The sequence below is a fragment of the Ixodes scapularis genome, unplaced genomic scaffold (genome assembly GCF_016920785.2).
Source record: "Ixodes scapularis isolate PalLabHiFi unplaced genomic scaffold, ASM1692078v2 PGA_scaffold9__187_contigs__length_104089568, whole genome shotgun sequence".
Taxonomy (NCBI): domain Eukaryota; kingdom Metazoa; phylum Arthropoda; class Arachnida; order Ixodida; family Ixodidae; genus Ixodes; species Ixodes scapularis.
In genome coordinates this window covers 10,255,088-10,542,504 of record NW_024609884.1, presented here as the reverse complement: position 1 = coordinate 10,542,504, position 287,417 = coordinate 10,255,088, and the positions used below count along the sequence as shown (strand labels likewise).

Below are 287,417 nucleotides of genomic sequence, written 5' to 3'. Positions count from 1 at the left end.
TAGCCGGAAAACTGATGATTTCACCAAGGGCTTCATGTCTTGAAATGGAATCTGTGAGGTGGTTGGCAGTAGGTGCTTAGAGCTCGTGGCCAATTCGTCTGCTCTTTCATTACCTAGGATCCCCACATGGCTAGGCACCCAGCAGAATTTTATGTCTCGGCCAAGCCGCAGACCACATTGTACCTTAGATCGGACAAGCTGTGCCAGTCTATTTTTACTTCCCTTTATTGAGCAAAGTGTGGTGAGCACACTTTGAGAGTCCACGAATAAAATAGATTTCATTGTCTTGCTGATGAGGATATATTCCAAGGCCATCAACACTGCATAGAGCTCTGCCGTGTAAATACTTGCACATTCCTTGAGACGCTGAACCTTACTGAATCCTTCAGAGTAAACTGCTGATCCTACAAAATGCGAAGATTTAGCACCATCGGTATAAAAGTGGGAGTAGTTATCATACTTCTTCTGCACCTCAAGAAATTCTTGTTGAATCACCACAGGGGAGACGTTATGTTTATTAAATCTAGTAAAATACCAATCACAAAAGACGGGCAACGTACTCCACGGAGCTTCATTTTCACCCTTCTGCAAAAGGTCGGTCTCGTCAAGGGTGAGGTCAAGAGATGTACAAATGCCCTCAAGGCGAAGACTTAAAGGCGGTACAACCCTGGGCTTATGTTCGAAAAGACGAGCAAACCGAGAATGTTGCAAGGCACCATAAGTTGGGTGATTTGGATAGGACAAAATTCTGGAAGCATAAGTCACAGCAAGATAACGTCGTCTGTGCCTAAGTGACATCTGATTAGATTCAGCGTACAAGCTAGGAATGGGCGATGTGCGGAAGGCACCTGTAGCGAGCCTTAAACCGAGATGATGTACAGGATCCAACATTTTAAGTGCAGAAGGCCTCGCTGAGTCGTAAACTATAGCACCATAGTCCAGACGTGACCGGATAAGGGAGTTGTACAGGCGTAGCAGACCTATTCTGTCGGATCCCCATGACTTGTGCGCTAAGACTTTAAGAATATTAGCTGATTTAAGGCACTTCTTCTTCAGGTTCTTCAGGTGGGAAACGAAGTTTAACTTTTTATCAAACGTTATGCCCAAAAATTTATGCTCCGTTTTTACACTAATAGGAACCCTGTTTAGTGTCAGTTCTGGATCTAAAAACAGCCCCCGACGCAGAGAAAATGGCACGCAGATAGTCTTCTCAGCTGAAAACTTAAACCCATTTTCGTCAGCCCACTTACTAATTCTGTTGATGGTAAGCTGCAGTTGCCGCTCACAGCTAGACAAATTACAAGAAGAGGCCGAGATGTGAATATCATCCACGTAGAGGGAGTATGAAACGGAAGGTGGAATTACCTTTGACAACGAGTTTATCTTTACGGCAAACAAGGAGACACTCAGTACACCTCCTTGCGGAACACCATTTTCCTGGACATACTGGTCGGATAGTGTGGTGCCGAGTCGAACTTGAAAGGAGCGACCTGTCAGAAAACTGCTTATACACCGCAACATGCGACCACGCACCCCAGAGGCATATAAATCATGAAGGATACCATACCGCCATGTCGTATCATATGCTTTCTCCAGGTCGAAGAAAACAGAGACACAATGTTGCCTATTTATGAAAGCTTCACGTATTGTTGTTTCCAGGCGGACTATGTGGTCCAAAGTAGAGCGCCCTTCTCGAAAACCACATTGGTTATTAGCAAAGAAGTGGTTATGCTCCAAAATATAAATTAACCGCCTATTAATGAGGCGTTCAAAGGTTTTGCCAAGGCAACTTGTCAACGCGATTGGACGATAACTACGGGGGTCCGAAGGGTCCTTCCCAGCTTTCAGCAAAGGAATTACATGCGCCTGTTTCCACATTTGAGGGAAGTAGCCTGCTTCCCACAGATAGTTAAAAAAATCTAGTAGTGTGTTGAGCGATTCTCGAGACAGTTGACGGAGCATTTCATAGTGGATTCCATCAGGGCCCGGAGCCGACCTCTTCTTGGAGCCCAGAGCCACCTCTAGTTCTTGCATTGTAAAAGGAGTGTTGTATGGCTCAGAGCTACAACCGGACATGGGTATACGGTGACATTCTGCATTTGCTTTAAAACGTTTAAATTCCGTCCGATAATTTCGGGAGCTGGAAACATTCTCGAAGTGCTGTCCAAGCACATTAGCAACATCTTTCAGCGAGTTAGCAGGGGAGCTAAATAGAGGAACAACAAAGCAACGGTAATCCCCTTTGATTTTTTTGTACCTATCCCAAACTTCCTTCTCTGAGACAAAACTATTTAGGGAGGAAACATACCTGGTCCAGGACTTCCACTTAGCTTTTCTCATAGTCCATCGGGCCTTTGCTTTTAGTCTTTTAAATTCTATCTTATTTGAAGGAGTAGGGTACCTCCGAAAGGTGTCCCATGCCCTATGCTGCTTTTTCCTTGCGGTGGCACAGTCTTCATTCCACCAAGGCCTACACCTCTTGGGTAAATTTTCGGAGGTGCGAGGAATGGCGTCTTGGGCGGCACTTATGATTTGCTCCGTAACATACACTGTCGCTTCTTCAGGTGACAAATTTGCTAGAACTGACGGGTCAAGCACTGCATCAAGTTTAAAGAGTGCCCAGTCGGCTTTGTCCAGTTTCCACCTAGGGGTTCGTTTTAAAATAGACGGCAGAGGAACGAGGCTTTCAATTACAACCGGGAAATGATCACTCCCAAAAGGGTTCTTTAAAACCTTCCAAGAAAAGCAGGGAAGTAATGAAGGTGATGAAATGGAGAGGTCGATGGATGTGAAGCAATTATGAGTGGAACTATAAAACGTTGGTTCTTTCTTATTTAAAAGACATACATCTGAGGACAATAAAAATCTTTCTACAACAGTGCCACGAGAGTCAAGGCGCTTACTGCCCCACATGGGACTGTGAGCATTAAAATCACCACAAATTAAAAAAGGCGTTGGGAGTTGCTGAACCAATCCTTGAAGTTCATGAAGATGCAGTTGACGATGAGGTGGCAAATACAAGGACACAACCGTAATGAGACGATCAGCAAGAACACGTACCGCAACAGCTTCTAGTGATGTACGCAAAGGAACTTCCACACATGCTATGCCACTCCGTACAACAATGGCAACACCACCTGAAGAGTGGTCTGAATCCCGATCCTTTCTAAAAACGCGGTGACGATTAAAAACATTTGTATGGGTGTTGTTAAGATATGTCTCCTGCAAGCACACAGCAATGGGCTGTAGCTCATCCAGAAAGAAATGAATGTCATCAATATTTTGCAGAAGACTTCTACAGTTCCACTGTATAAAACTATATGAGTTCATGTTAAAAACGGTTTAAAGTAACAACACAAGAAAAAAGGAAACCTGCCCTAAGTGCCCTGGGGCGGTTTGGGTGGGGTTACTCGCGGATTGAGCTTTTTCTGGGATGACTTCGTAATAAGCCTTGCGTCATCAGGTGGGACCGAACAAGGGGGAGGAGGTTCACCAAGTTCCATCCGCTCCTCCTCAGGCGGAACGGCTGAGGGAGCAGCTGGTACGGGCACCTCCTTACGTGTCGAGGCCTCTCCTAAAGCCTTAAAACGAAAACTACCCTCCTTCTTCTTGGGAGGGGTCCGAGTGACCAAGGCAGGCACATCGTTCGATGGCCCGTCCTTTAGAATGGAAGAGGCACTAGTGCCTTCTCCCTGAGGCTGGTGTTGCCGCCTCTCCTCCTGTCTCCCATCCATTGGCACAGAGGCATCTCTTGCCTCTGCACCATCTGGAGGCCCCTGTGGTTTCTTCGGTTCCAACGACAAACGGAGTCGTGGAGCGAATCTTTGTGAGGCAGGGGGAGGTGGTGGAATCACCAGGTCATTAGGACAGACCTGGATTCCTACCGAAGACTTTGATGGCACACCCCCTGCACGTGCCACCAAAGAGTAAGAACCCTTCTGCAGGAAGGAGAATCGCTTCCTGGCTTCGGGGAATGAGATGTTCTCTTTCACTTTGAGTGTTATAATTTCTTTTTCTTGTTTCCATTTTTTGCACGATCGGGAATAAGCAGGGTGAGGTTCACCACAGTTGATACAGCAAGGTGCATTAGAGCAATTCTCTGCAGGGTGATCATTTTTGCCACACTTGGCACATGTTGTCTTCCCACGGCAGCTCTGGGCGCTATGGCCATATCTCTGGCAATGAAAGCAACGCTGAGGGTTTGGCACATATGGCCGTACTCTACAGTTCAGATATCCGGCTTTCACTGATTCCGGAAGCGCCCTCAGCTCAAAAGTCAGAATGACATGCTTTGTCTTCACCTCTTGGCCGTCCCGTCGAAAAGAAATTCGTTTGGCAGCAATGACTCCTTGGTCACGAAGGCCATCGACAATTTCATCTTCGGGGGATTCTAACAGGTCATCTTCTGATATTACGCCTTTTATAGTGTTCAAAGTGCGGTGGGGTGATACAGTAACCCTGTAGTCAGACACCACGTTGAGTGCCAGCAGGTCTAAGCTTTGTTGAGAGGTTACAACTTCAACGAGGAGATCTCCAGATGGCATTTTTTTTGCTTTAAAATTTTTTCCGATTACAGATTCAAGAGTCTTAGAGACCAGGAACGGGGATAACTTGGATAAAGGTTTTTCCGTTTCGGAATGCATGACGAGAAATCGGGGAAACTTCTCCACGGGTGCAAATGCTTCTCTGACGTGTACTTCGGTCCGGACCCTTTTCAGGGCCCGATCAGGTTTTTGGTTTAGTTTAGAACCCATAAGAAATGGGAAGGCGTTCGGCATCTGTAGCGCACCACCCACCACGGAGCCCAACATGGGGATAGGTAATGCGCCATAGCAATAAGGGTTTTGCTGACGACATTACGCTATCAGTGCTACCAAGACACTATAACCTAGTGTGGGTCCAGACAAGAGGTCTATTGCCACCCAAGGTTAGCCCTTGCCGCCAAAGAGGGAAGAAAAAGGAGCAAGAGAAATGAGAAGGAAAAGAAGGAAACAGGACAGGTAAAAGTGAAAGATCGGAGGGGATAGTAGAAGAAAAGGCGACTAGACTGAATCATCCTGGCCGGGCCTTACCAGGACTCCCGTCTACGAGAAGCAGGGGCCGAAGTGGTGTATTGCCTCACCCGGGGGGCCCCGAAGGGTCCAAACCTACCCCAGGCTCGGCTCAACCACCAGGATGCCCTTTTCCTCGGACACGGGAAAGCCACGCACAGCCAGACGTGGGCGGGCGAACCCGCATGGCTCGGGGTCCGTGGAGACGCCACTCTCCAAACACCTGCTTTCACAGGTGCCCCCTGCGGGGTCGTTATAAATGGACTGCACTGTATGCAGCTAGTTTCCCTTATGCGCGCATATTAGAAAAAGCAGGAAAATTCATAAGCCACGGGTTGACTCTGAACTTCTTGCAAGTATAGATGAAAAGAACATGCTCTACAGCCGATTGATTAAAACTAAAGACCAGAAAATACTGTGAGTTTAAAATGCGTCGAAATCGTCTAGATAAAAAACTAAAAAAAAAAAAAGAGCGAGACGCGATTACTTTTCAAACCAGTCAATTTCTGCAGCAAGGTGTTCTGAACTAATATGAAAAAGGTTAAATGCTATCTTAAAGCATAATGTGTATCCACGTAAAATGCAGTTTGCCCATATAACTGTACTGCATAAAAATGGTGATAAAAATAACATGCACAGCTACCTTCCCGTATCTGTACTTCCACCTTTTCCCAAAGCATTGGAAAGAATTATTTTAAAGCGGTTTAGTGACTTTGGGCAGAAACATAACCTCCTAACTGAATCCCAATTTGGTTTCCGCAAAGGGCTCGGGTCAGAATCTGCTTTCCTTCTTTGCTTGCGCAGAAAGAACTAATCCTGTTCGCACTTGAAGGAAAATTGGTTCCGACTATCTTCATGGATTAACTAAAGCATTCGACATTGCAAATCATACACTGCTGGTTCAAAAACGTCAATGCCATGGTTTCCTTGGGAACCCATGGCATTGACCATCGTTACAAATAGTCTGTATCGACGATAATTTCTCCGATCCACTTCCCGTTTTTCGCGGCGCACCACAAGGCAGTATTTTGGGCCCCTTTCTTCTTAATATGTATATAAATGACATTGTTTCAGTTGGATCAAACATTAGATTGTTTACGCTGACGATACCAGCATATTCGTTTAGCTGAATGTTGGCGATGTCCACGCCCTTGACTGCGCTGCTCGTTGCACCTCAATTCACCCGCTAGAGTCAGCCGATTTCGGCAACTTGGCGCGTCGCAAAGTTTGCCGGACCATTTAAGAAACATTTAGACAGAACTAGGTTGTAATATTTGTTGTGTGACCTTCCTAGGTGATACTGAAGGGGACTCATTTATTTTTTTTTTTTCAAAAACAAAAATGAAGCGAAATTAACTTTTAAAAATAAATATATAAAAGAAGTTGTCTTATTTCCTAGCAAAAACAAGAATGTTCTACTAAATCAGCCAATATTGCAGTTGTAACGACTCCTATTGCACTTGTATCCAGTTTTAAGATACTAGGAGTTGTTTTTCAGGAAACTTAGTCGTGGGATGCACAGATTGAATCCCTAGCCGCAAAACTGTCCAAAATAGTTTGACTTGTCTATCATAATCAACATACCGTAAAATACCGGGGGAGTACCCACCCCACTTTCACTGAAAACTGGATTAATCTAGACATGGACGCTTGTCCGGTCAAATCGGGTGCTTATCATATATTTGCAGAATTCTCAAGTTTGGAGCACGTTAATAGTGGGCGCTTGAACAAAGTGGGCGCTTCAGCGGTATACTGCCATAAAATATTACGATTTTAATTTATAGCAGCTTGTTTTCATCCACGTTTAACTACTGTCATTTAGTCTGGGCACTCACAACGCAAGAAACCTTACATAAAATTCAAGCTCTGCAAAAACGGTTCCCAAGAGTTGTAGATAATGTTCCTTCTTACTTCCACACACATAAATTGTTCATAAAATATAATGTATTACCAACCCAAAAAATGTGTGACTATCGGCTTTGTAAAGCACTAGAGAAGAGGTCATAACTAAATAACTGTTCTTAAAAGAACTAGCTAACTTGCAACGTAATACTATTGCCTCCACAATGTGTCATAGTGAGTCTTGGGAAAGTTAGCACTCGTAGAACAATCTACGGGCAGGCTATGCTGAAAAACAAACTGCCAAGATTACTAAATTGATTAAATGACGAAAATATTGATGAGATACACATCACGTTCAAAACATTGCATAGTTATTTCAGCCCCCAATCTAGTTCTCTAGTGAAAAAGAAACAAAAAAACATAATATTAGTAAATTTTTGGGCGTTGTTGTGCATATGTAGCCTCTTCTCTTTTTAGAGCGCAGCTTTTAGGCGCCCGTTTACGGCTTGAGCGGTGGCGCCGTCGGCGTAATTGCAGAGTGCATTATGGGACGTTTTCCATTAAGACGTCACTCATGACGTCACGTGTGACATCACGAGGGTCACTAGGGTCACGAGTGAAGTCACGAAGGTTGTGACATCATTATGGGAAACGTCCCACAATTCACCGCGCATGACGTCACAAAGTTCGCTTGTGAAGGTCACGACCATCACTAGTGAAAATTGTGAAGGTCACGACCTTCACGAGTGAAAACTGTGAAGGCCTCGTGAAGGTCACAACCTTCACAATGACATCACAAGGGTGGAGGGAGGGAGGGGAGGAGGAAATGAGGTGTAGGGGAGAATAAAAGGGAGGAGGATGGAGGAGGGGCATACCCTCCTCTCCGTACCCTCCCCCTCAAGAGCTGCACTCTCACTTGGCATTACAGGGAACTGTAGAGGTCTAGTCTTTTTTTTTTACTTGACTACGCCTTAATAGGTATTTTTCTCGTGCGGAACTGTCTATGTTCATTGTTACTCCCCCCCCCCCCCCCCCCCCTTTGTTTTTTATGTTTACTTCTGTTAATGCTGAAAATAGTATTGTGTTTAGTGCTGCAGAAATGCCAATGCAGGGTCCTGTGGCTTTGTCAAGCTGTCCTGACAGCTTTTTCCACAAGCGTCCAGTATCTTGTATGTTGCACTTGAAGCAAAAATAAACATCAAACATAAAGACAATGCCTTCCTTGCTTTCCCACTTCTGTGTAAGCAATGGTTAGCATCCGCTGCTCACCAAGTTTCATCTCCCCAAACACTCAACCAGCTGTATAGTGCTTAAAAAGCACCAGAATCACAAGTAGAATGTTACAACAAAAATCATTCTTTCCATTATAACAAAGTCAATTCCAGCAATCACTTTTGAAACATATGCTGACTGATGAAGGACATAGCATAAACATCTATGAGTTGTCATTATAAGTGTCAAATCAGACGTTAACCGGATAGTATTCAAGTGAAATGTTTGAACAGTTCTGAACATTGAATTGAATGTTTTGTTAAAGTTTTGAAGGTATTAAATTATGCATTAGGTTATAATGAAATTATGCATTTTAATGGAGTTAAAAACCAAGCATTTGGCATTTAATTATGCACATCAATGGAATTTTACATGTAGAGTTTTATAATGTTAAATCAGTGTGCGAGCAATAGATATGCCTCCTTAAAAATAAAAGCAGGAAGTATTTCCATGTCCACCGTCAAAATATCTAAAAAAAAAAAAAGAAAAAAAATTTCCATGTCTACGACGTTATTTTAGTAAAACGTGAAAATAGCTGTCAAATGATTTTGAGGTCCCCGTCAGAATCGCAACTTTCTTATTACGACGTCTTCGTCAAAATAGTTGCTTCAACATTATCTTGACATACCCCGTCAATGCAGCCGTCGTGATAGCCATTTCGTTCCATTTGGTTTACGACTGAATGTGTTGAGTTGACGGAGTCGTGTTGCTGTGTCGCATGCCTAAGAAGCTTCAATCCTACTTGGCGTTACGAATGTCTTAGTCAGCGTGTGTGTTCTCTTCAGTTCATCTTTTTGGACACGCCCAGCGGCATGTTACGAGCTCTCACAAGTCATTTCGCCACGTATGAATCTGCAACTGTGGGAAACTGGGCGATCCAAAGAGTTTGACCAGGTTGCCCGCATGTTAAATCATCTCTCATGATTCCTACTGCAAGGTGGCGAAGCGTAATTGGCCACATGAGTGGTGCTGCGCTGCTAATAAAGGCCGGTGCAGAAGTATGCAAGGGGCTCTCTGGGTCGCGACGCTGGCAGTAACAGTCAATAAATAACTGTGTTGTTGAACCAGTGCGTTGTGTCATTCTCTGAGACGGGTAGCGGCAAGGGAAATCCTGCAGAACAAAGGTGAGCTGGATATTCCTCTATCTGGCCTGCACGTAACAAATGTAAGTGTGTACACTGTGTTAAGACTGAGAGTTTGGGCCAATTTTTAAATCTGCACGCCTCCACTACCGCGCGATCTTCGAATGATTTCAAGGTCTCGCTTTACATCTAGCCCCTGCCCCCTTTTGAGCTAGGTCTTGTGGGTTTGTTGTTTAGTTTAAATTTGCTTTTTGTTTGTTTATACAGAGTTTGGGGAGGTTACTAAACAATCAGGACATCAAATAAAGTGTTACAAATGCAAACATTGCCTTTTCTGTTTCTTGATCAGTGCAAACAAACAACAAAGGTTCCGACACTATGAGCAAAAAGTTATCTTGCAGTCTGCGTCGCGGTTCAGCACGGATTTTTCTATACCAATTGTGGGATTGACTGATATTTTTATTACCTGATTTTTTAAAAGATTCAGACATGATTTTTATAAATCATGCATTCGGTGACGTTTAGCACAGTACTACCAAGCAAATGTTACACGCGGCCCGATCATTTAAAACCTCTGGTTGCTATATGCAAACAAGGTGACAAATGTTTTATCACCGCTTTCAATGCCCTGCCAGTTTGAAGCTCCCAATCCAAACTTGGGTCAGTTTGGTGGCCAGTTGGATGGGAGACATCAAAAGAAAGCAGTTAAAATTTTGACAGGGGATGTCAAAATTATCTGAAAACTATTTTCACATCTTTAGGAAGTGGTGTCACTGGCATCAAAATAATTTGAGATATTTTGAAGCCGGACGTCGAAATAGTCACTGCCGGCTAAATATACTCTAGTTTACTATGTCGTTAAGGCTATTATTAAATGTCCATATGTCCAATGCTAAAGACAATTTAGTTTTTATTTAAACTTTATTGATCATGCTTTCAAACAGATGGAAGCCTACTATATAGAGGAGGTAACCCATCAAGAAATTTGATGTAAAAATGAGATCTATAGGGCACCCGAGCTATACCTAGTTACTTAGAAATTCTCCCACTATAAATATCCTTCCTTAAATTATCATTTCGAAACAAATAATTATCAATGACACACACAACTTCATCAGGATATCACAGTCTATCATAAATATAAGCAGTAGTTTTGGTTTGCTTTTTTTTTTTTTTTTTACTGCAAGATAGAGTAGTCATTCTAACATTTCACCAGGTTCCCCTAAAAAGAAAATACACTCCACTGGAAATGTAGAGGTCCCTGGTTCGATACCAGGACCAGGCAGATATTTTCGGTCGCGCACCAGTCACCCAGCTGCGTTTGGAGATTTGTGCTTGCCCTTTGTCCCCCTTCTTCAAAGATTATTATCGACATTGTCTTCCAGCTCGCTTACACCTCTGCATTAATTGCATTATAATGTGTACACATGCACCATTTCACTTCAAAGGAGTGCTTTTCCCCTTAAAACATATGGCTGCACTGCAGCAAAGCAAAATATCCAGGATGGTGATGTCTCCTCTGCAGGTGTCATTTCTCAGCAGTACACAAATGTGCAGTGAGAGGCACACTAAATTAAGTTAACTAGCCCACTCGCAGAGAAATACTGCAAATCTACAGAGTTTGATACCAATACTTTGATACTTGATACTGTGTTTGATACTAAGATTAAATCCATTAGCACGTCATTCAAAGCAACAATAAACATATTCAAAAATTCAACAAGCCTAACGTAACAATCCTGCAATGTAGCAGGGCCTGAGCTATTACTGCCAATATTGAGAAAGCGAATCCCCCGAGTCTTGGTGTGGATTCTTCACGTTTTGAAGAAAAATAGCAGGATGTGGCAGGGTAAACGCCATGTCGCAGTTTTCTGCGAATGGCTCAGAAATCATATCACTCCCACATTCAATTTCGTATATTACCTCTGCTCTTATGGAATGCATTTTATAAGGTTTTTATCCGATAATTAATGGAATAAAAAAGCTCTCATTATGATGCAAGCTGTAAGGAGAATTCAACTCGGTAGATGCTGGTTTCTCCTCGACACGCTACTACGCAAATTTTTGTGTGCCTGACTAATAAAGTCCTCTCTCCCAAAAACAGCAAAAAAACAAAGCCACAACTATAAGCTACAACAGAAGCAAGTAGAGACGATAATAGCTTGCAACTAGTAGAGAGATTTTTAAGCACTGCCTAAAATCTCTAAGAAATGTTTCCCTCTAAAAAGTACTTTCTGAGGAGCCATTTCTTGGGCTCCATGGAGAGACAACCTACCCACAGCTTCAACATACATCAAGTATTGTGTGCAACTACTGGAAATGAAAGATCTACAAAGTTAACAAAGGCCACAATGTTAATTGGAATTAGAACTGAAAGTGAGGAATTGAAAACCTCTCATGTCAAGAATTTCTGCAGTGTGGATACGTCCTTAACTGGGAGAGACCAGCTGTAAACCATGAATATCCAAGTGTGGGACATGTCAGAGTTAGTGCCAATGTTGAATAACTAACCTCTTCCTCTTTGCGCCACTGGTCAACCTGCAGACGGCGTCTTGTTATGATCTCAGCTGCTTCCAGGGTCTGTTAAAAAAAATTTTGGTCACCTGTCATGCTTTTGGCATTTATGTATCAAAATTATTATAATATTAACTCTCCAATAAAAACGTATATCAACCTTGCTCGCCGATTTCTCAAGCACGCTTGTGTACTGTTTCCGTGGCGTGGGAGAGACAGTTGCCATCAGCTCTGTGCCCTCTTCGTCCTTGATTGAACGATAAGAGAATATCAAGCTCTCACTTCAATCCCATTCTTCATCCATGATTGAACAGCACCCAAAAATCAAGCTCTTGCCTCCATACCATTAATTCTTTCGAACTCCGCTCGCCATTTATCATGGAAAAAATTTACTTCACAAACTTTGGCTGCCACACAGAGTTAAGAATTCTGCAAAAACTGTTAAAATGACTCAATACGCAATATATTCCTGAAAATAAATGAGAGTTTTAGATATACACATCAGTGTACATGGCATTTGAAAGCATTAATCAAAACTTTACATGACAAGTACAAGTTATAATAACTGTTGAAATTGGCCAATCAGGCTGGACCACCTAACTTGTCACTTCCTATGTGGGTTGCCCCCCGGTTACCTCCGTCGTCCCTGAGCAATGGCTCTATCAGGCTCAGCGACACTCAAAATTTGAGCAGACTGCCACATAACAATGCCGCCTACAACGTTACTAGAACCCCTCAGTAGGGAAACTGCCATAGAGCCTGCCCTGAAAAAGTGGCTCCAATCCGTACTTGAGAACTGAGCTAATGGCGATCACAACGCCGCCATTTCTCCCACAGCATCCACTCCGGGAACTGCACGGCTGCACGTCGAGTCGGGCAAGGGCTGGTGGTGCCATCTTGCAGTAGCTATGTAAAGCAACTTTCATGTCTCAACTCGTCGCTAAAGGGTGGCGCTGTTATCGTATTTAGCTCGGTCTCGGTGGACGCCAGCGGCCCAGGTTGCAAAAGCGAGTTTCCCAACTGAGGGTTTTAGTAATGTTGGCTGCCTCTATCATCTAAAATACACAAACTATGGATGATGAATATAGTCTTGTATCAGGGTTCGCTACACTGGATGACAATGTTAATGCGAACATGGCACTTCATCACAAATGTTTCCTATGTGCCGAGAAAGTGAAGGAGAGGAAGAGATGAGAGCGCGTGGGGATGTCAGAACGCCGAGTTCTGGTTGGAACAGTTAGTAGGTAGACCAAAAGCAAGCAGCGTGTCTCCACTGACTTTGTCAAACATGTAACACCAGCGTCCGGCGGTTGGTTTTCGCATTCGAACGCATTCGACGAGTGCAGCGGAGACAAAGGCAGCCTTTGTCTCCACTGCACTTGTCAAACGCGTTAAAACGCAAAACGCAGGCGTCTGGCTCTTGCATTCAAATGTGTTCGACTAGTGCAGTGGAGACAAAGGCAGCTAGCTTTAGGTCTACCCACTACAGTCAAACCCGTTTATAACGAACAGCAGGAAACGCTATGATCAGTTCGATATAGCAAAAACCATTTACAACGAACTTCCACAATGTGTTCGTTGTAAGGCAAGAGCTTCTCTTTCCTTCTCATCTCAATTCCACCTTGTAACAACACGCTGGAATTTTTTTTTTGCACGCATGCAGATTTTGTTATTTTAGCTTATCTCCCTTTCTGAATTGCTTCTCTTCGTGGGCAACCACATTAGGATAAATGTTTTTTTGTTTTTTTTTCTGTGCGTGCATGCAGCACTTTTCTTTAGCTTTCTCACCTTCAGAATCGCATCTCTTCGCTCAATTTTGTTTGCGGCTTGAGCTTTTTGAATTTTCTTTCCTACTTTTTTTTTTTTTTTTGGGGGGGGGGGGGGGGGGGGGGGGGGGGAGGCTAGAAGAATATTGCTTGCTCGTTTTTGGAAACCTTCCCGGGGAAAAAAGTTTGATATAGCCAATGTGTTGTTCGTTATAAAAAGCACTTTTTACATCCATTTTTATTTAAATTTTCTGTGAGTTCGATATCAAAAATAATTTGCTGTACTTGGGTTCATTCTAAACGGGTTTCACTGTAATCACTGTAATCCGAGCTCGGCATTCTGACATCCCCACGCGCTCTCACCTCCTCCTCTTCCACTTTTTCGGCGCATAAGGTATTGCCGGGCACCAAATCTTACACATTAGGTCAGTGCCTCCAAAGAGCACTTTTCACCACATCAGTAGTTTTGACGACAGAAAATACCGGCGATCACTTATTTGCACAAAGTGTTGCACTCTATATACTGGCTTCCATATCTGTTTTCCAAACCACTGTATTTTCAATCCATCATCGATTCTCTGCATCATTAGTTGCGTTCTCTTGTATAGACATTTTCACTCTCCATCGCATGGGCGCTGTCACCTTGGAATCACGTGATGCAGCCGTCATTAGGTTGCTTCAACTCTTCACTCCGCTCTCCCCTCCGCATCTTGGCACATACATTGCATTCATATTTTTTGTCGCGCTTCATTGCATTTCTTGCCTTACTCCAATACTTAGATTGACTACCTAATTGCATGACATCATTATGTGCACGACTTCTGCAGTTAAATTTGCAACACGTTTTGACCATTTTCACTGTCGGCGCGACGGATATGCGTGAAGAGACTATCTCACGCACATTGAGCATTTTGAAAATTCTGAGACAGCACGAGGGTTCAAAGGTTAATTACTTACGAAAACTCAGGTTTGCTTACTAATAGTGGCAGAACATTCGCAATAAGAAGTGCAAGGCACTGTGAACAACTTAAAGGGGCACTAAAGTCATTTTTAAGAAAGGTCGTTTTTGATCTTATATTGTTAAAATATGTTATTTCCCACATATACCAAGTCCTATATTACAAAACTGGCTATTCATCTCAGGGCAAGAGAAAAACATGTGGACTCTTCTTTCCCGCAAACTACACTGTGTGGACCAATGAAGCCCTACAATACGCACAGATTCCGAATGATTTTATTATAACTCATTTTGAAGAGAGTCTGATAGGCACACATTCAGATAAGACTTCTCTTTTTCACCGTGGACGAAGCTACCGGTTGCAACTCACCGACAAGCGCCTTTCAAAGACCACTTCACTCGGAAGCTTCCCAAAAAGGGCATGTCGCAATCTTTAAACACGCTTTTTAACGAAAAAATATGCTACGCACGATTGTAATTTCGGGTTTGTTGGGATGCTTAGAGCATCTAGATTGAGTTGTTACCACAAAAGGATGATCTCAAAATCGACTTCAATGCCCCTTTAACATTTCGCGAGGCCCTAATTTTTGTGAAATGTGCTATTTGAAAAATATTGCAAAAATTGATTATGCAAATACACCACTTCAACAAATACAGAGCATATCACTCCTAATCGCAAAATTTTGTGCCTGCAAAATATTCTTTATAACCACACTTCCCAAGATTTGCAAAATATTAAGCCCACAAAAAAAAAGTGAATTACACAATATTTATGATCATACATTTTTATGAACACACATTTAGGATCTGAGGGAAGGTGACAAGAACATTCAGCTTACAGAGCCACTGCATGTGTTACGTAAAGGCATTGTGCTTTGTATTAATAACAGACTGAAAACAGTTGCTTTAGATTATATTGGGGAACTCGGGGAGAGGGTAGGTTAAGAACGCAAATTTTTTTTCCGATGCTTGAAATAATGGTACATCCATATCATTTGGTTTGTTTATTCATAACATCTCACCTACATCTGTTTGACATTCATAAGCGTTTTTGCGACATAAACATGCACTTGATAAATATAGCATGCTTGGTCCCATGTCTACTGCCTTTCAAGTGATTTAATAGTTTTCTTCAGATAACCAGTGCAATTCAATTAATTTATTTCAACACAAAGGCTAGAACTCCCCGCGTAGTGCATGGAGTCCATAATATGTCAACACTAAAAAAAAGGCGTCTGCATGAAAATCACCCGAGAGCGGCATTGTTCATGGCAAATATATCAATATAATTTCAGTGACTGGCAGTGCCGAAAACTACAAAGTGCATTTGTTCAAACATATAAAGAGCTGCCTACACAGGTCCATAGAGTGGCACCTGGCATTCTACTTCAGCCAAACTTGCCGGACGTCACTTCTCTTGTGCCCTTTAAATTCATTTGGAAAATTTTATTGAAGACAATTGTCAGACTTCATTTGACGAGCCTGTCACTTATTGCCCATCTCGAAAATTTCACAGAAAATTTCATACAACGAATAGTTTACTTCTCAAGGCCAATATTGTGAAATGCTGTTAATGAGTACTTTAGTTAAAGAAATTCGCTACTCGCCCTAGGTTGGAATATTGAGATACTCCTTGGGTACTTAACTTCTTTGAAAAAAACAAACTAAAATATCATCACTGCTTTTTTTTTTTTTTTTTTTTTTTTTATCTGCACAAATATAGGAGTCTGTTTCAGTCTGCGAAGTCGGACGTAACTCTAGACCTTGAGGTAAAGTTACAAGGGAGTTAAAGGCAACTCGATGTGACACTAGACATTGCATAAACAAAATACTATGGGGGCTGCCATCTTCAAAAACGAAACAACAAAACCGAAACAAAGTGGTGAGAGGGCGCTTTTAAGAGTTTAAATAATTACTTGACACTTTCTCTTTTTTAATTGTTTGTTTGTCAATTTAGATTATGTTAATAATATATTATTAGTTTTACAACATATTTTTATTGACACAAAGCCCCCGATCACATGGTTTGCGATTACTACAGGTTTATGGATCCTAAAGTGGGCATCTCGACAGCAGGCTACACGCCGTCAGTGAGCGCGGCGATGCAATTCGGTCAGCGCTCCGGTGTTACCCAAACTTCTGCTCCCAACAGTACATTCAAACAGTGGCAACAAACAAAACACCCTGACCTTCCCCCCAATGGCAGCACAGTATCACCTGACTTGACGATACATCCAGTCAAACGGCACAAAACTCGGCATATTCAAAGAAGACACCGCTGATCTCTACTATAAAGGGCTGGATGGCGCTTAGCTGCTCTCCGAGCCTGGCGCAAGTGAAGCCACCGGTCGTTCGATGCTGTCCCGGAAGTCAGGCGTGCGCTGGGCTTCCTAGTGCATTTAGTCAATATTTCTGGATGAAATCCCGAGAATAAGGTATTTGAACATGGGACATACACACACTTGATAAACAACCTTTTCACATCAAATGGCTTCCCATGAGACTTCTCGGGTCCGCATGCACTGTTATTCCGCAACAAGCAGGCTCTCTTGGGATGACAAGAAAAAAACCCAGCACCCTGAACGCTGTTCGAACCAGCTCTCGGAAGAGCTGAAAAGCCTGTCAAGCGCTCGCTTCCGTGACAAGCGGCTTACTTCCGGTGGCTTCAAACCTGTCTGCACAATGCGCCATCCAGCTCCCTATACACCAACTCAACTCTCCTACGTCACGCCGCGGTGGTGGCGCGCCGGACGCACTTCCGGTCTGTGGCGGTGGGCAGAAGTCGCCGTGCCAGACATGCATTCCTGTGTTCCCTTGGAAGAAACGAGACAAAAAACCTGCTTTCTCGTCAAAATGCTGCGACGGGGGTTGTACCAAGAGAGTCTGGAAAGGTTTGAAGATCAGTTTTCATGTGTTTTTGCCCCCTCCGTTCGTCCGAGAACGTGGATAGTAGCCGTGAAAAGGGCAAACCAGACGCTGTCGAACTACGATTGCGTGCGCGGGCAACACTTTGTGGTCGCCAGATGTGTTTGCTTTGTTCCAACATAAACGAGAAAAAACCGCCAAGTTGTCCGAACCACCCACGGGTTCAGTGCGTCTTCAAATTCACACGGCCGCCTGATCGTTCAAACTTTCGTCTGCTTTTTGTCGTCTGCTCGTTCAAACAAAAGCGGCCCGTAGACCAAACTTTGACCCGGTGATTGCAATAAGAAGTAATTGCAGACCTCAAAAGACTTAAGTAGGCTCGGTGTAAAAAGAAGATACAAGATGTTGATCATTGGTACCGGCGGTCATCACCGACTTGTTACGCTTGGTCTGTTCCCGCTTCCGATTTTCAGTATCGACGTCAATCATCGCCGCTACCTTCTACACTTTTGCAACACGAGCGACGTCGCTACCGAAAATAGCTGGAAGAATCTCATCATGGTTTTGGCGTCCATTCTGCGGCGTTCATGCGAATGAATCGCCGCACGTCAAATTATTTACGGAAAGTTTAGCGGCGTAACGAGCCTTGATAATTTCGCTTAAGCGATTAAAGTGGTAAGACATTGCGATGAGGACGTGGAATCGACAATTCCAACGCGAAAAAGAGTAGGCAGACTCACACAGACGCCGACAACGTGACATTCGAGTGGTTTGTTGACGCGGGACGCGGTGCTTCTTGCCCATACCCCATTACGCATGCGTTCGAACTGTCGTCTGCTCTTTTAAACTTGGCTGCTTTTTGTCGTCAGCTCGTCCAAACGACAGCGGCCTGGAAACCAAACGTTGACCCGGTAATTGCGATAAGAACTAAGTGCAGGCCTCAAAACACTTTTGAAGGTTCGTTGGGGTAAGTAGGCTAAGTGTAAACAGATACAAGAAGATGTTTATCATTATTGTTACCAGTGGCCATCACCGACTTGTAATGCCCGATTCTACTTGCGGTTTTCAGTATCGACGTCCACCATCTCAGCTACGGTCCGCGCTTTTGCAGTCCGAGCAACGTCGCATCTGAAAACAGCGAGCAGAATCTGATCGTGGGAGTCAGGCTTTAGCGCCCATTCTGCGGCGTCCACGTGAAATGAATCGGCGCACGTCACATTACTCACGCAAAGTTTTGCCTCGTTAGTTTTGCTGAAGCCGCTCAAATAGTCAGACATTGTTAGGAGGACGTAGCATCAACAATTCCAACGCGAAAAAGGGCACGGGGACTCCCACCGACGCCGACAACAACGCAATTCAATGGTTTGTTTATGGGCGACGGCGGGCTTCTTGCCCACCATCCACCGCGCATGCGCGGTGCCGGTGGCGTCCGCTAGGGGCGCTCCGGTTTGTTTGTAAACATGAGTTGGTGTATAGTAGATCAGTGGAAGACACCGAGATACTTCTCAAAACAAAAGAAGATTCCGCTCAGATCGAGCACGCCCTCTCTCTCTCTCTCTCCCTCTCAGATCGAGCCTTTACGCTGTCGCACGAAGATTCAAAACAAGTGCGCCTACCTCGCGAAGACTGGCCAGATATTCGCGGAGCAGCTCCTCACAGCCTGTCAAATTCTTTTCAGGCTCCCAAGTATCTTCTTCAGGTCCAAACCCTTTCCACCGGATGAGGTATTCCTGCTTTTCGTTCCTCCCGGAACGCTTTCGGCGGTGGTTCAAAATTCGTTCAACCTAAAAGTGTTCGACATTTAGGTCAGTATATAAAACACTGACTGCGTTTACAAGGATGCGATTGTAGCGCATCGAATCGAGATTTGACTTTTTGTGATTGGTAGCAGATGGGTAGAGGAGGAAGAAGTAAGAAGAGAGGCAGCGTGTGATTGGTCCCTGCTCGATTCGATTCACTACGATCGCATTCATGTAAACGAAGCAACTGACAGGAGTACGGCAAAGCACGACGGAAGGCAACTCGAAAGGGGCGCCCTGCGTTCTGTCAGCGGATGCAATTTTAAAAACGTCAACACGCAAAATGGCGCGTTCAAACCCAATACTTGCCTCATAGTGTTCGCCTCCCTCCATTGTGCGTCCTGTTTGGGGTCAACAGAATGCTTGCTTGGCCCAGGATAGAAAAGTTAAAAAATACTAGGCTACTGCGTCAGATATGTTTAGCTAATTGATAGACTGTGGACAAACAGCGACACTGTACCAGCGCTGTACTCGCTGTACTACCTTGGCGGTAAAAAGCGCTGGTTCGGATTGGACGGATTGGCCAACTTAGCCTTGGCCAATAAGCCACTAGCAAATTTACGCAATCTGAATTTTTTTCTTTTTTTTAGTTTTTAGTAATATGTATAGATACAACCTTAGAAAGATATCTATTACATATTAGCATTTAAACAATATTTTAGTTACAAAAATAAAAATAAACTTTGTTTAGAAAGTAGTTTGCAGCTTGATATGGTGATTAATTTAAAGGACTTGATTGCCTTGTTGTGTGTGGATTCTGTTGCCTTTATATTAAACTAAAAAGTCAAATATGCGATCCAATCCAAGACCAAAATGGCTGGCAATCAGCGGCGAGGTCGTGCGTCGAGCGCTCTGAAATGGGATTCAAACAGCGCGAAACAGACAGCTCCAGGGCGGAAACCGTTGGCCGACCCGACTTCGGTGTCCCAAGTGCTCGTCATGGTGGGCCTGCACATCTGCCGGCGGGTTGTTCTTGTCCAGCCCAGCGTAAAAGTGCCCGTCTACCTCGGCATCCTTCTCTTTGGTTCGATCATGTGCGACTTTTTCCCCATACCACGTAGTTACCTGTCCCGCAAGGACAACGTGTTCAACGTGTACTTCGTCAAGCTCGCCTGGGGCTGGACGCTCATCACGGTCGGTCTGTTCTTAGCGCTGTCCAGCTGGGTTTACTGCTGCGGCGATCGCGCGCTCATCCGACGCCACCTGAGCCGACTCGCCGTCGGAACGGCAGTCTGGTTTTTCACCACTAACTTCTTTGTCGTCTTCGAGTCGTACACCGGATACTGCAGTTCGGAGAAGTACGCTACGCGACAACTCTGCGTTCGAAACGGCTACCGCTGGTTGGGCTTCGACATCTCCGGTCACGCATTTCTGCTCATCTATTGCAATCTGCTCATCATGGAAGAGGCGAAGAGCTTGTGCGGCTGGGAGCGCATCGGCGAGATGATCAGGAACGAGAAGTACGACGACGACAGCCCTCTAAAGGACGTTGCCGAGCATCACCTGGTGGTGCTGCGGGACTCGTACCCCAAGCTCACGCCTTACGTGCGGCTCATGTTTGTGGCCATGACGCTGCTCTCGATATTGTGGGACGTTATGCTCGTGTGCACCGTAGTCTATTTTCACACGATGGTGCAGAAGGCGCTCGGGGGTGTCATTGCGATCCTGCTGTGGTTCCTGACCTACAGAGTCTGGTACATGTCGCAGTGGTCCCCTGGCCTGCCCGGAAAAGGCTTGTTTCGATATGGCGACATTGTGAGAAAGTCTTGGAAAGCGTCTGGCAGTAAAAGTTGATTACTGCAGCTTTTTACTCGTTTGTCACGTTTAATGACGCACGCGTTGTTGTTGACCCTGGGGTGTTATCGTTTTGTTTGCCAACAATTCATTATTTTCCAAATTCACGGCTCCAGACTTCTTGGTATGAATATATGCTCGCGATTGGCGACAGACTTTAAAGCTAGAAATTCCTACAGACAGCCCTGGTATGCACGCACCTTCACTGCCAAGACCTCTCAAACCGTGGATTTCTGAAAATTCTGATTTGTATATTGTTTTATCCCAAAGTAGCACCCGTCGGACAAGGTTGTGTTGTACTCACTTAATATGAAGAATTTTGTGTAAATTGTTGTATGTTGCAGCTTATCTCATTGTGCATGCAACAATTGAAAGACATTGAACATGTGGTTTATATTGCCCTTTTAATATATGCTTGCAATTATATTTACACCCATCCTCATTGTGTCAGCTCAAAATGAACAAACTTTGTAATAAAGATGCTACCTCTTACAAAACAGTTTTCACTATGTTTGGCAGTGCAAGGGCAAGCCTCAATATACAGGGTGTCCCCCCCAAAAAAAAACAATTTACAGGGTTTTTTTTATTGCAAAAATAAACTAGGCATTGCCGAATGCTCATTCTCCGCCCAAAGGTAGCCCTATACCCGTTTTCACCTCAAGAAAAAAGCAAGTTTTGCGCATTGTTCATACGCGGCACGAAGTAGTTCTTACGAGATTTATTGTCGGAGGAAAAAGCGATGCTTTTGGCGTTTGGAACGTGTGCGTCTTGATAAGACAACATAGAACTAATCTACAAATCACCTACCTATATCTCAATTCCTTACATAAAGGGGAAAATCAGTAATGCTCCGCGAGAAGCCGGACTTTTTTTTACTATGGTTCTTGAGGTGAAAACAGGTATAGAGGTCACAACCAGATGCCGAAGTTTCAGCCCGATCCAAATTTTATTCAAAAGTTATAAGCGATTTTATGAAAAGTTCAATGGGAAAATGGTGGCCGACGGAGTTTTCAAATACATGGGGCTCTATGGCGCCAGAAACTGAAAACGGGCAAAAATGAGCTCCATTTTCCCATTGAACTTTTCAGAAAATCGCATAAATTTTGAACAAGGCATCGAATCGGGCTGAAACTTTGGCATCTGGTTGCGACCTCTAGGGCTACTTTTGGGCAGAGAATGAGCGTTCGGCGATGCCTAGTTTATTTTTGCGGTAAAAAAACCCTCTAAAGCTTTTTTTGTGACACCCTGTAGATGAAAAAATCAACCATTAGGAGCTTTAGTCGGAATTTAGAAGTTCTTGAAACACTAACTGCTGAATCTGCTTTTAACAGCTTCTTTGGGAAGGATAACATTGTAATACCCTCAAGGAAGTCCTTAAGGTACTTAATCAAAGATACTTTATGTTCAAGCTAAAGTAGACATTATTTCTATTCTGCTCCCAGCACACCTTTGGAAGCAGATCACCATACAATAAGATGAGATGCAGCCCAGCTTTCACCTACACTACACACTTAACCTCTTAATCAAATGAGCCAAGCTAAGCTGTCCAAGGCCACTAGACAGAGCTTTGTCATGAGCTCTGTTCATCCACAGGATCATCCTGCATTTGATGTTCCACTAATGTCCGGAAAAGTCCACCAGGTATGTGCGCCAGCTCGTCAAAAGTGCCCGACTCCACAATAGAACCCCCTTTCAAGACGGCTATGTTGCTTGCCCTTCGAACAGTCGAAAGTCTGTGAGCAATGGTTAGGACAGTCCGCCCCCTCATGAGCCTCTCAAGCGCTTGTTGAACTGCCCTTTCGCTCACGGCATCCAGAGAGCTGGTTGCCTCATCCAACACCAGAACCCTGGGATCCCTCAAGATAGCCCTGGCAATGGCAACTCTTTGCTTTTGGCCTCCTGACAAAAGAATCCCCCTTTCCCCAACCAGGGTGTCGAATCCGTCTGGCAAAGCTTCTATGAAGTCCAGGGCATTTGCTTCTCTTGCTGCCTGGACTACATCGTCACGCGTCGTCTGCGCCGGATCCTTGGAGCCATACAGGATGTTGTCGTAAATGGATGCCGCAAACAGCGTTGGTTCCTGGCTGACAATGCCCACGCTGGTTCGCAGGAAACGGGGATCCAGCTCTCGCACATCCACGCCATCCAGCATGATGAGTCCCGAGGTGGGATCGTACAGTCTGAGCAGCAGGGCGGCTAGAGTGGACTTGCCTTGACCACTGGGCCCCACAACGGCCAGGATGCTGCCCTCTGGAACCAAAAGGCTCAGCTTGCTGAGGACCAGAGCCTCGGGTCGCGTAGGGTATGAGAAAGTGACGTCATGAAACTCTACCCGACCCCTGAGCTGCTCCAGGATTCTGCCACCGGCCACCGGTAAGGCTGGAGTACGGTCCACAATTTCCCAGATTTTCTTAGAGGCACCGAGTGCTTTGGCACTCTCGGTGAAAAAGCTGCCAAGTCCACCGATGGAAACACCCACGTAGGCTGCATACAGCAGAAACGAGGACAGGCTGCCAACAGTGAGCTCGCCGCGGGACATCAGTATGCCGCCGTAGTAAAGCACAGCCAGCACTATCATGTTGCCCGTGGCCCCCGTGCACCCGAAGAAGAGCGCCTTCAGCGTGGTCTCTGTGTTTATGCGATCCAGGAGCAGGTGTAGGCCCTGCGTGTAGCGGGACTTCTCGTACTCTTCCTTGGCGAACGAGCGGACGGTCCGGACGTTCGAGAACTGTTCCTCCGCGATGGCGCTCGTTTGGGCCAGTCGTGACTGCACGTCTACTGCGACCTGCTTCAGCCTCCGCGCGAACACAAAGGAAGCCGCGGCGACGGGAGGCACCACGCTCAGACCGACCAGGGCCAGGTGGGAAGAAGTGTACACCATCATACCGACGCCACCCAAGACCGCGATGGATGACCTCAGTCCGTCCGAGATGTTCTGGGTGAGTGACATGCCGATCAAAGCTGTGTCGCTGGACAGGCGGGTGACCAGGTCGCCTGTTCGACTGCGATCGAAGAACGCCACCTCTTGTTGAATGATAGAGGCGTGCGCTTGCCTGCGGAGAGAGTGGATGATGCGCTGCGCGGAGTTGTTCATCAGGTAGACCCGACCGAAGTTGGCCAGGCCGCCGATCACCACAACGCCCGCTAGGATGGTGCAAATCCGATTCAGGTTCTCACGTAGGTTGGCTTCTCCGGAAGAGGTGTAGATGACGTCGATCATCTTGCCGATGCAAAATGGGAAGGCGATCATGACCGAGCTGGACACGAAGAGCAGCACGACCGCCACGGTCAGTCGACCCCTCTCGGGTTTGGCGTGGCGCAGGAGCCTTCGCAGGTCGCCGCTTTTCTTCCCAGTTGGCCGACGGACCGAGCTCAAGCACCGCCCGAGATGCAGCGCAGGCCGAACGTTGTGCCTAGAGCTGCAAATGCTGCGCAAGTGACTCGTCCAGCGGATCGTGTTCCGTTGCAGCACGACCTGACGGAGCCGTTGTGTGCACAAGTTCACAAATAGGACACTCATCGTTGGGTCGCTGGGTTTCGATGGCACGTTTGACCAGCGCCTCCTTGTTTGTCTTCACGATCAGCGGCAAAGAGCCTAGGGCTGATTCGCTGCACTACTGAGATGCTGATCGCCAGCTCGTCGAACTGAAGTCACATTGATTTCATACAACGTGAGGAGATACATGCCAAAACGTTTCGTCCAAGTTAACCTGTTTCTTTTCTTCTTTTAAATACGAATCAGTGGGGGTAGCGTTGTCCCAAACCAGCACGAACGTGACAAGAATGTGAAGATTACATGTGGCCCGGACTACTTATCACGAAATCAAATCAAACGAAAGCGTGGGCGGATCAGCAGAGTGCAGCAGAACCAGCAGAAGCAGCAAGTTACCGTGGCCAGATTGAAACCGATTTTTGTCTAAGCATCACCAGCTACAATTTTTTTGCTGTGCGTGAACTAAGAATTATATTAAACCTTTCAAACAATGCTAGACACTATTTATTCTATCTACCTGGCCCTTTTACCACTGGTACTTATCAAGGGCGGTCAACAGTTTTAAACAGTGCAGCACCAGTAGCACAGAACTCGTTAGACATATCGAATTTCCTACTCTGTGTGGCAACCCTCTAAAATTTGCTGCTTTTGCTAGTACGTTGCTCAAGGAGGTTATGACGTTGCTACACCATAGTCGCGCTGCTCTCTTCACTCTACTGCTCACTCTTTGAGATTTGCGCGCTTTGCGCGCCACTTTGTTATAGTGGGTGTGGTCGTTTCGCCACAGCCGCCACAGCATATAAGAAACTATTTATATAAAAATGTAATATTTTTGACTTGTAATAGGCTTGTTTTGAGTGAAATATAGTTTTATTTACGGCTTTTGTTTTTATTTGTAACATTTTTCAGTTTTTGCTGGCTTAGTTTGTAATTTTGCCGCAACAAAGGTGCGGCGCTACAACTCGTAAGGGTCACTCAGATTCGCAAAGCAAAACAGCGGCTGTGGCCATGAAAAGGCGACACATTTTTTAAACGAAACTCGAGTGCGTGGCGTACAGAGGTGCGGACTGGCTCGCTGGCTCTGAATCACATGTTTGTTGTCCTGCCTTGGTCCTGCCAAAATGGCAGTCAGCGATGATTCCGTCGAACGCACACCGCTTCTTCAGGAACAATCTGATTCTTCTTTGCCCAGTTACAGCAATGCCCAGGTCAGGGGTACGTATGTTGAAACGAGCCGTATTTCTTTCGCCGCTGAACTGTCCTACCCCATCATAGTGGCGTTTCATTTCCTCAGTACTGCCCAGAATCGCAGCCGACACAACCACCCACTGACGTATTTGTGAAGGATAGCTCTTGCGTAAATCATTGATCTTATCGGGCGGAGGCACACTCGCCCTGAATGATACGTGCACTTAAAGATTTGTTTTAACTCGCAACCACCGGAATCGGTCGGTTCCGAAGTGGCTGCCGAGGGTGTGATTTCCATGTACGAGGAGCGTTCTTTCCTCAAAACTGCTCAGATGCGCATTTTCCCAAAGCCAATTTTGTTTGTGTAACTCCCTTGTTTTCAGCTTTCCTACGTGTAAATCTTGTCGGGGAAAGCTGTCGCCTGACTTGGTCGCCTTGGGACACATATGTGCTGTTCGATCGACATCTGTTAAGTCGAAGACGCCGTGTCGGTAGTCCACCGTTACAATGCGGATGAGAAACAACGCATCAGTAATGTAGATGTGATGCGACAGGAACGCGCGGGCAATTCTTACGAGCGGGACACTGGTTTTTTTTAAACTAAAACGTACGCGTGAAGACGTCAATACGTTTCGCCCGAATGCTCGAAAACTGGTGGGCGTATGATGCGGCCGGAAGGAGGACGAAGAGAATGGGGTACCAATACCACTGCCTTTTTTATATATATAATTTTTTTTTACTAGGGGTATTGGAACTGCGATATGCACAACTGCGATATGCACGTTAACACGGGCTGCCAATGTTAAAACAAAAGAAAACGATTGCTCGCATCACCGATAGTCATATCTGTAGGATTCCCATGGAACCTAATTGACCTCTTGAATATCTCGGAATGATAGACTCAAAAGGTACCATCAAGGTTGGAACCCTACAGATGCCAAATATTCCGCACTGTCATTATACGTAACATGTAAGTTTTGTATTGTGCAGTGCCTGCTGTCCTTCCGTTCTCCAGTGTGTTTTGATCTACCAGTAATCGGAATGTGACAATTTAAAGGGGCATATAGCTACATCTGAAGCTGTTATTGACCTCTAATCTGCTAGTATTTCCTTCTTTTTTTTTTTTTTTTTTCAGAGCCCCTAAATAAAAAAAAACAAAAAAAAACAAGCTTTTTGTACATCACACTAGGTTATGTAGAATTGTACACATTTTTGGAAAAAAAATTTATATATATATATATATATATAATTTATTTTTTTAATTGTGTAACATCAATCGGCTCGCCTGTTTACTTACGCTTTCTTCAAGCAGAATTATATCTTCTTTCTCAAGAAAAACAAAGTTTATTCGAAACCAGATGACAAGTGCTAAGAACTGCTACATTCAAGATACGGTAATTAGATAACAGGAATTACCAGGCATTCAAAGTGTTTTCTTTTTTTTCTTTTTTTTAAATTGATTCGTTTTCATTGTTTCTGTGGTCGTAAAAATAATGTTTCGGGTTTGTTATATGTAGTAATGAAGATATACCACAGACAGCATATTGCTTCCCAAATATTCCGATTTCCATGACATCACACATAACTGAGGATAAGGGTAACGAAAGTCCTGAGTGGCCAGCTCTCGACTATAGTCGGTTACAGGTTAAGAAGTTAGCAGCAAATGCCCCTCAAAGGGAATCATATATCCCTCCGCCACCTCCGCATCCAATAGCGTCCCATTGTTTCCTTGACGTCGCGGCCAACGCGCGAGGAGGGTCTTGCCTTTCTGTACGTACTTGCTTTATCTTTCGACTTTGACTTAGCATTGTGGAAGCCACAAAGAGATTAGAGTTTTCCCCCTCCGATGGAAACAAATACGACTTTTGGGGATTAGCTTCCCCCGTTGATGGATACAAAAGCTGCTTTCAGGGGCTCGGTTCCCCCTCCAATGAATACAAAGGCCGCTTTCTTAAAAAGTGGGATTGGAGACAAGTTGGAATCCATTGAAGCGGAACAAGGAGCGTTTCCAGTGAACTCTCCTTTTGACTGCGGAGAGATTTGAAACGGGCGCATCACACTTGTGCCCTCCCTCCCTCCTTGACTTGTAACCGACTATAGCGTTTTTTTTTTTTTTTTTTTTTTTTTTTTTGCAAGGAGAAACCAAAAAGGGATTTCGGGTGCACATTTTTTTGGGGGGTGGCGGGGGCAGGGGCAGGGAGGGAGGGAGGGCTTCTATGCGTCATATGTTCATAAAAACCTATGCATGCATAAATGCCTTGTCAGTGACTCCTTCACATATTGGATGTGTCCAAGGCACTTTTCCTGTGGCCTATCTTTTGTAAAAGATAACAAGCCTGAGATGGCAGATAAGCCATCTGCAGATGGTTTGAGTAAGGAAGGAGACTAAACTGGCATTAGTTTCTTTAGTGGTCTCTCCTGCCCGAGCAAAGTAAGTAGTCAGTGAGATGTCACTCAGTGGTGACAAGCTAAGTATCACTACTAAGGGAGCTTACCTTAAGAAATTAATTTTGTAACAGTGATGTTTCATGAGCACATATTTCTTTCCAGACGAACTCCCACCGCCATACACGCCACAGTTTGCTGCCCAGGGCAACATCGTTCCATGTCGTGTGTGTGGATATGTGATTGACATCAGCGGCCGACGGGACCAGCATGTTGTAAAATGCTCGCGCTGCAGCGAGGCCACGGTATGAGCTACGAAGAAAATGGCAATTCTGACCATTTTTCTTTGAAATGATCATTGATAATTTCACCACTCCCATAAACTGTGCATGGAGTAGCTACTATTCAGGAAGTAGTGGCTCTTTACTAGGGTTGCATGTTTTCAGTATATACAGGGTGACCCTGAAAAAAAATTTACAGCGTTTCTTTCACTGCAGAAATAAACTATGCATCGCCGAACCCTCATTCTCCGTCCCAAAGTTAGCGCTAGCGGTCCAAACCAGATGCCGAAGTTTCAGCACAAACCAATATTTTATTCAGAAGTTGTATGTGATTTTCTGAAAATTTCAATGGGAAAATGGTGGTCGACGTAGCTGTCGAATACTTGGAGATCTGTGGTGCCAGAAACCAAAAATGGGCCAAACATGGGCCCCTTTTTTCTATTCAAATTTTCAGTAAATTGCAACTTTTTAATAAAATATTGGTTTGTGCTGAAACGTTGGCACCAGGTTCGGACCTCTAGCGCTACCTTTCGGCGGTGAACGAGCGTTCGGCGATGCATAGTTGATTTTAACAGTAAAAAAAAGCAAACATGTAATTTCTTTTGGGGGGGGGGGGGGGGGGGGGGGAGGCACTCTGTACTGATTAGCCCTGAAAGGTATTCAAGTGGTTTTATCAAAATCGGGAGAAAACGAAAAACCCCGAATTGGTGCTCTCCTTGAATAAGAAAAGGCCGAGCTTCCCGAGAAGAAATAATTATCTATAGCTGTGTTTTGTGTTGACCCAGAACACAACCCCCACTGAACTATCCACAAGGTTGCTTTAGGTACCACACCCCTTCTGTCGTTTCCATCTTGTTTTCCATATATTCGGGTTGTGCGTGTGTTCCCTGGAGGTCGGAGGACCCCATACCCTTGTCTTGTTTTCTTCAATGCAAGAACCGATGACGGCAATTTTCTCCCCGACACCAAAAGTGGGAAATAATAAATCGCCAAAAATCTAAAAAAGAAAGGAAGAAGAAACTGAAACCTACTCATGACTTGTGAATCGGCGGAGATGATGGAGGACCCGTTTGTAGTAAGGGGAAGGGAAAGGTATAGTTTAATTATTGTGACTGATTTAATAAATAAATATAACTAAGAGCTAGGGAGAAGTAGACTTCTCTCATTGACAATCACACTAGAAAACTCGCCCGAAAATTGGAACGTTTCTTCTCAATCTGAAAAAGGACAGCTTTTATTGCCGGGCTTGACCGATGAGGCAGGTCTTCGTGAACCCCCATTTGGAGAACCACTGGCCTAGAGAGTGCAAGTTGCGCTCCATTTCAGGTGGAAGTCAATTTATTCTCACATAAATCTAATTTCATACATATGTATGAAAAAATAATAAAGACTGAACAATTTGTGTTTTTTTTTAAAGGTGAAACCATGTGAACGTACCAAGTGTAGTGATGCTTTTCATTTTCACGATGTGGATGTGGCTCGTGTTTGAAAGGCTGCATTAATTGCCAGAAAATATTTAGGGAGTGCTTGTGGGGGTTTAGAAGTAAAGTGAATGAAATGCCAGAAGATGACCCTTTTCAAAAGTTCATCAAGGAACATTGGCAGTCGCCATTGATTGGACACGAAGCGTGCGATTGGATCAAAGTTCTAGTGTTGGGAAGTACTTTAAGTTCATTCTACTTAAAGTACTACTTGAAGTAGGTTTAGGAAACTTGTAACTACTTGAAGTAGGTTTAGGAAACTTGTACTTTACTTGAAGTACATTATCTGAGTATGTACTTGTACTTTACTTCAAATATTTTTTTCTGGTACTTTCCGAGGAAAGTACAATTCTCGATTTTAAACTACATTCCCCAAATTTTGTTTTGTTAAATTTGTATCACAAAATAATTCTTTGTCGACTCCGAAGAAATACTGGGAGGGATATTCTACTCTCATCAGAAACGTGAGCAGACGACGCATCGCTCCGTTTGTTCTGGGGGCGGCTTTCCCATAGCTTTTTGAACTCTCGCTACTTCTCGGTCGGTCAGAGCAAGGGAGGAGGTTTAAAATATTAGGAGTGCAAAATTAATCGTAACATAGCACCTGAGACTGTGGTGCGGAAAAATTAAACTTTCAATGCGAAGAAAAAGACAACAGGGGAGAACGTCCCAATGTTTTGAGACATTCTCTTTTGTCTTTTCGTTCCACTTGAAAGTTTCTTAATTTTTTCGCACCCCAATCTCAGGTGTCACATTATGATTATCACCAGCTCGCTTGCACACTCGCTTGCGGAAGCTACGGGCTGACGTCATGCTCTCTCCTAGTACATTTAACCACCTTGGGTGCAACAATCCAGTGCAAGCGGTGCCAAATTCAGAAGAGGGACTTCTGAATTTGGCTTCATTCCTGAAAATAACTACTCTGTGGCTACTTGACTTTATCAAATATTCACTGCTGTTTAGGCATTACCCCTCGGCAATGCATACCTGGGCCCGTTCGCTCGAAGCTGGTTAACTCTAACTGCAGTTAGAAGTTAACCGCATTTCCCTACGAGGGGGAATTTTAGGTCACGTGACCGGCAGATTAAAGGCGGCGGGGAAACATGGCGGTGGCTCGGTGAGTGAGTGCTGCTCGCTTTGAAACTAATATGTTGTTGTAGCTGCAATAGCAGGCGCGTTAGTCAGCAATGAATGGTGCAGGAGGCTTTTGCTTTGCCTTACCTCACTTAAATCGCAAAGCATGAGCAATGACCTCGCCGCATTTTTTAGACACTCTTGCGATTCTGGCCGTTCCTAAGCCTAAATGAACGCGGTAATTGTCGACATGGCAACGTCTTTGGAAAGTGAATTGCCTTGGCGGGGTATTGATAGCACACAAAAGTAGACAGCGTCCAAATAGACCATTTGCTGAATTTCCCAAGCACCGAGGTGCATGCTACGAGTGTAGTTACACGCGCTGCACGTGCTGGCGTCTGCAGTAGTAACTATTCGAAAGAAAAAAGCCTAAACCAATTTTGCCTTGCACACGCATTCCTCAAAGCCTTAATATGATTATTTACTTCGAGTCTTTTATAAGGGGAAGGCCAGCACGCGCAGACTGTAGAATTACACTTCCAGCGTTCTCCTCGATGCTTGGGTAATTTACTAATAGGTCTATTTTCACTGGAGCCGAATTACAGTTTTTTCAACTTAAGATGGTGTTATATACAGTTCTTACATGCTGGCCAACCGTGCTGCCAGTGTACCGCCCGCCTTTCACTGCTCACTTCTTCCTTATCATTTCTAGGACTGAACTTCGTCGTCCTCTTTTGAAACCTGAAGGAAATTTCAACGAGGCTTATCTTCAATTCAGACAGCCATGCATTTAGGAATTTTCCAGACAAGGGTTAATTTAGTTTTACCTTACCGATTATCTGTACCACGAGCCATAAAAATTGTTTCTTAAGCTCAAATGTATGCCCCGCTGCGTAACGAAAACCCGGTGCGCGCATTTTCGGGTCTCCCTCATTTCGGGAACCTTTCCACGGAAGCCACTTATATTCGCTACAGCCAGTAGGTGACACCAGCTACCACCCCATAATAAAACACAAAGCTATCGCTCATCCAGCCTTCGTAAAGCTTGGCTAGGTACTTGTAGGTACCTAGTAGGGAAGGGCGGTTAACTTTTAACCACGGTTAAAGTTAACCGGCTTCGAGCAAACGGGCCCAGTAAAAAAAATCGCTGTATAGGGGAATAAAAGGACATCATGAAAGATTGTGTTAAAATACTTGTACTTTACTTTGAAAGTACATTGTATTTATAGTACTTTACTTCAAATACATTGCACTCAATGTACTTCTACTTTACTTGAAGTACATCACGTCTCATTTACTTTGTACTTTACTTGAAGTACCTTTTAAGTGTACTTTACCCAACACTGCCGAGTTCACGTCGAACGCTGACGCAACCCTCGTGTCCGATGCATGCTCAGGGTATGTGCTTAAGCAATGGCGGACTCGTTGCCACTGCAGCCACTAGATGGCGCACAGTAGGCTCGTTCCATTTACCTGCACCTACTGCACCGGTGCAGAAAAGTGTAGGGCGGTGTACTTCCGGTCGTATCACAATACACATACCGGAAGTAGACCGTCCTACACTTTTATGCACCGGTGCAGCAGGTGTGGGTAAATCGAACGAGCCTACTTTCGAAAAGTGTCTCTTGAGGCCTAAGCTGGTTTTGAAGTCTTTGTGTTCTGTTGTTCCACAGCCCATTCGTCATGCACCTCCAGGCAAGAAGTATGTACGGTGTCCTTGCAACTGTCTCCTCATTTGCAATGTGACTTCGCAAAGAATAGGCTGCCCAAGGCCAAACTGGTGAGTTGCATGCGAGGCTCTCTTTTATGGCCGGGAAAGGTGTGTTGGGTTCGACAGGGTGTTTCTTTTTAAGCTTAACAGATTTAACAGAAAAAAAAAAAAAAAAAAAAAAAAAGATGTGAGAGCTACTCTAATACGGTTTGTGCAGGCGAGTTATATGGCCAGGGGGACATAGTGTAGGGGGCTAACCGTAACGATCACTCAGCTAATTAACTCATAAAATTTGATGTTTTAAATATTGAAAATAAACATATGATTGTAATTAGAAACTTGCCGAGTGCCATCGAAAACCACTAAATCAGTCAATATTAGAAAGACTTGGAGCACGTGGGCAAACTTGTACGGTACGTGTTACAAGTAATGGATTGTAATCGATTACATTTTAGCGTAATTTTGTAACGCTTCAATTACTTTTTTTAAAGGGTCCCTGCAAGGACTTTCTGACTGGTTTTTAATTTCCACCGAACCTGAGCCCACTGAACGTAGTAACTTAATGAAACTTTTCTTGAATTTCGCTTTATTTTAAAAGTTATAGGCAGATCAAAATTACAAAAACATGCAAAAACTAACCTCCTTCATGACGTCCTTGGTCGCTTGAGTGGCCGTGAACTAGACGAGGGGTAGTGAGCTCATCAAGCGCTCACGGCTGCCACACTCTGTGTCGACGGCGCGAGAGGGCGCCACTAAGGCATGTTTTGGGAACGCTGTATAAAGCCGGCAGCCAGGGCGGCTCGCATTGCATTTTCTGTGCGATTAAACACTAATTCGGCATGACACTTGATTGGCCACAAATGACAGCAAACACGGGGTAAAGATCAATTCAGAATGGGAGCCACTTCGCGCTGCCATACTGCAAAAAGGCCAAACCGCAAGCCAAAGATGCTCGCCGAAGGCCTTGGGAACGCTCTGAACTGGTCGGATCCTCAAGTCCGTACGACCGCAGCACCGCCGCATACATCCGGAACCTTTCTACGCTCGCCGCTCGTTGGCGCCTGATCCCACTACACCTTTCTAGTATGCGCCACCTTTTCCACCGCTTGGTGGCGGGTATGTCGACGGGTTATTTCTTGTTTCCGTACTTTCTAAACTGCTTCTTTTTTTTTTTTCAGTTATAAAATAGTGAACAAAAACTAGTTTTATAAATAACTGAAACGGTTCGCTCCACTTATATTTTGTATTTCGACTAAAAAAAAAGCTTTTAGCGGCTCTGACCAGTGGTAAGCCGAGGACCTAAGATGTCACATATCGCGCGCTTTCAGCACCGCAGGTCGCCCCCGTAGGTGGAGGAGGTTTGCGTGTCATCCGGTTAAAATATGACGCACTGATATGTAGTTAATCCCTCCGTGCCCGCTGGCTTGCCCGAACCCCGAGGGACGTGGAAACCGCAAAAAAAGATAGACGCTTATATAGGATTGCAGGGCCCCTTTAAGGAGTGAAAATCCTTGTAATTGAATTACTTTTTTGCTCTAATCGATTACAAAATTACCCATTACAATTTTTCTCAATTTCTTTCTTTTTTTTTTTTTTTTTGTATGGGGGGAGGGGGTAGATGTGCTGGAGTCGGTCAGCGTTGGAGTTTTTTTCTTTTTCGAAGCCGGGACCTCAAGAAATAGTAGGCCACTTCACTATGCTTCGTTTCCTGGGTACATTTCTTTTTTTTTTTTTTTTTATATACACTGGAGACTACGGGGTATGAAAAATGACCTTATTTAAATGCACTCTTTTTATTAATTTTTTTCCACGAGAGGGTTTGGGTGTGTTGGCGTCACTCACTCAGCTCTAAACAAAAACAATCAAGGCTTTTTTTTTTTTTTTTTTTCTTCTTTCTCGAAGCATTTGAGCACTAGAGCCCAAGGATTTTGCTACCGTAATAAAAAAAAAAAGTTGAATGAAAGTAACGTGGGAAGTAATCGATTACTTTAGAATAATTTTTCAATTACTTTTTTGAGGCTGTACTGTAATTGTAATCGGTTATTTTTTACAGTGAAGTAATTGTAATCGGTTACTTTCTATCAGTAACGTGTACATGTCTGCACATGGGAAGCACAGTGGACAGCTAAAGTTACTACTCGTGCAGCAGAAGCAAGGCTACCAGTGCGATAACGCACCCGCGCGGTTTTGCCATTTCTTATGTGCGTTTTCACGCCCCAGGCTTGTGCCTATTACACGAGTGATAACTTTAGCGGACTCCCGCACTTCCCACGTTTTCAATGATGCTCTGCAAGTTTCTAATTGGAACTACGTAAAGTTCTGAAAGAACGCCCGCCCCCTAAAGATCGCCCATCCTGTTTTTCTGGCTAAATATCTGTAACATAAAAATTCCAAAACATCGCCCACCCCCCGATTTCCGTCGGAAGGGAATCACATCTACCGTGCGATCTGCTGTACCTGTACATCTGATAGCGAGTCGTAGCGGGTTTCCGCGTTTTTGTCCGCGATCTGCGCGCGCGATATCGGCTCCCGTAATACGCGAGTTGTTCCCGCGTGTATATTGCATCGTGAAATATGAATCTGCTGCATCCGCCATCTATGGTATCCGTTCCCGTGATATGAGACTTTGTAACGGATTCCTGCGTTTTTGTCCGCGACCTGCGCGTGCGATATCGATTCCCGTAACACGCTAGTTGGTCCCACGTGTATATTACATCATGAAATACGATTCCGCTGCATTCGCATCTGTTAATTTTTGATAATGTTTTCACCATTTATTTCTTCATTTTGGGTGGGGCAGTCTTTCCGAATTTTAGTGTCTTTCTTACTAATTAAAAAGTTAAAAAATTTTAGTTAAATAGTTTATTGTGCTGATTAACCCCTTATATAATGTCCCCTTTTCCGTAAACTCACCTATACAAACCGCATTAGTGTAGCTTTCACGGCTTTTTAGAGCGCAGCTCTTAGGTGCTCGTTTCCGGATTTTGCGGCATCAGCGTCGCCGTCGGCGTAACCGGCCCGCTAAATTTAGCGGGAAAATTGTTGTCACGTGACCTCAACACTAATTCAATTCCCCACTGTATTTAGCAGGGAAATTCAGTTTCTGCGCTAGATTTAGCGGACAAATTCAGTTTCTCCGCTAGATTTTGCAGGAAAATTGGCGTCGCGCGACCTCAACACCAATTCAATTCCCCGCTTAGTGAAGTTTTTTTACTAAGCATCAATTTTCCCACTAAATCTAGCAAGAAAATTCCTACTAAGCATCAATTTTCCCACTAAATCTAGCGGTAAAATTCCCCAGCAGGGAATTTGTCTGCTGGGGAATTTTCTCAAACGACCGAACAAAAGCGAACGAGCGAACCAAAGCTTTTCTATTGTTAGAGATCAGTAAAGAATGATTGGTGCTTGAATATTCGTTCGTTTGCTCATTCGCAAACGAGCAAACAAAAGCTTATTTATAAGTTCTGTTGTTAGAGATCAGTAAAGAATGATTGGTGCTTGGATAGCAAGACCAAAGCCATAACTAAATGTTGGTATACGAGAAATTATTTTTTTCTAACAACCTGTCACCGTGAATTTGGATTGGTTCATTCTGAGTGGAGAGGCCAAAAACCAACTCCACGCTGGCACACAGACCCAAGATGGCGGCACACTGCCCAAAAAGAGGAAGCTTCGGTACTCTGTAACCTATCTAGTGACTTTAAACTGGATGCTTGAGCTAAAAACATGCATCTGCATTTTTTTTTTTTTTTTTTTTGCAGCCACCGAATTATTAATTTGGCTCCAAGTACCACTAGCATTCCCCAGGCTCCCCTCCCTGGACTTTGCCGTGTTTCATGCGTCCATTGTCAGCAGAACTTCCTGGTGAGTCTGTTCATCTGTTTAGCTTTTCTTTCTTGAAGTCTTTATTTTGTGCAAGAGCATTGTGACCACTAAATCTGATTACTTGCTGGGGCATTACAACATTTGAATAAAATCAAGAATTTAAGATCAAAGGTCTATAAGGCACTCGAGACTAGATCCCAAATTGAGAAACCTCATTTTCGATGGTACAGAACTCCCTGACCATAAATGTATGCATACCTTTACAGCAAATGCAAAACTGCCATGCTTGCAGTGTGTGGCTGAATTAATCAAGGTGGGAACAGAAAAATTCTAGACCTGGCGGAATTCTGGCTTGGAATACTAAACGTAACAAATATATATACATATAAATAATTTATTGAGGTTTTGCATCAATACCATTCAGATAAATCAGTTTTAAACTAAGTACCGTGTAGAAATCGGCCCACATGGTTTAAAAAAAGTTTAACAGTTAAACCATGTTAAAGAACGAGCCATGGAGACCAGAGATTAAGCTTTCAACTGCCAGACTTGTTAAATCAATACCCCATTTTACTTATGGAGGGGTCAATACAAAGTAGGGAAAACGGGTTTTGAGTAATTTCGAAATGTTGGTATATGTAATTAGTGTCTCTGCTTTAGAATCTGTGAACTTATTTTTTAAACTCTCTGCTTCTTAGCTTTGTATGCATTTGTTTTCTAGCATGTATACTTTCACTTACATGCATCGCTATGCTGCTGTAGATGAATGGGTGGCATGGCATTCGGACATCTTTTGCCTTTTGCCGTGTCCTCCAAGATAATATTTGTTTTAAATAAATTGTCTCAAGTGAATGACTAAATGAATGATTGTGTGAAACAACCTGTAGCATTATCCACCTGGCAAGGTAATTCGGGAATCACGTACTAGTATACGCCAGGTTGGATAGAAACAGTGCAAAGCAGAAAAGAGGCTGAGAGTTTGGTGCTGAAGTTCTTGGGTATGTTTATGGGTCATCTAGCTTATTGGTCTACTTTTAAATTAGAATTTTGTTGCTGTATTGTTGAATAAGTACTAATTCCTGGCGTGCTTATGGTGCAGTTCAACACGCTGAACAATGCCTTGTCCCGCTGCCCACATTGCAGAAGAGTGTATGTATTCTCTTTTCTCATTTTTGAACTTAGTTTCTGTGTAATTTTGTACAAGCATTTTCAAAATGTGCAACGACAGTTTTCCCAAACCTGGTATTTCAATAGGTGTGTACTGACTTTGGGTGGACTGTGTTTATGTAAATGTAGGGCTGAGCAATTGATTGATTAACCAACCAATTAATCAATTAATGCTTTAATCACAATTAATTTTTTAGCCGGTTAATCGGTAAAATTTTATTGAACCAAAGTAGTGAAAAGTAAACGTTTACACCAAGCAGACGTGGATGAGAACACCTAGGGTTCTAAACTCGTCAAACACAAAGTTGGGGCCAAAGTTCACGGAGAGCAGCGATTGGACTATCCCGACGATGACATCGCGCTTTTTTGGCCGGCATCCAATCGGCGCGCTTCGCGAACTTTCGGCTACAACTTTGTGTTTGACGAGTTTGGGGCCCCTAAATGATGAGCAAACTTTAGGTCAAAATTTAGCCTTAAGTAAACTGTAGGGGCAAGATTTTGTAACTCCCGAGAAGTGCATAAGGTTACATGTGTCCCGGCCACTCCAATGCCGCTCAAGTGTCCGTTTAGCGCTGCAGAGACTACTGTGAACAATCGGAGGAGGTTGCTCTTGTCAGGTAATGTCAACAAACCTCTCTGCCTCATGCAAATGAAGTGTAATAATCTGTGTATGTGAGTGCCTTTGAACTCTTCTTAACTACACATCAAGGTTGATTCATAATAAAAACTGTATATTTCACCCTTTAGGTTACCTCATATTCAGCAAATGCATAAACAAAAAAATATGTTAATTTCGACTTTAAAAAATATTATGCTTAATCGAATAATTGATTAAAGGGTGGCAATTAATCGGGTTAAAACTTTTAATCGACGCCCAGCCCTATGTAAATGGCATATTTTTACCCAATTGTCAGCTCGGTTTTTCCTCCTCCTCATTGGACTCCAAGCCAACACGCTGCAGATATGTGGAAATCTCTGCTGCAAGATTTTTGGCAGTAATTCGTACCGCGACTTTTACACTGAAAGAGAGGGTGCGGCTCTGTTAACGGGCGACTTAAAACAAAAGCAAGCTTTTCTGTTTGTTTTATTCAAAACCTGAGGGTTTTCTGTATAGGCTACTGGATAGAATACATCAACTTCACAGCATTTCTCCCCATTGCCTCAAAAATAAAACATAAAAGTTGGATCTGAAGAATTACTTTTGTTTAGCTCCTCCGGAAATATTGACATCAATGCACCATTTCCCCTCTCGTTGGGAGCTCTTCTCTTCCCACATAAGCAGTGGAGCAGAGACCGTGTGAAGTGTGACATTGTGTATACATCTCTCCTGTCGTGACAACCACTCATCGCATAAAATGTGATCAGTGGAATTTTCCGCTTTGGAGAGCAACTTTCAGTTTTAATTCTCATTGCTTTCATTCGTAATTCAATGAGATTATTGATATGATGCAAATATGTTTGCTGTGTCAGAACCACTGCTTAAAAGTGTTCTAAAGTATTTTTCAGTATCGTCTTTTTATATCATGAACTCGGATCTACTTGCCCTAAGCATCCTAGAAAACCCAAAATTACAGTCGTGGGACTTTTTTCCCTGCGAAAAACGTGACCAAATGTTGTGGCATGCCCCTTTTCCCGAGATATATCCCAGAAAAGGACGACAGGCCACGCATGGTTATTGTTATGAATTTTGTAGAACTTTTGGGGCCTATAGACTGGATTATTGCCTTGAAAAGACACACTCCAGATCTACTTTAGTCCACATTTAAAACTTTTGGCCCTCTAAGTGCTGGACCAGATTATATCTCAAAAGTAGGTTGAAGCAGAATTGATGCGGTGGATTATGGCAGGATCCCACAATCCAAACGACTGACGTGCTTCTCTCATGTGTCCAATGCAGGTCTTCGGTGGGGCCCCAGTTTGCACGAACCCGAGGAATCCTTTCTCTTGTCCTTGCTCTCGTGTTTTTGGCCATTACGCTTGGAGTTGCGGTGAGTTCCTGATTCGTTTTTTATTATGTTATTGTAAAATCAGCAAGCGAAAATTATGCTAAAATTAACATTCAAGTATACCTGCACCGCTGGCATCACTTTTTCATTGCTGCCTGCAGGGACTTTCAGTTAAAACACGAGTACAAAACTTGTAAATTCAATAACTTTTTGAAAGAATGTTATATTGGCGTACTATTTGGGAAAGTATTCCAGCGACGCTTGTTCGTGTGTTTAGCAAATTTTCAGGGAAATTTGGGACCATGAAAACACTGGGTACCCCTTTAAAAAGACACTGGACACCCCCCAAAAATGGTTTTTTTTTTTAGTTTTTGTTAGGCGATTCATTTTGGTGTCGGAAGACTACCCAATCAATATTTTGCTACAGTGTCGCGCAAGTAAAAAAACTCAACTGCTCGACACCGAAATTGAACTGGAGAGGAAGAAGAAATATAGAGGAGAAAGTTGCTGGAAGTCACAAGGCTGTGCAGGATTTTTTTTTTTTTTTTTTTTTTTTTTCAATCGACGTATTAGGAACGTTTTAGAAACCACAAAAAAATGGGTGTTTTCTTTTTCAGTCTATTTTTAGTATTGAGTGTGTGCCTTCGATGACCCACGACTTTGATTATCTTTGGTAGTTGTGTCTAAACCATAGAAACTGGCACATGCCCACGGAGAAGTGGAGTGCAACTCAAACCGGCCAGTTCTCGATTGGCGGTTTTCGGGCAGAAAGAAAACTAATTTCGAGGCCGTAAATTGTGTTCTGGGTACAGTGTAGACCGCATATAACGTATGTCGCGGGAGTCGCGAAAATCCGCACTATAAGCGGTACGCGCTATAACCAAAACATCAATTTTTCAGGCCAAAATACATGCCATGAGACAACTTACCTTTGTAAAAGAATTTATTTTATGTTAGATGAAAAATAAAGCTTAGTTTGAGGAAAGTCTTTATTTCAACAGACTAGTACAGTTCTGTCTCAAGTGTGTCTCACATTTTGAAAGAAATGAGCGGCTTTTGCCTGGCGCAGCCTTTTAACAACGTCGCGGGTTGCGGACGGATGTTGCGAGCGTTCAGGATCGCTAACCCTAATCACTTTTCTCCGGAGATGAAAACGCGTGAAAATTTGCATCCTTCATACGGTAAGCGCTAGTTATACCTTGAACTTGAGCACACGCACGCCAAATAAGAAATCCGGGCGATGTTCGAGGACACAAATGCTTAGAAATCACCACTGTAGTCGAAGTAAACAAACACGACGACACGGGCGTTTCTGCCGTCTTGAAAGCGCCGCCACGACATCGCCGCACGCGTAGGTGGATCTTCCCTTCTAGTACGTGCTGGGTTATCATAGCGACACACAACGAAAATTCACAGTCAAGGATAGCGCTTTTACGCGGAACGATGAGATGAATGCTGTCTACGACAACGATCTCAACCGACGCCATGTTTGCGGATAGAAGCAGCCGGCCCGCGACCGGCATGCAACGCGCGCGAACACTTCTCCTCGACCTGCGATTGGTCTGTCGTTGCGGTTGTTTGTTTCCAACGCAGCGGAGGGACGCACGCACGTGAACGACACGTGCGTGCGTCCCTCCGTCGCTATGGCAACTAAGGCCTCTCTCTTCGCTTCTCCCCGCTCTCCCCGCTTCTTCAAACAACCTCCTTGCCCCACGAGTGCCGCTTGCGGCTCGCGCCGTCAGCGCCGTTATCTAGTGACGCACAGGGAAGCGTGCTCGCTGCTCCGGTCGGCGGCGCGGTCGGCGGCGCGGTCGGCGGGCTGTGCCAGAAACTGCACTATAACCGGTATTTCCCTTCGCGCGCCTGCATTTTAAGCGGTATGTAATTACATTGAGTTCTATGGGAGGTGAACCGGTAGTTTAAAAAAACCGTGTTATACCCTGTCGCGCACTATAAGCGGTTACGTTGTAAGTGGTCTATACTGTAGTTGGGCTCTCTGTCACGTACAAATAAAAACCTAGGCGAGCATAAATACCCTGTCAGTGTCCCTTTTAGATGGAGAGAGTGGAAGGCTTTGCAGGAGGAGCTTGCCCTGCTTTTCTTAATGTGGAATGGGCTATACAGGGTGAGCAGAAAATACTGTCCCGTGAAAAAACAGCCATAACTTTTCACTCGGATAACAAGAAAACCCGTTTTATGCACCATTCGAAAGAGCAGAAAATTCTGCACAATACAATGAGCTCCCGGTAGGATTTGGCACTAATTTTCGCCCCCTTTGGGGACATAAACCAGTTTAGTCTTGCCCAATCCGGGTATCTCGGCCGAGACCATGACTGACTTCAGAAAATGGACAATTTCTGCGTTGACCATGTGCAGAGCTCCTTTGGAGAGCAGTTCGCATCAATTCTGTGAATTCGGTGCAGTTTGACTGTAAAGATCTTCTCGTCTGTGAAGAGAATCCATTGCAGGGTGTCGCTGCGGCTCAGTCTTAATTTTCTTGCACTTTTTCAGTCTTGGTACTTTGTTCTGGTCCGTGACGAACTGTCCTTTCACAAATTTGTAGAAGACGAGTTGGAGGCCTTTTCTGATAAGCTCCCGCATGGTTCCGTAGCCAACTCTGCGCTCCTGGGCCAGTTTCCTGATGTTTCTTTTGGGATTTCACTGGATTTTCTTCTTGAAAATCCAGTGAAATCCCCAAATCACTGTCTTCCGTTCAGTTGCCAGTCCTTAATCGCTCCAGTCTCTTGGAAACGTTAGACGACGCGACAGACTTGTGTTCGGTCGAAATTCAGGAGCCTGGTGATGTCTGGAATTAGCATTCCCCGCTTGTGATGCGTGATAATGTCTACACAGTCTTCTTCGGATACCATTATTCCTGAAAATTTAGAACAAAAGTGCAGCGAAAACAATTCTAAAACCAAAAAACACGAGAAACAAGAATAAAACATAAGCAGCGAGCGAAAATGTGAGAAAATAAAAAGAAATCAATGTTTCAAGCACGGGACAGTATTTTCTGATTACTCTGTAGGTAGGATTCCGTGTTTTCTGATAAGTCTGAAAAACGCCCACCCGTGATATTTTCGTCAATTTGGATTTAGTCACCGGCTAATGTTTTCGGACTCGGAGGGGACCCTGAATTGTCTAAATATTCAAGTGGTCCGAAAAATCGATTTCAGCCCAAAATATTAAATTTCCACGCATATTCCGCTGTGTATTGGCCACTTTCCACTTGCTTAATGTCAATTTTAAGTTCTCTTGCAACTTTCGCTTTTGTTCACTTTTCACTTGTTTGTTGATCTCTTTGATCACGGTGCTGCGCTTTGTCGCCGCCTTCGTTGGCGCAACCAGTGAAGTTGAAGTTGGTGCCATTTGGCACTATTTGGAGACGTTTAGTCAAGCAAGCTCGCTTCAATACTAAGCCTATAGGCAAAAAAAACCTTTGCGCTCAAAAACCAGAACGGCAGACGGCCGCTCTTCTCGCGGTCGCACTCGAAAAATACGAACCGCGAGAAGAACTGGAGGTGGCAAAGGAATGGTCAGGCGGTGGCCATGTTGGCTATAGCGGAACCGGAAAACCCAACTATAGCCTCAACCCAGCTTGTTTATTGCGTAGGATGTGGTATTGAGGCTACAGGGCAAAATCAAAACAACCAAAATGGTGGTCACTAAGCTTGCGGCGCTATCGTGGCGGCTGTTTTGTGGCTGTAAACTAGGAAATTTTACAAATTATGTCCGAAATATAGAGCAATAAGCTTTATGGCATCCGAAATTTCACTCAATGTTATACATTAACTCTATGGGGTGAGTGACAGTTTGGCGAAAGCATCCGAATAATCAGACGTGTCCGAAAAATCGGCGTCCAAAACATCTGTCGGCGACTGTATCCGATAAACTCAGAATATTGATGTCCCAATGCAAAAAAATAAAGAGACAGTATTCTGCAATTAAGTTTGGTCAGTGCACAGGGTGAGTGTCCTGAGAAAATGCCACCCCAGTTTCCTTTCAAATATCGGATCATTGACAAAAGGGGTCTTAACCGTTTATTTTGGCAAGCTTTGTTCAGGACTTCTGGGTCACGACAAGTGCCAGTGTTGCAGTTTCCAGTTTGGATCATACTATTTTTGCTATTTGGAGGAAGGAGGGGTTGTGTTTTGGTAACAGTGGAAAGTTATGATCCATAGAGATTTCGTAGAAGGCGGGAGAGGAGGGGGAGTAATGGAAGTTTCTAAATAACACCCTTTACCACTTCACGCTACGCATCCGCAGGGTAGAGGGCGATGGAATAGATTGGGATAAAATGAGCTGCACGGCGACTACCTTTGGGAGTTGAGTGATTTTAAGGTATTGACGTTTATCGAAGCAAAACTCGGTTGCAATTTGTGTCGTGGGAAAGATTAGCATATAGCTACTAACAAGGGCACTAAAGCCAAATCCAACTGAAGAAATATTATTTGATAAAAGTGTGTTACTTTAATCCTAGCACACATTTACAACCGGATTTCATTTATTTTTATTTTTGAAAAATGGGGAACGCTGCAAAATTAAACTCTCAATTTCAAAAAATTAAAAATCTAACAAAAAAAATAATTGATAAACTCTATTCGCGACTCCAGCAAAACGGACGCCACCAAGCGGGAAAACCGAGAACCAGCCGGAACAGGTCGCTTTGCGGCTCTCGGCGTCTCTGGTGGCTTTCGCGGACACGTGTTGTCGGCGCAGTGGCGAACAATGTAATTTGACGAAGGTCCGAAAATTTCTTCAGTTTGCTTGAGTGTTCATTAGTGTGGTGAAGCCTCAGTAGATTGTTTCCTTCCATCACGTGTTTGAAAGCCCGTTTGCTCCACAACACACGGTCGCGTGCTTTGGATATCTTGGATGGGGAGGAATCACGGAAAAACGTTTTGATTTCTTGTCTGTCTCGAATCACATTCAAAGTGACGACTACTTGGTAACTGAAAAGTGGTTTCTTTATAAGGATGTAGAACAGTGGACTGAGGACGACAGACGAGTTGTCTCACTGGAGGGAACGCCAATGTTGCAGTCAAGTGAATGTGAAGGTTCGATAGCTGCTTTTCTTGAGTTTGGTTGTGTTCGATTAGTTTCAAGTTTGAGCCACCCACGCCGGCCGGTGTGTTGGCTATTCATCTTGGCTGCTTTTTGCCAAAAAAGCCTCTGGATCACATTGTAGGAGTTGGGCTGATTTCGCAATTACTTGATTCCGGAAAACCTGCTCGCTGCATACGATTAATGAGGGAAATTGTCTGATTTCAAAAGGTGAGGGACGCGTCTCGCAAAGTTAGAAGCTGTCACGGCATTATGATCTATCGCACCTCCAATATTTATATTATACCCCGTCGAAGCCAGCAGCAATACTAGTGTACATCTACATTGCTCAGGTTGACCGGCCACAAAAAATACTTTTCTCCGTTCAGGATTCGAAGTCAAGTTCTATGCAGAGACGTTGTGCGTGCATCTCCGATGAAGACTCTCTTCAGTTTGTCTGCATTCGTCTCCGTGCTACCGGCTAGAACCATTTGGCTGAGCTTAAGTAGTATCTCTCTCTCCCAAATATTCTTTTATTCAGCAGTTCACTTAATAGCTGGTCAACTAAGCTCATATTTCAACCCGAAGAATATACTAATATTGCTTTAGTGGGACATAGTACGTAATATAATACAAACCCGCATATTCGTCAAAATGACTTCTCAATTGCTATTAAAACCTGAATTGAAATTCGAGTATCACCTGCTTAGTGGGGCGCCAGCGGGTTAACATGCTCCTTGGCTCAAGAAGCGCTTGCTTAATTTTCGTAATTTTCCTGCAGCCTGTGCTGTTGACCGAGCAGACGACTTGAGCTGTTTCTTAAACGCGGATATGCACAAAAGCTCAATTTCGCGGACAGATAAGCCGCATGGTCGAGGCACGCGAGTTAGCTAAAAATTACTCTCGGTGGAACAATTCTGTAGTCATCGCTGCTTACCGTCTCTTACCGTCTCTCCGGAGCCCATAGTTTCGGTTTTGAACGAAATCTCCAAAACAAAAGTTTGACATGAAAAGAACAAAAAACACCAGGAAAACAAAACTATGCTCGGCAAGTTTATGTGCACCGGCTACACTTAACCGTCGCAGTTCAAATACCTATAAAGTTGGCCATCAAGCAAAAGAAAATCTGTTAAATCGGATGCGCCACCCGTTCAGGCGGCCCGACCGAGCAGTTGCGACCTGGACCCAGCCACCATGTTTGTTTAGTGGTGGTGCCAGGGCCGTAACCAGGGGGGGGGTTAGGGGGTTCTGACCCCCCCCGAAATTTTTTTCTGGGTACGGCCCTGGTCGGTGCACTCGCAGCCAGCCAATTTTAATCTCCACCTCTGCGCACGCGCAGTGGCGCCGGTCGGCTACTGGGTACCAAACCGGGACCGGTTCTCCGGTTTGCTGTAACTCTCCATTATATGCCACCGATGCACATGATTCATAGGCGAAAATAAGACAACAGACACTTTCAAAATGGCCGCCGTTGTCCCCGAAAACCCCCCCCGAAATTTTTTTCTGGGTACGGCCCTGGGTGGTGCCCCCTATAGGTCGCTGGAGTTGGGAACCGTTTTGGTAAAAAGTAAACTCCCAAAAAACACCTTTTGAATTTGACGAAAAATAAACTCGGAAAATGTGGAACTTTAAGTATAGGTAATGATTCCTTTAAAATTCATAGTGTAGGTTTAAACATTGCGTTTTGCCATGTCCTTGCCAGGTAGCACATGGAGCCCAGCAAAGCAATGTGTGTTTGTATGCACAGTTGGAAAACCGTTGGGACCATAAGAATATTGTCATTAGGATCATAATCTGATGTATCAATGTATTGCCAGCGTTTCAGCAGATCGCAAAAGAAGCTTGCTTTTGAAGTCAATATTTTCAATACAAAAGCATTAACTGTCCCTTGGAGCAAAGCCGGCATGATCTGATGTCTGTAGCAGCAAAACACGGCACCTAAATACCCATTGGTGAGCAAAACAGCACCTAAATTCCCATTTTGGCTGAGCAAAATGACGCATAAATTCCCATTGACTGAGTGAAACGGCACATAAATTCCCATTGGCTGAGCAAAACTGCACATAAATTCTCATTAGCTGCAAAGCGGACGCGCCTCAGAAAAAATACCACACAAACACAGCAACGCAGGTGCCTCGTCACGGAAACCTATGGGGCGCTCAAGGTCAAGGTAAAATCACCTCAGAAATAAAACAAAGAAAAGCACAATGGTGCAGATGCATCGTCACGGAAGCTGTGGAGCCAGAGGGGTGCCGCGCCTGTGCAGTGGGGGAGCATGATGTGTAGGGGAAACGCTGCATGTTGTAATGGTTTTGCATTCCTCCACGTAAGCAGTCTTAAGTGTCATTTAATTTTTTTTCTTTTCTTTTCTTTCGAAGTGCTGCTTTAGCAACATTTTTATGAAATGGTCAAAGTATGAGATTTATGAAAAGTGAAAGGAGCAGTTTTTGACTGGAATCTTCTCTTCATTTGAACTGTGTCAGGTCACTCATTTTTCCAAATATTGAACCCTTACTTCCCTCCTGTTTTACAGTTGGGGACGTACCAGTATGCTTTTGAGAAGAAGGGAATATATGTTGTTTATGCTGGTAAGTAGCACTTTTCTTTACTTGATGTTGCCTAGCAAAATGGTATGGAGTTGAAGCATTCTTATTTCTATGTACCAAACAGGTCAGCGTACTGTGGCGCTAGGCTGAGGTATTTTTATGATGTTAAGTTTTCTGCTTATCATGACAGAGAAGTTATTTTGATGGGACTTTGTTTTTATTTCAGGTGGCTTCATTGCTTTCCTCCTGTTCTTGCTGAGGTCCCTCTATTACCTCACAATGAGGGTATCTCACATTGAAGGACCAGCATGAAGTCGAAGCCACATGGTTATGTGTCCTGATAGTTCCCAGATATCTATGTGCAAAATATATTACTTTGCTTATTGTCAGACCTCTTGGTCTGTGTTGAAACCCAGTATCATGTTTTACTTGTTTTGCCCCTTATCCCCAAGTGTATATATGATTTATGACTTGAGAGTTTGTTTTTTCTATTTTTTTAGGTTCCTCCTTGATCAAGTTTCACCTTAGTGCTGCTGTAAGAGCACAATATTGATATTCATTAACTTTCCTGCTTGCTTGCATGCATGCTGATACGTTTTTTGGACACAGCTGTTGGCTTAATGGTTGAAAGAACTTAAAAACGAATGTGTGCACTTGTGATTCCAACTGCCACGCCAAAGGCTAAAGCGCTATTTTGTGTTCTTAGTTCGTCCCCATATTCTCCATTCTTAAAATTTCAAAAGTGCCTACTGCAGTTCAGTATGTTATTTAATGGCTCTCTGCATTCTTAGAAATAATGTAGTCGACAGTTGGTCTTTCGCTTTGTTAAGAATGATTTAACTTGGTTCACTTAGAAAAGTACCCTGATCCATTTACCCTTTTGGCTTATTTCCACAGCATTAACATGATGGTATCCAAGGTTTACTATGGGGTAGTTATTTGAGTAAACCCTAGCCTGACCCTAGCTTTGAAACCCGCACAATTAATCATGCTTTTTTTATTATTGCTAGAGGAATGCATGGCATTATGGAATTCTGTGTATATGAATTTCAGGTGTTAAAAATTGTGCACTCCTTTTTTTTTTAAATATAATGTTATGGAAGCATACAAGGTCATAACTTGTTTTGATAACCAGCTTTGCAAGTTGTGTATTTTATTGGAGTTTGCTTATGCACTTGTGAAATGAGGACAAATGTGTGTGGCAGGTTCCTTTGTGTAGGCGACATCGACCTTCGATGGAGGTTTATCTGTCTCTTTTGTGGCAATATATGCACCTAAGGGCCTGCACACAATGGCGTTTTTTTCCCTTGTTTTTTTTTTAATTTTTTTTTAGGTTCGTTGCTATTTTTTAGTGTGTTACCAATAAAAGGTACCCCAAGCCATGTGCTACGTTACTTTTGACAAGCTAACAATACACTCTGAACCTGCGGTAGACTTCGTTTTTGCGGGCTTGATTTATTTGTGAATCTTTCATTTCAGTGATGGCGAAGAATCAAGTAGTGCTACAGTTAGCAATTTCACTACTTTTAAAGCTTGCTGTACAAGGCACTTTCTCGCTTTGGGCCATTCAAATTGCGTGGACCCCACATAGTTGTTAAAGCTTGAAAAGCCCTTAAAACAAGGCGATGTAAAAGACCATTTCCCCAATCAAAGGCCTGGGGAGCTGCCCCACCTCGCCGCAACCACCAACTGCCATCGTGCCACTCTGAAAAACGCGAATGAGGAAGAACTGATACCACACACTGGTTCGATCGGATGACCAGGTGCCACCAATGAGTCGTTGCGCTCGTCTGTCTTCTGCAAGAGCCAAAGAGTGACTAGCAATTCTGTAACAGAGCTACAGTGCCTTCTGGACGGCTCAGATAAAGCAAAATATTTGCAAGCCCTTTTTCCAAAATGGCGGTAAGGGTCAAAGATGAGTGCTCGTATACCAGTTGCTGGGACCTGTCTAGTGTGCTGGCTTACCGACACAAATCATTCCCGCTTTTATGAGGAAGCTAGGGTGTTATGCGAGCAAGTCGCTTCTTTATTCTGAAAACAAAACCAGTGTTTATCGTAATATCTACGCCGGGAGGCACGTTTTAATTCAGGAACGAAACCGAAACTAACTTCTATTTTGGATTTAATTTATCGAGGTGTTTATTTCGGTTTCTCTCCTACCTCAAGATGTGCCTCGCAGCGTAGTCATTATGCTAAAGAAATTGTTCGCAGAAACTATTTTGTGACAGGCATGACCGATCTAGGAACTTAAAAATATATTGGACAGTGACTTGTCCCTTTAAAGGGATACTTCAACGAAATTTGAAATATTCCCGTCGTGTTCAAAAATAGGTTGAATATGATCCACATTATCCGTAAATGACAATCACACGTTTGTATTTTGAGCCTGGTGGCTGTATTTTTCGTTATAAACGGCCCACTTTGGCAAGCGCTCGGAGAAGGCCCAGCGGAGACCACGTGACATCCAACGCAATCGTGACGTAGGTCGTCTCAAGACGACCAAAGCTACGGCGAGGCTGACGTCGAGAGGATGGCCTAGTCGTTCCAGCCACCGACGCGGCTGCTTTTGTACAAATTTAGAGTGATGGGTTAATCTTCTATAATCTTGTAGGGGGACAATAGCGACTTCTGCGACACACAAAAGGCATTCTCGGGAAGAGGGGAGTTCCTCCTGCCCCTCTCCTCTCGTCGTGGCCGGATTCGGGACAACCTCCGTCACTAGCTGCCAAGGTTGCTAGACGGGCATTACAAGCGAGGCGTTAGCGACATCCACCAGGTGCTCTTTGCTAATCGTTTAATTCGTTTTAAAATTCCTTTTCGTGACTTTTTTAACGAGATATTGGTATGTTCGATTTGATGGTGCTTTTTTGAACAGATATAGACCAAAAAATGAGCGCCGAAATTTCGTTGTAGTATCCCTTTAAAGACAGGGTCTTCCATGCACCTTAGAGGTAACAGAATATCATATTTGTTGAAATATTCAGCGCTGATATTTGTGTGCTCTTGCTGCCTTTTCTCACTCAGATAATTGTCATGTGAAATAATGAACTGCGGGCCCTTTAATCGGTTTTGAGGCATTTAGATGATTCATTGCTTTAGCATTATTCCCAACACAAGAATAACAGAATCAATGCAAATTTTACCAAATATCGCCACGGTTGACGAGTTTATACGTTCACAAAAGGTTAAAAAAAAAAAACGTTTCAAAAACCATTAAACGGTATCGGAGTCTGGCAACAGAGGTGTGTTTTTATGGCAACGTGTGACGCATAGGACTATATATAGTGGTTCAAGTCACCAGGCTCTATCTAAAATGGACCGCAAAAATAGACTCCTGCATGTAGCCATCTAAACTTTTCGTCGAAGGTGTATTTCACAGGTCGGTTTTTTCTTGTAAAATTGCAAAGCGTACTTCTCTTTCTGTAAAAAATAAAGCCAAGAAACTTGCCAGGGTCTACGGCGGGCGGCGACCCAGACAACCAAGTCCAGTAGCGGGGTGTGTTTGGCGTTCGTATTGATAGATGGCGTCGGGAGCAGCGTCTGAAGGTATCTGAAGGTGCAGCCGACTAGAGAACACCAGCGAAAGAAAGCAGACGACGCGAAGACGAAATCCGTTGGTAGCAAAAGCGCCGCCGTAATGCAGACGCGTTTTTACAGTGGAGCTGTTAAGGGCTAGTTTCCCCAGGATCGTGTCCCCCGCAAAGAAATGTCGACACAAAACTATGGTTGCCGCCGTCGCTCCTAGATGGCGGTAGCTGTCCAGAGTGTTGTGTTTGCCGGTTGTCCGCTTGCCGCCGTCGCTCTGAGTACGGCATTTCTTCGGAAGGAGAAGAGCGGGAACGGAACGAGCGGCGATGTGTGGAGCAGCGCGAATGGTTTCGCAACCGTTGCGAGGTCGCTATCGCCTCGCTTCAGATTCCCTTGCGAAAGAAGAGTTAGAGCACATCGCTCGCCTGGAAAGCCACCGCCGAGACCAGAAGCTACAGCTCCGCTGCTCTTCCTTCTTCACCAAAGTGGAAAGGTTGAATTTTTTTTTTTTTTTTTTACTTTAATTTAGCTTGTATTGTTCGCATTTATTTTTAACCGAAGGTACATTTCAAAAATATTATATTCATCTTAATAACCACGGTGGTCGCTAGGGGTCTATACCACATGTGCGAATGACATTTTAGCGAACAACGACATTTGAGCGAATGGACGTTTTAGCGAATAACCGGGGCGGGGCGCGCGTTAACCCATCCGCCGCGCTGCGCTTTACGCCGCTTCGCGGCGACAGTCTGCGGCAGCTCATTCCAAAATGTGAACTCATTTGGCCCACCCGAAAACGCCGCTTCGCGGCGTCCGACTATTCGCTAAAGTGTCATTCGGTGAAACGTGGGCGTTCGCTAAAACGTCATTCGATCAAGTGAGTGCCTCCCCGTCTGCACTGCTGCCCGTCGTAGACCCTGGCCAGTTTCTTGGCCTTATTGTTTTACAGAAAGAGAGCTACGCTTTGTAAGTTTACAAGAACCGACCTGTGAAATACACCTTTGACGAAAAGTTCAGATTGCTACGTTCAGGCGTCGATTTTCACGGTCCATTTTAGATCGAGCCTGGTGACTTGAACTACCCTATATATACATATTACATCCAGTGTTTATGAACATGTCACTTTTCATACGCTAAAAAGAAAACAAAATGAGACCCTTCTGTAAAGACTATGGTTAAGTGTTATATTCTTTTGTGATTGTGGCGTTTATGGGGCTTTACATTACGGCAATTTGTATTAAGAGTTTTTCAAACTCAAATATAATTTGTTGCTCATTATATCATTTCAAACATGCAAAGATCTATCGCAATCCAAAGATGGCAAATCATCATCACTGGTGCTCAGAGCCGGATTAAGGCATTTCGGGGCCCTGGGCTAAGGACGCTTCAGGGACCCTAATGATTATGATGATGGCAACGATGATGAGGATAATGGGTAAGGGCCACCCGGACTCAGCTTCTCGCGAAGTGGAATCATTTATTTATATATTTATTTATTCATATTACCCCTAAAGGCCCTCGTGAGAGGGTATTACATAGGGGGGGGGGGGGGGGGGGGTACATAAATCGTTCCAATAGGAACTAGTGTACAGTGAACAACATATGAGAATATCATGTGTGCATCCTTCGGCATAAACAATCGTGCACTTGCCTAGAGGGCCACCATTGTTCGTAAAACTAACGCTCCGAAATAGCCTCAAAATAAAAAGATTTACCATTCCCGTCTGGTTTAAACTAGGGAGCACTCCGGCCAGACCACCGCGGAGGCGGCATGCAGCTTTGTTCCCTTCCCCAGCAGCGTCAAAGGCCGCACTCTCAAAGTGTAAGCGCTGCTCAAAAACACGTGTTTTCGCGCACGAGACACGAGCCCGAGTAGGGTGAAGGGGGAGGTGTTTATGACATATCCCTTCCTGATAAAAAAAAAAGAAAAAGAAAAGAGGAGCGAAAACCCCAGATCGTGGGGCCCCTTGCGTGTTTTCTTCGTTTGCTCGAAGCCGCTTTCAAAAGAAAGCTGACAAGCACCTTCAGGGGCCGGTCACCCACCCAAAGGGCCGGCTTTGTACAGGGACAGGGGTGTACTACGCGAAGTGCGCGTTCCCTCTTCTCGAATGCTGCTGCAAAGCAACATCGCTTTCCAAAATATTTTTAAATTTCGTGTTTTTTTTTTTTGTTTTTTTTTTTTTTTCTCTACGAGCTGCATGGGGGCCCCCCGAGAGTCGGGGGCCCGGGGCTGCAGCCCCCTTAGCCCCTACCTTAATCCGGCCCTGCTGGTGCTAAATGCAGCATTCTTAACTAACGAGTTCGGAAATTAAATAGTCTAAAACCAATCAAATCATTCTAGCCAGCCATGAGAAATCCAGGTAAAATATTAACTGTGACAATCAGCAAAACTTCAGAATTCGCTGCCAATCCTTTTGGTCCAAACGCCCCCAAAAAACAAACTTAGTTTTTTTTTCTGTTTTTTTTTTTTTTTTTTTTTTTTTTTTTGACAAAATTATTTAGAACATTTACTTTCTTTAATTTTACGCGCCGCTGTTTTGCAAATCTCAGCCTTTCCAGTTCGAAGGATCGCACACCCGCTTTCACGTCTGCTCACTGCAGTACGTTTCATTGGCGTTGTAAAACCGGTGAAACAGTAGGGAAGTTTAGCGAACGCAAGCACTACGCGTTTGCGTTAGCGTTGCGTGTTCCACAGTGCGAGTGCGCGGAGCCCGAAATTGCGGTCTTGAATTGGCACATGGCAACGACGAACATGTGCAGCGTGGAACACGCAACTCTAACGGAAACGCAATACTGAAACTCTGTAGTAAGGTACAATCCCATACCGCCTCCAGCACAAAAATTGGAACACTGAAAAGTGTTTGTGTTCAGCATTGACTGTTGGCGAGCCATGATCGCCAGCAGTTCCGCCGTGCCCGCTGAGCCGGAGAACCGGGGGACCCTCGCCATGCTCGCCATGGCCTTCGAGATCCCGAAGCGTTTCTGGATCTCGTAGGCCATGCCCTCACTGCTTCCCATTTCCGCATCGAGAGGGCGAGCAACGAGTTGGAGACGCGAATAGAAAAGAAAAAACAATCCCGTCATGAAACGTGCCGGGATCGTTGTAAAAGCAGCTTTCACAACTATCCCGTCATGAAACGTGCCGGGATCGTTGTAAAAGCAGCTTTCACAACTAAATATGGCTCCTCCAGCAATATTTGCTGTGCTGCTTCGATTGTGTCTAGATAGCTCCTCGGGCATTCTGAAACGAGGACGCCGCCATGTTGAACACAGGGCTGCGGTATCGCGGTACAGCGACCACGGTACAGCGTTTCAGGCACGTGACGCCGGTGCGAGTCGCGCATCTGCAGTCGGGCCCACGGTAACGGTTTGCTAAAAGTCCCTAATAATGGAAAGCTTTAGCTGAACGGCACCGCTGGCCACCGTAGGATACCGCGGGCACGGTAGCGCTCGAGACGCTCGCTTGAAAACATGCTTCGAAATCACAGCGCGAGCTCCCTGTAGCAATGTCGCCCAAGGCAGTATAATAATAGTGTTTATTTCCACCTTAGGATGATGGTGGCGATCAGGAAAACAATCTGTGAGGTACACAGCTTGACGGGTTCCTGACCGCCTACAGCAACAGCGACAGAGTGTGGAAATAATACAGCAATCAAAAGAGAAACACAAATGTACAGAAAATGATCGCTATCACAACATGTTAAGCACAATACCTTAGATAATCACAATGTTGACATATAGGGCATGACGGCCAAACAAAAACAAAAACAAGCAATCATCAGTGAAAAAAGGGTGACCTCGCTTCACTCAACGATAACTTGTCTCAATCAATAACTTTAGCTAAGAACAGATTAAATAATTTAGGAACAGCGTATTTCAGCGTTTGTGTGCCATAATTTGTTCTCGGTGTGACCACCTCCCAACATTCAGCTCCGCGGGTAGGGTAACTATGAATGTGTTTCAAGATCTGTGCAAGATTTGTAAAAAAAAAAAAAAAAAAGTTCGTATTTGTAATTTGCTCCACTTTTAGGCTAGTGGCAAGCCTGTAATCATATAATGTGTGGACATTTATGACATGAAATTTTTCTTTTTAATAAGCTGGCTGTATGAAAGTCAAACGGGACATCTCCTATAGCTCTAAGTGCTTTCTTTTGCAACACATGCAGCTTTTCTAGATTAGTAAAAGCCGTTGTACCCCAAACTAAGTTGCAGTAATTTAAGAGGGAGTGGAATAGAGAATTATACAATAATAATTTGACTTTTTCTGGCAAAATATAACGATGACGATTTAACATGCCCACAGCCCGGGATAGCTTTGGAATAAGGTAGTTTATATGATTTTCCCAGAACGTATTCTCAGAGAAGGTAACAACAACTAAGAGCTTAAAGGAGTTTACCATTTCAATTTTGCTAGAATTTAAATTTAGGTCTTTTGTGATGTTTACAAGTTTATTTTTAGGGCGAAAGAGTGCGGCTTTTGTTTTCTTCACATTTATTTGCAACGCGTTGTTCTCACTTCATATTTCGAATCTAGATAGAGTCAGGTTTGCCATATCAATTAAGGTACCAGCATTATTTGAAGTAAAGAGTATACTTGTGTCGTCAGCGTAGTTGACAAATTTTTCATTTGTATTAATATTGGTGATATCATTAACATATATATTAAAAAGGAAAGGACCCAAAATACTACCCTGTGGTACGCCAGAAAGAATAGGTTTTATGGTGGAGGAGTTTTCATTAATACTGACATATTGCGTCCGATGCACCAGATACGACCGTATTAACTCTAAAGCGTGCCCTCAAATTCCATAATTATCTAATTTAGAAAGTAGAATTTGATGATTGAGACAGTCGAAAGCTTTAGTAAAGCCTATGAATACTCCAAGGGCCATCATTTTGTTTTCAAAGCTTTGCAAATTGAATTCTTTTTGAACGGGTAGGGCAGATTCCGTAGATTTGTGCTTCCTAAAACCATACTGCGACGCTGTTATCAAGTCATACATATGAGAAAAGTTGGTTAATATGCTACTCTAAAACTCCCTAATATGCATACTGAGCGGAATATTTGAGGACGACGTAAGAGATCAGATTAACCTCATGCAATATTACCGAGCGATGTGCTTTAATCCGTAGGAGGGAAACGCGGGTTCGCAGAACTTGGTGACCATCTTAGTAGTCACTGCTTGTGTGAGAAGGCCGTTTTACATGGGATGGACTTGTTTGACGTGGTGTGTTCGATCTTGAAGATTCTTCTAAAGGATGTAAGTGACTGCCTGAAGGCTGTGTAGCGCATTTGCGCCGGTTGCGTTTTCAGCAACCGAAAATGAAAGCAAAGACGGACACCGACACAACCGCGGCTCATGGCGTTTCTCGCCAGTGTCCTTGGCACTGTGTATGCAATTAAATTATTAATCATGCTTAGGTTTTTCTTGTTGCGTGTTTCAAGGCAGGAAAGTTATTTTTCAATGCCACCAAGCACCGACGCCGCATGCGGTGGCAGTGCGAAGATGTGCGCTTCAGAGCCCTGCGCGCTTGTTTCGCCTAGCGTCACTGGATCCTCGGAAAGTAGCGCCAAGCTAGCTTTTCCGTACGGTCGCCATTTTGGTCTGTGAAATGAGCGATTTCTCCTTGACCCCTCTGTTCTTGGTCAGCCGATCTAAATCCGCTGATGACGGGTAGCTTGGAGGCGTTTCTTGTATTTTGCTACCCAGTCCACACACCGCCGAAACAAGCGTACATCTTCGCACACCACCACATGCTGTGCCGGAGCTTGAAGGCACTGAAAAATAAGTTTACTGTTTTAAAAAACGCAGTAATAACAATATAATTGTAAGAGATCCGTGGAGATGGGCATGATTGATAAGTTGGCTGCATACATAGTGCCAAAGACGCTTATATTGGCGAGGAACGAGTCCAGTACGATGATGCTCCATGGTGATCTTGGCACGGCTGGTTTAGAACGACTCACTGGAAGCTCCGAAAATTTGAATGGACCGAGATGGCGATTTCCATAGCAACGTAGACAGACTAGCCAATCGCCTTGCGAAGTTTTGGTCGTGTTAATGTAGGGTTCCGCGTTTTCGGTGTTTATTTTTCGAAATTCGGCATACTTTTTTCGTTGTTTATTTTAAAATTCAAGTTTCGGTTTTTTTCGGTATGTTTTTTTTTTTTCCAAAAATTTTACCGTTTTTTTTTTTTTTTTCGGTGAATATGAAAGAAACACCATTGAAAGCCGGATCAGATGTTCCTTGTAGCTGTGATATTTGTGATCACTCAAAGAATAACGACACATATACATACGTGGTCTTCGCTACAACTTCCATCAGGACACACCTCAAATTTGCAGAATTCGCGAGCATAATCTTCAGCGCGCTTCTTTTTCCTTCCCACTCTGACGACGTGACGTACCGTCTGAGGTGATGACCGTACAAATACCAGCAGAATGGCAAAATGGCAGTTGAACTTCCCATATAAATGAGCAGACTTTACAACCGAGTCTTGCAGGATAAAGTCCTGCTTAGGAAACCTTAGTCGTCGGCAGAATACGCCCACACCATCGAAGGACACGAAGCAGGACCTTCCAAATGAGTGCATGCAACTGCACTCTGAGTGTGACTGGCTTAGCGCTATATGGTAACGTTTTAAAATAAGAGCAGTTATTTCATTAAACTTTTCCTCTTAAATTTAATTTTTAGTACGCCATCCCCCCCCCCCCCCCCCCCCCCCCCCCCCCCCCATCTTACCGCCACCGCTGCCGTTTTCTACCTCGAAGAATATGGTCACCCTTCTGGGTAACGCAGGAGGCCTATTAAACGCGGGATGCAATGACGTGGGGCTTTTGCGACAACGGGCCTGGTTGCCGAGGGCAGCTTTTCCACAATGCTACAGCAGCTAGTGGCGTCGGAACAAGGGGAGAAGCAAAATCAAAATAATGCTTCCCATTTCCCAACCGTACCACAAAAGCATTGACGCGGAATACGGACCACGAGGTACAGACCATTTCCAATAATCTCCGCGTCGCCCTCTGTGTACCGGGCTGTAGAATGCGTTCTGGGCATGCACTGTAGCCAACGTTTCTAGATTAGCTCACTTACTGCATGAACTGTTCACAGACGCTGCCTGCACGATCAACACCCCCCCCCCCCCCCCCCTCCTCACCATGACACCCCTCCCTTCGTTCGACTCGCCGGACGGCGCTGCTAAGGTAACTGCAGTGCACTCTATGAAAGAAATACGTGCGCTTCGAAGCACAGCCGTCTAGATGGCGTTCCACCGTACTCTATGCAAGGTAGCAACATCATCTCCCTCCTCCTCTGACGCGCACACCTTTTATCTTTGTGTTTTGCTCTTTTACACCCACGCGTCGATTGTAGCGCCGCCTGGATCGCTCCAAGATATCAGACGGCCTTCCTATACTTGAGTCAGAGCACAGTCAAAGGCTGAAAGACACGCAAAATACATACACACAGGCTCAAAAACGCACTGTCACGGTCTACCATCCTCGAAGAATGTGCTCAAAGAAACACGGTGAAAGCCGTGATGTAGCACAGTAGGCGTTATTTGATTGGCAACATGAGCTCGTAGCTTGCACTGCACTCCGACAGCATAGGCATTCCTTCTCCCTCCTTGTCCCTCATGCACACTCTTATTGTTATATTTTGTTCTTTCGCGCTCGCGCGTCGATGGTAGCGCCGCCTGGATCGCTCCAAGATTGCAGGCGGCATTTTTCAAAGGATGTCGCTACTTTTCCGTATCCAGGGGCTTTACGGGAGGCCTTACGGGAGTCGCACTGAAGTGACCGAAGGGGGAGAAGGGGGGGGGGGGGGGGGGGGGGTATCCCCTTCCGCTGGAGTTACACAACTGAGGTAATTTAGTAACGTTGACAGTAGCTCTCGTCTGCTCAGACGCTGTGCATGCCCCCACAGCCTAGTGACTTGGCCCAAGGTCGCGGTTACTTTATTCGAGAATGACGCATCGCTTTGGCTAATCTTGGGTCAGCTCAGCTGCCTGTTCTGGTTATCCGCGAAAAATTATCCCAGGACAAAAATAAGAATATCACTTCATCTTTGGATAGAACGCCTTCAACAGCTACACTTGTTTTCCTTTTTTCTTTTTTTTCTTTTTATTGAGCAATAGAACAAACTGTTTTTATTTATTTATTTTTTCTTTAACGTTTGTTGGAGCGAGATTGCTCGAAGGCCCGTGCATTCTTTCGGTGGCGCACGAGCTCTTGCGTCGCTATCTGTTTATCGCTGCTGCGATCCAGTGATCATTCGCGCTTCGCTCAGCGACTGCGAGCTCCGAGGATTCGTCGCTCGGAAACCAGGCCGTCGGTTTTCGGCGTTTACGAACGACCGAGCATGTCGACCTGTGTCAAACGGAAGCGCTCTCCCGGTCCCCAAGGTCTAAGGAAGCCCACCACTGTGGCCCAGCTAAGGACATACTTCAAGCATCATTCCCTGCACTTGGCAGCCCCATGCTCGGCCCCGGAGGAATCGGCAGAGACGACGTCGAAGAAGGCGCCTCATTGTTGGGTCGTCGAGAATCTCGAGGTATGGAACAGCCTCCTGCACTCCGTCGGCGTGGAACTCCGGGAGATGGCTCCTGGCAGTTTGACACTGCAGACGTTCGTCACCTGCAATGCAAGTGCGACCGACTACCGAGCCGTCTGCGTCAATCTCGTTGCAAAGCTCATCAACAACCACCGCTGCGTGCAGTGCGTCGACCTTGGCTACGTGGGTGAACTGTTTGGTGGCAACAGTTGGGTGCTGAGGCGGCTCCGTCCTAACGCTGGTATCCGACAGATTGTGGTGAGTGGGGCCATGATCTGCGATGCCGAATTAAATTCTCTGGTCCGCGCTATGTTCAGGGCTGACCCCACAGTCCTCAGGCTGCATCAATTCGTCTTCAGTCGCTTCGAAATTACGGCGCTGTGCAAGGCCATCACGACCCCGTCACGTCTTACGGACGTCGAACTGTGCGAGAACGGAATGAAGAGCAGCGACACCATCGAACTGATGGCAGCTCTTGAGACATCGAGTGTCAAGTGCATCAAGATAGACTTTAACAATATCGGCATCAGGGGAGCCCAGCGCTTCGCCGAGCTGCTCAAGAAAAACAAGACGCTGTTGAGAGTGAGCCTGTTCAAGACCAAGCTGAAGGACAAAGGTGCGGTGGCCATCGCCGGCGCCCTCGCTACGAACGACACGCTGCAGCACCTGATGATGGGCGGCAATTCGATTACCCTAACGGGGGCCAAAGCCCTGGCCTCATCGCTCGAGGCGAACAGCTGCCTACTTACTCTCGATCTTCGAGATAACTACCTGGGAACCAACGGCGCTATCTCCTTTGCCAGAATGCTTCTGCTGAACCAGACCCTGCAGGAGCTGTATCTGTGCGGAAATTCGATCGGTGATGAGGGCGTCGTTGCCATCGCAGACTCTCTCGCGGCAAACGAGACGCTGCACACCCTCTCGATTCACGCGAGCAATTTCGGCGATAGCGGCGTCGCCGCGCTGGCGCGTCTTCTTTCTTCCAATCGAACGCTCATCAAACTGAACTCGACGTGCAAGCCGAGCCTGAACGAGGCCACGCATTTCGACGTGTTCGCGGAAGCCCTCGCGACCAACCAGCGTCTGGAAGTCATCGAGCTATCCTTGTGGGGCTCCACAGCGATTGAGGGACTTTCGATGGCTCTGCGGCTCAACACGACGCTGCGTCACCTCTCCGTGCGAACTTGCGCGTCCGACTTGAGTCCCCTCCTCAACTCCCTGTCGGTCAACAAATCGGTCGAGGTCCTCGAACTGGATGTCGTTCTGAGTGTGAGAGACGGCATGGCGCTCTCGCATCTTCTGGAAAAGACTGCCACCATCCGATCGCTCCACATACCGCCCAGGATGTCGAACGCCTGTCTGATACATCTCGTGCAGGCGCTGTCGACAAATACGAGTCTATGGTGGTTCCAAGTTAGCTCGTACAGCATGCGGAGCAGCTTATGTGAGGCGATGGCGGACATGTTGCTCAGCAACCGCACCCTGAACAGCTTTATTCTGGACAAGGTTGCGGCCGACGAGACGTGCCTTGAGGAGCTGGCCAACAGCCTGGAGTGGAACAAGTCGTTGTTGCAGCTTGCAATCGCATACCCGGCTTCCAGCGCCGGCGGCTACAGGATCAGCTCTCTCTTGCGGAGGAACTGGTCCCTGATGCACTTGGCGATGCAGTTTGCGCTCACACACGTGGCCAACAAGCGAGCGGCGGAAGCCTTTCAGGTGTTCAGACAGAGTGGACTCTTTGCCGAGGAGCTCAAGAGAGTGGCCCAGGGGTCAACTCATCTTTCCGTCGAACATCTCATCAAGAGGGCCGACCACTTCATTCTCCACAATTTCTTAACTCTAGCTGGTGTTGTGAAACAAAGCCTGGTCTGCTCGAGTCCACGGACGAGAAGGAACTCTACCACTCTTGAAAACCTGAACACGTACTGTTTCTACAAGATTTTTTCCTACCTCAAAATGTCCGATATCAAGTACTGATTGCGTTTTTTTTTTTCTTCCATTTTTTTCTTTTTTTCATTTTGAGGTGCGCTGAACTGGTCTAAGAGACACAAGGGCGCTGGTCCTAATTATTTTGAATGTCTCTCCTTGGCCGACACCTTTATTCTTGTTGAAAAAGCGAAATCATTTGGCCAACGGTACTCAGTATTTTGTTAGCTATTGTTCAGGTTGCACCTGAAAATGTTCGCTTTCCTTCTGTTGTTATAAAAACATGACAAAGTTATACGTGCATTGGGAGTCCTCAATTCTTTCTACAAACGGTATGATTTAAACTATTGACGATTTTCAAGAGAGTTGGGCGAGTGCTAACGCAGATAATAAGATTTTTTTAAGTCTTTGTTTGGCTTGTAGATGTAGATACGAACTTTTGTTTAGCTTACTTCATTATATTAGTACGATTTTCAAGTTCTTGTGTAACGAAGTATGAAAATATGGACCTTACGCAGAAATCCCAAAATGCCGCGCGCGAAGACCTTGCCCCCACGTGACACTGAAGAGAGCGAGATAGCAGCGCAGTTCCTTGCCTGCCTTCGCCAGCTCGCCGTCGCCTTTGTCGTCTGTTACAACCGGTTGTACGTTGAGTTACCGGCATTCCTTCCTGGTCTATGCAAAATGTACATTGCACGTTATGTAACCCAGTCTATTCCATCGTCAGAGTTTATGCGTTTATGCGCCGAGAAACCGAGGGAGAGGAGGAGACGAAAGGGCGCGGGGATGGACGGATGGATGGTAATGGTTTACCCTTTGTAACGGGTGGCAGCTTGCGCCACCTAACCTAACATTTCGTCATCCCTTCTTTCTTTTTAAATTTTAAATGAAAACGTCAGAACCATTGATGTCTATCGCGGATCGAGGCTAGTTTTGCTGTGGTCGAGTGGCACCACCGGCGGCCATTGCTTGACCCCAGAAAATGCAATGAACCCTATGGGAAAAACGTGAAAAAGTTAGATTTCTCTCATTTGTATTGTATTTCGACAACCAAACTTCGACAAAGTTTTCCAGGAGTGGTGAGAAATGTTTGGGTGTTGCAATGCCAATACTTCCTACACTGAAATTTTAGGGAGGAAGAATACTTTTCTATCCGATCGGTTGACTTCCTCCACGGGCCCCACGAGCAGCCAGTGGGAGCCACGCCGTCATGCAAGCAGCGAGGAAGGTTTGGCTCGATGGCCATGCTCACTTTGATATTTTTACTTACGAAGGGTTGCAAATTGTTGACGCATCATTTTTGTTTCCAAACCAAAGCAGGCGATGTCTGATGACAAACCTACTATTGCTTGCTAACGTAACTTCTCTTTTTTAAAAGCATTATCATAAGATACCCTGTTCATGTTGCGAGTTATTTTAAGTAAAAACGGGGGTTTAAAGCATGATAACGATCAATTTAAACAGTCGAGCGGACGTATTCCGTTGATGGCAGCAAACGACAGAGATTGGAACGCGGTTTGTGTAATTTAATAACCTCGGCAGCTTCTGACGACTTCAAATTCTGTACTACTATTCCTGCGAAACCTCGTAAAAGTTTATTTCAAGACACTTCAGACAAGCATCAAAAAGTTCAATTTTATTCATTCCTTCCATAGACTTGCATGTGTAACAGTTTAATGGGAAATACACCGATCGCACAATCCAGTTTGACTACGCTGCCGCAGTGCATCGAGGGACTTTCTGCACGTGCGACAACCCCGCAGGAGCTCTGTGCCACATGTCTGTGCGTGTGGAGCACGAGACGGCACGAGTCCTCGCACGCACGGCCGTTAGGCCTCCTGTGAACTAAAGTTATGGCGGCGTCACGCATGGGCCGAACGAATAGTGAGATCGGTTTATTGATGACCGTTGCCTGCATCCCGTTCTTCGGCTCGAGCCCGCTTCTCGTGTTCTACTAACGTCGTCTTGCTTTCGCGCTGCACCTCCTCCTATCGTGACGAAGCTCACGACCCGTGAAATAGTGTGAGAATGAAGTCGCTAACTCCGGCAGAGACGAAGTCGAGCGATTTCGCAGGTTGATATGAAAGTCAGTGTTCGAAGTTTCATTTGCTACACACGGCGGGGTGACGGCGCTTGCAGTGGTGTTTCCATTGGTTCATTCTGGCTCCCTCTCCTCGTAGGTGACGATGCCCGGGGGCTGACGTCTTGATGATGAGGTATAATATCTTCGCTAATTATGCGGTCACTTAGGATTTCGGATGGCTGATGTTCCTGGATTTCTTATGTTGCCACTCGGCCTGCCGTCACTGCGGATGGATTCAAAACTGTACTGAGGGTGCGTTGTTTCTAGACCCGATTTACGCGAGTCAGACGGACATTCATGGCCTGTGCCGATGGGCTGCTCTTCGCTTTCGAAAATGAAACGGACGAGGTCTCCTCGTCCGATTCACACAACTCAGGTGAGCACTCATGATTTGTCACTGGTTCTTACGTGCTGGAGATCTTCTACCACACGTTCGTTCGATAGACCACTGTCGCTGAGTTGCTGGGAGCACACAAACGGTTGGGACTTCCGATAAGTTTTTAATCTATTATGATGAGCAACAAGCCGCTTGCGTTTAGAGGCCTCAAGCTCAATCTGGAACGTTGTATCTGAACGTTTTTTGACCACAGTATAAGGACTCTGCCATGGAGCTTCAAGGACTTACCCCGTTTCACTGCGGGACAACAAAATAGCACCTTCTCGCCAACGTTGGAATTCGGTTCATGAGCGTTCCGGTCGTCATATTGCTTCTGACGATCGACGTTCCGCTTCTGCGTTATGCGCTGCAGCAGCTGCATGCGCAATCTGTAAGCTCCCTTGAGTTAGCCGGACGTTCTGCCTTGGCGTATTAAAGGGACACTGACACACCCCAAAAATTTTTTTTATTTTTTGCCAGGCGCTTTATTATGGTGTCGGAGGGCTACCCAATTAATATTTTGCAACAGAGTAGCGTATTTTTTTAATAAAGCCAAAAGACGCAACTCCTCGAAACCGAAACCGAAACCCGACGGAGGTCGGAGAAGTGGAGAGAAGAGAGTGAGTGGCGGAAGTCACGTGGCTACACCCAACCGTGCGTTATTATTTTTTTTTCTCCTCTTCGGTAGCAGACGACAGGACATGCGGCGTGCGATGCGGCGTGCGGGAACTGCTCGCCGTGCGATTTTTTTGCAGTTATGTTTGTTCCGCTTGTTGTTCTGTACTCCAAGATGAGTTGTTTTGTACATTGAGGAGTTGGAGACGAGTAGTGAGTGCCCGTGGTGAATTTCCATGATCGGCTCCGAAAAGAATACAGCCAAGATGTTGCGTGAACAGCTGGCTCACATTTCCTGCATCCGAAAAAAAGTGGCATTGTGCGACAGAGTTTCCGAAAGATCAACGGGATCGGGACCAACGGCTGGCTGCAATTCCTGTAGAACATAAACGGGCACCTCGGAAAGCGGACGTTACCTGATTTATATGCTCCTTGCATTTTGTGGAAAGTGATTACATTAAGCTCGCAGGTGTCAAAACGGAAATCCCATACCATTTAATTCAGCGAAGTATCGTCCACAACATTAGTTTGTTATTTTTTGTTTGTTTCTTCAGTGATGATTGTAAAAATATATATATATATGTGTAAACATCAAAAATGTTTGAAAAAAATAAAAAAAAATAAAGTTTCACGGGGGATCGAACCCGGTCCTACCTAGGGTGCCTTCATGTGCGCTTCGTAGTCCTACCGCGTGTGAAGCGGACGTCTTTCCGACTGAGCTACTGGGGCATCGCTTTTCTGGTGGATCTCTTTCCTTAGTAATAATTCAGCCGGTAAACTGTAAGTTGGAAAGTTTGCTGTCGATTTTTCTCTAGCAAAAGCACTCCCGGGTCGAAGTCGGGAAGCACCACGCTTTGGGGACATTCGCACCTAGTAAAGAAATCGTACGCGTGCATATTGAACTCGAAGTAGACACGTCGTGCTTGACGTTTGCGGGAGCGATGTCTTCAGCCGCGAAAAGGGAGCGACGGCTCGGCGACGTCTTCGTGCAAATCGGCTTGGTGGCCGGGCGTGTCGTGCGGGATGAATACCAATTCTGTTGATCAGTCCCAAACTTCTCTTTTAACGGTAGATAGAATTCGCCGGTACCGCGAACGACAGTTCTGAAATAGAGGTCCCACGCCCGTCGTCCGCTGCCATCGCCGGCCCCGCGAGTCCCACGATACGCGAAACGACGAACGCACAGAATGCTTCCGGTTGTCTGTGGAACTTTTTTTTTTTTCAATCAACGTATTTACAGCTTTTTAGAAGCCACAAAAAATGGGTTTCATATTTTTTTTCTATTTTTAATATTGATTGTGTGCCTTCAGTGACCCACGACTTCGATTAAATTTGGTGGTCGCATCGATACCTTAGAAAACGGCCCGTGACCGCGAAAAAGAGAGTGAGAGAGGCTCGAACCGGCCAGTTCTTGATCGGCGGTTTTCGGGCGGAAAGAAACCGAATTTCGAGCCGCAAATTCTGTTCTTGGTAGTTGAGCTCTCATATGTCACGTACAACTAAAAACCTCAGCGAGCATAAATACCCTGTCAGTGTCCCTTTAATGACGTGTTCTATTGCACAGGTTAGAAGGTCCGCTGGCAGCTTCACGTCTCTGCCGAATACGAGGTAGTGCGGTGTGAACCCCGTCGACTTATGGACGCTTGAGCGGTATGCCATCGTAAACAAAGGAAGGCGAAGATCCCATGCGGGTGGTGCACGAAAGCACCCGATGTCAAAAGCCCCGTATCAAATACCTTGCGGCAAACACCCCGTCCTTTTTGTTTCGCTTTCGAAAACCCCAGTTTCAGAAGCCCATGGCGGGAATTCCCCGTGTCTGGTGGCCGGGTCCTCAACGTGACGGTGGAGCATTCTGCTTTTAGCTAAGAGACAGTGTGCACGCGAGATTGTGTAACGTAATCATGACGTATCCGGGAGTCAAGTCCCACTTGATAACTGAATAAAGCATCCGTTCTTCAGGCGTGGACTAAACACATTGACGCTTTGCGACGTTAGAAGTGAAAATACGCAGACAATATAATTCACTAGCAAAACATTTGAAGTTACAACTATTATCAATGAGCATTGAACCGAAGCTTTCGTCGACTCTGAAGCATGCGCGGATTCACAGTTCCGACGAAGTGGGTTCTGTCAAAACTGTTAAACCGCAGCTCATGGCGCCATATTTATCACAGCACCAAACACCAGTTTCGTTCTTCGTACGTCGTTCTAAAAGAGAATATTTGGAGTCGTCTAGGTAGATAAAGTTCATAACTCTGCGTCTGAGTATCCCGCCTATGACAGAGGAGTGCATCGCTGCATGGTCATGCGGATTTATGCAATTTGCCACTGGTACGTCATTTTAAGTTTTTCGGCAGTTGAAGTTAACCTTATTTTGTTTTTTCTTTCAATTACAAAACCCTTAGTAGGTACTCAACAGATTAACTTAAGACATGGAACAGTGGTGGTTGAAGCGAGAAGAGGGTGAACGGGGCAGTGAGGACGAGGCTTTTGACACGCGGGGAATACGGGACGGGGTAATATGAACGCGTGGTTTTCGAAACGTGGGGCTAATGAAGCGGGGCTTTTGCGACAGGGATTCTGCACGCGGGGCAATCGTGCTACACCCGCCCCCTGCATGTCTGTTTGGGACGGATCGACATAGACGCTCAGCATAGACAAAAGCGTTCTGTTAATTAAACCTTTCCACCCAACCGTTCGATTGAGGGCGATACGCGGTTACTCTAGTTTTCTTAATTCCGAGCAAGTCACACACTTCTCGAGAAAGTCGGCTTTCAAATGTTTTTTGAAGACTTGTATGGACTCCATAGCGGCAGAAAAAAAAAAAAAAAAAAATCCGAACGACGATCTTTTGGCTCTCTTGGGACTTCAGCAGAAAAGCCTCGACCCATCGCGTGAAGTAATCTGACACAACAAGTATGTAAATAAATCAACCCTCCCCCCCCCCCCCAAAAAAAAAAAAAAAATTTAAAATTGAGCATTTTTTTTCCTCCGCAAACATAAATTAAGCATCGCGGTTACGGGTCTAGGTATATTTACTGACAAATTAGGCATAGAACAAATTGACAAAAAGTATTAATTACCGAGTATTAATGTCGTTATTTTTAGAAAAAAATCGCAAATATGGCACATTGCGCAATAACGTTCTGGATTAAACAAAATATTACGTTGAAGTCATGGGGATCCTCTGTGCTTCATATTGAGCGAGGCTACCAGTTCAAGGGGAAAGCATGACACGTGACATTCGAGACACGAATGTTTCGGTGACTTAATTATACGTAACCAGGCACGTAGCCAGGGGGGGAGGGGGGGGGCATGATGCCCCCCCCCCTCCGAAATCTTTCATTTTGCTGGGACCTCCTCTCCCCCTTTTCCCTCATACAGCATTTTGTCATGGGCGCCCCCCCCCCCCCCCCCCCAAACCTATATCCTGGCTACGTGCCTGTACGTAACGTAACTTGACGTAAGAAAATGGGGCAGAGTGAATGAGCCTTTAGGCCTTCAAAATTTGTCAGTGTGTTCCCCTGTATTTAGTTCATTTTTGCATAAAATATTCTCCTGGTTAGCGGCACAAATTTACAAGAATTGCTCACACAGGAACATTTGACTACATATCCAATATTTTGAAAATTATTTTTTTTTAAAAAAGGTCATCTTCAATATTCTTTAAACTCTCTGAAATTAACGCTTATAATATGTGCTAACAGTATAAAAAAATGATGCAATAATTTAAGTTTAATTTTTAAACAATTATTATTATTATTATTATTATTATTATTTTAACTATGCGTTGTTTGGTAATTTTGTTTCGGAGATGTCACAGAATGTGGACCGACGAAATATTCGACGGAAAATATATTGAACTCCACAAGACACTAGTGCAATGAAAACACATCCACCATGTGCACGCTCGATCGGGTGTGCAGCACGGACTAAAGCCCCATTGAAACTAAAATATTTGTTCATTTCTTTTTCTTTTTTATTCAGACAGAAGGTCTAGGGTCTTGGAACATGGCTTCTTCGTTAGTTCCCCGCACTCGCGTACAAACAAACGGTAAGTTATATGACAGGCGACATGACAGTTACATGACGGGACATATGACAGTGACCTGTCATCTGACCCGTCACGTCACAACCGGGTACAGGGGCACCGCCTGGACCTGTATCACGAATACCCTGCTTCTAACGATAGCTCGCCACTTTTCTCTATTTTGTGCTTTGGCCGCATGCTGCGCTATAAAAGGTAAAACGGCACCTAAGCATTTCGTTCCGAGGTTGTATGATCTGAAAGGTCGATCTACAGGGTGTCTCAAAAAGCGGCCATGCTATTTAAATCGACCGCAACAATCCGTTTCTTAACCTATCGCGCTACGATTTCGTGCAGCGTTGCCCACAGGTGGTGAAATTGGTCTATACAATTTTCAGAGCGAACTTACCTGAGGAAGAACTAAAAAAAAAGAAGAAGAAAAAAAGGCTTAACTCCTATGTAAACGCAGCGAAGCTAGCGGTCTTCAGACAATACTGCAGTCCTTTGGCTTCGCTGCGTTTCCATAGGAGTTCAGCCATTTTTTTTTTATTACTTTTCCCTTCGGTAAGTTCGCTGTTTGCAAATTGTATATGAGAAAAAAATGCACCACCTGTGAGCAACGATGCACAAAATTGCATCGCAATAGGTTAAGAAACCGATTTTTGCGGTCGATTTAAGGAGCCTGCACGCTATAGGGGGGGATCGGTGGCCGAGTGGTCTAGCGCACACCATGGCTCGGAGCACGTGGAGCGAAAGCTCGCGCTGCAGAACCCAGGGATCCTGGGTTCGAGCCCCATCCCTGCCCGTTTCGATCTGGATGAGCATCGTATCGGCGTGCGGTCGTGTATCACTACTGCGTGATGCACGTTAAAGACCCCAGGCTAGCGGTTGTACCGCACTGGCTACATTTCTCATCTACAGCTGGGAGTCTCGTCGCCCCTGTGAGGCAGACCAAGTTCTAGGCTGTATAAACACACACACAACCCCCCTGCACGCTATGTGAGGCGCACATATAATAACTTTATGGTACAAGCTAAAGCACCTTGACAATGGCGTTTTTTACAAGTACCGTCAACCATTGTTCTGGAAACACGCAAGACACGTGCCGCACGAGCGGGTGCTTGCCGCCATTCGCTTCCAAGGGCCGCTCATTTTCAGTGCTGCGCCGCCATTTGCTTCCAAGGGCCGTTCGAGACACGGGCCTCGTGCACTTGCATTTGCCGCTTCTTGCAAGACAAACACCAACATATCGAGGGGCTTTAGTGTAAGCGGCTGCTTCGTCTTGCAGGGTCGGAAAAAGGCTCGCGCAGAAAGCGACGCGCGACAGCGAACGCTGGCACTTGCTTCTTCCCCGCGACATTGTTGTGGGCGCCCCCATCTTGGTACTTGTGCGGAGCAGACACAACTGCCGATCGTCATGATTCAAAAGTGCGACTTCCTCAGCATTAGATTCGGTGTTAGAAAGCTTTGCTTTGCTTTGTCGCGAACTGTTTAAACATTTGTGGAGGACGGAAGAGCGTTTCCTGTGATTTCAGATAAAGCTTCAATAACATGGCAACAATGGTTTTGAGCCATATTATGGCCAAGTGTCGTTACTGTGAAGTGTAGCTTATTTACTGGCACTATAGCTTCATCGTGACGGCTACGGTTGAGATGTCTCCACTAATTTTGTTTTTCACCGAAGAAGAAAAGTGCGAGAAACCGGCGACGTGGTGAGCCTCATGCACGACCGCTCGCGACCTGATCAGCTGTAATTTTGGTGGCCAGGGCCCAGGGGGTCTCCCAGTTTAGTCTTGTTGCGTGCTTCTGGACCTTGAGCTCTGACGGTTGCTGTGCCTGTGTCCCTGTGTTTTCTCCCTACCGCGGGCTATTCCACCGGAGCATATCGCACAGAGCAACTAAAAATGAAATATATATTGGTTGTTCTGATACACCCGGGGAGCACAGAAGGTGTCATGTGCGCGTCATCATTTGTCACGCTTAGTTACGGGGAGCTTTGGGTGGTGTCGGATGCGTTGCACTCACGACACACTCATGTGCTCCCCAGGATTATCAGGACGATCAAATCGATTTAGGAATGTGTACGTGAGGTCTCTATGGGCTTCTTCTGACGTGTAGGGCCCTCGGGTACGCCCGCTGCGCTATCCGTTTTTATAGTTATGATCCGTCTCGTGACGCCGTGAGATCACGTGGGGCATGCAGTGACTGGATATTGGACCTACGCTCAGTTAGTCGGGAGTCAGCTGGGCTCACCAAGTCCGGCTGCCTTCTTTCCCGTTCACCAGCTCGTGACCCTTCCTGAAGTCACGCTGGATTGAATGTCCACTTGAATGGACGGCAATCCTGGACATTCTTGAGAACGTGAAAGAATATTGAATTTCATACACGCAGATAGTTTGTCGTTCGTGCATGTGATTTTATCATTGGGACTCCTTCGTATTACTAAAAAAACAAGTTTATTGTGGCGTTATGCAAAAGCGTCGGGCTGCGGACCGCACGGTCCAGGGTTCGATTCCCGCTATTCCGCTCGTAAGTCTAATTACGATTAATTAATCTTAAATGCGATTAAGTATGTTTACTTAATCGCATGTATGCTTCTATGTGCTTTGTGCATGCTTATACATTGCCTGCCGTGGTCTATGTATGATTTATGTTGCGAAGAGATGTAATGTAACTAACAGATGTTACGTCACGGACGAAGATAACTGCCATTTTGCCAATAAGTAATTTCTTTAAAAAAATGAAGAGCAAATTTTAATAACGCTGGCACTCATTGTAACACTCAGCACTTTGGGGCGGCTGCGATTCAGTCCTTTCGACTCTGCTTCAACCGCGCACCAACCCCCGACCGATAAACGATTCACTTGGAGCCCCCCTTCCGAATAAGGGCACGGACTGCGTTGGCCTGCTCGCTGGACAGCCCCAGTTGCTGCCATTCGGCCTCGAAGGCTTCCATCGTGCCAAAACCCCCCACGTAGCCATTCAGTCGCGTCGCTACATGACTCTTGGTGACATCCTTCATGCCAGAGTCTTGCAGGCTCTTGTAGAGCGCTGTCTGTCTCTGAAGGCGGTACTTCTGGTGATACCTGAAACGAAAAAAAAAAAAAACAAGTGTGTAGCTTACTTATATCGCTGAATACGTTTTATCTACACGTTCGGGTAACTACTTCCTGGGCTACTACCTTCATACAAACCAATGAATTATAGGATCGCGATAAGAGATGCAAGCGTTACTGAGTACCAGTGAAATTGATATATAGCCTCTCGCGCTCAGATCAATCGAGGCGGTTATTTTGCATACTGTAGTCTGTGCCAGGTTAAGAATAAAGTGGAAGTTCCTCCCACCTCTTTCCACTTCGGCAGAGCGAATGCTGGAGAGGAGGTCGCCTCCATCCTAGCGTTCACTCTGCCAAAGGGGAGAGAGGTGGGTGGAGCTTCTAGTAGCTCTTAACCTGTCAGCGGCTATAGACCGGCTGGGATAACTTCCCCGGGAGAGGTAGTACTCGGGGAGTCACCACGCAGTTCAACCGCTGGCTGCAGGAATAGCACTATGGTTACTGACAAGGTGAGAACGGCAGGGAGGAGCTTCGGTGGTCCCGCCTCCTGCGCGAGCTTTTTACTTTCGACAACGCTTCGGCGTCTCGTTCACCTCAAGCGCGCAGAGGCAGTCAAAGCACGCGGCGGTAGTTCGTCTGCTCCTTTCGCAGAGGTTGCGGTCACGTCAGAACGCCGAACTGTGATTGGCTCCGATTGGCAGGATAGTGGGTAGACCTCAAGGCAGCTAGCTTTGAGGTGTACCCACTATCCTTTTAATCAGACCCAATCAGAGCTCAGCGTTCTGACGTCAATGCAACCCTACGCAAGGAGCAGACGAACTTGCGCTCCGCATAGTGCATACTGCGCGACACTGTTCGCGCAAACATGACATGGGCATTTTTTTAATGCGTTAGCATTAGAACGCTTGTTTCGACGAAAATTGGGCGGTGTCTCGTTTGTCAGCGCCGCGGAGAGAGGGAAAAGGAGGGGGAGAGGGTGACGCGTGGGACGCTCCCATTGGTCCGAAGCGCTGACGTCAGCACGCGTCAACCTCTAGCTCCCTCTCTCCCCGGCGCTGACAAACTGACAGGCACCGCCGAGTTTTCGTCGAAAGGAGCCCTTTCGTTTTCGCCTGTCAAGCGCACAGCTGGCTTGGAACCAGAGAGGAGGAGGCGCCGCGCTACGCCGCGGCGCGGTGAAATGCGGGCGTGCTCAGTTGCCGCTCTGCCGACGCCGGTTGTTCTTCGCTCTGGGTTTCCGTAGAGCGGTGCGTGGGTTGTGGTGTGTGTGTGTAGTTAAAACGATGGATACGGTTCCCTCCACGAGTGATATGGATGCGGTTCCTTCCACGAGTGGGTATGGATGTGGCTCTTTCCACGAGTAATATGGATGACCATATCCAAGGGCGTCGACGTACTCCGACAGGCAGAGTACAGAAAAGGGGTCACAAAAATGACAGGAAGATCCATTGGTGGATTCTTAGGGAATCCATTAGCATGACCCTTGGAAAACACCACAAACATCCTACTGCAGGAAACGCAAACACTGACACCGTGACGAGGCCAAAAGGAGGCAGCAAAAAATAGAGGAAGCAGAAGAAAAAGCCAAAAGAGAAAAGTGAAGGGGTCAGCGTTAGCGTTTCCCAAAGGAAGACGTATGCGTCTTTTTTAATTTATTTATTTACTTTGAAAGGATATTGGCGGGTAAAAAAAATTACCTAAAGTGTGTCCCGAATGAACACTTTCCATCACACTAGTAGTTTTGATGACAGCTGACCTTTCGATTCCGTGAGAAAAAAAAAAAGTCGTATTTTTCGCCCACAATGTGCGAAGAAACGAAATCGATAGCTGTAGCACAGTAGCGCAATGCGGGTGGAATGGTGCCGTTACGTACCGGAGGACGGAGGTGTGACGTGATTAATTCTCATAGCCGTCGTGGTTGGTGTCGTGGATGCCACTGACGACTTCCACCATGTCATTCGTGAAGTAAGTGGAGTGGGTAAGCGCAGTGTACGTTTCTAAAACCATCTAACATTACCCGTAGCAACTGGATACTGCATGCAAAAGTGGGACTTCGCATAACGCGAGGAATGTTGGAAAACAAGTCTTTCAAGCAGACGACACGAAGATTCGCCCTTCGTTGCGCAATTCTTGGCGGGACGCCAGGACTCCCCTCTTTGCTTGTCTTCGCTCGCTTCGCGCGGCACGGACGTGGAGTACGATCTTCTCTCTCCTCTCGCGGGAAGAGGGGAGAGAGGAAACGTTTTTCCATTTTTCGCGTGCGCGGCGACGAGAAGTGACGAGGACTAAATCTCTGCAAAGTGTCGCCCATAAAGCTATCGCTTTAAAACAGAAAATTCTGACGATCGCTTCTTTGCTCTACTTGTGTGCGTGACATTCTGCTTCAACACGTTTACGACTTAGATGTTATGCACGCCTCTGAGCCATCAGCATTTCCCATAGGAAGTCAAAATTCATGCGGCGCGCCTCGCTCTGTCCTCAACTTGAACGTCTGGATACGCCGCAAGGACGTGTTTTTCTTCATAGCCCGACAAACTGGCAACAGTTTCACTGCAATACAAAGCTGCCAGTGCTGCGGCCGAAGTAACGTCGTCTCACTCCTGCGTTCAGAAAGTTTCCAAAGCATTTTCATGTAAAACTGAGAAATCAATTTGTGCAGATGACTGAGATTACAAGCGAATTTTAACAAACTAAAAACCACCCGTTTAGGGGTTCCATCGATATAATCAAGAGCCACTAGAGTCTATAGAGTGCATACAAAGGACGGGTAGACAATCTCAACAAGGGTTGAGGAACTGCTACTCACTCCTCAGCATCGTAGAAGATTTCCAGTTTGAGTATTTTCGTGACCACAGGTGCCCGGAAGCCCTTCTGCGTAGTTTTGAGTGAGTCCTCTGCAGCCTTTCTCTGCGCGTCATCGTGGTAGAAGATGGCCGACATGTACTGGGTCATTGAAGAGTCCTTGGTAGGGTTGTGATGGGCCCAAAACAGATCCAACAGCTCTTTAAAGTTGGTCACCTCGGGGTCGTATTCGACGCGAGTTACCTCCGTGTGGTCACCCCTGCAGATACGGCAGTCTTAGTTTAATGGCTTAGTTCGTTGCGATGATACATATAGGCCAATAGATCGTCCAAAAGGAGCAAACAATGTACACACGCATCATTGACGGCAGGTTTCATTTATTTTGTAGATGCTAGCCACGCTCACTGTGCAAAACAAAATACCCTTTCCGTTGAGCAGCTTTCAGTCATGAGCGACAGTGGTGCTACAACGTTACAGGCCAACAGTTGCCTGATTTGACTATGAAACGAAACTCAGTATGTTGGAGGCTAAGCCTGCGTATCTTCTCGGTCACATAAGCAAGATTACCAAAAATCGAAGGTTTTTGGAAGGTTATACCTTGCATGTCTACTGATTTTGCACTGGATTATCTTGGTGTCATGAAGACAATGCAATAGTAATCAAACTACACTCCGTTTCACGATAACTTGGCAAACTGTGGAGGCTGCGGCCTCTGCGACCCAATAAGGGATGTCGGAGCAAGGCACGTGGCAACACTCCATGGTCGAAGCTACGGAGGCCTCGTTACCGCCACACCAACAGCGCCGTCCGCAACATAATGTTGTTCTAGGCTTCTTTCTCTTTTAACGGCAATTGAAGTCGCGCGTGTACGTCTGTATCTACACGCTACACCACACGGAAGAAATAGGAAGACATGTTACTTTTCAGCGAAACTTGGGATCAACCCTTTCCGAGAAATATGTGACTTTTGAACGCTGTTGGAACGATCGCAGCCCTTGATCGACCGCTTCCGCTCAGATTGTCACATTGCCATGGCGTTAGCACCCACCACAGATTCGCGCGGGTAAATCGAGCGTGTGGTTGTCTCACGAACCGTTTCCCGTAGAGCTCGCTATACTCAAGCGGACGGCAATGTTACGGCGGTGGCCGTTCATCCCCGAAGTTGGTTGGTTTCGCAGCAGACGACTCTTGGCCAGCGGACGGCAGCCGGTTCCTTCGAGCCTCGCATTTGGCGTAGTGACACGAACGCCCCCGTGACGTGGTGTCACGTGACTCACTCCAACGCTCTTATTGGGTCGCGGAGGCCGTAGCCTCTACAGTTCACCAGTTCTCTTTTTGGGATGACATTGGCGTAGTTCCTTCAACGAATATGCACTTGAATGTCTCCGACCCGCAACAGAAGAATATATTCAACAAGCGGCACCGCTGGGCATTGGTCCACGTTCAAAAAGTGCTGTTATTTCAACAAACAGCGTGCTTTTTTTTTGTTTTTTTACGAGTATAAATGTTTTTTTTTTTTTGGGCAATGCCCAACAAAAGGTTTCAAATAGTCTCAGGTGTGGCATTACGGCGGAGCAAGGTTTGCTGAATATGAATATGATTTGAATGGTGCGTTGACTTTCATTTGACAAGGAAATGTGCGTCGTGTTCGCTAAACTCAACTCTTTCACCAGAAGATATGTATGTTCTCCCGCGAAAACCCAATGTTTCGAAACACAACAGGAAAACTTTGCATGTGGATGCATCCTCTTCGGATGCTATGCATCATAAGCTAAAGGGGCAGTACAATGATTTTGACGTTGAAATAGTTTGCAGTTTGTATTTTTTATATTGGTGATCTAGGCACAAGTGAGAAGAAACACGCCACCTTCTCCAGAAAAAAAAAAAGTTCCAAGGACACCCAAGCCCTTCTCATGAGTTGTGAATGCAAAAGCATGAATGTCGTTCTTTCGCTCCCTTAGTTCGTCTGCGGAGTACTGGAGTGGACGGCCACATTTCGCTACTGCCGAGGTAGCGGCCGAAATAGCGGTCGGTGGTATTTTTTTTTTCCTACTTTAGCCTTTTCTCACTCAAATAAATTCTGATCGATGGTCCGATTGAATTAATATTTTTATTAGAATAAGTTTCTTTCTTTAAATGTGATCGATATGAAGTTTCCGCTTGTGAGTGACGATTCAACGTGCGCCAAGTACAATTTTCCGGATACGTGCGAAGTCGACTTACAAAGAACGGTAGGTCGGGTCTTTCTTGGCCCCGCCTGCAAAGCCGACCCGAGTCCTGAGCACCCCTTTGGAGCAGCCGAACATCGACTCTGGCGCCCAGAAGCAGCCCATACCGAAGGTGGCCTCCTCGAACGGCAAGTCGGGCTCGTAGAGCGGCATCGTGGAAGGCTTGATCTGCGGGGAAATTATCCGCCACAATAGAAAGCACAGCACTCAAGTACGGGGACCGAGGCTCAGCAACAACACCGTTCACAACCACAAATGCGGTTCGAGAGGAGTGTTAAATGGCAGGCAAAGTCAATTTTTCGATAGCATAATCGACAAACTGTATGAATATAAGGGAGTAACTGGTTCGGTACAGAAACATTACAGAAGCCAATGAAAGCGCGAATCCCATATTGGACAGATGCTTCCCTAATGTGACGTGCCTCTGAATTCTCTCTCTCTCTCACATACACATACGCGCTGGCATGCACACGCACGCGCGAGACGTGCACCTACATCTTGCGTAGTCCACTTCTGTTTCAAGATCGTAGTAAAATGCAGCGAAATGAGTTTGTTCTCTGGGGGTTGTATGACACCCGTAAATCGAGTCTTGTTTTGAGATTATGCCTCGCGAGTCTCTCAGAAAACGAAAATACAGTTTTTGCGCAGGCGAGCCCGTGGAAGTTTACCATGAGGAATTTAACCAGAGACTGGCATAGACCGAGGAAATTTTTGACAGCGGCAGACAAAGCAACAGGGAGAGACAACGCCTCTAACTCAGTTAAACATTAATCACTCTCCTTACACGGATCCATGACGCCACCAGACTGCAGAACATGAACAAAAAAAAAACGAAACGTTTATCCGCAGTCTAGGTTTTTTTTCAACCATGTGCAGAACATCCTGTTTTTCAAGGACACGCAAAAAAAAAAACAAAAAAAACAACAACACACATTTACTTAAAAAAAAACACAAAAAACTAGAAAACAATTAACTTTAGATTGTACAAAAAAAAAAAAAAAGCTTTTGGGTTGCTTTGCTTTTTAAGAAGTCACATTAAAAAAAAAGGTAGTAACACGATTCTCTTAAACGTGACGCACAACAAAGCTGCAAGGTTGACCCCGCATTTCGCCCCCCCCCCCCCCCAACTTCTATTAAAAAAATATTATAAAAGGACAACCAACACCAAATCATTCTTACTAAAACGAAACCATTAAAGTTGCAAAAACTTTTTTTTTTTTTTTTTTTTTTTTTTTTTTTTTAGAATTACCACCAAGCTGCAAAGAAGCCTGACAGTTACAAGGAGAGTAGTTGTTTGGGCGAGTTGGTTTGACATCTTATACAATCTTGTGCGCAACAAGAACGGGGACAAAGAAGAGAACAGGACACAACAAGTGGCCCTTGTTGCGTCCTGTTCTCTTCTTTTCTCCTCGTCCTTGCTGCGCACAAGATTGTATAAGCTGACCGTTTCCTATAGATTTTATCCGGATTGTCTCTCTTCCGACTCTTTTGATATTATTTACCTCTCTGGTACTATTTCTGCTCACGACCAGTGTGGACCACAATTATTGAATTCGTGAACATGTATAGTTATTTCCGAATTAGCTGCGTTATTATTTACGTTTCTTTTGGGCTCAGTCAAGCCAGAGACCACACCATTTTCGCAGGGGACCGACTTCTCACGATGGGCATTTTGCACTCACTTGATAAGGCGTGAGTCTACTCAATCTAAAATTTAATTTTTCAAACTGCATCTATACAGCGAACCTTTTGGCACATGCTTTCAAGTTACGTGGTATTCTATGATAATACGGGATTACAGCAAACTTGTTCTTTGATTTTTGTTCTTTCACTTTCGTTTGCGATTTGTAGAGATAATTTCACTTTTGTCTGCGATTTGTAGAGATAATTGCCTTTTGACGAACCCATCCTAATAACCGGCACTTCTCAGTCTTCTCCAAGACCTGTCTAAGGGGGGTGTGGGAACAAATGCTAATGGTTCTAAGTACAAGATAGGAAAAAATGATCCTGTAAGAAGGATGTCTTGAAACTAAGATATACCATGCAATATATTTCATCCGTTATTCAATCAGTGAATTCCTGGTGGAATGAAGGATCTCGTCTATATTTTGAGGCCGGTTACTTTGAAGAAAGTGGTCGGGTTAATTGAACTTAATTTTATTCAAAATCGTCAGAATATTTTCGAAATGAATACTATCCTACAGTTATCTCATAACTGTTAATTTAGTGACCTTATACGATATTATAGGAGTTATCACCGGTCCATTTCACATGAACGAATGACGTTTTAGCAAACAGCGACATTTCAGCGAATCGCGTGTTAACCCCCCCTCCCCCTCCCACCCCACCCCCTTCCGCGCAGCGCTTAAGCGCGATCCAAACCAACGCTTCTTTTTGCGCCTGTAGGTCGTGCGGCTGCGGATGTGACGCATTTCGTGGCGTTTTTGCTGTTTCCGGGCGCGCTTTCTGAGTCAGAACCGTGCGCTTTGGTTTGGACGGGCGAAACTTCGGCACGAGCGCACAAGCAAAGTGCAACTGCGACAGACTGGCCGGCCAGACGGCGAGAGAAAGAGAGAGAGAGATCGCGTTGTCATGTTGGAAGAGAATAAAAGGGGGGGAGGAGAGGGCAGCCTGACGGCAAGAAACGCGGAGCCGGAACTAGCTTGCCCTCCACCGATTGGCCGGGACACAGGAGCGTCCTACTACGTCACCGCGCGTTTTTGTGCGCGTTGAGAAAGAAGTTGAAATCAACCAACTTTTTTATGCGCGCCCGGAAGGAGCGAAGAAGCGGCGCGACGTCACGAAAATACGTCACATCCGCAGCCGCACGACTTACAGGCGCAAAAAGAAGCGTTGGTTTGGATCGCGCTTTACGCCGCTTTGCAGCGACAGTCTGCGGCGGCTCATTATAAAAGTGTGAACCCACTTTGCCCTACCCCCCCCCCCCCCCCCCCCCCCCCCCCGTAAACGCCGCTTTGCGGCGGACGACTATTCGCTGAAGTGTTTTTCGGTGAAATGTGGGCGTTCACTAAAACGTCAGTCGATCGAGTGAATGCAACCCCACCTAGTCATACTGTTGAAGCCATGAAACTCGAATTACTTCCATCTCGTCATGACGCGTAGTAGTAGCACACAAATCGAGCGGAGCTCGATGCCTTTATAGGTGCATTAGATTTCCAAAAAGCAAAACATTTCTGAGCTTCCCAGAAAAAAAATATAAAAACCGGTCGAGTTCGTGTAACCGGCAGTCTCAAAATTCAGCGAGTGTTATTGGATTTTATCGGATTTATCCGAAAACGTAGTAGCCACATTGGCGATATTATCTGGGACCATTTTTTCATAGTTTCTACTTGGGACCATTAAATCCGGGACCATTTGTTCCGGGACCATTTATTCCGGGACCATTTATTCCGTTTCCCGTCTAATGGATTCCTGATCAGTGACTTAACAACACCCGCTTTCACTGTTTTTGAATGGTAACTCATCACGGCAGAAAAAATAAAAACCGGTGGTGTCCACCGGTTTTGATTTTTTTTTTTTTGCCGTACTCTCACCATAACCCTTCTTCAGCATGAATCAGCAAATCTAAAAAAAAAATAAATAAATAAATAAACACACCATTTTAGGGCCGCTTTTCTACAGTGAACTGTAGTTCAGGTGCTGCCGATCTGATCAACGTTTCTAGACTGTTCGACAAACCTTCATGAAAAGAGTATACCACTATGTCTTTCGGACACAACAGAGCCCAAGGAATCCAGATACACTTCAGCTAAAAACGCCGGTGCAACAAACTACCCTTTCACGCACCCTCTTTTTCTGTTCAGAGTTTACAACCGTCGACAGGAGGTAATGGAGATCATTAATGTCCATCGAAAAAAAAAAAATTCCCTTCCATGATGACTCTCGTGAAGTCCGATCAACTCGCTTGAATTCTGCAGTGACAGAGAGAGATGTGTAGGCCCTAGACCAGGGGTGGCGCGAGCCTCATGCGGCTCTTCGGAGGCCCAAGTACTTGTCGCAGTTCCCTGGCAGCCCCCCCCCCTCCCCCCCCCCCCCCCTTTTTCCATTTAAAAAAAAAAAAGAGCAGAAGGAAATACATATAGAACGAAAGACAGTTTGCGTTTTGTCATATTTGTGCCATCACGTACACTTCGGACATTGTCTCTGTCTTATCGAGTGCGAACTCACAATAAATAAAAATACTGAGCAATCGCTTTATGAGTGGAATTCGCCGTGGCCACCAAATTCAACTGTAAAGAACAAATTAAAAAAAAAAGTATCACACCTTTTTCTTTTCTTTTTTTTCTTACGGCTTTCTATGGCTCTTTGGATATGTCCGGCTGGCCACCTCTGCCCTAGACCTTTTTGAAGAAACTGGGAAACAACTTCCTGCCATGTTCTGCTTTCATTAACAACCAGCCGAAGAGGCATCTCCGGAATTTCGGCGCTTATTTTTTGGTCTGTACGTGTTCAAAGGAGCTGTATCAGATTGAACACACCAATATCTTGTTAAAAAGGACACGAAAAGGAATTTTAAAACGAATTAAACGATTAGCAAAGAGCACCTGGTGAATGTCGCTAAAGCCTCGTTTGTAATGTGCGTCTATGAACTTTGACAGGTCTACGGCATGTATAGTTCTCGCCTAGAACTATACATGCTTTGAACCTGACATCATCCTGACAGCTCTACGGCCAGCATAAGAGAAAAGTGGAGAGATACTCCCCTCTCAACAGGACTCTCTTTTGTGTGCCCCAGCACACGAAAGCAGCTTTGCGGTTAGTGCGGTGGCCCCAACGCTGGCGTGCTTCGACCGCTTCGGTGGCTGGAACGGCTCCTGACGACGTCAGCCTCGCCGCAGCTTTGCTCATCCCGAGACAGACTACGTCACGAATGCGCCGCATTTGACGTGCTCTTCGCTGGCTGCTCTCCGAGCGCTTGCCGAAATGGGCCGTTTATAAAAAAAAATACGGCCATCAAGTTCAAAATAAAAACGTGCGATTGTCATTTACGGATATTGTGGATCATATTCAGCCTACTTCTGAACACGACAGGTATGTTTCAGATCCTGTCAAACTTTTTCCTCCTGCTCCAATCTCGGGTTATATTCACCATATGGCTCTCGACAGTACAACGTATGGCGCAACTTGGACGTTACTGTACAATCGCGACTGTTGATTAACTGAATTCTAGATTTATTCTTGTTTAGTGTTTTGTATTAAACAAGCGTAAGAGTTACTCACAAGTCCTGAGCTACCTCCGCCCATTTTTCCAAGCAAATGTCCCAAAAACGGAGTCAGGCCGATTTTTCAATGACCTGCATTAAAGACGGCCCTGGTTATATGTTGTCTGCCGATTGCATATCTTTCCAACTTGAGTGACAGGAATATAGTTGTATTGATTGCTATTAGGTAATAGTTATATTTTCGTGAGTGACACCAACAGTAATCATATTACATTTACTATTGCTTAGTAATGTAGTAATTGATGCCAACCAAAATTGTTGAATGCAGGGAGAAAAGAGGGGCCCTTGGATTTCCGAAAGCACTAATGAATCATGAATGAAGTCTCTGTTTACATAAATAACCATTCGGTTTTCATTACTTAGATCGATAAAAAGCAAAATTCCAGTTTGTTGGATAAAATATTTGATCACACGCACAAAATGAAAATTTAAAGAATATGTTTCGGTAAAGCTCGACAATGTTTTAATTTATTAAATTTTTGCCATTAGCAATTGTAATTAGTTGCTTTCACGTCATCATTTACCGTTAAAATAGGATGGTCAGTAGACGATTAAAACGTGAGGAGGCAGTGGGTCGTAGTACCACGTAAAAATAGACTTTTCAAAGGGAAAGATATGTGTTCGATCTAATGACACTCACGTTCACTTTGCACGAAACGATCGTCCGAAGCTTCGCTGCGAAACAGAAAACGCGATTCAGATCGTGAACCGACGTCTGGAAGCGAGCCCTTCCAAAGGGGAAAGAGTCTCGATAGAGAGCCGACACCAAAGCCTATGGCAGAGGAGCACGCCAACGGCGACCGACACGACTACGGGCTTTCTGCTACTTACAGCGATATCGCCGACTTACGTTTATGGCGCCAATCAGGGAATAGGCAGGCAGGGACCTCAAGCTATATTACTGGCGTTTAGGTGCTTCCATGTCGCCCTGCAGCTATTCAGAGAGTCGCGGAATTTTCGAACCTTTGCACGGGAGAAAATCATCGCGCGGATGGCACAGTTTCACACGCCCGTTGTTGTTGTTTGTCTCAGCTGAGTCCTCGATGAGAGGTCTTCCGTTGCAGTGCAGTGGAAAACCGCTTGCATTGCTGTTAGTGTGCTACGGATGTCGAGCAGACGTCGAGACTGTTATCTGTGCTTAGGAAGTACCACAGTTGTCCGAACGGCAAACCACACAGGGGGCTAAAGCCTCTTGAAAAAATTTGCGCTTTAAGTTTTCTTTTTTCTTTTTTTTTTTTTTTTTTTACATGTATCGACAACCATTGTTGTGCGAACGCGCGAGACCGCGAACCACGAGCGAGTGCTCCGCCACCATTAACTTCGCGCAACCATTTGCTTCCAAGGGTCGCCTGGGGCACGGCCTCGTGCATTGGCGCATTCGACGTATACTGAAAGACAAACAAGCACATCAAGGGGCTTTAAATGGGACCAAAGCAATTAAGCCGAAAGAGTGAATTGATGCAAAGGTGACACGTAATTGATCCGTAAGGCATGTACACACTTTCGCTCCACTATACAGCCTTGGCGTGGACAGAGTGGATATGGATGTTGGCTGTTAAGTTTGCTAAGTAACTGTCTGGATACACGAGCGAACACTTCTTTGCCCTCAAAATTAGGGTGAGTTTTTGTCTTTGTGTTCAAACAAAACCGCGTGCCTTGCGGCACACTGTGAGTTGTTTGACTCCAAGACAGCGGGAGAGGGTTGCTAACGATGCGTCAACAAATAAAAGCGAAATATTATAAACAGGGCGCTTTTAGCGATCCAAAGCGGAGGATGAGACTCACGGAGCTTATAAACTCGGAATACATGATCGAACAGAATCGCAATAAATAAATAAGTAAATAAATAAATAACCCCCGTCGTTGCTCGCCGTCTTCATTCAATGAAATAAAATATGAATATGCAATTTACGAAACAAACCGGTACATTGCATGTAAGAAAAGTAATGCCCTTCCTGGCAGGAGAAGACGCACCGTAAAATTAAAACGGCTAGACAATAGGGAGATTTCGTAGATCGTTTTGGCGGTCCCGCAACGCTATCCGCAACCCGCTACGATACCCGGAACTCTACAGTCAAGGCTATCGGCGCGCAGGCGCAGTAGCGGCTTCTACGTTGCGGAGGGCTAAGCGGAGGGGAAAACGCGGTCTAGGAAAACTCCCTAATGTCGAGGGATGCGACTAAGGGACCAGCGAAGTGAAGTGAAGTTAAATAAAAACAGAAAGAATAAACATAGGGACGGACAGAACAGCACATCTTTCGTGCTGTTCTGTCCGTGCCTATGTTTATTCTTTTTGTTTTTATTTACAAATGATTCGGGTATGAGAAGTCTTTGAAGGTGTGCATTGCCGCTTTAGTTAGCTGACACAATATCGGGGGAGAATAAAATAAAACAGCATATAAAAAAAAAAAAAAAAAAACACGCTAAATTGCACGAAGGTTTTATCGCAGGCTTCTGAGTGCACTAAGGGGACAGGGGCGCAGAATGTACACAATATTTATTCTCACGAAGGGCTATTCACTGCGCGTCTCGGGCGCATCTAGCGCCGTTTTGAGCAAAACGTGGGCAATGATGCAAGCCGGAAGACTATAACCTCTCGCTCTGCCGACGTGCCTTTGAAGAGGTACGTCGGCAAGTCGCTGTGAAAAACATCAGCGGCAGTCTTCCTGGTGCCCATATGAAGATGATAGCCTTTTTGTGACGATTTATAAAACACTTTCCTTCTCTCTCTCTCTGTCTCTTTTTTTTTTTTATATAAGAAAATCGCAAAAAGCTTTTTTGTTTCAACTCCAAGCATGCTCATAAAAAAAAAAAAAAAGTTTATTCTGTATTGTCTTCGTAGTTCCTGCCAGTGTCATACTTGACTGCGGGCACAGACCCATTTGGTCAAACGGCTGAGACCTGGCGCACGCGGCCTTGACTTTCGCGTTTCCTCTTGCGATCGTCACGTTTGCGGGATGTTTTTTCCCCTCCACAACTGGACAGACAATAACAATACGGTATACAAAAGAACAACGGAAAATTAGGCGTTTCGGTCGAGCAAACTGAATGGAGACTGCGCTCGCTTCTACCGTGCGCTGCGACTCGTGCCCGCAAATTTCGTCGCCTCGCGAACTCGCTCCCGTGGCCAGGCAGATTTTAATGATGGGTTTACCCGCATTCGCAGTCGGTGCGAAGGCGCCAAGGGAGCTCGGTCTATACGTGAGTCGAGGAAACAAGCGGATGGTTAAGACGGGTCAGTGGCTTTTTTTTTTTTTTTCTTTTTTTGTCGTTTGTTCTTTTTTTGCGCAGTCTGTTTACACGTGCACTCCGTCTCGGACATTCCCACCATTAAAGTTACATCGCACTGACTCGCTAGTGAAATTCTCCCGCTCGCCATTCTGGCGGCGCGCCTGCGCGCATGGCGGGAGCGCCCCGCAGGCTACTTACAGCACTCGCAGCGAAGAGTCAAGAAAACAGTTGAACCACGGCCGCTGATAATTCTGCCTCGGCGATCGAGCGGCCGTGGTTCAGCTCGACGGACGTCACGCTGCTCCACGTCATGCAGACTGTTATTGTCGACACCGTATGCATTCCCCGAGTGTTAGTTATTTATTTGCTTACTTACACTCAAGCAGACGGCGGTCCGAATGACGTGACGTCACGCGGTGACGCGCATTTTATATATATATATATATATATATATATATATATATATATATATATATATATAAATGAAAAATAGGCGAGCATCGTTGATTGGCTTGCCGTAATACATCCAGTTTCACTTCATCGCTCTAAACACGACTTACGGTTTAACACAGACTAGCAGTGTGAGTCAGAAAGACTATCATCTGGAGGATGAAAGAGAATGTTGACAGGGGCGGAATCCAGAACTCCGTTTTTTTTTTTTTTTTTTTTTTTTTTTTTTGAAGGGGGGCGGAAAATTTGAAAAGAACTATTCTCCCATTCTTTCTTGTGCACCGAGAAGGGGGGGGGAGGGGGAGGGGGTCGACTTTGTTGAAGGGGGGGGGGGGGGGCGGCCCCCCCCCGTCGCCCCCCCCCCCCCCCCCCCCCCCCCCCCCTCCCCCCCACCCCCCCGCCCCCCCACCCCCCCCCCCCCCCCCCCCCCTTGGATCCGCCCCTGGATGTTGACACAGCTTTATTGGGGTTTAGAGGTCGGGAATCTCGAAGATTCACGGAAGAAAGCAGTAGCGTCGGATGGGAAGTGTTCGGGAGATGGGAACATTCTTTTCTCATACTCCGAACCGTTGAATATACTTGAGTCTATAACTGTCCCCAACCACCCCTTGTTCCGACGCCACTGGAAGAAAGTGAACAGGGACGAGGGCACAACCCCTTCGCTTGCCACACTCCTCACAAAATCGGACCTGTTGACCGTTCAGCTGTTACGCCATTTACAACCGAAAAGCGCGATTCTGGTCATCGATGATGCCATGATGGCAACTCACGAAAACGTAGTTGAACAGGTTGTCCATCCATTTGTAGGTCCGCACGTAGACCTCTGTGGCCAGGGCAACTGCTCCTCCCAGAGGCATCGTCGCTCACTCAGAGCAGCGGACCGAGTGCCGACTGAGATCCCCGACTCGGTCTTCCTTTCCCCCTTCCATACTTCGTCCGAGGGGTCCGAGGTCGCCTCTCTCCGCTTCTGAGAGTTGCGCGACCACTTCGCGTGCCGAGTCCTCTGTAGCGACACGCCCTTTCGCGCCACCGCGCCGGGCCCGTTTCGATTTTGATACACCAGAGAGAGACCGCACATTCTACGTTTATCGTCGATGCTTCGCGACACTCTGCTGTAGCAGTGCGCATAATCAATTGCGCACAATTGCTGTGTCATCCGCATGCATGCACGTTGCCATAAGGTCAATTTGTATCCATACTTTTTGGCTAGGGCCGGATTAGGGATCTGTAACAGTATCGACGACTGGGAAAAAAAAAAAATAGCATTTAAACACAGAAATGAATCTTAGAGTAAGTATTAAAAAAAAAGCGTAAGGTTGATAAATACATATACTTCAAAATGAAATCTAATATTTATCCAAATTATAACATTACACAACAATTGTGACCAAGAAAACTCACCTAGCATAAATTAAAGCGCATAGGAACTTTGACCGATTCGCGCAGTGCAAAAGACCGATGAGAACAATAAAACTAATGTAGAATATGCAATAGTTAATTGAGAGGACACCGTAGGCACAATGTACATGAGAACACATAGGAAGTTTAATATAGTTACACGTTCGTTAAGTAGGGGACTAAGAATGGTGAGGATGGTGATTACAATGCTCAGTTAATAATATGCCGAGAGGACCCGCGTTCCGGCGCAGTTTCTCTCGTTATTTCTGGTATCTTCGTTAGCGCATCTGAAGCGCGTCGGTGGCAGCGCGGGTCCGCTGCTAATTCTTTCTAGCAGCGAGTCTGCTGGAAGCCTGGTCGCGAGCCGGGCTTGATTGGAAGAACCACGGCCGGCCGCGGGCCGGTCGGAAGACGTCCGCGGGTCAGGGTTTGGAGGCCCCTGTCCAAAGCTCAAGGCGTCTCTTTCGAAGCACGGCGGAAGGCACGCGCTCGTTGTCTTCCGCCGGCTGCGTTTGGCACGCTCGAAGCTCACGAGACGCCCAAGCATTATCGAAGGCTCGCGCGGGACGCGTGATAACTGAAAGTCCTCCCTGCCGATAGCCACTCAAATGGCGGTCCTGGCACACTCGTCATCAAGTATTTCAGACGGTATGCGCCCCAAACGAAACGAAACGACGATAAAGAAGCTTGCAAAACACGAAGAAAATGACCACACAAAAGAAAACACTCATTGGAATTTGCATAAAAGAGTAAACCTGAAACCAGAGGTTTCATAGACTCACTCTCAACTTACGAACCCTTGCCTTCCATGGATGAACACATTCTTCGGGAAACGAATGACATCCGATCCGCGAAAGTGATATATTAAAGTATGAGTATATATGGTTCTTGGGGCTTCTGGAGACGTGTCCGCATTTGAAAGATCGATCTCAGTTACGCGACACTGTGGTGATTTAATTATCTAAGAAGCTAACGACCAAAAGCGGTAAAACGTCCAAGGGGAGATGTTTAGCACATGCACAATGTGCCGAAAAAGACAAATTATTATTCCTGTGGGTACGGCGGATGCTCGTCGTCTGCTGTGGCTCTGCCCCGGGACCAAAACCACCCGTGAGAAGGTACTCAGCGAGGCCGGACGAAAGGGTCACCCACACGATAACTACTCTCAATGGGTGAATGACGACAAATACTACAAGTTGCTCCTGCAGTTCCTGCACGACGCTGCACTGCACTCCTTTTTTTTTTTTTTCTTTTTCTGAAGCCTCCCCATATTATGCCGTGTGGCACATTGTACGAATTTAAAAAAAAAAAAAAAAGCGGTACGAGACGTTACGAGAAGACAAGTGACCGCGAGGACTTCTAGCAATGACATATATACCCTTCACTTTTGTTTTCTGCCCCAGCAAGACATATCATGGGCAGAAAACCTGCAAAATGAACAATTTCAATTAAACAATCGGGGATCGGTGACCGAGTAGGTTAGCGCAAACCAGCTCGAAGCACGTGGGGTGAAACCTCGCGCAAAACCCAGGGAGCTGTGCTGCATTGGCTAAATTTCTCATCTACAGCTGAGACACCAGACGTCCGTTGAGGCTGACGAACGACAACACTTTCAAACAACCATTGTGAGATTTGTCAAGCAATGGAGAGGTGAGGCGTAGAAAATAAGGGGAGTGAACGTCACGACCGTTCACAGGCGCAAGAGCTAGGGAACTGGAATGGTTCGATTAAGAATATTATAAGTTTATAACTTACAAGTTAAAACAAACTCGACTAAGTGTAACGACAAACTCAGCTTTGTTGAATGGACAAAATGGCTAACTGAATGCGAATACGACTAGTGCAAAAGACACGTCTCTATCAACCTAAGCCCAATGCATAAATATTTGTCAAAATAAAAATTATCTTTGACCAGGGTTACACGCATCGCCAAAACAAAAAAAAACAAAAACAAAAAAAGAGAGATGTATTTCATATTCAGATTGCGTGTTCGGTTTTTGGGACTACCAGAAGTATCGCGTCCGCACGCAATACGGTGGAAAGAGGTACCACTACGAAACCGAAACTATTAACGCAGCTGATTTCGAAACAGTACAATGTCATAAAGTTCATACACACATCTTAAACTCATATCTTTACTATAAATCTTTTCTCAAGCGACTTTGTTTATTAAATTTATAAAGTACGAACAAAGCTCAAAAAGTTCGTGTTCCATTTCGGCATTTCGGTGACGGAAAGTACAACTTCAAAAGCCAAAGATAATCCAATCCGTTATTTGCCTTTGTCAGCTGACGATTGTTGCGATCTCCGTGATCGCTGTAGTTGCGATCAGAGCCGTTGCGATGAGCTACCGCGTTTTGGCGTTGCTTCTAAGACAACGCGCAATCTCTTGGCCCAGCCGCACTATATCTCTGCGTTGCTCAAAGGTCAACAACATCACAAGTCCGCGCTCCGTCTTGTGTGTTCGGTTCCCGGAGAAGCCGTCGCGACGTCTCATGGCGCCGCTCGGACACTTTAGCATCTACAGGAGCTTGGCATGTAAGTTTTTGTGCGATTTCACATATGGTGCGGGTTGAGTCATGTTATGTTTGAACTAGCTTTGGGGTGTGTTAAGTGCTGTAATTTCTGCTGAAATCGGGCAGCTGTGCGTCACTTGGCAACAGTAGAAACTGCCCTTATCTCGCATGGCCTTCGGTTGATATCATGTACAGTAGTACATACGCGGTGGTCTTTGCCCCCTTCCACCGTATTTCTCTTTCAGCGTCATCAGATGAAAGTGAGAAGAAATTACAGCCAGTGTCGCGCACGGACAAGTGGAAACATGCCATCAAGGAGTATGGCACGACGATGGTTGTGTTCCACATCGTCTTATCGGTGACGTCGCTCGGAATCTGTTACGTCGTCGTCTCGAGGTGAGCGAACTGGTCGAGAGACCGAGCGCCGTTTGTCTATTTGTTACATCCTTCCTCGTTAACTACTATTCTCTACATGCAAGCTGGGCACTGGATGAGCTGTTCATTGTGGAAACTCTGTGTAATGACGCAAACGTCCTCACCGCAGAGGCAATCTTTATGGCGCTGTTGCCAGCGCTATCACTTAAGCTGTAGTCCACAGTACTACTTTGCTGTGTATGGAAGGACGGTGTGACAGTTCCTGAACAAGTGAGCGTAGAGTGTTCACACGTTTGTCTGTATTGCAGTGGAGTCGACCTCTCAGCCATTGCAGTCAAGCTTGGCTTCAGCGTTGATGCCATCTCCCTCACTCCCAAGATGGCGGCAGGGGGCGGAACATTCGTCATCGCCTATGCCGTGCACAAACTTTTCACCCCAGTTCGAATGTTCATTACACTCTCCGTGGCGCCAATGTTAGTGCGATGGCTAAGGCGTTATGGGATTCTTGGCTTTCGGTGATGCTGGCTGCACTTACGGATACCAACATCCGAGGCCGGTCCTCGGACCATTATAGACTTTGTGGCCGATCCTATGCTTGTTCCTAGGAATGTGATTAATCTTAATAAGCACAAACATTTAGATTTTTTTTTTTTTCTTTCTAAAGCCGACCATGTTGGTTGAGTCCGTTGTGCCGTAGTGCAGGGGCACTCAAGATTCAGTGGAATATTGATGGTGCAAGTACAGTGCGCTGCAATATGAAAGACCCACTGGGAGCGCGTGGCCGAGGCGGTGGCTGGCAGGGGCGCTGCGAGCGCTCCCGCCAGCCACCGCCTTGGCCACGCACTCCCAGTGGGTCCTTCATATTGCAGCGCATTGTACATGTATACAAGTGAACCTATGGAGGACTTGCGTTAATTTAGTACTGCATGAGCAATAGTTTTTCAGTGTCCTGTACAAATGAAGTGTATATCATAGTGGAATGTCATTGATAAACAAACCTCTAGAGATTTTTAATGAATAAAAGTGTTGACAATGAAATCAGCCCAAATCAAAGTTAGGTTGTAATACAGAGCATTATTTAGGTTGTTATAAACAATATCCCACAGGCTTCCGCGAGCCTAAAATCCTACTCAACACTGCAGTGCGTTCCTAGGTATAGCACATATATTTTGGCTACTGGGCTACTACTATTTTGGCTGGTCAAGAACAGCAATATATTCGGAAAAACTAGGTTCCCGCCGTACTGTAATTTAAGAAGAATGGCATATTTTTTTGTTACATCACTAAGCTGCATTTGAAAGAAATCAAGTTTGTTTTGTGCATTTGCAAAGTCATGGGTCTCTTGTCATTTCAGTCAAAGCTATGCAACTTGTGCAGTCATGAACAAAGCAAAGGAGTAGTGAAAACAAAATTTGCAGCGCAACACTTCACCTGAACATGGTGGTAACCCTTTACTTGCATGAATCGGTGTAAAACGCCAAGCTTTGCCACTCGAATAGACCACTTCTGAAATTGCTTCCGGCAACTGTGAGATGCTGCATTTGACCATGTTGGAGAGTGCAACTGGCAACACAGATTACTAAGTTGATCGTTGCTGTAGCGAATGTGGGTAATGCAGCTGCCGGCAATCTATCAAGCGAGAGATTAGCTGCAATTATTGATCACTTTACAAATATACAAAGTTTATGAGTATATTATGCCACCCTGAATATGTATGGCTGTAAATGCCAGCGTGGTTGGAAATTTGTCACTGCAGCCTACCCCAAGCTGTCATCGGTTGAAACGGCGACATTTCTTCATGAGTAAATTGATGACTGCATATGCAATTATTGCGCATTATGCAATTTTCATTAATTATTTTCCTTGTTGCACATTGTGTGGACAACTTCATGCATTTCGTAATGAAAATATTTGCCTTCATTGCGTTTTTATGCAAATCGTCTCTAGTGCACCCCCCCCCCCCCCCCCCCCCTCCAACCATAGAACTCTCGGTGAACCAAGGGATACCTGGAAAGAGAACAGCACACACTATTTGCTGAAATCGCGCTTAAGCTCAATGTAGTACATCATCGGTCAGGATAGGTGACTGCAGCTTTGGAAAGTGCTGTTGCTACAGGATTTTTCAGAACTCGTTTTCAGTGATGTAGAAAGAAAAAAAAAAATCTGCACATATGAAGTGCTTAAGCTAATGTAGTGTATTTTAAAGTCCTGTGCACACACATGGTCTGTGTTTGTATTCCCTTGCACTAAGCTCCCTCCCCACTCTTTTAGACCAACTTTTCTTCGGTACTATCCTTCGTGCCTCTGTGCTTGCAGAGCAACATGCAAAAATGTGCTTTTACAACCCCCAATCCTTGAAGCCAACTGGACTGAAAAGTTACATGGCACTACCTTTCAGTCATTGCCTCAATGGAGCTTCCTTATTGTATAAAATACATTCCAGGTTTTGTTCCATTCAGATTAAATGAAGTGCTGTGTTTGTGGCCTAAAAGCCACTGTAATGCAATATCACTTTTAACTGTATTGTTATGTCCCAATTTGTAATGCCAAGAATGTCTATGAATAGTATTCTATGGAGGCAGTTTGACACCTGCAGTTTTCAGCACAATTTAGATACACAAGACAATTTACAATTAGCACAAGTTTATTTATTTGTCCATAAACTGTACATTAAAAAAAGGGGCTTTATGCCGCCGTCTTGCAAAATGAAAGAATGCGACTCGCTTGTATTGAAATGTACAAATCACTTATATGCCTCAAAATGTGGGAGTGCTGTACACTCGCCGTAAGATTTGTATAATATATAAACGTATATAGTAAATCTGCAGCCACATTTGGTATATCCCAGACGTTTTACCATGACAAGCCTTACATCCCAGAAACCTTGCCTGTGCATGCAAAACATTTTCTTTGTCCCCACACTTCAAAACTTCTCCAATGGACATTGAAGTTCAGGCTTGCATGCAATTAATAGGTGTAATAAATAAAAGCAAGCGCCTGTGTCTGGCAGAGCTCTCAGCTGTGCCAACTTGTCAAGTTGAGTACAAAAGAAACAAAACGCTGTGTGAATATCTTACAGTGTGCAACACTACTACTTGTGCTGGGAATGATAATTACATGTAGCTAACAAAAAATAGAACGTTTTGCAACAGACCTCACTGAATAAGGCAGTTTTGAGAGGCAACTTGCCCTGCAGCTGTTTGACATCAAGAACCTCGGTTAAAGGAGAACTGTTAAAGCAATTTTTCCTATTGGAAGGTGAACCTGCCTCATTGGATGAAACTTGGCATCAAACACTCCACAGAACAAGTTGGATAAGTTAAAACCCTATGCTTTCATAAACCTCATCACAGATCACATCATTGCTCTAAATACAGATAAATAAAAATGAAGCTAGGAGAGAGCTTGGTAACTAGCAAGAGTTTCTGAAGTGCAAACTATTCTTAGCACAGCAATATGCCTTTCGTGTCCATGCTAGTCAAGCGAGACTTTGCCAAGAGTGGAGGTGCAACGAGGTGCCTTGGGCAATCTGACAGGCAAGTGTTTACCATCACCGTATCTGGCATTGTTTTACCCAGTAAATACAAATAGCTGTCCTGCCAAGACCTGAAGCTATGGTGCCCTCTATGCTGCATGCGAATCCTCCTCTTGCTCAAGGTTGCAATGATCACTGGAATGCTGAAAGATGCTATAGCTGTCAAAAGGAAGCTTGCTGTGGGAAGACTTTTCTAAACTGGAGTTCAGGCCCTGCACATCAAGCATGCTTGCACTATTTGTAAAACCTGAATGTGTGTGGGCATAAGAGTATTGCAACAGCCACCTGGGAAAGCGTCGACCACAACTCAAACTTGGCTTTGTATGTGCATACACGCAGTAAAAAGGATGCACACATACACACAAACACTGAGGCAGACAAAACCAGCTACAACCGTGTCTTTAAAAACAATTCTGGTGGGACCTGTGTAAGAAAAGCCCAAATTTGAAAGAAAAATAAAATTGTAATGTGGAGAAGCTGCCACGAAATAGAAATGTAAGGGCATGTTAGAAAAATGTGGCTGCACAAATTGCCATCTTAAAAAGAAAGCTTGGGCGTTTTTCCTGAGCGGCACGCTCGGGGAAGGCGGAACAATGCTTCAGCACAGCTTTGCAGGGCTCCCGCAACCAAAGTTGCATTGTCTCATTCAGAAAGTTCTTGCTGCAATTTCAAACACTCGAGTACTTTTGAATTCTATGCCACAATGTTCACATGCTTGTGAAACCGGAAGAAACCCGTTTTTACTGGAAACTGCTTTACACCGGGGGAAGAATGCTGCTTTACTTAAATGTGCACACAAGCATGGGAGTATGCTGGACGTCTATTCTGTGCATAACTGCCACTCTGACAACTTTTCCACGAAACATAAATCTTAAAATTTACCAACAGGAGTGAGGACCAAGACATGTGCACATAAAAGATGCCTGTTGATGCCAACACATGTCGCGTTTAAAGTAATAGTGTGGTGATGTCAGCAAGGTTGCCCATTCTTGAGAACCTAATCATATTTTTTAATTGGCTTTTGAAAAAAAGAAGAAGAAAAGGGGGATATGTGAAGACAAATCCAGCCCATCGCACTTCCTCTCACAGTTACGACAGCCGATACCACATGCAGTAAAAAGAGGTGCACTTAGAATTCTGAAGACATATCCTGCTAGTTTTATTGCCAGATAACCACTGTTGAAGGGGTACTCTGCCGTTTTCTGCATAGTCCCTGATTTGCCTGAAAACTTGCTAAACACACTTTTCTTTTCCTCTCGCAGTTATTGAACTTACAATTTTTGTCCTCACCGTGTTTTTCAAAGTGAGTCTACGGGTAACAATGTAAAGGTGACTTCAGCAGAAGGCAGGGATTCGCTGAACTGTAGAATTTGTTCTCAACTGATTACAAGCAGTTTCATGGTGTCAAATGTATGCTTTAGAAGCTCTCTCCAGCACCAGCATAAAACAAATGCTCAACACAGTCCATTTTTAGATTGCCCGATCGACCTGCAAGCCTGCCTTCCCGACTTCACAGCACTGAAAAGTGAGTATATTTGAATGTTGGTTTTAGCATCTTTTTCGTTAACAGATTTCACAATACCTATTCTGAATTTCGCAATACTAAATAGTACACCGGAAGGGGTAAAAGCCAGTTATTACGAAAATATAGTTGGGGTAGCTCCAAAGATTGCCGGAGTACCCCTCTAATGACCACTGTTGCATCCAAGAACCACTTCAGCCCTTTGACCACCTTCAAAATTGCAGCAGGTAATTCTATTCCCATTCCTGCAAGCCTTCAATTCTACCTATATGAAAAACCAATGCAAACTGACAGAATTCTGCAAGTCAAGCAATACTGGGAAAAGGCAGATGCACAGTTTGTTCCTCACACTTCCCTCCAATGTTGGTTGTGGTGAAGTGGGAACAGAAGAGCAAAACCTGTGTGGCCCTTTAGCTCATGTCCTAACCTGCAGCCTATTTATAACACACAGTGTTTCACTGACAACTTAATAACTAAAAACAAAAAGGCACTAGAACTAAATAAGATTCCTTTTGGGATAACATCACAGACCGTGGCAGACACCGGGTAGGGAGTATAAGTGATAATTAAGAAAACAATTACATAAAATCTACTGATTTACTTCTGAAATAGTGTAAACGACTTAATTTTTGCGAAGACTTAAATTTCGCGAAATGCCTACAATTTGCGAAAAATGGGTCCCGCGAACAATTTTGGTGAAATGTAAACACATTGGAATCAATAATTTAAATCTCACAGCATCGAGAAAATTAGAACTTGCGAATTATTCCAAAACTTCAACCTAAATTGTGAAATATTGAGCCCGCAAAAAATAAGTCGTTTACAGTATTCGATTTAGCTGGCACATTTTAATTGGAAATTTGTTGTCCATCATCAAAAGGCGCCATAGCTGTTAAAATTCAGAGTACATAGTGTTACATTCTGCTCCGCGCTATCCTCTGGCACAATTAGCTGTCTACAGCCCGGCAGTGTGAAACTAAGGTGAGATGGGGGGCGGGGGGGGGGGGAGGAGGAGTGCTTAAAGCTACGCATCTAAGGAGGCAACAGAGTATGGTGCACATTTTCCACGACCACATTCTCCAAGCACAACTCCTTACCCATGCCCGCTGCAGAGGCTGATGTCGCTTGTGGGTAAGACTTCCACCACTCTTTTGTGTATAGTTTTCAGCATCTCTGTCTTCTCACGGCTTAAATTTTTAAGAGAACAGCGTGGAGCAGAATTTAGTAGTCAGAGTCCTAACAGGCAAGGCATTTTTCGACGACAGGCAACATATCTTTAATTGGAATGTGTCAGCTGTGGAGATTTTATTTTAATAGGGAATCGGTGGATTTTAAGTTATTATTTTGCTACTTATCACTGCACACTCGTAGCCTGACGCCTGCCGTGGTTGACAACGTTATCTCAAAGAAATCATTTAGGTGCCCCTTTTTTTTTATTACTATTCTTGGTCATCAGTGAAACACCCTATACTAACCAAACAAGGCAAGAAAGTGTTGCAGACAATGTCCTAGTTGGAATAGGAAAATTAAAATCTAGGTCTCCCACACCATCGAAGGCTGGCTCAGCCCTGGTGGATTTTCAGGACTTCATATTGATATATCCAAGTGCTAGAGGAAATATTAAAGTTGTGGACTCAACTGTGCGACAGATCAAACACTTGGAACTGCTGAAGCATGACACCAGGTAAATGTAAAAATGTTGCCCTTAGTTAGGTAGATCTATGGCCAGGTAGGTGGGTTTGGTGACGACATCGATAAACAATATTTCTTTAATCTGGTAAAGTCTTGAAGCCTGTGTATGGCCTCATTCAATTCTATAAGTTCCAGTGAGGCCTCAATGCCTAGCTATATGTAAACCTGCAAGTGTTCACTGTTGAGCACATGGCCACCAGGCTGGAGTGGCCCTTGTGAATGGCAGTAAGCTGTAAAAATGCCAATGGAATGTGGCTTAAAACTGCACACAGTTAAATGGGCTGTACTGAACGCAAAAAAAAAAAAAAAAAAAAAAAACACCTTATGAAGCTTTTTTAATACTAAAACCCCCAAAGGCAATAACTGCTCCCTTGCTTGAAAAACAACTTCAGGCATACTTGATACGGTGTAGAACTTCTATAGTATAACCAAAAGAGCACCCGAGTTTCACTCTGGCTATCTACAAACAACAAATTGTGGGCAAATACCATGAGAGTATTGCAGCAAATTTCCCACCCATTATCTATGACATCAACAGAAAGTTCTCCAAGCAATCTATTTTGCTTTTTTATAATAAGGTGGCTGGGAGCCACTCTCAACCTGTAGACAATCTAGTGCTCTATGCTTAGATGATATGTTTATGATCCACATGCATATCTGAAGATATCCAAATTGTTACCAAAGCATATTCCTAGTTGCACAAACCAACTGGTTCCTGACGCCACACTCCCACTCCAAGAGATGAAAATGTGACGATGTAAACAGTTTGAAAAGCATTTTCTGCATTCTTTCTTCACAGCATTTGTCGACACTCCTTTTGCACTATAGCAAAGATGGTCACACTTTGAAAAACAAAGCCATCACCACCTTAAATGCTGTGGCTCCTTTTGCAGAGTCATAGCAATTATAGAAATCTGTTGTACAATGAAGAACAGCTTACACTAAAAAAGAATGCAGTGCAGTGCATCCCTCTTTTGTCTACCCACACATTCATTGGAGTCCAAAGTGGTATAATCACGCACACAGACCTGTCCTCATTCACTCAAACAAAGAAAAAAGGGGGGGGGGGGGGGGTAACAAGACGTAAAAGACCGTTCAAGCTTGTGAAATTGGCACTGCTACGAAGAACGCCCTGAATATGATGCTTTTCTTCTGTGCAACTTCTGTTGTTTCTTTCCTCTAAAGGACCAGCCCTGTAAATAAAACGAAAATTCATTTATACACTTTATATTGGCCATAAGCAGGCCTGCAATTGCTGACAATTTAAAGGGGCACCCAAGTGGATTCTGAGATCGTCTATTTATTGTCAAAGCTCAATCTATGGGCTCTAAGCATCCTAAAAAGAACCGAAATTACATTCAAGAGTGGCCGATTTCTTTATTAAGAGTCCAATCAAAGATTGTGCCGCGCTCCTCTTTCTGCGCTATGGCGCAGAGCACCAGGGGGTGCCACGAGACGGGAAGGCAGCAGGGGAAGGCACGCGACACCCAATCAGGGGTGATGGCGTCCCGGTGCACTACATTTTCGAATATGCGCACCTTCAAAAAATCGGTTTGCTGGGAAACCATCACTTGTAATTGGCTGTCGCGCGCCCTCCCCTGCTGCCTTCCCATCTGGTGGCACCCCCTGGTGCTCTGCGCCATGCCGCAGAAAGAGGGGCGCGGCACAATCTTTGATTGGACTTTTAATAGGAAAATCGGCCACTCTTGAATGTGATCTTAGGATTTTTAGAATGCTTATGCACAATTCACACGGCAGCGTAGAGGTGCCTTTAGCTTAGGTCCCTTAGCTAAAGGCAGGCACGTAGCCAGGATTTTGTTTCGGGGGGGAAGGGGGGGGGGGGGGGGGGGGGGGGGCGCCCATAACAGAATGCTGCGGAGGGGAGGAGGTTCCAGCAAAATGGAAAATTTCGGGGGGGGGGGGGGGGGGGAGGGGGGGGGGGGGGTTGGTCGGCCCCATGGCACCTCCCCCCCCCCCCCCTGGCTACGTGCCTGGCTGAAGGTACCTGTAGTAAACGGCGCTCTGAATCACACGATAAATAAACGGAGCATTTTGAGTTGATGTCGATTGCATTCCTGCTAAACCATGAGAGGAGCACGTGAAAAACTATTCCTCGAAATCGGTTTGACGAGCAGTTTTTGATTATTGTGTGTGAAATATCACATTTAAAACCTAAATAATATTTGTGTTTGCCTTTGCAGCACTTTCTTTTTTATTTTTTTTTTTCCAAGTCTAAGGCATAGAGTTATTATAATGTACGCTAGAGGTTCAACTGGCGCTAGTGTCTATGCGACTTCCGGGAGGCAAATTGAAGCAGACAGCAACCAGTCTACTTTTGCGGTGCTCCTGTGCATTCCTATGGGAATACGCACGTGAATTTTGTCTATTCGCCGTAAAATAACACGAATAACTTTTGTTATTTCGGTTGTACCGGATAGTATGTACCTTTATTGATATTGTGAAAGTGTAATTGATTGAGTTACAACATTTTTCTTTACCACTGAACGACGTTAAACTTCGCTCTATTTCAGGCTCAAACCTCTGTTCAACAGCCGGTGTGTAAAAACAAGCGACGATTCTAAGCAAAATAACAATCGAAAGGAATGTAGAATGCGTTTAAGGTTCAATAGCATTTTGGTGGCGCTTATATATTGCTAATATGTCCTTTCTGTCACTATATGAAGACTCCGTCGTGCATCTTTACAGTCTGCTAAAAAAATAAAATATGTGGGCTACGAGAGGTGTGTCTTTTTATTATTTCCTATGTCGGGCAGTTTTAATCGGGCACCTGTTCTCTGGCTTCTCCCCATTCGCAAAGATCTGGAGCCTGCGGGTGATGATTTGAACCCAGAACATGCATCTTTGCACATATTCATGAGCAGAAAGAAGAAAGCAGTACTTATTTATTACAAATCTGACTATAGTACGTGACTTTCAATTTATTTGATCGTCTGCATGCACAAAGAGTTACTTATCCAGTGTTACTGTGTAGTTCTTGCCGTCTCTCTTGGTTTCCCACATGTCCTTCGCTCGTTTGGCACGTATGTCCCTCATGTTGAAAAGTGCCGACGCCGTGTTCGCGCTAACAGTGTCCGACAGTGCACATAAATACACGTACGAAGCGGTTTTAGCATCGTTTTTCGTGCCACGAATTTCAAATGAAAACGCTGTAACTGACCAATTATTTCGTCTGCGTGACTGAGAAAAGTTCCAAGCTACCTAGTACGTACGAATTATTCGTGATATTTGCTCTTATAATCGAGCGCAGAGAGAAAATGCACCCGCTTTTCCCCATAGCAATGCATTACCGGAAGTCGATTTCGGACTGGTTGCTGTCTGCTTCAATTTGCAGCAGCACACTAGCGCCAGTTGAACCTCTAGCGTACATTATAATAACTCTATGGTCTAAGGGCGCATCTATACGAGTCTCGCTTTAAAACGTTCGACCCGTCTGGCCACACTGGCCCTAAATCATCTGCATTTACCAGTTTCCATTGCAAGGTGGGCGACCCTTTCTGTTTAGCAGCTCCATTTTTCCGGAAAGTTCTCACTGAAGTAGCTAAATAGTGCCCGGCAGAAACAAACCACATCTGAGTCTTACACGGTTCCGCCAGTCACGCCACCGAAAGGGATGGACGACGACGAGGATAAAGGGTCCTGGGCGAGAGAGTCGGACGACTCGTCTACAACCTTGAAAAAAGAGCTCGCAGTGGCCCATCGCGTTCGGGTTCGTAGCAGACATTGTTTTCCACGTGCCGTCGCTGCTACCTGCTAGCTGGAGTATGCGTTCCTCGTTAATGTATTATTCCATCGCATTTGTGTCCACAACTATTTCATAATTTGCTGCTTATATATATTCAATTTGTTATAATGCATCAAACAAGACATATTTATATATCTGTGATGTTTATTTTGAGTTTGTGGGTCCGAGGCTACTCCCTGTAGCTGTAAAGAAAGCTCGGCGAGCTTCGTTTAACACAGGAACACCCTTAGCAAAAAGAACTTTAATGCGCTGTGTGATTACAATCTCCAGCTACCTTTACTACCGGTACCTATGCTAAAGGTACTTTTACACTGTTGCGTGATTTGGGTATAAGAGTCCGTAGACTGAGTTATAACACTAAACAGAGAATCTCAGAATCCACTTCAGTGCCCCTTAATTCCTTGAAGTACATGGGAAACCTGAGTCGCATAAATTTAAACCACTTTATTGGTGCGAAATAGTGAATAGGAAGGCTATGATGATTAAGTAATCGTTTTGGGGACTAACAGGGCTGTTGCAATTAATACAAAACGTTGTGGCCCCCACATTTGCTACATCACATCTGGAGAGTGCTGTAAAGTTGTTAGTCATGTTGTAAGAAGCTCAACCTTGAAACCACCCTGAAGCGGTTTTTACATGCAGTGTGAAACAAACAGTGCAAGTTATGTTTCTTTTCAGACTCGGGCATGAAACAAGCACCTAATTGGTGCCCTGTATTCACTGCACATCATATCACTGCACATCATATTTATTTCAAATACTATTAACACTCATTTTTATGTCTAGGTTTGAGATAGTGCTAGGCCATTTCTTGCATGCTCAGATATTAACCCTTTAAAGGCCATGGACGAGCTCTGCTCGTCCAGTGTTTTTTTTCGGTAGCCCTCATTTCCACAGACGAGCTAGGCTCGTCCGAGTAGTTTGCGGCGCTGATCATAGATGGCAACACTCGTTTTAGTTGGCACATTTTTTTTTTTTTTTTTCGCTATTGCTGATTTTTGCGTCTTAAACTTTTGAAATTTTATCTGTATCACTAGAGGAATAAAACTTCCAAATAAAACCATATGGTACTTTAAAATTACTTTTCGAAAAAAAAAGGGGGGGGCACTTAGCACTTAGGGGGTTACATATGAAAAGTAAAAATGCCTGTTTCAAAAGGTTATCACCTTATTTTAACAGAAGCTGGGTGCTTCTTTTCATGGGTTCAGCTAACCAAGTTCAATGTTCTCACTTCACGCTCTCAAGCTGTGAAGTTCAATGATAACTCCAGTAATACTGACGAAAGCTAATATAATTAAAGATGCTACATCCACACCAAACTGGTTGCATCTTAAGGTGACAACACAAAAGAAACACATCCATCTACTCCTAGGAGATTTTAGTCCACTTTATTCTTAAACCTGTTCATCCTTCAGTAACCAAAGAAAGTTGGCACTGCACTCTCCAGAAGGGCCACTTAGCAACATATCACTGCCAAGTATGAAACCATGAAGTTAAACTGACCTGAGAGTGAAGCTATTGAAGTTAATGTAGCTGGGCTCCATTCCACACTATCTGTGCTTGTGCACCCTGGAATAGAAAAAGGACGTCATAAAATGAGTCATTTATGATGTCAACGGGTCAATGGCTGTGAAAAGAACAGGATGAAGCAAGCGCCCATCATGGTTCCAAATGAGGAACACCGATGTATCCACTGTGGCCTGTGGTTAAAGGAGTTAGGCATGCCAAAAATAAAATATGTGATATCTATACTGCTAAGACCCGTTGTACGTTCCTATAATCCTGCTAAATTTATTTTGAAAATAGCGGGATAGTTTCGTAGATAAATTGATTTATATGTGGGACCCTTGGAGCCACCCGCTTCAGCTTCCACATTACCTTCCCCGTTTTGAGCACGCGGTTTCGAGTCGGTGACGTCTACAGCATCACTCGCTTTGTCGGAGCCTTCGACACTGATCGCAGAAGCGATGAGAGTGATCACAAAAGATGTTGGAAGCTGGTCATTTTGACTTCGACTGGCCCGCAACCAGCTCCAGCAACGACGAGATCTTTACGGACAAACTCGCCGTTGCCGGTGACGATCACGCACAAGCATGCAGGGTGGAAGATGAAAGGGCAAGTGGACGAGAGCAAGAGCATACTATGGAGTACGCTCTTACTCTCGCTGCTTGCTCCGAGCAGCGGAGAGTGTGCGATCGTAACATGGCGAGGCGAGCTTGGGCGAGCATGGGCGAGAATGGAAGAGCGCTGAACTAAATATGATATATCTTGTGGTGTGACTAAGCAGCTGTCCAAATAGGAGGCTTTAGAAATCGTGAGGCGACACAACTCCCTCAAAAGTGTTGGAATTTGGAAGCGGCTGAAGTACGGCAGGTCGATGTCTGTTTGAACACCATTAAGCAAACATTAAGACTTTCCTCCTCACTTCCTTCGCTTTTTATTGACCTCGATGCTTGTCAGACTTGACGTCACACGCCACTTGCCAATGCTGCCCATCTGTCCTGCAGGGCCGTGGTATCCTTGACCGTGTTTCAAAAATTTACTCAACCTACCCGCGTCCAGCGTCGCTCTATCTCTGTTATCATGTGACAAGACCAGCCGGAGTAACTCGGATCCAATTGGTTAAGATTTCCAATACAGCCCTTCCCTTTCCCGTTTACGGGACCTGAAGAGCAGCGGAGGCCTTGAACGATTGGCCGACAGTCAACAGAGCTTGTGAGTGGCTGTCCGGACCCACGTGATGAGCACGCTCAATGCCCCCATGAAGGACACGAGCAAACTTTGACAGAGAGAACCTTCCTCCCGGCAAAAACGGACAGAAGCAGACCGCCGCACTAATGTCAAATTCAAATTCAAAATTCTTTATTGATCCCTGAACCAGAGAAAGGAGGCAGAGAAAAAAGCAACTGACACGCTGCTTGACTAGCCTCTGCCTTCCATAGCAGCCCAGGGAAGAACAAACATAAACGTAAAGACACTAGCATTTGACATATTCATTATGGCATGGGAAAGACATCATCATCTATATTGCTAAATATAGGTGATGTTGTGCCGCCTCACGATTTCTGAAGACTTTGACAAAGGGAACTTTCCTCCCGGCAAAAAACGACAGAAGTAGACCGCCGCATGACTAATGTCAGAGTTGTGTCGCGTCATGATTTCTGAAGACTTTGACAGAGGGAACTTTTTTTCCGGCAAAAAGGGACAGAAGCAGACCGCCACATGACTAATGTCAGAGTTGTGTCGCCTGACGATTTCTGAAGACTTTGTCAGAGGGAACTTTCCTCCCGGCAAAAAAGGACGAAAGCAGACCTGCCGCATGACTAATGTAATTGTGTCGCCTCACGATTTCTGAAGACTTTGACAGAGGGAACTTTCCTGCCGGCAAAAAGGGACAGAAGCAGACCGCCGCATGACTAATGTCAGAGTTGTGTCGCCTCACGATTTCTGAAGACTTTGACAGAGGGAAATTTCCTCCCAGCAAAAAGGGACAGAAGCAGACCGCCGCATGACTAATGTCAGAGTTGTGTCGCTTCACGATTTCTGAAGACTTTGACAGAGGGAACTTTCCTCCCAGCAAAAAGGGACAGAAGCAGACCGCCGCATGACTAATGTCAGAGTTGTGTCGCTTCACGATTTCTGAAGGCTTTGACAGAGGGAACTTCCCTCCCAGCAAAAAGGGACAGAAGCAGACCGCCGCATGACTAATGTCAGAGTTGTGTCGCTTCACGATTTTTGAAGACTTTGACAGAGGGAACTTCCCTCCCGGCAAAAAGGGACAGAAACAGACTGCCGCATGACTAATGTCAGAGTTGTGTCCCTTCACGATTTCTGAAGACTTTGACAGAGGGAACTTCCCTCCCAGCAAAAAGGGACAGAAGCAGACCGCCGCATGACTAATGTCAGAGTTGTGTCGCTTCACGATTTCTGAAGACTTTGACAGAGGGAACTTTCCTCCCAGCAAAAAGGGACAGAAGCAGACCGCCGCATGACTAATGTCAGAGTTGTGTCGCTTCACGATTTCTGAAGACTTTGACAGAGGGAACTTCCCTCTCAGCAAAAAGGGACAGAAGCAGACCGCCGCATGACTAATGTCAGAGTTGTGTCGCTTCACCATTTCTGAAGACTTTGACAGAGGGAACTTCCCTCCCAGCAAAAAGGGACAGAAGCAGACCGCCGCATGACTAATGTCAGAGTTGTGTCGCTTCACGATTTTTGAAGACTTTGACAGAGGGAACTTTCCTCCCAGCAAAAAGGGACAGAAGCAGACCGCCGCATGACTAATGTCAGAGTTGTGTCGCTTCACGATTTCTGAAGACTTTGACAGAGGGAACTTCCCTCCCAGCAAAAAGGGACAGAAGCAGACCGCCGCATGACTAATGTCAGAGTTGTGTCGCTTCACGATTTTTGAAGACTTTGACAGAGGGAACTTTCCTCCCGGCAAAAAGGGACAGAAACAGACTGCCGCATGACTAATGTCAGAGTTGTGTCGCTTCACGATTTCTGAAGACTTTGACAGAGGGAACTTTCCTCCCAGCAAAAAGGGACAGAAGCAGACCGCCGCATGACTAATGTCAGAGTTGTGTCGCTTCACGATTTCTGAAGGCTTTGACAGAGGGAACTTCCCTCCCAGCAAAAAGGGACAGAAGCAGACCGCCGCATGACTAATGTCAGAGTTGTGTCGCTTCACGATTTCTGAAGACTTTGACAGAGGGAACTTCCCTCCCAGCAAAAAGGGACAGAAACAGACTGCCGCATGACTAATGTCAGAGTTGTGTCCCTTCACGATTTCTGAAGACTTTGACAGAGGGAACTTCCCTCCCAGCAAAAAGGGACAGAAGCAGACCGCCGCATGACTAATGTCAGAGTTGTGTCGCTTCACGATTTCTGAAGACTTTGACAGAGGGAACTTTCCTCCCAGCAAAAAGGGACAGAAGCAGACCGCCGCATGACTAATGTCAGAGTTGTGTCGCTTCACGATTTCTGAAGACTTTGACAGAGGGAACTTCCCTCTCAGCAAAAAGGGACAGAAGCAGACCGCCGCATGACTAATGTCAGAGTTGTGTCGCTTCACGATTTCTGAAGACTTTGACAGAGGGAACTTCCCTCCCAGCAAAAAGGGACAGAAGCAGACCGCCGCATGACTAATGTCAGAGTTGTGTCGCTTCACGATTTTTGAAGACTTTGACAGAGGGAACTTTCCTCCCAGCAAAAAGGGACAGAAGCAGACCGCCGCATGACTAATGTCAGAGTTGTGTCGCTTCACGATTTCTGAAGACTTTGACAGAGGGAACTTCCCTCCCAGCAAAAAGGGACAGAAACAGACTGCCGCATGACTAATGTCAGAGTTGTGTTGCTTCACGATTTTTGAAGACTTTGACAGAGGGAACTTTCCTCCCGGCAAAAAGGGACAGAAACAGACTGCCGCATGACTAATGTCAGAGTTGTGTCGCTTCACGATTTCTGCAGACTTTGACAGAGGGAACTTCCCTCTCAGCAAAAAGGGACAGAAGCAGACCGCCGCATGACTAATGTCAGAGTTGTGTCGCTTCACGATTTCTGAAGACTTTGACAGAGGGAACTTCCCTCCCAGCAAAAAGGGACAGAAGCAGACCGCCGCATGACTAATGTCAGAGTTGTGTCGCTTCACGATTTCTGAAGACTTTGACAGAGGGAACTTTCCTCCCAGCAAAAAGGGACAGAAGCAGACCGCCGCATGACTAATGTCAGAGTTGTGTCGCCTCATGATTTCTGAAGACTTTGACAGAGGGAACTTTCCTCCCGGCAAAAAAGGGCGGAAGCAGACCGCCGCATGACTAATGTAATTGTGTCGCCTCACGATTTCTGAAGACTTTGACAGAGGAAACTTTCCCCCGGCAAAAAGGGACAGAAGCAGACCGCCGCATGACTAATGTCAGAGTTGTGTCGCTTCACTATTTCTGAAGACTTTGACAGAGGGAACTTCCCTCCCAGCAAAAAGGGACAGAAGCAGACCGCCGCATGACTAATGTCAGAGTTGTGTCGCTTCACGATTTCTGAAGACTTTGACAGAGGGAACTTCCCTCCCAGCAAAAAGGGACAGAAGCAGACCGCCGCATGACTAATGTCAGAGTTGTGTCGCTTCACGATTTCTGAAGACTTTGACAGAGGGAACTTCCCTCCCGGCAAAAAGGGACAGAAGCAGACCGCCGCATGACTAATGTCAGAGTTGTGTCGCTTCACGATTTCTGAAGACTTTGACAGAGGAAACTTTCCTCCCGGCAAAAAGGGACAGAAGCAGACCGCCGCATGACTAATGTCAGAGTTGTGTCGCTTCACTATTTCTGAAGACTTTGACAGAGGGAACTTTCCTCGAAGCAAAAAGGGACAGAAGCAGACCGCCGCATGACTAATGTCAGAGTTGTGTCGCCTCATGATTTCTGAAGACTTTGACAGAGGGAACTTTCCTCCCAGCAAAAAGGGACAGAAGCAGACCGCCGCATGACTAATGTCAGAGTTGTGTCGCCTCATGATTTCTGAAGACTTTGACAGAGGGAACTTTCCTCCCGGCAAAAAAGGGCGGAAGCAGACCGCCGCATGACTAATGTAATTGTGTCGCCTCACGATTTCTGAAGACTTTGACAGAGGAAACTTTCCCCCGGCAAAAAGGGACAGAAGCAGACCGCCGCATGACTAATGTCAGAGTTGTGTCGCTTCACTATTTCTGAAGACTTTGACAGAGGGAACTTTCCTCGAAGCAAAAAGGGACAGAAGCAGACCGCCGCATGACTAATGTCAGAGTTGTGTCGCCTCATGATTTCTGAAGACTTTGACAGAGGGAACTTTCCTCCCGGCAAAAAGGGACAGAAACAGACTGCCGCATGACTAATGTCGGAGTTGTGTTGCCTCACGATTTCTGAAGACTTTGACAGAAGGAACTTTCCTCCCAGCAAAAAAGGAGGGAAGCAGACCGCCGCATGTCTAATGTCAGAGTTGTGTCGCCTCACAATTTTTGAGAACTTTGCCAGAGGGAACTTTCCTCCTGGCAAAAAGGGGCAGAAGCAGACTGCCGCATGGCTAATGTGAGAGTTGTGTCGCCTCATGATTTCTGAAGACTTTGACAGAGGGAACTTTCCTCCCAGCAAAGAAGGACGGAAGCAGACCGCCGCATGACTTGTGTCAGAGTTTTGTCGCCTCACAATTTCTAAAGTGTCCTGTTTGAACAGGCCTTAAAGCAGTGTTGCCTGGTCACCAGATGAAAATGATCAACATTCGTAAATTGATTATTGCAATTACTGGAGCTCTAAAAATTGTGAAATTTGGATTATATACTAAGTAGCCTATGGGCCTTCAATTTCAAGAATTCTCTCCCTGTTTAATTTTCATGCCCTAACCCCTTTAAAGGGACTTCAACCAAATTTGAAATATACCCATCGTGTTCAGAAGTAGGCTGAATATGATCCACAATATTCGTAAATGACAATCGCACATTTGTATTTTGAGCCTGATGGCTGAATTTTTCATTATAAACAGCCCACTCTGGCAAGTGCTCGGAAAGCAGCCAGCGGAGAGCATGTGGCATCCGCTGCAATTGTGACATAGATTGTCTTGGAACGAGCGAAGCTACGGCGAGGCTGAAGTCGAGAGGATGTCCTAGCCATTCCAGCCACCAAAGCGGCCGAAGCACGCCAGCAATCAGGCCACCGCAGCTAACCCCAAAGCTGCTTTTGTATGAATTTTGAGTGACTGGTTAATGTTCTATAATCTTGTAGAGAACAATAGCACCGTATGAAACACACAAAAGAGAGTCTCAGGGGGAGGGGAGTTCCTCCTTCCCCTCTTCTCCCATGGTGGCCGGAGGCAAGACAGTTACCACTACCCGTCAGGGTTGCTAGACGGGCAGTACAAACGAGGCGTTAGTGACATCCACCAGGCGCTCTTTATTAATCGAATTTGTTTTAAAATTCACTTTCGTGTCTTTTTCAACAAAATTGGTGCGTCTGATGTGATACTGCTCCCTTGAACACGAATAGACCAAGCAATAATCACCGAAATTTCGTTGCAGTATCCCTTTCAGAGCATTCTACGTTGAAATTTTCTAGTGTGTAGCTCTCAGTTTTTGTTAGTCTGTCACCACTACTGGTGTACTTTTGGACAAGCACAATGCTTGCTCCCTCATGCAAAGGGTGCAGAGACGAGATCCAATAGCCAACTTCAATGCACTTTAGAAGCACAAATACTATATAGTTAGCATTTTCGTCCCCATGGAAGTTCTCGAACAAGAGCAAAACAGCTTCGGGCGAACTGGTTTTAGATTGAGAAAGAATGACACGTCTGTTTGTGGGGAACTTACAATACCCATGGCAGCAATAGTTGGTTCATGGACTTCCGATGCATGATGGATAGTATCGTGCTTAGTTATTATGTTGTCCCTAAAGACTGTCGAAGACACTTCCATGAAGTGATTTTTCAACTTCTTCCTCCTTAGCTTTCCCTCGCAACTCAAAGGCAAAATGAGAAATCACGTGGTCGTGACATAGTATTCGCAACTCCGGCGACCTATAGGGGTCACCGCTTTCGGAGCAAATACGACAGTCGAAACCAGGTGGTGCCGTGCCATATACCAGCTCAACGCTGGGGTACAGGCCAAGCATTGGCCTCAAAATGGATTGCCCCGATTTTTATTCACTATGTTCCAAATGTGCATTCGTGTGTTGGTGTAAAGGAGCTTCCAGAGGCTTGATCTTCCGGGGAAGCAGTGAAAAAAACTGCCTCTCTCCTACTGTACTGACGAATGTTGATAAACACATAATATCTGGTTCACACGGTTGCGTAGGTTGTTCCGTGGGACCTAGGCAATTCGCTGATACGACAATAACGACAGAGTCACCGGGACAACTGTTTGCCCTACACGACATGAGAAGCAATGCAAGGTGCACATAATTCCTCAAGCCATTATGAGCCATGCTTTTCCCTGTGGCGCGGTCATTGCTGCCGTTTTCATTGGTTTGGACACAAACAACGCAACTTGCTTCACTTTACTTCGGCGGCTACCACGCCAGCCATCGACAACATGCAATCAGGGAAGCCACAAGGGACAAGCAGAAATCGCCAAAGGACCAGGTCTGGCCAGTTCAGTGTTTTCCCGCAAGGTGCCATCCGTTTTGCTGGAGTCTCGAATTTCATCGGAATGCGACGACTTCAAGCTTCCACCGTGCTTTTTAAGCACACTATGGAACTTGTCATTCGCAAGTGGTAAGTGCCATCACGGCACTCACTGGCCATGAACTTGAATCCAAATATTCGTCGACAGATTGATTGTTGATGAGCGCATATGTTTAAGTGGCGCAGTGCTTGTGTTCAATGCGTGAGCTCGGTTCGGCTATTGTGCTTGGGCACCACGGACGCATCACAGTGAAGAGGCGAAGAGCTTTCCAAGGAAAGGAGGTAAGACATAGTTCACTATATTTTCAAATAATTGTGCCGAAAAGCTGGCGTTTGGCTTTCTACCCTTGTGTACTACCGTAAAATACCGAGCATGCGCCCTCACTTCAGTAAGTGCCCCCCTACATCTTCCGGGAATTTCCCAGTTCTGTGCAAAACCAAGCAAGCGCCCCACCCCACCCTCCTTCCCGCTGCCGCCCCTCCCCAAGGCATTTTTTTTCTTAGCTTTGTTTTGGGCTTTGTGGTTGTTGCAGTGTACAAAGCCAATATTGAATCCAATTCAATCCAAGAGGTTGCTATGAGAATGCACCACCAGCCATCGCCGCCATTTCCTTAGTGCCCTCGTTGGGAACGGTTGTCTTTGTTCGCCAAGCATCAGTATATGGTGCAAACGAAACTCGAAGTTGTGGACTGGCATCGGAAGAATGGCAAAAGCATCCACCTGACCTCTCGCCATTTCAAGTTGGACCGTAGACGGTACCGCGAGAGGCACACCAAGTACAAAGTTTGGCTGCAACATAACTTCTGGAAGTCAAAGGTATGACGCAAATTGAGCAACGGTGCCCCGTCTTCAGCAAAGTTGACGACAGCTTGTACAAGTTCTTAGAGCGCGAAAGGAACTCTGGACGTGCAGCAAGGAGGGCGATCTTCATGAACGGCTTTCTGACATCGGTGCTGTTGTCCCCGAGAACCTCAACGAGCTGCGGACCGAGGGCCTAGACCTCATTTTTAGATCCGATTCTGAGGAACCAGTTTGTGGCTTTGATAGCGACTGAGGTGAATGCCAAAACTGCCATTTTCCGGATTGAATATTGATTGAAGTGTCCCTCAATAAACATTTTGAGCAATGCAGGCTATAATGCTCTTTTTTTGTTTTACTGGCCGCCACTTGTGGCGGCCATCTTGAATTTTGGTCCTGACCCGAATAAGGGCCCCTCTATAATTTTGGGGAGGCGCTTGCTCGGTATCTTACGGTAGTTTTCGTTTGGCCCACTAAACAATATACGATTAGTAAAAGCCCAATCTAAAACCATTTATCCCAGCCCAAAAGTTATGACAACTTCCCTTCTGGAACTTGGAAGATTTTGTAGGCAAGTTCTGCAAGTGTGCAACTGCAGCCACAGCACACAAAAATAGGCATACCGATGGAATACCAACCTGTATTGAATGGCTGAGGCCCAAGGCAGAAGGGGAGTGGCTCATGGTCATGCGACGCACGTGGCAGTCATGACACAGCAGGTGCCCTTCCAGGGGATAGCAGCGCTTGTCTGGCTCATCTGTCAACTGCATGCTGCAGTCCTGTGGGAAAATTTAACATATTGTACTCAGAATGGAGCAGAAACCATGCATACTTGGCCCACTGCCAACTGGATGTAAGGCTCTTCAAATTCTACCACCATTGTTTCCACCACCAATAAAACAAAATCAATGTCAACCATTGTTGCTAATTATTGTTTGCGGACATGGCGACAAGTTTTAAATAGCACCATTCTCTTTGCTACTTCAGGGTACAGAGCCCTCACCAAACCACTCTCAAGCTGACACAGGCTCATTTGTGACGATTGGGCAATACCAGGAGCTCACAATGCATCAAGCTCCTTAGCGCTCAGAGAGTGGCACTGGGTGGCATGCTTGCAAAAGCTCAGGGTTTCAGAATGCCACGAAATTGGTCAAAGTCAAATTTGGGGGTTTTACGTGCCAACCCATTGATGGGCATCTGGCATTCCCCAGCGGAGGACCGAGGATTAATTTCGACCACCTGGGGATCTTTTGACGTGCAACCGAAAGCTCCGTTGCCTTCTCTGCAATAAGGCTCCGTCAAATTGCGCCACGAAATTGGAGATACGATTAAGTGAGTTGTAACTTTACAAGGTGCATTTAAAGGATACAATCAATTTGATGACACGTGAAAGTATGGCTCGTAGAGACTGAGAAGGAATGAATTTTCCTAGAGATCTTTTAGAAGAAAAATAAGTTCCTTTTGAGGGTGCTGACACAACTGGCATATAGTGCTATAATCTAGAAAATTCCAACTAAGCTGCTTGGTTCCACACGCTATAGACAAAAACAGGTTTTTCGCCAGCTTGTTTGCACACTTACATTCAGGTTTTCGTGTTTGTATTTTTTACCCCCTCTATTTCAAACTTTTGGTGTGTCACTGGAACCAGTAAAACATGTCTCCAACTGACATTGCAGCTCACCAAAACATTGCACCATTCAAAGCATACTACTTGGCGACAATTTTCTATAGCACTTTAAGAGTGAAAAGTGTGACAGCTTTGATATGCACGTAAAGGCCTGTTCACACAGGACACTTCAGAAATCGTGAGGCGATACGACTCCGTCAAAAATCGTGGCGTGGAAGCTAAAGCATCCAGCAGTCTGATCTTTGTTTGAACACCATTGAGCCAACATCACGATTTTCCTCCTCGCTTCCACCACTTTTCGGTGACCTCAGTTCTCGTCAGACTCGATGCCACACGCCACCTGGCAATGCTGTACATCTGTTATGCCGAGCCCTCGTATCCTTGGACATGTTCCAAAATTTAATCAACCTTACTCCAGAGCAGGGATGGGCAAAATACATGCAAATATGTATCGAAATACAAATACAAAATACTTCGTCAAAAATGTATTTAATTACAAATCTGATTACATTTCCAAAAAAGCATTTAAGTACAAGATACAAATACAACCAAATGTATTTGGTCTCCTCCAAATACTTTTCCAAATACATTCCTCAAAATTTGCGTCAGCGACTTCAGGGCACCTGCAGCGGGTTTCTGGGTATCTCATTTTAATTTTGCATCGCACACTCGGGAGTTAGTGAGCGAGGCTCTAGTAACATAATAGAAATATAATCACAAAAAAAATGTAATCAGCTTGGACGTAATAGGTGAAAAAGTACAGAGCTTCAAGCAGCTTTTTTTGTCGATTACATTTTGGTATAGACCAACAAAGAACCGAGATGACCAAGACGCGCAGCACTAGCTAGAGTATTTTTTATTGTTGCAACTCGCACCAGTTACGAAAATCTGGATGACCCGCGCATTTAGAACGTTCCCGGCAAAAATATGGATGGAAATCAGGCTGGAAAGCATCACAAGTTGTTACAGGCACTTATTTAGCCAGTCTGCCTGTGAACGTCGATTTCGTCACTATTCTTGCCCTGGACTAGCACCGTAATCACAAAGTCACTAAATGTTTGTGCTTGATTGAGAGACACTGCATTCGATGCAGAACGTAGTTTTCTTCCTGCTCTGGACAGTGACAATAAATCTGAGGGATGTATTTTCGCCCACTAAATTGTATTTAACTACAATTGTATTTGAAATACCCACGTTTTAGTATTTAAATACACACGTCAAATACATTACCTAATTTGTAATTAAATACAAATGCAAAATACACAAAGTATTTGAAATACTGCACATCCCTCCTCCAGAGTAAGGGTTTTGTTCCTTTGCGTTTGAAAACCTACCCGCGTCCAGCGTCACTCTATCTCTGTTATCACGTGACACCGGAGCAGCTCAGATCTATTTGGTTAAGATTTCGATCAAAGCCCTTTCCTTTCCCGTTTTCTGGACCTGAAGAGCAGCGGAGTACTTGAGCGATTGACCGACAGCCAACAGAGGTTGTGAGTAACTGTCCGGACCCACGTGATAGGCATGCTCAAGGCCCCCGTGGAGGACACGGGCGAAATTTGACAGAGGGAACTTTCCACCCGACAAAAGAATGGACGGAAGTGGACCGCCGCACGAGTTATGTCGGAGTCGTGTTGCCTCACGATTTTTGAAGTATCTTGTTTAGACGGGCCTTAAGAGGTACGGGTGCATGGGCACCTGTAGCTTTGAGTCCACCGATTCAAAGGCCCAAGGAAATTCATGAATATGTACTTTTATGGGCAACTATGCAAGTAATCACTAAGAACAGAACACGGCCACTTCACACTTTTTTGGTGTCGTGCCAATTTTTTGTCTTCAATTAAACATTTATATGAGGTAGCAAAACATGTCCACATAACAAAATGGACCTTACTTTTGCAAAAGACCTTTTCTTGTATTCGTAAAATAAAATTGCGCCTGAGAGGAGGTGGAACAATGATTATCCCAATTGCACCTAGATGCAACGTTGAGGACCACAGAAATAAAGAAAACACTTTTCTACAGCATAACATTTTTTTTAACTATAAAGCATGCCAACTGGCCTAGTTCACTTAGTTAAATTTAGTTGAATTGATTTTATTTCGGTTTATTTTTAAGGTAAATAAAATAATAAACTTGGCCTCTTGTGCAACTCTTTTATACTTAGGCATTTTTCGGTGCTTTTGGAATACATCTCAGAATTATGTTTTTAAGCTGGAACTTTTTGTACACGGTATTTTATGCTTTGTTCACTTTTAACAAAAAAAACTAGCACTCCAGTATTGTAAGTGTTTTCCGCATTGTGCCTAGAAGTGTTCTAAATATAAAAGAATTCAAAATTATGCCTTTCTGTTTGGCAATTAATAACATAGTAATCCTCGACTTTCTCCAAACTTCCCTCGATGAACCCTTTAAACCCAGTAATTCAGACACCAAAAACATATTGCATTATTCCTATCGCACCATAGCCTCATTTGTTTTTAAATTCTACAGCCACCGCGCATCCGCTGCAACGGCCTTTTTATCAGCGGTGGAGCACAGCCAATAAGATTGCTCATACCAAATTTTGGCTGTTTGGATATAGTATGGGGTTCTCCTGGCCATTAATACTTTTAAACCTGGACAGCTTCTACAGGCTAAATGGCACTTCCAATGAGGGAGAGAAGTTCTGGCTATGTAAAGCAAATATAAACAGCCCTTAATTAAAAAAAAAAGAAAAAAATCTTGCTCCTTTCAGGGCTGCCGGCATGCCAAAAATAATTTATTGTGAGATAAGTCCTGAAACCATTCTTTGGAAGTTAATAAACATAAAGATATCATTTTTAAAGGAAAAAAAAGCTTTTTTTTTTCTTCTAAATTTTGAATTCCGAGGCCATGCTTACGTAGGTCGTCCTTAAAGGTCGACCTACAAAATTGCAGTGATGTGAATGGCCAGAGTCCTTTTCGAGCAGTCAAAAGTCAATTTCGGAGCTGCAAAAAGAACTTTAGGAGCATAACCACACACTTTATTTTCATTCATACCACTAGGAAACGGACATGTTTCCTAGCAGGGTGCGACATTGAGAAAATATCTTCAGGCTAGGCACAGGATAAAGCATTTGTCTATCAACCTCGAATCCGAAGCAAAAGGGCATGTGGGTGAATGCACAGGTTGTCTACAAGTCAGGGAGGGAAGACATGTCCACCATAGAAAGGGAAGACTGCCACAAAAGACGTTAAAAATGGACAGTGAACTGGAGTTTCTGTTTTCCTTTTTGCCCTTATTGATGCAGGAGGGTCAGATGAAGTTGTTTTCTTTTGGTGGTTAGTTGACTGAATAGGAGAACAAATCGTGACTTAAAAATGACAAGTCTTTTTTTTTTTATATATATATTTAGCACTTTACCCAGTTACTATTTTACCTGGTACTCAATAAGTTCACATGAATGCTTATTTTTTGTACAAGTTTGCTTTAAAGGCAGAGAAGGTAACTATGTGCATAAGTCAGTGATGAAGGCGGCATTGGACCTTTTTGTAGCAGGTTGTGTAGCAGGAAAATACTGATTTGGAGCAGGCACTGATGTTTTTTGGAGTAGATGCCAGCATCTGTTAGCACAGGGGTTCTCAGACTGGGTTCCGTGGAACACAGGGGTTCCGCAAGCTGGTCTCATGGGTTCCGCGAGCTGATCTTGTGGGTTTTGCGAACACCCAAATTGCAACCCCCCCACTGCCCCCTAAACTGCAGGCTGCACGAAAGCACCTTCATTTCACTTTGTCCTGACATTGCGATTGATATGGTGCGGATATATGGAAAGCAACACAAGCAAAATTGCCTTTGATTGTGCATGTGTTGCTTTTCGGTCGGCAAATATGGATGGAGGGAGGGAGGGAGGAAGGGAGGGAGGGGGGGTGGTAGGGGTTCCGCAGCAGTTTGTGAGGCTTCAGAAGTTTGAGAACCCCTGTGTTAGCATATCACTCGAAAATGAAAAAGTGATTATTACATTGCTAAATAAGTTCATCTATGATCATGATTAAGGGTTTCTCTTTGATGCTGGACACTGTTACAATTACCCTTTGGAATAAAAATATATAGGGCATGAAAGGAAAACAGAGACTTATTTTTAGAAATAAGGTTCTGCTTAGAGTAGATTCCATTTCCAATGAATACTAAAAAAAAACACATGAAACAGTAGGGCACTGAGAGAGGGAGAGTGAGGGCTTGTCTGTGGGGTGGCGTGCCTTGGAACTATGATGCGTCGCAGCCAATGGGAATTTATCGCTTGTTTCACTCAGCTGGAATTTAGGTGCAGTTTTGCTCAGCCGGAATTTAACTGCCGTTTTTCGCGGTCACAGACAACGCTGGCTGTGCTCCGGCAGTTAATGCTTTTGCATTAACAATGATTGAAAAATGAAGCCTCTCTCCCCTCTAATTTTTACACCTGGAAGATGATTTAGTCTGTAAATATAATTTCTGTAAAATTACTGCAAAAACCAGCACATTTGCTAAAGTATGTCCATCAATAAAAATGCGACCCCCCCCCCCCCCCACACACACACACACACATTTTAAGAACCTACCAAAGTCAAAACTCTAATATTATGAACTGCAAAAACAACCACCCACAAACATTATGAAAATATTAAAAAAAGACTCTTTAGCGGCGTTGGAACGAGAGTGAAGTCAAAGGTCGCTGCTTTTTCGATCGACGGCTGCGTGGGAGCTACCTGGACTATCGCATTCATACAAATGTCTTCGTTGTCCGTCCCCCCTTCTATGTATCTTCCTCATGTCTAAATACAAATGTAGACTCGCGTTCTATTTGTTTTTCTCTTCTCGTAGCAGCTTGTTAAAATTGGAGATCAACCTAAAATCAAGACCAAAAAAGGTAGACCTGGAACAGTTCTCAGCATAAGTTCTGAGTCTATTGCATTAACCCAGGCACACACCCGTGCTAGCCACTGCTCCTAGTACTTCGGAGTAAAGTGGTGAAGCTCAACGCGCATGCGCTGGCGAGAGGAAAAACGCGGCAAGGAGGCGTGCGGCAGGCATGATAACCGAGTGATCTCATCAGGAGTACAAGGCCCTGGTTCTGTCTAATCGGAGTAGCCGCCATCCTACTATTTTGCAATGTTTTCTCACGACGTTTAGCTCCTGACATCGACGACATCGTCTGAAAATTTAGACGATGTCGGCGATTAACCCGCCAGTGCGGTTGGCGAACAATCTCTAAACCTTGTCTCATCTCATCTGAATTCAAAGCTCAGCCGACGCTACTAGCCAATGGGACCAACCAAACAGCGTCAAAGCGCGACATCAAGGCATTCGTCCATCTTCCTGTGGATGTTCTTTCATCGACTAAATCAATCAAGTACAGCGAATGTCCCGTGACTTGCGCTTTTAGTATGTGTGTTCATGGTTGTATGTGTTAGAGCCTTCGACTGCTCCGACAAGTTGTAAGATGAAACAAACTATACAGTGAGTAGGTGAGTTGAGATGCTGTGAAATGTATATTTGTACCATTTTCCTTTCCTCCTACTTCTCTCGAAATCAGAACCAACCAATAATAAAAAAAATTAAAAAACTTTTTTGCTTTGTTGCAGCTTCTTTTGGAGCAGTTTTGGCGCAATTCTTAGCGAAAATGACATTTTGGAGCAAGATGAAGCAGACTTTTGTTCATGGAGCAATTTGGTGCAAACGGCGCAGCACTTCCATCACTGATAAGTGCGTGTTCACCACCGACACAAGATATTGAAAGAACTTGCCTCACAAACATAGCAGTCGACGTGGAAGTCTTTGTCCATTGAAACGACCCTCACTGTCTCGTCCGTGCCCTGTAAAATGACCATTCAGAAAACTCTCCCGTACTACAAAGGTTTATCTGGCATAGTCTCAGAATGAAAAAAAAAAAGAGAAAAAACAACCACCATTATTACATACAGAGAATGTTGGGTCTACTTAAGAGTAAAACACAAAGAAAAATTCAAATCTAAATTTGGAGGTTATATGTGCTAATGAGGGGCATCTGGCATGCCCCAGTGGAGGACTAAGACCTGAGGATCTTTTGACATGCAATCAAAATCTCCACAAGAAGTCTCTGTCAGACAGCAGGCACCTCCCTGGGGATTTTAACTCAACACCTGGGGATCCGTAGTTCGACACGTGGGGATCCAGGGCACTTTACCTCAGAGCTACCCAAGCGGCTAAAACGCCAGGAAAACGAGGGTGAAGCAGAAGGTGACAACAAAACCCCTTCTGCTTCATTTTCTGGGCTTTCTACCCTTAAGTTAGAGGAACACTAAAGTGCTTTCTGGAGACCTTTGTTTTATTGTCATAACTCAATCTACGAGCTTTAAGCATCATAAAAAAATGTTCAGCCTTTCCACTCTCGTGAAGAAGCAAGACCAGCGGAGCTGTACTCGATACACTGCCTCAACGCTCACTCGCCCGATTCTCGCTTCTTTTCGTCTGACACGCCGCCGATCGTGGATACGTCTCCGGCGTATCCACGATCGTAGTTTGTAGGGAACCCAAATGATTTCCCCACAACTCCCTCCGGAACCTCGCCGTCGCACCCGGGAACTGTTCAGCCTGTGCGGAATGCAGATGTCGGCGGGCCTCACGCTTGTGCTTGGCCTCCGTGACACGATCGTCGTCCGTGGCGTTGGTTCGCCGGCGCCCTTTACATCGCTGGTTCTGTTCTCGGCGGTGGTTTTCCAGGCGAGATGTGCTCTTTGGCAAGGGAATCTGAAGCGCTGGATGCAGTGGAATTTGAGGCGAAAGCGGCTTTGCGGCAGTTGCGGACCCATTCGCGCTGATGCGTACGTCGCCGCTCCTTCCGAAGCCTGTCTCCTTTCCCCGAAAGGGCACGCGGCCAACCCATTGTGAGTCGAAACCGAAACTGATAAGAGCGTAGGAGCGTAGGAAACAGCGTGCAAAACAGACGAGGACGACGAAACAAACGCGACGAGCGCTGCACTCGTTACGTGTGCTTCTTCTTCGTCGTCTGTTTTTCGCGCTGTTTCCTACAATGAATTCCCACCAACGTGCCCAACTATATTCTTCTATGATAGGTGGAAAGGTTGCCGCCATCTACGAGCGACGGCGGAAACCAGACTGGTTGTGTGCTTGCCGCCGTCGCTTATAGATGGCGGTAGCTGTCCAGGTAGGTTTGTGTCAACATACCGGACACGATCCTGGGAAACCTAGCCCTTAACAGCTCAGCTGTAAAAAACTGCAATTAAACTAATCCGCAGCCGATTTGCATATTAAAAAAGTCATCAAAGATAGCAACATTTACTGCTGTCGCAGAACGACAAATGGCGCTACCGAACCTTGCTGAATATGGTTGAACGACGGACGGCACTTGTCAGCCACTTGCGAGCGATGGGTTCCCGCGTGGATGCGTAAATGAGCGGGACTAGTTGGCCGCTCGTCTACGCAGGAACCCATTGCTTGCGAGGGGCTGACAACTGCCATCTGTCGTTCGACCATACAAGACCACACTATTCAGCGAGTTTCGGTAGCGCCATCTGTTGTTTTGCGACAACAGCAAGTGTCGCAATCTTTGACCATTTTTTAATATGCAAATCGGCCACGGATAAATGTAATTTCTGGTTTCTTAGGATGCTTAGAACTCGCAGATTGAGTTATGACCATAAAATGAGGATCTCAAAAAGCACTTTAGTGCCCCTTTACAATGAATCACAACAGACTAGCCCAATCAGCCATTTTAATTCAGTTGAGTCTACAAATCATAGAGCTAAATATGCAGTGCTAAACACTGACATATAATGCAAGATCAGTAATTCAGTGGTTCATACTAAAGATGGCCCCCTCCCACTGCAATTGTTTTTGTTTATTATTAACTTCATGGGGCTTTCAAGGCATCCACTTATTTCTGAATTAAAGTTTCAGAGTGCACTGCCAAAAGCAGAGAAACTGCATACAAATGACTTACCTCTACAGGCGTGATTGCCTTCCCACAGGCAGCACATTTTGGTGCAAACATCCTGCCAGAAACAGTGGTTACATGAGATTTACAAAAACAAGACACCCTCAGATAGTATAAAAGAATTTAAAACCTGGAGCCTACCGTAATTAACTTACATATATACTTGTTTTCATACTAGGGCAAACCATGAAGACAGAAAAGACTCTTTAAGGCACTACATGATGCCACTTACATCCAATTGCCACCACACCCAATGTGCTACCTAATATTCCAACTAGAATATTTCATGTGTGTTTCGACTCTCCATATCCACTATAATATCTATATCTACAAAGATAAATCCCAAGTTCCCTGTGGCCTGGCCAAGTGCTCTCGAAATGGCATGTCTCACAGGAGTTTCTCAAAATGTTTACTTGGCATCGTAAATAGCTGTTGATAGCTACCTTCCTAAATAACAGACAAATCAAACCCAGAACAGTGAAGCATTCATTCTAAGCAGCAGAAGAACAAGAGCACCTACTTGTGATAGTCATTAACGCAGTAGATCTTGTTGTCCATGTCAATTGTGAATGGCACGCCGTCTAAGCACTCGTTGCAGATGCAGCACCGGAAGCAGCCAGGGTGGTACGATTTGCCCATGGCTTGCAAGATCTGGAAGTGGTAGCGCCAGTGTCAACTCTGCTGCACCATGCAGAGTTCAGAGAACACTGTAGTTATGAAAGTCTGTCGTCTAATCTACAGGCTTTTACTGTAACTCCTATACACAGACACTGAATAGATGACCACCACGGTGAAATTTAATTAGAGTATTGCGACAGAGTGTTAAAGTTGCCGCCTCATGCCAGGTGGTGTTGCAGGGAGGAGCGCTTTTTCGAGCAAGAAGTCTTCGTGACAGATTAGAGATATTCTTCTGGTTTGAAACCATAAAACTTCACTGTAAAAATTATATTCCGATTAGTAAGGTCGACAGTACCTTTATTTTACTGCTCCCAAATACAAGATCAGCAATACTTCATATCTTAATCACACAATAGGTGAGCGGCGTTTGGCAACTTCTGGTTCCTTAGGAAATTTTGTTTAGCTGTTGGCAAACGGCGACGATAATCTGCAAGCCTGTCTAAGCATGGTTCTGAAAACTACAGTCTGGAGGTTTCAGAATTATGCTTGCACAAGCTTGCAGCTCACCGTCGTCGTTTGTCAACAGTGAAACAAAATTTCCTAAGGAACCGGAAGTTGCCAAAAGCCGCTCACCAATTCAGCATCAAGCACTACTAATTCAACACCTAAGTTATTATTGGACATTATAGCACACCAATAGCCTTGAGGATAGTGATTTATTGTCTTAGTATTGTAACTTTACTAGTTTATCTGAGTTGCATTAAGTAGCCTATGAAACCTGCGAGCATAATCTGATAGTCCTGTTAAATATCACCAACCACATCTATTTGCTGGTGAGAGCACCACTAACAGTTTTCTAAGAAATAAAGACACATCATGCATTAGTAAACTAGCAGCAATAAGCACAATAAGAGAATGAGAAACATGTTCATGCTAACAGTGTCACACAGCAAATTTTGTCTCATGAGACTGCAGGTGACTTATGGAGTTTGCATCAAATGCAGCAGCAGGTTTAAACAAACACTGTGAATGTGCTAGGAGTACCAGATAAGAGCAGTCATAGAAGAATGCACAAGATACCTTATCTGACATTACTTCCACCTCAGGGACCATGGAACCCAGTTGCAAAAGCCATAGCAACAGGGTACAAAAGGAAGCAAAATATGTAAACAAAGCAAGAATCTTTGCTTCAAGGAGGAGGAGACTTTTCTCTATATGCTCTAAATTTCTCTGACATTTATATTCCAATATGGCATGTGCTTCAATACCTTATCATTAAGGTTTCATGTTTACAGTTTTAAACATTAAAAATATGCCAAATGGATTTTAGGGTATGTGGTTCAAACTGAATAAGGTCTGTGGATTAGTTGTCTGTTGCATGGATGTCTTTCTTGCTTCTTTTCTTCTCTCATGATTGTCTGTCTGCCATACCAAGGAAAGAGGCTTGGACCTGATCAAGCCAATGTTGCTGGATTATTGCTTATGTCTCTGTCACCTATACAGTTTTACAAATTAAAATAATATTGACAAAAAAAAGTTGGAACTACTAGTACAGTACCTTTTCTATTTATCATAGTCTCGAGGAAACCCAGCAAGTTGCATATCACAGATACGGAAGTTCGGCGTCCTCCAACAAGAACGCTATAAACTATGCGAGTCGCACAGTCACTCACCATTTCCATGATGAGGTGGCCGCAGACAGCACATTTCTCTGCAGTCTGCTGAAAACCGGAGTACTGCAAGACACAGTATTACAACTTAGAATCCAATGGAGAAGTACTCTTGATGACGACATCATTATTGTTTCCGCCTCTAGCTGTCTTTTTTGTACCTCCCATCCACACTGCCTTGCCACAAATGGTGATGTAGACATTGCAATAGAAAAATATATATAAAATTCCGAAACTAACCATTCTAAAACAAATTAACAAAAAGCTACCGTATATGCTGAGGTAGGTTGCAACGTCCAAAGTTTCGAAGCTGAATGGAAGCTGTGGTGCTGATATTAACCCCAAGTTTTCAAGCAATGACTGGTTCCCCTAAAGAAACAGCCTCACACTTCTAAGATATGGCAAGTTTGATAGCAATTAATATTCTGAAAGAGGTATCATGGCGGATATAAAATTAAATGAGCAACTGCTTAATCAAATATCCACATTAACTTTGCACTGATTAAGCGTGTCATACATACCAGGTAGTCTTCTTCACAATACACTTTGCCATGCACGTTGTAGAAGGCTTTCCCCCTGAGTGCCCTACCTGTAAGAGATTTAGTAAGTTGTGAGCATTTTTTTATGTTCAAATTCAGGTAAAAAGAAAAGGTAACCACAGTTAGTTCCAATTTATTTAAGTACTCAGCTCAGCACTAAACACAAACAGACCCGAGTTAGAACAATAAACAATATGACTATGCACTGATGTGATAGCACAACAATGGACTAATGGCGACAGACATTGTGGCGGTGTCCTCCTAGGATTTCTACCGGTGAAGTCATGACCAGGATAATCAGTTGTGAACAAGTTTGACTGGGTGTGCAGTGGGAAAGCCGCAGCTGCACAGCCCCACCTTCTTTAGGGAAATTACAAAAGATTTGGTTCCTCTGGTCAACCATGTTCCCTGGCATGACCTTCTCTAGAGTTGTGTCCGAATGAAGAATCAGAATGCGAACAACATACTCAATGCTCTGATCTAGAGGTGCCGTTTGAAGACGGACCTTGTGTCTCAAAAAATGATAGAAGCAGCTGTTGTACTCGCAGTACTCGAGTTCAACATGGGCCTTCAGGGCTTTTAGAGGGATCCTTTTTAGATGGGGATAGAGGCTGGGAGTCGCAAGGTGCAGCACAAAGCCGTGCAATCCAAGATCTCAAAAGCAAAGCAGAAGGCACATAGCATAGTCTTCCATGTGGCCCACAAACAAAGGATGCTGCAGGAAATTCTCAAGAGACAATAGGACCAGGCAGCTGAGGGAGAGACCTACTCTGCTGGGGCTTTTTTGAAGGACACAGATTGCAAGAAATTAATAAAGTAAAAGGTCTCAATGTTTGAATTCATATTTCTCAGTTTCACTTTTTAGCTCCAAACTTTGTATGAAAGCATATTTTGCTTCACAATAAAAGTATTCCTACACCTTGTTTCAGAAGTTTATGAACTGAAATTTACTAGGGAATTGGGCATTCATTTTATTTGTCATTAAGTTAAAAACATAATGAAGAAAAGTGATGTATTGACAAATCAGCGCAAGAAAATGCTCCTCATTTATGTGTAGTTTTTCTTTCACAAATATTTACATTTTAATAATATAGACTAGACAGCCTGAAGTTCTACACTCCCTACTTTATATTCTAGTAATAAAATTGTGGTTTATTGGCTTAATTTGTATACCACAGATTCGTCAGGGAAGAGTGGCACAGCTTCATACACAAATGTCAAGCTTCTATGAAAATTGCCCTACCCTTTATTTGATCCCAAACACCGTATTTTCCGGTGTATAAGCCACAGTTTTTTCAAACATTTTTCTTGGCGTGCCTTATACAACGATGCGACTTAGATATGTTTTTTTTTCTTTATATTCACGGAACGACGCCATTTTTTTATGTACCACGCGATATCTTTTGTAGAGCACCGTAACTACGTAGCCATAGGTGGTGTTGCCCCTTCCAGAAGGCTGTCGCTACACTTTTCATAACAACTCAGAAAGCAAGAAATTTTATGGTTTCCCCGAAGAGGATAGGCAAGACAGTAAAAATAAAGCTTTAACAGCATGTGAGCGACGTTGCCCGATTCATCCATGGTTCCGTATTCTTTAGCTTTAGTCCAGTAACACAAAGGTAAGTGGGCTGGTATACACACATTGCAGAAACTTTTCTCATGTCTTTCTTAGTTTCCGTTTGAAGAGCAAGTTTTTATCTGCTACAGCCGTGTTGCTATATGTAAAAGGATGGATTGCAGCTAGCCTATCTTTTAGCGGCACAGAGAGAAGTATGTCAAGATTTATCTGTCTGCCTGCACGTTGATGATTATGTTGTCTCTGTGACTTGGCCTAGACTAAGCCTAGTGGTCCAAAGCTTGGTTCATGAGTGTCTAGCATGTTAAACTTTCGTTTGCTCAGCATGTGTACACTCAAATAAAGCCGACTACCTTCTCATTTTGCATGTTTTACGTCCTTGTGCTGCGAAACATTCGGTTGCCCCCGCCAGACAGTGCCATGCTTTGGGCATTTTTTGCAAGTCGAAACGTCGAAGTGGTTGCACGTCAAACAGTATGTGTGGATTAGCCGATTGTTTGAAACACCGATCCAGCTTGCCTGTACTCTCGCTTTAGTTCTAATTATTTCACCAAGTGCTCCGTACCTACACTAGTATTGGGATGCTTAACTTTCTCAGCTATTTTTGTTATTTATGTTATTTACACAAAAGGTTAAAGAAAACTTAAGCAAGCATAAACCTTGCTTAATTTTTTTAAATGCACAATAACTTTTGTTTGCACCTCGACTACGCAAACTGAGCACTTTGTTTTGCATTTCTTTGTGAAGCGCAATTATAAGGCCCTAGGGACCTCATTAGAGATAATTTCTGAAGAGCCAGAGCCTGTCTAGAATTGTCTTTCAGAACCATAAGCTTTTACCCCGTTTGAATGGGGAGGAATGAGGATTTAAGGATGGAATTTTAATGTTTGTATTAACGAGAGAGTTGCACAAACACCACAGCTTACCACAGGAACAGCAGATGAAGCAGTTTGTATGATACAGGTTCCCCATGGCTTGGCAAGCCTGTCCAGCACCCGTGACCTTCTCCCCACACGTGTGGCAGATTCCTGCACCAGACAGTAAAGAGCATGTAAGCACCGGGTGCACTTAATAAGGGCTGTTCCACAATCAAAATGCACAAGAATTGGATAACTTTCAAAATGTTATTGAGTATAAAATGTGACCTTGAGAGCCGTGTTAGAAATCAGATCCACGGACAACCAAGACTGACCCTCTTTAATTCTTTCCACACCATGCCCACTGGCCTTTGATCACCCATCATCAATGGATTTCACGCATGGCCAAAGTTTGAATTTGGCGCGCAGGAACATTTTGCGCCATCTCGCGAACAGTCGAAGAATTACACCTTTGGTTTCAACATTGTTTTGTGCTTTCTCCCAAACTGGGGAGCTATCAGAAAGAAATCTCTGCACGACCCACGAGGGCACTTGTCAAACGTGGCGTCCTGCTGATATTGGATGCCAATACAAAGATAGCTTCAATCACATTATTTAACTACTGTATTTTCCGGAGTATAAGACACATTTTTTCTCCAAAATTTTCGGCGGTGCGTGTTATACACAGGTACGTCTTATATACCAAATTTTACTTAGAAACTTGCGAAAAGTGTGGTGGTGCGTCTTATACAATGATGCATCTCATAGATAACACTTTTTTTCCACAATTTTCAGTGGTGTGTTTATACCAAATTTTACTTAAAAACTTGCGAAAAGTGGGGGGCGCCTCTTATACAGAGGTGCGTCTTATACACCGGAAAATACAATACTTTTAGTGTTGTTGTTTTTTTTTTTTTTTTTTTGTGACAGTTGCAATGAGGACAGTGGACGATGTTGGATCATTTGATTTCTGTTACAGCACCATTTCATCTCTGAAGCACAGTATATTAGGTGTTCGGAAAGTGCCGTTCTAGCTTTCTAGGCCATCATGAGCTGGGGCACACATATCATGTGCCGCAAGTCATAAAAACACTAGCAAAGGGGAAGTTAGAACACTGCTTTATCATAATCACATGTTTTGTGCAAAAACTAAAAATGCCTGTGAGGATGCAGCTTTGCATGGAACAATGGCATGACGCTATGGGAGCAACGGACCACAAAAAGGATAGTATCAGCTAAAGCTCAACTCAGAGAAGTGATAGTGGTGTGTATGGGGCAGGGTTGGGCAGAAATACTCAAAAATGTATTTGGAAATACAAATACTGGGATACATTAAAATAGTAGCTAAAATACTGATACTGAGATACATCTGTAAAAGTGTATCGCGATACGTATCGGAAATACATTTTAGAAAGAGGCAAAAAGTATTTGGAAATACAGATACAGGAATACATTTTAGGGAGGGCAGAAATACAAATACAAAAATACTGATGTTGCAATACATTTTTAAAACTTGTTTGAGACGCCAAATGAGATGCTTGAAGTTGGAGGTTGAAGTTTCTTATCCTGAAATTACTTTACCGTAGGCTTGGAAATTTGTTTTGAAGGTAGTGATTTCGGACGACGAGGAGTTTTCAATGGGCTCAAAAAAACGTTCCATCAAGGACTGACCGCGGTCCCTTCCCTGACATCCTGTCTGTCTGATGAGGGATGCCAAAAGACTTCGACCTCTAAATAAAGTATATGTCATCCTAAATCACCACGTCCCAGTCCAATAAGGACGCCCCTGTCAACATTTATCCCATGACGTCACGGTGGAATTAACTGGCATTCTTTATCTGTAGGTGTGGCCTTGAACATGAAACTTTAGCACGCTGCTGTATGACAGGACAATACGTACTTTCGTTGCAGGTTACCTCGATGAAGATCGAGCAGGAAGTGTTATTTGGGTTTTTCGAGAATAGTGGACTACCTGAAGCATCCTGGAACACCTGTCTTATCTTCTCTTACGGTTGAAAAAACGATACGGTGGCATCTCTATTGTAAAGGTCTTTCCTGTCGACCCCCTGCCACCGACGCATGGATTGCAGTCCTCAGGTTTTGTCTTGATTACTCCAAATAGAGACCTCGTGGATTGCGACCTGATATTGCCGGCACAAGTGCGAGCTCCTTGAGAAACAGCGAACTCGAGACGAGTCGCAGGTGTACGAAGTCTGGGTCGGCACAGCGAGGCCACGTCTGACTTCCGTGCTCGGTTTCAGATCACCAGAGCAGCGGGTCACGTTCACGTCGGCTGATGACGTACCCTTAAGTCGTGCAATATTACGGGCGAAGCAGCAGACGCATCTGAATATCTGTTGAACTTCACTGCGTGGGTCATCCTACTATTTTAAGTCAACCACCATTAGGCTCGAACTGCAACGGACTGTGACTCAGCTTTGCCGGCCGGGTGTACTGCGTACGCTAAGGCAAAAGAGATGGTTAGCAGCGGGCATTGGATGTCAGCAAATAATAATTCAAGGCATCCCTACCTAAGGACCTGCGGCAGAAGATGCTCCGACTCTACTCCTGGCACGCCACCTAGTTCGAGTCCCCGACCACGCAACACTTCTCAGAAGGGCGAAGATGACGCATAGGAAAATAGTTTGGAGGATCGGAAGGAACCTTGGTCAGTATGGTAACAATTCCCCAGCACCTCCTTGGCCCTAAAACCCTCAAAAGTAAAAAAAAAAAAAATGCGTTAAGTTTTTTTTTTCCGGGGGGGGGGGGGGGGGGGGGGGTATTTATCAAGAAATGTAACGAAATACATTTCACCCTGATTGTATTGCAATACAAAGGAGCATTCAAAATGTATTCCGATACAGTAATACAGATACTGGTGAAAAAAATGTATCGCGATACAGAAATACAGATACGAAATGTATTTCTGAAATACTATCGCGATACATTTGTATCGCGATACTGCCCAACCCTGGTATGGGGCACACTTTGTGTATTTATGAATTTTAAATATCACAGTACAGTGGCTTAAAGGGGTAGTGTAGCGACCACGTAGCCTTCGCCGTGCTTTGGGAGTGGTCGGCGCTTGGAAGACGGCGACGTCACGATGTGGGAGGCGCCCCGCTCCTTAGTACCGCGACGTCCCCTGCTCCGTGCACAGCCGGGCAGTGCCAGGAGTGCATTGTCGGGTGCCTTGGGACGCGATAACAGTGCTTCAAACTCTTTTACAAAATAACTTAATAAATTCTATAATTTAGGTCCAATGAACAACGAGGCTTGTATTGGTGGGGAATAAGTACCTGAGCACCACCACAAAAAATGAAATTCCAAACGCGCGCCCTTGTGAGTCGTTTTTTCGCGCAGTGCAGTTGTTTGTTTAATTTCATTCTTTTTGTTCGACAGCAGTTGCTACACTGCAAAGTTGGAAATGCCTGGATGATAGCTGCTCCTTTTTCTATGTTGTGTTCGCACGATGGGAATTGGATTATTTCATTTTCGCAGGCTATTGAAAATGGGTTCGATGCAGATGGAGCACGCGATGCAACGTAATATTTTATAATTCAAACACCTATGTACACAAATAAAAATATATCTACTTTTTTTTTTTTTTTTCACTTGGCACATTGAGTCAGAAGTTGTTTGAAGGTGGGTGAGACTGAGAGATGTGAAATAATTCTACAGTCCCAAAATGAGATATGTAAAATTCTTTATCCCAATCTCTGCTGCTTTTTGTAAAGAAAAAAAAAACTTTTTTTTCAAGGTTTATGAGCTTTTTTTTTTTATTATTATTGTAAACGTGGAAGGTTTCTTATTGACTCCATGCGCCACGGTACATAACTATTTTAAACTATGTCATAAGGAAATTTATTTCCCTTTGCAATTTTCTCGCACTGTTATTGGTTTTTCATGCAAAAGGATAACTATTTTACAGCTACTGTATGAGAGTTCTTTCTTTCCCTTGGTTATATCCTTTTTGTTTGTCTTGAGCTTCTCAGAGAATGTTAGAAGAAAAGCAGCATTGATATGACGTACACAAAACCACAACTAACCTAAAAATAGACATCAAATAGTCAATCAACCAGGGATTGTTTTATCTATTCCGATTTACTTCTACGCACCCACAAACTCTGTAGTCCGCCTGCAGGTATTTTAACAAAATAATTAAACTGGCAGAAACCGACGTTGTGGGATTTCTTATCGGAAATATTTGCCAAAATGTTGTTATTGTCGAACCACTATAATGTATCGGCTACGAACCAGGTAATTGTTTCTGGTTTCGATTTGGGTTTTGGTTTTTGACAAATCAAAATAAATGTTTTGTTTGAATTACGGCTACGAAACTAAATTCGCTATTTAACGGTTTTCGCTCGAGCTCTACGGATCTTTGCTGTGTTTCAAGTAACTCATTATCTTGCATAGATTATTGGTTGTATTTTTTTCGGTCAAAACTAGCCAGCATGTCTCTCTTACATTATTGTACCACTTTATTTTACCTAAATACTTTGTTAATTTTATCTTCGTTAAAGCTAACAGTTAGGCCCCGTGTGTACCCCACAATAGTACATGTATTATAATTTTACTATTTCACTATGTTCACTTTATCTGGTGATGTTAAGCGTCTGTGCATATTTTTAGTGTGTTTCATTATCTTGTCACAATAATTAGCTACAATTATGCATTGCATAAGTTTTTAGCATATTATTACCTTAATAAATACAATTTGCATAAGAAACAATGTGCAATTTGTGAAATTTTACAAATGCACCATCACATTTTGTTTTCTTTTTCAGTACGATGCAAGAGGCTACACAAGCTGTGTGCACTACCGTAATTACCTTATTACACTGTAATCACTATTCAAAGGTGTAATATCAAGGCTAGAGCCACTAAATAAGCTACACTTAGAGTATCAGCACTATGTTCCCTGATATTATTGTGGGCACTGCCATCTTGGTGCTAGTGCAGAGCAGACGCAACTGCCGATTGTCATGATTCAAAACTGCGACTTCCTCAGCATTAGATTCGGTGTTAGGAAACACATGTAATATTGCTCTGTTCTGTCTAACTGTTAAAACATTTGTGGAGGACGGAAAAATGTTGCCTGTGATTTCAAATAAAGCTTCAGGTAACAGGCAATCAAGATTTTAAGCCAAGATGGGTAAGTGTTGTTACTTTGAAGCATAGGTTATTTAGTGGCACTAATCAAGGCCATACGAAAAAAATAGGTGGTGCATTAGTCGACGCCCCAAAGTTTCTACATGTTTGAAAGCAAACTTTTATTCAGGTGAAAAAGAAATAAGCCCGTAGCAGGCGACGCGTAGCCTCAACAGTGCCCGGCGCGCCGACAGCGTTGTGTTAAAATGGCAGTCGTCTCCTCTTTGCTCGCTTCTTTCTCCTACGCTCTTTCAGTGCTCTCCTCCCTTTCCTTCACTTTTCTCCTCTCCAGCACCTTCGTTGCCAAACCCACTGGCCAGACTCTCCCAATATACGGCTCTGCACCTAAATAGCGTCTGTGGACACGCCCGAAGAATAAACATGTGAAACCCTGTCACGACCGCCAAGAGACTCAAGCCGCTGTCTCATCTGGGCTACCGTCCTTATGCGTTGCTTAGGTAGCACCGATATCAGATTGAAACCAGTGTTAGAGTAAGGGTCATGATCATGGCTTCCACTCACAATCACAGGCAATCAACAGAACACTACCGTCTGAAGTTGAAAAGCGCGCACATCGAACGACAACGCTCACAACAGCAGCTTCATTCGATTTACCTGCATCTCCTGCACAGGTGTAGGGCGGTGTACTTCCGGCATGTGCATTGAGATACGACCGGAAGTACACCGCCCCACACTTTTCTGCACCAGTGCAGGAGGTGCGGGTAAATCGAACGAAGCTAGTGTCGGCTGCTGCGAAGAGCACCTGATTGCCTACACTTTGATGTATTATATGCTAGATAGTTATCAAAAAAAAAAAAAATTTTAAATGTAAGTTGACTTTTTTCCGTGGTACAGAATGAGTTAAAATCAAAATCTTGGTAAACTCAGCCACTTCACTGTAATTTGCATATTTTTATGATATAATAACACGCATGCGCGCAAAATGCATGGCGAATGCGCGCGTGACCGCGAACATGTTTATCACGCCGCTGCCGGTCTGTATCAATCGTTTGCATTGCTGCAAAGATGACACAACTTGCACCATCGCCAGCGCGGAAATGCCTCACGATACAAGAAGGGGGCGGGATTCCAATACCCTTCTCGCACAAGAGCTCGTTCTCTGCCGGCAAGGGCAGGACGGGGGAAATGTGATTCACGTTGGGGCCTCATGACTCATGAAGACGCGGCCTCGAAGGATTTCCACCAAGGACAGGCTAGTAGCCTCTTTACGACGTTTTCGCTCAGCGTGAGCTCGGGCTGGCAATAAGCTCCTTCGTTTTTTGGGCGCCATTTCCGATTCGCTACTTTAGTCATGTAATGACGCGACGCCGTGAAAGACTGGCTTGGAGGCCTCCGATGCGTCTACTTTGTGCGCGCGACGTGCTTCCGCTGAAGGCCTCAGATACTGCTACTTTGGCTTTCGACGTTCCTTTCGACACGTCGATCTACCCCAAGTGCGCAGCCTTCGTAATCAGACCGCGTGATTTTTTGGTGACCTACCGTAGGCTAGCGCGAGGCGAATGCTGCGTCAGTGGGGAGTTGTAGTAGACCGTTTCCGCAGCCCGCTAAGCACCCGGATAGCGCTCCGTAATCCGCCACAAGACCTTGAACTATGCAGACAAGGCTGGCGGCGCGCATGCGTAGCTGGGGCGTTTTCTTCACGGATACCGTAGCGGAGGAGAAAAACGGTCTACTACTTCTTTGAACTAGACTTCGAAGTTCGGACTCGCGTTCGGTACCTCGAGTGCGCCTCCGATTGGAGTGTTTAAGGTCCTACGTTCATCAAAAGTGGTCCCAAAGTAGCAACAAATGACGTCACAGAGAGTGTCATGCTCGTATTACAGAGGCCGTGTTCCAAAATTTACTCGATCTTACTGTTTTGTACCTTGGAGTTCCAAAACCTACCCGCGTCCAGCGTTCTTCAATCTGTGTTGTCAAGTGACACGACCCGCCGGAGTAACTCGGGTTCATTTGGGTAAGATTTGGAACACAGCCACAGAGTTTCAAACATGGTTTCAAACTGCTCGATCGAGGTCACGTGGTTAATGGGCCGCATGGGTGACGAAAGCGTTGATCTGATCGTCTGCAAACGGCTCGGCCTTCCCCCCTGTTCCCTTCATTGCCACGCGAAAACGCGAGCGTCACTGTCGTCACGGCGTCCCAACTTCTGACAGACGAAGCTTCCGTGGACTGTCACACTAGGGAGCGACCTGCGGCAGAACAGGCGTCTGCCATCGTGCCACATCACCACCGCTGCTAGGACACCGCCAGGATCGCGACCGGCGACAGCGTGACACTTCCATGACGTCACCAGGCGGAAATTGAGGGACCACATTTTTGGACGCACTAAACTACACCAGTCGGAGACGCGTTCCAGCAACTGCTGCTTCATCAGGTCTGTTTCCACCTCAAAAATCGCAATATAAAAGACAAAAAAAAAAAAAAAAAAAGTAAAGAAAAAGAAAGTCCGACTCTTCGCGGAGCATTACTAATATCCCCTTTTATGTAGAGAGTTGAGATATGTGTACGTGGATATTAGATTATATATATGTTATCAAGACGAACACGTTCCAAACGCCAAAAGTATTGTTTCCTCCTCAGGCAACCAAATATGTAAGAACTACGCGCGGCGTATAAACAATGCGCTTTGCGAAAACGGGTTGCTTTTTACGGAGGCGCAATGCGAGACGGCGGGTATCACCGGGGCGCGTGTTAAAGGGGCGGTGCAATGATTTTAACAGTGAACGAATGTGCAGCTTGTATTTTTTATATTGTTTACTTCGGCATAAGTAAGAGAAAAAGTGCCACCATACCCCAAAATACCTCTATTTCGCTGCGTAATCGCAAAAGAAAAAACGCTTTTTTTCCCAACCTGTGGCCACATGGTGGCCGCAAATGGAACCTGTGGTTTGACGTCATTCGGAGTGGTTTTTGTAAGTGATAGTGTTAGGCAATTGTAAGCTTGATTTAAGGTTAAGTTTAAAAAATCTTGTTGTTTAGGCACGCAGAAACGCTTCAAAAGCCTAATATTGCCGCTAAAAGGGTATGAATTATTTGTGGCGCCATCTACCGCAAGTCAACAAAACCTGCCGTCGCCGTCATCCGTCGACGCCCGTGGCGCCTGCGGTGGCTACACGAGCAACCCGGACGTTTTGTCTTTCCCTCGCTCGACGGAGTGCGTTGGTCGTGGTCCGTAGTATCGTGGAATCGTTATTGTTCCTGGTGTCTCGACCTCGACTTTGACTTCGACTGCCCGCCGCGCCGCCATGTTGGTCGGGAATCGACGGGAGAGCGGGAGAGCGGCGAGCGTTGGGGAAACGGAAGCCAGAAGAACCCAACCGGAAACCAACGCCACTCCGAATGACGTCACAGGCGAAGCTGGTGCCGCTTCAATGTTGAGTTGAGGGGTGCCGGAGATACCAATTTCTTTTATTTTTTTTAATGAAAATTAGGGCAAGTAGGAAAGAATAGTTTTCGGTCCTTCGTTTATATGTGGCCGGGATCAATTCCCGCAATTAATTAGTCAAAGTCCGCAAATTGTTGCACCGCCCCTTTAATCTCTGCGGCCCCCTCGTCTACGCCGCTTCGCGGCGACAGTCTGCTAATGTCTCATCAAAAATTAACCCACCTGGCCCACGCGTACACGCCCCTTCGCGGCGCCCCGCTGGCGACACAAGTCCCTAGCCCCGTGTCCCCCATTGCACCTATACCCGTTTGCACCTCAAGAAGCATAGGAAAAAAAGTCCGGCTTCTCGCGGATGATTAATAATTTTCAGCTTTAGGTGGAGATTTAAGATATATTTATTAGCACTTTAGAGTGGATACACGTTATCTTATCAAGGAGTGCACGTTTCAAACGCCAAAAGCATCGCCTGTGCCTCCGACAACCAAATCTGGCGAGAACTATTTCGCGCGGCGTATGAACAATGCGCAAAACTTACTGTTTTCTTGAGGTGAAAACGGGTATAGTTCGGTGCCCAGTTGTGCAGTGACGGCTCAGAACTAGTGAAGCCGCCGCGTTAAGACTGGCGCTGTGATCGGCTTCCAAGTTCCGGATAAAGCGGGGCAGACCAAGTGTTAGCTCGTGTTTGTCACGTCGCATGCTACATTTAATTTAGTAAGGTACGTTGTTGGGCTAGTTGGTTCATCTTAGTAAAACATATTTTTACTTCTTGTCCTCGTTTCTGTTGCGCTATTTTATATGTTTTACTACATTTAATTCTTTCTCAGTTTTAAAGCATATAAACGAAATCTTTTCTGTGAATGTTTCTTTATTAGAGTCTACTAAAAACGTTTTCAGCAAGAAATGCGTTTCTGTCAGCATTTTAACGGTTACCGTCCGCTTTCCATCGTTCGTAAGCGTTCGTGTCCTTCGACCACGTTTGCTACATTTTGAGAACATGACGTTACCTGTATCAAAAGATAACTGAGAAAAACGAAAGTTCTCTATCAGCCGACGTCCACCTAAGGTTACTATCGTCAAGACAAGAAATGACATTGTGAGCGCCTGTTTCAGTGAAAAATACTTGTCAACAAAAACAGTTTTTCTTATTATTATTATTTTTTTTTTTTTTTAAATTTCAAGTTGACAAATGAGAACCTATGGAAAAATTTTCCATCGGTACAAATTGAACCACCAGAGGCGCGCTGTCCACGTTAGGAGTCAACCAATCATATCGCTCGGAGATCCTAAGGATGGACGTGGCTTCGGACCCCGGAGAAGCCACCGGGGAGAAAGTCGCTGGATGCGTCCACTCGTCCGTAAAACCACGGATCCCTCGAAAGGGTGTAAGGCAACTATGGGAAGGCTAAAATCGTGGACAATAACTAGGGAAAATTCAAATATGATATATAAGGGCGGTGATGCAAATCTGTTTAAAAATTTCCTTATTTTCCAATTTCCTTATTTTCAATTTCCTTATTTTCAACCTTTTCGAAAGAGCTTAAAAATAATACAACTAAGACTTTCTTCTTACCTGGAAAAACTCGATACTGTCCGAATCTCAGCATGGCTTTAGAAAACAGAGGTCAACGGAAACAGCACTCTTGGTACAAAAAGAAGAAATCTTCAAATCTTTCGAGTATATAAAAAGCTTATGCTGAGTGTGTACGTCGATTTTTTTTTTTTTTTTTAAATGCTTTGAATCTCATCAACCACACTACACTGCTAAAAAAAAGTTTAGAGTACTATTGAGTTCGCGGCACGGCACTTAAACTTTTTCCAATCATATTTGCTATATCGTACACAATTTGTTAGCATAAATCAGCGGTTCTCAAAGGGGGGTCCGCGGACCCTTTGGGATCCCTGAAGGCTTTTTTATTGATGCTGGCTGTTCTACAGAGCTAAGTAGACGAAACCATGTGCGCTGAGTGAGTAGGGTGAATTATCCTGTGTTATTAGGACTGCCAAGTTGGTTTGCATACGTTTAATTTTCTTAATTTACCCCTTTGTCATTGCAATCATTCAATACCGCCCCCTTCCGCGGGCGGATGGGGTCCCGGGCCCCACTACCTCCGCCGATCCGAAAAGGAATCCCCTCAACATTTTTGGTTGAGAACCACTGGCCTAAATGATTATAATTCATCCACAAGTAAAATAGGGACTGGAGCCCGCACCAGAAGCCAGGTTTGTTTCGTATGCGGACGATACTGTTCTTTTTATTAAAGATCATACATGTTCTGAGATTGAGGGTAAGGCAAACGCTGCCTTGGCGCACCTTCATTGATGGGCTAAAATAAATTGTTTAAAAATAAATACCGATTAAACAGTGTGTGCTCTTTAAACCACGAAATCGTCAAATCATATTCCCTTCGAATATCACGCTTGGATCGTCCTCGTTGGAAATTGCAAAATCTGTAAAGATAATTGGTGTACTTTTTCTGCTACACGTTCTTGGAATCTACATATGGTACATATTCGCCAGAAAGTTTGTAGAGCTATTGGAATTATATGTAAAGGTCGTTATGAATTTCCAGTGGGAGTAAAATTGCTTCTATATTATTTTCTGGTGTACACCCACTACGTGTACTGCCACCTCGTTTGGGGTCTAACAACAAAGCAAAATCTGACGCAATTTTTTTTTTAGCACAGAAGGCACTTCGTGTTGTAGCAAACGTTCCATACTTGCGTTCATCACTGTATAAAGTTATGCCAATCTATCTCTTGCACAATCATCGCTTGATATGGGTATATGTAATGGCACTAAAACAAAATAACCACATATTTATTTTCGTTTGTCGGGTTTGGTGAGAACAAGCCCAGCATATGCAACTCGACCTGGGAGAGCTGGTGTGTTAATACTTCGCGCACAAATTATGGTTTGGTATCTTTCATATATACTTTGCCATCCCTTCTAAATGAGCTTCAAAATAGAAATGTTGAGGTTACTACATTATCGAGATCTATGTTACGTAACATAATGAGTGAAACGTAGTGACGCTACTTGATCCTGTTGTAAGGTCTTCTGATAATTTGCTCCTCCGTCATCTTTTATTATTGCGCTAGTTGCTGGTATTTGCCTTTTTAACAAGTACTATTTTTGTTTCATGTGTGTTCTTCATATTTTTGCTTTGTGAAGTATTTCCGCTGTTTTCTGCCATTGTGTGAGGGAGGTAGAGGGCCTCGTCAAGCTGCAAATAAAGCAGCCTTTTGTCTTGCTTTCCTACTTTTGTATACTATGCAAAAGGAAATAAAAAGATTAATTCATTTATTATTATAAGTAAAATTAACTGGCACAGTGGGTACAGGCGGGACAGAGGCAAATTGAGACTTTCTCCCACGTGGTTCCGGCCTAAAGTCTCAACCCTGTCTACCAGGTTTGACCAGAGGTAAAACCTAGTCAGTCGAACCGGGGGAAGAACGCCAAATGGGGGGGGGGGGGGGGGGGGGGTGGGGGGGGTTTAGTTTTATTTTTTCCGCTCCTCCAAAGGTCATTCTTATGATATCCCACACTGCCTGGTAATAGTAAATTCGCGTAGAAAGGCAAAAAAAAAAAAAAAAAAAAATCGAACTTGTTTTTTGTTTTGTTTTTCGGGCTAGGGTGGCGCAAGCTAGTACGGTTATGCGCCATTGGCCGAAAGCGGGCTGGGCGTGTTCTATGCCGTCTTCACAAATTCGAATGTGGCCAACCAGCAAGCCGGAAATAACACCCTGGCGGCGGTCGCGAGAAACGAAATCATTAAGTTCGTCGGAGTAACCCTCGGTGACTGAAAATATGGTGCACGTGATTCGTTTCTTACATATTTTTGCATGAATGATCATAATCGAAACATCACGTGCACCATATCTTCAACCATGAAGAGTTACAGCATTTAGCCCTTACGCTCCTAGTAAAACTGTTTCTCGCTACCACCGCAAGGGGATTCTTTTAGTCTTCTGGTTGGCCAAGAGAGCATGCCAAGCCCTCTATCTGTGTCTGGTGCACGCCCTGGCTCTGGCCGCTCGTCCCATTGACCAAACTCTCTCTATACACGGATCTGGCCCTTTATAAAGTGTACAGCTATTAGCATCCGACAGCGCCGCCGACGTAAACTTGCGAGATGTCGTTTATGTTAAAGTTGTGCTGTCGTACTACACTAACACGTGTTTTTAAAATGTATTGAACGCTAATATTATTAATGTGTGTGGTTGTCTTGATGCCTTCCTCGAAGTGGCTCTTACCACCCTTTTTTTCAAAGTGGACTTCTCCCGCGTGAATAGCTGACCTAATTTTGGGGATCAACTTATTTCCCGTCCCGACGTCGTTGTGTTAAAGACGATTGTGCTTTCCGATGAGTGTGTGTTTCGTGCAAGCTGGCTGTAGTTTGGGCGGTGTCGGACGCAAGTTGGTCGTCGCAAGGTCATGCTCGTTCTCATCGATCGGATATGCTGTTCTGTTTTACATAGAGCTCAAACAAACGCCACGTGTATAACCTTTTAGTCCTGTGGTACGCAGATTGTACTTTGTCGATTAGACTGTTTTCTCAGAGCGGGGAAGAAGGTAGAACCGTATAGACACGGGTCTAAACAGAGCAGCCATTTTGGGCAGCTATGCGATCCGCTAAAAACGCAAACGACAGTCTAATCTACGACCGGCGAAGGGCGGAAAACGCTCCCTCCGGTTACTACGATCAAACTAAGAGTGTAAAATGTCGTTCGAACAATATGTGTAGGCTGAGCAGAGAGCAGCGAGGATGTCAAGAGATTGATCTGGCTCTAGGGGGGGGTCATCGTATCGAAGGCAAATACAACGCCGCGCATAGAGCGCATTAATTGCAAGTATCGAGTCAAATAGTACATTCGGAAATCCATCTCGAGTTAATTAATGTGAACGGAATGCTTATTTTACGCACCTTACGGCATTTATTCATCTCTGCCGGCGTCGTATTTCCCACGGCCTCGACAGGAACCTGCAGAGCTTCGCGCCTGCTAGACTTTCGGTATTGCGACAGTCCGGTACCTAACAGTGCCTACAGCCTTGACGTTTGCTTTTCTGCGGAGGCATCCGAAATTGTACGCGACAGCTGATAGCTATGTAAATATTAAAAGATCAAGAATTCTCCAGTCAACAACACCTTCGAAGTGATGCGTAAACAGCCCCACGAGCAAGCAGAACTCGACAGGCCCTTCCCAGTGTTGCAAATATTTGGAGCTAGATGGCGCTACGTGACACACTAAATTTGATTGCTCTGGGGCTATAACAGTTTATTTCGAAATATTTCTATTATTGTGGAATAAAAATTTCATAATAAAAATTAAAAATATTTCGGAATAAAACAAATAACAACGAAAATTGTTTTTTTTTTTTTTCTAAACGTAGAACTTTCTTTTTTTTTACTTCTACATGGATTAGCGTCATAGGGTGACAAACTGTAGTAGGGCGGACACCACCGAAGTTTCCAGGCCGTTCAGTGGCTTATCGGGGGACTATGGTACTGCCTATGACGTAGTCAGTTTCGTCTAATCAGATCACCGCCGGCTACTTTGACGCCCCTCAAGATAGACGGCCGTTTGCACGACTCCAGCAGGGTTGTGTACACGTGCTGTGTGCGTGTCGAATTCGGGGGGCGGAGCAGTCAGGAAGGGATGTGACGCACGCACTCCGAGCTCCAAAACCCAAAAGTCCCGCTGATTTCGCAGCGCACGCATATATGAGCCGCGACACTTGTGGTTCATTCCGTGATCCCCTCAGTGCGAACAGTGCTTCGAATCCAAGAGCGTCATTCCTTGCCTCAACACTGCAAAAATACCACAGTTAGCGGGAACACGGGAGCGCGTGGCATCGGGTACTATCAGAGCACTCTAACGGCCAGGTACGCAACTGCGACTGCAGCGTTGCGGAGGCGCTGCAGTTGAGCGCCGGGTCGTTGCTCCGATAGTGACCAATGCCACGCGCTCCTGTGTTCCCGCTAACTGTGACCAAGATAGTACTACTGGGTTTCTCTAGCACTGTGATGGCTATGAATGACGCAGCGTTCATCGATTCGAACGACTATTCGCACAGCCCAACTATTTCCAAAAGGCGACCACCCCAACTGCTCCAAACGAGTAGCTTATACTTCGTTTCAGCTTCGGTCCGAGCGTGGCCGATGTTATGAGCCGAAGGGCCAATCAAACAGCGAAAGAGGCACAACGTCATGGCGTGCTCTCTGCAGTTGATAGGACCAGCCGGTATTCGCCGTCTCTCTGGGCGCGCTCTTCAGCCGGCTACATAGTCCTACCCAGCGCAGAGAGCACGCCATGACGCTGCGCTTTTTGCGCTGTTTGATTGGCCCTTTGGCTCATAACATCGGCCGCGCTCGGACCGAAGCTGAAACGAAGTATAGTTTTTCTTAATTAAGCAAAAACTGCCGCTGCGTTAATTGCAATGCAAGACATTTTTCGCATTTCAAACTCAGGCTTGGTGGAAATTGCAAAAAAGTCTGCATTCCGGTCCAAAGCAATGGTTGAGGTGATGAATGCGCAATCACATCGTTACTCTTTTTCCCCCTAGCACTCAGTAAACCAATACTACCTAAACGTCTGGTAACACGTTCGACGAATCGAGTATCAGCGGAGTGGCGTGAATACACTCGCAACCAGGGTGTCGAACCGGAACCGAACCGTTATTTTTAGCCGAAACTGAACCGAACCGAAATCTTCGCCGCCATCTTGGAACTGAACCGGAAAAAAATATAACGGTAACCGGTTCAAAACGGTTCACGGTATTTTTTTTTTTACTTTTTTTATCACCACATGAATATATGGGAATAAAAAGTTGACAGCTGTATTTCTATGTATTGATCAAATCGTCATCAACAGACTTGCAATGTGTGAGAAATTGAGAGTTTTCGTGGCGCTTTTGTATTGGCACTATGATTAATCACGTGTCACGTGGTCACATAATGTCATGGTGTCGAAGCACGCTGTCAAATAATGTCACGTCACGTGACCCCAAGACGTCATGTCTTGGGGTCACGCTTAAATTTAAACCGTCTTAACTGCGTGAAGTCGATTTAAATTTGAAAACATCACTACACCAATTAGTGTTGTTGACACCGTGACGTACGCAATTTTCATGACCCCGAGTCGCATGTTCGGGTTCATGACAATCAGCACCGCCAAACATTCGGGTAACGGCTCGTCTTCAATTAAAGATGATAACAGCCCAACTATAGACCCTTTTTATGGCAAACGCCACCAAACGGTTCTCCAGTCCTTGACGTCCCAGAGAACTTCCGGTTTATAAAAAGAATAAACAAAGGCCACCTTAACACCGCTGCTCGAAATGTAGATAAAACGTTTAACCACCTATTCTCCAGGTGAACGCCAAAAGAACGAAGGGGTGCGAGATCCGTTAAAATGTTTCGAGCACTCCAAGATGTAATATTGGACAGCCGAAGGCCCTCGTTAAATCTCCAACTTTGTTGTCCGTGTAGCGTTTATGCTTTCTAGCACTGGTGATATAAGCAAGCTCGAGAGGCTTGTAAAGATGGTGCGACCGGAAGTCGCTTGGGAGGCAAGCGGCAGTTCATGTTTGTAAACAGCAAAAGAGTCTATAACAATATCTGAAGCTCAGGCCATGCTCTATGTATGATTTGCCAACCCAGCGTGGGACTACGATGACCACTGATGGTATATAATAAGCGTCAGATCACGTGGGCGCTTGTTCTAATTGTGAGTCCAGGAGGGTAAAGCTGTTTTGTTCTTGTTTTTTCTGCGTCTGCCACTGCGCGGAGAGGAAAACTAATGGATGTTTTTTTGCAAGTTACAAACGTCAAGGATTACTGCTTAACGGTATCTACTGAAGGCAAAAAAAAAAAAAAAATGTTGCACGATTTGTCATTGAGGCACCTAAACATGTTTTCGTCGCTGCTGAATTGCCTCGGAAAGTGGTCCCCGAGAATAGTAGTGAAAGGACTACATGTGACTTATTAATCCGACGTTACATAGAACTACAAGTGTGTATGGGAGGGATATCCGAAGAGAAAGATCCTAGTGGCCTCAGAGGGACAGCCGAACATTGGTGGCTGCTCTAAATCACACAGGAGTGTCGTTCTCAAGTTCTTCTCCAAGTTTTGGCCACTTCCGTATTTTGTTTAAACTTCACAGTTGGGTGCAAAGTAAAAGCAATGATTACTGTTATAACAAGCGACAAAATATAATTATCGAACTAACACTCTCTAAAAAAGGAGAAGGCTGTCCCTCGGGAATGAAAAGTATTCTCTAAAAGAGCAACGAAAAAAGAAAAGAAAAGAAATAAAGGGTAGGGAGGGAGGGGGGAGGGAGGGAGAGAGGAGAGAGAAAGAGTGTGTGAGAGAGAGAGGGGGTAGTTTTAAAGGGACACTGACAGGGTATTTATGCTCACCGAGGTTTTTAGTTGTACGTGACATATGAGAGCCCAACTACCCAGAACAAAATTTGCGGCTCGAAATTCGGGTTTCTTTCCGCCCGAAAACTGCCGATCGAGAACTGGCCGGTTTCACTCTCTTTTCCGTGGTCACGGGCCGTTTTCTTAAGGTTTCGACGCGACCACCAAACTTAATCAAAGTCGTGGGTCATTGAAGGCACACAGTCAATATTAAAATAGAAAAAAAAAAAAAAAAAACTTATTTTTAGTGGCTTCCAAAAAACTGCAAATACGTTGATAGAAAAAAAAAAAAGGTCGCACAGACAACCGGAAGCATTCTGTGCGTTCACCAAATCACTGCATAATTCTCAACATGGCGTCGTTGTGCGTATCGTGGGACTGGCGGATGGCAGCGGACGACGGGCGTTGGACCTCTACTTCAGAATTGTCGTTCACGGTACCGGCGAGTTCTGTCTTCCTTCGAAAAAGAAATTTTGGACCGATCAAAAGAACGGATATTCATCCCGTACGACAGGCCCGACCAGCAAGCCGATTGCACGAAGACGTCGTCGAGCCGTCGTCTCTTCTCGTAGCTGAAGACATCGCTCGCTCAAACGTCAAGCACGAAGTGCGTACTTCGAGTTGAATACGCACGCGTACGGTTTCTTTACGAGGCGCGAATGTGGCCTATGCGTGGTGCTGCCTGACTTCAAGCCCGGAGTGCATGAAGGGAAATCGGCAGCAAACTTCCGACATGCAGTCTACCGGCTCCACTACCACGCATGAAAGAGTTCCTTCAGTAGACGTGAAAACAGCGCAAACATTTGACAAAGGAGAGCGAAAGAAGTGGACGGACAAAGCGCTATCAACTAAAGTTTAATTTTCAAGCGAACCAGAAAAATAAACACAGGCAGCATAGGAAAGAACCAATCAAGACACAAAAATACAACCCAACCGACTAGATTTTTACCACGTCATCGCCCTCAGACGTGCCTGCCATTCTCCTTGATAAAAAGGACTTCATCGTCTCCCAAGTGCACCGACGGTGCCGCTCACACATTCCCCTTCCCCTTTTGATAAAATGAAAAATGCCTCGTCAATCTCTCTGGCGGTCTCACTTTTATTACGCGCCAAGACCGTCAAGTCATTAAATATAAGTACGCAGCCGCACCTACTGCAATGTACCGCCAAGTGGCCAGCGGGGGAGGAACGGAGCGAAAAGGAATGCTCCCTCGCCCTCACGTTCACGCACTTCACTCGGGTAAGCACTGTTTTAGGCCAGGTTCGATCTGAGTACGAAGATCACCATGTGACACATGATTAATCGTAGTGTCAATAAAAAAGCGCCACGAAAAACCCTCAATTTATTTCACATTGCAATTCCGTATATGACAATTTGATCACTACATAGACATACATCTGCAATTTTTATTTCCCAAACACTCATTTTATAATAATATTTAAAAAAAAATACCGTAAACCATTCTGAACCGGTTGCCGTTATATATTTTTTTTTCGGTTAATTTCCGATTTACTTCTGAGATGGCGGCGAAGATTTCGGTTCGGTTCAGTACCGATTTGGCTAAAAATAACGTTTCGGTTCCGGTTTTCGGTTCGGTTTCGGTTCGGCACTCTGGTGGTTAGAGAATAATAACCCAGTCCAGCGTGCAAGGAAGCGGCACAGCCCCGCAGCGTCGGACTCAATGCTCCGCTCCGACAAGAGAAACACGCGAGCCGCCCAGGCGGGTAGCCGTGTCTGCACGCGGACAGAGCGCTGTTCTTGACAGCAATGCGTGCGCAGCACGGCATGCATCGATGAACACGACGACGACCAACGTGAGTTGGGACTAGGCCACTGTCTAGGCTCCCAAACAACGACGAACCACAAACGCTCGAAAGGGGAAAACGCAAGAGTCCCTGAGCGCAATCGACGTCGAGGACGAAGAGAAACGCGTGGTTGTTCGTCGTGGTATTTGAAAATTTCACTAATAAGTAAACTGTTTGTTTGGCTGGTGCAGCCTCGTCAGGCGACGTTAGATCGCCTTCTGCCCCACCAGCCAAGACTACTGAGTCTGAATAAAGTTTATTATTACGCAAGGCAAACAGGCTGCTGCGTAAATGACCGTGCGAGAGAACACGCAGCAGCTATCAAACAGACGCCGTCTGGGCATCTGGCAGTGCATTGCGATCGATGCCCGCGCACCTAAAGTTCCTAGAATAAGAGCTTCCTATAAGTAGCGACATTCTTTGAAGCGGCGACTGCGTGACGGTGCAGGTTTTAGGAAGCGAACGGTGGCGCACAACAAAAGAGTGAACTGAATGATGCCATTTTGTTCCAGCAGAATGTGCAGTGCTTCGTCATTTGTATTAGTTGTCTTACTTGTAAAAGAAAAAAAGAAGTATCAAGGGACTTTACGTGCACCCCCTTGTTTTCAAACACAACCGTCCTGGGACGGTTGTGTTTGGGTCATTTGGGTCAGTGTATCTTCTAAAAAACTTTCAGTTGCCAATAAAAAAGAAAAAAAAAAAAGAAAAGAAAGTACCAGAAAAATGTACTCCAAGTATGTACTACCGCGGACGATATGAGCTCCAACAGGCCTCCGCACTTTTTTGGCGCACCATGCTGTTTTTAAAGCTTTAGCTGGGGCTGGAATGCGAAATTCAGGTCCCATTGTTCCCACGCCTGGACAGATCGAGAGATAATGGAACTTGTTGGGACCTCAGGCGCAACCAAAAGCCAGCTCGAGTGTTGCAGCTCATGTTGGACCCCAGAGGCTCCTAAAACACAAAACACGAAGTATTCCGCTCATAACCCATTGATGAGACGAAACCTCCGGCATCCCACGAATCCCCCCAAACACTTTTTCCTCACTTCCGAAATACGCCGTACGTTGACGAACAATAGTCAGCAAAGACGACCACGCGGCGCGCTTTTATATTTAACGTTTTATTTATAAATGCCGGAAGCGCCCTCTTTGTGCGTCGGCGAGCAACGTGCACCTTGACATTCTACAAATGGGTTCGCGAGCCTCGATGCAGCCACGCCAGATGGCAGCAGTCAGCCAGAGCGCCAGTGATCAGCGTCGCAGGACTGGTCGACTGGTAGTACGAGACACAAATACCGCGGGCCATCCCGGAACACGCAACGCGAATCCCCCGAGAGCTCTCTGCACGCTTCCTGCTCGCTCCTCTCAAAGCGACAAATCCGTGAACGGCGACGCTAAAGAGGCTTGGCAGACGGCGGCCGGAGCAGCAGCAGTAGCAGCGGCAGCAGCAGCAGCGCTCGCCGTCGCCGATTCCGCACGAGGAAACGAATGGAATGAAAATAAAAGCGCGGCGTTCGGAGAATTTTCTCGAAAGCGGAACAGACGTGAGAAGCATGGCTCTCCGAGCGCTTTCTCCGCGGCAGCACTCGGAAGACCGAAGCAAGGCGACAGGCACGGCGCCAACGCGGTGGTCGAGCAGAAACTGCATCTGATAAAGTCATAAACAACCCGGACAGTGCTGCTGCAGCGTATCGCCTTTCCTCCCACGGGAGCTGGCTGCTTTCGCGGGACGAGACCCGGAAAGCTGGGCTCTGCCTGGCGACACCGAAGACCGCCGTGTCACTCCGGCTGCCCCGGCGTTGTCAGCAGCGACTTTTTACAAATAATCTGAACGGACGGTCGAATATTTCCTCCTCGTCACAGCGTCATCAGCTCCCCGGGGTGACTTACCATAGGCGGCGGGGGGGAGGGGGGGAAGGGGGGGTTACGGCCCACGGCTGTTTCGGGGGCAGATACCTTTCACGTTTGGATTTTCCTTTCGGCGGAAAGCAGAGCGATTTCCGCAACAAAGTTCTAAAGAAAAGGTCGCGTCGGCAGCCCCGGCAGCCCAGTTCTTTTTTCGCAGCATGCGTCCGCCAAACAATGGCAAAGAAAGAGCTGCCCCTCGCGCGTCCGACCGAACGAAAGCACCAATAAAAGCAACTTGACACATCAGGCGCGGTAAAGTATGCCCGCATAAAGAGACCGTCGAACAGAGGGGGATTCGAAAGAAGCATTCTTGGTCCCAACGACGCTTTTTTTTTTTTTTCTTTTTTTTTTTTTTTTTTTTTCCACGGCGAAAGTCGGGTTTGGGGAAGCAAACAAAGAGGAGCACCCAAACAAACGGACGTTTGCTGTGCAGATGACGCCTGCCGAGGGAGACACTCGCCCGGCGCCTCGGCCGGGCCCCGCGCACTCTGCCGGCGCAGAGCAACACACCGCGCTGGGCGTAGGCCAGTTCAAGGTCGAATACCTCGGACCGTCCAGGGCGTGCGCCCGAAACGTCGCTTGTTTCCTTTCTCACTTTTTTTTTTTTTTTTGCTCTCTCACGTTTTTAGTTTTTGTGCCTGCCCCTGCCCTTGCCCTGCTGCCCCCCCCCCCCCCCCCCCCCCCCCCTCGTCCCCCCCGGCGCACACCTCTCGCCGACTCCTCTCGGCCTGAGCAACCAGCCAGCCCGGCGGTCAGGATGCGGTGATGCGGTCGTGGCGTCTTCCGCCTTCTTGCAACTGTTGCTTCTTGCGGCCCCGCCGAGAGCGAGAGTCTCGGCCAACTTGGGGGAGGGGGGCCTTCTTCTTGGATGCAGTTCACATTTGCACGAGTTACCGAGGGTGCACGTCGACCGACCAAAGTCATGCACTCACGCGTTAATAGCTCTTAACGCTATACCATCGCGTTTAGTTACGGTTACCATATCCCCCTCCCACACATAGGTTGGCTGTTCTCCTCTCATTTTTTTTTATAGCGCCAAAGCTTGTAATATTGCGGGAAAAAAAAAAAAAAAAGTCAGGAAGGGAAAGCGATTGTTCGAAACGTATAAAGCCCGACTTCATACGATGTTGCCGAATCCACAAAACCCCAAATGCCGACAGTCCCGGTTGATGACCCACCTCCCCGAGAAAACTACCGCCTCCGGGGCCGCGTGCATTCAACGTCGTCCCCTCCGCCAACGGGCGTCTCCTTTCGGACTGCGTGCTCCGATGGCTCCGCGACCGTCCAAGGTTCCCAAGGTCCCGTCGCCCGGCTGCCAAGAGCGAGCAACTCGATCGCTTTCGAGTCATCTACGTCAGCAGCAAGTGTCCCCCCGCAGGAACCCGCAACCCGACCGTGCGCTGCCCCTTCCATCCCGCCGCTGAAAAAGCCATCTTTTGATCCGACCAATCGTCTTCCGGAGCGACAGGCCGACAACAAAAACCGAGAGCGCGCGGAGCGATATGAAGAAACGCATCGCGTGTAAAGCTAAAATTTAAAACAAAAAAAGATATATATACATAAAAAAGAAAACTCGAGCGGGTTTGTGCTAGAGTCCGTCTGGTCACGTCCCGGTCGCGCGAGGGAAACGAGTTGGTAGCAGTATATGCTGCGGCCGAAACGAGATCGGGAACGATCGCTGGCGACCGCCTCTCCCGGGTCAGGGGTCGCACGAGCAAAGCCCCTTCCTCCGTCCGACCGGTCGCCGCCGCCGAGCGCGCCGCTTTCCGGACGAGCGACCGACGGCCGCGCATGCGGTCGGCCCTCGACTGCCCTCGCACTTGGGACTAATGGGGGCTCCGTTTTAAGTTGCACGACCCCCCGCTGTCGTTTCGTCGTGCAAACGTCCTCGTAATTTTCCTCGGTCGAGAGAGGCAATATAAATTTGTTCAAAGCGAGAGAGTATGTCCTCTCCTGCGTAAAGTGAAAGGCAAGATATGCCATCTTAAAACATCATTTGCAACTATAAAAAAAAAAAAGATTAAAAAAACAAAACAGCGAAGTTTCTTTATAATCTAACCCTCCGGCAAGGAGAAATAAAATAACGGACAACACGATTTTATTTGATACACTTCCTCTTCTTGGGAGTTCAATGGTGTTTTCAAGTTCTGTCACCGAATACGACAGCAAAGGTTGCACGATTCTGGTCTCGAATGAACTTTCGGTTCGAATCGAATAGTGCAGTGTCATCCCCAACTTTGACACCGTTAAAAATAATAAAAAAAAAACAGTTGTGGTGGTTTTTCTTTTTACAGTGAAGGTTGTGAATGACGCAGTGCTATTCGATTCGAACCAGCATTCACACTGCCGTTCCAACTACGCAGAAGCTGTCGCCGCCTGGCCGGCCACTGGATTTACGCGGAGTAATACCCCTGTTAGACGGACTAATTGAGTGCACTTCAACTCACCGAATGTCACTTTAAGTGTTTCTGTTACGATGCGTTATTCCCTAGCAAAAACGATTTCCAGAACTTCTGTAAGCTGCTTACTAAAGCCTGCTCCTCACACACTCCACTCCTGAAAAATTATTAACTTGTCCCGACCATTTCGATATGCCCGATGAGCACATGAGTGGGTCTGTCGCGTGTGCAACGCATCCGAAACCACCACAACGTTCCTTGTAATCAAATGTAACAAATCATAACGCAGGCGTAATGCACGCACAAAACATTCTGTGCCTCCCCCCCCCCCCTTTTTTTTTTTTTTTTTTGAAGCACGGTGGTGCTTTTTAAAATGGAGGACGTTTTGATGAAGGCCATACAACAACCATAGCTGGATAAATTTAGGATGCGTGATTTACTGTATGACGGATAATAACACCGAAAGCTTTCATTTTGAAGTAAATGAGTAAGAACCAAGTAAATAAACAAGAATCTTGTCTTTTTTTTTAATTTTTTCATCAACGTGAAGATGCGGAAGGCCGCTGAAACTCGTGAATATGGCCAGTGGCATTGTTCTCCTCGGTAGCTTCCCTCGTAATGCGCTTTTCTAAATACAGTAGAACATGAAAAGAACATTATTCACATCTTTAACGAATCGTTCGCTTCCCCCCCCCCCCCCCCCCCGGCCTTTATTTTTTTTAGTTTTTATTATTTTTTGTGTGTCTCTCTCTCTCTTTTTTTTTTTTTTTAATCATAGTTTTGGGAAATTAGTTTACAATACGTTGACGTTCCGCAAACCCGAGACTTCTTCCTCAATAATCGCCGAGACCCCTAACATGCTGAAACGGAAATTATTTTCCTGAGTATGGGAAAACGATCGCTGCGGGCCGCTTGTCAGAGGAAGGCAAAATGCGGTGGACCCATTTCATAAAGGCTTCCGGGCTATCACTTTCTCAAAAACGTCGCGCGTAAAAAAAAAGAAGAAAAAAGGACACCGCCATTTCAAATATCGTTACGACGGAGCTTTTGTTCCCTGACGGAACTCTAGATCGCTTCCTGCCGCAGTTCCCAGAGACGCGCAGACGAGAGGAACCTCAGACGGGGGCAATGAATGGTGCGCCGTCAGAAGGGCTTCGCTTCGGTGATATTGTAGTGAGTGCGCAGGCGAGCTGGTGGAAATTAACCATTCTGATGTTAGCCTGAGACACGCTTCGGGTTGTCCCATATTCGCCAAGGGAACGTTTCGGGGCAACCGCATCTACACAACCTCCACTGCCGCCGTCATGCTCTCTCCAAGAGACAGGGAGATTGAGTCTCCCGAGTCACGTCACAACACCGGCCGTCATCACTGCCGAGTTTTACCCGGACGAGGTCATTTCCCAACCAAGATCACTCGATGCTCAAAGGACGTTTTGGTCGATCGTTCCGGAGCGGAGGTGGGAAAACGGCGCGTCAAAGTGCACTCGGCAACGAAATCCGTTTTCAACACGTGCATTCTGAAGACAAAGCGATGAGGCCTGACCCACACACATGGCGAGTGCCTTCGCTTTTTGCCGTACACTCCTTGTTGTTGTTGTGTTTGTGAGGTTGTTTGGCCGCTTCCGGTCGTTTTCAAACACTTTTTAGCGTCTCACATTTTGGGGAAATTTGCGGTTGCCCAAGGAGACGGCTTACTACAAAGCCCACCGAATTTCAGTATAGCATGAAGGACAATTTAGGATCGAATTCGGCCGACCGGAAGCGACAGAATTACGTCCCCCCCCCCTCCCCCCCCCCCCCCCCCCCAAAAAAAAAAAAAAAGAAAAAAAAAAAAAAAGAAAAGAAACACGTGCACGTTGAAAAGCGAGACACGCGTGCCTGTGGAATACTCACTCCCTGAAGCTTTGAGGCGCGTCCAAAATGAAAGAAACTCGGGTTTTCTCGGGAGGGCCTATAAAGTTCAGTGGCTCTGCGGCGGAAGACATCCGCGGCAGTTTGCAGACGTTCGCAAAAAACGTTCCGCAGATTCCTCGTCCCAAATGCCCGCCTGCCGACGCAACGTCGAGGACGGCGGCGAGCGCCCAAAGACACATCTCCGAGATAAGCAAATGGCGACGAGAATGAAAGAGCAGCGAAATGACGCGGCTGCATTAGAGAAGGCTCGTTCAGACAGTCGCGCCTCGCTGCCTCCCGTGTTTTAGGCATGCGAAGCAGCGCGCAGCTGCTCACATATATGGTGTCGCTACAAGTCACCCCGGCTCTGCCAAGAAGTGCCGCTCTAGATGCCTTTAGCATTCTTTTTCAATGCCCGAAACGCTTTTTTTTTTTTTTAGCGCTTTAGCTTTGATTGTTGGTTGGGCTTGACCAAAGTAGCTCCGGCTACTGAAGCCCCAGCCAAGGGGAGCTGAAACTGGACGCAAAGTAGGCTAGACTAATTAGACTAGAAGTCACGCAGTACCGCTTGCTTACGTGGCGTTATGTTACGGAAGCTTACGTGCTTCGTATGAAGCGCGACAACCAGTCCGAGGAGTAGCTTTACACGCGACATTCGAAGCACGGATGTCGCGGTGACTTAAACCATTCTTAAACCCAGAGTTCCGCGTTTTCGGGCCGGGGGGGAGGTAGGAGGTTGAAGAAAAGGGTTGTGGGTATGTTAATACAGTCTGAACTTCGTCTGCCACAACGGGCGACTTGTCTCTCAGCTGTAGATGAGCAATTTAGTCAGTGCAGTACAACCGCTCGCCTGGGGGTCTTTAAAGGGATACTGAACCAAGGAATTTGGTGTCCATAATAAGTGGCGCACGTTCTTTCCACGAGCCAGCAGCCGCCGGTGTGCGCGAGCACACGCAACAAAAATGACGTCACAGACCTCCATTCGTGGTTGAGATGACAGTGAAATGTATGGGCTTCGGACCAAAGGAGAATAAAGACAAGTTTTTCATCTACACAGTGGTGCCTGGTGTAAAAAGTAAGCGATGAATTGGTCTAACAAGCACGTAGCTTTCACTTGTAGAGATGAAAAGCCTGTCTTTATTCTCCTTTAGTCCGAAGCCCATGCATTTCATTGTCCTCTCAACCGCGAATGGAGGTCTGTGACGTCATTTTTGTTGCGTGTGCTCGCGCACGCCGGCGGCTGCTGGCTGGTGGAAAGAACGTGCGCCACTTATTACGGGCACTAAATTCTTTGGTTCAGTATCCCTTTAAAGGGCTACTCCACCGATTTTTTCATTGTCTCCGATTTGCTTGAAATTTTGCTAACCTAACCAACAAACATCGCGAAAATAGTATCCCAAATATTAGGTCAAAATATTGTTTTTTCGCGAAGTTATTGAATTTACAGTTTTGGTCCTCCCCGTGTTTTTCAAGCTCGAAGTCTCTACTGGCAACAATGAAAAAGTGACGTCAGTGGAAGGCAGGGGTTCACTCTTTGGGCTGTAGATTTTGTTTTAAACTGATTCGAAGCAGTTTCATGGTGTCAAATGAATGCTTGGGAAGCTCGCTGCAGTACCCGCGCTCCAGCACGGAACAAATGATTGGCATATTCTATTTTTTGGCTGCTTGCTCGACTGGCAAGCCTGCCTGCCACTGACGTCACGGCCCTGAAAAGCGCGCGTATATTTGAATGTTGGTTTTTGCATCATTTTCATTTGCCGATTTCGCAATAACTATTATGAATTTCGCGATTCTAAATAACATACCGGAGAGAGGAAAGGCCGAGGAGTCCGAAAATATAGTTAGTTGAGGTAGCTCAAAAAATCGGTGGAGTACCCCTTTAACGTGCATCACGCAGTAGTGATACACGACAGCATGCCAGTACCATGCTCATCCAGATCGAAACGTGCAGGGGTGGGGCTCGAGCCCAGGATCCCTGGGTTCTGCAGCGCGAGCTTTCGCTCCACGTGCTCCCAGCTGGTGTGCGCTAGCCAACTCGGCCACCGATCCTCCTCCTATTCGCGAGTGTAATTCATTATAGGTGGCGCTACTCGTTTTCCGAAATGGCGGTTATAGTGAGGGTCGGAGATGCGTGCCGGCATACCAGTTGCTGAGCCTGTCTGGTCTGCTGGCTTCACTGAGCGACAGTTTTTTTTTCCGCTTATACGAGGAAGCTAGGGTGTTGTGAGCGTAGGTCACCTTTTTATCCTCAGGAAATCAAAAACGGTGTTTAGAGTAATATTTACGCTAGGGGGCACGTTTTAAGTCGGGAACGAAACCGAAACTAACCACTATTATTTTCTACGAATAGGTGTTAATTTTGCATTCTTTCATAACTAAAGGAAGACACGCTGATCTCACTACAAAAACCCAAAGAACAGAATCAAGTCAGAGGGCAAAAGAAAGAAAAAAAGAAAGAAAGAAAAAAGAGAGAGAGAGAGAGAGTGAGTGTGCGTGTGTGTGTATGTGTGTGTGTGTGGTGTGTGTGCTTTAAGCAACGAGGTACGCATAGGACTTTCTATTACACCCAGTGTTTGACTCTTTGTCTAACTTGATAATGATAGCGACGTCGGAGTTTTTCATACGCTAAAAAGAAAACAAAATGAGGTCTTTCGGGAAAGGCTATTATGGCTAAATGGCCTATTTTTGTGATCGTGGCGTTTATTGGGGGCCTACATTGCCTAATTCGTGTTAATAATAATACAACTGGGGTATCTGAATACGAAGTTTTTAAAAGCTCTAATATAATTCGTTGCGTATCATCTAATTTCAAACGCCCGAACAAGTATGGCCAACCCGAAGTGTGCATATTATTATCACTGGTGCCAATTTCAGTATTTTTAATTAACAAGTTATAAAAAAATAGTCTCAAATCAATGGAAACATTCTTGCTAATCTGAGGAATCCACATAAAATTACGTTAATTGTGGGTAAAGAACATGGTCCTATCAAAGTCGCGACTTTTGACGATCGGCCAAACTTCCAAACTCGCCGCCAATCCTTCCAAACGCACAAAAAAAAAAAAAAAAAAAAAAAAAAAAAAAACTTTTTCTAGGACTTATTTAGTTTCTTCATTTTTACGCGCCGTCGTTTTGCCAATCTCAGCCTCTTCAGTTCGAAGGAACGCCTACCCACTTACGTGTCTGCTCACGGCAGCCCGTTCCGTTGGCGTTGGAAACCGGTGAAACAGAAGCAAGTATCGTTGCGCGTTCCACACTGCGCGTGCGCGGAGCACGAAATCGCGGTATTGAATTAGAGCACGGCGACGACGCACGTGCGCAGCGTCGTCGCTGCACACGCGCAACAATAAAACGTAAAAAAAAAAAAAAAGAAGAAACACGCGACGGTAAAATGTTTGTCAATTCGGATTTATCCGAAAAACTCCGAATTTCGAAGTCACGGTGGAGAAATAAAAATCAAAAAGAAGTTATTTTGCGAATAAAGTTCCTCAGTGCAAATGGTTAGAAGTCCAGAGGAGGGGCCCCGTCAGTTTTGGTTTCTTTTCTTTTAGTCTAGGATTATTGACGAAAAGGAAGTTTCCCGTTTATCTCCTCAGATTTTGTTCAGTACAGCGGGCCAATCTACTTCTGGGCGATGACAAAAGCACAGTTCCGACTCAGTTGCCTACATGTGACCGCCGCTCCGCTGCGAAAACATCTAGGCACCCTAGTTGAGACCTGTTGTGCTTCGTCGAGAGAGGAAAGCTTTTGCTCTTATAACGGTGAAAGATATGAACCTGTAGTAGGAGGGGGAGGGCAGTTGAAGCGTTTATGCTTCCCATCGGCTGCGTCCAAGGAATTTGGCTAATTCAAAGCACCGACGTGTATCGAAGGAACACTTGCAAGATTTCCTGTGGGACAGCTAGTACTGCCAATCGCAAGGGCACCAACGCCAAAGGCAGCTGCAGAAGTATATTTCAATACCGCTGAAGTCTTTTTTTTTTTTTTCTTTTTCCGTGCGCGCGTGCGTGTGCGTGTGTGTGTGTGATTTTAGGGCCGTTTTTGTTCAAACAATTGTTTTATATCGAATTTAGAAAAAAAAAAAGAGCTGAAATAGTAAAATTAAACTCCGAATTTCGGAGAATTTTGAATCTAACAAAAATAAACTCCGATAAACCCTTAAATTCCCAGCAAAAAGTAAACATAAAAAAAAAAAAAAAAAAAAAAAACTCCGAATTTCACGCAAAATAAACTTCGACAACACGGAACCCCAGCGATAACGTACCGTAAGCAAACGTAAGTAAACGTCCTTGTGTGAATGGGCCTTGATGCGTAATCACCTCCACCGCAACGATGCATTCTTCGGTCAATTTCGGGTTCTCTGCCCTTGGCTGCGCGACGCCTTTTTCTCGACCCGATTACATACTCCTACGTGAGCTCGCTCCCTCGCTCGCGTTCTCTCTCTCTCTCTCTCTCTCTCTCTCTCTCTCTCTCTCTCTCTCTCTCTCTCTCTCTCCATTTTAAGCATTGGCCGAATACAGCACCATCGACCCCGCAGCACTCGCGCTCCATACATTTACGCAGTTAGCTCCGGAAATTGGACGGTGGATATAAAAGAGCGTCGGCAGACGAAGTCAAAACCCTTGGCTGGAGTTCCTGAAGCGTTCGCATAGCCCGATGCCGCTAAGCAAAGTTCGAGCGTGCGCGTGCGTGCGCTCACCAGGGGCTCGATGTTGAAGGAGGCCCGGCGAGAAAGTCGGTGAGATGATGGCCGACCATCGCGATTGGCAAGCGTCGTACTGCGATTGACCAATGCCAAGGTCAAGCGTGGCGCTGGCCAATCGCGGCAGTCGGCGATTTCACCTACTTTTCTCGCCGAGTGTCCCAACTTTGCGGCCAGTGTCGGCTGTGGTGGAAGATGCTTCGGATGCTTCAGAGGAAGAGACAGACAGAGCTGCAGCGTTGGCGTACACCACTTCGACTGGCGGCAATCTAACAACACTGAAATCACTGGGAGTTGCGATATTTTTTCGACTGTCGAACCCTACGCGCGGGTGTGTTGTGAACTCGACCGTGACGAGCTTCGGAGCTGCTCGTATTATTCGAGCGTCCAGCAATAACCAGGCGGCGCCGCGTACTCCTTGCACGAAAGCGCCATCTGCCGCCACTTTTCGGCCCTCTTGGGCTGACCACCGCCCATACGGCGCCATGAGTACTATGAAGATTCTGGGAACACCAGACCAGACAGGCGTTCGCTGCGTGCCAGCTAAAACCAGCTCTCGACGAGTGTGTTTTTTTTTTTTTTTTTCGTTATTACGACGGTTGTTAAATTGTCGCAACGAGAACGAAATTTGTATCATGAAACTTTAGTGCTGAAGGCCCCTACTGCATCGAAGGCGGGCGTTGTAGTCCACGTGCTAGAGTTGGTGCAATCAATATGCAGACCTCGCCGCTCCTAACATATGCAGCCTCCTAGGGGCATGCCCGCCACCCCCTGTTGATTCGATGATCAACCCAAACCAACTACATCAGAAAAAGATGAAAAAAAAAAAAAAAAAAAGGAAACGTGGTCTCTTGCATGAGTCACCGAGCCGTGGGAGTCCCGAGCTACCCGAGGTCGTCCGGTGGTTTAGCCCACATTTCCTCCGAGCGACTGCCGTCATAACACCAACGGCGCCTTCGGCTCGGAATTGGCCGCTTGCGCCGAGTGCCCGAGTATATATACGCAAGGAGACGTCGGCCGGCTGTCTGTCTAGGGTTCAACCGCCAATTGAAAGCTGCTGAAATGCACCCAAAGCCAGCTACGGCCGCGCGCAAAGTTGCATTCATTCGGGTCGATAATTCGAGGTACCGACTGAAACAAAGCTTGCGTCGGCACACGCAGAGCGTAACGATTCATGTTCCGGCTTCCATCTATACGCCTCGTGGTGGGTGCAACGAGAGCGTTAATTTGTAACGCACACGCGGAAAAAGGAAACCATCGCGATGGGCATATGCCTGCAGCTCTCAATAAAGCCCCTGGATGTGCTCTCAAGTTTGGGCAGCGCCTCTGACGAGAAAATAACTAATATTCTTCGGTCACGTATCGGTTGTGCTTCGTTGCTCTTTCCCACGTTGCTCGCGGTGCTAAGCTGGCAGAATTACATTGGTGGATATAAATCTGTGAGAGGAAACGACAAGAAAAAAAAAACTATACAAGAAAAGCGTTCTTGTCGATTTGATGGGACGCTAAAATGGCGAGCTAATTTTTTTTTTATTCAAGCGGTTTCTTTTTCTTTTTTTTTTTTTTAGGCGCTCTGTTACCGCTGGTAGACAGATGCTGAAACACGCCTCTAAATAACAGTGGCTGACCGTGGCTCGTGCATGATGAAATGCTGCAGTTCCGCTGTATGCTCGATTCAAGCCTTCCATGGTTGCGTCTTTCGAACGCGCTCGTGCAGCCTGGCCGAGAGAAACAGGCCTAGAACGGGCGGGCGACGGGAACGAACTGATGGTACCGTGACCGCCTACGGCGCATTGTTCTTTTCCCCGGATTCTTGAGCATCGATTTACGGCCGACATATAACCCCCCCCCCCCCCCCCCCCCCCCCCAAGAAAAAAAAAAAGATACTAGCAAAGACGTGTAAGGATGATCGATGTTTTGGGAGTCCCGGGCTAAATCGAGGGGTTAGTTTCTCGCCTAGGCGGTTTTGATTCGAGGGCGCGACTCGGGCCGCGGTCGCTCCGATCGCACGTCGTACCAAAGTTGTCCCGTTCCGCGGCGGCGGCGCCATGGGATGACACACGCGAAGGCCCGAACGAGCAAGCGCAGGGTACGCCGAGATCGTCGTCTTCCAAGGCCGACTCCCCGAGCGTGCCCGACGGGCGGCGCATTTTCTAGGCCAAGATCAACGGGATGCCCCCACCGCTGCAGCCCGAGCGGTCGCCGTTGGCACGCCAGAGAGAAAAAAAAACTGCGGATCGAAGATCAAGGCTGCCCACCGCATCGAACCCTACCGAGAGCGTGGTGCGCGCTCCACACTCGAGTGGTGGCGTCGTCGCTGTTGCCCAACGGGGCGCGGCCGGCATTCCCGCGCGCATGGGGCAGGCAGACACGAGAAAGGCTTTCGAGCCGATGCTGGGTAAACAACGCCGTGCGAAGCAGCCGAATTTTCCCTTCGACGGTAGCACACGCGTGCCAAAAAAAAAATACTTAAAAAAACACAATGCGGCTCCGACGCCTCGCCTGCGGTGGCGCTGCTGCCGGCACAGGCGAATCTGGTTTCTGCGCACGCGCAGTGCCTACACCTGGTGTGGCCAAACGCGGGCGCCGACCGCACCCGATCACTGTACGGTCCTCGAGAGCCAATCAAAGATTGGACACGACATGAACACAAGAAACGACAGAAATAAAATAGTCGACACTGTTTGCAACGCGGCGCTAAAGAGGATGCAACGACATCGGTCAATGTCCTTCCCAGTCCGGGCTTTTAGACGATGAATTCGGGGTTTGGACCACGATGGGGATGTGCAGGGGCGACGGAAGCCCCGTGGCAAAAAAGCTGCGTCGGAATTCAATGAGAACGATACGGAGCGTGCCCATACACATCTGAGCACATAATGCCGGCTGCGTGAGCCTCGTTCCAAGTGGTTTACTAGAGATATCGCGCTACCGAGGATCAAGGAGGAGACAACGACTCAAAACAGGTACCTATATACATATATATGTTCAAGGTGTTTCGCTGAACAAAGTAACGTGCACCTTACGTGTGACCTTTAAACTAGTCACCTGCACGCGAATTTTTTTTTTTTTTATACGCATTAGGGGTATAAGAAAAGGTCTTCCGAAGGGGATGGATGCTACCGACTGCACCCTTTTTAACGGGCGTTAGCTTGCGCCGCCTAGCCTAGAAATTAAAAACCAAAGGTAGGATTCTTCCCCTCCCTCTTCCAAGTCGATTTGCTTCCAAGTCGATTTGCTTCCAAGTCGATTTGCTTCCAAGTCGATTTGCTTCCCCTTTGTGATTTCGTAACTATTACCAGGCGGTGTGGGATATCACCAGGATGACCTTTGGGGGATCGGGCAAAAAAACTAAAAACATCAACCCCCGGCGATGAGTCGCCAATGTTTCACTGGTCAAACCTAGTCGGCGATACACCAACACCGGGCCCACTGGAAGGCACGGTTGAGACCTTAGGCCAGAGCCACGCGAGAGAGAGTCCCAATTTTCCTCTGTCCCGTTTGTCCCCAGTTGTGATAGTTGTACGTCATTCAATTCTCCTTAGATTCTCCTCTTTGTTATTAAAATGCACTTGTCATCCATTCTTTCATTCTCGTCTGCAAACCCCAGCGCTCCGGCTAAATCCGTCGCACTCTCCGGGAGGGCGGGAGCAAACCCTGTGCGCCTCAACACCACATGTTCTATTGTCTCGTCTTCCCCTTGGCATACGGAACACCGCGTATGCATTTCCTCATATTTTGTCTTATATGTCCTAGTCTTCAATTATCCTATTCTAGCCTCAAATAACAACGAGCTCCCCCGTGAATTATCATACCAATGTTCCTTCCTTATTTCCTGTTTTCGTCCCCTATACGTAATTAAAGCTGATCTTCCCTGCATTCTTTCCTCCCACATTTTTCTCTCGGCTTCCTTTACTTCCTCTTCCACATAGGTAGTCTGCTCTGCCCCAGCACTTGACTGCTGGTATTTGAATTTTAGTTTTCGAGTTCGGTTTGTCCATTTAGTGAACAAACTTTTCATATATATATATATGCTTATATACCTTTCTCGTCCATCGTGAATCCTCGATTGTGTCTAGCCTTTGTTCACATTTCAACTTGCTCATCGCCTCTCTAACCTCGAGAACCACATTTGGCGGCCGCCATTTGTTAGGCACCAAGCGCGTGATTGGATCCTGAATCCTTGCCGAACTCTGACGCAACACTCGTGTCCAATACCAGCTGAGCCGAGTTCACGCCGAACGCTGGCGACGCAGCCCTAGTGTCCATGCTCCAAGTATACGCGTCCAAACAATGGCGGCGACGCAATGGCGAGCACTACCTGCGAATGTCTTCGAATTGTCGGTTATACAAGTTCGTGGAGCTAAAGTCACTGGATCCTGGGAAAGTAGCGCCATTGCCTTCGCTGCCTGCTAGCCGAACACAAATACTAACACACAGACGACCAAAACCTCGCAAGGCGATTGGCTAATCGGTCTCCGTTGCTATGGCAACCGCCATTTCGGCCCCTTCGAAGCTTCGAGAGGGTCGCTCAATCCAGTCGCACCAAGATCACCATAGTGCATCATCGTACTGAAAGCGTTCCTCGCCAATGTAAGCGTCTTTGGCGCCGTGTATGCAATCAACTTATCAATCATGCCCATCTCCACGGATCTCTTACATTTATATTCTTCTTCTTCCGTATTTCCAAACAGGAAGATTGTTTTTCAATGTCTCCAAGCACCGCCACCGCATATGGTGGTAGTGGTACGAAGATGTAGTACACTTTGTTTCGCCGGCGTGTAGATAGTAAAATCTTGGTATACAAGAAAGGTGTCCATAAAGCAACCCGTCACCAGCGAATTTCGGTCGGCTCACCATGAATGGAGAGGTCAAGGAGAAATTGGTCATTTCGCGAGCCGAAATGGCGACCAGACGGGGCGCTTGGCGCTACTTTCCTACGGTCTAGTTACACGAGCAGGGTCGTTATTCTCCTTCGTGCGAGATGGGCATTGCGCCGCCCGTATTTGCTGTTTGTGTGCACGTGACAACTGCATGCGGTGCTCGTTGCACGTAAACATGTTGCTCGTATATCCCTAGGATGCCGCCAGCATTCATATCTTAGGATGTTCACAAGCATCCTGAAGGGTGTTTGCTGAACACCCTTAGGTTGTTAGCCCCGGGAAAAAAACTTAATTTACACCGTCGAGGGTGTAAAAGTTTTTAGCGCATAGTTAGGTCCTTGAGTTCCAACGCTGTGAACTACCGATTCACCGCACCCAGACTAATACAGTTGCTTATCACGCTCAAATTAGTCATTTACATGCTTATAACCCCCCTCCTCCTCCTCCTCCCCCTTTCCCTCTTCCCAACACGCAACAATTTGCCCGCAATGTTACCTTGACACACACACACACACAAAAAAAAAAAAGAAAGAAAGCCACAAGCCAAGGCGGGCCACACCCGCGCATTATCCGCACACTAAAAGTTTTTACACCTTTAAGGGTGTAAAAGGGGTGTTTTGGTAATTTACACCCTTGACTACACCCCTTTAGCACCCTTAAATCAGCTACTGCACCCACATTATTGTACCGAGAGGGGTGTTGTTTCGTGTTACACCCTCCATTTAGTGGAGGGTGTGAGAAGGGTGTAGAAGAGGGTGCTAAATAATAATATGAAAGGATTTCTGAAACCTTATATGTGGACCTCCCCATAAATGTATACACGAACTCATCTCTGTTACGTCACGGCGCGGTGGTGGCGCGTCGGACGCACTTCCGGTCCGGGGCTGTGGGCGGAAGTGCCCATTTGAGACGTGTATTCCTGCGTTGTTTTGAAAGGAACCAGACAAAAATTTGCCTTCTCGTCAAAATGCTGCGACTGGGGCTGTTTTAAGAGAGTCGGGAAAGGTTTGAAGGTCAGTTTTCATGCGCTCGGTTCGTCCGAGAACGCGGATATGTCCAGTGAAAAAAAAAAAAAAAAAGTGAAAGCCGTTTACAACTCCCTGTAACGCCGAATTTGAGCGCAGCTCTTGAGGAGGGGGAGGGAAGGGTAAGGGGGGTGGGTGGGTCACGTGACCTTGGGGGGCCACGTGACGATGCCAATGACGTCATCAGTGACGTCACTGATGACGTCATCAGTGACGTCACTCATGTGACGATGACGATGCGGATACCGATGACGTCATCAGTGATGATGACGATGACGATGCGGATGCCGGTGACGTCATAAGTGACGTCACTGATGACGCTATCAGCGATGATGACGATGGCGATGCGGATGCCGGTGACGTTATCAGTGACGATGACGCCATCGGGGGGGGGGGGGGGGGTCACGTGACCTCGGGGGAGGGGGTCACGTGACCTCGGAGTGGTCACGTGACCCCCTCAGGGTCACGTGACCGGGGGGTCACGTGACCTGGGGAGTCACGTGACCTGTTGCATGCAACCTGTTGCATTTCCACTGAGTTGCTGCATCTCAGGTTGCATGCAACCTGTTGCATCTTCATCGAGTTGCTGCATCTCAGGTTGCATGCAACCTGTTACATCTCCTCTGAGTTGCTGCATCTCAGGCTGCATGCAACCTGTTGCATCTCCTATGAGCTGCTGCATCTCAGGTTGCATGCAACCTGCTGCATGTCAGGTTGCATGCAACCTGTTGCATCTCCTCTGAGTTGCATGCAACGCGCGGTTACGCCGACGGCGACGGCGACGGCGACGGCGACGGCGACGGCGACGGCGACGGCGACGCCGCTCAGGCTGGAAACGGGCCCCTAAGAGCTGCGCTCTAAAAAACCAGACGCCGTTGGACCAGATTGCTTGGGTGGGAAGCATTTTGGGTTAAATTCACGGATACTACTGGCCATCAAATTTATTTGTATTGTTCCAAAATGAACGCCGGAAAACCGTCAAGTTGTACGGACCACCTGCGAACTACGTTCAGTGCGTCTTCAAGTTCAAACGGTTGCCTGATCGTTCGAACCGTCGTCTGCTCTTTCAAACGTTTCTGCTTGTCGTCTGCTCTTTTAGAGGACACCGGCCCGTAGACCAAACGTGGGCCCGGTACTTGCGATAAGAATCAAGTGCAGGCCTCAAAAGACTTAAGTTTGAAGGTTGGTAAGCAGGCTCGACGTAAACAGTAGATACAAGAAGATGCTGATCATTGTTACCACTGGCCATCACCGACTTGTTATGCCTGATTCACTTGGTTGGATTCTGCTTGCGATTTTCAGTATCGACGTCGACCATCTCAGCTACGGTTCACGCTTTTGCAGTCCGAGCGACGTCGCTACTGAAAATTGCGAGCGAAATCTCATCATGTGAATCAGGCTTTAGCGTACATTCTGCGGCGTCTACGCGGAATGAATCGCCGCATATCAGATTATTCACGCGCAGTTTTGCGGTGTAACGAGCCTCGTTAATTTCGCTGACGCTGCTCAAGTAGTCAGACATCGCCTGGAAGACGTAGAGTCAACAATTCTAACGCGAAAAAGAGCGCGGGGACTCACACCGGCGCCGACAACATCGCATTTCAATGGTTTGTTTATGGGCGACGGCGAGCTTTTTGCCCACACCCCCATCGCGCATGCGCGGCGCCGGTGGCGTCCGCTAGGGGCGCTCCGGTTTGTTTGTAAACATGAGTTGGTGTATAGGTTAAATTTATGCTTAAAAACATCGGTTGTTAGCAGTCGTTTTTTATAATGTTAGTTGTAATTCATGCAAATAGTTGATAATAAAGTGCCTCTCCTGCGTGCAATTTTTTGTGTTCACAAAATTTTATACGAGTTCATATTCAATTTTCTTAAAAATTACTCCATCCACAAAAAATTGGAAACCAGGGAGAAATTCTGAATGCTATCATTTTTTACAAATATTTATTGATCGAAGTGTAGCAGTAAGAAAATCAGTCTCCAGTTTACTTCTGACAACATAACATGAAATCAAAATATAATATGTTTGACAAATATTCATGACATGCTGCCAGAACCTGTCACATTACCATGTCAACCTATGAAAAATATTGATTTGAAAATATGACGACATGCACAAGAACTCACACACATAAAGAAGCAGAACCCATAAAAAACCAGTCCGAGCGAGACATAAGACTTCCTAAAATATGGGCTAATGCAGTATCCTGGTGTAGATCACACAAAATCTGGAGAACCAGGAGAAAAAAGGAGACATTTGACTTTACTTTAGATGCATCATGTGAACAGATCTATTTACGGCGCCCCTCTATCGCGATTTGGTCAGTTTCGGTTTCAGTATTGCAACTTTTACTGGTTTCGGTTTCATATTTTAAGGATCGCGTCTTCGACGCCCCATCGGTAGCGACACCAGTTCTTTGTATTTTTTTTTTTTTCCGGCATGGTTTCGCCAGCCGAGTGCAGCTGTAGCCTCCACCATGGTAAGGAAAAACTAGCGCCACGAGGCGCTAGTGGCAGGAAGGCGAACATACGTCTGGTCGGAGATTAAAATTGGACTCGAAAGACTACCAGATGGCGCCACCACTGCCGTTGGCGTCCGCCGTGCGCCTTCCTCCTCCTCTCCCCCCCCCCCCCCTCCCCCGGTTTCTTTTTTTTTTTTTTTCTGGTTTGTTTGCTAAACTGGTGCCGCGCCGGCCGCTGTGAGCGGCCAGCACGGCACCGGTCTAGCAGACGAGCCGCGCGCGATACACTTCACAACAACTGCGCTTCACGTGATAATACCAGTGCAATCAAACAGAAACAGCACGTTCATTGAAATGTATTTTTTTATTGAAGCCCATTCAAATGAGTTGCGGTATTTCAAACCCGTATCTACAAACTCCGTTGGCAGTCCACCGCCCTCAAAGGGGAACCAAGAACTGTAGTAGGCACTAAACACAGTAAAGTTGTCAAATATGTAAAACGAAATTAATTACTTCAACGTACAAACTAAGAGAAAAGCACTTATCATCGAATTATCTAAATGGCTCTATAAACAACTCCCACAAACTAAACTTCTGAATACCCAAACAAACAAATCAACCCCGAAATAAAGGAAAAGGCTTGCAGGTGAGCTGCATAAGCATAAACGATAAACCATAAACAAACTCGCTAATAGGCAATGCAATTAAGAAAGAAAGAAAACAACTACTGTTTTGGAGGGACATCTCTGACTGTAGGTGCTTTATCGGTACTCTATCCTAACATATAAACACAAAGCTGTCAAATTAACTGAAGATTGCTCTGACAGCAACTCACCCAGAGGAGCAAGTCCTTGCAGCAACGGATTCGTAACAAGAACGGTGGGGCACGCGTTTTTCCACAAACGAATCTTCCTACAACTTGCAAACATGGTAGCGCCGAAGCGCTCGCTGCACAAACAACGCTGGCGCAGCTTGCTCGTCGGCAAGCCGGGCAGGCTTCCAAAGTCCTGGCGATTTGCATACGCAATCCATTTCGATGCTCTGATGGAAAAATCGAGTTTCGAACGCTGACAAAAAAAAAATTGATATAGAGGTTCACCTGTCGTCTGTTGGAAAGAATGAGCACTCCGAGTTACTTCGCCGCGCTGTAGACTCCGTAACACGCCGTCATGAGGCACGCAAAACACTCGGCAGAATCTCTGTCAAATTAGAGACGTACATCTCTAATTATTATAAGCGCGCAGCAGCGTCGCACCTTACTTGCCGTAAAATCCGCACTTTCGATTTTAGCACGCGCGGAACGGTTTGAAAGCTTGGAGTGACGAGCGAGCGCAAACAAAACAAAAAAGACAAAAACGGTCGTTTCCCTTCGCTCTTACTGATTGGTCGGAAGAGCCCAGAGTGCTTCGCTTTCGGTAGCGAAGATCATATACACGTCGCCTGCGCTGAAAATCATAGCGGCGAATATGAGCATAACAGTTTGGTCGGAGTCGGCTGGGTAGACCTACGAATCTGCTCTTTGGATGGACGTACGAGAGAGAAGCCAGCGACGCGGCGCCCCTATCGGCCCACCCGGGAACTCCGGAGCTGCATTCGGCTGGTTTCGCCATTTTTGCGACCGTTAGGTTGTTTTTCCGTTTCGCGGTATGGAAATGCCTTTAGAAATGGAAATGTGCTAATTTAATCAAGTTTATCTATCTGTGAAGTTTTCTCTTGTGATGATTATGTTCAAGAAGAGCGCGGAAGGCCGACGACGCAACAGAACGAGCAACTCAACGCAGTTGGTAAGTGTACTTCTTTGTTTGCATTGTACGCGTTGAACGAGAAGTGAACATTATGGAGTTTTAGAATAATCTCGTGGCTGCTGTGCATGCGCAGACCCAAAACAAGCTTCGGACTCTAGCTTTGGGGCCCATTATTTTTCGATAATAGCGTGGTTACCTTAAAAGGCGGCGTACCGCAAAAGGCGGCGCCCACGACATCTCCGTTGATTGCGTCTTCGACGCCGTCGCCCGCTCGGGAACTGCGTGAGTCGCGCTCGGCGACCGCGGTCGGTATGGTCGACGCGTATTGAAAACGTCACAAATCGCTGGATTCACATCTCAAAGCTATCGAGGCGCGTGTACTTACGATCGCGGCAGACATGTAAGCATGCCTGGGTGGTGGATCGTCTGGGCTTCGTAAGTACAACAGAGCAGCTTGGCAGCGACAAAAACAAAACATGCGGCATTGAGTGTAAAAAAACTACAAAAATGTTACTCTGGACAAAAAGCTTGTTTAATTTTCAAGATAAACCGTTCTAACTTTCAAATAAAAGCTGCCGCGACATATTGGTGGCGTTTTAAGCGCGAGATGCTTGCGTTTGGGGGGGTCCCCTTCAGAGAAACGCTATTCTAAAATTCTTCGCCGCAATCCTCGCTATTTTGCCGTCCGTAACGCGCGGTAAAGTAGCGCCCGATATTCTAAAACTCCCTATTTTCTCGTTAAGCTAGAATGTTTTTTTTTTTTCTTTTTTTAACTAGTTGGGTTTGCTTTATCTGTCCTAATGTTTGTATCTATGTGTAGCGTAATGAAAAGTTGCCACTCATTCTGTGTATGGTCCGAGAAAGTGTAGCTCATGTCAACAGAGCACGTATTGAATTCCTAATGCTACTTTCGGTCCGTTGCTTTAGGAAATGTCTTATTGGTCTAGCAGTGTACTGATGTCTTTCAACTATAAATTGACTACATTGACAATACTTCATTATATTTCCGAAGTCAGACTTCCTTGGAATTCGGTTCATGCAGAGACAATATTCCTTTTCAGTCAAAATGGTTGAAGAGGATATCCATCTTTTGTTTTGAAGTTATGGAAGTGGACTAAATTGTACTGTTAGGACAAACTTCGGTCCCCTGGCTTTCTAGAATTGAACTGGGTTTATATTTGTCGGTTAGAACTTTTGATAAAGCAGTTGTTCCTTTTTCCTCTTTTTTTTCTCTTTCATTTTGCAATTGTGATGTGATCAAGCCGAGGGCCGCAGTTATTCCCAAATGAAGCAGCAGCAGTGTGTTCCCAGCTTGCGTCACTTAGATTCATTTCAAGGCATGCCACGAAATTAATGCCCCTGTTCATACACCGTTGGAATTGGGACTGACTTCAAGATGCAGTTCGACACAGTGTTTAAGCGGTATGAAACGTCTGTTGAATGACCTATGCGGTTGTCACAGGTTCGTGGTTGGTCAACCCGAAACGCTTGTCTTCCTCTTCCCAATGGTTTGAAGCTCGGCCGGCATTATACTTTTTCATACTTAGCGTGCAACGCTGTCAAAGCTACTGGCGCGAGTGCGTGGCTTCATCTACGGTTTTGTTTGTGCGAGAAGGCGTGCAAATGATCAACAAGACCAAGCCCCACGCTCGCGCCAGTAGCTTTGACAGCGTTGCACCTTAAGTATGAAAAGGAGTATAGTCTCATCCGAGCTCAAGCCTTTGACGCTCAGGTAAACATGTGCGAGGATTGTAATTGACCCTGCCCCCAAACCACCTATAAACAGCCCAAAATGACAAAAAAGACAAAATTTGTGACAGCGGTGTTCGAGAGAAACTGCAGACGTTTAATTACCCTGCCTGAAACTTTGCAAACATTTCAGTGTGGTTGCACCTGTGTGGGCGAGGTAAATCCACTATGAAAAGACCCTGAAGTGACGCCTTCAGGATGCCGAAAATAATTATGGTAAGTTAGAAATTAACCCACTAGTATACTTCCTAAATATTTGGGCCGGGTGTCGATTAAAAAATTTTAACCCAGTTCATTTGTCACAAATTTTCAGGCATAATATCTTGAAAAGAATGGAACTGCAGATGTTCCAAACTGGCTGAGGTAAATCAGCCTTGCAGTGCACCAAGGTTTACACTGAACATACTTTTGTGTATTGTCCACGAGGTGTAGCTCTTGCATTGAAGTTTTATGTTGTAGTTTCTTCAATGTTTGAACTTTCAGCGCGCCAGCTGGGTAGTGTGTAAATGTTTTTTTTTTATAGCGCAAGCAATATCTTAATCCTGGTGGCAGAAAGTTTCGGCTAGCAGTTGACATGGTTGGACAACGGTGTGCATGCTTGCTTTCTCTGAAGCGGCCAATGAAGCGAAATAACAGCATGTGCGGATTGTTCATGCATTTAATTTTTTGTTTGTTGTTCGTTTCAGACTACATGTGCTCCCAGTACAAGGGGTGGCCCTCCAGGCACTGACGACCAGCATGTCATCTCTGCTGTGCTGTCGAGGGAAATTTAAAGGGTAAATATTGCAGCTGCAGTTTTTTCTATTCTATCCCTGCTACACTTCCTGCGAATTTCTGTGCATACTTGGTCTTTTTGTTTTCATAGTACTGTAAACTTTTGTTATAATCCGTTGCAACTATAGAATAGCACAAGCCCCTCCCACAATTCCCTTTGCTCGCCATGATTGGTGGTGTCCTCTCGGCTCTCCTCCTCTCTAGTGTTTGCTTATTAAAAAGAGTGAAGGGCTTTGTGGGAAGGCCTTCTGCTATTCTAGAGTGGCAACAGAGTATAATGACCTCAGTTAATTTAACCATTTCGAAGAGTCCTAGCAGGCACCCATGCATTTTTATGGGAAGGACTCTGCATCATATTTTGAACCGAGAAAATGACCCCACAAACGGGAAAGCACGGGCTTTCTGCTACAAAATTAACGGAACCAAACTTTGTTTTCAAGATCAGACCGGAAAAAGTCGACTCCTGTCTTAAACGGCGAGTAACAGAAATCCTGTGCTAGTCTCGCCACGTTGGGAAGCTAATGCTATGACCCCCATCTTGATTTCTTTAATGCTTGTTATGGCTGTTTTCACATCTGGTATTTTCACTGTTCTTTGGCCAAAAGTGAGTGGCAGGTCACCATAGGTTTCCAGGAGAAAGTGGTCGCATATGCAGAAATTTCTAGCAAGTTCGTAGCGCAGTGGCACTTCGTCGCAACCGAGGAAAAACTATGGTATTGTTGGTGCAAAACATTAAGCCTCACGACTAGCAGCAACTTAATCATGGATATACTGCACCGTACGGCGTTTATTTGAGCTCTACTCCACTCAAAATATTACAGGGGCACTTAGGTACCCCTTTGTGGATTGAATGCGAAAGCATTGCCATTCCTAACGACACTTCCTTTTTTTTTCCTCTATTGTTAGGAATGGCAATGCTTTCGCATTCCATCCACGTATGTATAACTAAGTGCCCCTCTAATATTTGTATTACGTTACATAATACGGCGTCACACATCATGGTACGTCATGTCGTCACGTGAAGTGTGATGTCATCGAACCGAGGACATATTTTTATGACCATCTTTCGGGCACATCAACGCCGATGCCGTCAAACATGATGAAAAAACAGCCTCAGATAAACAGGGACAAAAAACGGGTAAAGACATGCCATCTTTTGCTGTAATGGGACAAGCTTCTTTTTGAGGGGAGAGTAATGTCGCATTCCGAAGCAGCTGAGATAGCACAGCAGCTAGCATGCCCGGCTCTCACACAGCAGCACCGGGTTCAAATCTCAGCCGTGAAAGTACATTTTATTTTTTCTTTAATCCTCCGTTAACGTTTGGTACAACTCGGATTTTTCGCTCCATGGACATATAATGCTTTGGCATTAAAAAGGCACATCCAGTCAGGAATGTGCCTTTTCGTGTGGTAGGGTCGTACAGCCGCTCACCACTTTGAAAATCACTACTGAAGTACAAGGGGGCGCTAATGATCACCAAATCAGGTTCACGCCATTCATAGGTGAAGGATCCTTTTGCGTGCACTGAAGATTTGTGTGACATTTGCTTTCGTTGATTCATTGGCGCATCTCGCCGTTGATCGCAGTCCTGCACCTGGTTAGCTCTAACGGGCTGGATGGACAGCTCGGCAGACTCGTCGGCTGAATCCTCCGTGTGTAGTTTAGCGTTGCCCTTATACTGCTTCAAGTAGGGATGCATCTGAACAGTGCGCAAAACACATGCCTCTTGCCCACGCTTCTATATTCATTGCTGGTCGCGGCGAAATAGCCAAGTGATGTGCGGCCATGTTTGCCCTAAAAAGTTTGTGAGACATTTTGGATAATGTCGTAATATTTAGTTGTAAGTCACTCAAAAGGTGCGACAAATTTTGTTTTGTTAATACGGATTTCTTCTCGGGTATCGTAAGTTTGCTTTTTAAACTCGGCCTCTGATGTATCGATCCTCCCAATAATTGAAACTTAGTGTGGCGGATCCAGACCTTTGTTTGTTTTGGGGTGGCGGAAAATTTTTAACGATACTATTCTCCCATTCTTTCTTGTTCAAGGGGTTCCACTCAGGGGGGTCCACTCATGTCCAATTGCCTCCGAGAAGGGGGGGGAGGGAGGGGGGTCCCCCCCCCCCTGGATCCGCCACTGTTGTGAAACCTGCAGTTGATACTCACCCATTCGGAGCATGGCTTTATGATCCGCATAGAACCCTATTACCGTTTCCTTCCTGTCCAGTGTGATTAAAAATACTTGTTCAAGATAGTAAACAAACAAAAAAATTAAATAAAAATACACAGGGACAACAAGTAGACATAAAACACTGGCGCCAGTGTTTACCACCACTTATTGTCCACGTGTTTTTTGCGGCGCTTGTCTACGATCATGGATCAGTTGGCCCAAATTGCCATGTTAATTCTGCGAGATGCCTATAAGTCTTAGCTTCTCTATGTTCAAATTTGGTAAACTTCATAAGCGATAACATCTGCTCGCTTATCTTTGGTAGACCTTTTCAAAAGCCGAAATAAAAGAGTGCAATGCAGCAGCAAAAACAGTGAGCGATTGATTCTCGCAGACTCGGGGGCAAAATATACTTTTGCATTATGGTGCCCCTGACAATGTTATTAGTGCCACTCATTAAACTATCAAGGTAGTGTGTAAATTAAGTGCCTGGGTGAGCAAAAATGTAGGAATTGTGATTGTGACCTGCATTTAGGGCTGGTTCACACATACAGTGCAGCGCTAACTCAGTCCTGTTAAGGCAACGAGTCACTGCTACTTCCATGGCTTGTATCGTGTGTTCTGAGGGTCCTCCTTTCCTAAAGGACTGATGTCCCGGTTTGTAATACTGATTCAGCGCTGAGGTAGTGCTGCGCTGTGAACAGGATGCCTTGCGCGGACATTGAAGTTTAGATAAGCAGATCAACGTGTAACTGTGCATCTTTTTTCTTTATAGGTTACCAGTACAAGGTCTCCCATGGACATGAAGGCAGTACAAGGTCTCCCATGGACACAATGGCAGTACAAGGTCCCCCATGGACACGAAAGCAGTGTACCGTATACTCGAATTTTGCATTTTTAATAAACCAGTTATTACTCCTTCACACGGTTTTATGCAGGCATTTTTCGAACACTGCATGCGTATATAGGCATACATAAAAGTGACACTTGCACTCACTTTCCCCTTCCCTCAAAACAACCGTTAGATCCGGACCACATGTTATGCAACCTATTGCCGTCTTTCCCCTTAGAGCCGTCTATCTAGAAACCCACGCTAGGAGTATAATTTCTAATACATTTCATTTGAAAGTCTAGATACACTGCTTTGAGTCTCTGTTGAAAATCAAATGTTAATTTCTACTGCGTTGCAATTCAGGTTTTGATGGGCCATCTCATTTGGTATATTCGGACTCGTCGGAATATACCTAACGAGATGGCACGTCAAAACCTCAAGTACAACGTGGTAGAAAAAAACATTTGATTTTCAACAGAGACTCAAAGCAGTGTATCTAGACTTTCAAATGAGATCTATTAGAAATTCTTATGAGGTGGCACGGCAAAACCGTAATTGAAACGCGGTGGCCAATAGTTTTCGTAAACTCCTTAGGGACTCGTTACAAAAAATCAATTGTTTTTCAACACAGACTCGAAACGGTGTCAATAGACTTTCAAATTATATTCATATGAAATACATTGGAAACTTTATGCGGTAGCTTTGTCGAAACATCAATTGGAACGCGGTGGCCAATAGTTTTCGTAAACTCCTTACGGACTCGTTACAAAACTCGTTTGCATTTCTATTGAGACTCGAAAAGATGTAATGAGTAGACTCCATAAACTGTCAAATGAAATTCATTAAAATTTTTTGTAAGGGCACATGGCCTAAGATTGGATCAATTTTGGTTTTCAGTTGTTAAGCTTTTATACCCATGTCTTACATGCTTGAAATAAGGAAGAATTCTTCTATCAAAGTGTGCTATAAAAAAAATTTGAATTTTGGGTACATTTTTTCGAAAACTGGCTGGCGCTTAAAGGGTTAAGCAAAAAAAGGAAAAATTAACAGATGAATATCTCAAAGCCTGTTGCTTTTTCGGGAACCGTGTCAATTGGGTTGGCTTTTATTAATGGCCACCTTTAAAACTACAATAGACCCTTTCCGGAATTCAGTCTGGCCACTTTGATCACTATCATCATCATCTGAAAACGCCATATGTGCTACACTAATGGCGGACTTCTGTTTACTGATGAAGGAAGTTGAAGATGCTCCTGAGCATCTTCATCTTCAGACCCTCAGGGCTAGGGTGACCAGACGTCCCGTTTTGGCCGGGACAGTCCCGTTTTTCAGGTCCATTTCTGCCGTCCCGTCTTTTTATCCCAATATAGAATCATGTCCCGTTTTCGCAGAAGTACATAGTTTCAAAATTGGCACCAAGCGAGTAGAAGCAAACTGCAACTATGCCTATTCGTTGCAAGTATATTTTACAAAACTAACCGTAGGTACTTTACAATATTTACCCAGAGAGTAAAATTTAGGACTGTTCTTGCCCACAAACACTTTTTCTTTCGCGAGGACGGTAGAAATATTTTTTTTTTAGTTACTGGATATAGCACGGATGTAGAATCATGTAGGAATAGCACGCATGTAGAATTTAATTACATTTTTTCTCAAACTTTAGTACCCCCCCCCCCCCCCCCCCCCCCCCTTTACCGCTGGGATGTCTCGTTTTCTACCTTGAGGAATATGGTCACCCTACTCAGGGCCTGAGGACATTGCAGAGGGGAGTGTGTTACAAGGAGACATCAAAAGCAAACAAACAACAATCAAAAGCAAACAAACGACAATCTTAAGAATGAAAAAAATACATAATAATGAAATGCTAAAAGTTAACACTGTTAAGGCATCGTTTAGAAGCGATGGAATCGGATATGGATGCCACAGATGCTGGAAGGTGATTCCATAAGACCGTCGTCTGAGGTTCAGTCAAGGGCTAGACCGCCATGCTTCCAATTAGTAAATAGATATGCTTAAGGAGATGAGTGAAGCGTGTTTCCTGCAATCCTCTGAGACAAAACTTGGTACTTGATCTCCAAACAGGAAAGCTCCACATGCTTCATTTGTAAAAGCCCATTATGTTTATAACTATGGTTTAGCCGTGCAGTACGATGCTTGGGGCCACTGCTTGCTCACTTGAAGTTCGAGAAAGGGCGGCACCGGAAGCACTACCAGTTGCCCTCAGGCTTATGATGTGGCTTGCAAGTAGCTCTTTTGTATTACTTCATGAAGTGAGTTGCGTTCAATGTGACTCGTTCTTCCTTTATCATGTGCCTTGTATGTGATTTGGCAATACCCCCCCAGGTGAAAAAAAGTAAATGTGTTTAGTAAACATGATAAGCTGAGAATCATGATAAGAATATCCAATACTTTATATGATTTTCGTACAATTTAGAATTTCTGATATGTGTATTGGACACATGCCTATAAAATTTTTACTAGGGCCTATGCTTCATTTCAGCTTTCGTCCGAGTGCGGCAGACGCTACCGGCCAATCCAGCATCGGCAGAGTGTCATGTGAGCTTGAACTCCACATAACCAAAACGTTGCATGATACTCTCCCGGCACTGGATTGGCTGGGGTGGCCCAGCATCCACTGGGCCACCCCAGGGGGCGCCCATTTTACGGCAAGCACCCTCTACCAGGGGTGTTTGGCGAGCACCCATTATAAAGGGTGTTTGCCTGAACACCCTAAGGGTGTTAGCCCTGGGACAAACTGATGTACACCCTTAAGGGTGTAAAAACTTTTAGTGTGCGCTCCGTCTAGCGAGGCCCCCAGCAGAGACGACGGGCCGCGCTTCTGCCGTCATACTTCTCCGGCCAAGCGCACGCAGGCGCACTGGGGACCCCTTCGGGCCGGGGTGGCTGACCCCAGAATCGGCAGCCAGTACGGAAGCATCGCTGCCTGCCGCCGCCGCCGCCGTCCCAGCAGCGTCAGCGGCCCCGGGAGGGGGGGAACTGTATCGCTTGGCGAGCAAAACTGCAACCCAAGCCATAGCACCGAGCAGCCCACTGCGCTCGCAAAATGCCAGCTATAGGAAAAGTTCACGCTCTCCAAATCGAGTCCCTATCATTTCAGCGACGACGTCTCATCGAATGTCGGCCCGGCGCGGCGAATGCCAGTGATTTCAGCCAACGGGCTTTTAAGCGATCGTGCTGGTTTTCGTCGTCGGTTAACCCGAACCCGTTCGAGAGTCGAAACTCTATTCCTGCGAGGAGGTAGGTGGTCGTACGCTCGTAAAAACCATTCGTATTTTTTTTTACCTTGTTTGGTTGTATTAATTGTATACGGTATGAACTGATAACCCCTCCGTGCCCCCAAGAAATGAGCCCCTTTAAATCAGCTACAAGTGATCCTCGTGTGACCAGTTCAGAGCATGGTACAGTTGTCAAGTGAATATGGACACATCCGTCCGCCCCCCCCCCCCCCCCCCAAAAAAAAAAAAAAAGAAAAAAATAAGAAAAAAAATCGTCCATAATGCGGGTTGTCCGTAACGACGGCAAACACATGCGTGTTTTTACCCCGTTACTCCCCGAAAATGGTGTATATACAGCGGGGTGTCCATATTAACAGGGTCCATATTCATGAGGCATGACTGTACTGTCGGCATCGATGACCATAACCTTCCGACCATTTTTGTTTTCTTCCACTAAACGCAAAATTAAAGGTTGTCAATTTCTCTGTCGAAAGAGCACAAAGAAAAGAAGAAAAAACGAGAAAGAGCGCGAGAGTCGACCAAGAATGTATTAACGACCCCGTTGGTCGCCTTCTACAGTTACAAGATAGATAAGCAACGAGGGATTGCGCGACTACCTTGCGACATTTGGAAGACTGGACGACACAAAACGCACCCTATATCACCCTATCAGTTGTCTCTACGACGGCGGAATTTCACTTTAAATGCCAGCGTTTAAAAGAAATCGATACGTATCTTTCTCGCACGGACTTTTTTTTTTTTTTTTTTTTTTTTTTTTACGTTTAAGAGAGGCGCGTGATGGCTCGTCTTGAAAGGCCTGTGCAAGCTCGTCGTCAGCCTTATCAAGGTTGGGGGGGGGGGGGGGGGGGCGCAAAACAAGCAGGCCGAGAAACAAAGCAAGCCCAGGCAGGAGAAAGCTCGTGACTACCGAGACGAAGTGGACGCCGAGGGAGGAAGGGCTTCGCGCAGCACAACTCGAGCCGGAAGGCCGCCGGAACAAAAGGGAAGGGGAAAGGCACGACAACAACACAAAGGACCCGGCGGAGAGGCGTGCGTCGCACGACCGGGCGGTCGTCCGAAAGCCAGAGGGGCGATCAACGCCAACTGGCGCAGCGCACGGGCCCCGCCGCCGTGGAAACAAGTCCAATGCTACGCCCGCCGCGAACGCGCGCGCAGGTCGTGGCATTGAACTTCTTTCGGCCGTGCGGGATCGATGGGTGCGTGCGAGGCCCCCGTTCACCTGGCATGGGCGCAGCTGGCGCGCCGTCGCCTCCCGACGACGACGCGAGAACAGCCGGCGAGGCGCAGGTGGCTCCTCCGTCGCCCGACGGCTCGCCGGCATCCACCAGCAGCAAGTTCATCGCCGGGCCGCCGCACCCCGCGAGCTTCCCAGTCGACCGAAACGTCGTGGCTGCCACCGGAACGGCACGCTCCTCGCGGGAACAGACGCTGACATCACCGCCGCTGGTGACCCATTTTCCGCCTGAACAGCGGCCGGGACTTGGGGCGACCAGCGGTCCAGCAGATCCCTTCGGCTCCGACGTGACGACGACGAGCGGCGCTTGGACCGAGGCTGCCTTCCGACGGGGCTCCAGCCACTGGCCCTCTTCAGCGACATTGTCCCTCCGCTACCTCGGCCCTCGGCGACGCCAGCGGAGGATGTCGGACGGCGGTACCCTTTCCCGGCGCCGCCCCGTACATGGCAGCGAGCACTGGACAACTACTCGGCCTTCCGGGGGTGGATCTTTGAGGGCAGTCAGTCCACGGGGACTCTTCGGTGACCACGACAATTTTCCAGAGCACTATTCGAACGATACTCGAACGGAGAGACGACGTTTCTGCGGGGTGAGTCAGAAGAACGGAACGCCTCTTGAGGGAAGATGCCGCTCGCCAGGCTGCATACGCACCCCGTCTGACTGACGGTTCTTCGCGGGCAAACTCTAGCACTCGCCAAGCGCTCCGCGCTTCACGTTCACGGCCCGTCACAGAAACCCAAGTACGACCACGAGGCACCAAAGCACAATCTCGACCACCCGACCGGCGTCTCTAGGACCGGGGAGCCGGACTCGCTCACAACCCCCCGCTCCTGTTTCTGCCCGGACGGCGACTCCGAGCCACCTCCCCTTCGCGAGCCTATTGGGACAGTCCCGTCGCTTGGCTCCCCCGCGGCATCTGCGCCCGGGGTTCGGACGGCCGCCGGCGTCTCGCCAAAAATAAACGGCAGCGAAGCCCCCACCCCTCCCTCGTGCTCTGCATCTCGAGAGGTTCGCCAGGCGGCAGCCGGGGGGGAACGAAAGGGACCGAGGGCCACACGCGGAAACGAGTCTAGGACGAACTAGTGCAAAGTACGCCGCGAAACCGAAAATAACGACGACAGCGTAAACCGCTGTCTTCCAGGGAGCGCTGCGAGGTCTGCAACAGTGCTACCTGGTTCTCGCGACGCGCCAACCGCGAACTGAGTGAGCACGAACCAACTCAATGGTTAAAAACGTAATGCCACGAGGCGCCAGGTCCCATAATGCATGCCGCATGAGCACAGCAGCGCGCTTGCATCTAAGCTACAGTAGGCTCCTTACGGTAGGGCAGGCACGTAGCCAGGATTTTGTTTCGGAAAGGGGGGGGGGGGGGGGGGGGGGGGGGGCGGGGGTGACCGGCCCGTGACAGAATGCTGTATGAGGTGGAGGGGGAGAGGAGGGTCCCAGCAAAATGGGAGATTTCGGGGGGGGGGGGGGGGGGGGGCCCCTCCTGGTTACGTGCCTGCGGTAGGCTGCTCCTTGTATTCCTGCCAATGCAGCGATTGGACACGGCCCTGAATGCCCACCGAGGCATCAAAGGTAACCCAGCCCAAATCGAGTGTCCACGCAGTGCTCGTGCCCACAGTCCATGAGGCGCATGCAACCGACTGTCCCCCACAGCGATACCCACGACTGTCAGCCAACTTTGCGAAGGAGAGACTGAAAGAGACATTATTCCATCGATGTATTAGGGTTTATTGACGCAAGGGCAGCTTATGCCCGCCACCAAAAGAAACTCTGCTGTTATCTTCGAAAGTACACCCTGACAAAGAGGTTTCCCGCCAAGTAGCGTTGCGTATGAGTAGACTTGTGCCGCGCTTGCGTTAGTATACTCGCTAACCTGCGCACATCTAAAGCCAGTATCGTTTCACGGCCTCTTTAAGATTCAGCATGTCGAACCACCAAAAAAACCCACGCCAAACGAGCGTGGCGGCTCCGCCCACACGCTTTAGTTGTGCTCCACACTCCCGACGACGGCAGAGCGCCGAAAATTCCCCGTGGCACGAAGCAGACGTCCGCCCACCATCGCACGACGAAACGCACGGTCGACTCGGTTAACATTCCGATCGGGCACTCGCGTCTCCCAAAACCATTCCTTTTTTTTTTTTCGCGCTTATCCGCTCCATCGCAAGACGCCGCCACCCGCCCCCACGCGCGGGACGGCAGGACCGGTGCGAAGGCAACGCGACGACGACGAGCGCTGCCGTGGGGAGGCGGACGGACGGCGACTCGCAAGCCGACGTCCACCGCGACGGGGACGCAGAAGTCGGCCCTGCGTGGGTCGTCGTCTCGATCCGCTCGGATTGCGGGCTTCGGCGCGCGCGCGTCGTGGGCGCAGCTGGCGCACCAGCAGAGGGGCGCACCAGTCCGGCGACACTGCCGGGGCAAAAGGTGCGCAAGGCCGGGGACGGAGGCACGCGAGGCTCCGTGTCGCCCACCGGGGAGATAAGAGCGCGATCGGTGGCGGCGACGCAAGATTGTTTGCTGCCCATACCACTCGGGAGCGACCCATCCCGTGGCTATCTTCTTTCTCGACTGCGAACCCCCCTGCCCCCCTGTAGAGCTCCTTGCAGGGGTAAAAGAAAAGATGAAAATTGCACTGGGAGCAACTGCTCCGACAGCTGTGACCCGACACGCACACCACGGAGGAAAGACAACAACAACAAAAGGTAAACAGAAAAACAAGTTTTGAGGCTCCGTTTCGCAGCAACACAGAACGATGGCTCCATCCAGAGCCAAGCACTGCATTCCAATTACGTTTTCCCGTCACCAATTATTTTAGAGATGACTCTGCAGTAGCACATTCCAACAGATGACTCGAGCGCGTCCATTTTTTATTGCGTTATTAATGCGCTAGCATTAGTACCCACACTACAGGGAAAGGCTGAAGGCGTTCGTCTCTGGACAAAACAGTGGAAAGGTAAGCGCGCTGCGCAGAGAGGAGGAGCGTAATGAAGGACAAAGGCGAGAGGGAGGTGACGTCACGAGGCGGAAGCCAATGCGGATGCTGGGGCGAGTCTGAACTTGCAGGTGTGTGGAGCGCCTATGCCTTGATTTGTGCTACGAAATGGAGTGTGAACTAAGTGCTAGCGATGGTCCAAGTAGGCGGCAAAAAATTAAAGGAAGATCCATCGGTGGACCACTAGGGAATGCGTTAGCATGACCCTTGGGAAACGCCACACACGTCCCCTTTTGGGAAACGCTAACCCTGACCCCGTAACGAAGCCAAAAAGAGGCAGCAAAACAATAGAGGAAGCAAAAGAGAAAGCCAAAACAGAAGAGTGAAGGGGTCAGCGTTAGCGTTTCCCAAAAGGGGGACGTGTGTGGCGTCTCCCAAAGGTCATGCTAACGGATTCCCTAAGGATTACGAAGAGTTCGTTTGATCACACAAATGTGCGCTGAAGAACTGTGCTGCCAGAAATCCTTGAAACGTGCACTGGCCTGCACTTCGACCTTGATACACTTCACCTCGTCGTCGTCGTCGTACGTGATTCGGCTTCAGTGTCTTCACCTTCCCAAATTTAATTTTCTTTAGAGGCCATATACCTTTTCTGGAATTGTGAAATGATGCATCTTAAATTCAATTTTCTTTAGAAGCAATAGACCCCTTCCGGAATCGTGAAATAATGTATAGATTATGCGCAGTCACATTAGTTGGTCTCGTCGCTTTCGGTTTGAAGCCCGTGTTTGCTTCCGAGTTCGCGCCGAGCACTGACGCAGCGCTCGTGTGGAATCCGTTTCAATGCGAGTACAGTCCGAATTCAGAACGAAACGCTCGTGTCCAATACGTGCTCACAGCGCATGACCAACTAATGGCGGCCTCACATAATCTATGCATCATTTCTAAATTTCGAAAAGGGTCTATTGGGTCGGTTTTGATGTCTTATTCCAACACTACAATTTTACGCGAACTTACCGGCTAGCAGGCGCACAAGCGTAAGGGTCGTTACCTATCTGCCTAGCCTCGCACGTCGTCACCTATACATCATACTTGTTGCGCAAATAAATTACAATTACACAATCGCGATTATTCGCGCAAACGCAAGGCGACAGTCCCGGAACACGCCCGCGCAAAATACAATACGCCTTTTTTTTTTTTTTTTTTTTTTTTACAACGCTTGGCCGGCAGTTGGATTCTCACTGCACGAACTGCACGGCGCACAAAGGGACTGGTACAGTGGCCCACGACTGGGAACAAACGAGCGGAGCATAGGTAGAAGGCAATTAGCAAAGCGAGCGCGCTCCTTGGCCTTGAGGGGGGAAAAACCTTGGAGGGGAGACCGCTCTTCTGCTCGGGGCAAGCCCGCTCGGCGACACGATGACTGACGACCCTGCCCCGGAACGTGCCAAGATGTTCCCCATTCCAAACAAAGACAAAGAAGAAAGAGCGCACACCCAACAGCTAACGCGTGTTTCGAGGAATTTCGAGCTGGCCGCACGGAATCGGCGGTGTCTGCGCAACAAGCGAGACGTTGGAGCACGCGGCGTCACCAAGACGGCCGCTCTCCTCCGAGCTTCAGCGTGACGGCCGCCCGGGACGGGTCCGGCCCCTCCAGCCTCGTCTTCTAGGCTGCCCAGACGTCGACGTCGTCGACGTCAGCTGTGCGCAACGATTGTCACGAGCAGTCCACGGTCTCCACCCACCCGTTGCACGAAGCGGGCGAAGAGTCGGAGGACCCATTGGGCAAATGATCGAGCGAAAGAAGACCAACCTTTGGAGACGAAGTTCAATCCATGGCCGCCCTTCGCGGTTCTACAGTTTTCACCTTCGCCGTGTCTTCCCAACGGCGCGGGCTCCGTAAAACAGTGTGAATTACGGCTCGCTGAGCAGAGAGCCATTCAACGGGGCCAACTATCGCGGTGCCAGTGACCCAGCGTTCGGCCGTAATAAACACGCGCACATTTCTCCGGAAAAAAAAAAAAGAAAAAAAAAGAGAAAACCATCACAAAGAGGAGGCGAGAGGCCGTTCCCGCTAATTGCGACCACCGAGCGTGTAAACGAAACGAAAAAAAAACATAATCGGCGCTCTAATAAGAAAGGAAAGTGGATGGGGTCTGCGGATCTCCTTTGTGAAACCACGCCGCGTCATTAGGCACGTTTAGCGAACGGCCAGAGTTAATTCCCCGTTGATGCTTGGCGAGAAAATGAGTAAAAAAAACCCTTTCCTGTTCACAAGTTCGAGACAAAACCTCTGTGCGCCAACTCCGAGTTGAGGAGGGGGGCTTAATTCGGTCGTTTTTCTATAGATGCCCCAACTATATTTTCCCAATATCCGGCCTTTACCCTTTCGGGTATGCTCTTTAGTATCGCGAAATTCAGAATAGTTACTGTGAAATCGACACATAAAAAGTATGCCAAAAACCAACATTCAAATGTATCCGCGGTTTTCAGGGCCGTGACGTCAGTGGTAGGCTGGAGGCTCGCCCAGTCGAGCAGGCAGTTTAATAAATGGATTATGCCGAGTGTTGGTTTCGTGCTGCTGCGCGGGTGATGGAGCGAGCTTCCAAAGCATTCATTTGACGCCATGAAACTGCTTGGAATCAGTTAGGAACAAATAGTCTACAGTTCGAAGAGTAAACCCCTGCACTACCACTGACGTCACTTTTTCGTTGTTGCCAGTATAGAGACTACGGGGAGCTCCGTTGTGCTCCAAACAAACAAACAAAACACGATAGAGTTCCCACAAATGCGACAAAACGACGCCACCGCCCGTGTTGTTTTGCTGCCCGACTGCACTGCCAACACTCCTTATACTCACATCTTTCACGAATGGATGTATACGCGTCTGAACCCTCCCAATCGGGCGGCGGCTTTACTAAAACAGTATCGCCTTCGGCAACTGCAAAGTGAATCATGTCGTATTACACCTGAGACTGCGGTGGAAGAAATCGGAAGAACTTTCAGTAGAAGGAACAGACACAGAGAACGACTCAGAGACGTTCTGTGTGTCTGTTCCTTCTACTGAAAGTTCTTCCGATTTCTTCCACCGCAGTCTCAGGTGTAATACGACATGATTAGCTACCACCAGCTCGCCTGCACTCTCACCGTCTTTTCACTGCAAAGTGAAGTTCTTTACATTAAGGATATCGATTGTCCAGCTCTGTCGCCCCTTCTCCACACGCTCCAGACACTAGCTATTTATTATCTTTAGTTATCTGCACCTTAGTTCGCAACACCCAGTCCAGGCCTCAACAATAAGCATGCCCTAGAAATGTCGGACAGACTTCATCTCCCTAACGCACATTGTATTGGGCGAATTCAGTTTGCATACCCGCATCCCGTATTTCCCAATCTGCTGTTTTAACTATCTTAACTTTCTTATCTGCGTCCCTATGCCACCTAGAAATTTCGATACGAGTTTTCTCGTTCGCGTCCTCTGTCCTGTGCCGACACTCACCTACAAATAACTAACGACTCTCGGTGCCCACCGTCCCTCATCCATTTCTCTCAGTCTATCTTTAAAATCCACGTTACTACTAGTTCCCCTGCCTTGTATCCCTTGATTCAGTTGTTTATCATGTGCTACCAGAGCCCCCACCCCGTCTTGCATTAATGCGAAACTTGCTTGGGCATCCTGCTTCATAAATAAAATTCATAAAAAAAAAAAATACACGTTCGTGTTTAGGCAGCGTAAGGTCGGTCTGCCTTTGTATGGCGACAGTGGTTTACACTGTGGATGAGACATCTAGCCAGTACAGTACTACTGCTGGCCTGGGGTCTTTAATTAACGTGTGCCACGCAGCGGTGATATACACGAACGCACACCGGTGTGATGATCATCGAGATCGGAACGGGCAGGGCAGGATTCCTGGGTTCTGCAGCAAAAGCTCTCGCTCCACGTGTTCTGAGCTGCGGTGCGCTAACAAACTCTGCACCATGATTCCTACTCCAAATCTCCCTCACCACTTCATAACAGTTACACAACCATATCTAGCCTTCATTATGGTTGCATTTCTGTTGCCCTTCCCCGTTAGCTATTTTACACGTTCACAGAGGTATTCACTCTCGCTAACCAGCGTAACACCACACGGTAAAAAAAAAGTGCGTGTGCGTGTGTGTGTGTGTGTCTGTGTGTGTGTGTGTGTGGGGGGGGGGGGGGGGGGGGGTCGCGCAACCCTGACGAGGAGACATAGAGAAGGACGTCTGCGACGGGAAGAAGCCGACGACAGCCACGCCCGGTGCAGAATTCTGCTGCCTTCCGTGATCTCGGCGGGCACCGACACCGGAGGGACGTCCGGGCCAAACCAAGATACCGCAAACACGGAGGGACGGCGCGAGCTGCACAAAGGCTTCCAAAGCACCGCTGATTTACTGGCTGTCGTTATCGGCGTCACACAAAATAACGCACGCGGCGCTGACGTCATCCAGCGTCGTGTGACATCATCCGGGCTGAGAGACAAGACGAGAAGAAACGGGGGGAAGGGGGGAGAGAGAGAAAGGAAACGGGGTTGCTTTCCCAGCTTGAAGAGGAAGCGAGAAAAAGTGCCGTCGAGAATCCCGGCCGCTGTCAGAGAGAGACGAATCGTAGACAAACGTCGCTAAGCAAACGAACGAGCGGACGACGCCGCGGGGCCAGAGACGAAAAAGAAGTCAAGGAGACATATCTCGCGCGAGAGCCGAATTTCGTAAAGCGAATGGAATGCCTGCGCCGGCCCTCCCCTCCCACGTCGGCATCTGCGAGCAGAAAAACGAACCCGTCGCGTCCTTCCCGCGGGGCATTTTTCTTCGTATTCGACGACGCTTCCACGCCATTTTTTTTCCCCTGGAACCACGCAGAGCAGGAACAGCGAGAGGCACGGGGGGAGACGCGTCCCGCCTAATTCAAATGGAAAGACCCGCGGCATCCCACTTGAGCTTTCACGCGGCTACCACCTTAAACAAACAAACAAAAAAAAGGAAGGAAAACCTCGCAATTCAGTTAATTTTGCCCTTGCCATCTCCACAATTCCTTCGGCGCTGTAAACGGATTGTCGTCCCAAGAACTTGCTCGCAAAAACAAAGATTGCGAAAAGGTTGATTGAAGATAGAGTGCGTAGGGAGGCGAGCTGGTGGATGTTAGAGATTTTCTGAAAAACCGGAGACGACGGACGACGAAAAAGGGGACAACACACAACACGTCTTAAACTTAGACGCGTTGTCCCCCTTTTGGTCGTCCGTCCCGTCTCCGGTTTTTCCAAAACGAAAAGGTTGTTAACAAAATTACGTGGGCGAAGCGAAACAACCCAAGGACGCCAGTTTGTGATACACAATGAGCAGTTTTTAAGGATGAAAATCAGCTTGTCCAGGGGCCAAAGGCTGGGACACATGATGCGAAAAACGACCCAAAATACGTCGGCAACGCAAGAAAATACAAATATAAAACAAAGCTAGGGTCCACCATGACTTTCTATAGACCTTTTCTGTGTACTCTCGTCTCCAGCCACCTAATAGCCGTATCCGGTATGGGCGACGAAAAAATAATCCTACATTTCAAGCTGCAAATAGTAAAAAAATAAAGGGGTGGCAAAACGACAAAGTGTGACGTTTACGCTTATATCCTAAATGCCTTCTATTGGCGTGGCAATGGCAAAACAATGTTTTCGCCCATACTGGAAGTGACGTCAATTCAAGATGGCGGCGCACTTGCAGAAAAGGTCTATACCCTACGATAGAGCAGCTCCGTTGTACAGCCTTTGTGGATTGTAAAAAAAAAAAAAAAAAAAAGAAGTCTTTTTGGAGCAGACACGCTAGCTCAATATCAGTAAAGGTTTGGTTTTTTTTTTTTTTTTGGTTCTTTTTTATTTTAAGTAGGTCACATGTTACTCAATGTGTTGCCATCACAAGTTAGTTCAAGCCACTGGAAACGGTTAAAAAATTTCAATAACATTTTTTTTTCTTAGCGTGCAATTTTGCCACATGTAGAGAAAAGAGCTGCGTTTCAGCATTAGTAACAGAACTACGATAATGGCTAAGCATATATTTTTCGTCATTTGAAATGAAGCAGTTCGATGGTAAATAATTTGTGAATGTGGCTCTAAAACGTGTTTGTTTTAAGCGTTTCATTTTCATTTTTTTTTTTTTTTTTTACAGAAATAGTTATTATAAGTTTTAAGATTCTGTGAACATGTCGAAACCCTTCCCTAACATAAGTAGAAAAATTTATTACTGCGTGCATGTTTCGGTGTGAAATTGGCGGCTGTACAAAACACCTTAGTGAAACCTTTAAGGCAATCTTTACGCCTCGAGCTTTCGACTTTTTGTATCTCCGGAAGAAAATTAGCTACGGCATATAGTTGAAGCCTCCTTCCAAGCACATGGCTTTAACATATATTTTTTTATAAATAAAAAAAATATGACCCCGACCATCACTGCACCATCTGACATGGAAACACCCTGCTGTCAAACACCCTAAAAAATGGGGCACTCGCGATCTTCGCAGCTTCATATATAATATATTTTTTTTTTTACGAGAATCAGTGTACAGGCAGCACGCACGACGAACAGTTGCACACGCAGAGAAACCAGAACTACGGACGAAATAAACCACGCACGAAACCGTAATGCCTGTCATTGTTGAGATGTGCTTTACTTCTCCACACACCCGGTTTAATGCCCTCGTCTGATGTGAAGAAAGGGGAGAGGGGGGGAGGAAGATGCCAACATTCTTTCATGGAAACTCACACCAGCCTGAAAGCTGGAACAAAGCTCGTCAAACTCCCCAGGCTTGGGTCGCAAGGCAGCTTCGAAAAGAATTATGTCAAACCCCAGCATTAACGTCGGGTTGACAAGATATGCGTGTATATGTATATAAACGGCAGAAAAACGTACTTGAGACGGTTGTTTGGAGTTTTGTAACATATTATTCGTAAAGTCGGTCGACGTTTCGGCCTGAGACATGGCTGATTTAGGGTTACCAACTCTTCGATGAAGGAAGTCGGGACAGAGGGGGGGGGGGGGGGGGGGGGGGGGGAGGTGGCGAGGGTAATATTTGATTACTGAGGATTAAGCTGGCTATTTGCAGCTGGCAGCAAATACTCTTTCTTTCAAACGTATGGGAGTTGACGCATTTCATATGGAAGTTTAGCTTCACCTAAAACCGTGACTGAACAAGCTCCTCATGCAATTCCTCTCGACCTTCCACGTGTATTTCACAATCAAGAATACCCTCTTCACTGGAATGTTGCTCAAAGACACAGAAAAACTATTTCTACAAGTCTGGGGAAGTTCGGTATGTTGGATCTCTTGAAAATCTTCATACCACTGTCGGTCAGCAGGTTTCCTGATCTACAAACTAAGGCATTGTGGAAGGAAAAATGTCAAACTCGTGTCGTTCCTGTGTGTCTTCATTTTAATTGTTTGCAACAATACCAACTCGCTTGTTAACCACCAGTTCATTTTGCATCTTCATTACTAGCGAGGCATGAGCTCTTGATGCCCGTGCGTGCTGTCTTCATCACATAAAACAACTGACTGATTGTCTGAACCAAATCCGGGACATATACATAGCTGCCCCAACAGGGACAAGTCGGGACTCGGGACGCTTGATAAAAACTCGGGACAGTCCCTCCAAATCCGGGACGGTTGGTAACCCTAGGGTGATTTCATCTCAAATCGTGCACGCAAAAAAAAGTATTTTTTACGCAAAAACTTTAATGTCGTAGGGAATTTCCTACCTAGAACAAAGTAGTTTGTATTTTTTTTTTCGGAAGTTACGGAACGCAGAAGTGTACACAGGACAACGTAGCGCTTGTCCTGTGTACACCCTTCTTTAAAAAAAGTAAAACAACGCAAAAAAAAAAAAAAAAACGGAGGACAGAAAGACAAAACAAACAGAGCGCTGCGTTGTCAACACAGCGCTCTGTCTGTACACTTCGTCTTCTTGTCCTCCGTTTTGTTCTTCTATTTTTGGCGCTGTTTTACTTTTTCTTCAAACACGTACCACCAAATCGCCCAACCTCCTACCATAGTACTTTCTACCACAGTACAGCACCACGTCATTCATAGCCTTTGCGGTGCCAAGGAAAGCCGATGCAACCGGCTCCCTTTGCGCTGTTGATGCTAGGGATGACTCTGCTCTATTCGACTCGAACCACTATTCGCGCAACCCTACTGGTACCACAATAGCAGACGTCAAATCTCCCGCGCTGCGATAGTCTCAGTTGGCAGCGCCACTCGCGGTCGTTTCGGTGAAGGGGAGGAGGAAAGAGGGAGAGGGCACGGCAGGAGTCCCGCAGCTCTTATGATAGGCATCTTTGTACAGGGGTCGTTGGTTGGAGACTCCGTGTGGTGTGTTTGTTGTCCTTCGTCTTTTCTCTAGTCTTGGGGGTTTATGTTAAACCTTTTTTTTTTTTTTTCTTTGTCAACTTCGACAGGCTTTGTACCTACTTAATTCAATTTGTAATTTTTATGTCATTGGAAAGCGCAAAAAAAGCTCTCCATAAAAATGTAAATCTCATACTTGTTCTCATTACTTCTTTCTATATCATCACTTAAAAATCGTAAAAATTGAAAAAGGTGTCAAGTTTGAGATTAAATTTCTCAAAAACCACATTTTTACTTTTTTTTTTTTTTTTGTAAAAAGATAGTTTTGTAGTAAATATAGTTTTCAAACAATAATCATGGTTTATAAATGTAACATTATGTTTGTGTGGCCTCTATGCCCCATTATTGTGAAGTGAGTTCGAACGTAGCTAGAAAAACAGGCAACCTTATCGAGCTTGGGCGTCTCTGTCATTTTTAATATATATTGGTTCACGCCCTGGCGGTGAACTCAATGTGAGGCAACAAGAACGAAACCAAAACGGTCAAAAAAGAAAAAAAAAAACGCCTTTCAATCCGTTAAAACAAAAACAAACAAAAAAACGAAAAACCCACAAAAACATAAAATTTCACGTGAAAATTAATGACTTGGGTAAAATAACATTGCACACAGCTTTCCCTCTACCGCTCAGTCACAGACGAAGTTCGACCAATACAACAACGACAACAAAATGCAAATGAGACACCTCGGTTAGGTTTATTTTTCCCCGCGTTCCAACGACTTCGGTACTGCTGCCCTTGCTGAACTCGCCGTGGCATCCACCCCCAATACGACCTCCGCGCACGCCAAAAAAAAAAAAAAAAAGACTACGTTTTAATTGTTTATTTGTTTTATATTCGCGCCACATTGGAAGCCACGACAACCTTCGGCCCCGAACAGATCCCCAGCGGCTCTGCTGGTCCGGGGGTCCAAGAAGATGGAAGCGCAATAGGAGAATGCAACACCGGATCTCGCCTCCTCGAGTGTTGTGTCCCGTGCCCTTCGAGTTCGTAGCGACCACGGAAGAGTATTATCTTACACCGTGGGAGCGACTCATGAAGCGCCAAGTCAAGTGATACGCTCAAATTTTGAGTTCTGTTTTGCTAAATAAGCTTTTTTTTTTTTTTTAATTGACTTTTTTTGGCAGCCCGAGAGCGTCTGGCGTCCCAATCCACCGAGCAGACTTTGAGACGGCGGCACCACCCGATACGAACGCTTCAGGGACCGATCGCGAAGCGACGAATGCCGCCCTAATTGGACACTGTTCTTAATTAATCTACCAACAATTATAATGCCGTTAAAAATAGCGCCGCCATTTAACCACTGCTTTATTAAGGCCACGACCCGCTCAGAAGGCGCCAAGTGCCCGTAGTGTGAAACGTAAATAAAATAAACCAAACATAATTACTCCGCAAGGTTTTGCTTTTGCATAATGCAAGCACGCAATAGGTGCAGAGGGAGAACAAAGACAAAAATAACAAAGGCAAAGCACAACGAGCAAAGGCACAAGCAAAGTACAAAGCGAAAAGGAGGCTGGCGTCGCCGCAACGAAAACTGCGAAAATAAACTATAATCCAGCTTCGCATACTTCCCACAAATGGACCTTTTTCCAGTAGTCCCCTGCGCATTCTCGCTCCCAGTGTGCTGCCGCCAATACCGGAGGGCAGCCACGCTAGCCATGGTATACAAGTAGCAGCCCAGTAGCCAGCGTTAGTTTAAATCCTGCTCATCGTGTTTCTCTGCAGTTTGCCGGGGCCGCGCGGCTGACTTGTTTCTGCCCCTATCGTACAGCATCATGATCGGTGACACGGCCAAGTATCAACAGAGTGATAACTTCTCTCGTTCAACGGCCTTCCGAGGAACTCCACATGTCGCGATATACCGTGCAGTGATACCGTTCTCTTGCTCCGCAGTTGCTTGCTCCATGGGCAATAAAGATGCTATTGTTGATGAAAATGATGAAAATAATCCCTGGAGAAGGGGAACAAGAGGGACAAAGGACAAACATAAATCTCCAAACACAGCTAGGTGACTGGTGAGCGACCGAAAAAATCCGCCTGGTTCGGGTTTTTTGGTCTGTGTTTGGAGATTTATGTTTGTCCTTTGTCCCTCTTGTTCCCCTTCTCCAGGGATTATTTTCATCATTCTTGTCCAGCTCGCTTGCACCTTTGCATTTAATTGCATTATAATTACAATGCTATTGTTATTATTATTATTATTATTATTATTGTTGTTATTATTATTATTATTATCGAAGGAAAGAAAACAGTAATCGTTTATTTTTCGCACCTTGTCGCCCAAGGTAGACAGACGTCAATGAACAACGAAAGTAGTAGTAGATCGCGGGTGTTCGTCTGGTGAATGCCGAGGTTCGGTCTGGCAGCCGAGGAACTCCAATGCTCGAATATGCAACGCGTCGGGCTAATCCTACAATAACGTCCTTAGCCGTTGAAAGATGCTTTCTGGAGAAGAGAGCGCAAGAAAACATTCCGGGTGTGATCGACCCTAGCCGCCACCATTCTTTTGGCGAAAGGTGCAAAACAGTCACCTGATGCTTACGGTGTCACGTGAACTGGTTGACTGGGAGGAAGTGATTGACTGTGAGGAGTGGCGGATGGGAGACATAGCTAGGTCTCATGTGCTAGCCATCTCTTTCTTTCTTTCGCTTTCATTTTTTTTTTATTGGCTTGTCTTACAAGACTCGATACAAAGAGATTGTTCCTCAAATATACATATACATATATAAATAGAGGTCCTTTGCGCCCGCTCTGTACAGAGAAGAGTGTGCGCGCACACGCCAGCTCGCGTTTCAAGAAGTCTGCTGTCTACACAACACTTAAATGAAACTGTAGGGAAAAAAAAAAAAAAAATCACTCGATCAAATAACTAAATACGTTACTCGCAACCCACTCTCCCAAGGAATGAGTTATTTTACCTCAAAACAAACCGGTACTCTTATCGTTACAATAAAGCCAACAAAAAAACTTTTTTTTTATTTTTCGATAACCATTTTATGAACCATTTAAGGTTGTAACTGTTCCTCGCGGTTTTCTCAGGTTATTGTGTTTTCAATCAAAGTGATGCACGCATTTTTTTTTTTTTTTTTTCATATTGCATTGCACTTTTTTTTTTTTTTTTGCCAAACAAAAAAGGTAGCAACAAGTAACACATAAGAATGCGGCCGCTTCGCAGGCTTACCATCTGCCATCCACGCGTCACCCAAAACATGGTGACGAAATTTCGGACAAGGCACAGAACAAAACGACGAACCTCGCTGGAAACAAAATAAATTAAACTTTCGGGGCTTGCATGCAAAGGACCGAAAGAGACACCGAAACCGCCATTTAAAACAAGATGAGGAAAAAAACAAAACGAAAACGAACATTTTTGGAAGATAAAAATCGTGTCGCGCTTTTCTCACCTCGTTAACATCACACCGAACAAGCGGTTTGGAAAGCAATGGTGGCCCAACACAACCTAGATTAAAAAAAAGAAAAAAGCCGAACTGCTGAATTTCCTACGACCTACGTCATTAACTGAGGGCCAGCGCGGGGCACGTACTCGAGACGAGTGCTACGTCAGCAATCGGCTGAAACTCGGGTTCAGTCAGGCAGGACACGAGTTTCAGCCGAACACCGACACAGTCCTATGATATCGGGTTTGAATGTTCATGACTTTACAGAAACGTATAGTGAGACCGAGTTACACTCGCACGGACCACCAGTGATCCAAAAGCTTCTTGGTCGCGGTGAAATTGCGAGGATAAAAGAAGACTATTTCTTTCAGCCTTTGCCTCCGCAAAGATTGATGACGTAATTAGGAAGTTTTCGTAAACCGCGTTGCCCCCTCCGCTAAGCGTTCCGCAACGAAGAAGTTGCTACTGCGCTTGCGCGCCGATAGTCTTGACTGTGGAGTTCCCGCTATCGTAGCGGGTTGCGGAGGGCCTTGCGGGACGGCGAAAACGATCTACGAAAACTCCCTATTGTGGGATCGCAACCACCCGTCTGACGACCGTCGAACGCGGATCGTGGATTGGGCATGAGAACTGCGTGACCACTCGACTTCGGCTCGGAACAATCAATACCTCGGCGGAGCACTCGGGTAGTGGCTCGTGTCCAAACACTGCAGTGATAAGTATAGCCGAAGTCTTAACAATTTCCGGAGCTTTTCTACTTTGCCGACCCCAGCGCGTGGCATGGGTACCAGGCCACGTGGCCGCTCGTTCTGGCTCCGAGTTGAGAAGATAAACGATGCTCATATTTCTCAAATTTCTTTGCCGACTGCCACTGCTATAGAAAGAAAAACTAAGCTAACTGTATTCGGTTATTAACGTTAGGGAGTGAATCTGCGCAGTATTTAGCGGAAGTAGAAACATCGTTTCTACTTCCGCGAAGGAAGTAGAACTACCGATGCATCACAGTGAAAAGGCCGATAACTTTCGAAGCGAAGGAGGTACGACAATAGTCCGCTATATTATCAAGTTTTCGTACCGAAGAGCAGGCTTTCGATCTTCTACCCTCTTTCTTTTGGCCCACTAAACGATATGCCATTAGTAAAATCCCAATCTAAAATCATTCATCCCAGCCCAAAATGTGTTTCATGGCCGGACCAATGAAGTAACATCAAAAGCGCAAGTCACTCGGCGTTTTCTGTTTACGATTGGCTTAGCGATGAGAGAACACGTACAATAACTGAATAATAACTGAATTAAAGTACCGGATATTTGATCACGCTAAAAGAGTTTGTCGGTATCTATCGTGAAAGAGCGCGGCTGTGCAACATAAAATTGGGGAAAAAGGAAAAAAAAAAAAAAACGCAGGAAACGATAGCGCCGTAGTATAAAACGCGAGAAATGCACTCTTCCAGGAGCGGTCGTTTGACCTCCGCATGTCCTCAGAGGGGCAGCGTGACCACCACGACCAGTATCAATATCAACTCTGCATTACAGAGCAAGACTCGACGTATGTACTACATATGTCCGGCGTTCTCTTTCTTACTATACCGGAGTCAAACAAAGGAGAAGGGGGGAAAAAAGGGGGGAGGGGTCTTCACCTTAGAAAAACGCGTGCCTGAAAAACAACAGAAAAGAGCGGATCAACAACAGGCCCAGAGTCTCGATCCGCTTGAACCATTTTTTTTTTCCTAATTTTTGAAGGACCGTTGCGCAAGAAGTACAAGACCGACAACATCCGTCGGCAAATGACAAAGGAAAAAAAAAAAAAAAAAAACGCGGCACGGCTGATGATTAAACCTAACAGCGAAAGGCCACAAAGGAGTTTGCCCACAAAATAGACAAAAAGAAGCGCATTAGATACCAGGGAGATGCGAGCCTTTCCGTCGTTTCTATTCTTCTTTTAAACAGCTCTCTAACAGCTGGGCGCACCACACCATCTCTGCTAAGGAGTTTTCTGGGGAAATCTCGCGACGTAAAGGACTTTTCTCTCAACCACCCATTACCCCACGGAAAGTCCGTGACCTAAATCTTCCCTTATCAATTGTTGTTGTTGTTGTCTTAGCAGACGGCCGTCGCGCTTTCTCCCCGCCGCTTAGGGACAACCCATACAGAACGCCATTATGCAGTAGCGCATGATACCCCTTCCGTCATTATACAGTCCCAGAGAGGAACGCGTTTAATCTCCGATATGCCAAGGAAGCGGACCGCGGCAGTTGACCACTAAGAGTTTCTACAAATTGCCGCGAAGCGAAAAACGAGAGCCGGTGGACGAGCTGGAAAAGTAGAGTAAACGGTGCGAGCGGGACCCGAGGGGGGACAATGATGCGGTCGCCCTCTTTTTCCCACTCAAGTTGGCGCAGCGAGCGCGAGCTATTAGCTTAGGAAGGAATTTACGACGCTCATGTGCTCGTGCAGCGAGAGTGCAGAGGATAGCGCGCAGCTCGGTTGTGCGGCGACACCGGGACGTCACGTCTGCCCCCCGAATTAAGCCGCCACTGTAAAAGGGCCATTTGGCCAGTGCAGTAAACGACCACTAACCTGGGTTCTGAGAGACTCTGGGATGTTGAAGCCAAGGAGAGAGAAGGACGGGACAATTAAAAGTAAAATTTAAGAAAAAGGAAAAAAAGTATAAATTTTTTTCCGTTATTTTTAGTGGAACTCGGAGCCGGAGGATGTTTCTCGGAATTTATTTTTGCCATATTCTCAATTCCATGAAATTTCGAGTTTTAACTTCGCTGTGTTCACAACATATAATGTGCAAAAACCCAAGCATACCCTAGATTCAGAGCAAATGATATTTCTTTAGCTGGATATGGCATTGGCGCCGTTTCCACTAGAAATACAAGCTGTCCCACGACGAAACTTGCAAACAGGTGTTGCTTGGCTAAACGTTGCTCCTTTAAAACTACTAAACACTCGAATGTAGTCGACGAGGAAGCACAGAAGCCCCAGCTCTCCTGACTCCTCTATAAAATTGATGGGTTAATCATTTCCTCATAAATACACGACCCCTTCCCTCCTCTAAGAAAGCCAAATAGTATGGTCCCAATTGAAAACCAGAATAGTGGTCTGGGCCGTAATCCACAGATGCAATGGCCCGTTGTTTTGAACAAACCTTGACGAGATAAACAGTAAACCCCCTTTGGTCAGCAGTCCCGAGATTTGAAAAGAAACCGAAGTGGCCTTTCCTCGGGACCACTGACCATCTGCTCTAACCCAAACTTACTATCTTTAGTTTTATTTATTTATTATTATTATTTTTTTTTTCATTCTGATTTCAACATTTGGAGTCTTTCGGATGAATTCGAACTCATTTTATGTTCCCCAGCGAGTGTTTCTTTTTTTTTTTAGGATCGATGGGTGCCGAGATTTCTTTCGCGGACCTCGCCGACGAGACAGAGGTTTAAGAACTCTCCGAAACACAGAACTAAAAAAAGGAAATTCGTAAAATTTCCTTTTTTTAAGGCATAAAAGAGCAGAAAGTCGGGAACGAACATCACAGTGAGGGTCCGTTCACAGAGAGGTGTCTGTCTGCGTTTTCTCGCGATACATTATAGAATCACCGGGACATCCGCGTGCTAAGCTATTCCCTAAATAGGTTACCACGCTTCGTACCAAGCACGAATTTTTCCCGGTGACTCGCGGTGGTAACTCTATATATACGTAAGCCCTCATAACGCAGTCAAACGGTACTTCGTGAATGGGCCTTTGGCCACAAGTGCCGGCCACCGCGCGCGTTTCTCAAGGGTGACCCTCGTATAAATGCCGCGGCCGTTCTCATCATAAGCGGCGTCGGGGCAGGCTGACTTCACAGCAACAAGTGGAGGACCAAGGCCACGGAGGCTGCGCAACGGCGTACAACAATTACTGCATTCCCGAAAGACCTCCGAGTTACGCGGGGCCGTGCAAATCTCGGCTGACACGCCGCTCCGTCCGTGTGTTGTGCACGTCGAATGTGCCACGCAATTCATCCAAATACCCATAGGGGGGCAGTCTCCCTTTTCCCATAAGCACGATACGCGAACACCTGCTACATAAGTCGGCGTGAAATGTCAATGAGTAGTAGCAGTTTCTGCCTTTCTTCCAACAGCGATCGTTGAAATGTCTCGGTCTTCTCTTTGAAGAAGGCCTAGACAACCGAAAAGGGTTGGAGTTTCGATTCTGTCCCCGTGTGCATTTCCCCACTCCTTCGACAACCGAAAAGAACGAACAGGACGCGTAAATGAATGACATAATAAACCAGAGAACGTGCCTGTACCCGGAACAGTGTACCCTTGCACAGACCTGCGACTGATCTCTCCGGCAACCTTTTCAAATGCTTGGTCCAGGATCAAGATATCGGGGGGGAAAATGTCGGAAGACTTCTCGCAGCTCTTCCTCTGGTAGCATTCCCGCGTCCTGTAAATGCAGTCTCTTTCATCAACGTTCCGCAGAGCCCGCCTTGTTTTACCGGGAGGGGGGAATGCAAAAAAAAAAAAGAAAATACACAAGAGAGAACGGGACTAAGATGTCACGGGAATGTACAAAGCGGGTTCTCGGTATTCCCCGAGAAACCAAGGACACATATGGTGGTGGTATGTGCGCGGAGGGCATTTCGCATTTCCCCGAACCTCCTCCTCCTCCTCCCCCCCCCCCCCCCCCCCTTTCTTTCCCTTCTTGGTTTGGCTACTTTCATATCCCGACTGTCTCGACAAACTCCGGCAGCACCCTTATCTTAATTTACGTCTACGACTCTGTCATACGAGTTCATGGTTTCGCTTAGAGCTGATTTCCTCGCTCATCGATCACGGTGTGTATGCTTCACGTATCAGCGTAAAGAGGGCCTCATAATGCGAAAAAACGTTCACCACATGTAACGGTAGAAATGAACAGCCTGATCACACTGTTCGTTGTGTCTACTTCATGCATTATTAATTTTCTCTCACCTCAAGGGTTGTGATCTTTCACTGAAATATAATTTGGAGCATTACAGCCAGCTCTTTTTTGACACAATAAAAAAAAATGTGCCAGTAAAGAAAGGGCCTGGCTCATGATTATTCGTTGAGTAGCAATATGCTCGACAAATTACAAAACAAAAATGAAATTAACATAACACATTTTGCCCATTCGTGTGACGAATTGCAACGGTATTGATCGGTCGTCGGAAATTTCATTCAGATCGTCGAGTTCGAGCTCGGGCAGGCTAACGCAGCGGCCATTTCGAATGACAGACTGTGACTGTCTCCGGCGTGTTGCTTCAAAAATGCGACTCCATCTTCTGCGCGCCGATTCGGAGCAGGTGCCACGGAGCGGTTTTTCTGCCCCCTCGCAGACTTTGGAAACCAAATCCGGACCATAAGAGCATGCTCAAGACGACAGGGACATCAGAGAGGAAAGGGACAGAAACGCAGCGGATGGGTCTTTATCAGTTCCGGGAGAGGATGCAGAGACAGCGGCATCCAGAGGGCAGCCGTTCGAAGCGAGGCAGAAAGGGGTGACACATCTGTTTGCAGGGGGGGCACTCGCGTTACCTCCTCTATCTCTTTCTCGAACAGGAATTCCGGCGCAGGCAGAACAGTGCGCGAGACGCTCCTTGTCTAGCAAATCGCACATGTAGGCACCTCGAGAGTCACGCGAGAGCTCCAGCAGTGCGCAGTGCGCATTCCAAGCGCGCCTGGATTGGGGCGCGGCCGCGCTTCACAAAGCGTCAGAATTTACCTAGAGAACAAAACCTAAAGACGAACGCGCATCCAGATGTTAAGTACGGAAGTGGCAATGACGCAAACAGCAACGTTCTCATCCAAGTTAGTTTTCATTGACTAGTGCGACTGAAAGGATCACTCCACTCTGTGGATCATGTTGCGGCGTAAAAACAATAATAATCATCTCGCACTTCCCAGTTTGCAGTGGCAATGCCGTACTCACACGAGCGTGTCCGGTTTTCGTTTTCGCGTTTCAGGCACCAACTGTTCATTTGAAACCGAGGACTCAAACCGTCACCGAAACCAAAAGCGGTCAACAGAGGAATGTTTTCGGTAACCGTAGCCGGAACGGGACCCATATTATACTGGGTGACGAAGCGAAACCGAAACAATGAATCGCTAACCTACGCTGCAGAACATATCCATGTAATAACACACAAAAAAAAAAAGCTTGAACAACTTTCCCGTCATAAATTCCCGGTTTCCTTCTGTTCTTTTGCTTCCGCAATTTATGTAATGGGAAGCCCTTCCATAACAAAGCTTGCGTTTTCCAAGAAACAATACCCCTCACGTAAAGCTGTCCACTCTACATTCACATTGAGTACCCAATTAGTTATTGGTTTTATGAACCCAAGTTTCCCTCCTGCGCTTTGAAACATATACCTCCGTAAGTTTATAATGCAATTAAATGCAAAGGTGCAAGCGAGCTGGACAAGAATGACGAAAATAAGTTCGTGTAAATATAAGCTCATATCCAAAGCCTTTATAAGAATAAAACAATTAACACCGAATTATTCCTTTATTTATTGTTTTTTTATCGCACATTCTCATAATAGCATGAGCTGTGTTTTGCTACAGACAATGAGCTTATTGTGTTTATTTACCGAACAGCTGTATATTCTGGGTATAATGCAAGCTGGGTTTTTGTGCAGAAAATGTTACTTGTATTACAGATACTTTACAGTGCGGAAAGATTACTGCGGTTCATCACTAACGTATTGACAAGTAAAATGGAAGATGAAACCCGGGGCGTGACCTCCAAACATATTTTGTAGAGATGCATGCCACGTGCAACTTGCAGGTTGTAAATGATGGTGCCTTTTCATTCGAACCGCAGTTCGAATGAAAAGGCTCGCAATATAATCCTACTATGTAAATTGTTGAATTACATACTTGTTTTAGATGCAGCACCTCACATTGATTTCTGGTTTTAAGCCGCGTTTATATGTATTTTATTTATAGTTCGTACACCAGGACTACAAATCTGAAACCAATATTGACGCCGGTCATGCCATGTCCTACTTTCTGACGGCCTAAAGATCTAAAGAAAGAAAACGAAGGACAGTACCATGTTCTATCAGCGGGGTTTCGACTCTTTGTCTCTTCACATTAACTACACTTTTTTTTTTTTTCATTGTGTGGAGTGGAGTTGCATCTTTATAGCACCGAAGAGGACACAGCTAAGCGGTCACCACCAGAATACAAACCAATAGGCCATATGCAAAATTCTTGCCAGCTATCATCATCATGCCATTAGAAGCCGCCAGATCTTTTTTTTTTTTTTTTTCACATTGTTTATACTCTGTTTCACCTTATGTTGTACCGCAGAGAAGGCTAGAAGCGTGAGCTCATAGCGTTGGGAGCTGCTCTTAATGCACGAGAGCTTGTGCCGCCGATATGTGCCCTACAGCAGGGAGCTCACGCTTGTATCCTTTCCTGCGGTGATTCATAAGGTGAAACAGAGTATAGTTGAGAACGAGGCACATCTGCATTTAACTGGGTTTTCATGATATTAGGACAACTGATTTGTGCACTCAACGGGTTGCTGTTTAGTTTCGGTTCAATGCAGAAAGGAAAGACGGCCGCGAAATTCTCGAAAAGAAATGGTCAGCAAAGGGGTAGCAAGACTCGTCACTCAAGCAGTGAACTGGGCCATCCAGGCCAGTGAACGGTCTTCATCGTTCTGTGAAAGGTTCGTACTGGAGTTGCAGCAGGTGATCATATTTTAGTTTTACGACTCCCACTGTATCGGGACCGTTGTCTCTCGGGCGAAACTAGAGGTACGGGAACCCTCCAGCATGGAGGAAATTTGCTAATTGATCACGAGTACACTAGATGGCGCTTCTTTTTGCTTATGGTCTATAACGAAAGGACGCTTTCACAAACGAGATGCCAACGACATACTTATCGTTCAGCAAGAGAACGTGTGGGAACAAGACGTGCACTATCAGGCAGGGGTGCTAGCAAACAAAAGCGATAGTTAGATGGGGATAGATCGAAGAAGAAGAAAAAAAGCAGAGGGGGAGAAAATTGGCTGAGAAGGGCGCGAGGATGGATCGTATTTTTGGTTTCTGCCCTAGGTGGCGCAAGCTACCGCCCGTTATAAATTCCGAAATTACTCAGGCTTTAAAATAATTATCTGCCGTTATGCATAAAGCCAGTAAAAAGCTACCTCCATATTTACTTTTTATTTTATTTTAAAGAAAACAACGTGCCTCGTCGGCTGTAGATGGCGGTGGTGTTCGTTTTGCGTTAGATACTTCACAAACGTCACCCACGGCTAGAGCGAGTGACCCGGAAAGCGCATCACGGCGACATTCGAGGCGGAGGTGAAGCATTTCATGTAACTGCCCGTACACTACGTAGTTTGGTTACTGTCATTAGCTGACACTTCTAACGTCAAACGTGTAATCTCGAGTAAGCGACGAGGAAACAGTACAGTAGAGTGTACGCTCTTCTAGTTCTGCAGCTAATAAAATACAAAAAAAAAAATCTATCTTTTAATTCTGAACACTAAACTGCCTGGGTCAAGTGGATCGAGCCCATTTTTAAGTATTCCGCAAACATCAGTCTCATAAGATATGGCGCTGAAATTAACCCAAAAGATGCGGCTAGAACTTTGAAGATTTGAAGACATTTCAAGATATTTCCTCAATAAAACATTACTAGAGATAAACATGTTGCCTGGCTAGCTGTACAATTTCCTGTAAAAAGGAAGAGCGGCGCTTCGGGCTATCAGTGCATTTTATTTGCCAACGCAGAAAGTGAAAATAATTTCCTTCACTCACTTCTCAGTTCCAACGCAGAAAACAAGACTAAAGTGAAAATAATTTCCTTCGCTCACTTCTCAGTTGTTACTAAATAAAGCATTAGAAGGCTCGAGTCTCGGCGGTTTGTTTATATTTTGTTTTTCACCTTTGCTTTGATTAAAATAGACTGGCAGCCATAGCTGTGTGCGCGACTGCTGAGCGCATGGTGATGTCGAGCTTCCACAGTTTCTTTTAAACATGCGTTCCACACCATCAATATTGCCAGCCCATTAATGTGAGGTCGTTCTGAGCATGCGCTCTAAACGGCGCCCTCAAATGTAGCGTCCAGTGAATACTCCCCATTACAATACTGTGCCTTGCAAGACCAAACTTTCGCTATTTATTTGAAGTAATTTTAATCCATTCGGTTCACAATGCAAAGTGAAGTGACTGGCTCAAAATTTCTGACAAGGCATTAGGTAGGCCTTCTACTCCATAAAACTTAATTAGGTTCAAATTGAAACATATTGAGGAAGAATAGAAAAGTACCAACATTTTTTAACAAGCACTAGTTTTGTTAGTACAGTATGTACTGTACTAATGACGTAGGCCAAAAGCAAAATCCAACATGCACCGTATAGAAGCTGCTCTTGGACTAGCTCCTATCCTTGTAGTATTTCGAACGAAGGGATCAGTTGCACACGATTTATTTAAGAGTCGCGCGCAAACTGCACCAGTTTTCACATATATGAAGAGGTGTGTTTTTCACAAATATAAATTATATCTATCTCTGAACATAAGTGCATGGCAGGCACGTAGCCAGGATTTTGTTTCGGAAGAGGGGGGGGGTGGGGGCAGCCCATGACAAAATGCTGTATGAGGGGGAGGGGGGAGAGGAGGCCCCAGCAAAATAGATTTCGGGGGGGGGGGGAGGAGGGGGCCGGGCCCCATAGGTTCCCCCCCCCCCCCCCCCCCTGGCTACGTGCCTGGTGCATGGCTAAATGCACGTACCACTGTTTAATTTAGTACATGACTATGTGTAGTCCAGTAAATAAAACTAGTGTATGATTTAGAGCAACCCACACAATGGATTCAGCAAAGATTTAGAGGAAGGAAACAAAACTACTCAAATGTAGACGCGAGGCATCTATGCAAAAGAATAAAACAAAATGATAGCCTCCCCACAGGATGAGATAACTTTTCTATGCAAACACCCTTCATGCCCTATCAGCCACAAAATTCTATTTGAAAGGTATCCTAGGGGTCAAACTCAATTGCTCTTTAACAGCATCCAGGAAACAAAAAAAAACATCAAGACTGCAACATTCATTACACGAAACAGACAGACTCCGCACCTCCCATATATCAAATGATACATCCCACGGCAGAGTGAAGCAAGGTGCATGCTACCGTGGCTGCCTAGATAATTCAAGCCAGAGAAACAATACGGAAATTACAACAATATGGAACGTAAGTTTCCTTATGGATAAAAAGAAAAGCCCAAACAAGTTCCTCATTAACCATTCAAATCTGACTATCAGAGTAAATCATTTCACACCATTTGTTTCATACTTCGTGGTTTATTTTTTAAATACTAAAGGCATTAATTAATTTCTCAAACATTAAAAACAATCATAACTCATTCAAGGTACTTGTTGCATCAATCTACCTCCAAAGGAACAAAACCTTAGAGTAAGGCCAGACTGCACCACTATATTTTGATCTGTACCACCAAAAATCTGGAAAACCCCAAAAGCATAGCCCACATATCAATTTCTTTTTTTTATCTTAGTAAAATAATGCCCTATATATCCTCGTAAGTATGCAACGTGAGCACTAATTATAGCTCAAGTAACTTCCAAAACAGTAACGGGCAACATTACTCTGTTCCAGGAAAATGGGCCAAAACCATACTGCAGGTTTTATTTTACTTTCGCAACCATTTTCTCTATAGAAACACTCATTGCTGTCATCTGAATTAGTCTTGTTACCAAGATGTATGACTAAGAACTTCATGGGATTCTGTATCCAGAACAATGAAGACGATCTTCAAAAAATTCTTGTACTCGCCACAGTCTTAAAAGGCTATACTGCATTTATAGTAACCCTTCATATATCGTCTAGGGCTGTAATAAACAAAAATTCCCACTGTGGGCATTGGCTGTCCACAAAGTGTGAAGTAGAAGACAAGCGACAGGAGATATCTCATGAGAAGAGTGGATAATGGTCTCTGCAGGTTCGTGAACGTCATCCTCTTATACCCTAGTTACACTAGCGCTCTGAACTATCATTAAGCCAATGACAGTGGACCTAATCGCGATTGGCTGGGGTTACAAGGAAGTGCTAACTGTCACTAAGCCGCTTACGATCGTTAAGTTCAACTGAGCCTGGCCTACCTCAGTTATACTCTATTTCACCTTATGATGTATCTCAGGAAAGGCTACAAGCGTGAGCTTCTTGCTCTAGGGCACATCTCTGTGGCACAAGCTCTTGTGCATTAAGGGCAGCTGCCAACGCTATGAGCTTGCGCTTCTAGCCTTTGCTGCGGTACAACTGATGGGAGTTCACCCCAATAAAGCTAAAGATGGCAGCGTCTGCCGCATCGCCGCCCATGGCCCAGCGCCAGCAAAGCATTTACTATTGCAGAAAATTGGGGAGGTATCTAGAAAGTATCGTAGCAGCAAATATTGTCGGAAGGGGTATGATTTGGGGCCAGAGCTGCCGCTAAAACGACCACGGCACCTCGTGGAAGCCAAAGCTCGGCGAGGGCAGCTATCGTAATGTCGATGCCAATAAGACTTTCGTTGTGTCTCTCTTGCTTGAATTCGTTTGAAACATTCCGATTGTCGTTTCTTTACTCTAAAAAGACAAAAAAGAAGTTCATTTTATTTTGTTTTAGGCATTTACAATGAATGAAAAGTGTGTATATAATTCATTTGCATCACTATTTATACGAGAATAATGTGGAATCAGTTTTGTTTTGTTACGGTTTCAACTGTGTCCCTTGACGCGCATCTCAACTGGGTATGTTAGGCCTATGTACCGTGCAACACCGGACAACTTAGTTAAGCTTAATGACTGTTGGGAGATGTCAACGATCGTTAGCTTAATGACAGTTGAGAGCGCTAGTGTAACTAGGGTATCATGGAGTCGGTTCGATTTACATGAATATTGTAAATATACATGTGGGACCAAACCTTGGTCACTACTGACTAGCATTTCCCTTCCTTATATTTAGCGAGCAAACAAAAGAATGCGAAGCAAACAAGCCTTCGACAATGCAGTGATAGGGGTTACTAAAGATTGTTTCCAAAGGAAAAAATCTATCCCCCGAAGAGAAGTCAGCCTACGGGAAGTGGGGGGAAATATGCTCGCACAGTTCAGTAACGAGTGTCAACCAGGAATTGAGAAAGGGAAGGGGTCAACCTTTTACCCCAACATGTGAATGCATCGGCTTCTGCCTATAAGCTCGTTGCTCCAGATGCCAAGAAAGAGAGTTGGGTAACAATTAAATTAGACTCTACAGTATGTTTGGAAAGCGGATAAGAAGAAAAGGAAGATGACAAGGGAATGGCACAGATTGCTTGAGGTCGACGCATGTGGGATTCCCTTGTCACCTGGAGATGGAAAAGGCCAAAACTAGACGTCCTCAATATACTTATCCTAGGAAAGCACATTGTCCAAAAATATATAACCATTCTGCCTTGTGCTTCTTGTAAGGATGCATTCTGCATGGGAAAAAAGTTACTGAGTATTGAATAAACTGAGCTCGTTTATATTTTACAAAATAAGAAACAACGAGAATGCACAAAGCAAATTTAGGTTGGAAAGTGGCAACTAGATGGCACTTTCTGACCGAGGTCAGTGTGGATGCAAGACAAGGGGAATGTCCGAAAAAGAGGGTTCCCCCAACCCTGCTCGGCCATGGCTTCCTGACAATATTTAATTGCACCCTAAACCTACAATTAAATGGAAGAAAAAATATAAGGGACGTAACAAGGTTTCTCGTCCTATGACTCACACGATTCCCTCTGTTTTGCATAGTTTGGTGAGCAACTAGCTAGTTTTGTCCCTGTCCGCAACTAGGTACCACCTGATCGTCCAGAGGGCCCAAAAACGTTGTGGACGCCCCAGAACGAATTTGAACCCAAAGCGCGGACAGCACATTTTGACGAAGGACTCGGTATGCCAAGTCTGAAGCTAGCAGGAGCGTGTCGCGTGCCGCCTGCGCGCACACGTCAATCTCCCGCCACCCAGAGGACTCACCAAAGAACTCGCCCTCTGGAGGATTGTGCTCGAGCTCGTCCTCGATCTGCTTCATGAGGGCCTCGATCTTCTTCTCGGCCTCCGTGGGGCCCTTGGGCCTCGGCGGCGTCACGTTGTACGGGAGCAGCGTCTTGGCATTGGGCTTGTAGCCCGGGTAGGGCGGCGGCGGGGGCAGGCCCTTGTGCTGCTCGGCCCCTGGGGAGCACACGCCGCTGGGTACCTGCGGACAGGCAACCTGGGGCTTCTGGGGCAGGGCCGCGGCCGCGTCGTACGGCCGACTGTTCATCTGGTACACCTGGGGCCCCGCCTGCTTGTCGATTGGGTACGAGCACGACAGGCTGTTGGTGGCCGCCGAGTAGCGCAGGGCCGCGCCGTACGCCGACGGCGAGGCGTGCGGCATGGGGCTGGCGGCCGGCTCGAAGCCGGCCCCGTACGGGGGCCGCGGGCCATACGCCTTTTGGGCGCTGGGCTTGATGAGGCCGTTGCCCGCATGCTGAGACGAAAGCACCGACGGCGGCGGCGGCAAGTGCGGGCCAGAGTCCTGACCGGGCAGGTACCCCGACGCGGGGCTGACGGCGGATTGCAACTCCTGCAGGTTGGCGTAGATGGGGTAGTCGGGGGGAGGTTTGGAATGTGGGTACGGCGGCGGGTCGCAGTGGGCCACGCTGGCGCGAGGGCTCGAGTGCTTCGAGTCCTGCGAGCTGACCGAGGAGCGCGGGCTCTGCCGGTGGTGCAGGAGGTAGTCATTGAGCAGGGACGCGCTCTGGGTCCGGACCGAGGGCTGCTGCAGGTTCTCGTAGATGGGCGCCCCGGTGACGCTGGCACCCGGCGACGTGTTGGAATGCTGGGACTCGCGGCTCGACGAACTCAAGCTGCTGCGCGGGCTCGAGTGGACGCTGTCCTGGCCGGGCAGCTTGGCCGCCGCCTTGGAGCCGCTCCAGCGCGGATACTCGGGCGGCGGCGGTAGGCCCGCCAGCTGGCCGTTCGTGAACTCGGCCGGCGAAGGGGTCTTGGGAGTCGCGAACTTTGAGGCGGCGATCACGCTGGCGCGATCGATCTTGGCGTACAAGGGCACATCTTTGGTGTCCGGCGCCTGACCCGAGATGATGAGGCTCTCGATGGCTCCGAGCGGTCGCTTGCACGAAGGCACGTACCGCTTGGGGCTCCCGAGGACGTCTGCCGCGGCGTAGCTGCTACTGCTTGACGCGGCGTTGGCGGCGCGCGACAGAATGCGACCGTACTCGTGTTCGTTGGCCAGCGCGAAGTCCGGGTAAGACTTGCTACTGAAGTTGAGGTTGGCGTAGATCTCGCGTTTCTTCTCGAATTCCTCACCCGCCGAAGTGTCCGTGCGCTTGGGAGTCGTCGCCGTCGGCGTAAAGTGGTCACGCGAGGGCACCTCGAACAAGCTGAGATCCTTCATTATCCGAGTCGCGTCACTGGCGAGTTCGTCGTCGTACATTGTTGTGAGTGTGGCCGCCGCAGCCGCGCCACTCACTGCTGGCGTGGTGGCCTCCGTGTCCTACGCGGTCGCGGCTCCAGGCGCTCGCATCGGGCCTCGATCGGGCCCACCGTTTCACAGGCACTCGGGCAGCGCATCACACATATGCGCCACTCTTCCACACGAACACCTGCCAAACATTTGCAGCGCAACTTTCACCATTTCTTTTCCCTGCTGTCGCTGGCGAAACGCCGCCGGTATGACGTCACAGGCTAGCAGTGGCCTCCTACTTCGACCGAAAACAAATATCCGTGCGAGAGAAGAACCAGTCCCCTATGTATCACTCGCAAACTTTTCATCTGGCTCTCAGCACTCAATATCAGTTAGCGGTAAAGACCTTAAGTAATACATTTAATTTATTTCCGCCGTTAGGTCCAGGTTGCAGTGAAATACATGTGACGAGAAACTTTCGCTATTTATGTATCAATGCGCCAGCATTTGTTGACGGGCGAACTTTGACAAACGCCTTGAAGAAAACAAAACTAAACGTAAACCGGACAAAACGCGAGGAAATTTGCAAGTAAAATAAAGGCTATAATCTTGGTGTAATATGTCGGGAATTGTTTTGACATTAATGCCGTGAACGCTTTTAAAGAAAATTCATAAACTTCTTGAAACTTGCACATAGACAACTGCACAACAGAAAAGCGCCAATAGGCACTGTGCTGCCATCTCTCGAGAGGTAAAAAAAAGGCTGACTTCAACTGTTTCTATTTTGTTCCAAGAATTGTCGAAATAACAACTGGCAACACTGTCACGCTGTCGAAACAGAAATTTAATTTCCTCGATTATACTAGTGAAAACATCAAATTCTCTTAAAAATAATAAATCTAGCTTATATTTATTCGAAATTTTTAATGGAAAAATTTATCATTCTCAATCTCAACTACGGCTACCGCCCCCACGGCCCCTACCGCCGCCCGCCGCCGCCGCTAAACAACGTGCTTCACAATGGCGGCTACGGTACAGCAGAATTCCATGCAGTCTGTGAGTTTTATCGCGTGTTTTATCACTAAATCGGTGTGGTAGAGTCCTTGGCGCCATAAAGCCCGAAACCCGGAAATGTTAAATTCTCTCTGGAGATTCATTTGATCGTCCAGGAGTACGCTGAACGCCATATTGAACTACTTGTAGCGTGCTTGAGCCCTTGCCACTTCGATTCCCTTGTTTGGAGCTTCAACTTCGGCGGCTCTTCGTGCAATATCGCGAATCACTTGTAGAAATTGAAGCTTTCTCTCCGATTCTCAAGATTTTTCTGCGTTCGTCTACAAGTTACCTGTGTAGTGTGTGGGGTTATGGCAGTGCATCAAATTGATCGGAGAAGGCGTACGCACGTGAGTGGTGCGATTTGACAAGTGTCTTCTTGAAGGAAAAGCCACAGCTCTGAGGCAAATATAGGGTTATCTGACAGGCTAAGTTTTCTATGAAGGCTAGCTGAGAGATGAGACAAAACGTAAAAAAATAAGATCATGAGGTATGCTACGCTGCGAAGCCCAAATCCAAGCGTTGTCAGTGAAAAAAAGGACTCTGGCAAAGTGATTAGCTGCGAAGAAAGGATGCAATATATAGTGTACTGCGCTGCAGTACTGTGGCACATCTATATTTTTATTTCACACGTGAGGCTGCCGGATCTCCTTTTGCTCATCTGCCTGTTGATCAACGACCTGGTGAAAGTGACATAGGACTTGTTCGTATTACCTATGATGCATTTATATTACTTGCTTTTGAATTTCCAGATTGATACAAAAATCATGGTATTCAACAGACTTTGGGATGCAGCCAGGAGGAGTCATTTTGGCGCTTTTTCATAGTCTGTATTGGGGAAGTGCTTGTGCTAGTTCAGGAAATCTTTATCAAGTGGTACTGTGTTAGTAGGTATGTGAAAACAAAATGATGTCAACACTGAAAGCCTATGCACTGTAATTTAATAGAACACACATGTAAGTATAAATATCTAGGGGTATGGCAGACAAGGAATGCAGCAATTATGAAGCATAGGGGACTATGGAATTATAATATATAGGAAGTTGTTAGGGGAATATGGAAAAGAGGCATGGTGTCGGGATTGTCTTTTGGCAATGCGGTATTATGTATGAAATCTGAGGTCCAGTCATGTTTAGAGACCCGGCAGAGGAGCGTGGGGAGGCTGGCACTGGGGGCACATGGGAATACACTAAATGAAGGAATCCAGGAAGACATGGGCTAGGCATTTTTCGAGGTTAAAGAGGCAATCAGTACGTTGAAACTTGAACAAAGGCTAGATAGACACAATGGAGGATATACGATTGATGAGAAAGTTATATCAAAAGTCTGAACACTGAAGGGACAAACCGAACCCGAAAACTGAAATTCAGATACGAACAGTAAGTGCTAAGGAAGCCGAGAGAAAAATATTGAAGCAAAGAATGCGGGGAAAATCAGCTTTAGCTCTGTATAGGGGACAAAAACAGGAAATAAGGAAGGAACATTGGTATGATAATTCACAGGGGAGTTTGTTATTTGAGGCCAGAACAGGAGTATTGAGGACTAGGACATGTAGGACAAACTATGAAAAAATGTAGGCGGTGGTGTGCCGTATGCCAAGGGGAAGACGAGGCAATAGGACATGTGGTGTTGAGGTGCACAGGGCTTGCTCCCGCCCTCCCGGAGGTGGCGACGGATTTTGCCAGAGCACTGGGGTAGACGGGAATGGAAGAATGGATGATAAGTGCACTTTAATAACGAAAAGGAGATTGGAAGACTGGTGGAAATTATCTAGGGAGAATTGAATGCCGTACAACTAACTACCACAGCTGGGAACAGGTGGGACAGAGGAAAATTGGGACACCCTCTCGCGTGGCTCTGGGCCAAAGTCTCAGCCCTGTCTCCCAGTGAGCACGGTGTTGGGGTAACGCCGACTAGGTTTGACCAGAGGAAAATTGGCGACTCCCTCACCGGGGAAAAAAGGCGGGAGGTGATGTTTTTAGTTTTTTTTTTTTTGCTCTATCCCCAAAGGTTATCCTGGTGATGCCCCACACCGCCTGATGATAGTTACAAAATTGCAGATGGGAAGAAAATCGGCTTAGCAAGGGGAGGAATCTTACTTTTGGTTTTAGTAGTTTCTAGGCCAGCTGCCGCAAGCTACCACCCGTTGTAAAAGATGCAGCTGCTAGCATCCATCTATCCATTGTAATGGAGATGGTTTTTCAAGCAACTAACCACGTTGCTTTTAATTTTTATTGTTTTTATCAATCTAGAAAAGTGTACAAACTGCTCCATGGAAAGACTGCTAGAAGAATGGTTCCTTGTTTCAGTGTAAAATTCCAAAAAAACATAATCAACATTAGAAACAGACTTGTCAAAAATTTCTTAAAATACCCAAAGTTAATAATGGTTGGGCCTATAAACTCGTCGAGCACAAAGTTGGGGCCGAAGTTGACGGGGCGCATCGATCGGCCTATCACGAAGATGGCTTCGCGCTTTTTTTGCCGACATCTAATTGGTGCGCTCTGCAAACGTTCGGCTCCAACTTTGCGTTTGACGATTTTACAGCCCCTGGTTTCATTTATATTTTTTTTTGTTTCTGTTGTCATTCTTTTCACTTTATGAATGAGCCTCGAAACTGTTCTGCAGAAATACCATTTGCACACTGAATCCCTTTCTTACAGGAGTGAGTGAGCTGAGGTTATCTGAGTGATGTTTTTATCTAATATTCCTTTTTAATTCATGTGCCTGCTCGGCAGCTCATGCTTAGAACACGCTTTCCTCGCAGGAAAATGATGTCCAAGTTACTGCCGAGGACCAGGAAATGATCAACAAGTTTGCAAGGCAGAACGCCAGGCTGGAAGATGCCACCGAGGAAATGAAACATCTTGAGGTATGCTCTTCCAGATTTACCGAGTAGATAATGGCCTCCGCCCTCCAGCCACTGTGCTTCGTTGAGTGGTGCTCTGGCTGTAAATAGTGAAAGATACAAAGCGCATTATCGCAACAACTTTGAGCTTTGTTCTTAGCGATATGCAGGACTTGAGTTGTGAAGTGAGGAGCTTGAACTAAAAAAAAGTTTTACCTTCCACAGAAAGAGCTTCGTAACCTGGAAGATGCTGCGGATGAAGTCTTGATGGGTGGAGATGAATCACCAGTACCATATCCTTTTTCGTCCAAGGGTATCGCTTTATTTAGTGTGCGACGTTGCGGTCAGTGTTCCTCCTGAATTTCATAGTGTTCTGATGCTTATACAATGGAACAGTGGTTTCTCGACCAAGCTACCTTCAATGTGCATAAAAGCGGTGATGCTACTGGCAGTCATGAAATATCAGTAATGTCACCTGAGCCGAGCAGTAATTGGCAGGAGCTAGGGTTCCAAGTTTCAAGATAAATCTTGAGCACTCTGAGAAAAACTCCCAGTATTCGGAAATCCTGGCTCTAAAAGGAGAACTCGTATTGTACACTTCATGTGATAAACAAAGATTAAAAATACTGCCTGCTAGAATGAATCATTGCGCAGTGGTGACTATGTGGCCCACTTGCACCCCATGAACCATTTTGCAAATCAGCACACACAAGGGAGCCTGGGAACCGTGAGAACTGCGCTGATCCATCGTCTGAGGCAGCACAGCCATAGGATATGTAAAAAAACGGCAGTTTGCAAATTGTGCTAAATGTTAAGCATAGGTGTGTGAAATCATTTATGCATAAAAACAAAAAAAAATTCTCTTATGCAGACATTTTTAGTGAGCTCTACCTGTGAATGGCCCGTTTTATAAAGCACTTGTATGGGAAATCTTTCCTCAACAGAGATATGAGAAGCATGTTGTCCAATACATAGCACACATGCCAAGTCTGCCAGATTACCCATTATGACTATTTTGTGCTGTCGTACAATTGACTGGAAGATCTCCTGGAAAACATGGATTTGCAATTTTTTAGTGTGAAACCTAGTGTTGGTCGAGCCAGCTAAAAATAAAAACTCGGTACACAAGCCTAGGGCCACTGACTGAATGTTCCTCGAGTACTAAAACTCTAAGCTTTGTTGCAGCACCTTGTCACTGCACCGAAATCGGCTGCTAGTGTGGTTGCTTTGTGCAGTTGAATCGAACCGAAGTGGGAAAACCTGGTGGGGCCTACTTTGAAGCAAGTAAATTGTTGGGCATTCTTGTTTTCAAGTACTAAACTATGGGCTACTTGATAAAGCAAGTCATAGCAAAAACTAGTGATTGATCGAATCTGCCAAACTTCGGATTCGGCAAAGTTTGGCACATGCCAAACTTTTGAGCGAAAGTTTGCAAATGAAGCCATGCAATTGTGCGGTTACCATCAAACACTGTAATAGCACCAGCAGTTATGGCAAGGTGCGGAATAGGCGACATGGTAACTGCACGTTTGTCAGCCTTTGTGGGTGTGGTTTCCTTCAATATTTTCTGCCTCAAGAACATAGGATCGACCAGGAGTTGATGCAGTCCACTGCGCAAGTGACAAATGATGCAGTACATTCTGGATAACGTCATTTTCATTTGAGCTTTCCAGTGATGCAATGAGCTAGTTGCAACACTGACTCACGAGTACTTGAAAGCGCTCGCAATTATAGCAATCCCGCTTTCGGCTCACAAGTAGTTTGTGCCAAAAGAAAATAATATTGCTTTTCAGTTAGCATTACTTCGTGATTTTCATCTATCCGCTTAAAACTGAACAAAACCATTTTGCTCGACGTTGCACATTCGACATTCCTTACTCTTCCCATCTTCCTAAATGTCTGGTGCATCGAAACATCAGAAACCGGCATTTAAAAAGTTATAAATGAGACCTTGCGAATATGGGACACACTTTCATGCAAAGCTCGTGTCAAGTGACTCAAATCGAAAAACATGCATATTTACAATAATATTGTTATCTCTTCTGTTGAAGGCTCAGCAGCCATTGCATTCATTTTCACACACGAAACTGTGACTTGCAGAGAAAGTAAGAACAGAGTATTACCGCCTCTATTTCAACAATACACACTTGCAGGCTTGCACTGATGAGGCCTCAAAACCAAAACTCGCGTGGCGTGACTGCGCCTGCTACTAGCCAACCCTGTTGTCACACCACTTCTGCAAAAAGGCACTTTTAAATTACCAGTAAACACACAAAAATGACACTGATACAATTATCTTGTAGAATATCACCTTATTTAGTAATAACTGTGTCAATATGCATAAAAAAAAATTTTCGCACAAAAGAACGATATATCAGCCTTTAGGTCTGGCAGCAATGTATTTTTGCTGAATCTTTTAAAAAGGTTTGGCAAAAATCTGGCTTTGCCGAATCTGAAGATTCGGCAAAAGTTTAGCCCATCACTATAGTCCGTTGCAACTCAAGAAGGTAGGGCGAAAATATAGCAAAAACCAACTTGCCTATCACCGTCTGACATGTCACATTTCATTGGCTGTTTCAAGGGAAGCTGAAGAGGTATTTGATTTCAGAAAAACTGTCAAAAGGCACCTTAAACATTATATGTACCTAAAGTTTTCTTTCGATTTTATTAGTAGCTGTGATGTAATTGCTATTTAAACTTTCGCCATATACCTGACCGCTGCTGCGTACCGAGCGCAGGAGAGCATGAAAGCAGAGGGGAAAACTAGCTAGAGTGATGTCATCTACAGACTCAGATGACCCTTGCTCGCCACCAAGCTGGCTCGGATATCCCCCCGATGATGTCGCGACACCTTTGACAGATAACAGGTGGTAGAGAGGCTCTCCGCATGCCCTAAGGCAGGGTTCTCAAACAAGCGGGCCGCGTGCTGCCCGCGACTCTAGGATGCAGCCCACAAGCATCCCGCGGCTGCGAGCGCCACAAGCACCATAAACAAGTTCTATTTGTCCATTCATTTCCGCTTGCAAAGGATCTCTGCTCTGTTCATGCATTTTGCATTGTTCTGTATTTTTTGGACAAAGTATTGCTTCATCTACATATTGGCTTCTCAGCCCTTTCTCATATAAATCAACCGGAATGGCAATACCACTACTAGGGTATACAAGTGCGAGCTCTTTGCTCCGGGAGGGACCTCGGCTGCGTGAACTCTTGCACAGCAGGAGCAACGGCCAAAGATAAAGCTATGAGCTCGGGCTTCTAGCTGTCTGACAATGCCTTTAAAATTGAATTATTTTCTTATACTGCTGCTATAAAATTTGTCAGAAAAGCAAAAACTGCCGCATGAAGAGATCATTTTTCTATGCCTGTTGAGCCTAGTGAATTGTGCGACAGGGCAAGGATGGTGTGGTGGTGTTTGAAATCGTTCTATAACATCAGGCATGGGCCCAAAGTAGTCGTATGTGCAAATAAAAGCTAAAGAGGGCAAAACGATGAGCTTAGAAAGCGTAAGGTTTTTTGTCTAAACAGCCTCTAGGGTGTCGCTGGGACAGTCCTCTTGAAACACCAATGCTGTTCGTTTCTTTCTTTTTCTTTTTTTGTCCCAAAATAGTGAAACACCAATGCTGTTTGTTTGTTTCCCCCCCCCCCCCCTCCTCCCCCCTTCATTCGCCCTCTTCCTTTCAGGGCTGGGCTGTCTGGCCCCCACACTCGAATGCGTTTGAGACCTCTGTCCTCAGGCAATCTCTGCATGTTTTTCCAAGATAAAAGTGGTTCATGTTTACTTCAGCCCAATTTAAGTGATGCAATACAATTTATGGGACAAAAGCTACAGAGGTCCGATTCAAACTCTGTTGTCTTGATAAGTGCTTTAGTTTCCCTTTAACCCTTTGCCTACCGCAAAAATTTTGAAAAAAAAAAACTATTTGAAAATACTGAATCCTTTTATGTGCCCTATAAATTTAATATGCAATACAAAGGCCAAAAACAAACGCCAAAATGTTTATTATACGAGAAATCTTTGAACACACTGCAAAAGAAGAAGGGACTAAAGTTCTGCTTCACTGCATCACCGCAGACAGTTCACATCGCTTTGCACATGGACGTTCAGGCCGGGCGTAGCAGTACTGCAGACAGTTCACATCACCTTGCACGTGAACTGAACACAAAACATGGAGGGGCTGGAGGGGGATTTTCTACATTGATTCTAGTCCAACGCCGACACGATATCCTTCTTGAAATCTGAGTCGTCTGAGCTAAAATCCAATAACTCGCTTGCATCGCTCTCGCTGTTCAATGAAAGATTCATTTCCTCGTCTTCTGAATCTGAAGAGACGTCACAATATCTTCGTTTTCGCTCCAATTTTGAGGCAAGATCGTCACCATGAACGCAGCGACCAGAAGTTGACGCCGCCATTTTTAAATTCCTTGTTGCCTGTGTTGGAACAATTTTCTGCCAAATTCAGAAATTTACCCGGTTTTTATTTTCCGTGAAGCGCCATCTATCCACGGCAAAGCTCACTAGAAACATGTGGACTAGCCCAGTTCGTCCATGGTAGCGTATTAGAGCCCGAATAAAGGTGGACGAGCCCAGCTTGTCTTCGGGGGGAGCGGTACAAACAGCGTGGACGAACCCAGGTCTTCCATGGTTGGGAAAGGGTTAAGGCTCCCATGCATATACGTTGCAGATACATTTTTCTTTTCCCTGGCTTCTACATGGCCAACGTCAGCAAAGTGGTAAGCTCAGTCGGCTTGATTTGTCCAATCAAGTGGACACTCTAGAATGCGAATTGGGTTGGATTGGGCTAGCCCAATCTAGTTGCCATGGTCATCACTGATATTTGAATAGATGCTGTCTTTTTTCTTACCCTACAGGGGACTACAGCCTAAGCTACGAACTACCGGCTCAGATGATGGACCAGTTAGAGACTACATGGCGTATTGCCTCGACGTGCATAGCAGAGACCCCCCCCCCAACACACATGCACACACACACACACATTCGCAGGGCAGTGTCTCCCTAATTGTGTCCCAGTACTTGGCGGGTCTACAATGACAAAATAGGCAATTGTGCAGTTTAGCTTGCACATTTGCTGGTGCCAGTTAGGCCCAGGCAGTTGGAATTTTGCTCAGAGTTTACAACAAGTGGTTCTGGCAACATTTTGGTGTAACTAAAATAAAGAATGCTTTAAGTGAATCAAATAGATCTTTCAAACCTTCTCTGGTGCAACTTCTGTGCAACCTAATTCTTAAGATAAAAATGTGGCGCAATGTGAACCCATTTTTCAAGCATGGTATTCCTTAGCCAAGCCCACGTACCAGCTGGGAGACGTCTTCGTGAGTTTGGACCCGGAAGAGACGCAACAAATGATTGGACGTGCCAAGGAGCAGAACAAGGCACGTGCTGCCGTGCTAGAAGAAGAGACACGCACCATCAAGGGCATCATGGCCGAGCTCAAGTCGCAGCTGTACAACAAATTTGGAAACAACATCAACTTGGAACCTGACGACAGTTAATTGTGTTCTCCCGATGCTCAGACTAATTTAAACCAGTCCGTCTTTTTCAGTTGGTTGCACCTTAATTCCATTGCTCCTATTAACTACTGTGTGATATTGTCGATGGGTGTGTGGCGCTGTAATCTGTTTTGTTGTGTGACTAAATTACATTTGTTTTAATCCAGCTGCCCGTGTCTGTTCTTGGCTTGTGGCTTGGACGTCTTAATACCCATTTCTGATGCACAAAGACATTCCACATCGAGTTTGTCCGACTGATTGTAATAGAAAGGGTTCCAAGTTCGCAGCTCATGAGGCTGCGGCACTGAATGTGGACCTGTCACACAAACGCAATCAAAGTGCATAATGTATTTCTACGTCCAGTCTCAACGGGAGTGCCTTAAACTGCCCCACGGTGAAACTTGCATCAGGCATGCCTTTTTCTGTAAGATTTATCAGATACAATCAGGACTTGCTTTTAAAGAAACAAAGATGAATCTAATTGCAATAATACTTAAAAAACAAGCGAGCTGGTGATGATTCGTGGTAATAAAACCCGAGACTCGGTAACACAGAAGGGGACTAACACAACGTGTTGTGTTCGTCCCCTTCTGTGTTCCTGAGTCTCGGGTTTTATTACCATGATGCATCTAATCTAGTATTTTGACGAAATTTCATAATTTTTTCAAGGAGATAGTGCATTGCATTCAAAATGGCATTCGAGTAAATGGTTTCTGCATCTATGATGGTTTTGCCCTATTGAATCATTGCATTATTTAGACCCAAGCTGGCAACAGCATGACTTGGTTTGACATACTGGTAAGTATCCTCACCACATTGAATGCATACCAAAAAAATTTATTTGCTGCAGGCAATACTAGCTCCTGATAATGCAGCAAAAATTTTGGTATTTTTATTCATGCAAGGATTGAGGTAATGTACTCGTAAAGGTACTTCAAGGCCAATGTCCCAACAGTAAAGAAACATTGGCAGAGTACTCCTCAAACTTTTCACATCATGTCATGAGAAGCTTGCAGATGTAATGCGCCTGCAAGATCTAGCGAGAAGGAGCCCATTGTTCTCACTGCAAAGCGTAAAAGTATAAGCGTTACTCTTGGAGTGATGCAATGCAGAGATCTTCCATTAGAGCCAAGTGCACCTAATGATACTGTAAAATCCTTTCTTTTCACAGCCCCTATTTTTCGCAAATTCCAGGCGCCTGCATAGAGACCCGAAATTTTTGCGTGCCCTCAAATTTTGCGAATTTTTTAATTCGGGAAATTTGCGAAAGTTAAGGGCTCTCCAACATAAGGGTTTTACAGTAATTGCTGTTTTTGTTTCTAACCCCCCAGAACAAAGGGTTTCAATCCACAGAGCACAACCATTAGTTAAAGCATTGGCCACCCATCAGGAGCGAGCAGAAAATAGGATGTGGTTTCTGCTAATCTCCTTCAGTATTCTTTTCTTGCCCGTTTGCTTTCACATTTACTAGCACTCCAGGATGTCATGATGTCACCACCACAGCTTGCTTGTCACTCTATATAGGGCATTTTCACACGTCAGTCGGACATCAGCGCGATGAAACTCGCAGCACTACATACCTGAGGCTATCATTTGAACCTTCGGAATGCTCATAATTATATCAGCCAGACAGCTCGTAATTATATCAGCGAAAACGGCCTATATGGTGAACAAGCTCGTCTGCTCGTTGCGCAGGGACGTTGCGGCACTGAGCTCCAATCGGAGGACATATTGGGTAGACGCTTCCCTTCTGCCTTTGTGGCTACCCACTGTATCCTCCAACCATAGCGAGCAGGTTCGCCTGGTCCTTGCACAGAATGCAGTGGTGAGCTTTGGCATCATCTACTAAGCATAGCAATGGACCAGCCTTCTGTTTTCTGCCGCTTTCAGTAATTCACCAGTCCTTTCGAGAAAAGGGAGATGATATAGAAGGGTATATTTTTTGTGTCAACTACCAGATACGCCACAGCAAACGAAGAGCTCACGGCCAAGATGTTTGCTACCCACTGAAGAAAATAGTGGTTGCAGCTGCTGAGATAGGGCTTCGTCACATGAGGCCACTCCCTCACCTTTTCATACCTCCTCGTGTGAAGGAACGAGTCAACTTGCTCACCATATACACATGCAAAGCCAGAAAGTTGACACCTAAAAAAAAAAAGTTACTTTTTTTTTTTCAGTATTTTACTACAAGGAAGTAGAGTCAACAATGGCCTTCAACATGATCAGACAGCTTGAAAGCAGAAACCTTACGCTTACAGCTTCCTCATGTTTGTCTGACGGGCAAGCTAGACTCCTCTTTAGCAACTAAACTGTTTAATAGAATTCCGAGATTTGTTTGTGGAAACCTTCTATGGCAGATGCCTGTAATTTGCAAAGTGGACCACTATCCAAAATCAATTCATTACAGACCACCTTTATTTTTTTTCTACACTTGCTATAGTTTGTCGACTATTTATCGCAGGCTCTTCTGCGCACTGTCTCACTTGTCCGAAAGTTTTGCTTGTTCTTTTGGCTCGGGGAGGGACTTGTAAGGTGGTGCCAGCCCAAACACCTCACTCTCTCGGTCCACATCTTTCACATAATCGGTGAACATGCACTTTTGACCTGTCAAGGGATCAATGATATTGCCGTCCTTGAAGACAATTTTTTCAACCTTGTGTGCAATCTTGAGGCTCAGGCGTTCCGGAAGCTCCTGTAATGTATGGTGGGATGCAGTTATATAACCGTAAATCTCCTAACAGCGGTAACGCCACACGGGGTAAATGGATCTTGGGTAAAACCAGCTGAACAAAGGAAGGAAAGTGACAAGGAGAAAAGATTGGCGAACCGACCGCTGGACTACCAACTGTTTTTTATTAAATCTTCCTCTTCTTCAATTAATTCATCTCCGATCATCCTTTTTCTTTTTCTTTCTCATTGCTCTTATTTTTGCTCTTATTTTGCTTATTTTTTTCTCCCGATTTTTATCAATTACCCACGAAGGGTGTTGTGTAGAAAGAGTTTTTCTTTGGCTTGTAAGGTAAGTGAAGAGATGCTCACGCACTTGTCATCTCCTTCGTCGATAGCAAGGGCCTCTAAAACCTCCCTTGCAACCCGGTTTCTATGGTGTCCCATTATGTGAAGATTGTCGAGCTCTGCTGTACACAGGCATGTCCGACAATGGGCAGCTAAATGTCCTGGTTCCGCAAGGTTCCTGAGGTTCGCTGCATGTTCACGTGCTCGGTCGTTAATACATCGACCGGTCTGTCCGATGTAGAAGCGGCCACATGTTAGCCGTATGTGATATATAACTTCCTTTTCACAAGGAGCGTATTGTGTTCGGTGCCTGGTGTTACACTTTTCCTTGGTGTTGATTGGTACCTGATTAATTTTGCGGCACATTGAATAGGCCTTGTTAGGTGCCGAGCAGATGACTTGCACGTTTTGCCGGTTCGCTATCTTTTTTAACTTATGGGTAACCCCGTGAATATATGGTATCACTACAAAGGGTGGTCTGGGTTTTTTTGTTTGTTGACTCGTAGCTTTGTTCGTCTTCATGGTGCGGCATATTTTTTCACAGATGGAGGCCACCATGGGTTTCGGGTATCCCGCGTTATGAAGCCGAGACATTTGGGTGTCAAAACTTTGTTGTACTTGATGTGGACATGATTTCTTTAGACTAGCTGTAAGGGCTGAGATGGCCACAGCTTGTTTTACGTTCTTAGAATGTTCCGATTCAAAAGGAAGAAATGCCTCCCCTGATCGTGCTTGATATTTCCAACAAACATGTCCTGTTTTGAATGTCAAAGCTAAATCCAAAAACCGAATGGAATCGTCCACAGGAGTCTCATAGGTGAAGTTTAGACCAAAACAGCTTTGTTGGAATAGTGTCATGGTGGTGTTGAGGCATCCGTCTTCTTTTTCGTTAATTTTTGTGGTGGATAGAATAAGAAAATCGTCCACATATCTAAAGATACCCGCTATGCGTGTATCTTTTAGTACCTTCTGCATGGCTCGTCCACACATGGCAAGAAAAATATCACATAGAAGAGGAGCCACTTGTGAGCCGATGCACACTCCACTCTTTTGCACGTACTGGTGTTCTTGATGATCTACTACAGTCGCTGACAGGTAACATTGTAGGATTTCTAAGAAATGACCTACGCTCATCCCTGCATTATTTTGGAAATTAAAAAGGCCACTTTCTTCGATGGTGGTTTGAATGATTTGTAGGAGGCTTGTGTGGGGAATAGAATAGTACATGTCTTGTACATCTATAGAGAACCCGGAGGCTATGAGGTGTCCCTGTTCTTGAAGGAAGGATATTACGTGCTCTGAATTTTGTATTCAGTTGGTAGTCCAGCGGTCGGTTCGCCAATCTTTTCTCCTTGTCACTTTCCTTCCTTTGTTCAGCTGGTTTTACCCAAGATGTCTCAGAACCAACTAGCTCAGCTTTTACCCTGGGTAAATGGAGAACCGAAAAACGTGACCCACCCTGATAATTACCCAATCACCGGGCTTGCATTCTTCATTGGCGTCGAAGACATCGTACTCGGTTCTCTCCTTGTAGTGCTGAAGAAAACATTGCAAACAGGTTTTCACTTATGCCCTGGCCGCAGCAGCACTCGCGGCTCAACTACGCGACCGGACTACCTACCGCCATCAGGTACGTGTTCAAGACAAAGCGCGGCACGACAACACGCACGCTTTTTTTCATTGCCGATGATATACATTTTCCCATTAAAATCGCTGTCGATCCAGCTGCTGCCATGGTGTCTTCGTTTCCCGGAGTTTTACCACAAACCCACAGGCGATCATTTGCCACGGCGTGGGCCCTACAAAACGCTACTGGCGTGCGCCATCTTCCTTTGATACTGACGATGGCGATAGGCAGGACCGCACGGACCCGATTTCCTGGGTATTAAAACATTTTATAAACACAATGTATGTTTATATTGTAACCATTATTACTTTTTTATATTATTCTACATGCGAAACTTCCGGAATTACAAGATAACATATTCTATAGTTTAGTTTCAGTTTTCTTTGCAGGTTTCAAGTGAATCCGAAACTCAATTGCCACAAACCGGGGAGGTTTTTTTTTTTTGTGTGTGTGTGTGTGTGTGTGTATGGGGGTGGGGGCGGGGGGGGGGGGTTATAAATCACTAGTCCCACTTGAGCGTCAAACAGCAACAACTTTTTGGGGGATCACCTGGTTTCCCGTTGGGCTCTGTCTTCATATCCACCAGCCGCTTCCTCTGCGATTGACGACTTTTCAAGGATTAGCGTCGCCGGAGGTTACGGTGAGCGATCGACACAAGAGACGGTTCGCCACGGGGCTGACGGCGGGTGTAGCACTGGAAGAAGACAGGTTTTGTTGACTTACGCGTGTCCCTGTGACACGCCACCGTAGTTCTCATAATCGCCACACGCGGCTGCAGATCGGCAAACAATTCGTTTTAAATATGCTTTTTAACGCCACCCACAAACCCAAAATTCCGTCCGTCCGTCCGCGCATTTCCCGCTAAATTTAGAGGGGAAATTGATGTCACAGGACCTACTATACACGAATTCAGTTCCTCAGCTAAATTTAGCGGGAAAATTTATGTCACGTGACCTGACGGCAGGGGACACAGACCACTTCAGTTCTCCCGCTAGATATAGACAAAAAATTGACGTCACGTGACCTATACACCAATTCAATTTCCCCGCTAAATTTGGGCGGGTATGTTTTTCACATCATGACACGTGACCTATACAACCTCGGCGAAATTGACGGCACGTGACCTATACGTCAACTCAGTTTCCCCGCTAGATTTTGCGGGAAAATTTACGTCTTGTGGCCAACTTTTAGAGAGTTTTTGTAGACAGCGGTCCCCCTCCGGCTAAGCCCCCTGCAACGAAGAAGCGCTACTGCTCCTGCGCGCCGATGGCCTTGACTGTAGAGTTCCGGGTATTGTAGCGGCGGGTTGCGGAGAGCGTTGCGGGATGGCAAAAACCATCTACGATAACTCATTATCAATTCAGTTTCCCCACTAAATTTAGCGGGAAATTTACGTCACGTGACCAATACACCAATCCAGTTACACGCTAAATTAGTGGGAAATTCACGTCTTGTGACCTAGACACCAATCCAGTTTCCCCAGCTAAATATAGCGGGGGAAATCGACGTCACGTGACGTATACAACCATTGTTTCCCCGCTAAATTTAGCGTGAAAATATACTTCACTTGACACACGAATTCCCTATACTGCATGAAACGCATTATAGAGAATTGAAGGTAAAGATCGCTGACCAATTTTTTTTCCTTTGCGATTACGCAACGGAATATAGCAGTTTTTCTGGGGAAAGCGGCGCGTTTTATCTCCCTTGTGCCTAAACTATATAAAAAAAAAAATACAAACTGCAAATTCTTTCAACGTTCAGATCGTTGCACTACCCTTGGCTTACTTCACAAGTATCGAAAAGGTGCAAACCTGCCAAAAACACCTCTACGTGCACGCTGCACCCCCTTGAGGCTGGTCGCGGTGTTGGTTGTTGTGATTTTTCGCTCAAGCGTTGACGGAGTGCCCTAGTCCCGCTTGCACCGACCAGCCCAAGGAGGCACAGCATGCACGCAGAAGTATCTGGTCGGTGTGTAATCTCTCAGTGCTCCTGCACTAAGCACGAGTGACTGCTAGCCTGCCAAAGCACAAATAAAGGAGTCTATGGCCAAAGATAACTTCGCCTGCATGCTAGACTCGTGCTTGAGGTTGGTCCGTGTCGATTGTTGCTACGGTGTCACTCAAAGGGACAACGTTTCTCGCCATTTCCGAGGAGAGGAGGAGAGCGCGCGCACAGCTTTCATCAGTGCTCATAACGGGAGAGGGCACGCGTGCCCGCACCTTTGATTGCATTTCCAAGAAAAGTCCCCGAGCGTAGAGCATAGACGATAGCAAGCAGGGTATCTGGACGCCGCCATGTCTCTGCAGGTGCGGGCAAGCGCATGCGATTGCAAGCTTGTCAAGGCCACGTTCACGCGCACGCTGGTGCCCATGGGGCACCAGTTGGGGACACTAAGCTTGCAATCGTCCAAAAATCATAAGAACTAAATAAAAAAAAGAGAACCCACAAAAAAAAAAAAGTGTGATGTGCTCCAATTTAAAGCTCCGATCGAACCGTCCAGATGTCCTCTGGTTCTGAAACTGAAAATACGGGGAGGATGGAACCATCAGAATAAGGCGAAAGTATTTTGTTTTACTTTCAGACTCTGCAAAGACGAAATATCGCATGACTGCCTCTGGTGTTTTGTATGAGGAAATGAAAACAGGTGGTTCGGAGTTCTCACGCGATAGTGCTTCCCCCGCCCTCTCTATAATTTCAAAGCAAAAAAAAAAAAATATATCACTGTGAAGACGCGCACTTTCCTTTCCCTTTTCTCATATTACAAAACTAAAATATATTTCGCAGTTGCGGTATATAAACGAGGTCGAGGAGCTCTTGAGAGCCATCGAACTTCGCGCCACAATACAAACGAAAACATCATGCAGCTGCAAGTAAGTATCCATGGTCCTCACGTAGACGTTGAGTTTGAAATAATCGGCTAAAGACCTTAATTAATTTCCCCAGTACTACACTACAAGCGGGAGCGTCCAAAAGTAAAGTTTCCCCGACACTTTTTTTGTGTAAGTTGATCGCATGAACGCCTACATTATAAAAAAAGCCCGTGCGTCTACTTTCCCGCACATCACTCGGAGAGCTAATTACCGCAACTTACGAAGGCAGCTCAGCGAATGACGATGACGAAACATATGTTTAAACCAAAAAACGCAGGCTGAGTTGTGACATTAAGCAATGCAAAACGTCACGCTTGCATTGCTTAATGTCACAACTCAAAGTGACTGTTTTTTTTGTTTTTTTTTTTTTGTCTAAACATAAGTGTTGGCATCGTCATTCGCTGACCTGCCTCCGTAAGTTGCGGTGATTGGCTCTCCGAGTGTTGTGTGGGAAAGTCGACGCACGGGCTTTTTTTTAGAGTGCCTATAGTCAAAAAAGTGATGTCGCTATCTTACGAGTCAATTACGGCAAAAGTCAAATTTCAATAAACTTACACGCAAATGAAATGCTCTAGGAAGAATTTAAACCGACAACGGCTGAAATGTCTCACTGGCAACTGCGTTATTGGCATATTGCGTATACGATGAAGGGATATTTAATGGTCGACACACTTTTTTTCATGTTTAGCCTTCAGAAAATTATCGAAGCTTCTCTTTGCACCATGGGATTCCCGACTGCCCAATGCTTCCGGCGACAGCAGACATTCCATGATAAATACAGTAGATAAGCCGTATCGACAATGACTTCTCCTTTGTTATCGTGCGATGATAGATTTTCTAATTGCAGCCTCCCCGCACAAAATTTGAGCTTAAATATCTCAACATATGCAGGCAGCTTTCCTGGTGGTTTGTTTGGTGGTCCTGCAAGACGCCTGGGCGGGCTACCACATCCACGAGCGCATCAAGGTCTACGGCCACAAGCACTACAAGCCCTTCTACGGATTCAACAAGTTCGCTCCAAAGAAGGTGGTTCTAGTGGAGGAGTACCTCCCACCCAAGTACGGATTTGACTACAGCTTCGGGGGTCTTGGAGACTACAGTCACCACGGCTTCAGTCACGAGTACGCCGACTACAGTGGATACGGAAAAGTCGTAACCATCTTCAAGGACCACCATCTCGGCGGAGAACTGGATTTCGGTGAATTCTGAACTGGACACCGTTACAAAGTGCGTCTTCATTTTCTTTCGTTTTTTCTTCCGCTAGAAAGTTTTAGGCTGTCGGGGACAGTTCAAAAGGTTCGAAACCTTTGGCAGCCTGTTCAAGGCAATCCTTCCCCAACTAAATGCATATAACAAAACAAGGACTCAAGCTCCAAATTTTTATGATAACATGTCATAAAACTTGTGCACTGTTGACTTGTGGCGTATCTCTTGTAGGTTAATGGCTGTGTCGTATACATGTTTACTTATCACGATCTGCATTTATTTTTTTATTTTTTTCGACATGCCAAAACTTCTGTCTGTTTATCCCCTCCTCTTTCAGCCTTGCTCTACAAGCCATACCATAACGGAGCGAGTCACATGTTTCCTATTATGATCATCACTATTGTTTTTGACTCGCAGTGGTAATAAGTTTTGTGGCACAAAGTCGTAGAATAGAGGTTTCGGAGCGGGCAATTCCTCTTCCTATCTCCTGGTAACGCGTCCATGGCACACCCACCCCTCACTCACTCACTTCGACTTACAGGCAAGAACGGCCGCATATCGTTGACATTTTCTTTCTCGATCAGTAAACCAGGCACCCGTGAAACACCGCCATAATACAATCGGAGACGACGTAAGCGCTTCCAAGGAACCAGAACGTTTGAGGAGGTGCCCGCACCAGCATATATTTTCGCCATGGGTGCATGTCAATGACATCGACACGGTTTGCTGCGTCCCCAAGACGTTTTTCATGTTTCCTTTTGACTCGGATTTGTTCCTCTCCCCGTAACCAGCATGAGCGTGACAGATTTCGCGCTTCCATACTTTCGCCGGGCCCACTGGAGGGCTCCGCGAAGGGCGTGCACAAGATATGCGCGGAATGAGGCGCCGACGACGCGAGCATCTTTCGAGGTCGAGCGCAGGTCAATCGGCGAAGGTGACTTCGATCTCCGCCACGATTCGCTCCGAAAATTTTTGGAGTCTGGGCCAAGCCCAGGTCGCAGTCTACATAAAGGCCCCCAAAACTTTTCGAGGGTTGTTCTCGTAACCGACAGCCAGCGGCGGCATCCAAGATGCCGATCCAGGTAGGTTCTGAAGGAGATGCATGTGCTGCATGTAGCGCGATACAGTTCCATATTGACGTGCCTGTACTGAACGCAATGGCACGCCACAGGCTTGCCACGGCATTCAGGCCTAAATATTTTGTGCTTTCTTTTTTTTAATGAGATACTTTTGCACGGTGTCAACATAATTAGTCCAGCTAGTTAGCTGAACCAATGAACTTGTTTTTCCTTACCGAAAAGTCGGTCATCAGACCAAAGCAATATATTAATTATTTTTGGTCAAGAGTTTTTATCTAGTACTGCACTCGTTCATGTGTCGCGGGCATAAACTATTGCCACAATTCCTTGCGGTTAATTTGTGTCATTTTGACTTAGCATGTGACTGTTCAAAAGCAGCATAAAACTAGTGAAGAAGTGCGTTGGGAAATAGCCTTTCAATGAAAGAAAATTAAGTCAGACTGACAGGGTGCTTGTCCCAGGACCACTGGTCCTGACTTAAAGGAGCGCTTTGGGGATTTTTTTCCGAATGTACCAGAGCCTTAATATGTACGCAAATTTCTGCATTAGATGGAAATGCTTGACGAGAAATTGGGTTATACTGTCACCGGATGGTTTCACGCGATTTTGCTGATTTGACTCTGGTTTCAAGGTCATATTTCGAGACAGATTATATACATATATTGGCGCACCTTCATTCCTATTTTACATACGAGTGGATTATCGTTGATGAGGTGGATAGCTGGATCAGTCCACTTGGCTCTTTGACAACCGCCGAAGAAGCAATGAGATAAATCGATGTACTTGTATTTCGATAACATTTCGGCACTAAAAAAAAAAAAGGGGGGGGGGGGGGGGGTTCTTTCGTTTTTGTTCTTCCGGTAAACCTTTTCTGTACACGTATGCCACGATGATCGCTCCGAAACGATGAACTTCCGAGCGCTCATGAACGCGGAGTCTGCCAGGGCACTGTCGCTCGATCGGGAACGAGAAAATCGAGCGGCCGTGGCCAGGGAAGGGACTCTTTCGGGGCCCTAGAAACCAACGACCCAAACTGATATTGGAGCGCTCGAGTGATTGTGCCGCCGCCAGCGGCACTCAGCGTTTTGCTGAGTCACGCATGGAGGCGCCGAGCTGTGCACGCAACGGGGTAACGTACTTGTCGGTCTCTCGACGCCCACAAGAAGCGCGTGAACTTCCCAGATTGAGACAGAGTGGGCCTGATGCGAGGAGATCAAGTGCAATTCCCCCTGCAAATTTTATCTCATCCGATCCGACTGACTGGTCTAGCTACACAACGTCAAGGAACTCGTTTCGTGGGCTGGTTAAACTAGAGGAACGTAATCCGACGAGGTTGTTACCGAGGGATGTTGCCTGTTCGCTGTCTGGCCTTGTTACCCGGGGTATAATGCACAGTTCCGCCCGGTCATATATGGCATATGGACTTCTTTGTGGGCTATACTCTGCTTGGGAAGTCAGATTAGTTTCGTAAAATTAGCTTCCTGTACTTACGGCTTGTACTATTGGCTAGAGGGTTAGCATCGCTACAGCTTCTTTCTCTCTTTTTTTTTTTTTTTTTTTATTTGAAATTTGAGGAACTGGTCTAATTGCGAGATGCGGGATTTTGTTTTCAAGTAGAAAATCGGTCGATTCCAGGACCCGGAAGGACTTCTTAGTATGTTCCCATAGTGGCCTTCCTTATGGCGCGCCCAAACGCGAGAAATCTGTTGCACAAGCATTTGCGTGGCAAATTGTACGAGATGGATGAAGTTATCCCTGATATTAGTGTTATCTCATTACCTTAAATCGTAATAATACGCTTGCATGAGGAATGCATCTCAATGAAACTTAGCCCTTTTGTTGGCGAGACGCCATTTTCAGAAAATACGATCGAGAGGCAAACGCCGAAACTGTTGAATTTTACCCGGAAACACACATCATTATCTATCGCCTAAATGAAAATTTTACCTCAAGTATCCCACGGGTGAGGGCTTCGCTCACTTGGTAAGCATGCAGTATAAGGCCTGCAGGTATAATTGCAGGTATCTAAACTCCCCACATTGTAAATTCAATCTCCCCGCGTTCACTCCAGGGCGTCATTGTGGGCTTCATCACAGCAGTGCTGGTGGCGAGAGCGAGCTGTCACAACATCCAGTATTTCCGGCAACTTCGACCGACGGTCCACGCCGTCCCAGCCCACCCCGCACCGCTCATTCACGCGACCTTCCCGCAGAAACACAGCATTTTCCCAGCACCACTGCTACCTCACAGATCTTTCCATCAAGTCCTGTTACCAGTGGTTCACAGGATCCCGGCACCACCGCAACCAACTTACGTGGTCCACCCTCCCTACGTGCCCACCAAGGTACTGGCCGCTCCCCAAGTTGTACTGCCACCGCCACCGGTGGTGACCCAGCACCGGTCCGTGATTGTGTCTGGCGTCGTGAACCATCCCACGCCACAGCGGCACGTGGTGGTCGCCGATTATCCGCAAAACCTCCCCGTAGTCGTACCACCGGTCCACCCTTTCGTTGTTGTACCAGACTACTTCCCGCGACCGGCACCCGTCGCAACGGTCCCCGCGGTACCGCTCCAACCGAAATTCATTCAGCTTCTGCCAACTCCACCCAACATAACAAACCCACCGGCGCCAATCAAAATCCAAGAAGTGCCGGTACTACCGGACGCGGCACCGCCCAAGCTCAGTTACGTGGTACACCACCACACCAAGCTGGTACAAGTGGCACCCCCGCCGCCTCCCCCTCCCCCTCCTCCACCGCCACCTCCGCCACCGCCGCCGGTTCATCCCGAGCCCGTGGTCCAACGGCTGGTACCCGCTGCCGAGGTGGTTCAGCCGGTGGCAGCGGTTCACGTGACGCCCGTCCAGCAGGAGAGGCAAGTCCACGTCATCCGAGAGGTCGTCCGACCGACGTACGTCATCGAAAGACTGTCGAAGAAGCAGCGCAAATTCCGCAAGATCAAGATGCTGAAGAACTGCAGCCTTCTCAAGAAGCTCAAGCACCAGTTCGGCACGAGTGCCGAGAACTACGAGCTGCTTGACGACGTCCACAGCCCGTTCCGCCAAGATGTGCACTGGGACGCTTACGGTCACGTACACGCGCCGCAGAGTTTGGGCGTCGAGGTGTACAGGCCGTTTCACGGACACTTGCCGACCTTCTACAAGAGAAAGGGTCGGTAAATGCAGCGTGTACCATGTAGCTCGCTCCGTTTTTCTCACTCTTTCCAAAAAACAATTTTCAGCCCTTTCTTGCGAACCCTTGTGATGCGTTGTCACAAAGCTCAACCAAGCCAAAGATTAACGGTTCCGCTGAAGGCATGCAAGAGCAAAGAAACACCGAATGGTTCTGGAAAGCCTATTTAATTAAGCGCAGTAACAGGATGTTTAACGAGAAGCTTGAATTTGTGTGTGTGTGTATTTAATGTCACGCGCGACATACAATGAGATACGCAATGAGATAGCAAAATAAAGTTTAAATTGTACAAATGATAGACACTGGTGACCTCATTTCTTTAGACATCGGTACGGGAAGTAAGGGGGGGGGGGGGGGGGGGGGTCTTATAAATGACTTTTTGGGATCCCGGACCTTTGATTCAAACGCGTGTAGTCAACATTAGCGCTAAGTACGCAGCCGATGCTAGAAGCTAATGGTACCGATCAAGCAGCGTCAAAAACGCAAGTCACTGGGCCTTCTCTGGTTATGACTGGTCCAGATATGAAAGAACACGCACAGAGACATGACGAACAACATGATGATAAGCTTTTGACGCCGTCTGATTGGTCCCATCAGCTCGTAACGTCGGCTGCGTCTTGACATAAGGTGAAGCGAAGTTCGGATGTTTTGCTAACACTTCTTTGGTGGAGTATATCGTTGTTCTTATCGCACATACCAGCAAGTCGCAGGGCGGCCCGCCCGGGTCGCTTGCGGATACGGCCTTTGCGATATGACTCGCGAAGCATGCACCCACTTCATTTTTAACATGAGAACTATACGAAGTCGAGAAAGTCATTAGCAGGGTTACAATGTTCGGGTCGGTTTATTCCTGCAAGTGGGAAAGATGATAGAGATACCTATACTCAACATAACTAAAAAAAAAAAAAAAAAAGGCGGAAAAGGGGTGTTGATTGTTGGGCAAACTGGTATGGTACGTTAGAAAACATGATTGCGCTTTGAAGACGGGGACATAGGAAGGACAGACACCACAGAGCGCATAGGACATAGGAAGGACAGACACCACAGAAAGGGGGGCAGGGGTGGGGGGAGGGGGGGGGGGGATTGTTTGTAAAAAACCGACTTCACTCTAAAAAGTGAATATAAATACTTGCATAAAACACCTGATAATATTTAGAATACATCAATGAGGGAAAGGAGATGTCAGGTACTTGGCAGACAGGCGAATTGGCCCTGCTCAGTAGTATAGACAGGAATCTATTCTCTTTTTTTTTTCGGGGGGGGGGGGGGGGGGGGGGGGTGGCTGAGGTCTCTGGGATGTCCATAACTTGAGGTGCGGAAAGGCCAAAATGCATGTGCATAGTTCGGTCTCTGTACTCTCATCGGGAAAAAAATTTCAGCTTCTTGCATCACGCGAGGGATACTAACCCGTCGAAACGTTTCATGCATGGCACAGTTTTTTGTTTTTTTCTTTCCTAACTTTCAGTTTCCACAAGCTAGCTGCTAACTCTGACAGCCCCGTTTCAGGAGACGTATAAATACGTCTTCACCGGCTTCCTAAACAACTTTTAACCGGATCAACTAAAAACCCCACCAAGCCCGGGGGAAAGGACCGCCGAAATAGCCCTTACACATCGAGGAATCAAATATAAACTCGAGAAATTGCAGAGGCTAGCAACAGAGCCGCCGGTGAGGTCCGTTGCTAAACGTGGCCGGCTCGCCGGCTCCGCACGACGCAAACGACGCCGCAGACGCCGCCGCAATCCCTAGCGCCATCCAGCGAGGGCGCGCGCAAGCCTCCCCCCTCGAGCTCCGCACACCTCCTCACCGAGAGGCGGATACCATTGAGGCAGCTTTGCGTAACAGTCGACCCATTTTTAGCTTTAAAAAAAAAAAGGAAAAAAAAAAGAGAGAGACGAAAAGAGGCTCGTCAGGAATCAGCATCGCCTTCATTTCGGGAAAACTCGGAGCCTCCGCGAGCAGATTCGAAGCAGCGTTTCAGGTGAGTTATTTGGAACGGGACCAGCCCGATTTGTTGGCGAGCCCTGGGAGTGTCACGAGGAAAAAGCGCTGGTGGTCTCGCGCGCTCGCAGCAGAGGACGTCGGATAGGCCGCCGCTGCCAGTGCTGTGCGGTGAAGGCCCTTCGCGATGTGCTCTTCTGTGTGGAGGCCAACGCCGGAGACGGGAGCGAACCGTCGACGACGAACGCAATTATTCGGCGTGCTCCATGCTCGAACACCAAAGGCTCCTCGCCATAGGGAACAACCACGGGGAATAGGGAAGTGGAGCAGGGAAACGCCAGCCGGGTTGCCTCCCGCCGTCAACATCTTCCTCTTCGGAAGTGGGAGTTGAAAAGAGGCCGCTTTTGGAGTAACCGAGTCGCGAATGTTTGGGCGGCAGTGGATCAACCGAAGCCCGCGGGATTTCTCACTTGGCAGTCGCATTTCCCCCCTTCTGGAAATTTAGATTTTTTTGTTTGTTCCCAGACTGGTGGCGCCCCTGCTCCTTTTATCGATCCGATTCCTCGTGGCCTTTCACTGTGGCTATAAGGTTCGGTGTTGCATTGGATTACGTAACGCCGTGCCGGTCACGCTACTCGAAGGGCATGTTGACATAATTTGCTATCGATTCTTCTCTTTGTCTTGCAGTAGCGTGTTGAAACGAGGTATCGATAGGGCGGGGGACCAGTGTTTGGAACGTGGTGTTTAGGCGCGAGGTCGCGATCCTGAGACGCGCAACGACTTCTTGGCTCCCCACCGCGCCGTGTTGTCTAGGGCATTCCTACGGTTATCTCGCCTTGGGCTGTGGGCGTATATGGCTGAAGGTTGCTGTCAAGGTCCGTAGTGTAGATAACAACCGAGCACTACTGGCTTCATCCGCGGAAAAATTCCATCCATCGGTTACTTTATCTCGTCCTCTTCGTTTGTCCGACTGTCAGCTCATTCGAAGGGGTCCCTATCTAAATTCGCAGGGGTTCGAAGGGGTCGAAACTCGTTTCGCGGAATTACGTTTTGGGGACAACTTTTCATGGACACACGTTTCGTCGAGACGAACGTTTCATCGACACTCGTCACGGAAATTGCACGCTGTAGGGACATTTCGTCGCGCCTGTATCACGGGTGCGTGCTAACCCATCCGGCCGCCCCGTTTACGCCGCTTCGCGGCTACAGTCTGCGGCGGCTCATGACAAAATGTTAACCCACCTGACCCACCCGTACAGACAGCTTCGCGGGGGCAATCTAATATAGCTTATTACCAAAAAAAAAATCCTAATTTGAGTGGTTGATGAAACGATTTGTCGATGAAACGATTTGTCAACGGAACATCGCGTGTCAATGAAACGATCTGTCGATGAAACGTCGTTCAATGAACTGATTGCCACCGCATTCGAAGTGAGAGCGGACCGGCACCCAGTTCTACGAGGAGCTGTACTGGAGGCAGGGTAAAAACGGACGAAGGCCAGGCAGTCGGAATTCGAAAGGATGCAATTACCGCCTCAAAAATTAAATGAAGTTAATAATGGAGATATTCGCGGAACATCTATTAGCGTGAACGAATCAGTGCATTCATTTTACTCGTTAAACGCTCACATTTGCCAAGTCCAGCACGAAAGTATTGGTTTACTCAACTTTGCTCACAGTGTTTGTGACAGTACAATGAAAAGATTCAGTGGGGTCTGTGCCCATCGTTAAGCATATTGGCCTTGATCCTGACCTGTCAGTTTCCATGAGGCTTGCTTTGCTCGCGTAATTGTTTTAGGTCGTAGCACGAGCAGGCCGCTTTTGCGTGCGTGGCTGAGCTGAGTTGATTGAGACCTGAAATTCTCGCGTCTCGGGGTCGCTGACCCGCCCCATGAATAGAAAGATGCGTCAGCGCTTTGAGACGACTGTCTCGATCCTTCGTACACCGAAGTCGCGCGGCGATCATAGCCAGGAGCGCAGCTACGTACGCTACAACGAAGCCATGGCGTCGTGACGGCCTTGGCGGCCCTTCGGTGTTTGCGGATCGAGCTTCCTCGTCTCAAGCGCGTCACTATAGACAATGCCGCAAGCCGCCGAGTATGCGGATGCGGCGAGCAAACAGGTAACGCCAGACCGGCGCTCCACTACCTCGGCTGTCAGCTGACGCAACGGTTTGCTGGAATCCCTGGGATGCCTACGTGAGCGTGCTCAGTTCTGCACGATGTTTCCCGCGCACCGTCTACCCAAGTCTAGCGGAAACGCGTGCAACGCTAGCGGGAGTTGGAAGCAGTGGCATCACTACTGGGGGGCGGACCGCCCCGAGTGCAGGGCTCAGTGGGGTGCAGCTGGGCAGTGGAAAAAAAAAAAAAGGGGGGGGGGGGGTTACCGCCCCGGGTGCCACTGACTATAGTGACGCCACTGGTTGGAAGCTTGGCTGTAAGATCACGGAGATAACTTAGAAGATCTGAAAAGCGTTCCGATTGAAAGACTTGACATGTGCTTGTGGCCGCCGACACGAAAAAGACGAGACTTCAGGCTTCCAGGGGGTGGGGGGTTTGACTCGGAGTTGCGAGTATACTTTATGGTGCGCCCTAAAAGGCCAGGCACTTTCGTATCTTGCAAAGCTGCTGCCGGACCGCGAACATCCATAGCAAAGGGTGAACGGGGAAAGCGCTATAAAGATTAGCCAGACGCAGAACAGGCGACAGAAATCGAACGAAAGAAAGAAAGCGGAGTGCAGAAATGACGAGGATATCCGTCAGCAGCTCCGCCGACGCGCGATTTCCTTTCCACTCTGTTCCCAGATAAGAGCGACTTACAAGTCGCACTATGTATACGGTTGGGCGCCCAGAGCGACTCTCAAAGAGCCTCTCACACTTTTTCGTTAAAACTTTGCTCTGTCTATGTCTATGCCTATGTGCGTGTGCATGTGTGCGTGAATATGTTAATGTGCGCGTGTGCGTGTGATTTGGCGTTTCAAAATTCCGGTGTGTGTGTGTGTGTGTTTTTTTTTCTTTTATTGGCGGTCATTCGATCGCGTTTCCTAGCCATCCATCGCGCCTCGGCACCTTCTCAAAGTCTCCCTGCCGCAGCAGAGTCAACGTTACGACCCCGGCGACAGCGGGTGTTCGCTCGGACGCTATTTAAAGAGGCCGGCCCAGCGGGGAGCTCGGGTCCGTCGCCGTGACGCCTTCCGCCCGTCAACTGGCACGCCGCGCAGACTGCTATCGACGACCCGAACTGGGTCCCGGGACGCGGTGTCGTGAGCCCAGGGCGTCAACGCTTGGGGGTCGACACGGCAGATACGTATACTTCGCGCCAGGTTCGAGAAAAGGTACCCGTGAAAGGCTCAGGTCGGGAGCGGTATGGCGTCGAAAAAGGGCAGACTTTTTTTTTTTTTTTTGAGTCACCGAGGGCTTAAGAGAAAGCAGGGTGTGGCCAGAGCCTGCTGCATCTCATTAGCGCCCCGCAGCCAATGAGATTGCGACATTAGCCAATAAGAACGCCAAAAAACTAGTCGCGAAGCAAGACGCGTGGACGCATCTCCGGAACATTTCCAACGTCTCTGGTTGGGAGGACCAGAACCGTCCAATGCATCTACTAAGGGATATTTTGAAATCACCAATCTTGTGAACCGATACAGTTCATATACGTGCCAATCCGCAAAAGAAAAGAAATCCAGATTTCTCTTTTTCTCTTCTTTCTTGGTAGAAATAAAGTGCTTGCCACACTCTAAAAAAAGCCCGTGCGTCTACTTTCACGCACACCACTCGAAGAGCCAATCAGCGCAACTTACGGAGGCAGCTCAGCGAATGACAATGCGGAAGCGGAAACATATGTTTAGACCAAAAAAACGCAGTCCGAGTTGTGACATTAAGCAATGCAAAAAAACGTCACGCTTGCATTGCTTAATGTCACAACTCAGACTGTGTTTTTTTGTCCAAACATATGTTTCGCCATCGTCATTCGCTCAGCTGCCTCCGTAAGTTGCGGTGATTGGCTCTCCGAGCGTTGTGCGGAAAAGCAGACGCACGGGCTTTTTTTTTTTTTTTTTTTAGAGTGCACGTTTCAACGGATGCATTTTGGTGTCAAACGAAATCTTAATAATCAAAATGTGTTTTTTTCTTTTTATTATTATTATTTTTTTTTTTGCGGATTGTCGTTTAATGATCGAGTTCCACTAGAGCGACAAACAGAAACAAGCGACACCGACAGGCCTCGCGCACGTGCAGCAGGATGCACGCGAAGGTGTCTTTGGCAGCCTTGCAATGCAATCACTCGTGCTTACTTCACGAGCACCCAGGGGCTGCGAGCCTGCCAAAGACACCTTCGCGTACATCGTGCTGCACGTGCGCGAGGCCTGTCGGTGTCGCTTGTTCCTGTTTGTCGCTGTAGTGAGACGCTGTAGTGAGACAATGCAAAGCGAACTCGGAAATGATATCGGTCAGTTCATTCGAGGGATTTCCAGGAAAGCGGCTAGCTCACACAAGGTGCTGCCACGTGAGATCGTGCAATGATGAACCGGGTGTTTTTTTGTTTATTTTTTTTTATGTGTACGAAAACAATTTATGTTAAAGCCATGCTCTTGGGAAGAGGCTTCAACTATACGCGAACGCCGCAGCTAATTTTCTTCCAGAGATATAAAATTTCGAAGCTCGATGCATGGAGATAGCCAAGATTTCGCTATGGTACTTCGCACAGCCGTCAATTTCTCACCGAAGCATGCACGTAGTAATAATGCTTTATACTTATTTTATGAAAGCTTTAAGGACATGCACCCAGAATATTAAATATTATAATAATAGATTTCTATGGGATAAAATTTACGAAACACGTCAAATCAACACGTTTTGGAGGCACATTCACACATTACTTACCGATGAACTACTTCATATCAAACGACGCAAAATATATCAAATTTATCATCTTTGAATGTCTTTAACGAATATAGAAGAAAAATATGCTTAGTAAGTATTGCACTTTTGTTACTAATGCGGAAACGCAACTAATGTTTCAAGTGGAAAAAAAAAAAAAAAAACACGCCAATATTAAAAAAAAAAAAAGAACTCGACATTTTATGTGCTTTAAACTCTCCTTGACCGTTTGCAATGTCCTGAACTAACTCGTGATGGCAAAACAATGAGTAACATATGACACCCTTAAGAAAAAAACGACAACAAACCTTCACAGAAATTGAGCTAGCTTGTCTTCGTCACAGGGGCTTTGCCGCACAACATTGGCTCCTTGTAAACATTTTTTTACAACCGACAGACAGCTGGACAACGGTGCTGCTCTATCGAAGTCATGCTGTCCATAGCTTAGTTTTATATTTGTGCTGTCTTCCGTTGCCTGTTGCCCCCCCCCCCCCCCCCCCCTTTTCCCCCTCTCCATGGGCCATTAGCTGAAGAAGGACTGTCGGCGGACCCCACCGCTGCCGGCAGTTGAGAACTGTATGCACAGCGCATTACCGTGAAGCCCAAAGCCCTCACACGAGGAAGGTCTATCACCGCGAAAACAAGGCGAGGGAAATACAATCTGGGGCGCTAAACTCGTCAAACACAAAGTTGGAGCCGAAAGTTCGCGGGGCGCGCCGATTGGACGTCGGCGAAAAAAGCGTGAAGTCATCGTCGTGAGAGGCCAATCGGTTCGCTCTGTCAACTTCGGACCTAACTTCGTGTTTGACGAGTTTAGAGGCCCTGGAGAGTCGGTATCTTGGTGTTCAACATTGTTGTGACGGCAAAGAAACCAGCTTACCATTTCTAAGTATCCATGCGTAAACCACAAGGGTTTTGTTGTTGGGTGTTTCCATGTCAATTGATAAAATGATGGCCCGGGTCATATTTTTGTATGTTTTTGTATAATATAATACTATAAGAAAGTCATAGTCTTGGGAGAAGCGCTCCGGCATATACATGAGTGTTGAGAAATGGGCAACCCCCCATTCCATTCCAATTCCATTCCGAGAAATTAGAGTTTCCGACAATTCCATTCCTTTGAACTCCTCGGAATGGAGACACTGGGCCCATTCCGACTCCTGGAATGGCTAAACGCCACCATTCTATTCCTCTAATTCCTAAACGTAAAAAAAAAAGAGGCCATTGATAGCCCCATTATTACTGTAAAAAAAGCAGCATAAAGCTGCTGACGTTATCAAACGCGGAGACGACTGCAAATGTATGAAAAGCTTCCTCATAGCTCCCATTCTACGAAGCCCAGGCGTGGTCGCAGAAAACGCTTTGTGGCACAAGGTGTCACTGCAGACATCGATAGCGTGAACGAGCGTAAAAGGCTCGCGAGGTGCAACAGACGCCCAAAATTAAAACTACCCATATTCTTCGCAAACGCACCGTATACCCTCCACAGATACACGGTTAGCGTGCTGTTTGTTTGATAAGGCTTTAAAATTGTCTAGTTCGTGCGTGACACAAGAATAACGTATCTTGCTATCTGATTCCAATACTTGCACAACAGCACCGCTAGTGCGCTGTTAGAAGCGACACCGGGCATACCTGCCCCATGAACGCACGCCGCCGGTAAGATGCTCATCCTGATCGAAACGGAAGACTACCCATACCGCACGCACGAACGATTTGCTCGAATGACTGAGTTGAAACAGAGAAAGACAGCAAAGGCAGGTCGAGAGGCTATGAAAGCAAAAAAGGACACAAAAAGAAAACGGGCGACTTGCTGTTTCTATAAAAAACACAAACACATTTTTTTTTTTTTTTTTATTTAGGCATCGCTTAGGGCAGTGGTTCTCAAACGAGGGTTTGCGGACCCTTTGGGGTTCATAAAGGCGCATTCTAGGGGTTCGCGAAGCCCTGCCTCATGAGGCAAGCCCGACAATAAAAGTTGAATTTTTTTCAAATTGAGAAGAGAAGTTCCAATTTCCGGGTGAGTTTTCTGGTGTGTACGTCAACGAGAGAAGTCTACTTCACGTTAGCCCTTAGTTATATCCACTTATTAACTCATTATCATAATTAACATATACCTTTCCCTTCCCCTCACCACCGAACGGGGTCCTCCATCATCTTCGCCGATCCACAAGGGGTCCGCGAAACATCGATGGTTGAGAACCACTGGTCTGGGGCTCTGGGCGACCGGCGTCCCGGCGACTGACGCCGCGGTGTTGCGCTCGTCGCGCCTTCGCCTCTTGGTGCCTCCAGATTTCGCCACCGCAGAACAAACGCTCCGACAGCTGTCAACTTTTTGCTTTTATGTTGATGGTTATGTTCGCTTTTTTTTTAGTTAAGGAACACTGCCTAGAAGCTTAGAAGCAAGAAAATAAAATAATCACACACCTGCACACACACACACACACGCAAAGAATAGCTATTTAGCCTCTCGGCATAGTTACATATAACCTGTTCCACCTTACGATGTACCGCGATGGACGCTACGAGGTACACGAGCCAATCCGTAGTTCGTAGTTTGTCTCGTGACTCCGCGCTCCCCTCGTCGCTACCCCGACCGGAAGGACACGTGACACCCTCCGGTGTCACGTGTCCTTCCGGTGGCTCGTAGTGTCTTTTGCGGTCCATCGTAATGTGAAACGAAGTACCCAGACGTGTACGCCTCCAAACCGACTCGCCGACGCCAATTCGTACTGCACACAGACGTGAAATATACTTATTTGTTTCATTATTACTGAGCTGTCTCCACGTCGTCGCTTCCATTTGTTTAGTCATAACTGAGCCGCTGACGCCACTATTTAATTGACATCGCGCCGCCACCCGCAAAAAGGCGCGGCTCACATTTTATTACGCTGAACCGTTGCCAATGAACTGGTAACCGCCACGTAAGATTACGGTTCTGTTCCGGTTCTGTTAAACATAACGGTTTTGGTCCGGTTTTCGGTTCGGGTTCGGTTTGACACCCTGGTTAAAAGCTTCATGCTAATCGCACATGATTACAACAGCCCCTTCGTCGCGTGTCGCGGCGCCAGGAACGACCCCTTGTCCGTCACCAACTATTCAGTTTTGGTTGCTTCACCGAGGTTACGCCATTTTCACCCTCGAAGGAGTATAAGCTAGTGAGACAATGAAGCCGTCAGACACCTCCAGTGCAATGATGCTGTTTCAAGAGCCACTTGCCATGCGCTAGCGAACTGCGCCATCAGCCCAGCCCTAGATGGAAATCGACACAGCTCGCATAAGAATTGAGCCCCATTCCATTCCCGCTCTATTCCGGGCGTTCCGGAATGGAATGAGAATGGAATAGGAATTCCATTCCCAGCCCATTCCCCTCAGCGATGACGCCATTCTATTCCCATTCCATCCCGGGGTCGCAAAAGTGCGGTATGATTCCGGAATCATTCCAACTCCGGAGTGGCAACTGCGCAACACTGCTATACCTACAGGGTCTTTCACGAAACGCGGGCCAAATCGTTCCTCTGAAAAGTACGCATCACACAGAAAAAGGATTGGTGTAATATCGGTTCCTGCCAAAAGGGAAAATCTAGAAAAGAAATGTGTTTGATATAATTAGGTTAACAATTACTTTACTTAACTTATAATTAATAAATTTAAAGGTACCATTTCAATTACAAACATGGTGGGCATAATTTAAAACTATTAAATCCACCCACATTATAGACATGTAATGCATGGCCAGCCTTTTACGGTGCTCTGAAAAATACTCTCGATTTGGACGTAGATTGAAAAGGGAAAAAGGAGGGGGGGGGGGGGGGGGGTCTTGGGAGGCAACGCAAGGAAACATAAATATCAACCTAAACTAGGGATACCATAACCTTTTATACCGTACGATAGAGCAGCACCGCTGTACAGCCTTTGTCGCTTCTAGAAAATGTCTCTTTGGAGCCTACGTCGTGCGGCACCCCCCCCCCCCCCCCCCCCCCATAACGAAGACAAGCTAGTTAAATTTTAGTGAAGGTTTGTTGTCGTTTTTCTCTTAAAGAAAAATTGACCCCCCTCCCCCACTACACACACACGCGCACACACAATTTTCTTTAACATGTTTTTTTTTTTTTTATTTATTATTTTAGTGTCAGAAGACTACCCAATCAAAAAACGCAACTGCTCGAAACCGAAACCAAAACTGGACTGGAGAGAAGGAAAAAAATATAGGGGAGGAGAAAGAGTTGCCGGAAATCACGTGGCTGTGCAATTTTTTTTTCTTAATTTTTTAGTTTTTTAGGAACCACAAGAAAATGGGTACCATTTTTTTATTGTGTGTGTGCTTTCGATGACCCACGACTTTGATTATCTTTGGTGGTTGTGTCTAAGCCACAGAGAACGGCACGTGACCACGGAGAAGAGAGTGAGCGCAACTCAAGGCGGCCAGTTCTCGATCAGCGGTTTTCGGGCGGAAAGAAAACGAATTTTGAGCCGCAAATTGTGTTCTGGGTAGTTGGGCTCTCATATGTCATGTACAAATAAAAACATTGGCGAGCATAAATACCCTGTCAGTGTCCTTTTAAGGAGGTCATATGTTACTCAATGGTTTGCCATTACAAGTTAGCTCAAGACACTGTAAACTGTAAAAAATAGGCTAAAAAATCTTTTTTTTTTTTAATATTGACGTGTTATTTTGCTACATTTTGAGAAATGATAAGCGTTTCTTCATTAATGACAGAACTGCAATCATGGCTAAGAACGCATTTGAAGATGATCAGTTTGATATATTTTGCGTCGTTTTATATAAAGTAGTGCATTGACAAATAATTTGTTAATCTGCCTCTAAAACGTGATTATCTGACATGTTTCGTAAATATGTTTGCATAGAAATCTTTTATTGTAATTTTTAATATTCTGTGTACACGTCGTAAACATTCAATAAAATAAGTGGAAACATTATTACTATGTGCATGCTTCGGTGTGAAATTGACGGCTGTGCACAGTACCATAGCGAAACCTTGGCAATCTCCACGCCTCGAGCTTCGCAGTTTTATATCTGTGGAAGAAAATTGGTTATGGCGTTCGCATATATAACTGAATGCTCCTCCCAAGAACATGGCTTTGACTCCCGTATCTTTTTACATAAATAAAAAAAGAAAATGATCCCGACCATTACTGCATGATCTGAAGTGGAAAAAACCCCCATTGTCCTCAGACTGTCCAGGCACATTAGTTTGCGCCCCCGTTCAGCGTGTGCATTCGTGCACGTACACGAACACACGCACGTAAACGTGCGCAGACAGAAGTACGCCCGCACTCACTGATATATCACTGAAGCTCCCACTGTTCTTTATCTCTCTTGTTTGACTACAATAATTCGTCTACAGCCAGACGCACAGTATTCGTGAAAACCGCCCACCTGGCTTGCATCATTTAGATTTGAAACATATGTCCCATTTCTTCCTATAGCTTATCATAATTATGAGCCCCGTCAAAGGACCGCATAGTTTGCATTTCGAAATGCAGATCGAGCATGTTTGAAAGGAGGACCCTTCAAAACAACTCTCACTAAAAAAAAAAAACAGAAAAAAAAAACTTTTGAACAACATGTTTTTTTTTATTTTTTATTTTTTTTTTTTTCTAAAAACGTAACGGAAAGTAAACAAATGCAGATAGGTAGAATTGGCCGTCTCTCGGCTCGGACAACGAAGAAAAGTATGCGGCATCGAGCGACATGAGCTAGTGCGACCGCAGAGCACGTCCGCAGCCGTTCAGAACGCCAAGGACGACGGCTGTTGATCCCTGTCCCTGGCGCCGAAACCACACCGGATGCTTTCATCGTCCCGCGGTGCTGTCGAAGCCAGTGCCTTCCCGAGGTAGCAGTCACTCAATTAAATCACGTAGCAAAAAAAAAAAAAAAAAAGGTAAACAAAGCGACAGTTGGAGCATGAAAATGTTTCCCCCGCGGGCGGAAACTCTCTCTCTCTCTGCTACGGTTTGTTTCGCTTTATGTGCGAGCGAAACAGAAGTTGCAAGCACGAGCATATCGCCCCGTACTATGATTGCACTGCACGAGCGCGTGTGCTCGGCAGGGACGATGTAAGCCCGAAGCTCGCTCGTGTATACCTTCTGCTAAGCTCACACTTAAAACGAAACGGAGTATTGGCGACGTGCGCGACCGAAAGCACCGCTGTGGTCGGCCTTCCACGATTGGCCGAACGCTAACTATGACGTCAGAAAAGGATTTATCATCGACGGAAATAAGAGGAATGAAAGAACTTTAATTGTGACGGTGTTGGCAGTGTTCCTTTGAGAGCGCAATGATTTCAGGCTTCCACCATGCTATTTACAAACACCATCGAACTTGTTGTTTGCAAGGTAATGACGTCACAAGGGGGAACCGTAGGAGGGCACCACTAAAACATCTCGCCGCTAAATGTCGACGTGCGCGATCGAAAGCGTCGCTGTGGTCGGCCTTCCACGATTGACCGAATGCTGACTATGACGTCGGCAAAGGATTTCTCATCGACAGAAAGAAGAGGAATGTAAGAGCTTCACTTTTGACGGTGTTGGCAGTGTTGGTTTCAGAGCGCTATGATTTCGAGCTTCTACCAGGCTCATTACAAACACCATCGAACTTGTTGTTCGCAAGGTAATGACGTCACGAGAGGGAACCATAGGAGGGCGCCACCAAAACACTACGCCGCTAATAGGGAGTATTCACTGGCGGCCATAGCCGTGTGCGAGATATAAGCGCGTGCTGACCCTTACAAAAATCTGTAGTTAAATTCTTTTGAATTTTTGTTGAAAATTTTATGGAGTCCTATTGAATCTCTTTTTAAACTTTTTTTATGTTCTTTAGACTTTGTTTTGACAACTTATTTAACTCCTAGTTAAAATTGGCCACTTAAATTTTTTAGAATTCCTTCTTACATACATTCTTTTGAATTCCTTCTTACATAAATTTTGTTGAATTCCTTTTGACAAAACCGCAGATTAACGTTAAAAAAAAACACTAAATCTTTTAATATATTTTTTAATTTTGTTAGGAAATAGTGTCTTTTTGATACATACACATCCCACAAATAAACAATGTAAACAAACTCAAACACCATCAAGCACTCAACACCAGAAACACAGTCCTGTTGACAGCACCAGAGCCTTATATAGCCTACATATTGAAGGTAATCATTTGGCCGGTGACCACCTCAGCACTTACTAAGTTTTCAAGTCTCCGGTCTCTTTCTCGAAAGTATGTCAAAGGAAAGACAGTGTTTCGAAGTTCGTGGACTCTATCTCTTACTAAAACGCATTGGTACAACTAATAATAATTTCGTGTAGTCGCTAAAACAACATCCACAAAAACGGCTCATAGAACAAATGTTTATCGCTTCTCTGCATAGCACCACTCGGGACGAAGCCAGTAAAGGCGGTTGCTCCACTTTAAAATAGTTATTTTGCTCTTCTTTACTAGTTGAATAGGGTCAATAATGCAACGATTGTCATTTACAAAGTGAGAATGGCAGGGCGTGTTTTTCGAACGCCTGCCCTCCAGCACGCGCCCCATGCCTTCCGTCGTGCTTTGACTGCGCAGTCGAGCTCGAGGGACGCGAGACGTCGAAGAGTTGTCAAGGATAGAAGGCTCGCGCTGGAGGCAGGAGAACGGAAGCTCCTCCCTATGGTTCTCAACTTGTCAGAGACTATTGAGGAACTTGGTGACTTTTGACATTTAGTCAAGATGTATTATGTTCAATAAAAAGTCAACAGAAAGTCTGTAGCTTTTCTTTTGACACTGGCTCCAAAAAGTCAACTGAATAATTTAAACACGAAGTAAATAGAACGTCTGCAGTATTTCTGATAACACTTTCAACAGGAAGTCAACAGAAAAAAGGTTTAACGTAGAGTTAATAGAAAGTCAATAGAAAATCACAAAAAAAGTTTCAACATAAAATCAACAAACTTTTTGTTGACCATGTCAACAGGAAGTCAGTCGAAATAAAGTAATCAAAGTGAACAAGAAGTCAACACATTTTCAATAAAAAGTAAAAAAAAAAAAAAAATCCGTCATATCGGACCCCGCACACGACCGCAGACCAAATAAAATAATTAAAAATATGTCGCTTTTTATAAAATATTATAAAGAAATAATGTCAATAGGTTTTATTTTTATTTTTTTTATAAATAAGTCTACACAACAAAATCTATTGTTTTTCCTTTTGAATTTTTTTAGAAAATAATCTACAGAAAAACGCCTTTACAAGTTCTTTTTAATTTTTTTATAAATAAGTCTACAAAACAAAATCTATTGTTTTTTCTTTTGAATTTTTTTAGAAAATGTCCTATAGAAAAACGTCTTTACAAGTTCTTTTTAATTTTTTTATAAATAAGTCTACAAAAAAATTCAATCTTTTTTCTTTTGAAAGTTTTTTGACAATAGTCAAAACAAAGTGCGTTTATAAAGGAATTCAGTAGGATCGCGGAAAGTCAATAAGAAGTCTAAAAAAATTAAAAAGAATGTTGAGACCGGTTTTTGTAAGGGGATGGCGAGCTTTCATAGTTCGTTTGCAACGTGCCTTCCACACCATCAAGATTGCCGGCCTTATCAGCCTATTAATGTGAACTCGTTCTGAGCATGCGCTGCAAACAGCGCCCTCAAATATGGCGTCTAGTGAATACAAACTAGAGCAGGGTCCGTACAAAAACTTGATCACAGGTCCAGAGAATCAGCGTATACAGACCGCTTATGATATACTCGTGTAAAAGAAAACTGATTGAAACAAGACGTCACTGCAGTGCTGGTTCCATTGGTACTTTACCCAAGTTCGAGTGGCCCGGTAAGCGATTTCACCACTCATTTTCTTGTGTCGCTAAAAAAAAAAAAAAATCGAGAGGAACTTTAAATTCGTTTTAATGCAACGCCCCGCAGAGAACAGATGTCTACGTGATCCTGCATGTAAATCTCTAATGTCGGCTGCCCCTCTTTCCTCACCTATGCGCGGCAGGCAGCCACTTTCCTGCATCCCACTTTGCGACGTCACTGATCGGGTCTACCAATAACGCAGGACGGCGTTCAAGCAGCCTCGCACCGTCGACGCAAGCCGCGGTTCGCGTGTAAGTCTATAGTAGCGGGCCCCACCTTCCCGAGTCGTCCGCCCGAGGTGAAATAACTCGGCGTTGCGGGGAAGGCAGGCGACCCCTTTTCACGCATGCTTGAACTCGGGAGTTCTCAAAATAAGCGTCCCTCTGAGCGCCGAGGACTCGTCTTAGTAAACGCCGGAGGGGGATCACAGGGATCGCGTATATCCCCATCAAGATGGCCTTTATTCGCGCGAGACCGGCTCCGCTTTGGCTCTCGACTAAGCGCCCGTTTGTTCGTCTCGTTAGGAACACCGTACAGTGCACACCCGCGTCGGAAGTCAGGCATGCACGACGCGATTCGAGCTACTTCTATGCATTGGAAAGGGTCGCCGGGGCACTTGTGTTTTCCGTTTCCAAAACAAGCGTTAGCGTACGGTATGCGTAACGACTACGTAATTATGCCGTGACGTCCTTCCTGTCTACCAGCACCGTGTGCAAGCCGAAGCAAATTTTTGTTTTGTTTTGTTTCTCCTCCGTTTGAGGCGGTGTTTATCTCCTTCCTAACACCCCGAGAGGTGGAGTCATTTCTCAGTACGTAACCAGGCGTTTCAAACAAAATCGCTTTTACTGTTGGGTCATCCCTAAACCACATTTAAATTTCACTCTAAAAAAAGCCCGTGCGTCTGCTTTCCCGCACAACACTCGGAGAGCCAATCACCGCAACTGCGCAAAAAACGCAGTCTGAGTTGTGACATTAAGCAATGCAAGCGTGACGTTTTGCATTGCTTAATGTCACAACTCAGACTGCGTTTTTGGTCTAATCATATGTTTCGGCATTGTCATTCGCTGAGCTGCGTCCGTAAGTTGCGGTTATTGGCTCTCCGAGTGCTGGTGCGTGACGTAGACGCACAAACTTTTTTTTAGAGTGAACAATAAAATTATTTCCCAAGACAGACAACACCCCCCCCCCCCCCCCCCAAGCAAAACAAATAATAAAAACAATTGGCTGCTGCTAGGGTTTTTCGTTGTTGTTTTTGTGTGAAATTAGTGTTTGACGCCGATCATTCCATCTTGAGATGGCGTATGACCAAGGAAAGCGACGAACTCATTCGCTTAATGTGCGTTCCACGTCGATACTTTGAAAACGAAGGATCAGGACTGTCTGCGATGCGAGTTCACCCAAAACAAAGTAACGGCAGAAGTCTGCAATAGGCGGCGTGCTACTTCGAAGGTGGTCCACCGCCGGCCCCCCCACGAAGCCAGCACGTGCAAGGGCGGCCTCTCGTGATCACCTCGACCGTGTCGATAATCACAAAGTAATCCGACTGCTCGTTCCTTCCTCCTCGACTTCTCCCGTGTCCTCTCTACTCCTCCCAATGCGCCCGAGACGATCAGTCTGTTCCCTCGAGTCACAGTCACAAATCATTCAAACAATCATTACATCTATGCATTGCAACTATAATACTACACGCGGCATTCTCGGATAATTCGAGTGACGTCCCATAGAAGATAAATCCTACCCGCTCTTTCTTTAGGCACGCTGACTGCGTCATTGACTTGTAATATGCTTGCACCCTGCAAATACTTTTTTTTTATAGCGCCCAGATAAAAGATTTTTTAGAACGAGCAAAGAGTAAAATCTCAAGAATAGTGCCGCATCACCTGATACACCGACGCGGCACCAGTCAAACTTAATTATTCCCACAACTGCGGTAATCACCCCAACATATGTCGGTGCTCCTCGGCGCTATCCGTGAGCCGAGGCACGCTGACCCCATCGTAGTGTGAACAGGGTCGTTAGGGTCGTTTTGCGTCAAACAGTGCGAAGGTATACTGGTCCTCATGTGCCTCGGCCGCAGGGGACTCCGTGGAGCGAATACGCTGTGAACAACCGACCGACTTCGTCCGGTGTCACGTTCGCTTTTTATGCAACGCAACATCCACTGTCCTGACGCAACGCGCAGATCACATGCCATCGATTCGTGACTTTATTTCGCGAATAAAGGCTGAATTCTATGGAGCTCAGCCTTTAATCGGCAGTGCGCGTCGGTTGCCGGTTGTCAGAAGCGCAGGTCATGAATTTCGGATATCAAAAATGCTGGCATGGTTCGCTGGCACTTCCCTTGAGGATCGAAATCACGGTTTAGTGCTCCGTTGCAACCACCATTGTGATGCAGCTGTACACATATTCCCGAGTGCACGAACTAGCAATCTCGCTTTTCAGTGTTTTAGGGCAGTAACGTGAAGCGTGTCTTTCGTAAAATGTGCTTCCTTTCTCACAACGAACCCGCACGTGGCTGAAACCAGAAGAAAACTCGCCGCATCCAACGACTGAACAAACAGCCCCACGAATCACGTAGTACCATATATTTCCAACATGGTCGCTAACCGTCCATACCTCGCAGCCCTCTCAAGACTTGCACGTATACAGTACCGTATCGCAGTGCAAGGTTTTGCCGGACTTCCTGGCAGAAACGCTTTCCGCGGAGTCCGGCGACTCTTGCGTCGTCCGCGGCGGCCCACACCCACGGGGAGTCCACGGACGTAGCGGCCCACGCAGCAGCCGAGCCGAGTTGAACGACGGCGAGCGTCGTGAACGAAGCTGCCGTGCCGGGCGCACGAAGCAGGGGGCCAAACGCGAGTTCGTGACGACTCCCGCGACCTAGCGCCGACGTCGTGATTCACGAATCAAAGGGCGCGACCCGCCAGGTGTCCCTCGAGTTGCGCCGTTCCTCGACGAAACCGCTACCCGGAGGTTTTCGAACGGAGAGAGGAACGCAAATGCGTCTCGACTGGAAAAGGACCCGTACGAACCTCCGACATTTTTCGGAGTTTAATTCGGGTGAACAGCTGACCCCACTCGTTCCGCAGACACGAGGAAGCATTTCTTTTCCTCGAAACCAGTAGTAGGGCTTTTGATCCGAAGTTTTTTGAACGGGACTATAGATTGTTGCAAGTTTAGGCTACAGCAGGATAGGCCCCTCCCACAAAGGTCTCTGCTCGCCATGATTGCTGGTTTCCCCCTTTCCACTCCCCTCTGTTCGCTCTGCTAAAGTGGAAAGAGTAAAGGGTTTTTTCGGGAGGAGCTTGCCCTGGTATTCTTAACCTGTAACAGACTACAGCCGCGCTCTGAACAACGTGGATGGAGGTGTATATGCTTCCACGAAGCCTTCCACGTCGCGATCGCATCACTTTTGGCCGATGCGCAACATTTGAGGCTCGGCTACATCAACGTTGCGCTCGCGAGCGTTCAGCGATCCCCGTCGCCGTCTGGACGTGGGGTATACCGCGGGTAAAAGCCCGATAGGGGCGGTCCCGAAAATGTTCCAAGCCTTCGCACACTGTGTGGGTTGCCAAACGCTCCTTCCGCAACGAAAACCGGAAGCGGCGTCTCTCTAGGTCTAGGGCGGTCTTTGCATGTGTAGGTGTTCGACAGATATGCTCTAGCGCATCAAAAGACAAACCTGCAGTGACAAACTGCGGTACAGACTGTCCAGCACAAGCCGATGTAAAATAAGTATACTTCGTCTCATCCTACGATGGACTAAAGGCCAAAGCCACGGGCCGCCAGGTCCAATCACGTTTCACGCTAAATTATGACAGGCTTAGCATTGGTTAGGTTTGGACGAATAATGCTCCGAATCCAAAAACACTGCGTCATTTTATAGCTTCGACACTGCAAAGAGCCAGAAAGCCTTAGCTTTCTTTGCAATGTAAAATTGTTGAGTCACTCAATGCTCGATCCGAACCACTGTTGGCCCATTCCCATCAGTGATCCGAGATGCGGACACGGACACGTGCTTCGAAGCGAAATATCACACAATGTCTAAGTGGCTCGTGATTGGACCCGGCGGGTCGTAGCTTATGCCTTTAGTCCATCGTAGGGTGAGACGAAGTATAGTAGATACGTCTATCAACTCCTCTTGGATTACCATAGCGCTAAACCATGCATATATCGAAGGGACTTTGCCTTGGGTCAAGCTTCTATATTGTGTAGCTAAATCTGCGTTGCTATGTCACAGGTGTGTCCAATTCACGCCTTTCGGGAAGGAAAAAGCGAGCTAAAATGACGTTAGCACCGACGATCAAGTGGTTTTTATACGCATTACGGTTTTATACGCTTGAAAAATGTAAGCATAGCATCTTAAATCAAGTCCTACGTCGTGACCACGCGTTCAGAAATGTTCGTAGCAGTTATTCCGGTTAGAATTCTATAAAAGGACAACAGATGCCTCGAAAGGTACGCGTGAATCGACACCCCGTTAAGGCATAAACGTCACGAATACAACGACCAAATCTTACGGCGCATTTATCCCCCAAGGTACGCGAATAACTCATCCGATGAACAAACCGTGAATCGTGCTCACTGGTGGAGGCGCAATTACGCACTTATCTGGGACTGAGACAGATGCATGGGAACGTGACGGCTCCGTAACGACGCTCCGGTCGGCCAATCGAAATGCGCCCAGGGAGCGAGACCGACCAATCCGATTCTTGATCGAGTCCCTCTCCTTGAACCTCCATAAGAAACACAAGAAAAGCTAACAATAATCTTGCGGCACGCCGTGAACAGACCTCAGCACACTTTGAAACGCGTGCCCCGACGTTGAAAGAAAAAGGGTGGGCCCAGGAACTTGTTTTCAAGCTCCAGGTGTGAAAAACGCTTTTGCATATCATCAGCTGGCTACGGCTTCATAGACAAGGATCCCGAAGACTGTTGGGCAGTCCTCGGCGAGTCTTTCGACCTGTCGAGTTGTCTGGCTACCGTGTCTTCCGGGCAGCGGACTGATCGCAGCACCTCACCACGTGCCTGGACTCGGGATCTGGAGTGAGCAGCGGGCTTTCCCGCGCGGTGAACGTTGCGGAAACCTGCTTACGATCGTCTGCTGCCTTGAGATAAGATGTGTAGACCTTAACTGCGCAACCGATTTTCGTGGAGGCTGCTTAACAAGTACGATGAACAGGGCAAGAAGGACCGATGTTGGCCCGAGGCGAGATAGCCGTCGCATGCATGCGCTGATGGCCGAAGAATTCCGGCGGGAAGCGGAACAGGAAGACGACCCGGAGGGGGCAGTCGACAACGGCGGTTCCGACGCCAACACTGATTGCGACGGCAACGACTCTGACGCCAACAACACCGACGAAGAACTGAGGACCGCCAACGAGTTCCACTGGCCTTTGGACATGCTCCAGGAACAGTTCCGCATCCTCCAATCTCGGATCGTGGACGAAGTTCGGAGGGCGATAAGGGAGGAGTTTGACGAGATGCGCTCGGGCGTGAGTAAAGACGACCTCTGTGTGATAGACGTCTCGACAGGCGACTTGCCAAGTGCTACTAGACGTGGAGTTCTATTTCGGGAGGGGTCCAGAGAGGGTCACCGTTCGTTTTGAACTATCTATCAGGCAGCACCTCTCAAGCGCGTGCCTTGTGGGTTCCGGGAATTTGAAATAGTGAAGGAAACCAACCCCGAAACCAAAAATATCCGCGTTCACTACCCACCGGAGCGTGAGTTTGCTGTATGCAATGAGCGTCCTTTCCCATACGGTCAAGTCCACTCCGCGCCCGGGTAACGAGTTGATTCGTTGACAGCCGTTCGCTGACACGATACATAGTGCTTTCGAACCAATGCGGAGTCCACCAACTTAATTGCGCTTACGACTTATTTTGTTGTTGCTAGGATGGAAGTGCTTACTTGAGAGAAGGTGTGAGGGTTGCACCTCAACAACCCCCATTCCCCTCGTTTAGACCGCGGGTGCTATATGGTTAGAGACTTTCCCGTGATGAGATTGAGTAACCGGTCAACTGAAAATGTGACTTGTGCGCTGGTTCCATTGTTGTTGTTGTTGTTGTTGTTTTTGTTTGCTTTTTTCCCTCTCTTTGCGCAGGAGTTCCGTTAGAAAAGCATAGCCAAGGACCCAGGAGCGCAAATGAGTGTCACATGATACCGAGGGGTTGCAAGCTCTTGAAGCGCCAACCTTCGTTTATTGACATCTCAGATTAATCATTGAACGGAGATGGCCAACCTAGACAGGATTACCTTTCAAAGGTTTTGTTTGAAGAGTCAAAGTAAACATGAACTGCAGTAGAACCACCTCAAAGTGATGATCTCTTCCCAAATATGCACTTTTCGTAGATCGTTCCGGTAGATCCGATAAGGACACCCGTTCCTCCGCCGGCGCACATGCATCGTATCGTTCTAAGGCATCGGTATCAAAACGATGTAAAAAGAAAAAAAAAAAAAACTCTTTTTAGTAACTTATTACACCAGTGCTGCAACTGTTACTAAAAAAAGTTCCACATGGTGTTATTTTTAAAAGGCTTTCGGAAACACAAATCGCTTCATTCGAAACAGAGTGAAACATCCAAAAATAAAACAACTCATCTCACTAATGTGAACGTGTATGAGGTTAAGCCAGGTATTTTGACGTTCTTTGTTGTTTATTCAAGAGAACAATATTTATTACAATTCATTATTTAAACCGTTTCATGAAGTGTGCTCGAAAGACGGGAGTGTTTTTATTGCGCAGACAATTTAATCAAAGAAAACGTAAAGTAGTTTTCGTACCGCTGCAGCCTAGGGTTGAACTCGTGCGTTAATACTAATTGTAAGTATTAATGAATCGGGCTCATTTTAAAAGGTGAGAAATATAAGTAGCACAGGCCGTCTTGAAACGGGAGCTTTTGGCCTTGCCGACGTTCACTCTTAAAAAAAAAAAAAAAAAAAAAAAAGCCTGTGCGTCTACTTTCCCGCACAACACTCGGAGAGCCAATGACCGTAACTTACGGGGGCAGCTCAGCAAATGACGATGCCGAAACATATGTTTATACCAAAATACGCAGTCTCAATTGTGACATTAAGCTATGCAAGCGTGACGTTTTGCATTGCTTAATGTGACAGTTCAGACTGCATTTTTTGGTCTAAACATATGGTTCGGCATCGTCATTCGCTGAGTTGCCCCCGTAAGTTGCGGTGATTGGCTTTCCGAGTGGTGTGCGAAAAAGTAGACGCACGGACGTTTTTTAGTGTGTTCGCCCGCCTGCCCGTTTTTATAGGGCGCTTCCTTCCTAAGCGCGGCTGCACTGCGGCAGAGCAACCTGCCTGGAAGCTGAAACCAGATGGTCATGAAAAGTTTTCGCGTAAAGCCTGCGACTATCTTTTCTATACTAGTATTTTAGGTACGTCGTTTCTCTTGTACTTACGGTAACTTAACGTGGTAGTTTGCCAACTTATTTGATGAAGAAATTATTCTCTGTACTTCAAAAATCCTCTCGATTGCGTTTCCTGGTCCGCAACCTCGGACACAGATGCCCTGCATGGTACAAAAGCAGCACCAAATACTACGTTATATGTGCAATACCTAATGGGACAGAAGTTTAACCTCCAGCAAGTAATACAAACGTGCTTGCTTTAGGCTGGCCCTCCTCCTGTGCCGAGGTTTAAAGACGAAATCCACGCGGTTCGGTTCGGAAGGAGGGATCAGGCCTAAAGTGCGATAAAGATTTCTTCAACGTTCCTTTACAAAACCATCCGGTAGCGAGGAGACAACAGTGACTTTCGTCAGCACTGCCACACCTATCGTATTAACCACTATCTCCGACAAAAAAAAAAAAAAAATGAGCAGTTTCGGAAAATTGTTTGCAAAGTTGCCTGTTTGGTCCTGGAGTTCTCGGCCCTCTTTGTGATCGGTCGCTGTCGTACCCCAGATGGCGACACCCCCGGGATCACCGGCGCCGAGTTCGCCAGTACCACCGACCTGCTTCGAGGGCCAGTTCAAGGCCTTCGCAAAGTTCGGCGACAGCAAGAGCACGGGAGACGCCATCACGCTCTCCAACAGCGACAAGTGGTTCAAGCAGGCCAAGGTCATCGACGGCAAAAAGATCACCACCACCGACACCGGCATCTACTTCAAGCAGGTGGCCAAGTAAGAGCATTCTCGCTGCGCCGGTCCTGGAGTGTGCAGAGCGTCAGGAGGCTCCCCTACGCCCTGCGCAGTCTCTGTGTCGCTACGTGCACGTGATTATACCGCTGATCATATACCACATGATCCCGAAGGACAGAACCCGCGTACCTCATGCGTAAACTCCGCCTTCGATGCCTCTCTGGCTGTGCTGTTTCTATAGAAGTTTTCCACATACTCTGTACAGTACGCCACAAGAGAAACATGCAATCACTGAAACCGATAAATTGTAGCGTCTTCAGCGCTATATATATATATGTCTAGGAACTTACATGAACGATCTACTTCATCCATAGACGACAAGCGGTCCTCCAACACGCACGCTGAAATTTTTTTAGAGCCCAGCTCTTAGGCGCCCGTCTCCAGCCTGAGCGGCGACGGCGTCGCCGTAACCGCGCGGTGCATTGTGGGAAACGTCCCATAGTGCACCGCGGTGATGCGCGCGTTGCATTATGGGACGTTTCCCATAACGCACCTATACGCACCATAACGCTCCCCATCCTCCTACCCCTCCTCCCTCCCATAACGGGAGGGAGGAGGAGTAGGAGGATGGGGAGAAGGAGGGAGAAGAGGGAGGAAAGAGGAGGGAGAGGGAGGAGGACGAGAGGAGAAGGGGAGAGGAGGAAGAGGGGGAGGAGGAGAGGGTACGAATGAGGGGAAGGGACATACCGTCCCCTCCCCTCCCCCTCAAGAGCTGCGCTCTAATTCGGCATTACAGGGAGTTGTAAAAGTCTTTCTTCTTTTTTTTTTCTCGTTTTTCTGGGGGGGATTGTACAACCATGATGAACGACATATAGACCTTTGGAAGGAACCTCTTGGAAGCCTCAGTGTGAAACACAACGTTGCGCCAAGGAACTTAGATTCTTCAGCTCTCAAGAAGCTTAGCGAAACGTCGGCAGCCTCTCTGAGACTTGCAGGAGGTTCCGCTCAGTCCTTTTCACCAGCTTTGTTCCATTTTTACTTCGTTTGGATATGAAAAGATGAAATTTGAGTTGACGATTTACCAAGCTAGTATAATTCCCCTTACATCATTGTGTGAACCACGTCGGATGTTACAAGTCATCCGAGCTCATTCACGGCCGGGAGCGTGTAGTATACTGTAGGTCCATTAGCGCTTTACTAGTAGTTTAGACCCCCTGGGGGGGGGGGGGGGGGGGGGGGGGCGTTGGAATTGGGTCGCTAAGTGGCAGTCGTGCCTCGAAGTAAATGCCTTACGCTCCACGTAGCCTTGTGCTCGGCTAGAACGCGTGGCACCAGCGGCGTAGACTTTCCATTTTCCCGGGGGGGGGGGGCAGGCTGAGAAGTTTTCCGGGGTGGGGGGGTGCTTTTCTGCGCAATTTTTTTTTACACCGGCAATTATCAGTAGTTTATTTTAAGGGGTACATTTTACAGCATATGTAGATCGCCATGTGTCCGTCGCTGTGTGTCATCATCATCATCATCATCATAATGCCTTTATTTGTGCCAATTAACAACCAACAAAGGTCTACAATGTGGCACAGTGAAAAAAAAAAAAAAACAAATTGCACAACTGTAAAACATTCTCAACTGATAAAACTAGCATGCAACAAAACACGACAGTACATTTTTAGCGACGGAAAATAATCTCATCTAAAGGCCCGTTCACACTCTTGCGACCGAGTACGACCGAGAGAGACCAGACCGGTTTTTAAGCCTCTTGCGATCTCTTAGGACCAGCTCCGCTGCATCGCATCCGGTCTTAAGAAGTCGCAAAAGGCTTAAAAACCGGTCTGGTCTTTCTCGGTCGTACTCGGTCGCAAGAGTGTGAACGGCGCTTAATTGTCTACTGAGATTGACGTAGCTATAAAAAATATCAAACTTTTCATGCCCAAGATTGTTTACACTTGTCTGCATTCTTGTTGTTGGTGATGTCATGTGTTGATTGTGGGGATAAAAAGTGAGAGCTGTCCTATTTGAGCGAGTCGGTACGTTAAAGTTCACTGTGAACAAAAGTGTTGAGTCAATGTCCCCGTGAACTATTTTATATAAGAAGGCAACATCGCGCGATAATCTTCTGAGTCCAAATTTGTCGAGCAGGAGTTTATAGTTGTAAAAATGCCTTCGGCCAAGGTATTTGTCATAGATTATGCGCACAAAACGTCTCTGAACTGACTCTATTTTAGCTGCATCACGTAGTGTCAGTGAATTCCACACCACAGAGCCAAAGTCTAGTCTCGATCTGATAATAGAACAAAATAAACGAAGGAAACAAGCATAGTTCGCAAGTGTCAATGTCAATCACCGTGGGAGCGTAGCCGTGTGTTCATCGCCGGTACCACGGTGTTCGTGCCGGCGAGCACAAATCTGAAATCTTTAGTAGCGACTCCGTCGGAGTCGCTACTAAACGGACTTTTTGAACTGCTCCGGATCAAGAAAGCGCCCGACTTCCGTTTTTTTTTTTTTTTTTTTTTTTTTTCTTTTTTTGTTGGGACATTGCAAGATGGCAGGCTGCTAAGGAAGCAGACCAAGCGGACGTAAAAGTGATCAATGCCGCGTTACCTTCTCGCCAGAACTGGAGATTGAATTTGAAGCTAACGAAAGCACGCTGGGATTCCATTTCCCATGCATTTTGTCAATAAAGGCAACGTGGGCGTTATTTTGTTTACATGTCACTACTAGAAGCTCGTTACATGGCACGTGAACAGCGTCTCGGTATGCTCGGTAAGGATTATGGCCGGGAAAAAAGGGGAGGGGGGGGGGGCTGCGCCCCCCCCCCTGGATCTCACCAGGGGGGCACGAACCCCGATGCCCCCCCTCCCCCCCCGTAGTCTACGCCTATGCCTGGCACCATGTTGCATTTTGAATAAAACAACGTTTAGGTCTTTAAAACCCACAAGAATTTGTCAGACGTAACTCAATACTATTCTGTGCGACTTGTACGACCACGCAGGACGAAGAAGGCTCTCCTCCTGAAGGAATATCAACAATTCCTGGAAGTCATCGCCAAGAACAAGAAAGTCGAGGTGGAAGAAATCAAGAACAAGTTGAGTTCCTGCGGACCCCCGGCCACGACGAGGACCACGGTACGAGATTTTTGACCCCACGGTATTGAATCGGCTAACAACACACTTACTTGTCCTTGCGGAATGTCTGAAAAGACCCGCATACTCGCATACGCCTCTTTTTCTGAAAGTAAATTGTACGCAAGAAAAAACGAATATTAATTATGACGTTCGGACCGACTTACAGTCACCGTCGTTCACGTGTGACAACATCGTACTCGTAAGATTCAATCCTTCATCTGAAATCATAAGACGACAAGAAAATAATCAACAAAACAAACCGAAAGAAAAAAAAACAACGATAAGCGTATAAGCGAAAACACTATCAATGATGCGACTGGTTCGAGCGATTTTGGAGCACTTTTTGAGCAGCGAAAAACATTTTTGGAGCAAAACCATACTATTCATTCCATTGCGAATACTATGCTAAGATTCATGTGCTGACCTCTCTAACTAGCCTTCTTACTTCTGTGCAACCACATCTTAGCATCCGTTGCAAAGCATAAATGAATTACAAAGGTACTTTAATTACGCACAACAATGGAAGCTTATATGTAAAGTTTTATAATGATGTTTTTTTTTTTCAAAGTTTTTATTTCATCGCTGAAGTTAATTTAGTTTTCATATAAACTTCATTGACTGCATCCATGAAGAGATGGGGACTATTTAGAGGTGTTGACTAAACATACAAATTGAACCTATAGGGCAGGTGAGCTCCACCTTATCAACGTGATTTGTCAACTCTTTCCCGATACGAAAGTTCAAAGTACCCCTTCATTATATCTCAAATTTGAAAACAAAAAAAACAAAAAACGCGATTAATGAATAACAGTACCTGTATTTGGGCTAGTTGATTTGACATTATGAGGTATACTGCGCTGCGAAGTTACACTGAACACGTAAACTATGAGACGATATGGTAGACAGAAAAGCACACGTGGTACATGTGCCTCGTGTTCTTTTCTGTCTACCATATCGCTTCATAGTTTATGTGTTCAGTGTAACTTGGCAGCGCAGTATACGGTATACCTCATAACGACCGATGATGCACGCAATGTGTCAGGATGTCGCTGTATATTTATATAGATGAACCGCAGTTTTATTTTGCAAACGCAAAGTGGATGTCACATCAGCAGCGTGGATCCCCCAAAAAATTCACGAAAAAATATACGTTGGTGAAAAATATGTGACAAGAACAAAACTGCAAATTAGAACTACGAAGTTTTTTCCTAGAGTTTTGGGCTTCGAAAGTGCAGAATGTAGGTCTTGTGATTTCCGCAGTTTTCACTAGTGACACATTTTGGAGTCTCGCAACGTTTAGATAATATTTTTCACAACAATGATAACTTTTTTTACTGCTTTAATACTTTGTATAAGATGGTGTTCACTAGAAGTGTGCTTTTTTTATTTTATTTTATAAAATAAAAATTCTTGAATCTTGCACCTTTGATAATAATGGGCCAAGTTTGAATCGAGCTAGCATTCGATGTACAATTATTTGGGGCATAAGAAACATATCAAATGAAAGCTTGTATATAATCCTATTTCAAAATTATAATATTGTTGATTTAAGTAGTTTATAAAGAAGAAGCTACGCTGTAAATTTGAGAGGAAAAGCTAAAAGTACAATATTCAACGTCATTTTAAGAAAATATATATTTTTTACCGTTTTTTTATAATACAAGCTTTACATGGGGGGTGCTCTTATCAAAGCAAAACAATTTCTTTGACATTTATGGTTTCGTCATATTAAGCAGTGCGTTTGAAAATACATATTTGTAACTCCATTCTACGACGCATATCTCTGTCATTTCATTTTTCACTCAAATATTCGTTATTTTTTAAACATGATCATAGTTTTTATTGGTTCTCGAGTCCATAGAAGTTCGGCAAAACTCAGACATCGATAGTATTTATCGTATAATATGGTAAAGGGTTCTTCCGCACGTGCAGTTTGCTTACTCTGTAAACTATAGAAATCGAAACTGACTTTAATAATATTTAAGCGTTGTCATATGAGATTAGCAAACATGTACAGAACGTTTTAAAAGTCTTTCGTGAGTTAATAGAGCACTTGTGGGGGGAAATTTTCCAAAGCGACGACCCGCCAAGCACGCCAATAAGCGTGCATGCATTTTTTTTGTATTTCTTCTAACAACTTCCTTATGGAACCTCCCAATCTCCGTCTCTTCTATTGTCACTTCTATGTTTACGAAACCCCCCAAACGTACGTTCCATCCAAATCTCGTAGAATGATAAGAGGTGAAATTATCAGTTCTGATAGCGTCGCAACGCTACGGCGCTTGCTTTCGCTTTTCTGCAACGTGCGTGCCTTCCCTACTTCCCCCTCTTTTATACTTTTTTTTTTCTTGTTGAGGCACCTTCAAGGTTCTCGTAAGCTGCATTGCCTATTTTTCTTGATAATGTGGATGCTTGGGCTAGTTGGTAAATCATGCTTGGATGGAACAGCGCGGATACACAGTCACACTCACAGGCACACAACAGCGCTGCGAGTCTGTTTCCTACTTGTGTGCCTGTGAGTGTGATTGTATATGCGTGATGAAAATAATCCCTGGAGAAGGGGAACAAGCGTGCCGTTCCATCCAAGCCTTTTTTTTCTTCGACAGAAAGTGGGAACGAAAGGGCAATCCACGGGCCGAGCTGGAGATAGACATGCCGCCACCCTTTTTAACTCTATGAGTGTCGGATCCCCTTTTTAGATAGCTGTCGTGATTGTTTATTTAGAACAGGCAGGGTCGCTACCAGAGCTAATGTTTATGTGCCGCCGCCTTCCAGAGCGGCAGCCTTTCCCTTTCGTTTTGCTTCACTGGTAGGTTCTATGCTGTCCACATATCTGGTATCGCTTCTCAGTTTGTCAGACACAGTTAACCAAAACCGAGAGAGGGATCAACAACTCTTTGCCTGGCGGCAATATTAAACGTGGGCGACCAAGAACTCAGTATTGAAGACATTAAGAGACTTTGCCTGTATGCTAACTCAACTAAGGTGTGCGTTTTGCTGACCTGTAAGGTGTGTCCAAAAAAGGAATGGTTTAACCCTGCAATCGTTGCCAATGAAGGAAGACGAATAAATCGAAGTAACTTTATGGGAATCTAGCGAACTGCTAAAGAAACAAATGGGAAGTAACGCATTTTGCATTGAGCTAATAAGTGCGTCAAAAAGTACTTCCCCCATTAATTAACCCGACATGCTCAGCGGCTTAGTATAAGCTCAGAAAAGTCGCATCTCAAGGCTGGTACCATCGTACTGCATTTTGATTTTGCGGAAAACTGGAGCGTCGTTCTTCCACGAGCGATACGATGCTTTCATTGGAAGAACCAAATCGTGTCTATCTTCACCTGCGTCGCTCCAGCGGAGCTTCGGAGTTGTCAGCGACGGCATCGTTCAGAATACAGCACACGGACTGTTCGCTCTGTGCACAGTTGAAGAGCGGCAGGAAAAAAAACATTTCGATGTTTACAAAACTTGTCCACATCTCCGACAGGGACGCGAGTAATTAAAAACACACACACACACACACACACACAAAAAAAAACACGTTTTTAGCTATACGAGATGGTGAAGTGACAAGAGTGACAATTGATGTTTTAAGCTACGGGACACGGCAAACATGTGTGTAACGGTGTGGGGAGAGTCCTCAAGTACCAAGCCTCCTTGCACAACCTCAGGTCGTCAGAACTGGAAAACATTGGAAGTGCTGATGATTTTTTTTCGCGTAGTGGCCCCGAAAGTGCCTGGAATTGTACTCCTCAAAAGTGAAGCAGCATGCCTCGCCCAATACCGTGACACAGTAAAAAAAAAAAAATATATATATATATATATATATATTTTTTTTTTTTTTTTGTCTTGCGAAAAACATTCAATCCTACCACCTGTGGATGAGGGCTCAAAAGAAAGACGGGTCTTTCAGGGTTGTGACAAAAAAAAAAAAAAAAAAAAAAAAAAAAAAAGAATCCTCAAGAGATATGGTAACCTCACTTAAAATAACTTTTGCATTTATCACCATAAACGTTACTGTGAGCTTATATCTAAAAATGCTATGTATTGTAATGCATTTCCACTGTTGATCTGCATTCTTTGGTATTGCCTCAAATCAAAAGAAAGTCAAGAAGTTTTAAACGAGCCTCGCTATACTCCGTTTCACCTTCGTACGTCCCGACACAGCGGACGCTCCGAGCTATCGTAGCCAATCCCGTTCTGTGGACGTAGCCCGTGATATGCTTTCCGCCCGTCGCTGTGCCCCCTCTCTCAGGTCACGTGACATTCACAAGGCTTTGGATTGGCCCCGATGGCTCGTAACATCCGCTGCGCTTAAAGGCCGACGACCAGACTCGAGATTCTGCAAGGCAGAAGATCCTCCTCACCATGGGGGAGGGGGAAACCGGCAACGGTAGACAGGGTAGAAGGGGGGAGAGGAGGACGCGGGAGAAAAGTGGAAAGCGCGAACTGGTCGTCGGGCTTTAAAGGGGTACTCCACCGATTTTTTGAGCTACCTCAACTAACTATATTTTCCGACTCCCCGGCCTTTACCCTTTCTGGTATGCTATTTAGAATCCCGAAATTCATAATAGTTATTGCGAAATCGGCAAATGAAAATGATGCAAAAACCAACATTCAAATATACGCGCGCTTTTCAGGGCCGTGACGTCAGTGGCAGGCAGGCCTGCCAGTCGAGCAAGCAGCCAAAAAATAGAATATGCCAATCATTTGTTCCGTGCTGGAGCGCGGGTACTGCAGCGAGCTTCCCAGGCATTCATTTGACACCATGAAACTGCTTCGAATCAGTTTAAAACAAAATCTACAGCCCAAAGAGTGAACCCCTGCCTTCCACTGACGTCACTTTTTCATTGTTGCCAGTAGAGACTTCGAGCTTGAAAAGCACGGTGAGGACAAAAACTGTAAATTCAATAACTTCGCGAAAAAACAATATTTTGACCTAATATTCGGGATACTATTTTCGCGATATTTGTGGGTTAGTTTAGCAAAATTTCAAGCAAATCGGAGACAATGAAAAAATCGGTGGAGTAGCCCTTTAAACGCAAGATAAAACGGAATTTAGTATACGTGAAAATGCGGCCGCATAAAAGAAACAAAATTTCGCGCTCGGCCCGCTAGGTTTCTGAAAATAATTTATCTCGCCCCTTCATTAACCATGTTGAATTAACCCGAGACTGGGGTAGAGAGGAAACATCAAAAACGTAGAAGAGACAGAAAATAGACAGGGCAACGTCGTCCTGCCTATTTTCTGTCTCTTCTACTTCTTGATGTTTCCTCTTTACACCAGTCTCAGGTTAATTCAACGTGGTTAATATTCACCAGCTCGCCTGCACCCCTTACGATATTTTCCCCTTCATTACCTAACATAGAGGTTTGTGAAACTTTTTTTTAAATTATGCATGACCATGCAGTCATGCCTAATTTTTACTAAATCGTGTGATGTATATAATAAATATTATGGTCACGTTGCAAGCATATATATATATATATATTTACGTAAAAGAATTGGCAACGGCCCATATCTTTTCACCTTTGAATGGAGGTAAAAATATGTCTTCTTTTCAAACGCGCTGCTTAATATGATGAAAGCATATATGTCAAAGAAATTGTACTGCATATATAAGAACACATAGAAAGCTTTACATATAAAATAATTGAAAAACAAAAATTTAAATGACGTTGAATTTTGTATTTTTGCATACTTTTTAAGTTTAGTGTCGTTTCTTACATATCAACTATACCTAAATTAACAATTTTATAATTTTTAAATTGGCATTGGCTTAGATACAAGCTTTCGTTTGATATGTTTCTTATGTATTGCATAATTGTACATCGAAAACTAGCTCAATTCAAACGTGGCCTATTATAGTCAAAGGTGCACGATTATTTTATAAAATAACAAAAAGAAACTTCTAGAGAACTTTCCCCTAAAAAAAAGGCTGATTGCTGTGAGAAAAAATAAAAAAATCTAAGTTTCCAGTTTTCAAATTGTGTCAATCGTAAAAACTGAAGAAAAAAAAAAAAGAAAGCAAAAAAAAAAAAAAAAAAAGGCAAGACGTATCTCTGCCCTTTCGAAGCCCAAAACTCGAGAAAAAAATGTTCTCTAATTTGCAGTTTTGTTCTAGTCACACAATTTCCACCAACATATATTTTTTTGGAGAATTTTTTGAGGTTTAATTATTTTTTCTTGCACGATTTGAGATAAAATCATCCATATGCAGAGTCGCGAGGTCTACCGCGCGGGTGTAGCTTCTCTGCAGTGTACCAAATTCGGAGTCGCTTTTCCGCAAATGCCCCCAGGCACGCGGTTGTGTTGTCTTAAAACAATCCTACTTAGATATATATATATATATGTATATATATATATATATATATATATATATATATATATATATATATATATATATATATATATATATATATATATATATATATATATATATATATATAAAGGTTTGTGGAATAAGCAAAGCATCAAAGGAAATATCAAAATTCAAATTGATTTACAGTCTATGATACCCAGACAATGATAGAACTCGGGAACATTAAGAGAATGTGGCCTATAGGATTCAATGCAAAACAATTTATAGAGCCGTGGCATAAAAACTATACGCATGCAAAACTTTAGCTGCGTTTTAGAGTTTTGTCTCTGTCCTACATCCCTTCTTTTCCCCGGCTCCAGGGTTACCATGTCAGTCAAAAACTTTATTACTGCTTATTGATGTTCTCCGACTGTCCTCTAAAATATCCCCGAGGAGCATGGCAATTTTTTTTTTTTTTTAGTTTAACATTTTCTTTTAGTGCACCAATTAAGAGGCGCGTGAAGGCCTCAAGGCGTGTACTAGAAAGCTTGGGCTATGAGACTGGTTTTATGGCAACAAGTAACATACATTTAAAGGCCTATAGGGTGATTTCAGATAAGATCGACCAAAGGGTGGCTGGTCGACATTTTTAAATCAACTGATGTTTTTATATGACATTGTCTAGTGTCTGGTATAAACGAATCCACACTTAGTTTTGACCAGAAAAAAAATTTGGAGACAAGAAAAATCGTAAGGCAGGGAGAGGTGGACAGTTTCAATATCGCGCACTGATGGAGGGGGCAAGTTTGAAAGTGAATAATTAAAACAATAAAATTAGGAGAATTTTAAAACTTTTTACAAACAAACTATGGGTACAACTTGCTTGTAATATAAAGTAATAATATTTATTACAATTTTATTTAGTTTTCTAAAAATTGCCAAACATGCCTGCTCGAACGACAAATGGCAAACTTTGGAAATCTGTATCTCATGAAATAACTTAATCATTATTACATAACTTGCAGAAATTATTTTACTAATATATGGCTATTATTGAAAAAATAAATAAGGTATCTGAGTGACACAATAGTTACAATATATTTAGGCAAACATGGGAAAAAAATCAAACAAAGAAAAATTCCAATGCGAATAAAAAAAAACACCACCTTCGATTTTTTTAAAATTTGGGTACCCTGTTATACTCTATTTCGGCATTCATTTGTATTAAAAACATGTTGCATCATTGCACTGTGAAAGAAGAAACAACTCCCCGAAGTAGGGTCCTTTTTCAAAGCCTACACTTAGCAGTGTCCTATACAAGAAGTGACTCTGAGTTCCAGTTTCATGAAACGTCCACAAATCTTTTATATACATTTATTCAGATGAGGTCATTGATAAAAAGAGCGATCGGTCACACAGTAAAAGGGAGGAGAAACTATATACAGCATTTTGCATAAGCGTACAAAGTGGTATCATATTAGAGACTAATGATTTGAGGGGTTGGCGGTGGGGTTACGTTGATGGTCACTCGGATTAGCCCTTGCTGTACTGAGCTACCGGCTGCAGTGCCTTATCGCCGGCTGGTGTCAACAACGAGAACACACACACCCTGTCTACACCAAAACTACAAGCGTTCACCGCACACGCGTCGCCGCCGCTTTTAAGCTTTTGTGAAATTGCTTTCTTTTGCCGCGGAGAACCGCCTTATCTTAACTACGCGCCTGAAATCCTTCCAGGCGGGCGTACACAATATCAAGCGTTTCGAGAAATGCCCGTGGAGTAGAACTATGGGAAAATTCGGAGCCCGCGATGTGGATATCGTCGCCGTTGTGTTAGTACGCCGTCGCGTACTGCAGTCCCCCGTTGGGGGAGGGGGGGGGGGGGGCGGTCTTACTACGATAACATGGCGACAGCGTTTACACTCTATGTATTTACGCGAGGCTCGAGTATTTGGGGATAATGCTGCCGGTTGGTGTGCCCCTTTGTGCCTGATATTATCGCCCGTGACGCCAGCGAGTGAGATGGCGACAGGCATGACTGCTCAGTAAACAGGCGTAGGCGGCCATGTTTTGCTGGTTGAAGCGAACCCCCTTGTCCTTGACAGCGAGCGGGGAAATGCGAAAAAAAGATTGTATCGGCCGTTTCGCCAGAACTAGCGACGAGTGTCGTCTGCGGTTTCCGGCAACTATTTTGCCATAATCGTGAGCTTAGCGAGGAAATGATTTTTGCTAGCCACAGAACACTACCACGCAGAAAGGGAATGCTTGAACACGTTTTTGTTCTGGATATATATGAGAGAGAGAGAGAGATGAAGGTAGAGCGGAAGAGGGAATAGCATATAGTGTCGCAGGAGAATAAAGTAAACAAAGTTCCTGGTGGCCGATGGCTGCATGATCTTTTCTCGGATCACTAGTCCGTAATATGATACCTCTTTGTACACAGTAGTTTCTCCTTAATTTAAGTGTGTGAACGATTTCTTTAGTTATCATTGGCCTCATCTGAATAAAAATATATAAAAGATGTGTGTTGGTTTCATAAAACTGGAACTCAGAGTCAGTTCTTGTATAAAACACTGCTAAGTGTAGGCTTTGAAAAAGGACCCTACTTTGGGGAGTTGTATCTTCTTTCTCAATAAAATGATGCAACATGTTTTTAATGGAAATGAATGCCGAAATAGAGTATAACAGGTTACCTAAATTAAAAAAAAATCGAGGGTGGTGTTTTTTTTTTTATTCGCATCAGAATTTTTCTTTGTTAGATTTTTTTTCCATGTTTGACTAAATATATCCTAACTATTGTATCACACAGATACCTTAGTTATTTTTTTAAATATTAGCTATATATTAGTAGAATAATATCTGCAAATTATATCATAATGATTAAATTATTTCATGAGATTCAGACCTCCAAAGTTTGCCATTTGTCGTTCGAGCAGGCATGTTTGTCAATTTTTAGAAAAATAAATAAATTTTAAATCAATATGATTACTTTATATTACAAGCAAGCTATACCCATAGTTTGCGCCTAAAACGTATTAGAGTTCTCCTTATGTTATCGCTTTAGTTATTCACTCTCAAACGGGCCCCCTCCATCAGTGCGCGTTAATGCAACTGTCCACCACCTCATGCCTTACGATTTTTCCTGTCCCCAAGTATTTTTTCTAGTCAAAACTAAGTTTGGATTCGTTCATACCAGACACTAGACAATAACATATAAAAACATCAGTTGATTTGAAAATGTCGACTAGCCATTCTTTGGTCGATCTTATCTGAAATCACCCTATATATGCATAATGTTGGACTTGTTATTTCTTTGCTATGTTATCTGGGAACCTTCCTGCAGAAACGTTATTCCAAATTTGTGCGGGATGACTCATTGGATGAATGTGCTTATGCATAATCACGCTTTATTCTACGAAACAAAAAGTTTTGTTATTTGAAATAACGTTTTAACGAAATAAAATATGAATTCCCACAACCTACAAAATATTTCGCTAACACAATCGAAGTCGCTTTTCCGCAATGCATTGGGGATTGCGGTTGAGATGACTTTACGTAGATTCCTACCCAGATCAGCACAAGAAACGTCCGTGAATTGAAACGTTTTCAAGGAAATATCAAAATTCGAACCGATTTGCGTTCTATGATACACGCAATTATAGCTCCTGGGATCATTACGATATTTTACCAAAAAACAAGCAGAACTTGGTTTATAAATGTGGCCTATAGGATTCAATGCCAGAGAAACTTTTCCAAGTTTAATTTACTGCTTATTTATATTTTATTTTCCGGGGAACATTGCGATGGTTGTTCAGTTGAAACTCTGATTTTAGTGCATTTAGCAAAGCGCCGAGGGCGCAAGGTGTTCTTGTCCAAGGAAGTGTTGGGGATAATTGGCGGAAATTCCTCACATTTTGGTGAAACGTAGCAGGATGTGTCATTCCGGCGCAAACGGCGCAGCGATCACATCACTGCTGTATACCTCTGCCCCGTTCCCGTATTCTTGGTTTCCACGTGTTTTATCGCTAGTCACCTCACCTTGCTGAACAAAACAGTTCCTCCGGCGGCGAGTTTCAATGGAGTCGCATGACTAGGGTCGTGACAGGTGAAGAGTTCAGGGGAAGCTCATCCCGGCCCTTTCCCCATTATCAGAGCAAACGCTGGAGAGGAAGTCGCCTCTCTCCAGCGTTCGCTCTGCTGAAGTGGAAAGAGGTGGGAGAGGAGTTCATGGTCATTTGTAGTTCTGTGGAGCCTCAGTCGGCCCCGGTTGTCAGAAAGCGACTTGATCACGATGGCGCTCCGTTGCAGCCAGTGGCGACGGGGGGTGCCGTGGCCCGACTAACGGACCACACAAAGTACACTGGCACCCACAAGCAGCGCTTCGACCAGACGGGCAAAGGCAAGGGCAAGGAAGGCCGGGAGGACCTTCCGAGCGAGTCCGGCTACGTCAGCGGTTACAAGGACGAGGGCAACTACAACAAGACGCACTGAGGCGTTGCAGCGTGTGGCGTGTGCGGTTCAGCCCGTGTGTACATACCGTAGCAGTCCAGTTGCTCGGCTTTTCTTAACTGCCGTGTTTGCGGGCGCCTGACCCGCTCATTCCCAGCTTCCTGTTCTCAAACCAAAACCAGGGTAATCCAAGAACTTCAGCTTTTTTACTTTTTTTTTTTTCGATGTAACGTGTTCGAAATTTTTAATCACCGATTACGAACCACTCGCAAAGTACTGCTAAAGTATAAGCCTTCCGACGAAACAACTGGACCCGTACGTGAAGTTGAGCAAACTGGTACCGAGGTGCTATATCCAAATGCGGCAGATGGAGAGCAGTCCTTGTTTCCGATTTCTCTATTCCCGGGATGTGTGGTTCATACGCCCGTAAATACGACTGGCTGGTAATTATCGAGGCTGTCCCGCGTGCCATTTTCGAGTGAGATATTGCTGTGTGTCGGTTGTAATCGGACCTTCGGTACTGTACCGCGATGTGCACTTTGCTTTGACGACTCGAAAATTCTAGAGCCAGCCGGCATTCGCCCGACGCAGCGGGTTAAGTGTCTGGTATAGAGAGAAGGTCCGGGGTGCTGCTAACGTACCCCTCTAGTTCAATCGAATTAAGCGATATCGGACACTAGACAACAAATTGCCGACAAAGTGAATAGTGCAACTGTTATCCTAAGCATCGCCTCTGCCTGATCATTATTTAGTTGGATTTTGTTCGCGACCTGCAAGCTGCAAGACTTTGCAGATCATTCTAAATCACAAGGGTACAGACAACACGGTATAGCTGAAACCAAGCAAAGTATTTGCGCAGCTTTACTACAGACCATCCAATCGCATTTTATATAAGTATGCGTGTACTCGACCTCATTACAGCGCAAGTTTGTTCCAGAACCAATTACGTTGCTGTCTTACTCGTAGCTAGCCCTCACACTTTTACCAAGAGCAGTTATTAAAAAAATATATATATGTATATGTAAGTGGTTTCTCCACACACCGTCTCTTAATATTCTTTGTTGTACTGAGTGTACTAACCCTGGAAAATGCATAACTGGTTTGGGAAATGTTATCGTGAGGAGGCAAGAAATGCAAAAGTGAAAATGTGCTGAATGCAGAGCGCAAGTTCGTCTGCTTCTTGCACAGGGATTGCGATGATGTCAGAACGTCAATTAAAAATAGTGATTAGACCTCAAGGCATCTAGTATTGAGGTCTACCCACTACCCTTTCAGTCAAAGCCAATCAGAACTCCGCGTCGTTTTGACGTCACTGCAACTGCTGCGCAAGAAGCAGGACGACCAGCTCACCCAATTTGTTTTATTCATGGGAAGGAAAGAACCCTGCACTCTAAAAAAAAAAAAGGTGTAAAAGGGTGTATTGTTACACTCTTTGTCCTATATAATACACCCCAAAGCTTCAATTCGACGTACAGCGCCCTATAGCCGAACAGACGGTCCCAAATTGTACGATGGGCTTGATAGCCGTGTGGTACAACTTATTAAAATAGCTAATGTACGTTTTACTGACTATAAGAAAATAATCAGGGTTTCTTGGCCCTAATGCAAAAACTCTTGTTTTCTTTATGTGGTCTTTGATACATACTTTAGCTATTTAAAAAGTTATATCGCACCGTTATCAAGCCCCTCGTAAAATTTAGGGCCGTCTCTTCAACTATAGGGTGCTGTACGTCGAAACAAAGTTTTGGGGTGTATTATATGTGACAAAAGGGTGTAAGGTGATACCCCTTTTGGCTGCTACGTTCCTTAAGAACGTTCCTTATGTCCATTGGAGGCTGTACATATATTCACGAGGTGTAAATGCTATGTACTGTTTGCTTAGAAACTTTCACGCAACACTTGTCCAAAGTGTACACTTCATTTGGAGTTGGTTTGTAACCTACGTAGTGTTTTTTCTTTATTAAAATGAGCTGTATCACATAATTCATGACTAGTTCTATAAAAATGTGTAGATCGGCATAACGAAAATCGCTCTGTTCTTGCTGAGAAGTGGTGTTACTTTATCCGTTAGAAGGCTGCTACATATGAAGCCCAATAAACGTTTGTCATCATATATGTCACATTCTATAAAACATTTCTGCCAAACTGTAAAATATAAACTTCGAATTGTGTCCATGAAAGACTCATCTCCCAAAACCATTGCGACTCCGAAAAAAATGTTATTCATAAAACACACGTCTTTATTTCTGCTCTTCATGGAATTATGTACAGATGACGACTATGACTAGTATACACAAGGGAAAACAAACAATAATGGTGAATTGTAATACCGACTTGATAATGAATATCGCACAAGCATCCCAACCTCCAGAAGAAAAAAAAAAAAAGGAGCACAGGGCTTGGGAAAATCAAACGCGGATTTCTTCTTTCCCGCCAACTTAGGATGATTTGTGCACAAGCAGCGTCTGGAGCCTTCAGAGAATGGGTGCCTCAATGGCGGCAACAGAGTCACCAGGGTATGTGTCCTGCAAGAGGAGGCAAAACTTAGGAAGTGGGATTTATCAGACTGCACTATTGTAATTTGGACACATCACCATGATGCCAAACACCTGAGGTGCTAAACATCTGAGGTGCTCCATAATGATCGATGAAGGACAGCATGGACCGCTATGAATGGTCATTTTAGGTATGAAATGAAATTTAAACCAAATACTCCATTTCACTAAATTAATGTTAAAATAATCTTGAGCACACAAAATGGTGTCTCATTCAAGTTCTAAAGGTATGCAGTCTTAAAACAATCCAGCCAAAATTGTTAAGGTTATTCCCAAGCCTCCTCCTCCTACTGCTTCGCATAGTTGAGTTTTAATTTATTCTATTGACTGCCTCAAATGGATAAAACATATATAAAGGTGACAACCAAACAACGGAGTTCAAATAAAAATAAACCTATAGAGCAGTTCATATAAATTTTCTTCCGAGTACCCTCACTAAATCCCAAATCAGAAAACAGCTATCGCCAGAATACCGCAGTCTATCATAAATAATAACCGTAGTTTAATTCAGAAATTTTTACTGCAACTAAGAGCTGATACATTACACTCACAAAGTTTCCGTTAAGATACTTAATTTTTGCATGTTTATGTCTTGCTCTGGGGCATTGATTTCCCCTCAGCGCACAGATGCACCGCGGCGAAGCAAGGCAAGCAAAATTGTGATGCTTACTTCGAGGTTGCCGCTTCACTGCAGTACACAAGAGTGCGATGAGAAGCACACTCAACAAAGCGAACTTACACGCCAGAGCAGACCAGGAACGTAAGAGATATTGCGAAAATTCAGAGTACTGCCAGTGTTTAACACTGACGGAGAAGAGATCAAAGAGGATAGTATGTTATTTGCGGCTAAAATTTAAGTTCTGAGAATTCACACAAGCCTATCATAACGATCCAGACATGTAGCGGGGCCCCAGCCATTGTATATTAACAATGTGAAATCAATTTTGGCGCAATGTTCGCGCAAGGTTTTCACATTTGGGCTAAATGTAGCAGGATGTGGCAGGGTAAGCACTTTGGCACAGCAATCGTATCACTGCATATATGACTACAACTATTTTTTTTACTACTTTAGTTTTTCTACCCACTACAACCTCGGTTTTCAGCAGGGAAGATAATCCTCTTAGTGCTCCCCTCTCCTCAGCTGCGAGGGGAGCCAAGTGGGGCAAGGTAAAAAGCGGAGAGGATATGGGAAAGGAGACGGCAGACAAAAGTGGAAAGCGCGACATGCAGGTCGGCCTTTAAGGAAACCACATCATTAGCAAATCAGCTACTTGAATTATCCTTACACATCACCCCTGCTATATGCTACAGCAAGAACAATCCAGATCTGCTCAAAGCATGCAATAAATTTTGCTTCTGCTTGTGCTGGCACTTAACAAAGTTATTTATATGTACCAATAATATTGCTGTGCAACACTGAAATTTATGAAAACGCAATAATCTTTACTCACTTCCCACCACCACGGTCGAGGCAACGACATGTCCTGGGAAAAAAAAGGAATTTGGTTTTGAGCACAATTACAAGAACTAATCTTCCAATCAATGCTGAATTTGAGCGGAGGAAACCCCCAGGCCTATGAGACCCTACGAAAACATGTGAGAACAATAAATAACATAGACTTTGCACTCACCAACATCATACTGCATACTATACTCTATCTCACCAGTTAAGCACGGCGCTGCCGAAGGTACAGGGCTGTCCGTAACCCAAATAGTTGGAGAGGAGGGGAAGGAGGAATTCCCCTCTTTTTGGGACTCCCCCAACTCATTGCTTTGCACCCCTTCAGGGATTAGCCAGTCACTCAATATTCATACGAAAATGGCTTTCCTCACTCTCCCACCCGTGGCTTTGACTGCACTGAGCACAACTAGTGAGGTAGAATATAAGCTAGTAGCACATCCAGTTCATGCAGTTGAATGCCATGCACAGGTGAAAATACTGGCAGGAATGCAGATTGGGATCTTGCTACCCAAGAGCTTCATACCTTGCACATGTATTACGGTAAACATTTATGGGTAAAAGTCGTACGGTTTAAAACAAAACTAATTAGTCTCACTCATGAACTTAGTACAGAAATATAAAAACACACTTCTTGCCAGCCACAACCTGGATCCCCTCAAAAAAACGCACACACACACACACACACACTTTGTTTTATATTTAAAAGAACATTTAAATCACCGAGTGTCTAGCCGTTTTAGATTGAAGAAACTGAAATGAAGGCTGGTGGCAGAGAACTGGATTAATCTTCTCTACACTGGTGCATTTCTTGCCTTGCGTTTAACCTCCCACAAGCTACACTACGCAATTATTTATTGTCAAGAGGGACAGAGGGGAATGAGTTCACATCTCACTTTGATTCTCAGAAAGGCATGTACGGGGGATAAGTGGGAAACAAACGGAGATGCACACTCAAATGACCGATCCTAGAATTCTAGGAGCAACATAAAATCAAAGCAAAGGTAGAAGAATCTGTGTGAGTTAGCAGTCGTGCCAGCCTTGCCACAGGGCAGTAGTGAGGGAAAGCCAGCCTGCAAAACGCTCGCACAGCCAGCCCAGCATGTAGTTGGGATTAGAGTCATTGAATAAGCTGCACTTACAGAGTACCGCATTCCTTTTCTTTGGCATTTTGCCGACAATACAGTCGCTCTATTCAACAATATTCTGGTTCGCTGCGGCATCACTGGACAGCAGCAGTCACGTGAGTCGCTATCATCATCATCGCGTTTTTCCAACGCTACCATCTTGGGTCCAGCTATCCTCTCTGCCTGCTGCTGCGGAAAATGTGCGTGCTCAGCACGCGCATTTTCCGTGTTACGTCGAGATACGAACAACACGACTTTGATTCGCTGCCAGAGCTGCGGCCGCCGCAGCTGGCACAGGCGACGGCTACAGCTCGGCTTGGCTCAGCTACAGTCACTCCTCCCTCTGCGCGCGGACCCAAGATGGCAGCGCCTGACGCGCTTCAGACGCGTAGTTTGAGAGTTTCGGTATTGTGAAAGCGTAGCTTTATTTAGAGACTCTAGTTGGGATTGCCTAAGAGCAAACATGTTAGTCAAGCGAAGTGATTGCATAAACAGCCTGAAAAATAATTAGAAGTGATATTCTGAAATGAAAAATGCATTTACTTTTAAAATTTAGAAAGCACTCCCAATGTTCACAGCAAAACAGCTCTTTCCTGTGGAACTTGGGAAACAAGGAAACAATGGGTTTGAGTTTGTGTACACAGTGATACAGATTACTTGTAGCACAGAGCAATATTGATGGTAATAACAAAGATGCAGGCGACCTGGTGAACTTTCAACATCTAGTCTCGGGTGTCCAAGATGTTGTAATATTGAGGTTTCAAGGCTATGAAAGTAGGCTGTTCTTGAATACACAAAGGGAGAGAGGTTGCCCCAGATTGTACTACTCTGCTCTCTTTTAAAAGCATGTCCACAGGCTCTACCTCTCCCCTCCCAACTCTATCTGATCTATGCCAAGGAGAAGAAACTACCGATAACAGCATGAAGTAAGTGGGAAAGCGCAGAGCCACCTGCTTTGCTAGCTCGTTTTGAGTGGGTTCGGGTAGTTCAAGCACACAAATGGTTTATGTCCCCCTTGGCAGGGGCTGCCACTTACATTGGAAAAGATTTCGAATTCATCGAAGAACCAGACAAACTCTTCGACGAACTCGCTCATAGGCCATGAAACTGGACCGGTGAACAGACCAGTGGGTGTGGCTGACCTGAGCTTTGGTTCTGCCTTTCCTTCTGGTTTTTTCTGGCAGGTCACGAAACCTGATGTAAGGAAAGAGAAATCATGATCAGAATCGGAGGTATGTCCTTTCTGATCAAGGACTGCTGGCTGAATTGTTAACATTACACAAAGCTAAAGCAGTGCGTCCAGTCCCGTATGCTTTGTGAATGTGTTCTGAAGCCATAAACAAAGACTTCCAGTTGGGAGTCCCAGACCACCCCCCAGAAGGAACCAGTGGGGTGTTTACATTGAAACCACAGGAACTGGCAAGGAGGGGTGCTTAGACAGAAGAGGAGGGTGGTAGTCTGCTCAACTGTCTGCTGTCCCAGGGACCATCCCCACAACCACAGCCCAGAAGGTGGAAGAAGTTTGCATCAAAAACCTTTAATGCATTTTTTGTACTGATGCTAAACTATTGAAAAATTGACTATCGATAGTTTTTCAAAACCATCGATAATGTCAAAAACTATCGCTAGTACCGTATGTACACAAATGTAGGTCGACCCTTTTCTTAATTTTTGAAAATCTGAAGCGGGGGGTCGACTTATAATCGAACCAAAGCATTCCACCGTGGGCAAAAACGAAACAATCGCGATATTATAAACACCTCGGCTTGTTACGAGTTCAGCCGGCTGTACCTCTAGCATTGCACTATTCTTTGCGCGAACGAGTATTATTGATAGCGATTCACAAATTAACCCGAATACACGGCGGTGAACAGCGCACGGCGCGCCTGACTCCTGACGGGTGGCGGCACTTCTTGTAAGAGCCACTCCGGAGCTACTCGCGACCACAATAAATAAGCTCGCGACTTCGCAGTTTTTCGCGCAATCACAGTCGCACATCGTTTGATCAAGTGTCGAGATCATGCTGGGGCGCTAACTACTTTTATTTTGTATTGACACGCGTGATCCGGGCAGTTCAGGTTTTCGGTGCTAGTTTATGGCCATTCTTCACTCAGAATCAACCAACAAGTGCGCTGGTGGACGCAAGTTCGACCCGTCGGAGCGGGTGATGCTCCAGTGGAGTCTGCAATGGCAAGGGACCTTAAAATGTGCCGAAAAACAGCTTTCAGGCCAAAGTCTAGATAGGTGGGGATGCCTCCTGGAGTTAGAGGTCAGGCTTGCAACGTACGGCGCAAAAGTGTGCAATCGGTCCCTACCCGTGACGTCCAACGCGATCGCCGACCAAGCGCGGAAGATGCGGTTGATCCTGCCATTTACAAAGTGCGAGATTTCGTTGGACGACTCCGACGACGTGCTTCGAGAATGTGGCAGTGATTACGACGGGACTGACATCACCAGTGCGGACGAGTCGTAGTCTAAGTCGCGGACGGAGTGAGAACGACAGTGAGAAGCTTCAGTTGTCCTGCCTGCAGCGTAAACTTCCTAGTTTCGATAACGCCTGGGCATCTCATGCACCTCGCGCGATGCGCAGCCAAAGCACGCCAGAAGGCATCGATCGCGTGTTCGCAGTAAAATGCGCATCGAAAGATTTTTCTTTCGAGTCGACTTACAATCGTGTAAATACGGTACTATCGATAGTTGGCTTTTGGTTGACTATTGATACTATTGAAAGTTAACTTCAAAAACACTATCGAGTGTTACGAAAATGAAAGCAAAGCCCAAAAAAGGAAATGATTGCGGACATGTACGGGGAGACAATGCGGTTTTCTGGGGGGAAAAAATGAAATCGAAAGGAAACCAAACATGAAGTTGCATTCGCATACAATGACATTAGAGATAAAACAGAAATGATGTTTTTCTACTTTTCCTGTGCACATATTTTGTATATCGCTGGGGTTAAGATAGCAGGCTTCGAACTTCAGTATGCCCGCATTTGTAACACTAAAATGTATAAGTTTTTGTTTTGTTGTTTGTCTTGGAGTTAAGGAAAACAGTCTCTGAAGACATTTAGCATCAGAGTCCTTCAAATGTTCGTCTCATGGTTGTGTTTCTTATTATTATTCAATTGCTGCATAATACCTTTCATAGTCTTGACTACTGACGGTTGAAAAAAAAAGCACCCTGCTGGGCATCATATTTTTTTTTTTTTTTCTGGTAATGTGATGATGATTATTTATAGTGAATTCCCAAAAATCGGGATTTAGCTGTTGACAAAGGCAGTTAGTCTTGTTTGCCATGAAATGTTGTCACTTTTTGTTTGGTTCTATCTCAGCAGATTTTAATGATGGTAACTGGTAAATTATTAATCCGCTGTTATAAAATACAATTTCAAAATACAGGAGACATCACATGATGTCTAAATATTTTTGAGTCAATAAATGTAACAGATTTTTATATGGACGCTGCAACTTTAACATTAACACATAAAAAAAAGCTTATACCAAGCCAACATGGTTAGGTACTCACTGATGCTTTAATTTTTTTCATTCTTCAAATACAATAAGTTTGGGACCATAATGTTAACTGGATCAAAAATAGAAGATAAAAAAGAAAATGCCCTGTAATCCAAGTAACAATATTGTTGACACATTATTTCAGTGAAAAGAGCTTCTGAACTTGAAAAGCAATATTGTTCCCTTCCTCTCTCGCAACCTGTTTGGTAGGAGAAAAAAAAAAGCCACACTTATCTTTTCATTTGGGTAAAGTCATGTACACATACTTTCGCATTCAATCACCATCACTAGCATCATATTCAAGCAGAGCTTCCAATTTATGTGATGCATAGTTTACTTATCAGGGGCGAGAAAGGAATTTTTATTTTCCTGATTGAACTCTGCCTAGAAAGCAAAGTGCGAACTCTAAAAGCAGAACTGTGCCTATAAAAGGAATGCAAACTTTAAAGCCTGGTTCAGGCAGTTGCGTTTGACAGAGTTGCGGCTACGAGAAACCAGGACATCCCTGCTGCTTATATTGCGTGCCAAGATAATTCCTTGAATTGGATTCCACGCTTCATACGAAGCACAGATGGGCCGGTGACCCGCTTTCGGTTCTCGACGCAACGCAGTCAAACGCACTCAAACGCAAGCATTTGAACCAGCTTTTAAAGGGGCCCTGCAAGCACTTTTTTACTGGTCTTTAATTTGCACTGCACCCAAGCGCACCGAACGTAGTAACTTAATGAAACTTTTCTTTTCTTGAATTTCGCTTTATTTTAAAAGTTATAGGCAAATTAAAATTACAAAAACAAGCAAAAAATAACCTCCTTCATGACGTCCTTGGTTGCTTGAGTGGCCGTGAACTAGAGGAGGGGTAGTGAACTCAGCGAGCGTTCACAGCTGCCGCACTCCATGTCAACGGCGCGAGAGGGTGCCACTAAAGCATGTTCTGGATAGGCTGTATACAGCGGGTAGCCAGAGCGGCTCTCATTGCATTTGCTGCACGATTAGACACTAATTCGGCATGACACTTCATTGGCCACGAACGACAGCAAACACGGGGTAAAGATTAGTTCAGAATGGGGGGCCACTTCACGCTGCCATACCGCGGAACGGCCAAACCGCAAGACAAAGCTGCTCGCCGAAGGCCTTCGGAATGCTCGGAGTTGGTCGGATCCTCCAGTCCGTAAACGACCGCAGCGCCGCTGCGTACATCCGGGACCTTTCAGTGTCGGCGCCTGATTCCACTACTCCTTTCTAGTATGCGCCGCCTTTTCTACCGCTTGATGGCGGGCATGTCGACGGGTCATTTCTTGTTTCCATACTTTATAAACTGCATTTGTTTCTTTTCTGATCTAAAATACTAAACAAAAACTACTTTTATAAATAATTGAAACGGTTCGCGCCACTTATACTTTGTATTTCGACTAAAAAGAGCTTTTCGCGGCTCTGACCAGTAGTAAGCCCAGGACCAAAGACGTCACATATCGCGCGCTTTCGGGACCGCGGGTCTCCCCCGTCGGTGGAGGAGGTTTCCGCGTCGACTGGTTAAAGTATGATGCACTGATATTTAGTTACTCTCTCCATGCCCGCTGCCTTGCTCGAACCGCAAGAGACGCGGAAACCGCAAGACAGACAGACACTTAAGTATGACTGCAGGGCCCCTTTAAAGCAATAATCTAAAAGGCAAAAAAAAAAAACTTCGACTACCTATCAAGAAAAATATTGAGATTTTACTACCAATATCTTTTATCCAGTTTCAATAGTATACCATCAATATTTTTTTCAATAGTATACAATCGATAGTTTTTCTATATTATACAGTCTGTAGTTTTTCAATAGTATACAATTAACAGTTTTTCGATGGTTTACTTTCAATACATCCTAAGGAGGAGTCTACTATTTTCTGATTGTTTTCCACTTGGTTTTTAGGATGTTCCTCAATAATTATGTGGAAGTCGATAGTTTCATGATCACGGACTATATATACTATCGATAGTTGACGATTGTGAAACTATCGATAGTCAACTCTTATAAAACTATGAATAGTACTATTGTGAGTATACTATGGATTGTCGACTACCGATAGTATACCATCTACCATCGATAGTCGACTAAAGTGGCCGACCGATTATTCGGACTTCGCAGGGACCGAAACAATGCCCGAATAATAGAGCAGTCCGAAAAATCAGCAGATTGAAAAACTTGCCTTTATTACTTCCAAGTGGGCTTAAAACAGCCGTAAGTAGTGCCTCGCTTGAGGTTACGCCTGCGTGCCTTTGTTTTAGGTTGCGCCTCTGTTTGTGTTCCGCAACTTTCTGTTAGCTTGAAAATCGCTGCTTTTTTTTTTAGCGTTATGGTCCAGGACTTTCTGCGCTTCTTAACAACACATCGCGGCAGCAGAAGAACAGACATGGAGCCATGACGTCCAAGCCAGCGTTGTCTGAACGAGATGACAGGCGCAATTCCACGAGCGCAAAATGGCGACGCGAAAGTGGGGTGGAGGCAAAAGATGATAATAATGATTATGCTGATGGCGTGCAGCTAAATGGAAAAAAAAGGCTAGCATATCGTCGCCTCGCGGTAGGACTCTGGAGTACTCAAGTAGCGCTGCCAAACCAAGTCAATCCATTTGCAGCCAACATAGAATTCAAAATAGCCGCTTCTCGGTGGTGTTACCCACTGATCGCTCACGACGATTTTGTCCGAATAATCAAACTTTCGGACTTCAAGCTGTCCGAAACACTAGTTGTGAATATGCACTATTTTAATGGGGTAAGTCGTTACTCCTTTAGGTCCGAAATATTGAACAAGTCCGAAAAAACAATCGGCGACTGTATCATAAAACTATTGTAGTCGAGTATCGTGAAACTATCGATACCCGATAGTTTTACAATAGTCGGCTATTGATAATACTATCAACAGATTTAGCTTTCACTATCCATAGTGAAAGCGAAATCTATGCAACACTAATTCTTTGTCATTCCTTTATTCGCTACTTTAAAAACAGTGTCTTCAGTGTCTCCTGGGATGAAGTTAACAGAATGTGCTAGTGCATACGAGCTCAGAGCATAGTGAAAGCTTGCACTGTAGAAGTGATCACGCCTGTCTCGAACTTGATGAGCGTTGCAACCGCAAGCAGTCGCGTATCACTACTACATAATGCAGTCTAAGTACCCCAGGTAAGCAGCTGTACTGCACTGGCTCAATTGACCATTTAAAGTGGAGACACCAAATGCCACTTCAGTCCAGACCACCACCGTTAAAACCTCCATACAACAAAACTGCAGCCAACTTTACTTTCACACATGTGTCCCGGCAGCCAGATATCCCAGAAATGAAACAAGGGAGTGGTGCCTTTTGGATATATTTGGTAGCTGAAACTTAGTTACTGGACAGAACAGTTAAGGCTCCAGTCCTGTGGCAGTCTTGAATTAACAGTAATATTTATTTATGTAATCATAGATACAGCCTCTAACACAGACATGCAAACAGAGTGGCAAGAAACAGAATGAGAGCAATGATAAGGAGAGTCTATCCATTCAGCTCTAAACAATAAATGAGGTCACTCACTTTTAAAACCCCTGATCCGGTACAGCCTGAAGGCCAGGGATTTCATAGGAAGCCTCTGCACGAACCGATGCCTGCTGAATGCGGCTCGGATTCTTTGCTTCGCCTTGACCATGCGGTCTGGATCGCCCTCATCCCACTTGTTCTTCATCAAGGCCCAGTCCTGAAACACAGAACGGAGTGGTCGTTAGTTCCAAGTGGTTTGTCCTTGGGGCCCACATACTGTGATCGGGTAGGAATCAAGAATCCCCCAAATAAACACTACCGCATACCAGCCAAGCGCATCAAATCGCTCCTTGGACAGACCAGGAAAGACAGTAGCCATGGCGAGTAATGCGACGTCAACACGACCTGTGCCTCAGTGGCGGACTATTCGCGCGTCACAGAACGACAGTGGCTGTTGGTAATGAGATGTGGGTGGAGCTCCTGGTACTTTCTTAACTTGTACCTGACTATAGAAATGCAGTTAACTTTACCCATAGATTTCAAAATTGGACCAAGATATTCAGAAGGTTTGAAAAATTTTCAACTCAACTTACTACATTGGAGAAATTCTATGACTTTCAAACATTTAAACTTTTGAACATTTAAACTTAACTAATTTACCAGTGTATCTTCACAAAAATACTGGCAACCATGCTCATCAAGGATACATGATCCACAAACCAACCAAGAATCAAGTATTATCACCATCCTAGAATAAGACCATTGAGATCAGTGTAAGGAGACACAAGCCCTAAGAGGCAAGCCAAGCCACCAGCGAGATGACTTTGCTTTCAGCCTTTAGTAAGATAGCTCAGCTTCATACGGTTGTATTTATACGGTTGTAAGCCATATCATATTTCCTTGCATAATGAACACACCAACTACAATGGTCGTCACAATGATTCATTTTTAGGCCTGTTCACACACTTGCAACCTAGTAGGACCGGCTGAGACGAGACCGAGTTTTTAAGCCTCTTGCAATGGCTTAGGTAAGACCTGCACCGCAGCAGCGCATGTGATCCTACACCTTCGCAAGAGGCCTAAAAAAAATATTGTTGTACTCGGTTGCAAGTGTGTGAATGAGCCCTTTGTCTCCATGCATAATGAATGTGCTCCCAATTTTGGCTTTGCAATTGTCGAACTCTGCTCACTCCATTGAATCATTTGTGCACCCACACATTCTCTCCCATTGCCTTAAATGCTTTTAATTAAACACATTTTTTTTTGTTATTTCAAGGAATGGGTGCAGTCCCCGTAATCATTCATACAAGTCTCTTGGGGAAAAAATGCAGGAAATTTACAATTTAACCTCAGTCTGGGTGATTTCAAGGTTTTTTGGGTATGCTCCAGAAGTCCTATAATTCTGGGACCATGAATAAACCTTGCAATTATGCCGACCACGGCCTCACAGAGTGTTTTCCCTTCAGCAAAGAAAACACCGAAAACGTCCAACAAAGGTTTGCAATTTGTAGAGCATAGTCACTGTAACACATCTCCGTCAGTAGAGACGCGCCACAGTAACTCGAAAAACTACCCCGTGCAACAAACATTACCCAAATTTGCAGAAATTTTTCAGGAAAAAGAAAAGTGTTCGTTTTGCAAGCAAATATGGTAGTAAGATATACAGTGATGGAAGCGGCATATAACCTCTTGTAGCAGGCCCAGTAACAGGCAAACTATTGGTTTGTAGCAGCCACTGAAGCATTTACAGCAGATGCCAAAATCTGTTAGCATATCACTTGACAATAAAAAGAGTGATTGAATCACTAAATCAGTTCATCCTAGATAATGATTCAGGGTTCCTCTTTGATACTGGAGCATATTACTTATTTTCTTTTTTGTAATAAGAATAGACAGGGTTCAAAAAGAACATGGAACCTTCTTTGTAGAAATAAGGCTCTGGTCAAAGTAGGTGCCATCTACATTTTTACAATTGGTACACATGTAAAAAAAAAAAAGCATCATAGCTCAACACTTCAGTTAGGAGGAAACCTCTCTAACCTCCCACTTTTTGCACCCGGTAGTTTATTGAGCCTGTAAATATAATTTCTGTAAAATGCCAGAAGAAAAGCCAGCATATCCGCCAACAAGTCTACCAATTAAAAAATGTGTCCCTCTAGTTTTATGGACATACATTATAGACCGCTCGTCAGAAATATAACACAAAAACAATCGATTACCCACAAATATAAATACCTACATTTGTGCTTTAGAAGTGATGCTTCTCTTTAGCGGTGTTGAAACCAGAATGAAGTCAAAAGTTTGCTGTTCTTCGACAGCTGCACGTTAACAACCTTGACTACCGTATTTAATCAAAAATAAACACGCACTTTGTTTCTTTTGAGCACAGCTTTTTTTTAAATAAGTGATGAACCCACAATAAAGACCAAAGAAGGTGGACCTGTAATAGTACAAAGCCCACACATAGAAAGCTTTTCATAGAAAAAAAAATTAGAAAAATAATTAAAAAATACTTATTTTCTTAAAAAGACATTGAATTTTGTACTTGTAGTTTTTCTTCTGATTAAAGTGTTTTCTTTTATATAAACTATACTTAAATTAACACCATTATAACTTTTAAATAGGCTTAGATGCAAGCTTTCATATTATATGCTTATGTTTTAAATAATTATACATCGAGAGGTAGCTCGATTCAAACTTGGCATAATTAATATTCTCAGAAGTGCAAGATTCAAGAATTTTTATTTAATAGAATAAGATAAAAAGAAACAGTTGTGTGGTGTCCAAGAACCAGATGGCGCCACATCCCCCTGTCCGGCATGCGTGAGAAGAGCCCCAAAGGCGAGGGGGTGACGGAAGAGGAGAATGCATGGCGGCGCGTCGGAGATCAGACGCGCGAGGCTTACTACGCAAAATGAAGTTTCAAGTTTTGGTTCGTTACCTGGTCGTCTCCCTCGGCAACACACAAACGACACTACAAGTTGTAGCGAACTTTAACCCTTCTTCCTATACAAAGTATTAGAGCAGCAAAAAAAGCGATCATTGCTGTGAAGGAGATAACCTAAACATTGCGAGACTCCAAAATGTGTCACTAGTGAAAACTGCAAAAATCACACGACCTACCTTCTGCCCTTTCGAAATCCAAAACTCAGGACAAAAAAAAAAAAAATGTCCACAGATAGTTTTAATTTGGAGTTTTGTTCTAGTCACACATTTTCCACCAAAATATACTCTTTCCAGAATTTTTGAGGACCAATATTTTTTTTTCTTGCACAATTTAAGATGAAAGCATCCATATATGGAAGCCAAATCTGAAATGTGGCTACTCTCCAAGGTATTCCACACATTCTTGGCATGTTGGGAAAAAGTATGTTGGTAACAAAAATACGAACACAAAAAGAAGCTATCAAACTCGTGGCAATTTCACCCAAAAATTGAGGAACGACTTGGTCAAGGGACATATGGCAAGAGGATACAAATTTTCAGGACAACTTGGGACTAGTGGCATAGTCGACCCCCAAATTGCGACCCCCAAATCGCTAATTCCCAAATGTCACATCCCTCAAAACAAGCTATTTCATTTCAAGATATCATTTTGATTTCACTAATGCTGGGATGCGGAGGAGGGTCTGAGACCATCCGTTAAAATCAGTGGGGAGTCTGAGACCCCCTGAGACCCCCAGACTTTAAGCCCTGCTAACGAGCAAAAGGGGAAGGAGAGGAGGGAAGGGGGGGGGGGGGGGGGGGGGGGGGGGCTCTAGGTGCTACAAAAGGCTCTGGGTGCCGGATGGCCTAGATACACCACTCCGTGAGACATCAGGAAGCGGAATGAGGATGCAGTAAACTTCTGCCCATTCCACACAGTATTTAGGGCCTCAAGACCTGGACACTGTGTGGGCAACAGAAGCAGACAACCTTTTAGCTGCGAGCCCTGCTCACCTTGAACATGCGTCCCATTTCTGTGCTCCATGCCTTGCTTCCCTGGTGAACCCAGCAGATTTTAAATGTACCAGTATTTCGGTTGACCCATTGGAGACTGCTTCCGTAGATCTTTTGGTCCAGTCGGGGGACCAGAAAGTCCCGAACGAGCAGGAAGTTGTTGAGTGGCATATTTAGGGTGAGGCCAACTGCAATCATTAGAGAATAGGACAAAATGCTTCCTCCACTAAACATTCAAATGTCCGTCATCTCCACGTAAAATGTCAAAACTCCACAGTACTTTGGTAATAAAAAGAGTTTATTTTTCTCCAGATTTTTTTTTTTTTTCTGGATTTGTGTTTTTCTGTGTCTGTTTTCTGTGTTACATATGTTACATAGAATTGAATAAACAAATGTTTCGAAAATCTAGCAAATTAGTGGCCGATTTTCTCAAAAAACCCAGTTTTTTATTTGCATAGTAGTTTTATTGGCAGCAAGGTGATTGTCGGTTATCAGCAAATATAAACGGAAAATATAGTATTTTGTTTGTACAACCGCAATTAAAGCTTAAATCTTGTCAGTTGTGTTATAACTGCGTCCTGGCATAGGTGCTATTCTGGCCAACATTGTGGCGTGGTATACTTAATTACCTAATATCAATATTTTAATTAACACGCATCCTTTTAAATAAGAGAAAGTGTGCGCAATGCAGAGTAAAATTTTACTTCACAAAAAAGCTTGACATTTCACAATGCACATAGTTTCAAGCTTTAATTGCAATCATATAAGCAAAATAGTAGATTATATTTATAGTTTTTAATAAACCCCTAATAATAAACCACCTTGCTACTAATAAAAAACGAGGCAAATAAAAATGGGGTTTTTGAGAAAATCAATTTTGCAATGGTGGAACTGACAAGGTGGTGATTTGGAGCAGCTCTTGTAGCAGGGAGCAACGAGTTTTGGAGCAAATAATCTAAAAAAATTTTTTTTTTTTTTGTCAGGAAATTTTTTTTTTTTTTTGACAGTTAGCCTGTGGAAAGAAGTGCAGTTGTAGGAGTGTTAATTGGGATATTCATTTATTTATTGAACAATCGTACACGGGTAATTTTGTAGATGTCTCAATTAACCTATTAGGATTACCGTTGGCGTCTTCAGTCCGTGTTTGATGTAAAAAGATGCTTTTGGCTACCATCTAGGGTTTGCATCATGGTGACATAATCGTCGTGAGTTCGACATCAAACGGACACTTTAGCGTTGAATGTGTCTCATGCTGCTCTTGCTCGTATTCCACCAGCTACTGCTCATAAAGCAGCTAAGCAGACCATAGAGTTATTATAATGTACGCTAGAGGTTCAACTGGCGCTAGTGTGCTGCTGCAAATTGAAGCAGACAGCAACCAGTCCGAAATTGACTTTCGGTAATGCATTGCTATGGGAAAAAGCGAGTGCATTTTCTGTCTGCGCTCGATTATAAGAGCAAATATCACGAATAATTCATACGTACTAGGTAGCTTGGAACTTTTCTCAGTCACGCAGTCGAAATAATTGGTCAGTTACAGCGTTTTCATTCGAAATTCGTGGCACGAAAAACGATGCTAAAACCGCTTCGTACGTGTATTTATGTGCACTGTCGGACACTGTTAGCGCGAACACGGCGTCGGCACTTTTCAACATGAGGGACATACTTGCCAAACGAACGAAGGACATGTGGAAAACCAAGAGAGACGGCAAGAACTACACAGTAACACTGGATAAGTAACTCTTTGTGCATGCAGACGATCAAATAAATTGAAAGTCACGTACTATGGTCAGATTTGTAATAAATAAGTACTGCTTTCTTCTTTCTGCTCGTGAATATGTGCAAAGATGCATGTTCTGGGTTCAAATCATCACCCGCAGGCTCCAGATCTTTGCGAATGGGGAGAAGCCAGAGAACAGGTGCCCGATTAAAACTGCCCGACATAGGAAAATACTAAAAAGACACACCTCTCGTAGCCCACATACTTTATTTTTTTAGCAGACTGTAAAGATGCACGACGGAGTCTTCATATAGTGACAGAACGGACATATTAGCAATATATAAGCGCCACCGGAATGCTATTGAACCTTAAACGCACTCTACATTCCTTTCGATTGTTATTTTGCTTAGAATCGTCGCTTGTTTTTACACACCGGCTGTTGAACAGAGGTTTGAGCCTGAAATAGAGAGAAGTTTAACGTCGTTCAGTGGTAAAGAAAAATGTTGTAACTCAATCAATTACACTTTCACAATATCAATAAAGGTACATACTATCCGGTACAACCGAAATAACAAAAGTTATTCGTGTTATTTTACGGCGAATAGACAAAATTCACGTGCGTTTTCCCATAGGAATGCACAGGAGCACCGCAAAAGTAGACTGGTTGCTGTCTGCTTCAATTTGCCTCCCGGAAGTCGCATAGACACTAGCGCCAGTTGAACCTCTAGCGTACATTATAATAACTCTATGAAGCAGACCACATAGCTATTATAAACGATCACAACGAACAGTGCTAGCTATTCATTGCAATCGAGGTGAGCACCATTTTCACAAGAAACGACAACCCTTCGTTAAGCATGTTCAAATAATGGATTTTGGGCTCGAAGCGAATTAAAGTGATAGTGGTTCTGGCCAATTATCTTTTAATTGAATAGTGGTTGCACCTTCCACCACGCGTTTCACTTCTGTTAGTAAAACTTCAGCTGAATGCGCTAAAATAGTTACCAAGCTTCCAACTGCCCACTTATGAGCTCTGTTAAATTTAACCTAGTTATTTATAGACTGGCCTCAGAAAGTGCAATACCTACATTGGTATGGCAAGTACACAAGATTTGACAAAATTATACCTATAAAGGAGCCCAGCCATATCTAACTGAGGGGATTTATAAATCTTCTTGCTATCTGCAAATATTTTCTTCAATTCTGAATGCAAAGGAAAAAAATGATGAACACAGGTTGTCAGAACATTGCTGACTCACATATAGCCTTGCACAATAGCCACAGTTAAATTTTGAAGATTTACTGCAGTGTAAATATCAACAATCGCAACATGTTAGCGTTTGCGTGCATTATACCGCTTTGAAGGTGTGTTTTTCACCTAAGCGCACAGCTGCGCTGCGGCGAAGCGAGTCGCAAGATCGCGGTGTCAGCTCCGCGGGTACTGCTTTCTCTGCAGTGCACTGGTGCTTGAGGAGAAGCACCGGAGTGCTGCGGAGAAGCGCACTCAAGGGGGCTAACCCAATATTATATAGCGTATTATTTGAAACTAGTATTCCAAAATTATGATATTCGCACAACCCTAATCTTCGCACAAAGTACTTAGGCATCCAAAAAAGAAAAAAAGTACTTTCTTAATTTTCAGGGGCATCGCCAACAATACCACGTGCCAGACACTTAGTTTCCATTTTCGAGAACTCCATTTTGGTGCAGACATGGCGCAAATTGTGCACAAATACAGCCTTCGGAGCAGCATGCAGCAGGTAATTCGTTCTGGCGCAGTTCGGCACAAATGTTGCAGCAGCTGCACCACTGAAATTTTTTTGATTTTCTAGATTTTCTAAAGAATCATTCATCAAATTTCTCAGAAACTTTATTTTGCACTTAAGATTTTTTTATTTGTATTCATTAAAAAGAGCTAAATTTGAGCTTCCCAATGATGCTAATGTCTTTAAAATATCTTAGATAGGTCACATGCAAAAACGTTTTGAACACTGCTAAAAATCGAAGGAAACATTTTATTTTATTCTTATACCAAGATCGGGGACGGAAACAAGCTTCAACCATCTGTAGCAGGTCAGGGACCAGGCAAGGTGTTCATTTGCAGCAGCTTTGGAGCAGTAAAAGCTGTGCTTTTTAGCAGCTCAGCAGCCGGAAGTGTTTTTCTAAATACAAAAATATAACAAAAAGGCATTTCTATGTAACGTATGTAACGTTCCAGAACCATTTCCAAACATACCGTTTCGTTAAATGTAACCCGGCCCAATGCATAAAAAAGCAAACGGCGTTGTCCTTCTTGTGAATTGCCAATAGAATGCATAGTCAACAAAATAAGCACAAAAAACAAAACGTTGCGCCTATTTAGCAACCCAAATCACAGTTCCATAAGTTGAAAACAAAACCATTTCAAGATGAAATAACATGGCATGCAATTAAGTCCAATACTTACTGATTACCGTTTTCATTATTAGGAAATATAAATGTTCAAAGCCCCTGCTTAGCAACTCAAGCAAACAGAAATGTATTCCAATACTCAAGTTAACAATGTACAGATCTACTTACTCTATCTGATAAAAGTACAAACTAAAAATATTGAAAACTTCATGATATCATCCTTACTAGAACAAGCATGAGTGAATAGAAGTTTAAAAAAAAAAAGAAGTCTGTTAATAAAAAAAGTGACTGGCAAAACTAGCAAAGTAAGACCATAACAAAAGGAAGGTTTTTCACACAAGTAAATTGCATGGATGCCTTCTAGCACAACGGTCTAGAGCTTGCATCGCCCAGCTGGACATTCCCACTGTTCTCCTTGTCCTCCCGCCGGTTTGCTGTTTGTGTGCCAGCGCGTGTATTCGCACGGTATACGTGGTTCACAGATTTGAGAAAGTATACGTATATGTATCTTCCTCATGTCTAATTACCGTTACCAACACGCTCGTTTTGTACTTAGAGACAACCAATTACCGCTTTTTATTGTTACGTTTACGACACGAATGAGGAGCGCGGAAACGGTTTCAGCAAAAGCAAACACCCTAAACACGCGAAAAAAAAAAAAAAAAAAGTGCCAAATGTTTGTTCGGGGATGCTTTTATTTAAACATTGGCGATAAGCACGGGTGCGATAAGTATGGTATGGCAGCAGAACGCAGACGCAGCGCATTCGCGCTTCACAGTGCGATGTACACGCAAGAACCCACTACAAGCTCGGGTGTCACGGGAACCGATACTGCGCGCGCAAATCGCGGGAGAAAAAAAAAAAAAAAAGCGGGAACGAGCTAGGATTTTGCATGTGCGCACCAAAGTTACCACTCGTGCATCAGGCGCAAAGCTAGCAGTGGCGGAGCGCGACGATAATCTAATCATCCGCGCTTTGCCACTGCTAGCTTTGCGCCTGTTGCACGAATGGTAACTTTGGTGCGCCCCCGACTTTCCCACGAGTTTCAAGTCGTCCCAAGATTGACTGATATAGTGGTTTTCGGTTATGCTCAGCATGTTTCCAAGTGAAACTATGTGATTATTTTTACTAATTAAAGAAGTTAATTCAGGAAGTTTAGTTATTATCCGACTTATCGCAAAGATTAGCCACCCACATAATGTCCCCCTGGCCGTGTAACTCACCTGCCCAAACTGTATTAATGCATCTTTTACGGATTTTTTGTAATAAATCTGTTCGAATTAAAATGGTAAGCCCGATATATATATATATATATATATATATATATATATATATATATATATATATATATATACGGGCGGTGACATTAGGATTCAGGCAGACGAGGCAACGCTTGCGCCATCTCTTGTTTTCCGCGCGAAACGGCGCCGTATTGTTTGAAGACCGGTGGCTTTGCCGCGTTTCCATAGCACTAAGCCTTTTTCTTTCTTTAGTTAATCCTCAGGAAAATTCACTCTTTGCAAATTTTACAAAAAAAAAAAAAAAAAAAAACATCTGTGGGCAACGCTGCACAAAGTCGTAGCGCGATAGGTTAAGAAACCGAATTTTGCGGTCGATTTATTAAAGATCCTGGCCGCTCCTTGGGACACCCAGTATTTATTTATAGTGAGCGAGCGAATAAGTTAAAAAGTGTGAGGTAGTACAATACAGCTATGTACACGTAACGCTCGACAAGAACGAACAGAGGATTCAAGTTCAGCGATGAATTTCCTTAGCAGTCCTAACTTTTTCGCACTCTTTTTCTGGTGGAGACCTCTGATGGTTGCTTGTACCAAAAGTGGCACGAACGGAGACCAGGCACTGAGCCAACGGATTCCCACTTCTTCATTTCTTCTCGGAACTTCATGAGGTCCACGGTGATCAAGTCGATAATTCGTGCCTTGCCTTGCTTTGATGTAAGCAAGGACACGAGGTCTCGAGAAGTGAGGATTGCAGCATTCGCAGGCTCGCGGTCGACCAGCCTTTTGAACGTTTTTGTATTTTCATTCTCTCCTTTGGGATGGTGCCGCCAAGCGACTTTCCGACCCTTCTTCCCCGATGCGATGCGGATAGCTCTTATCGCGAAGGTCAATAGAGGCGATAGGGAAACCTTGCAAGGGGAAGAGCCCAAGGCCCGCGGTTCGTCAATCTCTAGGCCTTGATTGGGTTGTCCTCTCAACATTGCCGCGCAGTGCCTGGTCAGATGACTGGCAGTTTCGCGAAGCTAATAAAGAAAAAGAAACAAATAGATATTGCTATATTCACAAACTGTTTAGAGGGCTGTTCAACGTGAATATTGCCCTCGTTGTGCTCCTAAATTATTCATGGGAGTATTATTGCCACCACAACTGACTGCCTGGAACATGACAGACACATGGCACTCGTCATAAACCCGCAGTCGGAAGGTGCTGTTGTTCTCAGCATCTGTAGAGCCGCAAAACTCCAGATAAATGATTTTAGAAGCCACCAATTGTTTGCAGAGTTAAATAAAAACGTAAAAATATAAATAAAGAGTAACAAGAATAAATAAAAATGATTATGTTGTGTTATCAACATGAATTTAACATTTAAAATTTCGCATTTAAAAATATAGGTTATCAATAGGAAGTGATTTTACTCTAATGAGTGAAAATACTATACTTTTACATTTCTACCATATTATATAGGGTGGTCCAAGTCACCAGGCTCGATCTAAAATGGACCATAAACATCGACGCCCGCACGTAGCAATCTAACCTTTTCGTCAAAGCGTATTTCACAGGTCGGTTTTTTCTTGTAAAATTACAAAGCGTAGTTCTCTTGCTGTCAAAAATAAGGCCAAGAAACTTGCCAGGCTCTACGGCGGGCAGCGACGCAGACGACAAGGGTTCAGTAGCAGAGTGTGTTTGGCGTTCGTATTGATAGATGGCGTCGGGAGCAGCGTCCCAAGGTGCAGCCGACCAGCGAAAGAAAGCAGACGACACGCAGACGAAATCCGTTGCCAGCAAAACCGCCGCCGTTATGCAGACGCGTTTTTTACTTTGCTTTTATTGTCCGCATTCAGTTTTTTAACCGAAGGTGCATTTCAAAAATAATATGTTCATCTTAATAAACCACGGTGGTCGCGAGCCGTCGCGATTATAGCGAGTTCGTTTCACGGCACTCGTGTCCACGCGTGCCCACTCGCGGCGTAAAGCGAGTTCGTTTCGGCAGGCACTCCACGAGTAGTTGCATTCTCCGAGTTCGTTTCAGCGGCGGCACCCCACGGGTGCATGCGCTCGTTGCACCGAGAAAATCGGGCGTGCGCCAAAATGCAATCCCGTCATACCTCACTCCGGCGAGGCTGGCGAGGAGCGGGAGCAGACGACGAGGGTTCGTCTGCTACGATGTGTTGCGGAACCGAAAGGGAAAAAAAGTAGACTT

General features: G+C 45.5%; 13 protein-coding genes and 1 long non-coding RNA gene across 15 annotated transcripts in view; 8 read left to right on the top strand and 6 right to left on the bottom strand.

Moving 5' to 3' along the window:
• Positions 1–19,692, bottom strand: part of LOC115327926 (chromodomain Y-like protein) — a 29,746-nt gene extending 10,054 nt beyond the window's left edge. Inside the window, exons 1-4 of the mRNA XM_029988961.3 lie at positions 19,459–19,692; positions 18,967–19,134; positions 11,922–12,008; positions 11,759–11,827 (exon numbers count right to left, since the gene is read on the bottom strand). Of these exons, the coding sequence (XP_029844821.2) occupies positions 11,759–11,827; positions 11,922–12,008; positions 18,967–19,134; positions 19,459–19,482 (348 nt within the window). The 5' untranslated portion in view covers positions 19,483–19,692. The remainder of the gene's footprint in view (positions 1–11,758; positions 11,828–11,921; positions 12,009–18,966; positions 19,135–19,458) is intronic.
• A 262-nt stretch (positions 19,693–19,954) lies between these two features.
• Positions 19,955–21,440, top strand: LOC8031939 (acyl-coenzyme A diphosphatase FITM2). Its single transcript, XM_029988965.3, has one exon. The coding sequence runs from the start codon at positions 19,963–19,965 to the stop codon at positions 20,941–20,943; it is 981 nt and encodes a 326-aa protein (XP_029844825.1). The 5' UTR covers positions 19,955–19,962; the 3' UTR covers positions 20,944–21,440.
• LOC8031938 (ATP-binding cassette sub-family B member 10, mitochondrial) lies at positions 21,329–24,954 on the bottom strand. Its single transcript, XM_002407865.4, has one exon. The coding sequence runs from the start codon at positions 24,461–24,463 to the stop codon at positions 22,514–22,516; it is 1,950 nt and encodes a 649-aa protein (XP_002407909.2). The 5' UTR covers positions 24,464–24,954; the 3' UTR covers positions 21,329–22,513.
• A 431-nt stretch (positions 24,955–25,385) lies between these two features.
• On the top strand, positions 25,386–48,463 carry LOC8031937 (type I phosphatidylinositol 4,5-bisphosphate 4-phosphatase-B). Its single transcript, XM_002407864.5, has 8 exons — positions 25,386–25,651; positions 28,175–28,314; positions 32,519–32,625; positions 36,318–36,420; positions 37,481–37,530; positions 39,446–39,536; positions 47,071–47,125; positions 47,310–48,463. Exons 1-8 carry the CDS (start codon positions 25,558–25,560, stop codon positions 47,393–47,395), a joined length of 726 nt encoding a protein of 241 aa, XP_002407908.2. The 5' UTR covers positions 25,386–25,557; the 3' UTR covers positions 47,396–48,463.
• A 22,461-nt stretch (positions 48,464–70,924) lies between these two features.
• Positions 70,925–86,092, bottom strand: LOC8031934 (peptide methionine sulfoxide reductase). Its single transcript, XM_002407861.5, has 4 exons — positions 85,971–86,092; positions 76,272–76,444; positions 74,053–74,307; positions 70,925–71,276 (listed from the first exon to the last, which is right to left on the bottom strand). Exons 1-4 carry the CDS (start codon positions 86,055–86,057, stop codon positions 71,051–71,053), a joined length of 741 nt encoding a protein of 246 aa, XP_002407905.4. The 5' UTR covers positions 86,058–86,092; the 3' UTR covers positions 70,925–71,050.
• A 2,777-nt stretch (positions 86,093–88,869) lies between these two features.
• On the top strand, positions 88,870–90,530 carry LOC8031932 (protein FAM210B, mitochondrial). Its single transcript, XM_002407860.5, has 3 exons — positions 88,870–89,136; positions 89,360–89,510; positions 89,798–90,530. The coding sequence occupies exons 1-3, from the start codon at positions 88,941–88,943 to the stop codon at positions 90,006–90,008; spliced, it is 558 nt and encodes a 185-aa protein (XP_002407904.3). The 5' UTR covers positions 88,870–88,940; the 3' UTR covers positions 90,009–90,530.
• A 1,585-nt stretch (positions 90,531–92,115) lies between these two features.
• On the bottom strand, positions 92,116–204,047 carry LOC8031931 (Wilms tumor protein 1-interacting protein). The gene is made up of 10 exons (XM_029988966.4): positions 202,322–204,047; positions 124,829–124,930; positions 122,309–122,376; positions 121,791–121,853; positions 120,020–120,150; positions 119,506–119,557; positions 117,311–117,379; positions 110,583–110,723; positions 101,505–101,570; positions 92,116–97,431 (listed from the first exon to the last, which is right to left on the bottom strand). Exons 1-9 carry the CDS (start codon positions 203,778–203,780, stop codon positions 101,526–101,528), a joined length of 2,130 nt encoding a protein of 709 aa, XP_029844826.1. The 5' UTR covers positions 203,781–204,047; the 3' UTR covers positions 92,116–97,431; positions 101,505–101,525.
• LOC120847443 lies at positions 164,418–167,084 on the top strand. Its single transcript, XR_005717377.2, has 3 exons — positions 164,418–164,598; positions 166,442–166,524; positions 166,995–167,084. It is a non-coding gene; the product is annotated as an uncharacterized LOC120847443 (long non-coding RNA).
• Positions 204,048–204,564: 517 nt separating the features above from the next.
• On the top strand, positions 204,565–213,325 carry LOC8031941 (prefoldin subunit 4). Its single transcript, XM_029988967.3, has 4 exons — positions 204,565–204,806; positions 207,571–207,675; positions 207,877–207,944; positions 212,961–213,325. The coding sequence occupies exons 1-4, from the start codon at positions 204,771–204,773 to the stop codon at positions 213,160–213,162; spliced, it is 411 nt and encodes a 136-aa protein (XP_029844827.1). The 5' UTR covers positions 204,565–204,770; the 3' UTR covers positions 213,163–213,325.
• A 2,231-nt stretch (positions 213,326–215,556) lies between these two features.
• LOC8025189 (28S ribosomal protein S17, mitochondrial) lies at positions 215,557–218,011 on the bottom strand. Its single transcript, XM_029988958.3, has 3 exons — positions 217,796–218,011; positions 217,633–217,710; positions 215,557–215,851 (listed from the first exon to the last, which is right to left on the bottom strand). The coding sequence occupies exons 1-3, from the start codon at positions 217,907–217,909 to the stop codon at positions 215,639–215,641; spliced, it is 405 nt and encodes a 134-aa protein (XP_029844818.3). The 5' UTR covers positions 217,910–218,011; the 3' UTR covers positions 215,557–215,638.
• Positions 218,012–218,353: 342 nt separating this feature from the next.
• On the top strand, positions 218,354–225,112 carry LOC120847439. Its single transcript, XM_040219194.2, has 4 exons — positions 218,354–218,441; positions 220,589–220,674; positions 221,566–221,901; positions 225,031–225,112. Exons 2-3 carry the CDS (start codon positions 220,663–220,665, stop codon positions 221,881–221,883), a joined length of 330 nt encoding a protein of 109 aa, XP_040075128.1. The 5' UTR covers positions 218,354–218,441; positions 220,589–220,662; the 3' UTR covers positions 221,884–221,901; positions 225,031–225,112.
• Positions 222,951–226,400, top strand: LOC120847440 (formin-like protein 20). The gene is made up of 2 exons (XM_040504131.2): positions 222,951–222,962; positions 225,031–226,400. The coding sequence occupies exons 1-2, from the start codon at positions 222,951–222,953 to the stop codon at positions 226,135–226,137; spliced, it is 1,119 nt and encodes a 372-aa protein (XP_040360065.2). The 3' UTR covers positions 226,138–226,400.
• A 1,506-nt stretch (positions 226,401–227,906) lies between these two features.
• LOC8037325 (tubulin polymerization-promoting protein homolog) lies at positions 227,907–266,156 on the top strand. 2 transcript variants are annotated; one of them, XM_042287505.1, is made up of 4 exons: positions 227,907–228,131; positions 249,731–249,948; positions 252,896–253,028; positions 263,635–266,156. In XM_042287505.1, exons 2-4 carry the CDS (start codon positions 249,731–249,733, stop codon positions 263,815–263,817), a joined length of 534 nt encoding a protein of 177 aa, XP_042143439.1. In that variant the 5' UTR covers positions 227,907–228,131; the 3' UTR covers positions 263,818–266,156. The 2 variants fall into 2 exon arrangements, with proteins under 2 accessions (XP_042143439.1, XP_042143438.1); XM_042287504.1 differs by lacking the exon at positions 227,907–228,131 and adding an exon at positions 246,937–247,302.
• Positions 266,157–267,715: 1,559 nt separating this feature from the next.
• LOC8038241 lies at positions 267,716–280,036 on the bottom strand. The gene is made up of 4 exons (XM_029988953.2): positions 279,866–280,036; positions 275,984–276,143; positions 269,953–270,110; positions 267,716–267,814 (listed from the first exon to the last, which is right to left on the bottom strand). The coding sequence occupies exons 1-4, from the start codon at positions 280,034–280,036 to the stop codon at positions 267,716–267,718; spliced, it is 588 nt and encodes a 195-aa protein (XP_029844813.2).
• Positions 280,037–287,417: the final 7,381 nt, after the last annotated feature.

What these genes read in the sequence shown, in the direction of transcription:
- LOC8031931 (XM_029988966.4), bottom strand. Translation starts at nt 203,780, where the DNA reads ATGTACGACGACGAACTCGCCAGTGACGCGACTCGGATAATGAAGGAT. An exon ending in AGGCAATCACGCCTGTAGAG is followed by an intron (nt 117,380 to 119,505) that starts GTAAGTCATTTG and finishes GTCATTTTACAG; the next exon opens with GGCACGGACGAGACAGTGAG. An exon ending in GCCTCAGCCATTCAATACAG is followed by an intron (nt 101,571 to 110,582) that starts GTTGGTATTCCA and finishes TTTCTATTCCAG; the next exon opens with GGTGCACAAGCACAGATAGT.
- LOC8038241 (XM_029988953.2), bottom strand. Translation starts at nt 280,036, where the DNA reads ATGCCACTCAACAACTTCCTGCTCGTTCGGGACTTTCTGGTCCCCCGA. An exon ending in CCGGATCAGGGGTTTTAAAA is followed by an intron (nt 270,111 to 275,983) that starts GTGAGTGACCTC and finishes TCCTTACATCAG; the next exon opens with GTTTCGTGACCTGCCAGAAA. An exon ending in AATTCGAAATCTTTTCCAAT is followed by an intron (nt 267,815 to 269,952) that starts GTAAGTGGCAGC and finishes TTTTTTTCCCAG; the next exon opens with GACATGTCGTTGCCTCGACC.
- LOC8031934 (XM_002407861.5), bottom strand. Translation starts at nt 86,057, where the DNA reads ATGCCTCTGGGAGGAGCAGTTGCCCTGGCCACAGAGGTCTACGTGCGG. An exon ending in ACCTGTTCAACTACGTTTTC is followed by an intron (nt 76,445 to 85,970) that starts GTGAGTTGCCAT and finishes ATTTCCCCGCAG; the next exon opens with ATCAAGCCTTCCACGATGCC. An exon ending in GACCCGACCTACCGTTCTTT is followed by an intron (nt 74,308 to 76,271) that starts GTAAGTCGACTT and finishes CCGTATCTGCAG; the next exon opens with GGGTGACCACACGGAGGTAA.
- LOC8031937 (XM_002407864.5), top strand. Translation starts at nt 25,558, where the DNA reads ATGGCAGTCAGCGATGATTCCGTCGAACGCACACCGCTTCTTCAGGAA. An exon ending in ATTGTCAGCAGAACTTCCTG is followed by an intron (nt 36,421 to 37,480) that starts GTGAGTCTGTTC and finishes CTTATGGTGCAG; the next exon opens with TTCAACACGCTGAACAATGC. An exon ending in CCATTACGCTTGGAGTTGCG is followed by an intron (nt 39,537 to 47,070) that starts GTGAGTTCCTGA and finishes CCTGTTTTACAG; the next exon opens with TTGGGGACGTACCAGTATGC.
- LOC8031939 (XM_029988965.3), top strand. Translation starts at nt 19,963, where the DNA reads ATGGCTGGCAATCAGCGGCGAGGTCGTGCGTCGAGCGCTCTGAAATGG.
- LOC8037325 (XM_042287504.1), top strand. Translation starts at nt 246,982, where the DNA reads ATGAACAGGGCAAGAAGGACCGATGTTGGCCCGAGGCGAGATAGCCGT. An exon ending in TTGACGAGATGCGCTCGGGC is followed by an intron (nt 247,303 to 249,730) that starts GTGAGTAAAGAC and finishes GTCGTACCCCAG; the next exon opens with ATGGCGACACCCCCGGGATC. An exon ending in TACTTCAAGCAGGTGGCCAA is followed by an intron (nt 249,949 to 252,895) that starts GTAAGAGCATTC and finishes ACGACCACGCAG; the next exon opens with GACGAAGAAGGCTCTCCTCC.
- LOC8031932 (XM_002407860.5), top strand. Translation starts at nt 88,941, where the DNA reads ATGAGCTACCGCGTTTTGGCGTTGCTTCTAAGACAACGCGCAATCTCT. An exon ending in CATCTACAGGAGCTTGGCAT is followed by an intron (nt 89,137 to 89,359) that starts GTAAGTTTTTGT and finishes TTTCTCTTTCAG; the next exon opens with CGTCATCAGATGAAAGTGAG. An exon ending in TGTTACGTCGTCGTCTCGAG is followed by an intron (nt 89,511 to 89,797) that starts GTGAGCGAACTG and finishes TCTGTATTGCAG; the next exon opens with TGGAGTCGACCTCTCAGCCA.
- LOC8031938 (XM_002407865.4), bottom strand. Translation starts at nt 24,463, where the DNA reads ATGAGTGTCCTATTTGTGAACTTGTGCACACAACGGCTCCGTCAGGTC.
- LOC8025189 (XM_029988958.3), bottom strand. Translation starts at nt 217,909, where the DNA reads ATGGCAGCAGCTGGATCGACAGCGATTTTAATGGGAAAATGTATATCA. An exon ending in TGAACACGTACCTGATGGCG is followed by an intron (nt 217,711 to 217,795) that starts GTAGGTAGTCCG and finishes TGTTTTCTTCAG; the next exon opens with CACTACAAGGAGAGAACCGA. An exon ending in GTGATTGGGTAATTATCAGG is followed by an intron (nt 215,852 to 217,632) that starts GTGGGTCACGTT and finishes CATACATTACAG; the next exon opens with GAGCTTCCGGAACGCCTGAG.
- LOC8031941 (XM_029988967.3), top strand. Translation starts at nt 204,771, where the DNA reads ATGGCGGCTACGGTACAGCAGAATTCCATGCAGTCT. An exon ending in AGCAGAATTCCATGCAGTCT is followed by an intron (nt 204,807 to 207,570) that starts GTGAGTTTTATC and finishes CTTTCCTCGCAG; the next exon opens with GAAAATGATGTCCAAGTTAC. An exon ending in AGGAAATGAAACATCTTGAG is followed by an intron (nt 207,676 to 207,876) that starts GTATGCTCTTCC and finishes TACCTTCCACAG; the next exon opens with AAAGAGCTTCGTAACCTGGA.